The 240,558-nt window shown below is 43.4% G+C and overlaps 9 protein-coding genes and 3 long non-coding RNA genes across 21 annotated transcripts; 3 read left to right on the top strand and 9 right to left on the bottom strand.

Moving 5' to 3' along the window:
- Positions 1 to 3,921: 3,921 nt before the first annotated feature.
- Positions 3,922 to 10,117, bottom strand: LOC127596018 (protein FAM110A-like). Of its 2 annotated transcripts, XM_052058154.1 has the most exons (4): positions 9,905 to 10,117; positions 7,706 to 7,759; positions 7,046 to 7,624; positions 3,922 to 6,319 (listed from the first exon to the last, which is right to left on the bottom strand). In XM_052058154.1, exons 3-4 carry the CDS (start codon positions 7,517 to 7,519, stop codon positions 5,666 to 5,668), a joined length of 1,128 nt encoding a protein of 375 aa, XP_051914114.1. In that variant the 5' UTR covers positions 7,520 to 7,624; positions 7,706 to 7,759; positions 9,905 to 10,117; the 3' UTR covers positions 3,922 to 5,665. The 2 variants fall into 2 exon arrangements, with proteins under 2 accessions (XP_051914114.1, XP_051914113.1); XM_052058153.1 differs by lacking the exon at positions 7,706 to 7,759 and having other exon boundaries at positions 9,905 to 10,115.
- Positions 10,118 to 11,258: 1,141 nt separating this feature from the next.
- prickle3 (prickle homolog 3) lies at positions 11,259 to 39,648 on the bottom strand. 5 transcript variants are annotated; one of them, XM_052058025.1, is made up of 12 exons: positions 39,415 to 39,647; positions 39,046 to 39,148; positions 27,399 to 27,481; positions 22,495 to 22,678; positions 21,154 to 21,267; positions 20,676 to 20,813; positions 18,648 to 18,851; positions 17,212 to 17,398; positions 15,980 to 16,261; positions 13,369 to 13,665; positions 12,950 to 13,294; positions 11,259 to 12,709 (listed from the first exon to the last, which is right to left on the bottom strand). In XM_052058025.1, exons 3-12 carry the CDS (start codon positions 27,443 to 27,445, stop codon positions 12,282 to 12,284), a joined length of 2,226 nt encoding a protein of 741 aa, XP_051913985.1. In that variant the 5' UTR covers positions 27,446 to 27,481; positions 39,046 to 39,148; positions 39,415 to 39,647; the 3' UTR covers positions 11,259 to 12,281. The 5 variants fall into 5 exon arrangements, with proteins under 5 accessions (XP_051913985.1, XP_051913986.1, XP_051913983.1 ...); XM_052058026.1 differs by having other exon boundaries at positions 39,046 to 39,103; XM_052058023.1 differs by lacking the exon at positions 39,046 to 39,148.
- A 1,604-nt stretch (positions 39,649 to 41,252) lies between these two features.
- Positions 41,253 to 63,625, bottom strand: plp2b (proteolipid protein 2b). The gene is made up of 5 exons (XM_052058235.1): positions 63,196 to 63,625; positions 54,380 to 54,535; positions 54,203 to 54,301; positions 43,803 to 43,899; positions 41,253 to 42,242 (listed from the first exon to the last, which is right to left on the bottom strand). The coding sequence occupies exons 1-5, from the start codon at positions 63,292 to 63,294 to the stop codon at positions 42,229 to 42,231; spliced, it is 465 nt and encodes a 154-aa protein (XP_051914195.1). The 5' UTR covers positions 63,295 to 63,625; the 3' UTR covers positions 41,253 to 42,228.
- Positions 63,626 to 66,684: 3,059 nt separating this feature from the next.
- Positions 66,685 to 96,210, bottom strand: LOC127596037 (synaptophysin-like). Its single transcript, XM_052058181.1, has 7 exons — positions 96,067 to 96,210; positions 93,081 to 93,146; positions 75,524 to 75,648; positions 74,141 to 74,339; positions 72,185 to 72,376; positions 71,502 to 71,817; positions 66,685 to 69,163 (listed from the first exon to the last, which is right to left on the bottom strand). The coding sequence occupies exons 1-6, from the start codon at positions 96,082 to 96,084 to the stop codon at positions 71,533 to 71,535; spliced, it is 885 nt and encodes a 294-aa protein (XP_051914141.1). The 5' UTR covers positions 96,085 to 96,210; the 3' UTR covers positions 66,685 to 69,163; positions 71,502 to 71,532.
- LOC127596096 (uncharacterized) lies at positions 82,628 to 86,602 on the top strand. The gene is made up of 2 exons (XR_007961382.1): positions 82,628 to 83,313; positions 86,173 to 86,602. It is a non-coding gene; the product is annotated as an uncharacterized LOC127596096 (long non-coding RNA).
- LOC127596088 (uncharacterized) lies at positions 87,902 to 92,296 on the bottom strand. The gene is made up of 2 exons (XR_007961374.1): positions 89,661 to 92,296; positions 87,902 to 89,258 (listed from the first exon to the last, which is right to left on the bottom strand). It is a non-coding gene; the product is annotated as an uncharacterized LOC127596088 (long non-coding RNA).
- Positions 96,211 to 96,774: 564 nt separating the features above from the next.
- Positions 96,775 to 127,831, bottom strand: cacna1fa (calcium channel, voltage-dependent, L type, alpha 1F subunit a). Of its 2 annotated transcripts, XM_052057920.1 has the most exons (47): positions 126,642 to 127,831; positions 124,519 to 124,708; positions 124,319 to 124,424; positions 122,194 to 122,333; positions 121,850 to 121,995; positions 121,623 to 121,775; positions 121,061 to 121,257; positions 120,870 to 120,973; positions 120,646 to 120,788; positions 120,162 to 120,227; positions 120,025 to 120,088; positions 118,837 to 118,863; positions 118,527 to 118,687; positions 117,179 to 117,404; positions 116,089 to 116,296; positions 115,890 to 116,010; positions 115,738 to 115,810; positions 115,596 to 115,659; positions 115,441 to 115,498; positions 114,553 to 114,649; positions 114,273 to 114,402; positions 114,144 to 114,203; positions 113,455 to 113,561; positions 113,271 to 113,358; positions 112,102 to 112,209; positions 111,969 to 112,021; positions 111,470 to 111,616; positions 111,196 to 111,397; positions 110,917 to 111,075; positions 109,670 to 109,780; positions 109,501 to 109,584; positions 108,803 to 108,823; positions 108,596 to 108,724; positions 108,449 to 108,514; positions 108,266 to 108,357; positions 107,606 to 107,765; positions 107,174 to 107,301; positions 107,005 to 107,101; positions 106,818 to 106,920; positions 104,985 to 105,086; positions 104,722 to 104,846; positions 103,521 to 103,843; positions 103,057 to 103,191; positions 101,382 to 101,734; positions 100,456 to 100,568; positions 100,054 to 100,383; positions 96,775 to 98,785 (listed from the first exon to the last, which is right to left on the bottom strand). In XM_052057920.1, exons 1-47 carry the CDS (start codon positions 126,658 to 126,660, stop codon positions 98,579 to 98,581), a joined length of 6,096 nt encoding a protein of 2,031 aa, XP_051913880.1. In that variant the 5' UTR covers positions 126,661 to 127,831; the 3' UTR covers positions 96,775 to 98,578. The 2 variants fall into 2 exon arrangements, with proteins under 2 accessions (XP_051913880.1, XP_051913879.1); XM_052057919.1 differs by having other exon boundaries at positions 114,144 to 114,402.
- An 868-nt stretch (positions 127,832 to 128,699) lies between these two features.
- Positions 128,700 to 142,741, bottom strand: timm17b (translocase of inner mitochondrial membrane 17 homolog B (yeast)). Its single transcript, XM_052058229.1, has 6 exons — positions 142,614 to 142,741; positions 141,692 to 141,791; positions 141,563 to 141,626; positions 141,368 to 141,496; positions 131,519 to 131,629; positions 128,700 to 131,107 (listed from the first exon to the last, which is right to left on the bottom strand). Exons 1-6 carry the CDS (start codon positions 142,637 to 142,639, stop codon positions 131,025 to 131,027), a joined length of 513 nt encoding a protein of 170 aa, XP_051914189.1. The 5' UTR covers positions 142,640 to 142,741; the 3' UTR covers positions 128,700 to 131,024.
- Positions 142,742 to 143,067: 326 nt separating this feature from the next.
- pqbp1 (polyglutamine binding protein 1) lies at positions 143,068 to 146,157 on the top strand. Its single transcript, XM_052058201.1, has 7 exons — positions 143,068 to 143,160; positions 143,850 to 143,917; positions 144,011 to 144,122; positions 144,770 to 144,870; positions 144,942 to 145,130; positions 145,287 to 145,344; positions 145,425 to 146,157. The coding sequence occupies exons 2-7, from the start codon at positions 143,851 to 143,853 to the stop codon at positions 145,573 to 145,575; spliced, it is 678 nt and encodes a 225-aa protein (XP_051914161.1). The 5' UTR covers positions 143,068 to 143,160; position 143,850; the 3' UTR covers positions 145,576 to 146,157.
- On the bottom strand, positions 145,992 to 156,911 carry gpkow (G patch domain and KOW motifs). 2 transcript variants are annotated; one of them, XM_052058088.1, is made up of 11 exons: positions 156,688 to 156,911; positions 156,290 to 156,492; positions 155,842 to 155,975; positions 153,676 to 153,782; positions 152,420 to 152,633; positions 152,213 to 152,345; positions 147,302 to 147,464; positions 147,103 to 147,223; positions 146,513 to 146,582; positions 146,334 to 146,419; positions 145,992 to 146,249 (listed from the first exon to the last, which is right to left on the bottom strand). In XM_052058088.1, exons 1-11 carry the CDS (start codon positions 156,870 to 156,872, stop codon positions 146,121 to 146,123), a joined length of 1,545 nt encoding a protein of 514 aa, XP_051914048.1. In that variant the 5' UTR covers positions 156,873 to 156,911; the 3' UTR covers positions 145,992 to 146,120. The 2 variants fall into 2 exon arrangements, with proteins under 2 accessions (XP_051914048.1, XP_051914047.1); XM_052058087.1 differs by having other exon boundaries at positions 145,992 to 146,232.
- Positions 153,793 to 155,812, bottom strand: LOC127596099 (uncharacterized). Its single transcript, XR_007961385.1, has 3 exons — positions 155,482 to 155,812; positions 154,926 to 155,367; positions 153,793 to 154,837 (listed from the first exon to the last, which is right to left on the bottom strand). It is a non-coding gene; the product is annotated as an uncharacterized LOC127596099 (long non-coding RNA).
- Positions 156,912 to 160,934: 4,023 nt separating the features above from the next.
- LOC127595928 (membrane-associated guanylate kinase, WW and PDZ domain-containing protein 1) lies at positions 160,935 to 240,065 on the top strand. 3 transcript variants are annotated; one of them, XM_052057949.1, is made up of 17 exons: positions 161,649 to 162,063; positions 181,436 to 181,725; positions 186,138 to 186,254; positions 199,145 to 199,264; positions 201,195 to 201,368; positions 204,087 to 204,249; positions 206,084 to 206,148; positions 208,190 to 208,351; positions 218,902 to 219,403; positions 224,438 to 224,972; positions 225,661 to 225,724; positions 225,810 to 226,223; positions 233,823 to 234,023; positions 234,972 to 235,195; positions 235,793 to 235,931; positions 236,155 to 236,258; positions 238,519 to 238,728. In XM_052057949.1, exons 1-17 carry the CDS (start codon positions 161,981 to 161,983, stop codon positions 238,585 to 238,587), a joined length of 3,426 nt encoding a protein of 1,141 aa, XP_051913909.1. In that variant the 5' UTR covers positions 161,649 to 161,980; the 3' UTR covers positions 238,588 to 238,728. The 3 variants fall into 3 exon arrangements, with proteins under 3 accessions (XP_051913908.1, XP_051913909.1, XP_051913907.1); XM_052057948.1 differs by lacking the exons at positions 161,649 to 162,063; positions 236,155 to 236,258 and adding an exon at positions 160,935 to 161,613 and having other exon boundaries at positions 238,519 to 240,065; XM_052057947.1 differs by lacking the exon at positions 236,155 to 236,258 and having other exon boundaries at positions 161,655 to 162,063; positions 238,519 to 240,065.
- Positions 240,066 to 240,558: the final 493 nt, after the last annotated feature.

Genomic DNA, 240,558 nt, shown 5'->3' with positions numbered 1-240,558 from the left:
GACCACCTCAAGGAGGTCCCTATACATCTTTAACCCTTTTCCAATCAATTTTTTAAATCCTGTATCCATTCTGTTCGGTCAGAAATCTGAGTCATACCCAATCCATCTTAGAAGCAAATATGGGCTATTTTCTTTGTCTTGCTTTAATATTCCGTGCCACACCTTAATTGAGGTTCTTATCCAAGCGTTAACACTTTTAAGACAATCGATCAAACCAGGGTCCCCGATAATTGCTTGTAGTGGAATATCACTAGATACCTGACATTCAATGGCTCAGACGCATTTTATTTTATGCGGGACCCACGCGCAAGCTGGGGAATGTTTTCCATATTTCCTAAATGATCATAATTCCACATTTTCCATGGGAAAAAAGCAATCAAATGAATTGGAACATTTTCTAAATTGATCACACGCTTCCATATTTCACAACTTATTAACTGAGTCAAACATCTCTATTTTCTGAAGGTTCAGCACAACATTGGGAACTATTTTTTAGACACACCACAAAGTCCCGATTTTCCACACTTTCCATGACAACATTCCCAAACCAGTGGGAACATTTTACATATTTACCTTTCATTCATTCATTCATCTTCCGAGCCGCTTGATCCTCACTAGGGTCCGCTTGGGGTGCTGGAGCCTATCCCAGCTGTCTTCGGGCAGTAGGTGGGGGACACCCTGAATCGGTTGCCAGCCAATCGCAGTACATATTTACCTTCTTTTATATTTCTAAACGAATGTGAGGCATTCTAACTTCAAACTAGTCATCTCATGACATCTGGGCAAAATTTTCCCTTCCCCAAATTATGATGTATTTTACAAATGTACCTCGTCTTTCCACATTTCTTGACCAATTCAATCAATTCCAACTTTAATCTGTTCAGATCATTCAGGACATATACAGTGGAATTTAGTTAGAACACTCCCAAAATATCACAAAACAATTTCCAGATTTAGAGATATTCTGGGCGGCCCGGTAGTCCAGTGGTTAGCACGTCGGCTTCACAGTGCAGAGGTACCGGGTTCGATTCCAGCTCCGGCCTCCCTGTGTGGAGTTTGCATGTTCTCCCCGGGCCGGCGTGGGTTTTCTCCGGGTGCTCCGGTTTCCTCCCACATTCCAAAAACATGCGTGGCAGGCTGATTGAACACTCTAAATTGTCCCTAGGTGTGAGTGTGAGTGCGAATGGTTGTTCGTTTCTGTGTGCCCTGCGATTGGCTGGCAACTGATTCAGGGTGTCCCCTGCCTACTGCCTGAAGACAGCTGGGATAGGTTCCAGCACCCCCCGCGACCCTAGTGAGGATCAGGCGGCTCGGAATGAGATATTCTGTTCTTGACTGGTTTCGGTCCACTTTCTAGATTTCAACCATTCAACTAGATCCACCTGCTAACTTACAGTACATCTTAAGATATTTGATGAAACAGACTCTTGATTTCTTTACACAGTGGTGTCCTGAGGTAAGAGTTTGCTTTGTTCCACAACTGTGCTCGTAAGTCAAAACACGCATATCTCAAGTCATTTATCCCCATTGAAAGAAAAAGAGATGTCATTAATCCGTTCCAACCAGCAACAATTTTCTTTCCGTTTTGTATTTTCATGAGAACAATGGCACTCTAACAATATTGTACTTTTTAATAACACATGGTCGTGACACTAAATTGTTTTTACACATTATTTATTTACACTTTTTGCTTCAATTTAATGATCATTATGCTGCTGGTTGGTGTGTGCGTTTTGACCATGGGGGCAGTATAATACAGACATCGGGATATACACATGGCCAAAGGGGACTTCACAACCCCTCAGCGGCTGTGGGCCATTCTTCGCAGAGGATAAAGAATATGCCCATGAGTATTTTTACATTATCTCTCTTCAGGTGCTGCTCCACCCGTTTTTATTCAAATATTTGTTGCTTTGTGGGTTATAGCATCACCAGATGCAATAGATGTCGCTTGTTAGATCTCTTTGGCATTTTTTAAATTATATGATAGCATTGACATTAAGGTAGTGGACTTCAAAGCTGTGTGTTGGTTTGATAGACACAAAGTGTCAATGTATTATGTTTAGTTTTAAGTTTATTTTTCAAAAAAATTGTAATGTTGTATTCATGTATGATACGAAAAGAAGAGTTAACATTTATTTGACTTCACCGTCCATACGGCCCGCTGATGGAAGCCGTAACTGCAAAGTGGCATGTGACAACAATAGATTTAACTCGTAATGTGTTTTGTTGTAAAGGAAAATTCAAGCCAAATGTTTTCTTTACATGAATATACGTGCCCCCAACAGTCTAAGGACAGTATTCTGATTAATATTGTATTTGGGAAATATGAAAGAAGATGAATATCTGTCTGTTCTCAGCTTATTTGCTGAGTTAGGAAAAACATGCGCGGCAGGCTGATTGAACACTCCAAACTGTCCCTAGGTGTGAGTGTGAGCGCGGATGGTTGTTCGTCTCTGTGTGCCCTGTGATTGGCTGGCAACCGATTCAGGGTGTCCCCCGCCTACTGCCCGATGACTGCTGGGATAGGCTCCAGTACCCCCCGCGACCCTAGTGAGGATCAAGCGGTTCGGAAGATGGATGGATGGATGGATGGTCATGTGACATTCACAACCTAAATCCAAGGAGTCTTTGATGTCAATTCCAGGCGACAGCAGGGGGTCGTGCTGCATAAAATGTCAGCTTCCTTGGATGGCCGAATGCTATTCTGCTCCCTAGAACATGTTCTTGAAAAGAACATTTTTGACGTCGCCTTTAAAAGTTGCCACCTCATGAGAGAAGGTGTAGCAAAAGAAAACCTATCGCTCCAGATCTTTGCAGGTGGGACGCGTTGCGGGAAAGTCATCTGCCACATATGTCAGCACCGACCTCATAACAGAGACAGGAAACAGGCTGAGGCTTCACACTTCTGAGGAGAGAGAATACTGTTTGATATCTCCTCAGGAGGAGAGGCTGCGCGATGAGTCACGGTCTCAGAATCGGGTGGTGACTCACATGAGCTGTGATGTGATTTCTTGCTTCCATTAGAATTGTTTTTGAAAGAGCCCTCTTCATCACAACGTTCACATTCTGACATCATGACACCAAGCGGGACCAGATGATTGATCAACAGGACAAGGCTTCAAACGGGAAGTGCCGATCACCACAGAGAGACTGGAAAGTCACAAAATGGCACACAAGTGGCATTCTTGGACATTTTCATGAATCAAACAGCTGTGGTGAATTTTGCTGAACACAGAATAGAAACTGAAGGTTACCTGTGTGTGTTTTTCTAATTAAGTTAGTTTTAATTCATATTTAAGAGCAGGTTTGTTAGTTTTTATTTGTTTAAAATGCTTTGGTTCTTTTGACTTTCTAATATGGAGTATTTGTCGAGTGCAAGATGAAACAAAACAGTCACCAAGTGCTGTGTAATAAAGTACACGACAATTCTCAAATGAGGCTTGACCCTCCTTCTGTACAGATTGAACAGCAATAGGGAAATAAATACATTTAAAATAAAGCCCGAAACCTCGTGTAAGATATTAACAAAGATGGGGGGGAAAAAAGACATTTCAGATACATATAAGTACAGTCTTACAAAGGAAAGACAATTTTGGTTTGTTTAAAAGCATTTTCATTTTTCATCATGATCATTTCGTGACCATACTCGTAACTCACCACTTGATTCTCAAATGCTCTTTGTGTATTAAAATGAGAAACATACACAATTTACAGAAGGTTGACCTTCAAGTTCCCTCTAAGAGCTAAAGCTTCAATTTAGTAAATACAGTACTGGTTTCATCCTGTTAATTCCACTGGAAATTTTCCAATTGGGGGGAGGGGGAGATTTCCAAAAGTTTGGAAGCTTTCACATAACATCCTCGGATGACTAAATGATCAGGATTTTTTCGAGTTTCTTATAAATAATAAACAAGATAGTATTTTCAGAGTTCAACTGTTTATTTGACAAGTTTCCATTCTAAAACTGAACACTGATGCACCAAGCTGTCATTGCAACTGTTTGGGAGCTCAGATTCTGCCATGTACCATTTGACATGATTGAATAACTTGAACATGCCCAGGATTGATCAGATTTAAAAAAAAAAAAAAAAAAATAATAATTGCAACACTTCGAACACCATTGTCCAAATAAGGCATCAGTAAATTCCAACTGTATAAATAAACTCTCACAGCTAATATCTCATCATTCGCAAAATAATCACCAGGAAATAATCAGTTGCGCTTTAGGACATCAACAAAAACAATGTGAAAGCATCATTCACAAGCTGGGCATTAAAAAAATAAAAAAAACATTGACAACTCTTATTTGAATCACTTGACTGTCCAGTTTTCAAAGCCAGTAGGACGATGCTCACCAGTCAAGCAAAAACAAAGCATGACAAATTAAGCCGTGAGCATGCCTTCCTGCCTCCAAAATGGCTGCCTTCCTGTTCAATTTTTGGGACCTTCGACATGGCCACCGAATTAAATAGCTCCATATGGCGTTACAGTTAGTGCGAGATAATTACAAGGCCCCGGCCATAATGAGAGGCAGGGGGAATAATTGTAGTGAACAAAATAAGTTGTGGTCAAAGTACTAAGCTGTGGCGAGGCACTGCACAATCGGGTCAGCAAATGGGAGTGTAAGTAAGAAACGTTCAGAGGTCGCGATTCAGATTTTTGTTTAAGGTTGGGAATGAGTTACACAGATATTCTGAAACATAACATTGTCAGTAATCATTACGAATAGTTATTTGAAAATATGTGAAAGCCAGCTTGCTTTTGTGACAAAGACTACAACCTTAAAAGTCGGGCCCGTATTGTCGTTTTAAGTGGAGGTATGTACACATATTCTTAGCCGGATGTCCAAGTTGTTCATGAGAATGACAAATGACTATTTGTGCATTCATTATTCATATCCCAGGGCTACATTTGTCCCCCTCCACACCCCCATAATGCTTTAGGCTCCATAGAACACTGCCAGCCTGCAATTTCGGGACGCCGTGTTACGGTTCATAGTTTCATACATGGCAAGCAGGACGGCAAAGTTATGGAGCTTTTCAGAGTTGGTATATTTTTGGGGGAATTAATATGAATTACTGGGAATAAACCAACAATTTGTCAAACTGAAGGTTGACGCTTGCAGAGAACATTAAGTAACTGCTGTGCGCCATTATGGCATCCAAAGAGTAACAGTCTGCATATTTTTTTTTCTTTTAAGATACTAACATGGAAAAATAGCAAGATCAGCTTTGAATAAGCCTGTCTTGAAAAACATGGGTGGCTAGTTTTTTTTCGTGCAGAAGGAATTAACCGGCCACGAAGGTAAGTCGCGTGCAGGTTTATTTCCATTCTTTAAAGACATCACTGAATTAGCGTCTTCAATTCAACTGAGACGCACGATTGTGGAACGGGTGAGGAAGCCGGAATACCCGGAGAAACCCCACGCACGGGCACTCCGGCTGATGTGCAAACAGGAAGCTCAGATTTGAACCCCCAAACTCAAAACTATAAAGTGTATGTGCACTAATCTTAGGTACACTGTGCTGCCTGAACCTAAAAGCTTAGCATCAAACTACCCGAATTTTTCAGTTCATTCCCCCGAATTCCCACAGAGAGTTTCACAATATTCCTCATGGAAATGTTGTACCATTTGCAACCCCAATGGGAAACACTTTCACTTTCACTTCGCCTGCCGCAGGCCGTAAAGCCATTTGATCACCCTGGCGTTCCTCTCAATGAGCGAGACGCCGTAGGGAACGCGCTCTTCAGCCTCCTGAGCATCTTCGTCAGGCCCGCCGGAACCGGCGCACTCTGACCCCGGAGCGCTGACGCTGCGGAAGCGGGCCAGAGACACAATGTCAGAAGTGGATCCGGGAAACTCCTGCAGATCCGCGGGGTCCAAACCACACAGGTTGAAGAAGCGCTCCAACTCCGTCCCGGCTCGGGAAAATTGCTCGCTCATGTCAGATTTGGAGCGGGTCAGAGACGGACGTTTCCTGCTGCGAGGGGAGCCGGATAGATGGGTGAAGGCCGGGGATGGAGGGGGCAAAGTGAGGAAGATGGGAACTGGAGAGACAGGAGGCCGATCTGCTTTAGGCGGGGCGGCGACGGGTTTCAGGGGAGACGGAGGGGCCTTCGCGCGGAGGAGCAGGTGCGAAATAGTCGGGCGCAGGGGAACCTGGGGGTGTAACGGCAGCGGCTGAAGCGGTTGGCGGATGAAGGGCGGTGGCCTGCGAGGGGTTCGCCCACCGGTGGCTTGAGGTATGACGTCCACTCGGCGAACCGTGCCCGCCGTCGATCCGGAACTTTCCACCCGGTCCGCTTTCACTCTCACCTAGTAGAAGAGGTCAGTTGTTACAAGAGCTCCACTCCTTTTACTCAGTCATTGTACTTCTCGACCCTCTCATTTCATGTTTCCGGTGCATTGGGTAAATTTGTTTGACTGTTTTTAGCATTTTTGGCTTTGACATTCTTTGATGAGAGCACCGGCACTTGTGGCGCAACAGCTGAGCAGCAAATATCACCGCGAATGGACTTGTTATTATGTGCTACACAATCAATGTCGGCGGATTCAGAATGTGTGCCCCCCCCCCCCCCCCCCAAAAATAATCTACCAAACTTGCATCTCATGAAAAAAAAAATGAATTGATGACCACTGTAATTTTAGGTGTACAATATACCAGTGTTGGCATGAAAGAGTCCTGCGCATTTTTCAAAGTGAATCTGCGAGATTAAATGAGAGCCGAGGATATGGCACAGGGTCAGTAAAATACTAAACAGGAGTGCAAAAACGCTCATGTCGCCTTATGTCACAAAATGAAAAAAATTGTCAAGGTCATTACTTGTGCCCACATAAGCCTCTGAAAATCTTATGATCCCAGCACCCTTACACTGGACTTTGGAGACTACAAACGGGCAGTATAAAGGGAGCTCAGGAAAAAAGACTTTCATTTTGTTATTACGGTTTTATTTTAATGATAGTTTGGATGTTTTAGGTAGAGCAACTTTGTTCCAACTGTTGTTGTTAAGGTGCTGTGGAAGTAACGTTGACTTGAGTCACCTGGGTGGAACTGGAGCAGTGAGGATGGGACGGTGGGTCTGGCGGGTCTTTTTTCAGGGAAGTCGGCTGAGGGGAGTCACCAAGGCACTCTGCGCTCGCAATCGAACTGGGCCTGTCGCTCACGTCACTGATCAGGCTGCTCAGATGCTCGAGGTCCAGCTGGACGGACTCCTGTTTGCTCTTTGGCTGGCCAGGCGTCTTCTTGGCGGGCCTGAGAGTGCTGGCGACTGGGCTGAGCAGAGGCCTGCGCACGTCGGGAGGCCTGACCGGCTGCTGCTTGGACAGCGCCACCTGGCTCTTGACGTATTTGGCCTTGTCCGCTTCCAGCCTCTCCACAGCACTCTGCTTGGGTCGGACGGCCGAAGATGAACTCTGCCGGTAGAATTCGGGACCCACCGGGCCTTTGGGCCGCAGGCGAGGAAATGTCGCCGAAGCGCCGGGCCTCGCCGGCTGACGGATGGCCTCCACTGGCATTTTCTATTTGCTTCCCGATTACAGTTGGACTTGGCTTTAGAGGACCAGTGAGGTTTTCCTCTTTTTGTTGGGCTGGTACATTGTCAGCAACGCTTTCCTGCTGACCTGTGGAAGGGAGACCAAATAAAGCCAATAACAGTAGCAGTAGACGGACGGACAGATGGAAAATATTGAACCTAAAACAACCTTTTTGAAACTGAAAGCCACTTCTTGCGTTGGCCTACTGGTTAACACAAAGGGCTACAAAGTTATGAAAAAACACATTTGCACACATGACCTTAAATTATGCCATTATTAATAATAAACATTTATCATGTTAATGATTTCTCACAATATTTAAAATGATGATTTCTGCAAATGTTTACATTTCCAAATGGTCATTTCGGCAAATCCTTGGAAATCCCAATGTACCATCATTGGCAAGCTAATTTTAGAACAAACCAGTGGGCTACTCGTGGTCCTCGAGGGATACCTGATGCCCATGGGCACCATGATGGTGACCTTTTCATAAAACTCGTGAGCAATAAACACGGGTGCAGATAAAAAGGGAAAAAAAAGATTGACTACCCTTGACCTGAACTGAAAACGATGACAAACATTGTGTTTAGAGTTGCACAATTAGAATTACCCCAAAACTAAAGTCCCCCCCCCCCCACACACACACACACACCCACACACACACACAATTTCCTTGTTCAAAAGTGCAGTTCTGATCAGTGTGCGCAAAAAAGGAGGGCCGGAGTTCCAATGCATCAGGCAGCCCAGATGGAAACGGTTCAAGCATGAGCTGCTGCTCGGTTTATAATATAGGCTGCATTCAGAAACAAATGGAAGGGGAATGTGCTCTGCTTCTCTGAACACACACTGTCAAAGTGGTGTTAGGGTGCCAGAGTGAATTTTTTAATGCAACCTTCACTGATGGCAGCAAACAAGTTCCACTTGGACGAAACTTCCACTTACAACTATGGAAACTTTTCTCTTTTTAGTTTAAAATGGCTTACATTTACTAGAATCCCGCACAGTAACTGACCAGGATTCCACCGTTGGCCACAATTCGACATGGTATTCTAGTTAAGATAAGCCATTAAAAAAAGAAAGAAAAATCAGTACTTTGAAGCAGCACTTTCAAATCCAACCCGAACTTGTTTGTTGCCGCAGACAAGGATTTTGGGTGCACTTTGATCTAAATGTATACAAATGACACCCGAGTAGAAGTTGCAGGACCAGCCAAAGCGCGACTTGTAGTCAGAAAAATATGGTAATTCAAACGAATGTTAATTGGATATGCAATTGAAATATATAAATCTTATGAAATAGAGGCTAAGGCTAAATTGACATTCAGACAGTTTTATACCATTTCCTCAATCTCTGCCGAGCCCTAGGTCAAAAGCCACCAGTTTCTGGCATTCAAAAATGTAATGCAAGTTAATAAAACAGAGGCACAAGATGGACTTAGAGAAATTGGTTCACCTCACTTGTGTCCCGTTTATCAAAATAGGAATTCTAAAATTCCTTTTGTACTTACACTACAGAGATTGTACTTTTTTAGAAAAAGTGCGTACTTCCAATTTTACGGTTCTCTCTTTGTTTGTTTGTTTGTTTTTCAATCAAGTATCAGGACGTGTACCGAAGTATAGAGTGCGAGTACTTTGGCCAGCTAATTCTCTGGAAGGAACGCGACACAACTCGAAGCCTCTGCCCGCATGAGAAGATGAGGACAATACAGGTGCTTGATTCCTTCCGGCTCTTTGGATGCTCCGTGTGCAAGTTTAAAACAAGTCAAGTCAAGTCAACAGTATTTATAGAGCACTTTCAAACAGCCATCGCTGCATACAAAGTGCTGTACATGGAGCATTTTAACATGCACAATAAACAATAAGACAAATCGGTAATAAAGGCGGTAGAAAGCACCAAACAGTAAAACCAAGAACAAATCTAAGTCATGCTGAGTCGAATGCCAAAGAATACAAGTGAGTTATAAAAAACAGTCAATCTGATCGTTGCCACTCACATTTTGCACATTGTCGCCATGCCAGATCCTCTGCCGGAGCTGTTTGAGTTTCACCCCAGTCACATTCAAACTTGTTCACTTTTACAATCGCCTCATCAACTGTTATCGCGTCAAGGTTTGACATACTGTATGTCGAGTAGAGTCCGGTGGTAAAAGAGTTTCAAAGTCAAGGTCAAACAAAGGAATCAATAGAAAGGGAAAGGGACAAAGGTTCTGATAAAGGACATGAAAACAAGGAAAGATTATGAAAAAAAAGGTCCCACATGTATTAAAGACTCAGGGCATGCCGGGACTTGCCCTTAGCAACTCAACAATACCTCGAACGCCCAAAACAAATGACAAGAGAGTTCCACAAACGAGATGCAAGTCTTCACCTGATTGTAAAGAAAGGTCTACGTTCGCCTTCCCTGTCGATCGTGTTGACGTCCCGCGAGGAGTCCACCCAAAAAGAAACGACGGGACCAAACATTAAGAAGCACCACCAGTCAAACCTGTGCGACAACTTCCGACAAGTATTGCAGTGGGTTGTTTCAGGCTCCACCCTTCTTTTTGCTGATTGGTCCATTCCAAGGGAAAGCCGGAATTTATCTACCTTCACATGCCAAACGAACGCACGCACGCACGCGCACGCACACACTTACACGCTCACGCGCTCACTCACGCGCAAACAAGAGTACGGTAAATATATATTTTTAAGATTAACTTTCAAACACTAATTAATTTTTTACGTAACATTTGTCACATTGCATTCTTTTCATCTTACAGTATTCAGCTTCAAATATTTAGTAATTCAATTTAAAATCTTTTTTTTTTTTTTACAGAAAAAGACATCAGTCAACATCAGTCCCGGGTTTCAACTTCAAAGACTGATATTCGAGTTACTGTTGTATAGTATCAGCTCAGTGTGAGCACTTGAGCATTCCCATTTCCATCCATTTTGTAATCAGTTTATCCTCACGAGGGTCACGGGCCTGCTGGAGCCTATGCCAGCTGTCGTCGGGCATTTGGCAGGGTACAACATGAACCAACATGAAGCCAATGAGCACACAGAGACAAACGACCACACTTAGACAATCACACTTTCAAGTGTTCCCATCCATGCATGTTTTTAATAGAAATAAAGTGCATTGTATTTTTTAAATGTTAAAGATTTCACATATCCAAATGATTCTTTCATTTGATTAATTTTTATCACGAGCTATAATTGCTTCTAGTGGATTTTAAATGATTGATTACAACACTCTTCAAAAACATGAGATGAATGAAGACAATTATTATTTTTTTTAAACTACAACATGCAAGGCGGCCCGGTAACCCAGTGGTTAGCACGTCGGCTTCACAGTGCAGAGGTACCGGGTTCGATTCCAGCTCCGGCCTCCCTGTGTGGAGTTTGCATGTTCTCCCCGGGCCTGCGTGGGTACTCCGGTTTCCTCCCACATTCCAAAAACATGTGTGACAGGCTGATTGAACACTCTAAATTGTCCCTAGGTGTGAGTGTGAGCATGGATGGTTGTTCGTCTATGTGTGCCCTGCGATTGGCTGGCAACCGATTCAGGGTGTCCCCCGCCTACTGCCCGGAGACAGCTGGGATAGGCTCCAGCACCCCCCGCGACCCTAGTGAGGATCAAGCGGTTAGGAAGATGAATGAATGAATGAATGAATACAACATGCATATTTTTGGATACGGGATAAAGCTGGAGTGCCCGAAGAAAACCCATACAAATATACTGAAGGTTTTTGTCCCTTCAGAGCTTTTCTCACAGTACTACAGCAAACACACAAACAGGAAAATTAAATCAAATTGCATGCATCTTTTAAACAAGACACCTGATAATGCAATGTGGTGTTTTCAATAGCATGTTCAATGGATAAAGAATCAATAAGTCAAAAAAAAAATACCAGGACATATTTATTGTCAAGATAAAAATCTTCACTCAAGTTTGTGTGTGTGTGTGTGTGTGTAGTTAAGCACGACAAAAGAGTGGTTGAACAATATACAATATACACTGAGCAATATTACATCACACATATATGTATTTTTTACACTTAGTTCATGTTAAATTGCATATTGGCACTTGCCATGGATATAATCTTGTCTTTGCAGAATAATAGCATTTTTAATAAGTGACTAGCTCTCAAAAAATAAAAAAATGCCCCCCGCCCCTTAAACAAAACAAAACGTTTTATGGTGTTATATCCAGCTCCTGCAAATGAACACCTTAAATGACAATATTTGCAGTTGGATTTTGTTAATTATGTGCCCAGTAGTTTGTTCAATAATGCAAAAATGTTGATTTTATACAAACATACAGTATGGTAATCCCTCCTTTTTTTTTTAAATAGTAGTAGTAGTGTTCTGCATCCTGATTGGCTAAGGGACTGTATATTAATGTTAACAGTCTCCGCACTGCATCACTGTAGAGCTTACCAAATTCTCTCCATGACAAAACCAACCATGTTGACAAAACTTTCAGGACAGTATTTCTAAAAACTGTCAGTTGTTTGTAAGAAAATGTTTCCATTTTTGTTTTAAATGCTTGGGCCTGAAAAAACGTTTAACCTTTGATCTCATTCAATACAGTATTGCTTTGTAAATGTAATCATTGTAAAAAATAAAGATGACTACTTCACAGATTTCACTTATCACGGGTACTTTTTGGAAGGTAAGCCTTTGCGATAAACAAGGGATTACTCGATACCTATAAATAGAAAAACCTGAAAAACGGATCTTTTCCCATTCCGTCGTTGGGGTCAAGAGACCGAGCAATTTTTATCATTGTCCTTAGCACCAAGACTGTGAGAACATCTGCGTCTGAAACTGTCGCTCAGTCCCCATCGAGTTGGCTCTTCTTCTTTTTCTTCTTTGCCGTCTTTTTCACCTCGACTTTTTCGCAGTTGCGGCGGCAGCGGGATGGGCTGTCCAAAGAAGAAGCCCTCCTGCTCAGAGTCGGATGAAGATGAGCATGTGGAGCATGAGTCTTCGTGCCTGCGCCGGAACGACCGCAGGACCAGTGAGGACGCGTCACTTTCTCTCTTGCCTCGACACTCCGCAGTGTCCAGTCGAGGGCGTTCGACCCGCGAGTGACTGGCCAAGGCCAGGGGGGCACAGGAGGAATCGGATGAAACGCAGTGATGATTCCATCCTTGCCGTACACTGCGCTGCTGATAAGAGGAGCCATCTGGTCAACACAAAAAAACAGACAAAAATACCCATTATTGATTCAAAGTGAAACTAAAGAATGCCCTCGAATTAAAGTGTGTTTTGAAAACTTGAAATTTGCTAAAAGTGTGTGGGAGTGGTATGACAATTTAAAAGTGTTTTTATAAGGTCTCACTGCTTTGTAGACGTTCACGGAAAAGGCCGGGATTGGAACATCGACCACGCGCTAAACTGTGGTTGCCTGTCCTCCTATTCTTACCCAGTCGATTGATCTGTGGCGGGATTCCTTTGTGCAGATGCAACGTGCCTCCAAACCCTCCTTCCAACTCGTCTTCCTCCTGAGGGCTGTCGTTATTTTTTTGCGGCTCTACTTGGTGCTCCTCTTCCTCCTCAACAGAGTAGCTGCTGCTGATTGGTTCTCTGAAGCTGACCCTCGCCGTCCCACTTCGAGACAGCAGGCATGGTGAGTCGGGGGGTCTGTCCTCTGGCTGAGGGATGTTCAGAGGAGACGATTCTTGCAGTACGAGGTCTCTGTACTTGATGGGAAGCGGAGGCGGTTCAGGACACGTGTCGGAGTGTGACGTCATGATTATCTGGAAAGAGTCTGGATGAGAAAATCAGATGAGGCTTCAAATAAACAGTTCTAATGGATGACAGGATGATGATGATGATGTTCACCTTTCATGACTTGATTGGTCTTTTCCACCCACTTCTTACAATCTTGATTGGTTGAGGTTCCTCTTGAACACTGACTTGTCAGAGGAGGTCCGGAATGTCCATTTGAAAGGTTATCCACAGGTGGTTTCATCTTACCACCGTCTGGCAGTAAAGTGTAATGCGGAAGATTGCCAGGCCAAGAGAGTCCCAGGCCATTCCCTTGATTGATGTGGGGGAGAGGTGAATAGGAGCCTCTTGGATGACCAACACCTCCATGGGAAGAAACTCCATTTTCAACTGCAGTCAAGCAGTTGACACCTAAGAAAAAGAACGTGGACATCATGAAAATTGGCACCATTTTAACTTGAAACACTTGGGCTGGGATAGAAGTGAGTTTGGTTCTTTTTTTTTTTTTTTTAAATTAATGGTGTAACTGAACTGATTCTTTTTCCAATAGTTGAAAGGCTCTGTTATCGTTATTGTACGTTAAATGTAATGCGTTAAAATTCATTTTGTTGTGAGTGTTCGTTCCTGTTTCAGTGGCTATACAGTTGCTGTGGCTCTTTCATGCTTTGTATCTTTATTCTGTCTTATAGGCTTGATGTCTCACAGTATACAAACTTGGGTGACTCGGTGACAAGTTGTCAGAGCGTCGCATTTTCTCCCCGTCAAGAGTGTCAGCTCTCTTCCGTGTCTTCTGCATTCAGTCCTGCTCTCTGCAGTTACTTTGTATTGTCATAGATAAAGACCTTTACTTTTCAACTTCCGTGTCCTGTCTGCTTCTGGGTCCTCAACTCAACTGTATAGAGCACTTTCAAACAGCCATCGCTGCATACAAAGTGCTGTACATGGAGCAACTAACATATACAACAGTAAAGCAATAAATCAGTAACAAAGATGGTAGAAAGCACCAAACAGTAAAACTAAGATCAAATCTGAGTCATGCTGAGTCAAAATTCCACTACCCATGTGACTAATTTTAGGTTACGACAACTGCATAATCGGAACGCATTCTGGCTCCACAAGATTGGATTTATTAACGTTGCTACCTCCTTGCTCCTCTATATTAAATGTTGTTCTCACGCCGCCATATTAACAATTGTCTCAATTATCTTAGCGCACAACGCGGTGCAAAGACCGAGCATCAAGGAGCTTCCTTGGGCTAGCCTAAAAGGAGGGACATGTAACAACATCCTCTGTGGAAGCCCTGTAGCACCTCGACGGTGACTCATGAAACAGGGCATGTACCAGCAGGACTGTCAACATGCATGACTTCAAATTCACCTTCCACCACTTCCTCTGTGCAGTCAGTGACTAAATGACATTTCGTAATTGACAATCACTATATAAATCAGCATGTATTGTATTGTATTGTAAGTGCTGGCTCTCTCAAGTGTCCCAATACATATCACTGCTTTTGACAGTTGGCTTTTGGTTCTCAGTTTTGCTCGTCAATGTGTACTAATGAGGTGCAAAATACAAATTTTGACCTGCAAACTGCAATGCAAATCCACTTATTGGAAGCTTTGTTGTGGGGGGGGGGGGGGGGGGGGGGTTGGCAATATAAAACACAGGTGTCAAACTCAAGGCCCAGGGGCCAAATCTGGCTCGCCACATCCTCTTATGTGGCCCACGAAAGCCAATCAAACATGACAACTTCCATAAATACTAAAATCCTAAAATGTACAAACATGTCAAAAAACCCTCTTCAAGTAACATAAATACAGTAGTTGAAAAAACTATTATTCTCGACTTCTTTCCAGGTCATAACTGCCCTCCCTAGGGAAACCCAAACTACAATGTGGCCCTCCACAAAATGAGTTTGACATAAAATATGCAGGACAGTGGCTCTCAAAGACCGGAGTTGCCCACCCCTGGTCTATGTAGTTCACAATATTCTGTTTGGCTGACGCGGGCGAAAAGGAATTGACATTTTTTTCTTTTTGCTGCTCATAATATTGTCACATTATGCCGATGATATGGCAATTTTAAATTCAAGCGAGCGATAAACTCCTTCGATACAGACTCGGTACACTGGTCTCGCTGTCTACACTTGAAACGTGTATCTGGTACCGGTCGCCAGTGTGTTGAAGTAGCCGGTGGGTGTAGCGGATAAAATATGCAAGGAAGAGAGCACTGCAGAGGACAGCCAAACACATGGTTGCACCGGATAGCATCAACGTGACTTGGCTATTGTTAGCATTACTGGACACACTGGAGCGGCTCATTAATAAATGAGAAAAAGAGTTGTGTGTGCCTATGAAGCGATGGGACACATGCGAAAACCATACGAAGCCAACCATATGAATGGGTCTCAAAAACCGCTCTGGGTCTAGCACGGAGTGAGTGCCTGAGTGCAAACTTGCACAGTGGGTGAAAGACGAGGCAACAAAGCAGCGTGAGTGGACGTTGATGGAAACAAACACGCATGGAAATGACCATTTATTGGGTGCCCCCAAATTATTGTGCCCTTTTTTTCTTCATGAGTGATGAGTTGACATCATAATTATCGTGACGGCCCTACATACAACATAAAATTCAAGACCCACATATCAAAATTCTAAACTTTTTAAAGGTGTTATTTTCACATTTCCAGTCTTAAGTTCCAATGGGAACCCTGCTTAATACTTACTATTCATAACTGTTTGTAATGGAGAACCGCACTGCAGTTGCTGGTGACGCCAGCCCAGCCCGCAGCGTTTCTGCTGAAGAGGTCGGCTCGGGATGGCCGAGTCGCAGGAGTCCGAGTTATCAGGATCCTCCCCGAGTGAACAGGCCCTGGAGCAGAAGATGAGCCCCCGTCGAGGCAGGAAAGGGCGACCCAGCAGAGGCAGGCGGCAACGGGCGCAACAGAAACAAAACTCTACGGCGTGCCAGCGTTGACCCTCATATGTCATCTGGCTCTGGCCAATGCCTGAAATGAGATTTGTATCGTTTGAGGGAGCAAGACAAAGAAAAGAAATGAAACGTACAGATAAGATTTTGTTTGCTTCTAGGGCTAACCACATTTTCAGTTACTGAAAAAGGAATACATTGCTACCATGACTCACAAGTTTCATTCAGTATTTGACGACGCTCTTAACTTTAATCATCCAAAATCAACTTTCCTCATTGAAATGAATGCAAATGCCACTCCCCCTCCCCAAAAATGTAAGCATTAATACGGGGAAACTTTTTTCCCCCTCAATTGCTATCCTTTGTTTCATCTCCCTGGACTTAATCACACCCGTGCAGTACATACACAATGAATGGATTCATCCCTGCAAAGTGAAAAGTAAAAAGGCCTCACGCTGTGTCGAGCAGCGAAATGTCCGGTTAACAAGGCGACATGGCCTTCAGATGTCTGTGCGGGACTGAAAGTATGAAAATAAGCTGGTGGTGGATGAGAATAGGGGTTAGCCTGGCTATTCTGGGCTAGACCAATCACAGCTAGTCTTAAAAAGTTTGGACCAGGGGGCAAGACGCGACTGGCGACCAACGAGTGCATCTGCGCAAAGTGAAACTCCATCTTTGTTGCCAATATTTTAATGCGCAGACAGCTGCGTGCTTACAAGAATTATATTCAGCATACAAGTTGTTTGCCACAAAATGTACCAACATTGTAAACAACAAAATGATGAATAATATTTCATTTAAAAAAGGTTGAATGTGTTCAAAGCGTGTAGGAAGTGTAAAACTGTATTTTAAAAAAACAAACCATACACTGTATTTACGATGCAAAATTTCACTTGTTGCAGGTGATTCTAGAACCCATCCTTTGCGATAAATGGACTCACTGTCAGTGAATTTGCAAAGAGCAAAGGTTGATTTGCTGAGGCTTCGCTGTATCGTATTTGATCTCGAGAAGCGTTTTGGCACCGGTACCTATTTGTTCTCCGCAGGTGTCACAGTATTCCGCATAGAGGGACTCATAGCAGGAGCAGCAGTATGGCCGACACTCTCGCATGATGTAACGCTGACCGCCCAGTGCTGCCTCACACTCAAAACAGGTGAAGTGATTCATGTGCCAGAACCTCCCTTCTGCCTCTGTGCATTCGTCTGCAAAAATAATCTTGGATGGACACACAGGACAAAGAGAGCACAGATAAAAAGGCTTTGAGTTGATAAAATGACATTAAATCAGACATTAATCAGTATCTTGAAGGGATGAACAGATTATGGTAGGGGTGGGCAAACTACGGCCCGCGGGCCGAATCCGGCCCGTTGATCTTTTTAATCCGGCCCGCCGAAGATTGGTGCACAATTAAGGTTTGATTGCATTCATTTTGTTTGGACTTGTAATGACAGGTATTTCAACACCAGGTGGCACAGTTACTTCAAGTTGTAGAGCACAGGGAGGGAGGGGAAGACGAAGAAAGAGGGAGAGAGTAATGACCATGGAAGGGAAAGTGATATGTACTGTACCTTATTAAACGAAGTGGGTAACAAAGTACGAAACATTCAGGAGACGCCTGGAGTCCGAAAGACTCAAATCTACGAGACTTTGAAAAACAAGGAAGCGATTCTTACTCAGTCCGATTTTATTCAATTTCCATGCTCAGAGTGAATTGCTTGTGGCTCGAGTAAATGAACATTTCCTAGAATGGTTTGATTGTTATGTTAAAAACTTTCCACAAACTGGACAGCTAATAAGAGTCGGAGAGCAGTCAAATGTGTAGAGCGTGAACAACAGGGGGCTCAGTACACATCCTTGAGGAGAACCGGTGCTGAGCGTGATGGTGGAGGAGAATGTTACATTATTACTGGCATACAAAGACATTGTGCTATTGGCTTTATTTTCTATTTCTATTTCTAACTTTTGGACCGGCCCTCCACAATATTTTCTGCTTCTCATTTGGACCCCCTCGGGAAAATAATTGCCCAGCCCTGGATTATGGAATTCAAATCGACATCGCAGTGTAGTAGAATATAATTCTCAAATTGCGAGTGTGTAATACATTTTGATACTCATTATGTTTTCATTATTTATTATTATGAAAAAAAAGTGCCATTATCATTTAAATTTCACGACTGCATTTTTCACTCCTTATCATTAGAGTGATCATGAACGCTATTGGCAGCCCAAAATGAATGCGACCGTTCAAAAATACATGGGAAGCAGACCTTAAAAAAGTAATTTCAAATTCAATTTCAATAGCAACACAGAGGGGGTGGGGGCAATGATATTATTTTTCAAAATTATTCATGCATAGAATATTTCCTAAAATGGCATTACAACTTCAGTTTACCACAAATGTCCTTTTCCTTACCCCACTGTCCCTGACTTTTTTTTTTTTTTTGCATTGCTAGTTGGCAGTCACCTCATCACAGGCTTGACACCGTGGCTTGAGCCTCTCAGCGTGATGCCGGCCGCAGTAGATGCGTCCGTCGTGGTAGAAGTAGATCAGGTCAACCAGCAGCTCATTGCAGTAGGCGCACTGGAAACACTGAGGGTGCCAACAAGTGCCGTTTTCCGCCCGACTGGCGAATACGGCGATGTCGCCGCCACTGATCTTTCTGCCACACTGGAAAAATGTATTTCACTCAGAGACTCTGGTGTTTGTTGTTTTCGTGCTGAGTGTATGTCAACATTTAAATGCCCATCATGCTAAAAATATGGCTAACCACAGAACGGACGTCACTGACACGGTGCCCACATGAGGAGCTTGCCAGCCTGCTGTAAACAGAGCATAGCAGAACATTGTGGTTTTCTCGGAATGTAGCAGAAGTGATCATTTAAAAATGTAAACGCAGCTGTATAAAGAAATTGTGGCATATTGATACAGTTTGCATATGTGACCTACCTTTGGAATGTATGAAGTATGACAAATCTTTAAATGACCGGTCTTCACATGTATGAACATGTAATTAGTAATAACAAAACATAGAATTAACTCAGACAGCTGTTTTCGAAACAGAGTTGCTCATATTGCCAGCCGTTTGAGACTCGGCTCTTAAGGCCCACAGAATATTGCGCTCAAAAATAATCTCAACAGAAACCCGACCAAAAGAAAGAGCGGTGTCGCTAGCTTTTTACGTTCTTAAAGAATCAGCAGGAGAACATGGGTAGGTTTCACCCAAAACACTGCTTTCTGACCAAAAAGTAGAGAAAACGAGCATTTTGTATTTGTTTTTTCCACGCAAATATTTTTTGCTTTTGTGACACCTCGAACTATAAAACAGCAAAAGCAAGACCGGGATAGGGCTTCTGCTGGTCCAATAATCATTCATTTGCGGATATCCAACTAATAAATGTGCAGTAAGCAAAGCTAACCTGCCGCATGACTCGAGTTGACTAACAGTGGTTTATTTACATGTGGTTTGTCATTAGGGCTGTTCACACGGCACACATTTGCTCCGGCGCTGCACCGATGTATTTTGTTGCGATATATTTTGGACCGCAGCAAATTGTGTGGAGCGTTCACACGTACAAAGCCGCTGAGCGTGATAGCACCGACACAGCGTCGGTGCAGCCCCACCTGCGTTCACACGGCAGTTTCTGCAGCGGAGCAAAACGACAGAAAACAAATGAGCTGTCGTGTTGGTTCTTTTTAAAATGTATACACAACTCAAGCGACTACTGGACAGGCAAGTCCTTCTCCTTCTCGGTCTCCGTGCCTTCTGCTCGAGACTGACCGCCCACGAAAACGTAAATCAACGATGACTTCAATGACACTCAGAAAAGCAAACACTAATGAGCCAAACAGAAAATCAAGAGAGGAAATCACAAAATAAATTATATGGGGGGCGGGGGGTTGTGAACACAAAACAAAGGAACAAACTACACAAACAATTCTGAGACAGTCCAGTCTCCTACAAAAGGAAAGATGTTACCAGCCAAGTCTTGTGTCGTTATTAAACAAACACATGACGGAAGTCCGACAGAGCACGAAAGCAACGCATTCTCGCCATACGTAGTCTTCACAAGCATTTGCGCTGGAGCAAATTTGACTCAGTTGCGTTCACGCGTGCAAACTTACATCGGTGCTGCTTCGCAAACGAGCATTGGCTCCGGAGCAAATTTGATCCACCTCAGGGAGTGGTGTAAGCCTTTTTCCGGGGCTACGCCGGAGCTAATTTGCATGTGTGAAGGCTCTACTGGGGCAGCCCCGGGGTAGCACCGGACCAAATCTTGCCGTGTGAACAGCCCTATTTACTCCTCCAACGGTGTCATCTTTGCTTACAAGCACGTCAATGTTTCTACTACGTGATGCAATATACCATACTTATACATAATCTACGGGAGAGCAGTTTAAATAGTGACATAAAACGCACAATTTATCTCTCTAAAGATGAGTGAGGCTGCTGCACTGTGTATGCATGACCCTGAAAGAAAAATGCGGCTCTACCTGCTTGCACACGGCCCCAGTCATGGTGACCGGGAAGAGTCTGACGACGCCTCGGCCTACGTTGTCTCGTTTCCTCTGCTGGCTGAACAAACGTAGCTCCCTCTTTTCCTCTTCGTTTAGCGAGCTGCAGTAATGCGGCTGAGAGATGAAATCAGATGCATCACATTCCCAATCTCCAATACAAACGCTGTTGCGTCCTGGAAAGTCAATCCCTCCGAAACTTCAACGAAACGCATCTGAAAACATGTCTCCAAAGACAACCCAGATGCCATGCGAAATTTGCTGAAACGTCTCTATTTTATGTCTGTCGGGCATCTGGGGTCAGCACATTTTACTTTACTTTTATCAAGTAAGGTTTTCTTTACACCTACATGACAACTAAGCAACCGCAACGAAAGCTCCAAAGTTTCTTCCACGGAGGTCTGTGCTTTTTTAGGTCTCTTTTGATAAAGTTAATTGTGTGAGAGAGTGACGTTACCTCACTGTCATGAGCAGGAAGTTGGTGCAGCAGCTGTTTGATTCGGTATCGTTCCCCTGCGCTGTTCACAAAAGGCACCCTGTCCTCTGGCAAACTGCTAAAATACTGGTAGACCTGCAAGGCGGGGTATTCACAGAAAAATGTGTGGTTGAGTGAAACAAATATTAATACAAATATTAAAGTTTAAGACGAGGACACCCTAGGTCGCAATTCAGTGATTGACGTTGGATCGGTTTGTAAGGAGCGACGGCCCGGCGAAGTGAAGTGAAGTACTCGAAGAGCGGTGGTGCACTGTTTTTTATTCAGCACACGTACGATCATTTATATACCAGCAAAGCGGACGTTAGTGTAAACAAACGTCCAGCCCACCCGGGGGCTGTGATTGGTTGGTAGCGAGCGGCAGCGGGGGCCGCCGATTGGCTGATCAGTCTCGCGGCGCGAAATTCAAATGTCAGAGTTCTCAGAGGGCATTTGTGGTTGCTACAGGTTGGACTCCGCCATGGCTGGCCTTTTTCACTAAAATCTGTTCATGACTTTTATGGACAGAATTTCTAGGCGCAGATGAGACAGTGAGAGGGTCCTCTTTGGTGGCCTCTGTATTGCATCTCTGCTTTTTGCAGATGAAGTGGTACTGATGGCTTCTTCAAGCCGGGATCTCCAACTCTCACTGGTGCAGTTCGCAGCAGAGTGTGAAGCGGTTGGGATGAAAATCAGCAACTGCAATTCTGAAACAATGGCCCTCTGTCGGAAAAGGGTGGAGTGCCCCCTCCAGTTCGGGGATGACGTACTGCTACAAATAGAGGAGTTTAAGTATCTTGGGGTCTTTTGTCGCTGAAACAACACGGCCGAAACAGGATGTTGTGATGACACAAGCAAAAGTCTTTCATGCAAGTGGGCTAACCAGTGTAAAAGCCAGTTGCTGCTCGGCTGCGACGACTGGGACTTTCCTTTCCTTTCCTTTCCTTTCCTTTCCTTTCCTTTCCTTTCCTTTCCTTTCCTGTTTGAGCAAGATCACCGGGAAGTACTTGGAGAAAGGTAGCGTGAATTTAAAAAAATGTTGAAAAAGCCTCTTAAGTGACTGTCACTGATGGGGACAACCTGACTGATCGAAGGAGTGCTTCTTGAAGTCCTCATAGTAGTTTCTTATCAAAGTTGCGTCGGCAATACAAGACGTCATACAATGATACAGGTTAGGAAAAGCACAGTCAAATCCATTTACTGTCCTTTGAGATGCTTGAAAGGAAGCACCGTTTCAACTTGCCATGACCAAATGACATTTTTTTTTTTAAACAAAGGTTGAGAAAAGGTTCAAAGAGCTGACTTTCCCAAGAATGGTCTCACCTGCTCAGGCTTGAGGCCGGGCGGAACCCAAGCGTATTCCTCAGACGCGCAGCCCGAGTCGTCGTCGGAGATGGAGTGCCTGCGGAAGTCTGACACCAGCTTTGTCATCATCTTCTCCAGCTGGCCGGGCAATGAGCGGACGGCGTGCTCCTCTCGCTCACACTTGCAATGCATGCAGATCTTCCTGTGGATGCAATTGACAAAAAAATATCAACGGCATCTTCTATTATTTGTTAGCGTATCAGCATGTGAGCGTCGAGAACGAAAAATGTGAAGACATTGAACCCTCAATCGCAGAAACATTGCAACATCTTGTGGAAAACTTTTTCCGGAAGAGGGAAAGCTGTTGTAGTTGCAAAGGGGGGCCTACATCAATCGATTTTTTGTTACGTCTGAATGACAAATGGACAAAACAAGGTAAAATCTCAATCTTTGAAAACAACCCCAGGTATAATTGCAAAGGTTGGTTGAGTTGCCCGTTCTCGCACGGCAACTAAATTTGATTTTTAATCCCATCACCGACGTAACTACGGTGCAGGGATCACAACTTGTCGTCGCACCAACATCACACTTGCATTAACGGCAGCGAGTCTCTTCATTTGCGCCCCAAACAGGTGGGAAATTAGGTCAGTGGCCTAAGCCAGAGGGGAGAAGATGGGCGCTGTTAATCTCCCTCTCAGCCTTGGACTCCACATCTGTTGTTGAGCGGGTGCGCTCATTTGTGGGCAGACAGAGGGGTGTGATCACATGGTACAGGGGCGACCATGTGGCATGAAGTGTATGACATCTCTGTTGTGTAAGAGCCTGCCAGCTGGTACTAGTGGCTCAAGTTGGCACAAAGCTGCTTTATGCCAACCGGCACAGACTAACATCAACAACACAAAAACGCCACATGTTAAATTCCGACTGTTTGCGGTCAATCACAAACATGCAGACTTTTAAGTTGTAATATCACCTGACCAAAAAAACATGTCAAAACTGTTTGATTTCTTTACATTGTATGTAATTATGCCAGCATATTGATGTTATACACTATTGTGTCACTGTGTGCTTTTTTTAAGTGTCCTATCAAAGAATACTATTTTTCTCATTAAAAAATTTACAAACATTTTAGCGTGTTTTTTTGGGAGGCCGGAACAGATGAATGGCAGTTCCATTCATTTTAATGTGGAACGATTTGAGATGTGAGTGTTTTGCGGTACAGGCTTGGTCACAGTCTGAATTAAAACATTATCTCAAGGCACCACTGCGGTGGTTCTTGGCAGATAATGACCTGCGTGGTGCACAGCAACCGGACCATGTACCATGTCCTCGATAGCAAAACAGGACACACACATGTTGGGTGTATGGAAATAGCTGGAGCCCACACGGCCGCCGTCCGCCAGGTGATGAAAGCAACTTCCAGCAATGCAACAGACTTTTGGCCCAAACCCGCCCCATCAGAGTTACCGTTGCCAAGTGTTGACATGCTTTCAACGTGGCACTTTTTGCGCTCCATGGACAACAGAGGAATCCACGCTAGAGATAAGATCGGGCCGCGAACCCGAAAATGTCAATCATTGCTTCGGGTTCGGGTCGGGCTTCTCTCTCGCTGACTTTTAATTTTTATTTTTTCCGAGGCCGTCAATAGTTTTGGCCACGAGAGACCGTGGTTCGCCAAAAAAAAAAAGAAAAAACAGAAGTTGCCTCATCACAACACGTACTGTACTAAACTCTTGGAATGACAATTCAAAGAACTCCTTCCTGTCTCTGTCTATGATCCACCCATCATTAGTCCTTTTTGTCTCTTTGCTTCTCTCTCTTAAAGCGCTGCGCTAGATTCTTAAGGACGTACTGCTGCGGTGCTTTACGGCCCAATTTGCAACCCGTCAAAATGACGGACGGCCTTGAATTTTCCCCGTCCACTCTTAAAAAAAAAATCTGTCAATGATAGAAAATTGTCGGTGAATGTAATTGCTTCAGAAACATAAATATAAAATATGTAAATGTTTATACAGTCTTGTTTAACTTAGATTTCGTTCCAAAAGACAGGCTTTGTTATCGGAAATCACCCCTCCTCCTCCTGAGTCCTCACAAATAAAATATGAAATGTCGGGTTTGCTACGGGCTCGGGCCTGCAAATCAAGCCAAGCGATCGGGCTTGGGCCGGGTCAGGCTTAAATATGAGACATGACCCCATGATGTCCTTATTTGATGGAAATATCCGCTAAACATGACGTGTGCCACAAGTGCATCTTCTGTGCGTCAGTATTATGACCACAAGTGTCCACTTCATGATTTATGTTTCAAATGGCATTAAACTGAATTCAAATATCAACACTGTTAGCTTCACAACCTTGCAGATGCATTTCCGCACATACTACCTTTGATTGCTTACCAACAGAATTTACAATTTTTGAGTCAAATATTTTATGCATGTGTATTGGTAGCTTTTATCGCTACGGTTTTCTGTTAAATTTTGGTGGCGAGATTTCTTTTGAGAATATTTTGTAAACAATTACTTTCGGTTTGGGTCACATATGCCAGATGGTGTGACAGAATCAGGGGGAGGGAGAGAGTCAGAGGTGGGAGAGAAAGACGGAGAGAGAGAGAGAGAGAGAGAGAGAGAGAGAGAGAGAGAGAGAGAGAGAGAGAGAGATTGCTGGAGAGAGAGAAGGGAGAATTGTGTCATGTGATGGACTTTTATCATCGTTGATTTATCTCCGACTGAGTTACAAGGTGCACATGGTACTAAATGTTTGAGTCAAAGAGATGATTATACATATCGATTGTAAATAATGTGGAATATATCATAGACAATCAAAAGCATTATAGGCAAAAATAAATATAATGTCGACTTGAAAACAAAACAATCAGGTCTTACTGACATGCCTGCCTCAACCAATGTGTTTGTCACAGTTTTTTTTTTTCTCGTTAGCTCAAAAGCAAGTTCTCCTATTCGCAGACCGTCCAAGAACAAGGGCGTGATATGGCTGCAGCGTCCTGGACTAAATAGGAGAAAAATGGACAGGATAATCTAATGCCATTATTGCAAACTAAAACGATTCTTGTGTTTGATCTCCGAGTCAGGCAACGGTGCACAAGACACGTTTTGGTGACTCATTTTTATCTGCAATCATGACAACTGAGTCCAGTTTAGCATGCAGACCAAACGCCAGCAGTGCTCTTGTTTAAAACTCCCTCAGATCCCTGCACTCATTTCTCCTTTTGTGCGGATCTTTTCAATGTCATTGCCGCCCCCGACTCCCAATCTCCACTCGTGCCGACAGTTGGCTGGAACAAAGTGCATGCACATGTACGTGACTTCTGGCATGATATGCAGCTTTGTCCAAGTCTGTGAGGAAGACAACATGGCGTACGTGGGGAAATGTGAAATGCATACTGTACGTGAAGTCACAACACCACCAGTCTGCATTCTTTCTATCGTTGAACGTGTGTGTATTTTCAGCTTGGCTGTGAACACATCAACTTTTTCACTCAACTGGATTTTCTCATAAAATGGAGACCATAGCAAAAATAATGACTTCAACTTACAATCTGTCAACTTTTGACTAACAAAAGTTTGACTTTAGTATTAGTTTTGAAGCCGTAAGTAGAAGTCATTATTTTATTTTATTTTTTTTGCTTAAAAAATTCTAACCAATGAATTAATTATAGTGGTGCCTTGAGATACGAGAGACTCAAATTAATTTGTTTGAGATACAAGCCATCATTTGGCCAATTGACTTGAGATGGGAGCACACTATATGATGGCCGTGAACTCAACTCGAGCAGCCGTTTGACGCTCACATTTTCAAGGACGAAATGTCATCAAAAACCTTTACTTTTCAAAAGATGAGGCGAACTATGCAGGGTGTCAACTGTCAACTCAACTCAGCTTTAATAAAAATAACCCTCGCTGCATATAAAGAGCTGCACAACTCAGAACTTGGTTATGAGTTTTAATACATTTTCCACTTTGACGATCGAACGTTAACACACCAGCTTACACCCTACGTGGAAGTGCTGAGTGCAGAGAATCTGGCTTTGCATTAACTTGAGCTAACAACCTGTTATAGAAAACAATGCGCTATCTCAGGACGGTGTACTCCTGCCCCGCCCCCACCCCATTAGGATAAATGCTGTAGCTATGGCCATTACCAGCACACAGAATGGCCATGATTACGATTGGCGCATACATCTGATCTGCTCTTCCTGGAGAAGCAGATCATTGTTAAGCTGATTTCTACCGTGACAAGAATTAACAATTGTACTTTAGTAGAAAAAACACTACACTTTCAGGGAAGTGGCACTCAATGAGGGCTCTTGTTGATAATTAGCCGATTGAGCAACAACATCTCCTCTTTGTTATATTTAAAGGCTGTTTCGCACATTATTCACGTTTTAAAGATATGAGGAGGGGCCAATATCTTTTTTCTACATACATACATACATACATACATACATACACGCACACACGCACACACACACACACACACACACACACACACACACACACACACACACACACACACACACACACACACACACACACACACACACACACACACACATGCTGTTCACCTTCACTTCTGCATTCGGTGAAACCTCGACTATTTGTGGATTCCTTGTCCGTAAATGCGTTTTAAAACAACATTTGAACTGTGTTGTTTGATATGTACCGTTTTAATTATTAAAATAGGCCAAGGATGGGAAACTGGGCAGCCTGCGACCACAGTCTAAGTGGCAGAAAGATGTGAAACAAAAAATAAGGGTCCTGAGACTCTCTACCCTATTTCATAGCTGTAGTTTCAGGCAAGCAACAAAAAGCACAGGGAGGAACTGTGACCTCCTGAGTGAGGAAAAACACTTCCTGTCAAGGAGGCACGGCAACGTCACAATCAAGAGGGTCCTTCAGTTCGTACCTCCATTCGTGGATGTGGAAGCCGGGGCACTGGTCTCCACAACGCATGCAGGGCTGCCCTCTGTCTGGGTCCTCTTCCTCCTGCTGTAAAAAAGCAGTTAGGCTCACATCATTTTCCACCGCAAGCAGACCAACCTCGCTCTGGATGCACAACACCGGACAGAGGAGCAGACGCTCGCATTTTCTGCATGGTGTGGTGGAAAACCGCCTGTCTACTGATGGCACACGGATTAGCTAATGGCAAGAACAAATGGAAATCCTGCATTAGCATATGTGCATTGGCATAGACACGACCCCTCAACCCGTTCCACAAAAACACCACACTGTAGTTGTGCACCAAACATAGTGAGATACGGGAAGCTTCTCTCGCTCTGCACTCATCTCACACAGGTTTTGGAAAACATGGGGAGGTAAATGCTCTGATCCGGAAATGCCTAATCATATGAATTCGCAAAGAACATTCCATCCATCCATCCATTTTCCACCGCGTATCCGGGGTCGGGTCGCGGGGGCAGCAGCTTTAGGAGGGAAGCCCAGACTTCCCTCTCCCCAGCCACTTCTTTGAGCTCTTCCTGGCGGATTCCGAGGCGTTCCCAGGCCAGCTGGGTGACATAGTCTGTCCAGCGTATCCTCGCTCGTCCCCGGGGTCTCCGGCCAGCGGGACATGCCCGGAACACCTCACCAGGGAGGCGTCCAGGAGGCATCCTAATTAGATGCCCGAGCCACCTCATCTGGCTCCTCTCGATGTGGGGGAGAAGCGATTCTACTTTGAGCCCCTCCCGGATGACCGAGCTTCTCACCTTATCTCTTATCTCGCAGGGTGTCCGGGAGAGCCCGGACTCCCTGCGGAGAAAACTCATTTCGGCCGCTTGTATCCGGGATCTCGTTCTTTCGGTTACGACCCATAGCTCGTGACCATAGATGAGGGTTGGAACGTAGATCAACTGGTAAATTTAGAGCAAAGAACATTCTAAAACATATTCCACAATAAACACCAACATTTGCTTCATTTATTATTGTTGTGCTTTTGTCTATTCATCCATCCACCCATCTTCTTCTGCGTATCTGGAGTCGGGTCACTGGGGCAGCGGCTGTCCTGTGTCCCAACCGGTTGACCCAGTTTCTCACCTTATGTCTAAGGGAAAGCAAGGAAACCCTGCGGCAGAAATTCATTTTGGCTGCTTGTGTCCAGGACCCACAGCTCATGTCCATAGATGACCCCTGACCACAGAGTTTCCCGAAGCACATGGTCAAACTCTGACTCCAAGTCTACACAAAACATGTGTGGACTGGATTGGGCAAACTCCCAATGCACCCTCAAGAACCCTGCTAAAGGGTGTGGTGCTCCACAGCCAGGGCACAACCCACACAGCGCCTCCTGAATCTGAGATTCAACTTCCCGAGAAACCCTCCTCTCCAGCACCCCTCAATGGACCTTACTAGGGAGGCTGAGGAGTGTGATTACCTGAAGTTGGAACACATCCTCTGGTCCTTTTCTTAAAAAGAAGAATGAGTTTGAAACTTTGTCAATCCAGAGGCACCTTACCTGATGTCCATGCGACGCTGTCAACCAGGACAGCCCCACAAGAACAAATATTGTCAAAAATTGTCAAATATGCTCTATATGTAACATACAGCACAGATGAAATTACTTTCCTCTCTCAACCACAGTGCAAATATTCATAGATGTCCCCCCCAAGTATTATTTTTAATGTTAAATTGAAGATTCCTGATTGTAAGTGTATGAATGGAAAAGTGCCTGTTTCATGATCATTTAAAACATTTACTCAACTCGTTGGAAAATTCACGGTTTTAAATCTTGCAACACTTTCTATGAAAGTAGCTTTAGTGCTCCTTTGAGATGTCAGACCGCCCCGTGCCATTGTAAGACACTTGTTATGCATTCACTTCCTACCTATGCACAAAGATGCTTTTTACTGTATAGTCCATGCTTTATGCACTGCCTTTGTTGGTCATTCGGGACTTGCGTTTCGTGTGTGTGTTTGTGCGCGTGTGCGTGTGTAGACCGGATGCCTGCTGGTTTTGGAGCTGGCCGGAAAGAAGCAGACACAGGATGAGAGCTGCACCCTTTCCTGCTGACTGAGCCCTCCACTTTCTTTTCCTACGTTAACAACCACACTATCATCAGCGTGTGCAGTTGACAGCAATAAATATTTTTTTTTCTTTTAACTCCGCACACCTGAAAAGCACTGTAAGCACATTGATAAGTGTTTTTTTTCCATATCAGTTATGCATTGGACACAAGATATACAAAGGCACCAAAAGGGGTTGAGTGAACGCTGGCGCGTTTTGGCTGCCACTGCTCAACCCGTATTGTTTTGTGTTTTTTGTTATTGTAAAGTGTCCTTGGGTATCTTGAAAGGCGCTCATAAACAAAATGTATTATTATTATAAAAGACTGTTAGCATGCTCTTCTTCCTAAACACACACACACTGTCACAGTGTAATTGCAGACAATGTACATTTCGCTTAGATGCAGACAGTTTAATGTGCAAAGCAATAAAATGAAAGAGGGGCGGGGGAAGGGCTTTGAACAGGATACTTGCAGGTATCTGCTTAGTTTTTTCTTTTGTTGGATGCCTGCAGCCACATTTTTATTGGCGTTCAGATCAAGCCTGCTTTCATGGGTACTATAATAGTGAATGTTGCAGCCCAGACAGTATCATGCAGATTCAAAAAACAACCACAAAAAAGTAATAGTGTTGTTCAATACTTCAATAACGGACAATCGAACTCAGTTTTGATCCTATTGCCTTTTTAAAAATATAGGCTAGCATGCATGCATGCTACTGTATGTTTTAAGATCGCACCAGTTTTACCATGCCCGCGTCCAATAATACAAAGCGTCTTGTATATCCGTTGAATACAGAAAGAGCACCGGCAACTGCCACTACGCCTTTTAATAGGGTGCACCAAATGGTCGTGAAAATACGGTGGGTATAAAGGGGTTGTATAATCCAATGGACAATCCTGCTGGAGTACGAGTATGGAATTAATAATTTAATCATTAATTTCATGAAGCCTATGTATAATAAACATTTGTGAAGGAAAATAAGAGTGCCTCAAGTAATATTTAGGCTTTCAACAATAGTTTATGAACACTGGGTGGCGCCCGTGTAACCTTGAAGAAGAAATGTGACATGATGCCATGTCGTGGCGCTGTGCTACACCGCAAATATGTGAATACATAAAAGAAATATGACATATTGAGATTACTGCAGTGATCAAACTCACTTTTTCACAAATATCGATCAATCGGCCACCGATCGATCACAGCAACCTTGATTTAAGTTTGATCAAAACATACAAGGTCTACAATTCGTTCTGATACTTTTTTTTAATCCCACCGCTTCACAATAATACAGGAGAGTGTTGCATTTACATCTCTGTTTATTTGCCAGTGGGCAAATATTGTATGGGGCACTCCGATGGAGCCGTTGCGTTGTTGTTCTTGACTCTTGTTTGGTACACATCCATGCAAGTAGGGTTGACGACAGCTATTTACTAACGCTGACATGGAAACTGAGCCTTGGAGGCACACAAGACAAAGCGCATTTACATTCAACACTGTAAATGATCATTACAACGAGCAGGAATAGGAGTAAATAGCCGCAGGATCAGAACACCTTCGGCAATTGCGCCCAACCAACCCCCATTTGATCACAGGGCACCGGAGGCTTTTTTGCTGACATGACATTCGGGGAGTCGACAGATGAAATCACACCAAATGAACACCCTTGTATTGCCTTTTTTCGACCTGAATCTATGTGACGCTTTTTTTTAAGCAAGCTGGAACTTGCTTAGTCTATTTGGCTACAGCTACAATTCAGTGTTTGAATGCAAGATGTTTCGTTACATACACGGCTGCGTCGATTAAATTGATAACGCAAACAAATTGATTCTAAAAATTGTCAATTGAACAAACAGTATGAAAACAATTACGCAACAAGCACAGTCATTCACAGGCTGCTGATGGCCATAATTCTCACGGTTCACTGAACACATAGACTGGCTAACGGGTTAGCCAATTAACAGCCAGCCAACACTGAGCTCTCATTTGCGGGCAACCACGTCACTACACCTAAGTCACAGATACTTCATGAGAACAAGAAAATGATTCCCCCAAAATTAATCATGCCTGCACTTCACATGCACTTATAATAACGCAAAAATCTTTTTTTGCCGAATTAATCGATGGGATAAGCCAGTGGTCCTCAACTAGACATGCTGTAGGTCCAGTTTTTTTTTTATAAGACCAAGGTCCGGTCCCATGCACGGCTGTCATGGGGAGCAGGGCTATATGCCCATTTAGTATGGTCAAGCCAAGCTTATACAAATCAACACTCCTCACAACCAACCAATAATGGGGTGCGTGAAAAGAACAATTACAGTGCAACCCCGCTATGCGAACACCTCATTTAAACGACCACCTTAAAAATACGACCGGTTTGGACAGTCCCAAATAGAACGCCTATGTATTGTATTGTATTGAAACCCTAGAAATGAGACCACCCCGGAATTCAGAATTGCGACCGCGATATCCGGTCCCGAGGAAGCTATCGCCTCATAATTACGAGCAGGAGTGAAAATGGCAGCAAGCAAGAAGAGAGTTGATTTGACCCTACAACAGAAAATAGAAGTTATTCGAGCCAGTGAGCAGCCAGGATCGAGCCAGCGAACATTAGCTGAGCGGTTTGGAGTTGGAAAAACTCAAATCCAAACCATTTTGAAAAAGAAACGGGAGCTCCTCGACGCATACCAAGCGAACGCTAGCTCTTCGAGAAAGCGCCTGTGCTACCGAAGCGACTACGACGACGTGGACGAGCTAACTTGGCGATGGTTTCAAAAAGCGCGCAGCCAGAATATCCCTATCAGCGGAGAGATGATCCAGGAACAGGCACGAGAATACGCAAAGGAGCTTGAAAAGGACGAAGACTTTAAAGCGTCCAACGGTTGGCTGGATCGTTTCAAACGAAGGCACAACATTGGAGGCGCTAAGCTAACAGGAGAGCGAGCCAGCGTAGATCCTGAGACAGTCCATGCTTGGAAACAGCGGCTACCTCAACTCACAAGAGGGTATGATCCCTGTGACATCTATAATATGGATGAAACAGGCCTTTTCTATCGAGCTCTACCTGATAAATCACTTGTTATCAAGGGTAGTGATTGTGCTGGTGGAAAGAAAGCTAAAGAGCGCTTAACCGTGGTTATGTGTGTAAGTGCCACAGGAGAGATTGAGAAGCCGTTAGTTATTGGCAAGAGTCTGAAGCCTCGCTGTTTCAGAAATGTCAACATCAAAAATCTGCCTGTGTTGTGGACAGCAAATCGCAAAGCATGGATGACGAGTGAAATTTTTCACGAATGGCTGACAGCGTTCAATGCAAAGATGCAGAAAAAGAAGAGACGTGTGTTGTTGTTGCTGGACAATGCACCCTGTCACCCAGCTGCTTCGGAATTCTCTAATGTCACGCTGCAGTTTTTACCAGCGAACACTACATCAGTGTTGCAACCACTAGATCTGGGCATCATCCAGAACATGAAGTGCCACTATCGTACGTCTCTCCTTCGTGCTGTACTGTGCCAAATTAAAAAGGGCTCTGCATCAGAAATTTCAAAGGGCATCAACGTTTTAGATGCATGCCATTGGATTCACACTGCAGTCCAGAATGTGAAGGCACACACCATAAAGCGTTGCTTTGAAAAAGCTGGTGTTATTTCAGAAGAGGGCAGCATCTGCAGTGACACTCCCGACGAAGGTGACAGTCTCACACAGCTTGGTGAGCTCTTGCAAGACACAGTGGACCATCTGCATCTGGAGAGCTCCTTATCCCTCAACGAGTACACCACAGTAGATGAAGAGGCACCAGCTATTGAAGATCTCCAACAGGGATGGGAGAAAGACTTAGTTGAGGAGTATAAAACAACCAAAACTTCAGCCACCAGAGGAGAAACCGTGCAGTCAGACGATGAGGAGCCAGATGAGCCATGTCCAGCAGAACCGTTGATCAAAAGCTACACGGAAGCAATGAAATGGGCCGGGGAATTGAAGCAGTTTGCTATTGCCAACAGTCTAGACTCCATCCTTTGCAACATTATGTCTGTAGAGTCTGGACTGCAAGAGGCTGCTTTGAAACACAATAGCAAGAAACGACAATCTACTTTGGATAGTTACTTCCTCTAAGAACCATAGTTTGTAGCTGTAGTTTTTTTCTCTTGCCTTATACATACTGTACATAGACTATTCAAATGCTTAAATTTCTTTTGTGTACAATAAAGTTGCATGTACATTCCATCATTTATTACTCATTGTGTGTACATGACGCTACAGTATATTGTTGCATGTGAGCCACATTACTTCTGCATTATCATTACTGCATGCCACTTCAGAAATCAGACCACCCCGAAAATAAGACCACCTTGAGCAGTAACATAGGTGGTCTTATTTCTGAGGTTGAACTGTATTCACTTTGCCAGTACACAGCAAATAATGAGAGGTATTGTGTTGAGGCACAGGAACTCTTTTATTTTGTTAAGTTGTGCCTGCTTAAGAATAGAAATAGCCCTTTTAGGGAAATAAGACATTTTTACTTTAAAATCAAATAAAAAATTAAAAGAAATCAAAACCTGGATGGCACAAAATTTCTTGAAATTCAACGAAAAGAAGACAGAGGTGATATTTTTTGGTCCCAGTGGCCCTTTTACATTCCATCCAGTAGACTTGGGCCCCCTGTCTCCTTATCTGAAATCAATGGTCTCAAACTTGGGCCTTAAACTGGACAGTGATTTCAAACTCGATCGGCAAATTGGTCCCGTTGTTAAATCCAGCTTCTTTCACCTTGGACAGCTGGCCAAAATAAAACCTCTCCTCTCACATGAACACTTTGAGACAGTAATTCATGCCTTTGTCACATCCCGGTTCGATTACTGCAATGCCCTTTACTTTGGAGTCAGCCAGTCCTCCATTAAGCGCCTTCTGGTCCAGAATGCCGCTGCTCGCCTCTTGACTGGTACTCGTAAGAGGGAGCACATAACTCCTACTCTGGCATCCCTTCACTGGCTCCCCATTCATTTGAGTTATTTTCAAGATCCTCCTCTTTGTTTTCAAATCTCTAAAAATCTCGTGCCACCTTACCTCTCTGAGCTCATCCGCCCCTACACACCTGCCCGGCGCCTCAGGTCTGTGGACCAGTCTTTGTTAGAAGTACCAAGAACTAAACTGAGGCTCAGAGGGGATCGGGCCTTTTCTGTTGCTGGTCCCTCTCTCTGGAATGACCTCCCACTGAACATTCGGCAAGCCTCCTCGCTGCCCCTCCTCAAAACTCACTTGTATTCTTTGGCGTTTGACTCAGCATGATTTTACTGCTCGGTGCTTTCTACCGCCTTTATTACCATTTCATCTTACTGTTTATTGTGTATGTTAAACAGCGATGGCTGTTTGAAACGTGCTCTATAAATACTGTTGACTTGACTTGACACGCTAAAACATGTTTTTAAAAAGGCAACTCAGCAGAACTGAGTTCGGGTGTATTTTATTTAGCCATCGTACAACGTTCTCACGTTTTTCGATCAATCATCACCCAGAAATCCATCAAAGTCCTCACCCTCTGTATCAGAAGCAGAGGACTGCACATCCCAGTTGTCATTGAACGCATCACATGCTAAAGTGTGAGTTGCTACGCATTGCCGAGCGGAAAGAAGGAGCAGCAAAGGCAAAGTCAACATTTCTCTCGTGTGAAGCTTTCCTACATTTGAAAGTAAAGAACAGAGCGAAACATGGTGGCAGCGCGCGTGTGTGTAGAAAGAATTGAACAATTGTGCAAGTACCGTAATCCCTCAAAAACGTCGCGTTCCCTCTCGTTGTCAGAGTCACTCTCATTGCCATGTGGCTCCACAGAAATGATGCCGGGTTTGCCAAAAACTCGAACAACAGTGCAAGTTGAAAGTGCAAGACACGTTCGTCCAAGCAGCCACAATCCATTTGCAAATTGTGGCGTAACTCGCCCAGCGCTGCCTCCCACTCTTTGTAAAGTTGTGTTTGCCATCGATCATCCATTGTTCCCATGCCGTTCGCAACTTTACTTTGAACGCCCGGTTGATGCTGATGTCCAGCGGTTGGAGTTCTTTAGTCAAACCTCCGGGAATAACGGCAAGCTCAGAGTTCATTTGCTCAAATTGGTTTTTCACCGCTGCTGTGAGATGGGCACGCATGCCAAAAGTATAACCGATGGATTGAAGTTTGAACCGAGCTTCGTAGGCGTGTCTCTCTGTCGAATTTATTTTCGGGTGTTCTTAGAAACCAAAACCGAAGTTGTTTTGCAACAATGCACATTGCCACACTCTATACAGGTGTTGGTACCTGCTCGCGGCGTCCCTTTAGCGTCCACTTACACGCCCACCCTTCACCCATTGGCGGACTGCTCCCCAGCATGCCTGTCCTCTCTCACGTCTGCCTTCTCTCTCTCTCTCTTTCTCTCTCTCTCTCTGTTTCTCTCCCTCCCTCTCCATATATGTATATATACACGCCCACCGCAAAAGAGGGAATCACAAAATAAATTATATGGGGGGTGGGGGCTTGTGAACACACAACAAAGGAACAAACTACACAACTCAGAGACAGTCCAGTCTCCTCCAAAAGGAAAGATGTTACCAGCCAAGTCTTGTGTCGTTATTAAACAAACACATGACGGAAGTCCGAAAGAGCGCGAAAGCAACGCATTCTCGCCGTACGAAATCAACTCTTCACAAGCATTTGCTCTGGAGGAAATTTAACCCAGTTGCGTTCATATGTGCAAATTTACATTGGTGCTGCTTCGCAAACGAGCATTTGCTCCGGAGCAAGTTTTTAAACCACCTCCCTTAGGTGGATCAAATTTGCTCCGGAGTAAGCTGTTTTCCGGGGCTACGCCGGAGCTAATTTGCACGTGTGAACGCGCTACTGGAGCAGCCCCGGCGTAGCACCGGACATAATATTGCCGTGTAACACCCCTTTAGACACACCGCAGAACCTGCTACCTCCACAAAGGTGAATCCTTTGGTCCATTCGTCCTGAAGTGTACCATACTCGTCATCTTTTTTTATTTTCACCGTCTTATTCGTCGAAGGATTAGCTTTGAGCTAATGACGGAGCGGGCGTATTCAAAAGGGGCGACATAGGCCAGTATCATCTAATTAAAATTGCCCCTGACAACTGCAGGACACGACCAGTGAAAAAAGTCAATGAATGTATTAAACAAACGAGAATATTTTGTTTTATCTGCGAGCCAGATGCAATCATCAAAAGAGCCAAATATGGCTCGTGAGCCATAGGTTCCCGACCCCTGCTATAGAATTACTGATCTAAAAATATTCAGTGCTGAAGTTTGGCTTTTTTTTGTTTTTTTGCTTTATTTCTTTTGACACCAAAAAAGCTTTGAGACTGTATTTTTTCAAACCCATCTCAACTTTTTCAGAAAAGAAATTGAGATCAATATATTTTTTTCTTTCCAGAGAGTGTGAAAATAATGTCTTCTTTGTCAAAACCTGTAGGTAAAAACAGTCTTTCATAAATTAAGATTTCAAATGCTTAGCAATTTATAGGACAAGATAACCAAACAAATTATTTACATTCTGTTCTATGGATCCCCACCAGTCTACACATCTAACAATACGTGCAGTATTTTCTATATCAGCTATGCTCATTATCTTCAAATATGTTCACAATGTGCTTTAGAAGTGTGTTTTGTTGAATGTTAATGTGTTTTAAGCACGTGGAAGGAGAAATCCTTGTGAACAAAAATGTTTTACACTCTCCAGTAGATATGGAATAGTTTAAATACATTTAGAGAGTATGTTGTGTATATGGTTCTACATGAGGGGAGATTCACTTTCCTGCACTCTTAACTGATTAATATTTGATTCCTCAGTGATTTGCAATTTACCACTATCAAGAGAACAAATATTTTAGCATCAAATTGGCTCACTTTTCGAGTGTCTATGGGAGAGTTGCCTTCAATATTGATACCCAGAAACACAAGAGTGTAGTCATTGTATACATCAGTGAAGAACAAGTAGCTGCACTGCTTCAATGCATTGAATTACACAAAAGCCGCATGCCAACTTATTCGGTCTGGAGATGCAGTAGGTTAGGCACACTTGCACAAATTAATGCAGGGGAGTCCAAACTACCCATTTTACTATAATCAACTTTGGTACGGTACATGCTGCGGGCCACCCACCACCCATTTGTGCAGGGGCCTGCAGCACATACTCAAGTTAATAATTGACACCAGTTGTGTCATTTGAGTGATAGACTCCTTACTTTATTTTCCACACTTGGTGGCAAAGCAAGAGAAGAGAACCAGACGAGAACAAGAAGGAAAAAAAAATCTCATTTCTCACTTTCTTGTTTTCATCAATGTGCAGTAGTGCCGAACACAAAACATTTTTGTGTTTGTTTTTTTTTAAAGAAAAAAATAGCAATTCATAGCTGTGATTTACATTTGAACAGGTAAGTTGATTCAAAACTAGAAATTCACACAGTTAACATGATAATTGAAAATGTGGATAATATGGTGGCCCAGTGTACCAGTACTACGGTACCTCACCATAAAAAATGATGCAATACTGCATAATTTTTACTCAACGACTTATTTGTTTTCCCCCATAATGACTTATGCATCATGACATAATGAACATAGTTTTTACTTTTATATTGGGGCTATTGTGAACTGTCCAAATAAAATAAAATAAAAAAAGACAAATATATGCTGGTTTACACATGCCTACGTTTTGGGACAATTTTTGTGAAACAATCTTGACATTGTAATCAGAGCTAAAAATCTGAGCAGCTGCATTAATCTTTTTGGTTTTGTTTTATATGTGAATTGTGTCCATTTTTGTTTTATTTAATGATTAGGGAATATTTAAAGTTGTTTTCAGATTTTTTTTCTGCTGTCCAATATATTTTTTTAATTAATAAAGATGCAATGCATTATTCCACTGTTTTCGTTAAGGTTTTAAGTTTTTGCCATTATATCGTTTCAATGTCGAGGTAATTGAGTAGTATCGAAATTAGAAATTGGGAACGTGACATCACTCCTGGCAAAACAGATTGCAAATGAAGACAGGCTCCAGCACGCTTGCCGCCCCAACACACCCGTAAATGGCCCTGGTCAGGACAAGCAGTGTTGAAAATGGATTGATGGATGGATAGCATGCTGTCATTTTTGAGCTGACTAGCCTTTACGTTTTGTTAAATGGCTCAAATAGAGAACTCAAGCAAACATTTTACACATACCTGCTATGAGAAAATACCTTCCACAGACCTCATATATGTACATTTGGTTCCCTGTCTATCCTATTTACAAGTCGCTATTGCACTTCTAAGCACGCTTGTCATTCTCTGTACACAACTACAGCCAACAATAGACTCCATTTCTCCTTCACCCCCACAGGTTCAATGGATGAATTTTCTGACAAGTAAATGGGGGTGGCGAAACAAGTGCAATCAAAACAAGATTTTGTCAGTGTTTAGGTCAAGTCAGTGAGTCAGTAGTCAATCACTTTTTGGCATCAGGCGGAATCATGGTGCGTAATGTTAAATGTATTTCTTTTTAGAAAAGGTCATATTTCATCTGCATTATACCAACCTGCGCCGTCGGGAGGCTGTGAAGTATTTGTCCCCCTCTCCAGACTCACCTGACTCACCTTGAACATCCGAAATGACACAACTCACAAAGAATGTGGAAATCTCTGGGACAAAGTATGGAAAATCAATCCGGAATTACCTTTTATTTTATTTATTATATTTTATGTATTTGACTTATATATGGAAAATGGTACAAAAGCCAGGTGACGAGATGGTTCAGAGAAACTTGAGGACTTTACGGCAAATTCGAAATGACATGGGTTTAAGTATAAAAAAGTTTTAAGTATATAAAACAATGAAATTATTCACGCGGAATCGTATTTCAAATCGAGGTGAATGACAACTGAAACGTATCGACCGCCACACTTACCGAGCAGTTGGAGGGTCGTTTTTTAGACCCGCGTAGAAACATGACCAGGGTGCGTTTAAAAATGCAATCGAGTATCCAACCGGATGAGGTCAAAGGGACGACATAAACATCCCAATTTTCTATCTGTGTTATAGACTACATTATGTTACTGCCAAACTACGTCCAAGTCTCAGAATGTCTTCGGCTAACAACTTCGGCAACTAACAAGCTCGCGTTGACTCAGAAACACAAACTTACTGCGACCTATCAAAGTCAAATAAGCTAAACCGAGATTTACTACTTACGCAAAAAAAATTCAAATAAAGAAAACGTTCGCGTAAAAGTTTGTAATATATCGTTCTATTTATATTTTAATAGACGCACTAAAAGATTAAATTGTGTCCGTTAACATGCTTTTACTTTTATTTTGAATGTTTGACTCCCTCAGTGTTGGCAGATAGGAAGTTCCTGTGAACTTGACTTACCTCCAGTTTTACCTTGAGAATGAGAGGCGTGTACTCGCGGTGTTGTTGGCAAATGGACATAAGAGAGGTGACTACTTTTACACACCACCACTCGCGTGAAAACAAGCTTTCACACACCATTGCCAAAAACACGAATCTTCCTTATTAACTTTAAGTCCTGCAGATATTTTTCCGAGGAAACAACTCACCGTACTTAAGCGTAGTCACACACAAATCAAGGACGATGTATTATAGCAAACAAGCAGCACCATATGAAATTCATGTTGGTGCAGCTCAACCCCCCAATAACAAACTCGCGCATCAAGAATCAAATGAGCTCCGTATTAATTGCTCAATAGTTAGCCGTCGGCAGCCATCTACTGGCTATCTGGTACAACGCAGGTGAAACGCAAAAGTAGTTACCCAATAAGACTTTGACCTTGACCAATGAAATAAAGCATCGGTGAAATGAAAAGTATTAAATTTTCACGTTATTAGCGAGTCATAAAATCCAAAATTACCAGTTACATCCAATCAACATCACGCGTATATTCGTGATTTTAATAGTAATCACATGCATACGTTTATCTGTAGTTTTCGTTCATATTTTCATTGTACTAGCCCAGTGGTTCTCAAATCTTTGACACCAAAATGCCACCTAGAAATATTCCCGAGTACCACCGTAGTAATCAACATTAAAAGTTAAATACAACAGAGCTGTACTTAAATGGAAAAAAGGTGAAATAAATGGAGCGAGCGAGAGTGACAGATTTAAGCCACTTTAACTTGATGAACAGGCCCAACATTTAATTACGTGATTATTTCGCCTACCACTAGAGGGAGTACCACACTTGGAGAACCACTGTGCTAGCCTTTAAATACTTTCATTCATTCATTCATCTTCCGAGACGCTTGATCCTCACTAGGGTCGCGGGGGTGCTGGAGCCTATCCCAGCTGTCTTCGGGCAGTAGGCGGGGGACACCCTGAATCGGTTGCCAGCCAATCGCAGGGCACACAGAAACGAACAACCATTCGCACTCACACTCACTCACTCACACCTAGGGACAATTTAGAGTGTTCAATCAGCCTGCTATGCATGTTTTTGGAATGTGGGAGGGAACCGGAGCACCGGGAGAAAACCCACGCAGGCCCGGGGAGAACATGCAAACTCCACACAGGGAGGCCGGAGCTGGAATCGAACCCGGTACCTTTGCACTGTGAAGCCGACGTGCTAACCACTGGACTGCCGGGCTGCCCTCCTTTAAATACATTAATAAAGAAATAAATAAACCCATCATCATAGGTAAAATAAAAATTAATAAAACAAAAATTGCAAGATACATCACGGTGTCTTATACTTTCAGATCCGAATTTTAAAAAGGACAGTGAAAGAGTACTTGAAACAATGGCTTTTATTTCCCAAAGCTAAAGTTGCTTCAGACTGTGAAATTTCATTTGTAAAGCACATTAGAAAGAAAAATGAGTGTTTTAATTTTTGCTTTTTTTTTTGACAAACTGACAACCAGGAAGTTGAAGTTGAGGAAATTGCAAAAAAAAATATTAATGAAATCAGACATACATACACCCACTAATTTATATATATAAAGAACTCAAGGTTACGGAGCTGGACTGGATTCAAACGTGTTTGCGATTAACACAAGGGATGTTTATGATAACACGGAACCACGCAGTAACACTATGTCACACAAGAATGATATTTTATGGTGAGTCGCTGTCAGCAGTTCAAATAAAAAAGATCAAATGGCTGAAATAAAAATTACTTGACCCAAGCAGGTAGATGACTTCAAGTGTTTCAGATTGTGGAATCTCAAATGACCATACAGGCACTTGGACACACAGTGAAGGACATCAATTATGAACAGACTGAATGACTCATGTGTAAAAAAAAAAAAAAAGAGCAAAAAAACTCAAAACACACAAAGCTGGTCATTATGAGGTTAAATAATGGTTAAGGCAACCATACACAGTTAAAAAATGGCTACTACTAACTACAGTAGACCATTAAAAGTGGAAATTGAGGAGACGGGCTGGAGGACAGCTGGGGCCGTCCTTCGACACGGCCTATCAATTACGTTTCCCTTTTTAGCTGATGATACAATGTTGAACTTTGGGCTTGCAACGGACGTTCCTGCCGCAGTTGATGTGTGGGCACAGGCGTGTGTCGTCGCGTCATCGCCATGGTCATTCTCCACTGAGGCGTGGGTTGCACATTAAAAAAAAAAATTCAGTTGTTGACACGGGTTTGAACTTTGACCTGTTCCTTTGAATGTCCATTGTCCCCCCCCCTCTTCTGCCTTCCTCTTGTTGTTCTGCTGAAAGCTCAACAGAGGCACACGCACGTTGGCATGCTCAGACTCTGTCATCTAAGAAAAACAAAAAGTGAAATAAGATATATTATGACACATACATTTTTAGGGGAATATTCATATGCTGGATTTACACTACATAGGTCTATCTACTTGACATTTTAGTGCCATATCCATTTACCGTTCATGAGCATGTATAGATATTTTTAAGTGGCATGTATCAAGACATATGAAACATGCACATACATCAAACGCAATGGTTCTAAAACCGGAGTCCGTCATAAATGACATAATTGCCAATTATTTTCCTCCTTTATAAGTATATCAGATGACTGGATGGATTATAAAAGACACATTATTTTAAGTACAGTACACCAGTTAATCCTGTCTAACTTCAACATGGGCCAATTAAAAGCTATGGATAAATCTGACATGTATAGGTAGTGATGATGGATAAATATTTGTTTCATTTGAATAAGTTGCTTTCTCCTAAACAGGTTGTGCAAATCTTGGTTGAAAGGTTCAGACCCCCCCCCCCCCCAAAAAAAAACAATTCCACTGGTAATTATGACTAAACGTGGTACAGTATATCACTGCTATTCGCAACAGCAAAGAACCATAAATAAGTGACTGTCCGAATGATTTCCTAAAATAAATAATTAAATGATTTTTTTTTTTTGGCCCCCTCCGCCCAAAAAAGAGCAAATAACCATCTATAACTGCTTCAAACAAGTCGTATGCAGGAATAGTTGTTACGACTGTAGTATTTGCCATGTTTCGTGTGATGTGTTCTGTTGCATTATTTTTATTTCATGTGAAATGCTATGCAAGGCGACCTGGTGGTCGAGTGGTTAGCACGTCGGCCTCACAGTGCAGAGGTGCAAGGTTCGATTCCAGGTCCGGCTTTCCTGTGTGCCTGCGTGAGTTTTCTCCGGGTACTGCGTTTTCCTCCCACATTTCACAAACATGTATGGCAGGCTGATTTAACACTTTAAATTGTCCCGAGCTGTGATTCTGAGTGCGAATGATTGTTTGTCGAGGTGTGCCCTGCAATTGGCTGGCATCCATTTCAGGGTCTAGTGGCCAAAGACAGATCCTAGCAATTTATGCATGCGTCCGCACCTGTTGAATTCTGTTATGTGTATACATATATAGCTAATAAATGATGATGATGATGATGATGATGATGAAAGACAGCTGGGATCCTTGTGAGGATAAGCAGATCAGAAAATGGATGGATGTTTTTGCAAATCGCTTTGTTAGAGCTGTTGTGAAAGCACGATATAAATCAAGATATATTGTATTGGCAATTACAAACCTTATGGGAGAAGGGAGGTTAATTTACTCCCATATTTTCGCTAATAGTGGTAGAGCTTTGTCCGTACTGTGGACAATGTCAGAATGCCAACAAGAACAATCACGGTGCTAATTCAATGAGACGTTGACAGAGTCGGTCCAATCAGTCGTTTTACACTGCAATCACATTGGCATTCGCTTTGATCCACATTTTTATCCATGAGGCCTGAATCTGATAGTGTTAAATACGTACAGTTTGCATTAACCATTGAGTGCAAATCCAGGGATAAGAGTTTCAAAATGAATGACGCTCCCGCTCACCGGTGGCGGCTGCAGTGTGCTGCCGAGTGCTCTTGATTTGCAAGAAGATTGTATATGTGTCGTAGGCGAACAGCAGACCGGCAATCAATCCAAAAACCTGAAAAAGAAAAATGCATTCATTTAATTGAAAAAACATAAACACCCCCTCCCCACAAAAACCATCAACCTCCATCTATTTGCGGTTTGCCATTTTGAAATTCACCAATTTCTGACGTATTTTTGTGCTCTTTCTGTAATGTAAGTTGCAAGTACCATCAAAGGAAGTATGCGAAATTGATACCGTTTTAGATCTTTGTACATCAAGGGAGGAGCCAGGTTTAGGACATGGGAGTTATGGAGAGTTTTCACTTCATGCGTTTGTTTTTGCACTGCTGATTGGCTACTGGTATATATTTAAAACAAACAAACCAACAAACATACGGCAGACTCATTGCTTGACATTTGCTATTTTTCGCATTGCTCAGGAGACAAGCATGCACTCTTCTGGTGCATTTTTTGGGTGGGCGGAGAGGACTGAGCAGCGACTGCTGTGATTCATATGATCATCTTTAAACTTTGAATGTTTCATCTAAACACGTTTAAGATGAAAAGTTACTGAAACCTTTTATTTTGTTGCATGCTGTTGCCATGGCGATATGCTGTTCGCAAAGAAAAACGATACTGATTTTTGAGGGTTTAAACCTGGGCAAAAAAATCCCCCCAAAAACCCGAAACTTTGCACACACATCAGACCTACTGTAAAAATTCATATTTTTGAGATTTCTTGTGCGAGCTTCAAAAAATGGCCCTACAGCCTCAGAGCGCCCTGGACAGATATTTAACCAAGTATCCCCGGTTGTACACATGTTTCACCTAGATCTGTGAACATTGAGCGAAGTATCCAACAGCCCAAGGCCAACAAATAAAGTATTTCAGAGCTAAACCTAAACTGGAAGCCCACCATTTTGGAATTGGGCGCCAAGAGGCATTTTATAGAATTCATATTTTACCAATGTTTCCTTCAATCTCATGTCCATCATTTTTAAAAAATTCTAATTCCAGTGTGTCAACATTGCCAGGGCTCCAATGGCCCTTTATAGCTGCTTGTAACTCTCCTCGATTTCTTTTTTCAAAATCCAATCTGCAATTTATTTAATGTGAAGGGCAATGTTGTAAAATGAGTTTGAAATGATATGATGACTCAACTCTTAATTTTATTCATGGAGCGTTCTAAAAACAACCTCAACAAAACTAGTGCTGGACAAAAATACAAATCAAACCATAAACATTCAGCGATTGAACATATAGAAATACACAAAAAACAAGGGTAGAGTCTCATGCTGTGTTGAATGCCAAGCAACTCCATTTCGAGATTTGAAAACAAAGTGGCATCCAGTTGAGGGAGTTTTCTGCTCCCATTCACGTGTTCCCGTTAAGAGGCCAGCAGAATCAAATGGTTATGTTTGAGGGAGGGCTGGCAGACCCCAAAGTTGTGACGGTCATATTAGAATGTTTGGGGTTCATCTTTTAAAAGACTTTCATTGGAGGGGGGAATAATGACTCACAATTTTACAGGAGTCACAGTAAATAGTACCACTACCACAATTTTCAAAAATATTAGAAAAACTATTTTCTCGCAGACTTGATAGTTTTATACAAAAGCATGCGCTGTTAAGTGAGAATCAATATGGCTTCAGGGAAAAACGGACCACCTCATTGGCAGATATGGAGTTTGTGGAAGCAATAGCCACTAATATAGACAACAAAGAATTTACTGTTGGGGTTTTCCTAGATCTAAAAAAAGCTTTTGACACAATAGATCACAGTATATTATTGAAAAAACTAGAAAGATATGGCATTAGAGGTGTAGCTTATAAATGGATAAAAAGTTATTTAGAAAACAGATATCAGTACGTGCAACTCAACAATAAAAAAACGAATCAACTGAAAATCACTCACGGAGTACCTCAGGGGTCAGTGCTTGGTCCAAAACTATTCATCTTATATATAAATGATATCTGCAAGGTCTCAAAACTATTTAAATGTGTCCTATTTGCTGATGATACAACTTTCTACTGTTCTGGAATAAATCTGAAACAGCTCCTGACAACCGTAGAAAACGAATTAAACAAATTAAAAAACTGGTTCGACAGAAATAAATTGTCACTTAACCTGAAAAAATCGAAGTCAATTGTTTTTGGCACAAGACCAATCAAACACCAAGCTAAAATTATGGTAAACTCAATTGAAATAGAAAGAGCGTATGAAACCAAGTTTCTCGGATTAGTAATAGACTCAAAACTATGTTGGAAACCACATATCGATAACGTAAAAAGAAAAATAGCCAAGACCGTAGGGATCCTCTACAAAACCAAGGAAGTGCTAAATAAGAGATCCTTGTACACATTATACACTTCATTATTATTACCATACATGACCTACTGTGTGGAAATATGGGGAAATGCCTGCAAAACAAACACACTCCCTATTCTCAAACTACAAAAAAAAGCAATTCGAATTATTAATAGATCAAAATATACGGAACCCACAAATCCACTATTTATTAAATTAAATACGATGAAATTTTATGACCTGGTTGACTTTAAAATCGCCCAATTAATGTACAAAGCACACAATAACCTGCTCTGCCAAAACATTCAGAAGTTTTTTGAAATTCGAGAAAGCAACTATGAATTAAGAGGTACCAACTTATTCAAAAAACTCAAAACAAGAACAAACATCAAGCAAAGAAGTGTATCTAGCAAAGGTGTTAATCTGTGGAATAATCTCGAAACGGACCTAAAAATGAGTAAATCGCTTGCTGAGTTCAAAAACAAATTCAAAAAAATAGTACAACCAACCTACACCAATCAGAGTTAAAATGATAAATTCTAAACATTAAATATAATGATAAATCAGAACTAAGTTGATAAATAGAGAAAGGTATTGCAATATCCATTATGAATACAAGAGAAAATTGACACAAGAGTGCCAGGGTGAGGATGTATATAATCCCGATACAAACCAAAAGTTGTGAAAATATCACGGTTAAGGGTAAAGTATGAGCCTTAATGGAGACTTCTTATTACTTTTTCTTTTCTGATTGATATAAAAATGATTTAGTAGATATAAACACATAACGGGGTAGGACTAGATAAGTTTTTTTACTTCATCCTACTCCCTTGAACATAATAACTGTGTTGAATGAAGACTGATTTCTTTCTTTTACTTTTTTATCTACCTTATTTTCTGTCAAATTATTACTGTATATGTTTTATGTTCAATAAACAAACCAAACCAAAACCAAACATCTTCACTGCTCATTGCATTCTTCATCGTGAAGGCCGAGCTCAAGTCTTTACGCACACAGGACCAAAGCTTGTTTGTCGGTGTTGTTACACTTGCGACAAAAGCTTGGCTGTGTGTGTTTTTTTTTTTAAACAGCTGCTGAGCTTCGTTGAAATACTCGCTTGGGTTATTACTTCATTGCCATGACAGTGAGTCATGTGCAGCAACCCGCCCATTTAATCACCCTGACAAATGTCAAGACAAGCGTTGTACCTAGCCTGCATTTGTATTCAACATGTCAGGGCTGGGAAAGGTAGAGTGTACTAGCATGCACAAATGATGCTGCCATAGTTACGGAATAATGAAAGGCATTAAAACCTTCCCTGTGCAACAAATAATTCAGGCAAACAGTTTACACCTTTAAAAAACCAGGAGTTGAGTAACAGGCTGTTTATGACACAGCCAAACATTATTCAATTCAATTCCGAAATGGCAGACCGAAACATGCAGCTGTCAATTATGTGACCATTATTTAGTTCCCATTCTGTATTCATTCAGAAAGGAAGTGTCATGTTTTGCATGGTGGTAGTTGTTGGGAGGACCCCAAAAAGCAGGGAGGCACAAAGTGGAGTGACCAAGATGTCCATCCATCCATCCATTATCTACCGCTTATCCGGGGCCGGGTCGCGGGGGCAACAGCTTTAGCAGGGAAGCCCAGACTTCCCTTTCCCTAGCTACTTCTTCCAGCTCTCCCTGGGGGATCCCGAGTCGTTCCCAGGCAAGCTGGGTGACATAGTCTCTCCAGCGTGTCCTGGGTCTTCCTCTGGGTCTCCTCCCGGTGGGACATGACCGGAACACCTCACCGGGGTGGCGCTCAGGAGGCATCCGAATCAGATGCCCAAGCCACTTCATCTGGCTCCTCTCGATGTGGAGGAGAAGCGGCTGGACTCTGAGCCCCTCCCGGATGACTGAGCTTCTCACCTTATCTCTAAGGGAGAGCCCGGACACCCTGCGGAGAAAACTCATTTCAGCCGCTTGTATCCGGGATCTCGTTCTTTCGGTCACGACCCATAGCTCGTGACCATAGGTGAGGGTTGGGACGTAGATCGACCGGTAAATTGAGAGCTTCCCCCTTTGGCTCAGCTCCTTCTTCACCACGACAGACCAATACAAGTCCACAAAACACATGTAGACTGGTTGGGCGAATTCCCACATACCCTCAAGGACCCTGCTAAGGGTGTAGAGCTGGTCCACTGTTCCACGGCTGGGACGAAAACCACACTGCTCCTCCTCAATCTGAGGCTCGACTTCCTGACGGACCCTCCTCTCCAGCACCCCTGAATAGACCTTACCAGGGAGGCTGAGGAGTGTGATCCCTCTGTAGTTGGAACACACTCTCCGGCCCCCCTTTTTAAAAAGAGGGACTACCACCCCGGTCTGCCAATCCAGAGCCTTCAGGAACTCCGGGCGGATCTCATCCACCCCTGGGGCCTTGCCACCGAGGAGCTTTTTAACCACATCGGTGACTTCAACCACAGAGATAGGAGAGCCCACCTCAGAGTCCCCAGGCTCTGCTTCCTCCAAGGAAGGCGTGTTGGTGGAGTTGAGTTCTTCGAAGTACTCTGCCCACCGGTTCACAACGTCCCGAGTCGAAGTCAGCAGCGCCCCATCCCCACTGTACACAGTGTTAGTGGTGCACTGCTTCCCCCTCCCGAGACGTCGGATGGTGGACCAGAATTTCCTGGTCCCGTCCGGAAGTCGGCTTCCATGGCCTCACCGAACTCTTCCCACGCTCGGGTTTTTGCCTCGGCGACCACGAAGCCGCGGTCCGCTTGGCCAGTCGATACCCGTCAGCTGCCTCTGGGGTCCCACAGGCCATAAAGGCTCGATAGGACTCCTTCAGCTTGACGGCATCCCTTACTGCTGGTGTCCACCAGCGAGTACGGGGATTGCCGCCACGACAGGCACCAACCACCTTACGGCCACAACTCAGATTGGCCGCCTCAACAATAGAGGAACGGAACATGGTCCACTCGGGCTCAATGTCCCCCGCCTCCCCCGGAACATGGGAAAAGCTCTGTCGGAGGTGGTAGTTGAAACTCCTTCTGACAGGGGATTCCGCCAGACGCTCCCAACAAACCCTCACTATACGTTTGGGTCTGCCAGGACGGACCGGCATCTTCCCCCGCCATCGGAGCCTACTCACCACCAGATGGTGATCAGTTGACAGCTCCGCCCCTCTCTTCACCCGAGTGTCCAGAACATGCGGCCGCAAATCCGATGATACAACTACAAAGTAGATCATCGAACTGCGGCCTATGGTGTCCTGGTGCCAAGCGCACATATGGACACCCTTATGTTTGAACAATCCGTGACGAGCACAGAAGTCCAATAACAAAACACCACTCGGGTTCTGATCGCGGGGGCCGTTCCTCCCAATCACACCCCTCCAGGTATCACTGTCATTGCCCACATGAGCATTGAAGTCCCCCAGCAGAACAAGGGAGTCCCCAGCAGGAGTACTCTCCAGCACACCCTCCAAGGACTCCAAAAAGGGTGGGTATGCTGAGCTGCTGTTTGGTCCATATGCACAAACAACAGTCAGGACACGTCCACCCACCCAAAGGCGGAGGGAGGCAACCCTCTCGTCGACCGGTGTGAACCCCAATGTACAGGCACTGAGCCGGGGGGGCAATGAGTATGCCCACACCTGCTCTGCGCCTCTCACCGTGAGCAACTCCAGAGTGGAAAAGAGTCCAACCCCTCTCGAGAGAACTGGTACCAGAACCCAGGCTGTGTGTGGAGGCAAGTCCGACTATATCCAGTCGGAAATTCTCTGCCTCACACACCAGCTCGGGCTCCTTCCCTGCCAGAGAGGTGACATTCCATGTCCCAAGAGCTAGCTTCTGTAGCCGAGGATCGGACCGCCAGGGTCCCCGCCCAGCTCACATTGCACCCGACCCCTTTGGCCCCTCTCATGGGTGGTGAGCCCATGGGAAGGGGGACCCACGTTGCCTCTTCGGGCTGTGCTCGGCCGGGCCCCATGGGTGTAAGCCCGGCCACCAGGCGCCTGCCAACGAGCCCCACCTCCAGGCCTGGCTCCAGAGGGGGGCCCCGGTGACCCGCGTCCGGGCAAGGGAAACCTAGATCCATTTATTTCGATCATCATTGGGGTCTTTGAGCCGTGCTTTGTCTGGCCCCTCACCTAGAACCTGTTTGCCATGGGTGACCCTGCCAGGGGCATAAAGCCCCAGACAACTTAGCTTCTAGGATCATTGGGACACACAAACCCCTCCACCACGGTAAGGTGACGACTCACGGAGGGGTGACCAAGATGTATTTAACAAAAAAAATGCAAACAGGAGTACACAGGAGAAACTAACTCAAAAAACTCACTCAAATAAAGTCCAGAGAATCTCAGGAACCAAAGTAGCAAAAAAAAAACTAAGACTGAAAACAAAACATGGCACGTGCACACAGCAACAATGACCCGGCACTGAGTGGTCGGACATAGTCTTTTAAAGTGGCAACTAATGACAATGACCAACAGGCGTGCAGCTGCAGTTGGAGCTCTACAGTGCCACCTGTTGGTCACAAACAGATCCATGACAGGGAGGACCTACTGTAAGTGTTATGTCAGACCTTTTAACATGTCTTGGTGAGTGTAATCTAACACTCAGAATCTACACTGACGCTTTAAAAAAAATAAAATAAAAACCGCCTACTAGGGGTGAGCATACTAATCAATCGAATTGGATTTTGTATTTATTGTTGGGAAATTATTTTGAAAGCAAGGAGTGAATTACAAGTACCGTATTTTCACGACTATAAGGCGCCATTAAAAGTCTTAAATTTTCTCCAAAATGGACAGGACGCCTTATGGTGCGGAGCGTCCTTTATATGCGCTGAGTTCCAAAATCTGACTGACGGCCGACACGCTGTTTATATAGAGAAAAGGCGGAAGTGACTGTGGCCAGGCATGCGGGAAAGAAGTCGGCCAATCAGGGAAGGGTGGGCGTGTATATATACATATATGGAGAGGGGGAGAGAGAGAGAGAGAGAGAGAGAGAGAGAGAGAGAGAGAGAGAGAGAGAGAGAGAGAGAGAGAGAGAGAGAGAGAGAGAGAGAGAGAGAGGGAGAGAGAGGACAGGCAAGCTAGTCCGCCAATGGTGAAGGGTGGGCGTGTAAGTGGACGCGCTAAAGGGACGCCTCAAGCCAGTACCAACACTTGTATAGAGTGTGGCAAATGTGCATTGTTGCAAAACAACTCCGGTTTTGGTTTCTAAGAACCCCTGAAAATAAATTCGACAAAAAGACACGCCTACGAAGCTCTGTTCAAACTTAAAGCCACCGGTTATGCTTTTGGCATGCGTGCCCATCTCACAGCAGCGGTGAAAAAACAAGTCAAGCAAATGAACTCTGAGCTTGCCGTTATTCCCGGAGGCTTGACTAAAGAACTCCAACCGCTGGACATTGGCATCAACCGGGCGTTCAAAGTAAAGTTGCGAACGGCATGGGAACAATGGATGATCGGTGGTAAACACAACTTTACAAAGAATGAGAGACAGCGCTTGGCAAGTTACGCCACAATACGCAACAACGAGAGGGAACGCGGCGTTTTTGATGGATTACGGTACTTGCATAATTGTTCGATTCTTTCTACACACACACACACGCGCTGCCACCATGTTTCGCTCTGTTCTTTACTTTCAAATGTGGGAAAGCTTCACACGAGAGAAATGTTGACTTTGCTGTTGCTACTACTCCTTTCCGCTCGGCAATGCGTAGCAACTCACAATAGCATGTGATGCATTCAATGACAACTGAGATGTGCAGTCCTCTGCTTCTGATACAGAGGGTGAGGACTTTGATGGATTTCTGGGTGATGATTGATCGAAAAACGTGAGAACATTGTACGATGGCTAAATAAAATACACCCGAACTCAGTTCTGCTTTCGTTGCCTTTTTAAAAACGTGTTTTTAGCTTATCTGTATGTCTTGGCATGCTACCGTATGCTTCAAGCTAACGTGTTAGAGTGCGCGCATGCATTCCGTATGTTTAAGCTGGCGTATGTTTTACCACTGTAAAACTGCGGCCATTGGTACGGTGCGTCCTGTGTATGTGTAAAATACAGAAATGTCACCCATTAATGAGACTGCGGCCATTAGTACGGTGCGTCGAATAGTCGTGAAAATACGGTACTTGTGTTGTTCATTCAATTCCCCCCCAGAGGCCAATCTAAATTTGAATTCTGTACTCATTTCCATAATCAATAAAAGAAGAGAAATGAAATCCTGAACAGCAAAATCTAATCCAAGACTCCCTGGGTCCAGCAACGAGACATTGATGCACTTGTGGCGATCTTTGCAGACAGGTGACACACCATCACTCGCTGGATTGTTGTTGTTTTTTACTTTTTTTTCCCCCAGAATTTTTGCACGAATGAATTTTTATGAAAAGAATACTAGGTGACTTTAATGTCACTTTACAACAAAGTTAGCAAATTTGAATCAGGTGTGTTTTTGCCTGGGGAGTCAGTCTTGGTACGGGAGAACTTTTGCCAGCGCGTGCTTTCAAAAGAGTGTTATGTCAGGGAAAGGCTGAGCTTGGGCTGGCAGGGACCCTGGGAAAGGCCAGCTCAAAATCGTTGGTCCCATCCTATCCTTTCAACACTTCAATGACAAAAGGTTGCCAAAGTCCAACAGGCAAAAATGCAGCAGTCTGAGCAGTACCGAACACAAAGAATTGATTCTCCATCTCAGAGCAACAAAATGCAGAGGATCTTTCGAGAGGGACTGAAGAACAGTGGGAAAACACGAGCGAGTTTATGATGTCATTTTGGAGAATCCCTCTTTCTCTGATTGGCCATTCGTGGATGGGATGTTTTGTAATCGTGGCCATTTCTGGCCAGTCTGTCTGAAGTTTTGATGCAAAAGAACATCTAAGACAAAGGTAAATAAATGTGAGTCATTGTGTTTACTGATAATTGATTATTTCCTACTCTGTGATCGTCCTCCCTCTGCAGACCGGCCTGATCAAGTGAAGTCGCACATTCCTAAGATCGACATCAACCTTCATGTTTCACAGCAAGCCTGATTACACTGTAACTTCAGCACAAAATATCATATTAACGAGTCCTAACATTTAAATAAACGGCGGAAGATTCACCAAAGAAATCAAATTGACACCACAAGAGGTCAATCATTGAAATCGACCAATGGGCTCTGGGATCCATCCATGCGCATAGAGCCCAAGAGAGAACAATCCACAGATTGTGCTACGCGAGGGCGCATTTTATTTGGAACACCAAACACGGCTTAAAAGCCGAACTAGCGCTGGAAATTTTTCAGAAGGAGAACCGTACTAAAATCAGTCCCATCAACTTGTCGTCTAGCCTATTTTTTTGTCTCCTAAAAACTTTACCTTGGTGTCAATCAGCTGCAAAAGCAAGAGTAGAAATGGCATTTTCTTTGAGGATATACAGTATGTTTTTGTCCAAGTTGCATCTTCATTTAGACTTTACAACAAAGATTGCCCTACATCTACCGTATGTTGACCGGGTGAAGGGAAAGATTTTTAAAACAGTCTCTTTGTGAGGGGGGAAAAAAGATTCACAAGCGTATGTAAAAAGTATTATTAGAGTAAAATTACACTGTAATCATTCAAATATCAATAAAATTTAGAAAATAGAGCAGGGTGTTTGCAGCCATACTTAGCCCAGCACTGATGTAGATGATAAGCGTATGAATGGCAAAATTCACAACAGATGTATGATCTATAAACTGACCAATTGATTTCGCAGAAAGTCAGAAAGTAATGGATTGGTTGTGTGACCTCCTGATGCAGGAGGTCACACAACCAATCCATTAAACAGGTTGGACGCCTTTTGGCAAACATTGTTTTCTTTATGGCTGACAAACATTGAATAAATGCACAGAATACCGTTTAACACGAAACAAACCAACAACTGAGAAGGACATCTTTGATCGAGGAATTTTTCTGCGTTTCATTTTCGCAAAATGTCGCAGGGCTCAAACAAGGATCAAAGCATATTTTCCAATAATCGAAAATGTTTATATTGTGCAAAGGTTTGAAACCGTGCGCATGGATGACAACCGCTGTGTTCACTGACCCCGCCTGCGATGCGAGCGCCGTCGCCAGCTCCTCCAATCACGCACACCAGCGAAGTGATGATGTAAAGGAGTGCGCCGATGCCGGCCCGGAACAGATCCTGAGCAATAAAGCAAAAGCGGAAAGTTGATTTTTTTGCACAGGCCGACCGCAACGGCGTCACATGCTTGGCACTCACGCTCCACATCCAGTTGACTAGCTGGAACTGCTTGTCCAGATCCATCATGAAAATGCCGAAGAAGACCATGGCGAAGACCATCTCGCAGATGGCCACGGCCGAGTAGCCTCCATACCGGGATGCCGCGTAGCAGATGATGATGATGAAGCTGATGAGCTGTGGGGGGTGGGGCAAGGACGACCACACTCATCAGTGGTTCGGACACTTTGTGCAATCTTATAAAATAAAGAAAACTTGGGTCTCCAAGAACAGTACTTTGGCTTACAAGTAACCGACAAATTTGTCAAGATGTGAGCTGCTGCTGAGCTGATTTTTTTGAGATCGAAGAGTTAGATGGTGACAGCCAACTCAAGTCAATTCAGTTTGGCAGACAGAGAACAATTCTTGAGCTGTTTGCTCTCAAACCAAACACAAAGTACTGCACGTTTTATTTAACTGCACCGCATAATTTACAGCGGTTTAAAGGGAATATCAAGGCTAAATATTATCTTTGCAATAATATGTTGTATGTGCCCCTCCACGGTATTCTGATTAATCTTGCATTTGTGGAATAAGAATTACCGGTAATAAGATTCATTCATTGGTTTGCATCTATCTCCGGGGGCGGTCATTTTGTCCTATACTGTACCACCTTATAGCACCTAATGGCAGGACCCTAAAATTGATATAAACTGATAACTTACCGGTGTTCTGCTTTATGCTCATGATTACAGCAGGTTGCTAAACAGCTGATACAGTCTTTCTGGTTTATATATTATACTGCCCCCTGGTGTTAGAGGGGCGCAGAACAGAAGGAGCGCACAATGAATTAATAATAATAATAATAATAATAATAAAACCTAAAACATTTCATTTGATTACAATTTAAGGATGGTATTCCTGTCTGTTTTAAGTATGAAACCGTCAAACGGCATTTTCATTTTAAGAAACATGTTATACAAATTTTTGTCTGGGTTTTGCTTGGTGATGGAATGGATTAATGACATTTCCATTCACTTAATTTGGGAAAGATGATCTGAGATGAGTTGTTGCTTTATAAGCACCGTCATAGAAGAAACAATGTACCACTGTATCACCAGAACGGCAACATTAAACAAGTGTTCATCGACAACAAGTCGAGGTTTGATACCAAAAAAATTAATGAATATCTCATAAGCCATTGTAACATTATGTAGTTAGAACACGAAAAAAACAATAAACTACACTCAGGGATTAAATTCAAAAAATGAATTCCACATAAAAGTTCCAAAAAACTGTTGGCCAAAAATTGTTTTAAAACAAAAAGTTCTTCAAGATGAAGTGTACTGTATGCAGTGATTCTTCGGCGTTCTACCAGAGGAAGCCCGCACGCCCCACGTTGAGAATCGTGCTCTCTGTCAGAAGAGTTCCCACAAGCATGAGAATATTTCAGAATACTCTGACCCACATCTTCGGTCAAAGCTCATATTTTTCCATACGAGGGAAAAAGAAGGCCCGCATTCTTTTCAATCCGTGCCCGAAAGTGCTGCCAGTTTGGAAAAAAAATAATCACAACTCACACACAGACGGCTGCCTACAATTGGCCCGCTTTCAATTGAGCTATTGTTAAAAGGCGTGGGTGCATGCATTCAAACAACATGAGCCAACGCTTATAAGCCTTTTAAAAAGTCACCATTTCATGACTTGAGCAGAGCTAAATTCTTTGTTCTTGAAATTTACTCACACAATACATTTTTTAAAATATATTATGTTAGCAAGCCATAAACAAGTACGTAAACTTTCAACCCTTCCAGACAAAAGGTCATATTTGGTAACAGTGTTGGAAAACAACCGTAAATAACGCTTTTCTGAAATTATACCTCAATAAATAAAATGTTATGCTTTTTGTTGTTGTTTTTTTCCCCCCCCAATGGAATTCTTCATCGGGTGCAGATTCATATAGTTGAAATTTTGCCACTTGCCGTCACCCGAAAATGACGCTGCAGTTGCTCGGGGTTCTGGCCTCGACAACTCGCAACTCACCTGTTTTCTGAGTTTGCTCACGTGATGTTTGCAAATTTAACTTTAAATGGAATAAAAATACTGCCAGTGTAAATAAAGAAAAGTCTGATGATACATCAGTGACATTTCAAAGCTGCAATGCATCATTGTCTGCATCAAAAAATTATAACTTTATTTTTAATTAATCTAAACCTTTGGCAAAAAGTTATTTGATATACAGAGGAAGCACAGCAGCAGACTACGATAATGTGAAAATATACAAGTTGAATAATGTATATATTTTGTTGAAGAGAATGTTGAATAGTGTTTAGATATATGAAGCACTTTATCAACAGGATTTGTTTACATTGATGTTTTAATGTTTAACCAGCTCATTCTGATAAAAAGGTAAGTTAGTTTTTAAAAAGAGAACTAGCTTGTTCTGTTGCACTTTGATAAAAATCTTTTTTTTTAAATAGCTTGCTCCGATATCATTGTTGGGAGAGTTTTTTGTACATTTTGAAATCAGTAAAGCCGAGTTGGTTTCAAAATAAAATCAGATGGAAAAAAAACGTCTCATTTTGAGTTCACTTGAGTTAGCATAGGCTTATTTCCAGAAAAACCATTGCTACTGTATCAAAACATTGTATCGAAATCGCCGTTATTGTATCAAATTGTATTGGTGGAAAAAAAGTGATACCACTTTATGTTGAACCATTAGACCCTATATCAGGGGTGGGCAAACATTTTGGCTCGGGGGGGGGGCACATGGATTTCTAAAATTTGACAGGTGGGCCGGGTCAGCACAAGATACGGTACATATAAAAAAAATGCATAGGTTGACAGTCCACACCAAACATCAACAGAACAATAGCATTAAAGTGTGAACATACTTTTTAAAAAAAATAAAAACAGTGAAACAACTATTGTATATGTCCTACATGAACGTCCAAGTATGTTAACAACCTACATGTGTGACAACACAAGCAACAAGTGCAACAATATATTGCCCAAAAACTGTAACAGACAGGACAGGTATATAAAAAAAATATACAAAATATTACAAAGTTAGGACTATTTGCTACAAAATAAGACGAGTAAGAGACCTCGTGGCTTTTCTTTCCTCACTCACTGTCTCCAACTTTACCTCATCTCAATCACCACACATGACAGCATTGCTCAGCTGATGTCGTGCAACGAACTTTTGAAGCCAGCCTCGGGACGCTTCGAAGTCTTCGATGCTCAAAGTTAGCGCTATGGAACTCGCCTCCTCTCTTATTAGCGGTCCAGTTTGCGGACAGTTTTTAACATGATCGCAATCAAACCATTGTAGGAAATGTTCATTTACTCGAGCCACAAGCAATTCACTCTAAGCATGGAAATTGCCAGAATCGGACCGAGTAAGAATCGCTTCCTTGTTTTTCAAAGTCTCAGATTTGAGTCTTTCCGACTCCAGGCGTCTCCTGAATGTTTCGTACTTTGTTACCCGCTTCGTTTAATCAGATACATATCACTTTCCCTTCCACGGTCATTACGCTCTCCCCTTTTCTTCGTCTTCCCTCCCTCTCTGTGCTCTGCAACTTCAAGTAACTGCGCCACCTGGTGTTGAAATGCCTGTCATTACAAGTCAAAACGAAATGAATGCAATCGAACCTTAATTGTGCACCAATCTTCGGCGGGCCGGATTAAAAAGACCAATGGGCCGGATTCGGCCCGCAGTTTGCCCACCCTGTCCTATATCAATACGTATCAGTCAAAGAATGTATCTTTACACCCCCTAGTATATAAATACACACGTTAAGTGATATGCGCCATCCCAAAATGACTTTGGCACCGCCACTGCTCGCCATGTGCACACGCATACACGTACGCATTGCACGCGCACGCAGCCACACTTGTTCAGATGTTCACCGACTGGCACAGGCTGCCTCAGTGGAGGGACAGGGAGTACTTCAGGTCCTACGCAGCCCCACACAAAAGAGGCTCTATTCCGAGCTGCTGTGACCGAGCCGCTCGGCTTGGAACAAGGGCGCCTCTGAGAAACGCTGACACCTTCATGTTGCCAGCGCAGCCGCACATCTGTTGGCACGGAGCCCGTTTGAAAAGGTCCATCCAAGCGTCATCGGAATAATGAGCCGTGTTTTTTTTCACAGTGACCGGAGGGGCGCTGCAGTAAATTGTGGGCTAAATATAGTCAGCAGATACATGAGAGTCAAGGGCTGCTTCTCAAACAGCAACGGTTACTAGAGAAGTCACTTATAGGGTGGTACCACCCCCTCCCTCGCCCCTTCAACCATTACAGCAGCTCACTAAAGAGAACAGCACATGTTCAGCGCAAAATGGAAAGTTCCGTTCCATCGGTGAGTCACAGACGACAAAAAATATATTGCAATGCCCTTCAGTAGCGGAGAGAAGGATGCTCGCAGTCGCTGATATTATTCATCATTTTTAATAAACAAAATAAGTAATAAACACACGCATTCAAAGGAGTTGCTGTTAGCCACAACTCACGCCCACACGCTCCTCACTCAGACTCACTTCCGGAGCCAATATTCCCCCAACCTGGCTCCTCCCCTCTCTATGACATCACACAAATACAAGAAACAGATATTCCACTATATATATATATATATATATATATATATATATATATTCTGTTATGTTTCAATGAGGAAGTCCGGCAAAGGATTTGGTTAGCGCTTCTGCCACACTTCGGTTTAGATTTGCAAGTTGAGGCTGAAATTCGATTGGACAAAAATCTAACATCCACACCCAGACACACTGGAAGAAGTGCAGACAATAGAAACACTACCAAATAAAGCACACAGAAAAATAAAAGAATACAATTTTGTGGAACAAATTTGAGTGCCTCTGATGGTGTCCACCCACCACTGATTTGTAGACCCAGTAACAGGGTGTGATATCTTTCATCCGGCTCTTGAATCCGTTCTGCACGATGCACACTATCTTGGCCATCCACCACTGAAGATTACTTCCTTGAGCACTTAACTCACATGGATGATTGGATGAGGGCAGAATAAACAAAAGTGGTGCGACTCCTGACTTTGCCAAGAGCTGCTTCTTTATTCCCCAGCCCTCACTCCTCACCCGGCAAGGAATGTATGCCTTTAATGTCGGTAGGAAGACTGCGCGCCTGCATCTCAGAGCCTCTTTTAGAAGCTACTTGACTTATGAGCGTGGAGGGAGCGAAAGGCGGGTGTTGGAGGGCACTTTACGATCAGCAACTTCTCACTGGAGGAGGCATATTCTTCCCTTTCTATTTCCAGCAACTAACAAGTCGCCGCGAGATGGCTGATCAGACTGCACAGCTGTGGTGACAAGCTGATGAGTTGCAAACAATACAGTACATGCTGATTTATATAGCGCTTTCACAACAGCGGCAGCTGTAACAAAGCGCTTAACAAAACAGTTAACATAAAGTAAAATAATAAACAACACCTATATAAAACATGGACAGTCGTGCAGTCCTAACCACTTTTCCATCACACGCTTTGTTGTTTGAAGCAGTTTGAGATGAAAGAGGAGAAAATCAAAGTGTCCTTTAACCAGTGGATCAGAGACGTCATGCTCAAAATGTGCACACATCGGCTACAAGCTAAGTTTCAAAGTCAACAAGAAGCTGCAGCATCCATTGAGGAAAAAGATTGGTTCACTTCTCCTATCCCATGGAAATCCGTTTCAATTCCAAGAGGCGACTCTCGGTTCCAAATACACATCGGTGCTCTGTGCCAACGCTCCTCTCTCCTCATCCTCAACTTCAGCAGCCATCCATCCAGCCTCACCAACGCCGACAGTCCAACAGCAAAACAAGGGCGATGATACGCAACCCTAGAAAAGTGAACTCATCACTCTCCGTGAAGGAGTTCCATCTTTTTCACTTTCTATCATAGCACCGAGCAGGTGGTAAGTAGAAAGACTTTTTACACCGAGCTGAGTTGTGACCCTCTGTGTGCCATAACCGTTCTCAGCATTTGGCTCTTTGGTGCCACATGAGAGAGCAGAGGCAGCACAAGTGACAGGTGGAGACCCTTGACCTCTGTTCGTAATCCTTCAAACCCCGCACCACATGCTTTTCATTCCACGCTTACCACAGTGAGGGGGAAAATAAGATGAATTTTGTTTGCAAATGAACACACACAGCAGCTCAGCCCTGACTTTGAACAAGCTTGAGAATCAGGCTTCTTGTAAATAAATGTTGAGTATGTTTGACACACCACCAAATTTCAATGATTAAAAAAACAAAAAAGATAATTTAAAAAACAAATCAGTATGTGTACAGTATAAAATGAGGCTTCCAAATCGCAGAAAATCAAACTTTGGGTAGCACGTTGGCCTAATAGTGCAAAGGTCCAGGGTTTGATTCCAGCCTCTGGCCTTCCTGTGTGGAGTTTGCATGTTTTCCCTATGCCTGTTTGTTTTCTCCGGGTACTCCGGTTTCCTCCCACATACCAAAAACATGCATGGCAGGTTAAAGGAACACTCTAAATTGTCCCTAGGTGTGATTGATATTTTTTCTCAAGATGGCACCTGAGGAGGCAGCACTCGGCAAGTGCTCTTCCAGAGCTTTGCGTTTTTTGTTGTTTTTGTCTTTTGTTTGTCACATGGTCTTGCTGTTACGTCGTATGGACCTGATGTGGACTGTTTTAAGCATTTTTAGCCACGACATTGGTCAAAGAAGAAGAATCTGTGCTTGGTGGTTGCGCCTTCTTGGCGGCACGTGTGTACCAGCACTGATTTTGATTGGGAGGAATGTTGGCGCCATTTGACTGTTGTTGCTGGATAGCTCCGGGACACTTGTGTTTTGCGCCTGAAATAGGCAGCATTTTTTTCACAGCTCCACTTTGTTCAGCGAAAAGGTCGATGCTGATGGGCAGTCTGCGGCTGGATGGGTGCATGGCTTGAAGAGCCGACGATGAGAAGAAAGGAGTGTCAGCACAGAGCGCCGATCCGTATGTGGAACTAGGAGTCGCGGCTTGGAATTGAAGCGGATTTACATGGGAGAGGAGAAGAGAGCTAACCTCTTTTTTGTTAATGGGTGCTGTTGCTTTCAATCTTAGCTTGTAGCAAACGTGTGCACATTTCAGCATGACGTCTTTGATCCAGTGGTGAAAAGGACACTTTAATTCGCTCCTATTTCATCTGTAACTGCTTCAGACAACAAAGTGTATGCAGGTTAAGTAATTAAGATTGCACGATTGTCTCTGTCTAATGTGTTGGGGTTTTTTTATGTAAACTTTTCTTTTGATGGTGGCACGGGCACCCGCAGCGGCTCCTCTTGTTGTATGTTGTCTGTTTAAGAGGGAAGAAATTTCATCTGTGACAATAAAGTTGTACTTGACTTGACTTGATTGTGAGCGCAAATGGTTGTTCATCTCCGTGTGCCTGTCGATTGGCTGGCAACCGGTTCAAGGTCTGTCCCGCCTATTGCCCGAAGACAGCTGGGATAGGCTCCGGCCAGCCCGCGACCCTTGTGAGGATTAGCGGATTAAGTCACTAATGTCATCTTGACATGTTCGGTTGGAAAAATGGATGGATGGATGGTGTCTGAAAAGCAAGCCCCTTGATTGCTTAGGCACAAATTGGCTAATTAACATTTTAGCATCCACAAACAGACTTTCCACTGCATGCTTGCCATGCACGGATCCACCCTGCTCCACCCATGAGAGAAAACAATCGATCTAGGAATGAGCGCTTGTTTCACTCTTCACACTCAGTTAGTAGTCCACAAGGCTCACTGCAAAGCCCCAGATCCACCCTGGTTATCATCGTAACAACAGCCGCCCTCAACAATGGCCCAGCATTACGAGGGCAGAGTTAAAAGTGCAGTTCAGCCAAAGTAATAAAAGTGTGGGGTAATTCTTCATCCTTTGTGAAATGTAACCCAAGAATGCCAGAGAGAATGCAAAGAATTGTGAGGGGGTGGGGGGGAATGTATGTCTCCATAACACACAGGTGTCAATGTGGCCTATGAATGCAAATCATGTTTCTTGGTAACACCTGTACCAACATTGTATATTATTTCTTCACTTTGGACATGCTGATATATCGCAAGCATTTCTTACCAAATCACTTCAACAATAGTTGGACGAGCTATTATCTGACAATTCTGATCGCAAAATTATCTATCACTTTCTTGTGAGACGATAAGTTGATGATAATCAGCACTGGGGAAAAATGAATGGGCCACTGCAAAATAATCAGTTCAATCTTCCTTGACATGAAAAAAACCCTCAAAGCGTTTGTCATTTTTTGTTGTCAACTTCCATGATTAAGACACAAGCAAAGCAAGCAGCACTGGTCCTTAAAACGCGTCAGTAATTTTGAAGGAGTCTTATTTTTCTTTTGTTCGTCTTGCAGTGCTCTCATAATTCTTGTCCAGCGCTAGATTTTAATGTGTGACTGTCAAAAAGAAAACTACCATAGAGACGGCGTCAAAAATGACTTTGACGACCTTGCATTAGGCGGTTAAATTGCGTCCCTGTAACAAAGTCTAGCACATTAAAAAAATAAATAAAAAGATGAAACACGTAACATGAGGTTGTAGCTTTCTCGAGGACGTCGAAACGTTAAAGGCAGAAGTTCCGAAGAACGCGGCAAGTGGCAACCGCAATCACCCAAAAATGTCTTGTATAGTTCCTCCATTTTAAATGGGGAAGGAAGCATCTTACTAATACGGCGGCATGTAGTAAACAATCCGATCCGAACAGTTACAGAGAGCACTTAAGCCAACAATTACTAACAGTTTTCAATCCGACCTTAGAGTTACATATAATAGTCACCAATCTGATCCCAACAGTGACTGCATAGATCGAAAGGCAACGGGGTGAATCACTTACTATTTCTGCCGCGAGGATACAACCTTTTTGGGTCCTCACGTAACTTTTCAGCTTCTCCAGGCAGCTGGCATCAGAGCTGGACGCTGACGTATCGGCCATTCTTATTCTGAATACTGTAGTTTCAATTAAAGTAGAGCAAAGGCGACGCAAGTTTTAGCGAAGACGTCCCACGGCGCACCTTTGGTCCCGCACACAAGCTCGCTTATCTTTGTGCTAGCTGAGTGACAAAACTAAAACAAGTATTGGTGAAGTAGACTGGTGGAAGTCAGCCAGGAAGCAGCACGGCAGCTACAAAGAAACCCTGCTCGCTAATTGAAAGTTGGGACGAGACGAGCGGGTCAAGCAAAGGAGAGTAGAGGAGCTGTCTTGTCACTCATTGGGGCGTTGGCTTTCACTTTTCTCCACGGGGAACTGTGCTGCCTTCAACAGCAACTGGGAACTCCCACAATCTCAAAACGGAAACCTCCGTTCCACGTCCTCAGTTTTCAAGAAGCAAAGAATAAATATATATTATACTTTGACAGCACATTTTCAATTATGTTTTGAAATGTGTTACCAAGATGCCCATTGTGTTAATCATCAAGAAAAAAAGGGAAAGAAAAAAAAACGACTTTGTTAGAACTGCAGCGAGTTGCCTTCAGGTATTCCCTGACCTGTCAGAATGATGAACACTTCGTTGATTTCCTTGACGGATTTCATTAATTCAATAATTTTCAAATAGTGGGGCGCGCTCCCCGAGTGGGGGCGTGGTGCGATGCCATGGGGAAGGGCCGTGTGACTTTCGGCAACATGCTTTTTTTTTGTGGAAGAGAACAAAGTGTAATTGCACTTCCACTCCAGGAAATGGCAGTGGCGCTCGCATTGTCGGAGAGTGCGCAGGGAGTACTCGCTCTATGGTATGCTTTTTTTTCCCTTATTTTTTTCGCTCTGAGCAGGCGATATGAAGGACAGGACACAGTAAACAAACATTCGAGACAACGTCAAAAGTTTTTAACAGTGATGAAAATAAAGGTGGAGAGAAACGAAAAAAATGAGACAAAAGAAAGTCACCCGAAAGCTAAAACAATGAAATATGACGAGGCGTATGTAGCGCTTGGCTTCACTCTGTGACTACAGTGGGAGACGGGAAAAGACCAATGTTAACAATGTCTGAAAATGCTGGCAGCGGACAACGTGATGCCAAATCAATCAAGTCGCCACTGGAAGACATTACTCCTCAATCACGCCGAGAAGCTGATAGAAAAGTTGTAGCAAAACGTTCTCATTGTGTCCATTAATCCTGACTTCCTCATTATGATTTTTTAAAAAAAAGAAGAAAAGGGAAAATCAGCACAAATTGTATTCATTTTTGGTTTGTAGACTTGTTTTCGATATTGTGTTCCTGAGTTTATGTTGCTGAACTGAATTTGAATTTTTAAGAATCAAATGGTGTAATAAATTGGTCAAAAGTGTTGACATTTTAAACAAGGTTTTTTTTTTATTTCAGGCGAACTGATGCACTTCAAATATTTTTTGTTACAGACTAAAAACAATGTTAATGAAGTTATTTTTTGCTGTAAGTTGAACTATATTTCTTTCTTTTCTTTAATATTAATAAGGGTACAATGTAATTCAAAGGTGTACTAATAAACATTTTTTTAGACAAATGTATTATTTATAGTGGCGGCAGAGAGTGGGGGGGGCATGACTTGTTTTTCCTCTTGCTGGGGGGTGCGTAACAGAAAATAATTAAGATATTTATAGATTCTACAAATCAATACTAATCCAATCAGTCGTTAGGGCATTAACTGCATGAAGTTGTATTGCCGTACAGCATTGAAGGCGGCGTGCGATATTTGCCTCCATGGAAGTTATGATTCATTGTTCAAACCAGTAATAGCACATATGATCAGCTCTGTTCTGTAAAACTTTATTTACATGATCCAGAGGGCATCATGTTTGTTGAATTAATTAGTTTGCATATGCTCAATTGAGCAAATGCTCAATTCAAGTGTGTTCATATTATAACCATTTAGCCGCCTTACAATGTCTATAATTGCATATTTTTTTGCATCCATTAAAAAAAAAGATGTACAGTATGAATATAAACACAGTGCAAATGTAACTTTTTTCATGGACATTTAAGATAAGATAAGAAAAACCTTTATTAGTCTCACAATGGAGAAATTCCCAATTCACAGCAGCAAAGTTATGAAAGTAAGGAGTAGAACAACAAAATATAGGAGCTGCTGGAAAGGCAGCCACTCTCGCGGCGCCATTTTGAAGTCAAAATAACAAAAATAACACAAGACAACACATAGGACACAGACAGTCGTTCAATCTTCACCAATTTTCTGCATACACTTTGTTGTCTGAAGCAGTTCTAGATGAAAGAGGAGAGGATCAAAGTGTCCTTTCTCCAGTGGATCAGAGACGTCATGCTGAAAATGTGCACACGTCTGCTACATTTGATTTCATTTCACATTTAGACTCTAAGTGATCAATAACTAATAAATAATAACACAATTACAGTGCAGAGGTACTGGGTTCAATTCCAGCTCCGGCTTCCCTGTGCGGAGTTTGCATGTTCTCCCCGGGCCCGTGTGGGGTTTCTTCGAGTACTCCGGTTTCCTCCCACATTCCAAAAACATGCATGGAAGGTAATGGAACATTAGAAATTGCGGTGTGAGTGTGAGCGCGGCTGGTTGTTCATCTATGTTGTGCCCTGCAATTGGCTGGCAACCAGTTCAGGATGTTCCCCGCCTGCTATCCGAATGCAGCTGGGATCGGCTCTAGCACGCCCCACGACCCTTGCAAGGATAAGCGAATCAGAAAATGGATGGATGGTTAGATGGAAATGTGACATGCATGGCAGGCTGATTGAACACTCTAAATTGTCCCAAGGTGTGAGTGTGTATTTGGATGGTTGTCTGTGTGTGCCCTGTGATTGGCTGGCAACCGGTTCAGAGTGTCCCCCGCCTACTGCCCGAAGACAGTTGGGATAGGCTCCAGCAACCCCCGTGACCTTTGTGAGGATAAAGCGGATCGGAAAATGGATAGATAACACAATTCAGTTATAAATAAAATATACCTGGAAATGAATTATTTAATTATATTCATATTAAAATAAACAGTTTTACATTTTATTACTTTTGTTTTACCTCATCCACGAATGAATTGGCCCATTTTATGAGTTGGTGCACACACACACACACACACACACACACACACACACACACACACACACACACACACACACACACACACACACACACACACACACACGGGCGCAGAAACACGAAGTTTGCCCACAAGTGATCTGCAGGAAAACAAATGCTGATGACCGTGTCATTTTAAGTGTTGACCAAAAACAAATGTTTACTGTACATCTAATACTGTAGTATCAGTTTTGAATTTTTATTATTTTTAATTATGGACCTAAAATAATTAAATTTCAAACACACTTTCGATCAAGAAAAAAGGAGATCCCTTTGAACAGAAGTATACACGTTTTAACCTTCAACAGAATAATTTCAAGTTTATTTCATTTTTTTTGTTTCACATGGAGCCCATACAGTAAGAATACAGCAGAATTCCGGAGAACCTTGAATATTTTTCTTCTCTGGCTTATCATAAATACTAATATGTATACATCATTCACAATAAACACAGCACTATGCAAACGTGTCGAGAGTATCACAAGACATCATTCACCACTAACAACAGAGTATATTTCATTTGAGCATATTTATAGGAGCTACAGAGAGAAGAAAACTGTGTTGGGGGACAAGACAAAAAGTGGAAATAAAGAAGAGAGCGAATCCAAAACACCGGAGATGGACAAGGATTCATTCAGATGTGGTCTGTGGAATCCAAACGACAAATGATGACACAGCTGCAACCATTTCATACACAACTGGCAGGCCTGTTTCATTCTCATTATTGCCTAGATTGTGCTTTGTGTAGAACTGTACCGGAGATGGATCGAACATGCCGTCATGTCACTGCGGAGTCTGCCCAAATATGTTGAGGGACACTTCAGGATAAGAGGAAGACAATGCATGCAGTAATTTCACTTGCCATTCAAAGGAGAAGCGAGAAAGAAAGATTTGGGATGCAGAACAAACATCTGCCATTTTGTCCCGACTACTTTAAAACATTTTCGAGGGCGAGATCTTAAACATGTACTCTAATTTATTGTCCTTTACTCACACTAGAAGTTAATGTAAGAGGGGGAGAGGGGGGCAAGGACTACAGGACTGTCTTACAACATTCGGAACCGCACAAATAGGACAAAATTCACTGACAAAACCTGCCCGATACCCACAAATAAAGACACACACTTCTAAAACGGACACTCGCCGCCCTGATTAATAATGTTCAAAGCACACAACAGCAGTTTGTAAATGACCACAGGTACTTGAAGATGCAATCAAGTCACGAATGTCATCTTGACATGTTAGGTTGGGAAAATTTGCACGTCCTCTTGACAGGGAAGGGAAAAAAATACTGAGAAATACGGTAAATAGAGTGGAAAACAATCGACTTGAAAGCACCGCAAGCGCAAAATGTTATCTTCTATGCAGATAATTAGTTGTTATTAATTCGGGTGCCGAACGAAGGCCCTCTCTTCAAATTGCTCATTATCATTCTCAGGAAAACCAAACTGCTGTTTTGAAGGATGTCCTACGGAAGCGTACTCCTGCCACACTGTGTTAAATGCCACATTTTAACATTAGAATGTTCATCTTACAACCTGATCAATTCCACATTTTAAGTAATTTATATATTAAGTTATGCCCACATAGGACTCGCCATTGACCTCAACCGGAAGAAATTGTTTTGTTTTGTTGCACAGAATGTGGAAGTTGTTATGTTAAAATATGAAACTTATCATATTCATCAGAAATCGTTCCAAGATGAAATTGATCACAATATAACATTACAATTAACCATGTGGAAATGTGAAATTTTATCTTCATGTTAAAAGAAAAACTTTATCACATAACAACTTTTTTGTTTGTCTCGCGTTGCAGAAATACGCTTCCGCAATTTCATCATCAACTCAAAAAATTTTGCTGGCATATTCATCCTGGTGAAAATGTAAATTTGGTAATAGAAATGTCTGGCTGCAAAGCCACATCTGGCCATTTCCTCCAAATTCCACCCACGTCACTTACTAGCTGTTGCCCCCCCCCCCCCCCCCCAATCAAGGTAGTGTGATTAAACCTTGTTTATAGTTCTTTCCATATATATTCATTGGCCTTCACCCTAGTCCTCATCCAACAGCTAAAATAATTGACAGTGCACAAGTAAAATGAAGAGTTGACGTCGTGAATAATAAAAAAAAACTGTTGGTGTGATGGGAGAGGAGTTGAAGGGCAAAGGCCAAACAATGCGCTTCTAAACAGAATCTAAGTCAGTCCAATTGAATAACTCTGTGCTCTACATTTGTTGTATAACAACTAATATGGAGTGCACAATTATTCAACAGGGTAATAGAATCATATATATTAGCAGGTCGATATTTACACAGCACAGACAATACATTCTCTCAAGTTAAATATAACTACAATACCCCCCCAACCCCACTGCCTCCCCCACCCTGATAAATGTAAGTCTTTTTCCGTGACAAGTGTTCCTCTTCAATGTTCAATGTCAATGAATGTTTTGGTATTTGTATTCAAGTTTTTCTCGTATAACCAAACAGACAATCCTCTGTTGTCTTCTACAGTTAAATACATCACGAGAATAAACATCATGTTACAGCAAAGACTCCGACCCCCATCCCATGACCCCTGCCTGACCTCCTCCAGCTCCTTTAAGGTGTTCACGACCCACTTTAGGTCAGTCCGCCCTCCCATGTATACCCCCCCCCCCTTTCCCCCAACCCACTCCACCACTTGCCAAACGTACATGTACACAAACAGACTAACAGACGAGTGCAGAAACGCAGGCGGCGCTTGAGTGCCGGAATCACAAGGTCACCCTGGAAAGAGGACGACAGGAAGGAGAGTATTCATTAACCCGATCTTGAATGATTTATGACATCCTCACTCATAAACAGTTCAACAGGAAAAAAAACTTAATATAGTGAAACACACATTTTCTACGGATTGGTGATGGAACATGCATTCGAACCGTGTTTAACATTTTTGTTTTTGTTACAGTGCTTATAAAAAATCCCTTTTGATTTTTACGGGTTTTTTGTGGTTGTTGAGTCATTTGCAATTCCTCTTATTTTGAAATTGATACATTTGTGCTTCCTGTGTTGGCCTCTGTCTTTGATTTTTTTTTTGCCACTTTTTATTACTTTCCAGTCGGTTGCAGACATACAGTACATATAAACCATAAACAATGAACCAAAATCACGAGAGCATACAAAAATAACAGCAATAATAAAACAAAGTAGGATCTGGGCAAAAGCAATCGGACTATTGAGTTTGTCCATGTATCGTCTATTTTCTCTACTTCTTATTCAATTGTGGTCCTTGGAGTCTCAGTCTGTGCGTAAGTCTTTCCTCTGTCTTTGTTTTTGTTTCCAGGGTGAGGTATGGTCAGGTGTGCTGAGTTCCTCGCAGTTGTTCCCTGACACTCATCACACTCAGTATTTAGGTTCCAGTCAGACTTGAGCTATTTGCCAGAAAGTCTTGTCACATCTGAGGTACTGGTTATATACACCTCATGGTTAATTAAGCATTATCCTGAGTCTTTTCTTCATTGCAAGTTGTTCATATTATCCTTTGTTGTACCTTGACATTGTTCCCAGTGTTTACCACTGATTTTCTGCGAATACCTTTTCTAGTTTTGAGAGCTTATTCTTGTGTTCTCCACACGCTTTTACATTTGGACTAATTTCACTGTGTTTTTTTTTTTTCCAGCCGTGTTGAGAGCTCAGCCATTGGCAGGGCCGGCCCTCAGTTTGTTTGTTACTTGGTTTCTTTAGTGAATCAAGTTTATTTGTTACTTTTGTATCAGTGTCCACTTCTGAGTGCTAACACCACCATCCCCGAACACCCTAGTGGAGACTAGCGGTAGTTATTGCATATGCAACACTGTTAAAAAAAAAACTCAAAATTTCAAGGCAACAAACTTGAAATTCATTTACACATATTAAGCTTTGCTATTGTGAAAATTGTCTCTCCTGCATTTCATAACAACTTTTTTTTTTTTTTTTTACAGAACTTGTCTCTTGTATTGTCCCCTCCTACTTAATGCGGGAAGGAAAAACAACTTAGCAAATTGTTTCGGGCCAAACAACTTCAGTCTGATGCATGTCATAGCACATTTGCCTGTCTGTCTGGCAAATCTGGTGTGTCAAACATCCGGCCTGCGGGCCGGAACCAGCGCCCAATGAGGTTCAATCAGGCCCGCAGGATCATTTAAAAGTGAAAAAAATGCATAAAAGACACAGAATGAATATTTTTTAATAAGGTGAGATTCATGCAGTATTCACTAGGGGACACACTGTTTTGATCAGAGAAGAAGACAACAGCAGCCTCAGTCTGTCACTGAGACAGACCCAAAACAGCAGATGCTATCAAGGACGTGAATACTTTATTCTTTACACATTAAATAGCACTCTCCTTAGTTTGTAAGGTGTAGGCAGGGATTACATTTAGATTTTATATGCACATGTGTAAATGGTTTTAAAATTCCTTTCTTTATAGATCTCGTTTAATCTTAAAATACTTCGCTCTATTTTTCAATACAAATGACTTGTTAAAGTTTTGTGCCTTGGTACAATCAGTGGGATCAGTTGCAATGCATATATATGAATGATAAAAGTAAATTGCACATTTGTCTAAGGAAATCTAAAGTGCTTCATGAAATGTTTAGTCAAAGATACGTTGATTAAATGTCAATATTTTCCTAGTGTCCTTGTGCTTCTTTAGACCAAAACAAAGGAAAGACATATTATTATGGTTATTTATAGCAGAGTATGGTATAATTGTAATGGTCTGGCCCACCTGATGTTGATTGAGGCCGTATGTGGCCCACATTGTGAAATTAGTTTGACACCCCTGGTCTAAAGTCTATGTATTTCTCCATCACTACAAAGTGTGAAAGGCCACTAAAAAACCTCTCGTCATGTGGACTACAGTAATCTAAATATTTACACAGCGTGTCGGCGTTCTCACTGAAAAGGCAAAGTAGCCCACCACTACAGTCAATCGCATAGTATTGTGGGATCTGTTGAACATTTTTAGCACAGAGGTCGAACCCCTCTGAAGTGAACATGAATATGTGGTGGTTTGCTGTCTTTGAAAAATAGGACATTCATCATCATCATTTTGAGGTGACTTTTGGTAAAAAAAAACACTCACCATCCTGCAGCTGTGGCATCAGCACACATGCTCACATTTGATTGGAGTAGGAGGTGGGCTGCTGTTCATAGCCCTGGCTGTAGCCTCCGTCCTCGTTGTAGCCCCCCTGCTGGCCATACTCGGGCTGGTAACCTCCCTGAGAGCCGGCGTACGGGTCCTGCTGACCGTAGCCGCCGCCCTGAGCGAAGGAATCGGGAGCGGGCTGCTTTTCCTGCGAAGGCATGTACGTTCCCGTGAAGGCCGCCATCCAGCCGGTCTCCTTGAAGACGAACCACAGGTTGCCTATCCACAGGATCAGGTTGATGAAGCCAAAAGCCTGCGGATCGCAAAGGGCGAGATCTGCTTTCAACAAAGCGCTCGCAACTCCGGATACTTGCATGAATGGCTGTGAAATACACTGTTATTTACTAATTTTTTATTACTATTTTATTACTATACTATTTCATTACTAATTTGGTCAGCGTGCTCATACCTAACGTTTACGCTGAGCAGTATCTCTGAAACCTGTAACATTAAAATCTGTCTTACAGCTTTGCAAATTGCAAACGCATGTTGCACTAACTTAACAATGACCTCTAATGCGTTGTCTTCTTTAAATTGTCTTTGCCTTTCTTTTATTATTATTATTTTTAACCCAGGGTTAGGTGCTTAAGTCTAACCCCAGCTCCGTGCACGCAACTTACCACAGAGGTGTTGAGTCCAGAGACTTTGGGGTCGTAGACCTCAAGGCAGCGATTCTCTCGTTCGTTGCAGGCCGTGATGAGGCTGATAACCCTTTCGGGATCGGTGGCCGTCTTCACATCCGACAGACCTTTGGCCCACGCGCAAGACGACACCAGCCACATGAAGGCGAACACCGCTGTCGCTACAAAGTCCTGCCGGTCAACAACCACCACGTTTGAGACCAACAACTTTAGAAGGCTTACAGATGGTGAATTTTCCAGGCACACACAGAATGTTCCAGGTCAGTCTTGACCCCAGGCAAGAATGTACTCCTATTAATTATCTATATGACATTATGAACAACTGATCTTTACCAAATGTATTAATAGCCTGTGTGGCATTGATAAATGGATGATTAATCCCGAAGCAACGTATCAGAGAACAGGAAAAGTTTATTTTTATTTGCTATATTGCAGATTCTTGATTTTTGCAACTTTCCTCTGACCTCTGTGTGACTTCTGCTCCTGATGTTTAGTATGTTGTTGTTGTTTGTTTATTGAACATGAAACATATACAGTAATAATTTGACAGAAAATAAGGTAGATAAAATAGTAAAAAGAAAGAAATCAGTCTTCATTCAACACACTTATTATGTTCAAGGGAGTAGGAAGAAGTAAAAAACTTATCTCGTCCTACCCCGTTATGTGTTTATATCTAATAAATCATTTTTATATCAATCAGAAAAGAAAAAAAGTCAGAAGAAAGAAGTCTCCATTAAGGCTCATACTTTACCCTTAACCGTGATATTTTTACATCTTTTGGTTTGTATCGGGATTATATACATCCTCACCCTGGCACTCTTGTGTCAATTTTCTCTTGTATTCATAATGGATATTTCAACACCTTTCTCTATTTATCAACTTGGTTCTGATTTATCATTATATTCAATGTTTAGAATTTATCATTTTAACTCTGATTGATGTAGGTTGTTTGTACTATTTTTTTTAAATTTGTTTTTGAACTCAGAAAGCTAAGATTTACTCATTTTCAGGTCCGTTTCGAGATTATTCCACAGATTAACACCTTTGATAGATACACTTCTTTGCTTGATGTTTGTTCTTGTTTTGAGTTTTTTGAATACCGGTAAGTTGGTACCTCTTAAATCATAGCTGCTTTCTCGAACTTCGAAAAACTTCTGAATGTTTTGGCAGAGCAGGTTATTGTGTGCTTTGTACATTAATTGGGTGATTTTAAAGTCAACCAGATCATAAAATGTCATCGTATTTAATTTGATACATACCGGTAGTGGATTTGTGGGTTCCGTATATTTTGATCTATTAATTCGAATTGCTTTTTTTTTGTAGTTTTAGAATAGGGAGTGTGTTTGTTTTGCAGGCATTTCCCCATATTTCCGCACAGTAGGTCATGTCCGATCATTCTTATGCTGTTTCATGTTTGTCCTCATACAAGGTTCCCCCGCGACCTCCAAGACCAACCAACAGGTATAATTTTCTATGGAACACTATGTAGATGTACAAAACTGATTTGTGACAAATATGTGACTTGAACTCTTTTACGGCTTCCGGGTTTCCCTCTTGTTTCGATGCTGTTTCCTGAACAAAGTTAGAGCTGGCCCATCAAAATATACACACTGGTGGCAATGTACAGTTTCGCAGTTTCAAGATTCCAACGATTACCACCTTTTTACTTGATTTAGCACATGCTGGGAAATCCCAAATCCACTTTTGTAGATGCCGGTCCAATTTGACCCATTACAGCTTCAGTGCACACAAACTTTGAAGCAGCTAATAGAAACAATGGCATTTTGAAAGATTTTCATATTTAAGAATGGAGAGTAACCTTAGGAGAAGTCATCAAATATCAGGATGAATGAAACATTTGAGCTATTTTGAACAGTACGCAAGAATCAAGGAACGCTCCCGCTTGCTGTGATGTGCGTATATACGCTGACTCACTATCTGGGGGCCCTTGTTGTTTTCACGGTATTTCTCCAAGACGAAACAGTAAACAGAGAGGGCTGCCATGGAGTAGAGGAAGGAGAAAACACCGATGGTGACAAAGAACTCTGCTGAGGAAGAGTAGTCGCCGACCAGGAACAGACGCTCGGGATTCCCTCCCTTACATGTGGGGGCATCAAAGTAAACCTGATGGAGCCTGTCAAGAGATGAGCACATTAAGTTAGACAAGCTTTGAAAAAAAGTAATGAAATGTCCTCTATTGTTGTTTGTTCACAAATGATTAATCTAACTGTCATTCATTCAAATATTGCGGGTTGCAAAGATGCGATTCACCTCAGTGACAATCAGTGTGGAATTTACCGTATTTATACGACCATAAAATGTACTTAAAAGTCTTAATTTTTTTTTTAATGTACAGAGTGCCTTATGTGTGCACCACGATACAAAATCTGTGAATGCTGTTGTATAGGTCTGATGAGCACTCCGCTTGACAGACTGGGATCATTTCTTGCCAACACGCTACTTAAGATAGAGGACGGCGGGTGCGACTGAGAACAGCATGCGGACATTAAAGGGGGAAGAGTGAGCGGGAAAGAGGACGCGCCCCCATTCGGTATACATTGCCAATATGGCAAAATAACCTGCCGAAAATGCCACCTACAAAGAGGGACTTTTACGAAGTACAGCTATCTGTTATGCAGAGTAACATTGGAATCGAGGAGTCACGGGAGGATTCAAGATCAACGAATCCATGGTTTGTGACGAGAGGGAACATTGCGTATTTGTCAGAGAACTTGCCCAGCTCTTGATTTCAGGTAGAGAAGATGAGGACTAGGATAGATTTGTGACATTGTTAAATACTTCAATACAGTACAACCAAACTCAGTTTTGTTTCCGCTGAATGCTAGTGTATATTTTAGTGTTGATGCATACTATTGTATATTTTAGGCTAGGGTATGTTTAGCAATTACCTGGGTCCAATAATACCGTGTGCCTTATTGTATGAGTTAAATAAAGAAATAGTACCTGTAACTGAGATTGCGCCTTTTAATACGATGCGCCTTATGGTCACAAAAATCCGGTACAATTGGAACATTGAGAAACCAATTACGGTTGTGTTCAACAAAAAGTTTCTTTTAAATAATCTGTGTGCTCCAGATACCTTTTTTTACAAGCTCCCTGCCAAAAAATGTGTCTTACATTCTGCAGATATTTTCTTGTCATTGCTTTAGTTAAATGGGGCAACAATTGGCCATAACTTTCCCATACGTCACCATTCTATTTTTTTTAATAACCTTAAAATGGGCCTTGATATCAGGGGCAGAAATGATGAGAGGATGAGCTACAACAATTGGAACAACAAGAACAGTAAAGTCATACCTGAACGGATATTCAAATTCTACTTCAATGCCAAGATCACTCTCTGACCGGTTTTTACACTCCACGCTCATCTTGAACATGCCGGAGTAACTGCCGCATGTTGAGAAGGCGAAGATGGCAAAGATCTGCAAGGAGAAAGACAGGGGGGACATTTGACAGCGACTCGATACATTCATGCAGACGTGCGTCTGAACAAAAGCGGCACAAAACAGGCCGACGCTTTGTCAGTTGCGCTGGCAAAAGCTGCGAAAAAATGCAAAATAATTCAGCGTGATCAACACTTTGTACGATGGTTGTCATGGTTACAATTTCATTCGCAAATGCTTTGACAACTATTTGGTAGCCACATTGAATATTATTGTGAGACATTTTGTATAATTAAACAGACATTTGCCTGAACATAACTTCTGCTTCAGTGTCCCTGCCACGTTTACAAAACTGAGACGTGCAAGTTCTGAATGCAAGCAAAACCAAAAGTTCCAGAAAGAAGAAACAGATCTTAAGGCCCCAATTTTGGCCAACAAATGATCTGTGCACTCAGTGTAAAAGCGGGCACATCTTTGATAATTCTAGTCGACCATGTTTGGGACCGCCATGCACCTCATCTGGAGTTCCAACAGACGGACTCTACTATACATGAAGGTGGTCACAAGTTACGACATTGCCACAATAATATTCATCATTCTTCACAGAAGATAAAGAATATGCTTGTCAATATGTGATGTGGGGGTAGCAACACATTTGTGCTCAAATATCCATTGCTTAAACGGTTACAACACGACAACGCTCGGTTTGTTAGCCTATCTATGGAGTTTAGCATTGTGGGTTAGCATTAAGATCAGAGACTTTGGTGTAAGGCAAAGTTACAGTATGTGATTGTTTGAAATACACATCAGGTAATTTTCTTTGTTTTATGTTTAGCTTAATTGTAAAATTCAACTGGGAGGGGCTGTACTTGACTTGTATATCAAGGCGCCACTGAAATTTGTTTTGATTTTTTTCTGTGCTTCTTTATCAAAAATTTGCTTAGAACAGCTAATACATTCTACTTTACTGTAGATGCACCCTGCTGAGCATTGTTGTGAGTCACATACTAGCATGAACGCAAAGATGAATCCTCACGCAGACACACAACAGATTAGACGAGCCCGACTATTTTTACCAGTGCAGCCTTGCTACGATGCGAGCTAGAGCCGATTGGATGGGAAATCCAGCTATTAATCTGAGTGAGATGCTCTACCATCTGTCACCAAATATTCCACTGCAAAGCCAGCCACGACACACACACACACACGTGACTACACGCACTAAACAATGTGCAGCACACTCTTGGTTCATGTGGATCACAGTCACACCACTTCTCTTCATGTGGTTGCAAAAAAAGCCAATGAAAAGTTTTAAACACTCAGACTCTGCATACGAAACACAATACCTTTGAGAAGAAAATTATGCCATTGCCTTTCATTTACGTTTGCTTGCTTATTGCTAACACACAATGCAAAATGCTATAGGAGGGCTTACAGGTAGCATCATCTATTTCCAAATTTTTAAGCAACAAATATTTATTAACCTAAACGGTGGAAAAATGCCTGTCCAGAGATAATAAAACAATACTAAAAGGCATATATTCTTTATCCTCTGCAAATAATTAATTAAGTACTATTATAGTGTGCTACAGGAAAGAAAAGGAAAAGACAGCCAAGACTGCAAGAGTGTCAAAACCTACCATGAGCATTTGGTGCGCCAGCTGCACAGTGATCCCTCGCTATTTCGCGGTTCGTTTATCGCGGATTTTTTTAACATATTCATAAAAATAACTAAATATATATATTTAAAAAAAAAAATCCTCATCTCACCCCTCGGGTGGTGTCCGTCCCTCATTCAGCTCGGGTCCTCTACCAGAGGCCAGGAAGCTTGAGGGTTCTGCGCAGTATCCTTGCTGTTCCCAGCACTGCACATTTCTGGACTGAGATGTCCGATGTTGTTCCCGGTTGCAACCACTCATCTAGTTTGGGGGTCACTGCCCCGAGTGCTCCGACCACCACAGGCACGACTGTCACCTTTACCTTCCAGGCTCTCTCCAGCTCCTCTGAGCCCTTGGTATTTCTCGAGTTTCTCATGTTCCTTCTTCCTGATGTTTCCATCACTTGGGACCGCTACATCCACTACAACGGCTTTCCTCTGCCCTTTATCTATGATCACGATATCTGGTTGGTTCGCCATTACCATCTTGTCAGTCTGGATCTGGAAGTCCCACAGGATCTTCGCTCTGTCATTCTCCACCACCTTCTGTGGTGTTTCCCATTTTGACCTTGGGGTTTCCAATCCATACTCCGCACAGATGTTTCGGTAGACTATGCCAGCCACCTGGTTATGGCGTTCCATGTAGGCTTTTCCTGCCAGCACCTTACACCCTGCAGTTATGTGTTGGATCGTCTCAGGTGCCTCTTTGCACAACCTACACCTTGGGTCTTGTCTGGTGTGGTATATCTGGGCCTCGATGGCTCTGGTTCTCAAGGCCTGCTCCTGAGCAGCCAGGATGAGTGCCTCTGTGCTGTCCTTCAGGCCAGCCCTCTCTAGCCACTGATAGGACTTCTTGAGATCAGCCACTTCAGTTATGGTCCGGTGGTACATCCCGTGTAGGGGCTTGTCCTCCCATGATGGTCCCTCTTCCAGCGCCTCATCTTCTGTTCCCCATTGTCTGAGACATTCTCTGAGTACGTCATCCGTTTGAGCCTTCTCCTTGATGTATTCATGGAGCTTGGATGTTTCATCCTGGACAGTGGCTCTCACACTCACTAGTCCCCGGCCTCCTTCCTTTCGGCTTGCGTACAGTCTCAGGGTGCTGGATTTGGGATGGAACCCTCCATGCATGGTTAGGAGCTTTCGGATCTTAACGTCCGTGGTCTGAATCTCTTCCTTTGGCCACCTTATTATTCCTGCAGGGTATCTGATCACTGGCAGGGCATAGCTGTTTATTGCCCGGGTCTTATTCTTGCCATTGAGCTGGCTTCTTAGGACTTGCCTCACTCGCTGGAGGTATTTGGCCGTAGCCGCTTTCCTTGTTGCCAGTTCGAGGTTGCCATTGGCTTGTGGTATACCAAGGTACTTGTAGCTGTCCTCAATGTCTGCTATTGTTCCTTCAGGGAGTGAGACCCCTTCAGTGCAGACTAACCTTCCTCTCTTAGTCACCATCCGACTACATTTCTCAAGCCCGAATGACATCCCGATGTCGCTGCTGTAGATCCTGGTTGTGTGGATCAGGGAATCTATGTCCCTTTCGCTCTTAGCATACAGCTTTATGTCATCCATGTAGAGGAGGTGACTGATTGTAGCTCCATTTCTGAGGCGGTATCCATAGCCTGTCTTGGTGATTACTTGGCTTAGGGGGTTCAGTCCTATGCAGAACAGCAGTGGGGAGAGTGCATCACCTTGGTATATGCCACATTTGATGGACACTTGTTTAAGTGGCTTGCCATTTGCTTCAAGTGTGGTTTTCCACATCCTCATCGAGTTCGCAACGAAGGCTCTTAGGGTCCTGTTCACCTTATACAACTCCAAGCATTCAGTGATCCATGTATGTGGCATCGAGTCATAGGCTTTCTTGTAATCAATCCAAGCTGTGCACAGGTTGGTACGTCGGGACCTGCAGTCTTGTGCGACTGTTCTGTCAACCAGGAGCTGATGTTTGGCTCCTCTGGTATCCCTACCAATGCCCTTCTGCGCTTCGTTCATGTATTGATCCATGTGTCCACTTATCTTAGCCGCAATGATGCCTGACATGAGCTTCCATGTTGTGGAGAGACAGGTTATTGGCCGATAGTTGGATGGGGCTGCACCCTTCGAGGGATCCTTCATGATCAGGATCGTTCGCCCTTCGGTTAGCCATTCTGGGTGAGTCCCATCCCTCAGCAGCTGGTTCATTTGTACTGCTAGGCGCTCATGGAGTGCTGTGAGTCTCTTTAGCCAGTAGGTGTGGACCATGTCCGGGCCTGGTGCTGTCCAGTTCTTCATATCTGAGACTCTTTCCTGTATGTCTGCCACTGTTATGGTAACTGGGTTCTGTTCAGGGAGGTTGCTGTGCTCCTCTCTCAGGGTCACCAGCCATTGTGCACTGCTGTTATGTGCAACCTCCTTCTCCCATATGCCTTTCCAGTACCTTTCAGTTTCCAGCCTTGGTGGGTCAGCTCTGTTGTTAGGACCCTGCCACTGAGCGTACACTTTCGCAGGTTGTGTTGCGAACAGCCTGTTTATTCGTCTGGCCTCATTCTCTTTCGTGTACCGCTTTAGGCGACTGGACAAGGCTTGGAGCCTTTGTTTGGCAGTTTCGAGTGCTTCAGGTATGGTCATCTGGATGTACCTCTCGGGTATCGGCCTTTTCATCACACCTCTCTGGGCCTCCGTCAATTGACTCACATCTTTCCGGGCCGCCTTGATCTTAGCCTCCAACCGTCTTTTCCATGGTGGGTAACGTATCTCATGGCTCCCATGGTTGCTCTTATAGCCCAGAGTCTCCAGGATCACTGATGCTGAAGCGTATATCAGCTCATTGGTTTCTGTGATCGTTACGGTAGGGATCGCCCTCAGTGCTGCATTCACACTTTCTATGAGACTTTCAGATGGTACTTCACATAGCCGTTGTAATCGGTTTCTAGGTTGCCCAGCTTTCATTCTCGCCATGATCTTAGCTTTCAGGTCAGTTGCTGCCTCGCTCAGCATTTCATTCATTGGGGCTGGCCACCCAATCTCATCATCTGCATTCATTGGGGCTTGCCTCCCAATCTCTTGTATGACCTCCTCCTCTGATCTGGCAGCCTGGGGCCCTTCACCATGGAACCTGTGTTGTACCTCATCAATCTCAAGTTGTGACAGCAGTTGCCGTTTGTGGATGTTGGAACACTGAGCTACTAGTTGTTTCGCGGTCAACCGTGACTGTGGGTTTCGAAGTAACCATTTAGCCCACATTCTCTGCATGTAACCCCTCTGACTAGGGTTGCTTGAGTAGTAGCATTCCAACAGAGCCATGTTATCGCATCTCGCCCATCTCCGCTTTGTTCCAGTAGCCCATTTTTCATCAAGGTGCTCTGGTTCCCCAGCACCTGACGCAGACCTTGTTTGGCCGGGCGACGTCTGAGCCGGCATGTCATTCGTTATATTGTCATATATATATATATATATATATATATATGAGCTGTCAAACGATTAAAATATTTAATGTAATTAAAAATGCAACTGTCATAATTAACTGAAATGAACTAAAAAAATAATCGTGATTACTCACACATTTTCTATCGTTTATGAATTTCCTTTTACATTTTTTGTCCTATTTTTCCCCATTTTAATGCTCTCATCAACTTGGAATCATGAATCAGTTTTCTATGTGCCAAATGCAAATATTTACTGAAATAACAATTTCAATTTTCAATTTTACATGAACATTTTTCACTTGGAGCAGTTGTTCACACATAATCTCTCACACAATATTACTGTCCATCAACAACAGTGAAAAAAATTGTTTTGCCACACAACAGCTGCTTTAACAGCTTTTTTAATGAAATCAAAACAGAGCAATATAACATTATAAAGTGCACATCTAAGGTAAACAAGTACTCAGCCTATAGTGGATTTAAATCATGGTTGCATACTTCGTTTTTCTCAAGTTTGCTTTGAACACAACAGTCTGTTTCTGTATGTTTGTTGGAGAATAACGAGACCACAGACACCAGTTCATTATGTGCCGCTGTATTCAAAACTGCCGGCCGTACAAACAAGCGCAAGCACTTCCCCCGTGCTGCTGGGGCAAACCATTCTGAAAGAGGGGGGTTTCACTACTCCAAACACAGTCAGGCTATGTTGATTATGTTGGTCCTTCTTGCGCGGAAGTCTCTCTATTGTTTTTGTGTCTACCTCATTTCTGATGACTACACTTGGTTCGATGACAACACTGGAGACGTTTAATTTTCGCTAGGTCGCTACCACAGCATCGCACTGTCACTGTCAGACGAACACAGAGAAGCTCCACCCGCTCTATTTATATGGACACGGAACGCTGTAACCTTCCACACAAAATAGTTCCAAACAAGTAACAATCGCGTCAGTGGCATACATCGTATACCTGTATGATACACAGAGAGAGAAGAACAGGTAACTTTGGTCTTGTCAGTGGAACAATCTGGCAACTTTTTAAAAGTAAACATTTTTCAATTTTTTTCCATTCATAAACTCTTTAAGTATCCGTTTTCGGTGTCTCGCCTGCCATGGCTGGCAAAACAGACATGGGCGTGGACTTCTGCAGCGCCGCTTGTTGTTTTGTTTCTGGTGTATTTATAGAGCACCGTATCATCCGCTTGTGACGTGTGCCGCGTTAATCTCGCGAGAAACATTTTAATCCCGTTAAAATTCATTTAAATTAATGCCAATAAAAACGCGCTAAACTGATATATATATACATCTTTTGTTTTGTTTTTACCTGTATATGTATACTTCGTGGATTTTCGTTTATCGCGGGTGGTTTTGGTCCCCATTAACCCCGATAAACGAGGGATGACTATTTTGATAGTGGAGGGGAAAACTCTCACTCATCAGTGAGGGCTGGGATTTTCTGGTTAAGGGATTATCCTGGCAGCAGGTAATACTTTAAATCAAGCGTGCCATAGTAAAGGAATGGCCCACACGAGCAGATTGGATCATGGCACTTTGGCCTCCTGCAGCGTTGTGGCTGGAACGTGACAATAGAAAGTCAAAACTGAATGTAAACGGGAGCCTTCCCAGAGCTGAACTTTTATGATGATGCGTGAATGGAAGGAGGAGTGATGAATTGGAGAAGGGTTAGGCGCCCGCCAGGATGAGAGCGGCGATGGTGTTTGGTGCCATGGCAACGCTATTGGCAGCGCCACACTGCAAGAGGCTGGTTTCTATCCATGCTGGCATGCTGGATGAATGTCAGATTGACTGTGGCGAGAAGACACATAGTCCCCTGGAAAAACTCTCCTTCACACACACAACCCATCTGCCAGCTATTGCTTTCCTCACACTTCATCGCTCGATTCCAAGTCAATGGCACACACAAGAAAATCAATGTTAACAGTTGGGTGTAAAGAGAATGTGAAGCTGCTGGTGACATTTTAGAGGGAAAACATCGGAATGGATCAGATCAAGCTTGGGACCAGTGCGACCCTGACATGACATATTTCCTCTTTTGGGTGAGAGGCGGGTCCACCCTGGACTAGTCACGAGTCAATCGCAAGGCTCATGTAGAGAACAAGTACTCACATTAAGGAAAAATACAATGGTGCCTTGAAATACATTTGGCTTGACTGAGATATGAACTGTTGTGTGGGAGGCATTTTGGCAGGGTATTAGTAAAATATTTGAGATTCAAGTGCGCTTCAGACCCCCACCAATATCGTGCAGTCAGGCACCAGGGAGCCGCCATGGACCATGTGAGTAGGTTGCAAGCCAAAAGCTAAAAAATAGCTCACCAGCCATTGGACGTTGTGATTGTCTATTAATGTGCCTTGTTTTGATTATTTTAAATTGCAGACAAGCACCGTGTACAGTATAGACGCCATGACTGACCAAAGCAGCAAATTAAAGAAAGCAACAGCACAGACTGGTGATTGATTTGGAAGCTCAACATGGAATTGCGGCCAAAGCAGGCAGACACAAGTTGTTCCCGAAGTGTGCATGGTTGAGCTTCACTTGAGCTTTATTTGGGAACTGCACGTCTTGTTACATCCGTCAAATCGCTGCTTTGTCAGCACGGTTCCCCCGAGACAGGAAGAGGGCTGGTAGGTGGGCGATGCTCTGTGAGTCACACATGCAAGAAGCGGTAGCACAAAGTTGCCCTCAGATGCATTTGTGCCACAGATAATGCAATGCACTTATCTTTCATGCATGAATTAGTACAACCTGCCTCAGGCTTTGCCTTTCTTCAACTCGTTTTACATATTGTTAATATCTTGTACATGTACTAGATGTTAGTTACTAGCCATTGTTGCTAGCCGTACCATTGCAGTACTATATTTTGTCTGTTACCCCAGGGGTTTGGTGAATCGGTCTCAGGGGTTCGACGGAGCCTCGCCCATGTTGGTTAAGACACACCCGACTCAACATGTCAATTAATTCTGACACGCCCGCTTGGCCATCACTGGCTGCAGATGATCACATGACATTGCTTGTCCAGTCAGTGCTGCGGGAAATTTAGTTCGCTCAGTAGTCAACCTTTGACTGTCGTGGTAGTACGTCGTGTAATAAAAAAAAAAGATGTTTTAACACGTGCTTACTATGTCGAGCAAAAAGAACAAAAAAAAAAAAAGTAAGTGGTCGGACGAATATGTACCACGTGGATTCACATGCATCACGGAGCTTGATGGGACTCAGCAGCCTATCTGCATGTTTGACATGGCATGACTTGTCATGCCATGTTGAGCAACTCTAGTCTCTGACCGGCAAAACTGAAGGAACACTTCTTGAATCAGATTTTTATTTTTCAGTAATGAAGGGTTTGGTGAACATGCATAGGAATTGGGTGGGTTCGGTAGCTCGAACAACGTTAAGAACCACTGATCTAGTGCCATCATTATTGCATCGTATAAACGTTGACCACTTACATACACTGCCACCTTCTGGTCAGGATAGGAACCTCTCCTGCTATGAATAGCCAAAAACTGCCAGTAAATGCCCAATAAAATTCTTTATAATGATCATATTACATGTTTAAACTAGTGGTTCTTAACCTTGTTTGAGGTACTGCACCCAACCACTCCATATACACGTTCACCCAACCCTTCATTACAAATTCAAGACATTAAAAAAACACATTTATTAAAAACAGAAAAAAAGTAAATACAATTACATGGCCTAAGTATAGGGTTTTTTTTAATTGTATCACGACGGTCACACGGAGACTACGGAGCGAACTAAATTTCCCGCAGCACTGATTGGACAAGCGATGTCATGTGATCATCTGTAGCCAGTGATGGCCAAGCGGGCGTGCCATAACTAATTGACTTAACCTCCATGGCAGAGGCCCCGTCGAACACGAGACGATTCACCGAACCAAGGTTCAGAATCACTGGTTTAACCCATAAATAAGGCACAAAATATAATACAAAAACATGTTAATATCAACTGAACCGCAGAGATTTTTTTTACAGATTATTTGATTTCATCTTTATTTTGTGGCATTATGTTAAATGTTCTGGGAAACGCTTTGTTACAGCTGCAGCTGTTGTGAAAGCATCATATAAATAAAGATGTACTGTATTGAATTTTAGGGTGTTTCAGAAGGAGCACCGAAAATGGGAATAGGTGAGCATTTCCGAGAAAAGGTAGGGATAGATACTAACAATACCCCTAGCTTAATGCTAACACATAATGGAAAAGGCCGTAGTTGGGCTTATATTTGAACAAAAAGAGAGGAGCAACACATGTAGACAGATAATAAAAGACTCACTGGTGTATAATTTTTTCTGTCTTCTGCAAAAACATTACCTTTATTACTGCACCTTACTTAGTCAATAATTGTGAAAATGTTCCGTTTTGTTTGTGTCTGCATAACTGCATTAAATTGTCACGCGCCACGATGTATAAGATGCTGTTAGTTTAGATATTAACCCGTTCATGCACCCTGTAACCTGATAACACGATAAGCTGTCCACTGTAGTAACCGCTGTCCCAGAAAGGGTTAATTACCGGTAATAATTTAATAAATTACTTGAGCTAGGCCACTGCATCACTGTGACCTTTCTCTCTGGCTCAGCATCTTCCTATCTATCGGCACACATATCCATTCAGAAACAGTTTAGACTGTAGAGTCGCACATAGTGACATGGGCTAGGCGAGGCAGTAGCCCCCCCCCCCCCCCGCCCCCCCCCACCACCACCCCTCCCGTGGATGGGCAGCCAAGGGAGTACAGTATAGAGAATAGGAACCAGTTTGGACAGATTTGACCTTCTTCTGCAATCTCACAGGAAAAGGCTCCACGGCCATCTCTCGATCTTCCTGACATCCATTATCTAGCTCAACTGCAGTCTTCTGGTAGTTACTACGTATAAGCATAGTGAGCATTAAAGATAAAAGAACTAAGCAGAGGTTATGTAATTGCAACATGTTTTTTAACCAATAATATAGAGTGCAACTGAAAGAAAATTGGGTTTTTGCAATGGCAAAGCTGGAACGAATAATAATATTTTAATTCATTTTAATGAGGAAAGGTGTTCTGAGTCACATGTCTATAATTCATATCTCGAGGGACCACTGTAGTTGCTTGGCACGAAGATGCTTCCAGATGGTGCGAAGCAATACTCTTATATTAGACATGGCTTTGACCAGAGCACAAAAGCAGCAGATAAATAGATGGATGGATGGATGGATGGATGGATGGATGGATGGATGGATGGATGGATAGATAGATAGATAGATAGATAGATAGATAGATAGATAGATAGATAGATAGATAGATACAGTAGATAGATAGATAGATAGATAGATAGATAGATAGATAGATAGATAGATAGATAGATAGATAGATAGATAGATAGATAGATAGATAGATAGATAGATAGATAGATAGATAGATAGATAGATAGATAGATAGATAGATAGAATATAATAGCTTTTGGCAATATTTTTTAATGTTTATGCAGAGCCAGCCCCTGTGTGTTGCTGTTTGCGCACGGCCATCTGAGTCCCGAAAGAGAAGCAACTCCCACTGCGCTCTGCCTGATGATTCACAGGCCAGGCTGCTGATTGGTTGGCTGGCAGTGACCCAAGGAGGTGCCGGCACACTTGCATTCCTCCAGGAAAGGACTACAGAGTCATGATGACAGAGGCATGACTACGGAGGCAGCAGTGCCTCAGACGAAGCTGCAGAGCAAAAATCTGTGGCATCCAAATAATGGTTCGGGCACCTTTTATGGACGGTTGTCTAACAAATGACGTGGCTCATACTGTTGAATTGTACTACTTGGAGCCAATTTGTCTAGTTGTAATAAAAGATGTATCGTTGCGGCTGAATTGATTCATTGCAATTCATCAAGTTCAAGTCAACATCACAATGTAATAGAATACAATTTTCATTTTTGCAAAGGCTGCACTTTTGAAAAAAAAAGAGAAACTGCTCCATTTCGGTTGATTGATTGGCTTTATTTTTCATATAAAATAGAGCTGTCAAACGATTAAAATATTTAATCTAATTAAAAATGCAACTGTCATAATTAACTCAAATCAACAAAAAATTGATTACTCACACATTTTTTATCGTTTCTGAATTTCCTTTTACATTTTTTGTCCTATTTTTCCCCATTTTAATGCTATCATCAAGATGGAATCATGAATCAGTTTTCTATGTGCCAAATGCAAATATTTACTGAAATAACAATTTTGATTTTTAATATTACATAAACATTTTTCACTTTCATTACTGCCCATCAATAACGGTGAAAAAAATATTTTGTCACACAACAGCTGCTTTAACAGCTTTTTTAATGAAATCTAAACAGAGCAATATAACATTGTAAAGTGCACATCTAAGGTACACTAGTACTCAGCCTATAGTGGATTTAAACCATGGTTGCATACTTCATTTTTCTCAAGTTTGCTTTGAACACAGCAGTCTGCTTCTGTATGTTTGTTGAAGAATAACGAGACACCGGACACCAGTGTTCATTATGTGCCGCTGTATTGGAAACTGCCGGTCGTACAAACAAGCACACGCACTTCCCCCGTGCTGCAGGGGCAAACCATTCTGAAAGGAGGGCGGGGGGTTCACTCCCCCTAACACAGTCAGGCTATGTTGCTTGTATTGGTCCTTCTTGTGCGGAAGTCTCTCTACGGTTTTGTGTAGACCTCATTTCGAATGACTACACTTGGTTCGATGACAACACTGGAGACGTTTCACTTTCGCTAGGTCGCTACCACTGTAGCGCACTGTCACTGTCAGACGAACACAGAGAAGCTCCACCCGCTCTATTTACATGGACACAGAACACTGTAACCTTCCACACAAAATAGTTCCAAACAAGTAACAATCGCGTCAGTGGCATACATCGTATACCAGTATGATACAGAGAGAGAGAGAAGAACAGATAACTTTGGTCTTGTCAGTGGAGCAATATGGCAACTTTTGAAAAGCAAACTTTTCATTCATAAACTCTTTAAGTATCCATTTTCGGTGTCTCGCGCTGCCGTGGCTGGCAAAACAGACATGGGCGTGGACTTCTGCAGCGCGCTTGTTGTTTTGTTTCTGGTGTATTTATGGAGCAACGTAACATCCGCTTGTGACGTGTGCCGCGTTAATCTCGCGAGAAAAATTTTAATCCCGTTAAAATTCATTTAAATTAATGCCAATAAAAACGCACTAAACTGACAGCTCTAATATAAATAGATAGCCATCTATCCATTTTCTGATCCGCTTATCCTCACAAGGGTTGCGGGGCATGCTGGAGCCTATCCCAGTTGGGTCGGGCAGTAGGCGGATACACCCTGAACTGGTTGCTAGCCAACCACAGTATAAATATATATATTTTATAGATTGAACAATAGATTGTCTTGATAAAAGTTGAAGTGATAAACATGGAAATTTGTTTGGATTATTGTTGACATTTTATTTTTGTATTTTGTAAATGGTTTAAATATATACTTTTAATTATGTGAAATACACTAAGTTACCTGTCTTTCACATTAATTTATTGTTCAGTTGCCTTCATTGTAGCCTTATTGTAATACAAATTAATTTACTGCGAAGAAGAAGAAGAAGAAAAAGAAGAAGAACCTGATCCTCTTCTCTCACTTCCTTGTTTTCTACCAATAGGCATAGTGTAACTGTGAGGCTTGAATACTGCGCCCAATTCAACACTCAAGCTTCCAAAAATGTTCACAATTGTGTAACATGAACAGGTTTCTACATCAGTTATTAGCATTTGATTTAAATGATTGGAAAATGGTGGTCAATCCTAGAACTACGACTCATTCATTCTGTGAATCAGAATCAATTTCTTTGTGACTTTTCTGCACTGTCAATTAGAAATAATGTACGTTTTTTTCAAAGATGCATCAATTATTAAAAAAAAAACAATCGACAGAATAATCCATTATTAAAATCACGGTTAATTGCCACTCTAGTTCATATAATAATGTACTTATTCTTTGTGAAAGCAGTTATCTTGCATGAAGATAAATAAAAACAATCTGGGGTCAAAATCCAGAGAGAGGTTGCAAGGTTTTGGTCAATGAATTGTTTGAAAGGAATTTGAAGAAAATGATGAGCACAACACATCTTCAGTCTCACGTGGATAATAACAAGCACGGCTGTTTCTCTCTTGTCAGTTGAAGCAGAAAGGAACGTCTACGTGGGACCCCGAAGGCTCGTCAGCATGGAACCAACCAACACACCGCGCGTGATCGCCACAGGGAAAAGCCACCTCGGATGAGATGCTGCGCAAGCACAGCTGTGTTGATTAATTGCCGCCCCCCACACCCAACCCCACTACACCCTGTCGCCTCTCCACAACAAATATGGCTTCATCCAAAGCCGCAGTTTGCTGGCTCCATCGTGCGGCAAGGGGGTTGTGCACAGCCAACAGGAAATGAAATAAAGCGCGCTGCAACGCAGAGGTCATGTCCTCCAGTCAATGACTCAGACAAGGACCGCCCCCATCAGCAGCCCCCACCCGCACTTGGTATCCTCTGAGCAGGCCAACCGTCACTACAGGAACTGCTTTGCCGAGGAATACTTGTGGAAAAAGGATATGCATGTGCTGTAGACGTCATGATATTTGAAAACAAGACATGCCAGGGTACATCCTGTTGGCAGAAAAACGAATGATCGCTGTTGACTTGATCTGAAAATAATGACACGAGCTTGTTGTGTTTGGGCGTGCGCCCAGTAGCAGCTCGTCAATCGAGCAAAGCGGTCATTACATCTGAGTCACACTGAAAGAGAATAAAAATTGAAGAATGAAAATGAAAGACTGTTTTTGAAAAAGCACTTCAAAATACATGTAGATCTGTTTTTAGATGAGCAGGACGAAGCGAAGAAAATACAGTTCAGAGGCGGGCATTCCGTCCGTCGTGACGGAAGGTCCCTTTTGCTCACGAATACCGAGAAACTTCAAAAAAATGACGGAATACTCACTGTCGGATGCAGGTTTTCATCCCTCAGTGCAATTGTCACTAACCGGGTCAAGTACTGACACTGACGATCCTGTTTCACCGACGACTGACAGAAGCACACCCCGCCTGTCTCTTTATGTTTGTTTGCATGGGTCAAGGTGAGGTTGCTTCAGTCAACTGCATGAACTGCATATGACAACGCAATGCGCTTCCTGTACAGTACGTGACAGTATGTGCTAAAGAGCTGTAATCCACCAATAAATCAAGAGTAGTCGTAGTCGTCGTAGTCGTAGTAGTAGTAGTCGTGGAAGAACAAGAAGAAGAGGAAATGATTGTCATCGCACTTTGGTTTCGGTTTCCACAAATTTACGAGGCACATTAATCCAGGAACTGAGAGACTGTTGATTGAAGGACTCGTGAAATTTACTGATGGAAGCGTGGCTAATATGACATAATGGATTATGAAATGAAATACTGACGGACAAATAGTGACTGCTCTGAGCCCAGGTCGCTGACAAAAGACTAATGCGGCAAAAATGTACTGATGCCCCCCTAGTATGCAGTTATTACTAAAATAATAAATGGTAATATTGATTAATTTATCACTGGCATCTCAAATGATGACATATTTCCAGTTTGGGCACACAGAACATTACTGATAGACTCTCTTGAAAGTGTGAGATGTGCAGTTCTATCTATCCTCGTTCAATACATGTGTATTGGGCAATAATGCTGAAATGACATTAACATGAAAGCCGACGTCATTTATTGTCCACCTCTGACGGAAACTTGCCCCATCCAACATGGCCACCACATCTATGGTTTGATGACTAAATAATCTAACTTAATACACCGGAACCAATGGATGAGGAGGATACATTGAATTGATGTAAAAAGACAATTGAAAAATGTACTGGCAACTTCAAAAGAGGACCGACTAGGAAGCAAACCATCTTAGGGGTTCCAAAAGATATTTTCTCACAGGCAATTAAAAGAATCAGTTATTTGCGGGTATATTTGTGATCAGACCTGGTGTCTATCGACGGCGAATAGTGGGCGTCAACTGTATGAATATTTCCAAACTTTAAATACTAATTAAGATGCCAAAAGAGTTTAATAACATTCAATATCATTTCTAATTCATAACGTTATCATAAAAAATATATCTTCCAGATGATTTGAAAGGAGCATTTAAAGGACCCATATCAAATCCATAAATCAACATTTTGGAGCTTTTAAGCATGTTAAAATGCCAATTCCTCAAGTTTTTGGAGCATTCATGCTCATTCCAAGCACCATCATCTCAAGGCATGAGCTCCGCCTGATCTAAGAAAACTACCCGCTCCTCGCTTTGTGAAGTCACAAATTGACGAGTCACCCCCGTACTGCCACTGCAAACTAAACACACGCCCATTCTGCAAGAGCAGCTGTCCCTGCAACTTGAGTTGACATACAGCTGTTCTGATTTTGTTTCCACATACACACTGTGATGTGCTCAATTACTTGTCATTGTTGTTTGGTGCATTTAATTATTATTATTATTTTTTTTTATAAGCAATTGTGAGATGTCCTACTTTGTGAGCAGTCATAGAATGGCCCTCGAGTCTACCGATGAACTGTGCGGGCACAGTGGATACTTGTATTAGTGAACCAGGCGTCTTTATTCCGGATTAGAAAAACGGTCACCAAAATGACTCTTATTTCACAAGAAATTAGATCAGCATTGTGCATGTCTATCATTAACTGTGGCAAACTTAAAATAGCAGCCATCTCGTTACCTCTGCGTCCCACGTCCTTGACGCATAATTTTCCCGCGGGACGCATAGTTCCAAATAATGTGCGTTTTTGGGACGCAAGGAAATTTCTCATTCAAAACAAAAAATCTACGGGAAATATTTTTTTCCAGCAACGATCGCATTTTGACCATCGCCGCCATTTTTGTTTTGATCTTGCGTTAGGTAGTCTCGCATGACGAGATTTCTGTTCTCGCGAGATGAGATTGGCGAGATCGGCCTTCACCTCGCGCGAAGCAGACGATTTCCAAGTTGTGTAACATTAAAACAAGTGTTGCGAAAGTTTACTGTGGAGATATCACATAGGAAGCAGCAAAAGTTGATTCGTTTTTTTTTGTTGCGAAAAGTTGACTTTGAGAGAGCCTTGCATCATTGGAAGCAGAGTAAAGAGAGGAGAATTTATGAACTCAAAGACTGAACCATAGGATGAAATAAGAACCTATTTGTAAGCAAATCTTGTATGCCTGAATTATTTAAAAAACGTCAACATTTGTTCATAAGAAATAAACCTATTATCAACGTATATTGTTGTTGTGTTATTATCATATGAAATCGAGTAAGTAGACTATTTCAGAATTCGAAATTTGGGACTCTCTTAATGCATAATGGGACTCATATTTTTCTGTTCAGCGAGTCCCTGGGATTTGCAGGGCTCAAACTGTAAAGTTATCACTGAAATAGCATGATATGGCTCCTTTAAATGGGAGTCTATATCCATACACACAGGATATGCAAAAGGATACTCGGTTTGGTTTGGGGCCGCCACAAAAAAGGACAAAATCCGACTTCAACGGACAGTTAGGACGCCAGAAAAAAATCGTTGGCACCGCCCTACCCACTCTTGAGGACTTGCACACTGCAAGAATCAAGACAAGGGCACGGAAAATCCTCCTGGATCCCCCGCACCCTGCCCACCACCTTTTTCAGCCACTCCCCTCAGGCAGACGCTACAGATCCATGCGCACCAAATCCAGTAGACACTTAAACAGCTTCTTCCCTCTAGCCATTAACTCCTTAAACAGTCACTGACATAGTCACTCTTCTTGCACCACAAAATGGTTCTACAAAACTACTGGTATACTCTAAAATGGTTCAATGATTTTCTTGTTTACGATGATACTAGTGCAGCGTGTTATACCGGAGACAAATTCCTTGTGTGTTCTACATACTTGGCCAATAAAGATGATTCTGATTCTGACTAACAACCGAGGCCAAACTTCAATCCTACCCAACACACAAAGGTTGTCTTTCAGTTCTGATGCATCATTTCAACACTTCCTTGACAACAATTACTAAAGCTACTATTTTACTACTTGCACAGGGCTTTGGCACTCTCTCATCTCAAATGAGGGTGTTTCAAAAAGGCCGCGAAAAATGTGAGTAAGTGAGTTTTTCGGTGAAAAGATGGCAATATTCTCCACAGGAAAACAGAAAAACACACACCTGCGATTTTGTAAATTCACCAATTTGGGGGTGCAGTCTATCTCTATGCTCAAAAACTCACATATTTGCTGTTTTTGTGCTCACCTTGTTATATTATTTGTAATGGGACGGGATAATCTCTTTCGGAATGTACTGAACTCTTGTTTCCATGTCAGAGGTGAGAAAATCATGGACATTTATGCAAGACAAAGAGAGAAACGACTTACCCATTGGAGGACTTTTATAAATCCCAACGGTTGCTTGATTATTGTAAACTGTCCCTGGGCCACCAACTGGGAAACACACACAAACACAAAAGTGAAAAGTCTTCTCAGATTTTGCACAGTGAATGGCAGCTCCAACTTCATGACTTTCAAAGATCCAGGCCCATTTGATAGCAGAGAGTACCACAAGGGGGAAGCACAGTGGGTTACTGGTAAGCGCGTCTGTGCAGTTCCGTTTTATTTAAGGTTTAAATAATAATAATAATAATAATACATTTTATTTAAGTTCAGTATATTTGCAATTAATATTTTACACGTTTTAGTTGTATTTATTTATTTATTTAAGTGTAGCTTTATGTAACTTTCCACATTTTAAATAAATCATTACTCAAGTGGTTTTATTTCCCTCTATCTAAGACCAGTGTTCATGTTGAAACAGTGCATAACGTGACAGTGGCTTGCAATAATATTAAATCTACTTTTTATGGATAAAATCAATCTCTTGTTTTTGATAAACACTTTGGCCTACTTCTCTACTGTACCATATTTTCATGGCAGTCACGATGGCATTACAATGGAGCCTTGAGATACAAGTTACAGGCTTATCAAGATGCAATCCATCATTTGGCCATTTCTCATTATTATTTTTTGCTTGAACGAGTAATCAAAAGCTTGAGATATGAGCACTGCACGGTTGCAGTGAATGACGTAGCCTCACAATAAGTAGCACTATGACAGACTAACGCTTTGTATATTTAAAACAACCATTCAGCTTTAGCAATATCCCCACTAACTTAATGCTTACACATACTGGGAATCAAAAATGCCATTGACAGCCTAAGTCAATTGATAGTTGCTGTGTTAACACCCTCTGAGAAAAAGACACGTGACCGCTAATGTAGAGCAACGCATTTAGACAGGCAATATCACAATACTCACAGGCATGTGTTCTTTATCCTCTGCAAAAACAACTAAGGTTATTGGAGCTACTGAGTGAAATGACACCAGGGGTGACTCTTATTTGACTGTATCATTGTTCTACTACCTGGTGGCCAAGGTAGGCACATCAGAAGGGTCAGCACAATGAATTGAAGCATTAAATCATGATGCACAAAGGTTTTAATTTACATTCTATTCAGGTACGTTGTTACTTTTATACACTTTTTCATTCAGAGATGAAAGTAGACTTTCCTGAAAATACAAATACGAGCATATACACAGTCACACAGAGAGAGAGAGAGAGAGAGAGAGAGAGAGAGAGAGAGAGAGAGAGAGAGAGAGAGAGAGAGAGAGAGAGAGAATTTTAACTGACTCACCAGGTTTTTCAGATTAATGTAGTCGGACAAAAAATCTCCGTTCAAGTCCTTTTCCTCAAGCCATGATCACTTGAACGTGTTCCTAACACTCGCGTCTATTGCACGTATGTCAGATTGCCTGTGTACCTGTTTGAACATTGCGCAGGGGCCGTACCTGGCCGATCATGCATGAATTAGTTTACACAAAATGCGATTCGAATACTTGACATTCAATGATTAAGATGTCTTTTGTGTGCACACGTGCACCCTTTGTGGCTTCCGTTCTCGCCGACATCTAGAAATTTCCGAGATATGGCGAGGCCATGAGAATGTGAGGAGAGGGGTGTTATTGTTACTACGCTCGTGAAAGCAAAACAACGAACTCAAGCGCGTGTTCATTCAATGTTGCCAACTAATATCCGGATTAATTTTAGGCAATTTTCCCTCAATTTTCCTCGGTAATTTTCATGAAAATGTGAAAATCCTGGAAATCCAGGGAAATCCGGAACATCGCTGTTCATTCATTGCAGTTGGGGAAAGTGATTTGAGGTACAAATGTTTTTGAGTTATTGAAATCATCAAACTCATATCTCAAGGCACCATTGTATTGGGAGAGGTAATATCTTCATAGGTGTCACTTGGTGTGAAAGGTTTAAAATGCATGCGAGGGTGGAAGTAGGGCCCACTGGGCCTACGCTCCCCCCAAAAAATATTTTGCTCAGTGTCCCATGAGTCGTGGGCGGGATCTATATATGTGTGTGTCCGCACGCTGCCAGCATTCCAATTAGACAAAGCTGATTAACGGTCGCAGCAGCCATTTGTGTAGCCTATTTTTACAACAAGCAGGCAAAAAACTACACTTCTCACTATGTCTTTTTGAAGCATAGCAGGGTGCGTTAGTGGGTTGGGGAAGGGGTGGGGGGTTATTCGTTCGTTTGTTGCTTTTGTGCGCAGGTGAATGCGACACCGCAGAGTAGGCGCTGCAGCGGCAAAAAGTAAATGGCCGCACGCACATCGACAAGAAGAAGATGGCGCGCAAAAAGAGAGACGGGCAATCACGACGGATGCTGAACAGGCCATCTCTCGGGAAGCCCTCACTACGCACCTCGCATATAATAATAAAAATAATGAAGGAGTGAGAGGTGAGGGTTTCTCTTTAGGGAGCCCACAATACTGCGGCGATATGCAGTAGTATAGGAGGTGGGGGTGGGGGGGGGGGGGGGGCTCCTCCTCAGAAAATCAACCCTGCTTGTTGTCCTAGCAACAGTGGGGCTAATTGGGACGTGATGGGCAAGCGGAATCACAATCTTGGGGTGGGGGTAGTGTCAGAATCCCTATCAATCGCTGCGTTAATCTGTACAGATCCTTTTGCACGTTTTCTTTTACGAGCCAACAAGCCGGCAGATCCGTCGTGCCCTAACATTGCAGCACCAGCACTCGGAAGCAAAGAAAATCATCTGCATTAGCATCGCGCTATGTTGTGCCGTGTGCAACACACAAATGGAAGATCGAGAAATGTATTTAATTTATTGGACCGATGCAGCATCAAGCATTTTCGAAAGCCGACGGAGCAGAACGCAACATTACCGTGCATAATATAAATGTAACCACAAAGGAAGCTTAGAGTGAATACTTGCATTGTTAATCTAACAATCTAATACAGCAAATGGATGAATTCCTGGCAAAAGTCTTACCTGGTTGACGACATCCATGTTGGCCGCTCACTTGCCGATAAGAGGATGAGAGAGTGGCGGAGGGGGTAGAGGCATCTAATTCGGAATAGCCAAGGGGAGGCATACACCCACAAGGAAGAGCCGGCCACTGCGTCACCAAATGGGGCGAGGACGTCGTGACGTCAGTTGCGCTCGCCCAATCGCTGCGCAGCTCTTCTTCCGAGATGGCCCCGGGCCTCCTTTTGCAGAGAAAAGAAAAGAGCGCTCCGACAATTTTCGTGCTTCAGTAGGCACCTAGTCTGCTTAGATGTTACGTTCGTTAAAGAAGCGACAAAATTGGTGTGGAATACATTAATTCAGAGCTATGTTGACACTCTTTTTGTTGACAAAAAAGCCAGATGTCTCTCCTTTCACAGTGGGATTAAATAGTTTCATAACCAGATCATCACGTAACAAAATGGAGAAAACTTTTATTTCAGCGTGACAAAATTCTCTAAACATTTAATATGCACGCATCATCTGTTGTCCTAACGCTACCGAGAGGACATCATGCACATCTCACAAAAAGTTCATTTGGCTTTCAACTGGAATTTCAGCTTCAACTAAAAACGTGTCACCAGCAGTGCTTTATGTACGGCCAGTGGGCAAGAACTGAATAAGGTTTGATGTCCTGTAATCAGGTTTGCAAAATAATTTGGGTTCGAAATGCCTGGCATTTAAAACGGTCGGTTTAGGTTAAATGTCTTTATTTGAAAGGGGACGGTACAATTGAACAAGACTCGTGTTACATAGTGGCGGCCCGGTGAACCAATGGTTAGCGTGTCGACCTCACAGTGCAGAGGTCATGGGTTTGATTCCGGCTCCGGCCTTCCTGTGTGGAGTTTGCATGTTCTGTGTGGGTATTCCGGGTCTTCCGTCTCTAGGTTTCCTCCCACATTCCAAAAACATGCATAGCAGGCTGATTGAACATTGTAACTTGTGTGAGTGTGAGCGGGGATGGTTGTTCGTCTGTGTGTGTGCCCTGCGATTGGCTGGCAACCGGTTCAGGGTGCCCCTCGCCAACTGCTTGAAGACAGCTGGGATAGGCTCCAGTATGCCCCGTGACCCTTGTGAGGATAAAGCGGTTCCGAAGATGGGTGGATCTAAAAAAACATCAGAATTTGCCAAATGAATCCATTTGTCATCTGTAGTCCCTGGCAGTTTTTTTCTCATGAATATTTCATTTGTAATTAATTGGGTTTGGGTCACTGTTTGTCTAAATTTGATATGGAAAAGGTTTCCTCTGATTGGAAGCTGCCAATATGTGGGGGTCTTGAGGCAGCCTTTTTGAAATTCAGCGGGCCGTCAGCAGACTTGTGGCTGACCAGGGTGTACACCACAAGGCAACAGAAGCGCGATACTGGGATCAACCTGAAGAAAAAAAATGTTTCTTTCATTTTCTATTTTTTTTTTGTATGTCCACTTCCATGGTGACACCCGGAGACTTTGCTGCTGTCCAATGAGCAGTCTAAAGCAGAGTCACTCACGTGAAACTAGCGTCTGGCTAGCAGTTGTATTCCAATTTTCATTTTATTTTTTAAATCCACTAACATGGTGACATCGCACGACCTTGCAGCCAAGACTGGTATGCATGTCTGAAAGGCATTTATTTGTGTGCAAGCTTTTGTTGTCGAAGCCATCCTACACAAAACTGTGCGGAACAGAGCACATTTTGGGTTTTTGAAATGTTAAGGAGTGGCTCCAAAAATAAAGTGAAGCCGTTTATATTCCAACTCTACCAAGGCTACAGGTAGTTAAATCCCATTTGTAGGTCAAATTAAGTTCACCTGAAAAGATTCTAGTGCATTTTAGGCTCATCCTGAAGTTTCAATTGGAAGACAAAACCTGAAACTATTTTGAAAAGTATATGCAGTATTTGAAGTTAAATGCAAAAAACAAAACAAAACAAGAAAAAACCTCAACTGCCTTTTGCAGCTGCACATAACAGTGTGTAAAGTGGTAATTCAAGTACAGTAAAAAAATGACAGTCCAATGCAACACCAAAATAGGCGATTAGAATAAAAACTGCGGTTCCATTGTTCATAAAAGTCTTTGTTGGGTCCTGATACAATCATGCTTCCGTGGTGATTCCTGAACATACGGCAAGGGTGGGGAACTTTTTGTAATTTGAGTTTTTAAACAGACAGATGGACGGAGGTCATTTGTAAAAATAAAAAGATAAATGAATAGAAATACATAAAAAAATGTTACATCAATTTTAAGTACCGGTAACCATTTTTTGGTTCAATGAATGCAACAAATATTCCAGGACTCATGAACACTTAAAAGCTTGTTGGTTTGGACTGGCCATACATTACCCACCCCTGCGCTAATTTGCAATGTGCCAGACATGGCCGGCTGCTTTTCCATTTATTCTCGGCAAACATCAAACAAACACGTTGACCTTTGGACACAAACTATGGCAAGCGCATTCTCTCTGTTTGTCTCTCATTCAGGCGTTTCTCCCACCTCATCCCTCGTACGTTCGTCCGATTCAGTACGAAATCACGCAGTTCATTTCGTCGGCCAGCTGGTCCTCAAAGTGAGAAACCGACTGGCCGGCCCCGCGGGCAATCAGGTCGGCGGCTGCGCTCTCCATCTCGTCCAAGCTCATGTGACAAGCTTCGGCGATTTCCCGCTTGGCAAAACTCACAAACTTGGGGTCCTTGGCGTAGATGCCCAGACCCTCGGAGATCAGGATCTGAAGAAGAAGAGGAACAAGGCTGTGCAATATGTTTTCACACTTGCATAGAAAACAGTTTTCCCGATATGAACTTATGAACTGTCGCCGAGCAAGACATTTCTCTGTCCCCGACTGCCCTTCAGCGCCATTTTGAGAAGGTTTATGGCCATGACACTGCACAGCAAGTTTCTTGAAAAGAGAAAGCCCACCACGACTAGCAGTCATGCAAACACTGTACTGTTAAAGCAGGCATTCCCGCAAAGCCAGGGAAAGGCTGCACTGGACAAAACTTCAAATTGGGAGGAGGGAGGGGGGATCTTGTCAGGCAGCAATTTTGCAATGGAACAAACAACAGATACAAACAAAGTTATAGTAAGCGTACAACTTGTAGGTGAAATAGTTTGCAAGGTTCTGCACTTCTGACTTCAGATGTTTCACTTCAACATACGGTTTTGAAGGACTGCATTCCTATTGAGTAAAGGTTTGGTGTGATTTTGGTGGCATCTTTTGGTGTTTCAGAGAAGAGCAAAGCAAATGAGTGAGTTTTGAGAGTGAATACTTGGGAATGGGTTCCCATGGGAAAAACATGGGTGATTTTTCAAACGGCGAAATGTAAATACGGTACTACCTTTGTATATCGCGAAGGTTACATTCCAGACCACCCCAGCAATAAATAAAAGCTGCCAAAAAGGGAACAAATATTTATTTGACTACAGTATTTATAAATATTTCCTTTGCTGGTATTATTTCTTGCTCTATTTGGGGTTGCGATCCTCACGTTCCACACGGTGGTATCTGTGATGCTGATGCTGCGGGGCTTAGATTTTGAGGGACGTAAAATGGAGGGTGTAGATTGGCTAAACCGTTGAGTGACGGCGTCAGTTGAAGCCGTGGGCAAGTCATCTAAGAATATACTCGTGTTTTCCGTACTGCGATTTGTCTATCCTTGACCACCTGTGGAGGTATTACAATTCATTCTAATTAGCCGACGATGTTTACTTTACCGGAGACGTGCAGTTGCGTAACCAGTTCTGCTTTGCAATTGACACGTTGCACTTGTCTTTTTAAATGTGAAATGATCCCAAATGACAAGAGATTTTCTTTTAGGCACTATTTCCTCATGGCTGGCAAGTGCTTACTGCTCCATAAGTCTGCAGTCACAAATGCTTGCAAAATCCCGCGACACGAATGCGATGAAGTGAAGCCGCACAATGTGAACCGCGACCGTGAGGAACGACTGTATATGTGGGACTGCTGTGGACCCGAGTCACACGATTTCTACTCACCGACTCCACCAGACTGTCTGCGCTGCCTTTGTCCACAAAGCTCTGTTTGGCAGGCGGCACCCTCAAGCTGCCATAGGTTCCGCTCTGACCAGAGTACCAGCCGGGACGGCTTCCCGCAGGGAGGCTCGCTGAGCCGTCGTTCCACAGCGGCTGACTGATTCCAGTTGTTTCATCCACCAGGATCATGGGGGTGTAGATCAATTTGCCCCTGCGTCCCAACGGGGCGATGGACCCAGGACCGGGGGTGTTGCCGGCTGCCACGTTGTTGGCCCACGAGACGGACGACGACGACGACACGCTACTGGGCCGGGAGTCCAGGCTGTGCTGCGTCTGGCAATGCGGAACGCCACCGTTCAAATCAGGGGGGTGAGTGAACATCGCGGGTTCGCGTGTGGGTTTTACCTGGAGACGAGACCTGGTTGGGGATGTGTTGCCGCGGTAATTTCCTGGGATGGCAAGTTCATCCACGCTGCTCGGTGGCCTCAGACATTGGAAGTCAAAGGTGGGCTTACGACCTAAAACAACGAGCAGGAGATTTGGTACCAATTAGTTAAACACAATATCTAAAAAGAATACATGAAACAAAGCATTCAGGCCTGAGCAATTAATCGTTTGGCCGATTTAATCGACTGATATTCCTCGGTTTTATTATCAGCAGATGTTTTTTGCCAATTTATGGTTTATTTCATTTTCATTTTTATTGTTTATTTGAAAGGCACAATCCACATTCATGAACACTGGTACAATCCAAATGTGAAAAAAAATACAATGATATGCTTTCCTATTATATCCTGTTACGTTGTGTTGACGGGCCATCATGCGCCGACATGATGTTGGCGACAGAGTGTGGCAGTAACGCGCCCAATAATCATTGTCAACAGCGGGGTTGCCCTGATGCCCAGGACTGTAAATACGCCGGCTGTTTGCGAAAATGAACATATTTTCACGCTATTCCCGATGGCCATTGTGCCCGTTACTGCCGTGTCCAAAGGAGTTTAGACCGGTTTCATGTACAGTATATCTACCCACCCATCAATCCTTATACAGCGTACTCTATGTCAACGTTATCCTGCCCTCATGTGACCAAAGCACATACCAAAAGGAGAAGCACAATGTCTATTGAAATGAAGTTAAAATTGTGGTAAAAACTGCTCACTTCTTCCCATTTATATGACTGCATGTTTTACAAAGTACAAAGTATTACACAGTGCTATTTTTATTTTTAAAAACATTTCAAAAAACGTTTGTGTGTGAGTTTTAATAGAACTCTTGCTCTCCTGTATTAAAGTGTCACAAAGTGGGACAAAATTGTAAAAGGTTTGGTTAACCTTTGGGTATGGAAGGAAGCAGCCTCCTCCTGACAAACTGTGCGCCACCGCCATTGCTTCCATTGTAGTCGTTTGCTGCGTAACCTCCGTTCGCAGTGCTGCCATTACCGTTGGCGCTGACGATGCTGCTGCCGTCCTCGTTGTAAGTCGAGTATCCATTACCATGATATGCGTGTGTCGGGTAGGGCTCCCCATTGATGCTCCCTCCCCCGTTCGCGGTGCTCCCGTTGTAACAGTTAGCCGATACATTGACGTCATACGACAGCTCGCCAATGCTGCTGGCTCGATCGACGCTCTGCCCGTTAAAGTCTGGCTCCGGTGGTAAAGGAGACGCAGACTCGGGAAACCCGTACCTACAAGATAGCAGAGAATGGGAAAATAAGAAGAAATGTTTCTGATTCACCTGCAAAAAGTATTACAATCATTCTCAGTGTGTCTAAGGCGAACACATATGGGTAAATGGGTTCCCTCCAATAGTATTATACATTTATTACTTGATGACAGCAGAAAAAAGATAGCAGTTTTTGGCATATTAAATTGGACGTTGATTTTGGGGTGCTGTTGTGCTGATGTTGGTGCACAACAGCGAATGATTTCAATATATGCAGAGTTGGGGACGTCTGTAAATTTTGCCAGTATTTTTTCCTGAGGGTTTTTTTCATGCTTTTTAAGACAAATTATTATAGTTTATCACCATTAGTCTTATGACATCATCATTTTAGGACTGTCTTCTTCCTTCAGTAACGTCGGCCAATTGGCGTCGAGAACGTACTTACAACATGACATGTACGCATCGTACATACACACACACTATCGTCGAAAACTCGACGATAAGGTACTTGAACCCCCCCCCCCCCAAAAAAAAATTTTGTAGACGATTTACAAAAATGATCAGTTTAAGAAATAAAACGGTGTATTTCCGCGTATCCGCAGAAAATTGCCATCCCTGACACACACACACCGTGGTGAAATAAATTCAATGTGATACAATATCCTTGCAGTATGGGAAACCGTGAGGTAAACAACATAGCCATTACCGGCTAGGAACGAGACAGAAAAGGAGAAAGCTTGCAGAATGGGGAGCGAGAAAGTTGACGTCTTATTTCGACGTCACTATTTATGCCCACTTCAACCTCGGAAAATATCAGAATGATCGTCTCAACATTTTAGTCTTTATGAATGGTAAGTGTTTTCATCTTCACAAAGAAAAAGCTTAAAGTCGCTCGGAATGATTGCCCAATATTATGGATTTTCATTCATTCATTCATCTTCCGAGCCGCTTGATCCTCACTAGGGTCGCGGGGGGTGCTGGAGCCTATCCCAGCTGTCTTCGGGCAGTAGGCGGGGGACACCCTGAATCGGTTGCCATCCAATCGCAGGGCACACAGAAACGAACAACCATTCACACTCACACTCACACCCAGGGACAATTTAGAGTGTTCAATCAGCCCGCCACGCATGTTTTTGGAATGTGGGAGGAAACCGGAGCACCCGGAGAAAACCCACGCAGGCCCGGGGAGAACACGCAAACTCCACACAGGGAGGCCGGAGCTGGAATCGAACCTGGTACCTCTGCACTGTGAAGCCGACGTGCTAACCACTGGACTACCGGGCCGCCCCTATTATGGATTTTATGGACGTTAAACGTTTTGCTCGCAATAGCGATTTAGCTTACCGGTCTTCAAATGCGAGATTTGCAGAATCTGCCTCACAGTTAGGAAGTTGCTCAGCCACTGGAGATGCAGTTGCTTCCTGACCTATGAACTCTGTAGTGTCGGGAGGAGGAGGCAGGTCGCTGATGGAATCCGCCCTGTTCACAAGCGCAAAAAGGAGTTATTCAGGAGGTACTTTACTTTAGGCTCATTCATTTTTCTTAACCTCTGCGGCTGACGCCACAATGTAAAAAAAAAAGAAACAAGGCGTAAATAGTGATGAGTCAAGTTAATCATTGTTGTTGTTCTTTATAGCGTCTAGAGCTGTAAGTTGAGTGCTTAAGAAGTGCAGTCCACACATCTGTCATCGTTTGAGGAAACATGAAATGTGATAAAAGTGATAATGCCACAGATTTGTTTGTATTATTTCTGTTATCTGGTTTACACCAAATGAGCGAGAAAAAGAGTGCAAGAGTGGAAACCCCACCTGCTGGGCAGAGCTTCCGACCTTGTTGGCTGTTCTGTGACGACAACCTCCACGGCTACTTCTGACACGTTCATCTGGAAGCCGTCACTCAGACCGGTCACCTGCTGCGTGATCACACTAGGGCCAGCGTCCGCTTCCATGATGACGGCGGTCTGCTGCACCAGCGCTTCTACGGGCGGCATGGGCGTACTGGCGGGCGTGGTGGTGACCGAGGTTCCGTGCTCGCTGTAAAATATCTCATCTGCGCCCTCTTCCTCTTCCAGGTCGCACGCCATCGCCAGCCGCATCTCTGGAGCCAGATCCTGCAGCGTCCGCAGACCTTGCTAGGGACAGATGGAAAAAACTGAGATGACTCCTGTGACAGCACATACGAGATGATATATGTACAGAAGAAACGAAAGTGTGTATTCGATATATTCACAGTTATGCATTTGAATAATTAGCATATTTGCTGATTTTTGTTGAAGCTAACCTTTATTTGCTGAAATTCGTTTTTTTTCTCCTTTCTTTTTTAAGCTACTGTAAAAGGAGTATCACCATATTCTTGTGCTGTTAGGGGTTAATTCATTGAACGCCATCAATGTGTGTGTGTCTGTGTTTGAGATGCCCTCGTCTGTTGGCGGTCCTTGAATCCCGCTCGCGGACTCAAAGTGAAACAGAGCTTCAATGTGCCTGTGTTCCTTCACATTTACGATTGTGCGCGATTGCCAAAAGGTGAGTTTAATGACTTATTTTATTTGTGTTTAGTGTTAGATGACATTTTCTTGGCCGCAAGACGTCTGTTGGTGCGAGCATGTTATTCAGGCTAGTAGCTAATGAGTAATTTAAGTACTAAATTAAGTTATGTAACATGGTGCTGTTGTTTTGCTGATTACGCTGTGTTCATATGGACCAAGCTTTTATTAAAGCCAAATGAAATACCAGTCTACATTTTAAGTGCTTTTTCACCGTCTTGTGACATCCATATGGCGTCATTTACTTACAGATTGTTGCTATTTGTGGCAGGGCATTTGTGGCAGGAATTCATTTCGTAATATTTAGGCAAGTGACTAACTTGTAGGGTTGACAATCTGGAGTTATCGGAAAAAAAAATGTATGTCATTGTTTTCAGTTGAAGTCAGCAATTGACTTTCTGCTTCCCATAGAGTGCCTACCGTTGACCCCTATTGTTCACAAACATTATGAAAAGGCCTACAATTACCTGAAGAGAGGCGGCCTTGTCCTTCTTTTTAGACTTCCGTTCCCTGTCTTTTCTCTTGCGGTATTTTTTGAAATAGTCTTGAATCAAAAAGCTGGCATAAAACTTCCCACAAGTCACCTCATCCCCTAAGGAGGAAAATGTCAAGCATGAATGAAAAGGTCAGACTTCTACTCCTCAGTGTTTCATGAGTCTCACATATTCGAAAGCAGCCTGGCTTGAAAAAAAAAAATAATCCACGACGCTACTGTAATACTTCAAAGTACCTCTAGGGGGAGGGATGATTTCATCTAAGAGCTTGGGCTTGGTCCGCTTCCAGAGTTTCTTGATGATGAGTTTGAGCTCTTCGTTCTGCTGATCGATGGGCCCTGAAGGGGGCACAAGCAACACATCCTTTTAACATTCAACATGGAGATAACCCAACACGTTCGGTAGCTGGGCCGTCAGTGGGGACTTCTTCATTCCACCGCTCACACATTGCAGTTCCAAACAACATCAAGGAAAGGACAATAGCACACATATGTCATCTGGATAATAAATGAATGGGTGGACATTCAAATCAGCAGAGATTCTCTTTATTAACTGTACTGATGTGTGCAGCTAGCTCTCAGTCTTTTGCTAGTTTGTCTTGGCTCTAACAAGTTCTCCAAAAAAACAGAAGACTGAAAAATGCTGCCGTTATTGCCTAAGTGGCACATTTGATATATGATTGGCAAAACAGACGGTCCCGTTGTTAATAGAGTTTTGTTTGTTTGTTTGTTTTTTTATCCCAGGTCACATGGGCTAGCACTGCTGATTCTGAAGATGCAAGGCAAATTAATACTCGCATAGCAACAATTAGAGCCTGAAATCTGATTGACATAAAACAAAAATCCTATTCATGTCCTGGAGCCTGCAGCCAAAAGAAAATGCTGCGAGAGGAAGGATTAGACTTTTGGAAACTAACACTTCATCAGCTCATGGAAGAAATATGGTGACACCTGAAAGCACGAGCACTGACGCTGATACACTGGTAGCTGTTTGGCAAACAGTGCAAACAGTCAAACACACAAATACAAAAAGGGAACACTCGCATGCAGCTACAGTTTATTTCTTTCCATTGTCTCTTATTATTTTAGGATGTTTCAATGACAATGCGAATGGTTGTCTGTCTCTACACTTACGGCTTATTATATTGTCCAAACACTTTACAGAACAGACAGTAAAGAAGACGGATGGAAGGATCTACAAAAGAGTGCAATATATTGTTAAGGAATTATTCCGCTAGAAGTAGTAGTAGAACATTGTTAATGAATTTCGTCTTGTTATTAGAACTATTGACACTAGTCTCTGTCCTGAACTTCTGCTTGTACTCAAAACAAGGAGTGTAGGGTGAAGTTGGGGTCCTAATTCCCCTTGAGTGATTAACAGCCCCCTGGCTATCTTCTTTCCGCCTCCCACATCGTAAAAGTCCCTGAAGGCTGTCAAGTGCCTTCGAGGAGTAAACCTAGTCTCAAGATTTTTACATAAGGGGAAGGACTGCCCGCCCCTTATTAACATAATTAACATACTATGCCTATATGTACGTGTGACTGAAGTTGCTCGGGGCTTCCTGATGAAATCTGAGACTCACAGGAGCCCGAATCGATTCGTGTTGCGTTGCGATAAACTGAAGAAAAGACTACGTGGTGTTGGGTCTTCTTCCACCTTATAGAGAGATAAAAGAATCTGTAACCAAGGAAGGGCCAAGAGCAAATTGACAGCTCCCATTCCTCAACATATATGTATTTTTATCTGTATTAAAATGACATCAAAGGCACCAAAACAAATGAATGGAATTTCAATGCATTTCAATGGATAATTTGATTTGCGATCTAAATGTTTACCTACAAGCTTGATCACGAACACCAATTAAACTTGCAGACGTGTAAACAGAACGTGGCTGCCTTACTGCAATGCACTTTACTTTGGAGTCAGCCAAATTCAGTCTAACCTCAAACTTCTCTGGAACACATAAGAGGGAGCATATAAACTGCTCCTCTGGCCTCCATCCACAGGCCTCCCCTTTATAGTTCATTTCAAGATTGTTTTGTTCTTGTTTAGCGTGGAAAAAGAGATACCTTCAGTCTTAATCTTGAGGGACGTCCGCACCAGAGCAAACAAAGTCGCATTGAAGGTGACCGTCCCATCGGGGTGCAGCGGCACGTTCATAGAAACCAGCCTCTGAGAGGAAGCCCACACAAAGGAAGCCAGAGTTGAACGTATCCGTCAAATAGGGAGGATGCTGCGTGAAAAGCAAGAACTTACTTTGCAAGCAACGCGGTGAGGACAAAGTTTTCCAAAACCAAGAGGGGGCTGAATTCGCCGCAACATCGTGATGACGTCAATGTGCTTAATGCGGCCGCTGTGACGCAACAAAACGCACGTAAGCATAAGCCCGGCACAGGAAGCCATCGCGAGAAAATAATGTCTTTACGTGGCCTCTGGATCGTAGTCGGACCAAACTCTCTTAAACTCATCCAGGTGGTGGGTTCCCAGTACGGTCCAGTCTCTTGTCAGGTACTCAAAGTTGTCCATGATGACAGCGATGAACAAATTGATAATCTGGACAGAGAGATCGGCAATGGACAAGAGAGAAACGTGAGCTCTCTGGAGTGTTCGGGCATTCAAAAGTTTGACATGAAACAACCGAGGCAATGTTTTGGTAGCTGCCTATTTGCTCAAATGCGTCTGTGAGCGAGCCACCGCTAGAATGGGATGTAATACGCAGAGTTTCTCCCTTCAAGACTGGGCAGCTAGGCTGATTAAAGAGCCGCCATTTTCAAGCCACGGCCACTAGTTAGTCAACAGATTGTTTAATTAGAGTTCAAGTAGGATTAGTTACTGAATCCTGCTGGGCCTCACTCACCAGGTAAGCGCAGAGCATGAAGAAGCTGATGAAATAGATGTAAGATAAGTTGCTCCCGCAGGAGAACTCTTCCCCAGGTTCGGTGTCGGATTCAGGGTCGCAACGTCTGCCGGGCAGCGCGGCCAACATGATCTCCTGCCACTGCTCTCCCGTGGCACACCTGCCCGAACAAACATGGCGTTCGCCGCGTTTTACAATTTACACTCAAGGTGCAATGATGAATCAATTACTTTTGAGAGTCAATTAATTGTTCACTTTAAAATTCCAGCCCCTCAACAGTCAATATTCTCAGATTTCTGTCGTCTGCCATGAAAGCAGACTGATTTGATCTTTTTTGTCTTGAATCCAAATCGGACACTTGCACACATCTGCTTTTACTTTGGAAAACAGCTATGAATATCTTGTGCCTCTTCTCTGACATGTTACGGGCCAAACCAGGAACTTCAACTTCAAGTGGCATGGAACAACTTGAAGACTCTTTTTGGAATTGGATGCAATCATACAGAGCTGCAATCTCAAACTTGACCATTCAAAGCCCAAAAACTCATGAGGAAGACAGAGAAAAAAAATCCATACATCAGTTCACTCACATCTCGAGGCACCACTGCATAACGAGAACATTTGGCGGACTGAAAACGGTACAAGCAAATGAAGCCGGACCTGAATAACACCAGAACGGCCATGAAGAAGGTTTGAAAATTGCAGTTTCTGTTGATATGCGTGTTGTCATCCACAGCCACTTTCCCGAATGTCTGCCAGAATGCACGCAGAGCGTCAATCCATCATTAGTTGGTCAATATAAAGGCGGTTCCATCAAAATCCATCAAATCATTCCAGACTCACCTGCATACCAATGACGGCATAGATGAAGAAGATCATTGCAATGAGCAGCCCGACGTAAGGCAAAGCCTGAGCGGGGAAGATTTCAAAAGGACATTCACAAGAGAGCACTTCGTACTAGACCAGACGCTGCACCCGATTTCGTCTGACCTGAAGCGACTTGACAAAAGTCCAGAGGAGAGTTCGAATGCCTTCTCCTTTACTCAGCAGTTTGACCAATCGCAACACTCGAAACAAGCGGAAGAAGGTGATGGAAACTTTGCCGCCTTCGCCTTTCCCCTGGCAACCAACGGAACGAAAATGTCAAACAATGCTGGAACGAGAGAAGACGCGCGAACAAGAGCGCTCGCATCTTACCTCACCGTGGCCTCCTCCTCCCTGGAGCCACATTTCCGTCCGTCCAAACCGATCGAGGAGAGACAGACAGACATGAATCGGCGAAGAGAAACCCTATTCACGCTCTACGGGTCAAGGTTTAAAAACTTATCAGTTAGTGAAAACATTCTCAGTGGTTTACGCATTAGGGATTTCGTCTTGTCTTTCCACGACAAGGTATTTACATTTATCCTTGCCTTTTGCAAGCGCTTTTGGTTTGACTCGTTTTCCTGGTTTCTGTAACTGGTGTCATTTGTTGTACTTGGTCGGTCTTGTGTATTTTTTTATTGAATCAATTCCACCTAAGTGCACATTTCGAGAGTCCGATTCTGTTCCGGACCCTTCCGGAACTGTAACACCAAGACAGGGATGGGCAACTTGAATGTTGGAGGGGGCCACAATTTTTTATCTGTGCGATTGGGTGTGGGGGTGGGGGGGAGTGTCACCACACATAGGACCACATACTTCCTACCCAGATTTATGACATAAAATTAAATAAATATGAACAAAATACAGACATACATGCTCTCTTAATTGATTTCATTTTTCATATTACATTTCTCAATGCACGTATGGATGATCTACTATTCAAATTTTTTAACAATTAATTAAAAGGCCACCAGCTGCCCACCCTTGCTCGAGTCGAGACAATGACATTTGAGGCAATCCGACAGACTTACGCTTAACTCGGAGACTGCGATGTCCAACACGCTCCCCACCACAATTAAAGCGTCAAAGGAATTCCACGGATCAATAAAATAATGCTGCAGAGAAAGACAGAACGGAGGTGAGAGCCAAACAACGCTTCAGGTGATCGCAGGCTGCACTGGTGAACGCGTGAAAGCTCACATGAGCCCGCAGAGCCAGTAACTTGATGATCATCTCGATAGTGAACACCACCGTGAAGATCATGTTGAGGATGTCCATGACCGACGTGAAAAGTTTGGACTGCTCATAATGCTGATGGATGACACCAAGAAAAAAAAAGAGAAAAAAACACTGAGGACAACCACAGTAAGACCGGCATCTCTGAATGGCGATACTCCAGTTTGTACACAACTACATCTGGGACATTATTTGGGATAGATTGTTTTCATAGGGTGTGTGAGAAAAAAAAATCAGTGGTGCCAAACAAATTTTTGTTGCAGGCCAATTTGAAGTCAAGTCTTCCCTCGGAGGGACGTTACGACAGTGAAACCCCAGAAATGTTGAATCGCCTCATCACATTATTACTTATACAGACTATATTAATGGATTACTAGTTTTGAAATCAGTTAAGTCAACTCTAATAGCTTGTTCAATAATTAGTACCGGTAATAATAATAACTGAGTGTGGACATGGAAACCAAATGATTGCAAAATCTCAACGTTATTTATTGCTCATGACAATTTAACATGTCGGTAAATATTTTAGCAAGGATCGTGCAAACTTTCGTGGGCCTCATCAAATGACGTGGTAAGCCGTTTAAAACCCCTGTGCTCTAAATTGTCCCCAAGTATAATTGTGAGCTCGAATGGTTGTTCGTCTCTGTGTGCCCTGCGATTGGCTGGCAACTGGTTCAGGGTGTCCCGCGCCTACTGCCCAAAGACAGCTGGGATAGAATCCAGCACGCCCGCAACCCTTGGGAGGATAAAGCGGGTTAGGAAATGGATGGATGAATAGACCATACAAACAGTGTTTCAAGTAACATTTTGGAATACCTCCCATTTCAGCTGAGTTTTGGCAACAAGTTTGCATCTGGCCATAACAGTGATCAGCAAGCTATTATCTCGTTACAAAAGCGCAAGCTGCTGTGATAAGTAGTAGCCCAGCTCGCAAACGTGGGTGCCAGCAATAACAACTTGTGCCTTTCTCAACCGACTTTCACAAAGCTGACTGTTTGTCAATGCCTAAATGTGTGCCCTCAATAGAGAAAATGCATCCTTGATTATTTTTTTTTCATTTATGGTGACGTCTACAAACATGGAGAGCTACCACGACGATATATTCAACGATCAATGTATTCAATTATTGAAGTTGTAAGGCTGTCAATCCTTGTCATATGTGTGTTTGCGTTACCGGTAGTAAATTCCATTGTATACACAAGTGTGATTACCTGCACAGCCAACGTGAGCGTGTTGCCTAGAATCAGCACAAACATGACATATTCAAACTGGCTGGAGTTGATAATCTTCCAGAATTTGAGCTGGGATGGATTTTTGGGAATGTAAATCTTGATGGGCTGAGCTTTCAGCGCGTAGTACACACACTGGCGCTGCAAAAAGAGACAGCCACACGGGGATTTATTTGCCTGCCAACTTAATATTTCAAATAATGAACGACAGTGAACATTCATTTGTACTTTAGCACTTTGTTGTGTGGGAGCGCAACCAACCTGGTTTTTGTTGAGTTCGCAGTTTTTGAATTCAGACTCTCCTTGTTCCCGAAAGGTGATGATGACAAAGCCCACGAAAATGTTCATCATGAAGAAGGCGATGATGATGATGTAGATGATGAAAAAGATGGAGATTTCCACTCGGTAGTTGTAAATGGGTCCGTGGTTGATGGCGTTGGCGTCCACGGCGCGGTAAAGGAGCCTTCACGCAGGAGATGGCACACTTAGCTGCACTGATACCCGAGAACGCTGCCGAGTGAGCGTGGCGACTTACTGTGGCCAGCCTTCAAACGTGGACACGGTGAAGAGCGCCAGCATGCCCATCAGCACGTTGTCAAAGTTGAAGTCGCTGTTTTGCCAGATCCTCTCTTTCACAATGGGATGGTTAATATCCCCGTCTTTATACACCACAAAGGTTCCCCTGCAAGGACACAACACAGTGTGTCAAATACCTTGCTGAATACTGACAGCTACACAGAGGCCAATCCCGGAAGATCAGCAAATCTTTTGGTGAGTAGCCAGCAGCTGCAGGCTTCACTCAATCTTATCAACAACAAAAAAAACATGAAAATTACACCCTGAAATAAAATGTGGACAAAACTTTCACCCCAAATCCCAATATTAGTCAAATTTGGCGATGAGTGTGTATTCTATTGCGAGACACACACTATACTGTACCACTTGACTAGAGAAGCCAGCCTGTGATTCTATCTACAGTAGTGAACAAACCTCGACAGCCGAGGCAGGGAAGGACAAAACAAGATCAAACTAACTTGCACTCGTCAGGCGTGTGTTTGGCTTCATCCGTGCAGCTGTAGAACCTTCCCTGAAAACGTCAGACGGGTAAGAATGAACACGGTTGTCTCCTTCAGGAAAGACAAGGTTATGCATGAAAATGCTGAAAACCTTGAAGAGCTGCACGCCGATGCAGGCAAACATGAACTGGAGCAGCGTGGTGACGATCAAGATGTTGCCGATGGTGCGGATCGCCACAAACACGCACTGCACCACATTCTTGAAGCGGACAACAATAACAACAAGCTTGATTTGAGTGTTCCTTCAAATGACAAACTCTCACTGGCCACAACATTATTGGCGCCTGAAGTTTTTGCACAGTAGCCAGTACACGAGCTGGATCAGCCCATTTCGCTTCTCATGTCAGAAAGATTTTGATTAAACCATACGAGTCGATATGACTTCCGTGACCATGCTCGTAACTCAAAACACTCAAAACAAAACAAATCTTTCCCCACTGACCATTCATCTGTTCTAGCCTCCCCCTAAAGAAAATAGCAAGAGTAAGATTGTACTGGATAAAAACAGAGTCATAACACAAACGAATAGAATTCAACAGTTTGTGCGCCATGATTAACTGGTGAAATTCAATTCGTTGTGCTGTTCCTTCTGGGGTGCCAGCTGTGGCCACAAGCTTGAATAATATTTGTTCACCCCCTAGGTGGAAGGGACTCAGTAAGATGTGGTTATATTTGTGATTTTTAGTTGAGGACAAAGAATATACAAGATGCCTGTGAATATTGTTATATTATCTGTCGACATGTGTTGCGCCACCATTTGGATTCAAATATCCTTTGCATCTAAAACAGTGACGATTGATGCAAAATAGATAGTATTAGCCAGTCAATGGCATTTGATGTGTTTGCATTAATTAAGCTGGCTTGTCTTTCTTAATGCAGCATTGTTTGGTTGTTTGAATTTGTTTTATTTTTAGCATGACAGCAAACTTCAGACAGGTTGAAGGCTCTTTTCTGATGAATTGTTAAATATTTGCAAAAGTACTACTTATTGTGAAGTGAGTTGAACTGAGTTCATTGTTACAATACAGCGCTTACACTCACAAGTCAAAGGAAAAAAAAAAAAAAAGATCTGAAGTTGGGTCACTCGTATCTTGAAAAGCCCAGAAGTCAGGTCACTCGTATCTCAAAGTACCACTTCATTTACAAAACAAAGCAAAACAGAAACACAGTGTGGGGGGGGGGGGGGGGTGCAATAAGCATCTCTCATAAACAGCAGCATGTAGTTCCTCGCATGTCGCGAAATGAAAACAAAGCACTTACTTTGAGTCCCTTGGCTCTGTTGATGGCACGCAGAGGTCTGAGCACACGGAGCACCCTGAGAATCTTCACCACAGAAATAGCGCTGGAACTGTGGGCAAAGACAGCCTTTGAGAATATTGACATGATTTGCGGCAATTCAAAGCAGGTTGTCCGGCAAAAACTTCTGTACGACAGACGGACTCACTGAAGAAAGAAGGAGGTGAGCGACACGCTGACCACCAGCAAGTCGAGCAGGTTGAAGGCGTTCCTGCAGAAGGAGCCCGTGTGCAGGAAAGCTCCGTACACGGTCATCTAGACGCGACAGCATTCAAATCATGTCATTGGTTCACTATTGAAAAACATTGACTGCATTGGCAGTTTTGTGAACGCCGTGATTCGAGTATTGGGTCTAATTGAAGGAGAACATGACATCGGCTTGGCCACATGTAAAAAGTCTCATTCGAAATCACATTTCTAAGCGCAGATGTGAAGTACGCAAACATACAACACGGATGTATTTTTTTCATTGGTGTGCTGAAGGTAGTAGCACTCGCTTGCTAATGTTGCTAAGGTGAAAGGGAAAATCAAGTCCCAAATGTTCTTTACAATAATTATTTCGATGCACGCCCACCAATCGAAACGCGCTATTTTGAGTCATATTTGGCACCGGCTGAATAGGAATGAAGCATCAACATCCACCTGTTTTTATCCAACTCTGGGGGCGGCCATGTTGCCCTGAACAGCTACTGTACTGCTTGTTGATGTTTTTACTGAGCTTCATTTTACTTAGCAACGAAGCCTGGGATAGTCTGGTGGGACCGTCTTCTTACATTCCTCTAAGAGCGAGCCGTGACTTTGCAGCAGGAGGTGACCACATCCGAGGAGTACTCCTACCTTGAGCACAATCTCCACTGTGAACACTGATGTGAACACATAGTCGGCGTACCCCAGCACCTGAAGATGACAAGGCCAATCCAGTTGAGAAGGTGATGACAGCGTGTGGAAAGACAGCAGCGCGCTTACAATGTTCCTGAATGAGTGCGATTTGATGGGGTCCTCAGCGGCCAGAGAGATGCTGCTGAGGATGATGAAGATGAGGATGAAGTTGGTGAAGTAGGGGTGATGGATGAGGTTGTGACAGGCGACTCGCAAGCTGGGAATTCGGAGGAGATGGCGAGAAAGACAGTTTAACTTGCGGCGGGACTCCAGGAAAGGGTTCATGAAATCAGTTCATTGCACTTGAAAGACATCTTTGGGTTTCAGGTGATGGCGTGGGCCCCGTGAGCTTCGTTGAGGAACTCACCAGTTCTTCTTTCCCAGAATGAAGAAGGAGCTTCCGTCAGGAATGGGCACAATCTTCTCTTTGGGACCGGAGAACTCTGGCTTTAATGGGGCAACTCCTACAAGTACAAAGCAGGGATTACTACGCCTTTCTTTCTTTTTACGACCATTTCTGAAAATGAACAGAAAACAGTCGAAACATCCCATTTCTGGAGAACACAGCGACCGATGACGACGTTCGTACGAGAGCTGTACGTGCCGAAAAATCGGTACTTACAAATGTTACCTGACACTCGGAGGTTTTTTTCATCAATTAATATATTCATTACTGTCATTTGCGACCTTTCTAATACTGTACCATTTGCGTAGTTACATGAGATTCCAAATATTTGAAACAATTCTCAGTATGTTGCAAGGCAGTTGTTAGCCACTGCAAACGACAGCCACAACTATGAACGAGAACGCTCCAGATTGAGTCATTGTGTGCACATTGTTCGTATCGCATGTGGAACATGTTCAGACTCAGCCAGTGAATGATTTTAGTCAATGGCCGGAAATGTTGCAAGTCTGGCAAAATGTCATTTTGCTTAGGCTCTTCAAAATGGATTGCCAATCAAAAACGAGCATTGTGACCTTTCTACTGGGACCATATTTGATCCAGCTCTTGCATGCATCAATTACCCTGATTTCATGCAAGGGGTCATTTTTTTAGAGGGCCAACGTGGGTGTGGTCAAGCAGAGAATAACGAAAACATAGCAGCGATTGGAATTTTGGGCTCAGATGTGAGTCATAATGATTTACTTCAACAGGGGATCGTAACCTGCGAGTGTTTGAGCAACGTTGGTTGAAATATGTGCAAGGCCCCCGTCAGTGCATCCTGGATGCGAGGACATTGTGTTTCCTACTCACCCTCCAGGCCCTCGATGGCCCTCAACTCTTCATTCTCCTGCCAGTCGTCGTCCTCGTTCTAGATTTAAAAAAAAATAAGCGCAAATCATTCCAGCGACGCTTTTCTTACCTCATTTCGATAATCAAGTTACACTGTTTATGATGAAAAAAATTACCCCTCCATCTTCATCCTCTTTCTCATCCTCATCATCCCACTCTTCTTCATCATCTTTTTTCTCCCTGGAAAAAAAAAACGAGTTCAGTCTGAACGCGTTTCATCTCTCACAGGCCGAGCGCAGAACAAGCCTCTAAACCGACTCGACATTTTTCTGCCCGCCACCTCCAGCCAAGTTGTCGACGGCGATAGCCAAGAAGACATTGAGCAGGATGTCTGACCACGCCATAAGTTAAGTCGTCTAGTTCCGCTCAGTCGTTACATCCGGCGTTGAGCACTCGGCGGAAAAGGATACAGTTGCCGCAGACAAAAAGGATGACAAAGTAAATGCAGACCACCATATTGGGGAAGACCGGGCCACCGTAGGCCATGATGCCGTCGTACATCACAGCGTTCCAATCCTCTCCGGTGAGGATCTGGAGAGAGCAGAGAGCAAAATGGAGGAACCATCAAAAAGAGAAGACGGGAGCAAACGTGTGGCCGCGCGAAATCACCTGAAAGCAAGTGAGCAGAGCTTGAGGGAAGGAGTCGAACGTGCTTCTCTTCATTTGGGTCTCGTCAAAGTTAAATTTGCCTCCGAACAACTGCATGCCCAGCAGGGCGAAGATGATGAGGAAGAGGAAGAGCAGCAGCAGGAGGGAGCAGATGGCTTTCATGGAGTTGAGCAGAGAGTTGACCAAGTCGGACAAGGCCGCCCAGTGTCTGAGGAAGAACAAGAGGACGGCGTCAAACATTTGGAAAATCAGCAAACCCGACACAGCATTCAACCCAACACTCTGTTTGTTGTGGGGCTGGAATCAAACAAAAGATATTTACTTAGGCATAGGGCAAGTTTCACTTTTTTGTTTTGTTTTTTTTCTTCACATTTGTCAGTGCAGATAAATGTACGTGGCACCTCAACCTTCCAGCTGTTGGTGCGAGCAGCAAGTGTCTCTGATGAGCCTTTTTCTCTTGCCAAAGAAGTCGGCTACTATCAGAGGCAATTGTCCCAATACGAGGGCTGATGTAAAGGCACCATCTTAGACGAAATGGATCACTGAAGGGATGGGGATTCCAAAGCAAGTCGAAGAAGGTTGCGTTTGGCTAAACTGAAACCCGGCCGCCACGGGAAAAGCATTACACATGTCGTCTTTTGCGTTTTCTTGACATAAGTGGAATTGTTTCAAAGAATGTTAACTGCCTGTGCTGTACGACAAATATAGGGAACGTGTAAACATGAAATCAAATGCATTGCAGTCTTGCTCACGGTGCGGCGCTCCATCTTGTAGCGCACAAAAGAATCATTGAATTCAATGTTCTAAGGGTGCTTCATGTTACAGGGGCTTAAACTCTCTTCTAAATCCAGTACAGTCCATTTCTTAAATACAGTTCACCTGAATTGAATTTAGAAGCGCAATACATTTCCATTTAATTGTCAAGAATGGTTTGTTTTCAAACATTCGAGTAAAAATTGGATGTAACTTTTTCTCAATAAATTTGAATTTCAGTCGAGATTTATTTTTCACTATTTAATTGCAGTGTGCATAATGTTGAGGTACGCAGTAATCAGACGTACGAGCGGCTAAAGGTTCTGTCAGTCTTTACCGAGTCATCTTGAAAATCCTTAGCAGTCGGATGCAGCGGAGCACAGAGATGCCGATAGGTGGGATAAAGTCCCACTCTACCAGCAGCGTCTCCAGGATGCCGCCGCACACCACAAAGCAGTCGAAGCGATTGAAGAGGGCCATGAAGTAGATCTGCAGGCCAAAGGCGTACATCTTCATCAGCATCTCCAGCGTGAAGAGCAGAAGCAGGATCTTATTGGCTCGCTCTGGAGAAGAGACACGCGGCAAACGCACGGAAGCTTTCCGTCATTCAGGGCGTACTCACGACGGGCTGTTTAAATTCCGCTACATTTGCTACGGTGGATCTACAAAGCCTACACACCCATTTGGTTTTAGCGAGATGACAAAAAATGACATGAAGACATACCGGTCGATAGCATTTGGAAACTTTTTCCAACACAAAATGTGACCCTTTATTTGAAAATGTGGCTGTGTTGAGAAGTAACCGGCAATCAAGAGAATCACTAGAAATAATAATTAAACCCGTGTGGGGTTGGATTTTGAAAATCACTTGTATTGTAGAAGTGGTTTGAGTAAACGCGCTGAATGTTTTGCCAATGTTGTGTTGTGTCGAGTATCTGTAATCCAGTTTTTCTCAATTACATTTTCCCTGTCCTCTTCTAGCATTTCAGATACCTGCAATGTCATTTCGCCAAGGGCAAATGACAAAATAAGGCTTGAAAATGGCGTCAAGTCACAGCGGCGTGTCCGCTGAATGTGCTTAGAGCACGCTACGCTCAACCGCTAACTGTCAATCAAATACCACTACCCCAGACAGTGGTGCATACATGTCCATTCAAACAAATGGTGGCCTATGTGATGCCGAATCATGTTTGCAGGCTCACCTTCACGTATGAACAGTTATAGTGGACTATAATTAGAATAAAACAACACAAGCCAATTTACGCTCATTGTAGCCAGGCCCCTCCCCAAAATTCAGGACAAAAGTAATGGTGACTTTTTTCTTTTTTCTTCCTTATAGATTATACTGGACGTGTTGTATTCTAGAGGGTTCAAACAAACAAACCCATTGGTATTATCCTTTCATCACCTATCGGAACCTTTTTGCAAATCGATAAAGAATCAGCTCAGTAATTCTTAACCCTTCCCATTCCCAAGTGTAAGGCACGCTTGATCGTACGATTGCAAGGTAGAGACATACGTGCAAAAAGTGCATTCATTGCTCCCTCTTGTTCTTCATGCTGAGCGCTACCTTGCTCGACGGAACTAAGCATCCACTTAGAAATACACGCCCACAGAGTAAGCAACTGTCTTAGCGTGAGTGCACCTTGCCAGTTGAAACTCAAATTGGGCAGACGGATTCCTACCTTGCATTTCTGTCAGCCACTTTGGTTGCCCGTAATGCTCCGAGGCGCTGGCCACCGTGTTGAGAAACACCAGAAGAAGGACCAGCCAGTAGAAGTTGGTGGTTTTGACGGCCACGCGGCAGTTCTTTCTGAACGTGTGGTTCAGCTGGCACAATTGGTCACTAATGAAAGAGGGACGGTAAGTCTTTTTCACACAAGCTTGAATTGAATCATCATTGCACGCCAGCCCCATTTGCATTGCAGACTTGTGTAAATCTGTTATGGGACAGATGAAAGTAAATAACCATGTCAACTTGTTTGAAAATCTTACCAGAAGCTGTTGGCCATCATCTTGGCCCTGAAAAACAAAAAAGAAATGACCTGAAATAAAAAATCGGAGTTATTAAGGATGGCATTCCCTAAGAACTAACAGGTGGAAGTTTGCGTGTGAGAGAATTTGAGTTCTCTGCCCGCGCTACATCCCAGAACATTCAAAAAAATAATTGAAAGGACTTTTGTCACATCATATTGCATGACTTTTTCTTGTGACTGGCTCCAAGTTAGCCTCCTCTGAGAAGGCTCCATATTGGCATTGCTGAACTGACAAAATCCTGAAGTCAGTTCGACACGGCAGTCATCGAATCAATCCCGTGTTCTTCCATCACGATTTGCTTTGGGGCCGCCACAAAAAAGGACAACATCCGACTGCAACGGACAGTTAGGACGGCGAAAAAAAATCATTGGCACCGCCCTACCCACTCTTGAGGACTTGCACACCGCAAGAACCAAGACAAGGGCACGGAAAATACTACTGGATCCCCCCGCACCCTGCCCACCACCTTTTCCAGCTACTCCACTCAGGCAAGTGCGACTGAACCATATGCACCAAGTCCAGCAGACACTGAAACAGCTTCTTCCCTGTCGCCATTAACTCCCTAAACAGTAACCCAAATCCACCTGTATGGTGCCTCTCTGCAATTTTGCACAACCCTGTGGAACAGCATTACCGCTATCATCATTGTAGCTCCAGCTCTGCACTCACTTGAACCACTGTCACTGATGTACACTCCAGCGCACCAGACACTTTAAAGCTCTCAAGGACATCTGCACAATTGCACACTCGTTGCACTACAAATACTGTTACTGGTCACTTTAAAATGGTGCAATGATGTTCTGCACCAACTGCACACCTGTTATAGAATATTGTATTCTACCAGTGATCACGTTAGCTCTGCTTGATACATTGTCTCACAGTTGTCATCGGGTGGTACGATACACTTACATTACATACTTATTTGTCATGTCCTTGTTTACAATGATACTAATGCAGCGTGTTATACCGGAGACAAATTGCTTGAGTGTTCTACATACTTGGCCAATAAAGATATTTCAGATTCTGATGAAAGTTTTTTTTTTGGGGTTAAAAATTTGAATCCCGACAGCTTGTCTGATGATCTCTCACAACACGCTAACAGGGTTGGAATCGCTGTCATATAGGTGTGAGATTTTATCCTCTTACATGAGAGAAGCACAGAAGCCGCTGTCGTCGTCGAGGTACGCTATGTCATCATCCGAGTCCGATTCTGTGGGAAGGTCGAGGGCGTTAGAGAGAACGAGACAGACGTGACCACCCAGCGTGGCGGCTAACAAACGCACCTCCATCCTCACTGTGTTTGTACCAGCCAAACTTCTTCATCATTTTCTTCTTGGCAATTGCCGCTCCTTTGGGGACAAATGCAGGCAGGTGTCACATTGCAAGTGAGTACGTGTGCATGTTTGGGTCTCGATTAGCAGATACGAGGTGTGATAAGAAAGAAATGAGACTGCAGCTCCCACTCGTGACCAATTGGAAATCTTGACGTGGGGAAAATGTGCAATTTTTGTAAAACTATTCTCAAGATCCATTTGCACGTGTGCAACATTTTCAATTTGAATGGCCGTGTTGAGCACATTTTTCTGTTGAATGCTGAAGAGGAAATGAAATTGTTAAACGTGAAATGGTGGGAAATGTGGGCATGTTTGTCATGAGAACCTGAATTTTTACCAGAATTTTGGGAATTAGTTGATAATTGTGGATGTAGTTAGATGGCGAAAGAAGTGTGGGGAGTAAAAAAAAAAAAGTGTGACCGCTGTAACTGACGTTTATTTCCTTCTTCATCCACATCCTCGGCCTCGATGAGCCAATCCATGTAACCAATCATGTCTTCCTCCATCTGTTTGCTCTCTTGTGCCTTCTGCAGCTCACCGCGAGCCACGGCCTTTTCCCTTTCCTTGGAAAACTCTCTGAGAAGCCGCAAAAACAACGTGTCAAGTCTAACCTCTGATTTGATGGTCACACCATGATCACCGCGCCAGCCGACCTACCCGCTCAACACACCCAAAACGAGATTGATGATGAAAAAGGACCCAAAGATGACCAGAGAAACAAAATACACCCACGGGATCTCAAAACCGATGGCGTCGTTCATCTTTGCGGAAAGAGGGAAAAGAGACGATGCGGTATTTTAGCGGAGGAATTGCAGTTGACGAGGAGGAAGGCAGGCGGGGGCGGTTACCCAGTAGAGCACGTCTGTCCAGCCTTCCATGGTGATGCACTGGAAGACGGTGAGCATGGCAAAGAAAATGTTGTCGAAATTGGTGATGCCGCCGTTGGGACCCTCCCACTTGCCCCTGCACTCGCTCCCGTTGCTCAGGCAGAAGCGACCGTTCCCCGCGAACGCGCAAGGTGACGGATCGTCCTCCAACATCATACCTGGGAGCAAAATATCCGCAGACAGAAGCAGTCAATTTGCGTACCATGTTGGCGCTTTCCTCATATCAATGAATGCGGAAGGCATTAATTCGGCATTAACCTCATAGTTGTGGGCAACTGTTGGGATATACTGTATATGTTTGTTTATTCTCATTCAAAGTTTGTTTCATCTGCAATTCACCCATGACACTGGCAATGCATGGGAATCTGGAGCGCCAGGAGGAGCATTTTACAACGGTACACGTACACGTATGATAGTTTCTGCCCTTAAAACACAGCCAAAGTGCATCCGATTTTCTCTCCGTCCGCTCAGTACAGATCTTTGTACGAGTGGAACACAACAGTGCACGCAAGCGTGGCGAGACCTGTGCTGGAGAAGTAGCACGTCTTGTGCATCCTGCCGATAAAAAGCTCCAAGCCGATGATGGCGTAGATGATGATGACGAACATGACCAGCATACCGATGTGAAGGAGCGGCACCATGGCTTTCATGATGGAATTCAACACAATCTGCAGGCCTGGTGACAGGATGAACACACGCTTTGGCTGGGAAGGCAATAAAAGAAGCGGGGGAAGATGGAGGCAAACGCACTTGGCACTCCGGAGACGAGTCGGAGCGGCCTCAACACCCTGAAGGCTCTCAGAGCTTTCACGTCCAGGCCGCCGGGTTTCCCCGCAGCATGATGGGCCTCTCCTGGCTTGTGGTCGGTCATGCCTTCCGCTATGACGCTGAACAGCCTGCACAAACACACCGCACACTCAGAAAATCAATTGCTGCAAATAATGATCATTTTTGCAATATTCACATTGTCTTTTGTGTGTGTGTGTGTGTGTGTTTAGTAAATTAATTGTTCCACCTCTAAAGTCGACAATTGGGATCAACCCTTAACGGACGCCAACAAGTCAAACACTCAAAAAATCCAACTTGTCAAATACCCGACAATGACGATGATGAAATCAAGCAAGTTCCATCCACTGCGTATGTAGGCGCTGGGGTGCATGACTAAGCCGTAGGCGAGAATTTTTGTGAAGGTCTCGATGGTGAAGATGACCAGGAAGACGTACTCCACTTGTTCCTGCAAGTCATTTCATTTCAAATCATTTCAACGCATGAGAGATCACGTCACGTCATGTGAATAGGAATCAAAATGTTCAGAGACAAAATTGAACTTGCTCTGTCACAACATTGTCAGAGTGCTGCCTGTGCGCCGGCTTTCTAACCTCTTAACCCACACCTTAGTCAGCCACTCGATCCCTTTTTGTGAAACCCGCTGCTTTAAAGTCATCTTTGAATCGCTACGACCGCTTGGCTTGCGCCTCAGACTGACAGCTGAGGTGAAAGACTTGAAGTGGAAGTGGAATTCACACCCAAAATTGATGCCGAGTTGGATCAAACTAACTCTCAAAGCATTGAAGCATTGAAATGTTCAACAGTCAGTTGAGCCGAAATCCAATAAAGAGCTCTCCTGCCCTCTTCCCTTTCTGACCTTGTACAATAAAGCGTCACGTACGTGCCTGAGCTTTTACTGATTACAAGATAATGATGACTTCATGTCCTTATTGATGGACTTACTTAATTACTTCAGTATGATTACAAAAGACAGAAGACCAGAGAGTCTAGAGTGAAGCCAGAGGCAGATGGTTGGTATTTAACTAAGTCACCATCCCTAACAGTGTCACCAGGTCACTGAGGGTTTTTTTACTCCCCCCTCTAATGCAATTACTGTTGAACACATCAACATTACCTTTTCAGCACTTGATCACACCCTCACACCTTCTTTTTTTTCTCTTTTTTTGTACAAGTGGACCCAAAAGAAATATATTGAAATATAAGTTACATTTCATTCATCATACTGAACTTAGTATTTTGACTTTTTCTAATGCCATTTTCTAATGAAGACAATCCACTTTGTGACGCAGAGATCCTGCTTGCACCAGTATTTAATATCACACCTTTACTGTTGGATGGCAACTCTTCAAATACTTATAATAATGTGAGTTTATGACCGTCATCTCATTAGTGAGGGGGGAGCGGGAGGTTTCTTTCTGAAATACCTGATCAATCGTTTCCAAACTACTGCCGCGCCAATATCAGCCAATAGAATTAAAAAGATACAAAACATACAAAATGCAAGATATTTGCAAGCGCGTAAACATACAATATTTCAATTATTGATCCAATAACCGGGCACATAGCAACTGAATGCAAAATTTAAAAGAAGTACTCGGGCCACAGTGAAACGGGGGGAAAAACAAGCTATAATATTAGCAAAACAGCAAATTGTATTTTCTCAAGAAAGACAATTGTAACATGATGAGAATGAACTAATATTTCAAAGAAAAGTTGGAATTCCAAGAGAATAAACTCATATATATCGTATCGAGTTTATTTTAAAGGGAATGTTTACGTTTAAGTCGTACATGGTGGAATGGCGCACTCGTCTGACTTGTGTGATTGTGAATGAGCGTCTGTCTCTATATGTGCCCTGCGACTGACTTGCGGCCATTTCAGGGTGTGGTCTGCCTTCTGCCCAAAGTAAACTGGGATAGGCTCCAGCAACCTCCCGCGACCTGTTCAGGATTAGCGGCGTTGATAATGGATGGATGGATGAATGTTTTTGTTTATTTGAGGACTGTACATTTTTCGGGAAGTATTTCACACACTGAAGATGCAACAAATTGTTGATTTGTTTTTTGGGCAAGTCCCCTTTTTTCTGCCCCTTTGTCAGTATGGTCCGTATTCCTTTGAACTATTTTTTTTTTTTTTTACTTTTACGATTTATGTTTGGACAAGTCATTCAAGACCCTGTGAAGTGAATTCAAATATTTGTTCTTGAATAGAAATGTTTGAGGACAGTTCGGGAGACGTACTAAGCATTTTTTTAAATTTATTCCAAATTAGCAGGGTTGTTTACTACACTCTTCTTTGTGTGTCGAATTCCGAACACACTTATCTTCACTTCAGAGGGACGCTAGTTTCTTTGTGCCAGTTACCATTTGACTGGACCAATCATAGCTTTGGATCAATGAAAAAGCGAGCGTGACTCTCGAGAGAACGCACCAATTTGTGATTGGTGGCGTTGGAGTCATCATCAGGGTATGGCTTGGTGACCCCCATGGCCACACAATTGGCAAAGATGGCAAGCAGGATGAAGATATCGAAGGGTGTGAAGATGGTTGTTAAGGCCTCAACAACGTCAACAATTGCAACGGTTGTCATGTTGACATAGAAAACATGGCGACCCATCACAGAAAGGATATTTCCACTCCACCAGGGCCAGTGCCGCCATGCGTATGGGGTTGCTGAGGGTGAGGCAACAGAGGGCTCGGGGGGCTCTGAGGGCAGACTTGTTTGCCTGCATGGCCTTCTTGGCCCCCCCTCCTCGCTTTTTGGCCGAGCTGGTCGACCCCAGGGTGTCGGATTTCTCTCCATCGCCCCCTGGAGGGGCTTCTGCCAAAAACAATCAACAAGTATTAGATTGAAAGCATAAAATGTAAAGAAATGTGTGAAATAATTAGCAATACAATACAACAACAAAATACAAGACAGTGTTGTATATATTTTGGTCAAACAGACTACCATGACATTGTCCCATATTGTCTTTATTTCACCAACTGTGTCTGCCTGTTATTTTTCGAATGTTGTTTTTGCATGCATGTGACTTAGTACATTCTCAACGCTGATTGGATGTCGCAGATGATGATGGACTGTTCGAACTGACGAAATGTTGACTGATGAACAAACATTGACAACACAGGAAACCACATGAAGTGGAGAAGTCTCCACAACTCTCTTCAAATAAAAGAAAGAGACGATGAAAAAAAACATTTGCAATTGTTTTCCAGCACTATCCAACATTTTTTTTAAACTTTCAGAGAGGGGAAGCAAAAATAAACCTACACAAACTCCACATATGGAGGCCGGAGCCAAATCCTGGACCACCTCTGCACTGTGAGGCTGACGTGCAAACCAGTCGACACTGTGCTGCCAAGCTCTCTCTCTCTCTCTCTCTCTCTCTCTCTCTCTCTCTCTCTCTCTCTCTCTCTCTCTCTCATTTCTCTCTCTAGATAGATAGATAGATATCCATCCATCCATTTTCTAATCCACTTATCCTGACAGTGGCTATGGACGTGCTGGAGCTTATCCCAGCTGTCTTGGGGCAGTAGGCAGGGTACACCCTGAACTGTTTGCCAGCCAATCGCAGGGCACACATAGACAAACAAGCATCCATGCTCACAATCACACACGAGGGAGAATTTAGAGTGCTCCATTAACCTGCAATGTACATTTGTGGAATGTAAAAGCAACTCAAAGAACCCGGAGAAACGAAACGGCCTGGTGGTCAACTGGTTAGCGCGTCGGCCTCACGGTGCAGAGGGTCAATTCCGGCCTTCCGGTGTGGCGTATGCATGTTCTCCCCATGCCTGCGTGGGTTTTCTCTGGGTACACCGGTTTCCTCCCACATTCCAAAAACATGCGTGGCAAGTAAATGCAACACATTAAATTGTCCCTATGTTTGAGAGTGAGTGTGGATGGTTGTATGCTCTGCGATTGGCTGGCAGCCAGTTCGGGGTGTACCCAGCCTACTGCTCGAAGACAGCTGGGCTGGGCTCCAGCACACCCGCGATTCTTGTGAGAATAAGCAGATTCAAAAATGGTTGGATGTTTCTCCCAAAGGGATGGCTTGAATAAGATCAAGCCCCAAAAATATCAAATAAAATGTCAATCAATATTCGATTGGATTTTATACCCTCCCAAAAACCCCATACCATATGCAAATATTCTAACTTCACAGAAGTTATATTTTCCTGATGGCTTTGAATATGTTGAAAGCCATCATATCGATACATCGTGAGTATACGGGGACAGTGCCGGTTATGGTGGCCCACCACCCAAAAAGGGTTCATATAAGACCCTGGACAGAGCTTGACTACGAGACTCGACAAGACGAGGACGGCCAGACAGACAGACAGAGAGGCAGGCAGACAGATCCCCTTCCGTTGGATCATATGAGCAACAGATACAGTATTTTTGTTAATGATGCAGTGGTTGTAGCTGCAGATTGACTAGTTGTGCAAGCCTCAATGACAAGATAAGACCTGCAGATGTGACCTAGTTGCTAATAGGCCCCACACGGCCATCGGGCAGCTCAGGTAGACTACACCTGTTCACAAAACACCGACAAATATCTCCACAAACCATGTCACGAAGGTGAACAACACAACTAAAAGCCCATTGAACTTTTTAAAGCAGAAGGAGTCACAGGAAATCATTTTATTTTTGGGATTTACGCAGCATAACGACAGTAGACTGGAAGTGTGGACATTGATTTGAATGCAATACAGAAGCAATAGCTGAAGCAACCAACAGCAAGCAGCCCTACCTTTCGTGGCCCCGTCCATGTCCAGAGTTTTTCACCACACCGTGGGGCTGAGCAAAGACTCTCACATCAAGCCCTCCAACCCGGGGATCGTTTGGTGCCAAAAGGGCACACAAAGATACTAAAAGTTGGCACGGGTGGCACAAGTCCGGCGAGTGGCCGCAAGTCGCTGCCGGCGAGGTTCATTCGCGTGCATGCAAAAAGCCAATGAAAGCCGAATTCTTCCGAGCTCGGAAGAAGTGGGGGACAGCAGTGTCCGCCACTCTCCGCGATGGCCAACCAAAGAAGCGGTGGGATTAAACACTTTAGCCGTTTAGAGGGATGACGAAATCTTCCGAGGGGAAGGTGGAGGTAAAGCCCAGAGGAATTTCGTCACAACGTAGGAGATAGACGAGACGAAGCACATTCCGGACAGTTGAAATAAAATAAAGTACCGGTACCTGTACTGGGAGAGACCCAAGAGTTCAAAAAAACCCCGAGAAAACACGGGCTATACTTTTTGTGTTTAATATACAAGCAGAAAAAATACATTCATCAAAAAATATGAACCCCTCTCCCGTATATATAGTACTCTATATTAAAAACGACACAAAATAGTTGTAACCGAATTGTGTTATTGAACTATAAATAAGCGCGTTTCAATGGACGTTATTATTTTTTTAATACAGCGTCAAAAGCAAGCACTCATATACGTTTTGTCGAATTTACTCAATTACAGTATATTTTCTCAAATGGATGCATGAAATAAAATCATCATTGTGTGCAACCACTTGACCAAATAAAATTGAGTTAATTCCACACACCATTTTTTTCCAGTGTGGCCATAAATTCAGCATGTCCCTCGGTCAAGGTAAAGTTAAATATTTCAAATCCATATACTAAAGTTTCCTCACGCATTCCAAAAACCTGCATGACAGCCTGATTGAACACTCCAAATTGTCCGTAGGTGTGAGTGTGAGCGCGGATGGTTGTTTCCCGGCAACAATGGTTGGTGAGGTGCATGGTTGGTGGGTGAGGCACTGACTCCTTTAGTGTCAGATTTACAAATATATAAAGCAAAAAATGGTAGCTTATTCAATTGGCTAAACATTATATTTGCGACATGCAGAAATACGGCAAGCAGCACGAGGCAGTTGCATGTATCAACCCAGTTCCTGATGATTGCGCAATGCTATGGGAATTCAGAGGTGAGGCTCTCTGGTTGTTTGTCTTTGCGTGCCCTCCGATTGGCTGGCAACCGGTTCAGGATATCCCTGGCTCCTACCCGAAGACAGTTGGGATAGGCTACAGCACGCCCTGCGACCCTTGTGAGAGGATAAAGCGGAACAGACAATGGATGGATGGATGGATGGATGGATGGATGGATGGATCACTGCAAACATCTTTTTGGGGCAAGAGGTCTTTGGAGGCATGACCATTCTGAAAAGCACATTTTAGGCCAGTAACTCGTCTTCATATGTTGACAATTTTAAGAATATACTTGTAATTTCAAGTGAGGATTTAATTTGTGCTGTGGGTGCTGCAGAGTTCTCATAGAGGGATAGAACATTTGATTAAAATAATTGATTAAAACTGTATGGGACGCTGATATATTTAGTATGAGTTAAAAAACGTGGATTTGACTGCAATGTCCACAATCTTGAATACTCTTGTCTGTTGATTTGTCACTGTTGTGATGTCATTGTCACTTTTCTGGTTTGCAACACCCATAAAGATAACTAGCACAAGTAATCCCTTTCCCCGAACTCAACAAGTAGGTCAGTATTTACAAAAGCAGACTTATTAACATTGATAATTATATTAAATTTTCCATCTATCCTCATTCAGGTCGCGGGTAAATTGGAGCCTATCTCAGTTGACTTTGGGTGAGAGACTGTCTACTCCTTGACCTGGTTGCGACATACTGTGTTTGCAGAACATATATAGAAAACCAAGGATTCATACTAGCTAGCTTTATAAACATACAATTTTCCACATTTAATTAAAAAAACAACAACAAAAGACATTATAAACATTTGTGTTATTTTTTAAGTAAAGGACACTGGAGAGGAGACCCCATAATTTCTTAATTGAACATTTTGTGTCTTTATTCATTTGAGCCACTTGAAAATACTGTTTTGTAAGAAAATAAATACATTCTATACAGCAGAACAAAATCCTGTTAAATTGTGATCTATTTTAGCAGAACACAAATGCCCCTGATAGTCAGTCATCACACGTTTTATTGAGCCACGGCAAGTATTTCATTCTGTAGTTTGAATGACAACAGCCTTGTGAGGAGTTTGCATTTGGATTCTACCGTGTGTTGTAATTTATGTTGCAGCTATTGCTGAACATTTCACTTGGTATAATTAATAAATATCACTAAGCATTTCACAAAAATACATATTATTGCTATCATATCACTTTCGTCATGAAAATCCGATGTGCTCGAGAGAAAATCAGGGCAGATTCTGAGTTAGTGCAAAAAATCAGTCTAAAAAGGTTTACTTGCATCTGTGATTAATATATTTAGTAAAAATGACATTGTGTTATCAATAACATTGCTGAAAACATTAGAAGACTGTAAATCTTTAAAAAAAAAGTTAATTTACGACTTCATCTCGTTTCTTTTTGCCAACGTCAGACTACAAGAATGTAGGCCGATTTTGAGCCAACAGACATGTCGCAGACCCACGTCGTATCTCCAAGCCGATTTGGAGTTGCCTCAACGCGTCATCGTTTCCTGTGTCGTGTCAGATACTCTTGGATGGTTGCTTAGTGTCTGGGTCGCTTCACAACCATGATGACGAAATTCTGGCATGTCGGAATTTTAGTTTGTCTTGCCGCATAGTGTCACATGTCCTAAGTTGTCCTTCGATCGGTTCTTCGGCACTGACCAAAACAAAGACGGCGCCCTCCTACTTATGACGAGAGATTGCACGTGGAACACACAATCACATTGTGGTGTGCAGTTTTTAAAAAGTGCCTTTAACAAAAGGGCTAATACTGGAAAGTATTTGTAGCATTTCAACTCATGCCATCTTGCAAACTACAAAGCTAGTACTGTAACTGATAAGCAAATGTCATTTGGAGAATAGACAGTCGATACCACTCTATTCGCACCACCTAGGAACTGGTCGATACGGTTGTTGTTGTTTTTTTAGCCTATTCTGAATATAGAAACAAAGCACATGCACATAATGCCTTTGTCAACATGACTACAGCTCTTTGTCCACCCTCCCTGACGGACCTGCGCCGATAGACTGAATTGACGGAAGCAAGCGATGATTGGGCACGGTCGAGTCAGACTTGTAGTGTGACATCTTGCCCAGGCCAAGACACAGATCGATATTTATCTGGTAATCTGACAGCGCCAACGGGGTGCATGACAAAATAGCTGTGTAGTTTGAGAAGGATATTAGGTGACAATGGCATTCTTCAATAAAAATATTGTCCACCATGTTGAAAAGACTTTCAGCTACTGCACCAATTTCTTGACAATGATCTCATGCGGTATATTTAATAAATGTCAATGCTGCATATTTCTGTAAACACCAGCTCTCTCTCTTGTCAAAAAAGTGCATCTTCCCATGCTACAATTCATTTACAGCTGAGGTAAAAATGTAAACACTACACATACAGTGGTGCCTTGAGAAACGAGGTGCTTTGACTTGTGAATTTTGTCATCGCTTGGCCGATTCATTTGTCATGAGATTTGAGCAAATTTCAAGCCAAAATGTGCTTCAAAGCCCCACCGCTAAAGGGCGCCAAAACCCCTCACCACGTTCACGTGGGGTTTCTTGCAGTGGAAAGTCACTATCAGTAGGTGGGACAATACCTCGGGCAGGTTTAGGGCTCGCTTTTTCCGGGTTTACAGGTGATGTGGACTTTGTCATTTTATGTTAAATGTTCTGTCAAGCGCCTTGTTACAGCTGCAGATATTGTGAACGCTCTGTAGACATAAAGATTATATTGTATGAAGTGCATTTATAATGTGCAAAGACAATTAGATAAGAAAAAATTGCACTTTTCCCGATATTGTTGATTATTTTCACATTCTTTATTTTTTATTCTGCTTTTCTGTCTTTTTCTCTCTCTCTATCCACACATAACGAAAGACGACTTTGGATTTGAGATACGAGTTCAGTTCCAAAACAAATTAAATATGTATCTCAAGACACCACTCTACAGTATTTGTGAAAATATCTACAGTCCCTATTCACAAAAAGGTATTTACATCCTTCCAAGTAATAATTCAGCGTCAGCTGAGGTAAGTCGACTTTCACAGCAGTAGGAGTAACACTCTGCATCCCACCAGCAACTTTGTACCTGCTGCAAAGTTCCCAATGGAGCCAGGCTGAATGAACTGAGTGACAAGTGTGTCGACAGCATCCCTCTGCGGCTCTACTGAAAGTCAGCTTTTGGTGCCATGTCGCGCTCTTCAAGCTTTGGAGGCAACTGACTGGGATCCTCTGCGAATGGAATTGCTGAAGGGGGACAACAACAAGTATGTAAGAGTGATTTTGGCCATGCGATATGAGGAGTCTTCGTGTACAAAGTTGATCTCCTGCAACCATTTTATCAAAGGTCTGAAGTCATGATTCCTTTAATCACACCTATGGTACTTGGAAGTATGAAATTGTTTTAAATGTGCGTGTCCAATATGTTAAAATTCCTAATCTTCCCTTTTTTATTTTTACATTTATTTCGACGTGTCCATCTAATAATGACATTGAGGGAGAGGCGCTAACGTGTAAACAACGGATCGATGGCCAAGTGGCAGGCAAATAAGAGTTGAACGTCAGCCTGCGTGCTCATAACCAATCTTTGGATGGCCCATGTACCCACATGTGTGTAAGAAGAACAAATGATAACTTTGCACCTGTGTTATCACTCACGGTTCTGAAACTGCTGTGCTGTGTATCTAGTTAGCAGGATTCCGAAACCTTCAATTAGAGCAAGCAGAACTCCCCCCATCATGGCGGATCCCATCATGGTTAATGGCCCACCTGGGAAAACAAGACGCCCATGTCATCACATTTGGACATCCAAAATGGTGTGTCCGTAAACACTTTGAAAACCAGCAGTTCATTGGTTTTTCGGGACATTCCAAATAGTTGTATTGACTATGTTTGTGCAACAGCTCCGATCGAGATTTCCTCTTCTCTCGGCTTCAAAATGGTTTGCTTGGAGAAATTACCAAATTCATTTTAGATTTATTTAGGCTACGTGAACGTTAGTTTGAACCGACCTCTCTAATCTCGTTTCCAACTAATAATAAGTCAAAGAATTTGAAATCTAAACAGTTTTCTAAGAAGCATTATCGCATCTTGCCCCACTCCGCCACGCATGAGAGGCACAGGAAGGTCATTCCTGTTACAGAGTACTGCCATGCGATCAGATTACATAATGAGTCCTAGTATTACAGTATATGACAAAATTATTGAAACGGCAGGTTCAATTCCTTTGTTTTTGTTTTCTACTGAAGACATTTGTGTTACAGATCAAGAGATGAACATGAGAAAAAATTCTGAACTCCAGCTTTTATTTCATGATATTCATATCTGGATGTATCGAAGGTAAATCATGGGATGTTCTCCCTATGGAGCAGGCATTTTTACCTCCTGAGAAGGAGACTGATGGGAGAAACCCCCAGAAACAAATAAGAATTGAAAGAGGCTGCAGTAAAAGCCTGGAAAAGCATTTCAAATAAAGAAAGCAACAGTCGAGTGAAGTCAATGGGTCTTGATGGAGTTATTGCAAGTAAAGGTTATGCCACTAAATATTAAATGCCATTTACTTTATGTAAATTGAATGATGTTTTTTTCCACTATTTTTGCTCACTTTAAAACTGGGTGGCTTCAAACAAAAGGTGCTCTCTCCTGATTTGTTGAACACATCTAGATATAAGCATGAAGAAAAAAGCTGGAATTATGAACATTTGTCTCCTATTGATCTTTCGATCTGAAACCCAAACGTCTTTAGTATACAACTAAAACAAAACATTCTGTTCCAATACCTTTGGAGGACAATTCAGATGCAAAAGTCCCATGTGCATCACTACAGTTTAAAACTACTGTACAATGTCATCGGCCCACTTCGCTTCATCCAAATCAAAATACAATTTAAAAAGGTTCCAATTTACAATACAATACAATACATGCTGATTTATATAGCGCTTTCACAACAGCGGCAGCTGTAACAAAGCCCTTAACAAAACAGTTAACATAAAGTAAAATAATTGTTCGTTTCTGTGTGCCCTGCGATTGGCTGGCAACCAATTCAGGGTGTCCCCCGCCTACTGCCCGAAGACAGCTGGGATAGGCTCTGGCACCCCCCGCAACCCTAGTGAGGATCAAGCGGCTCGGAAGATGAATGAATGAATGAATGAATAAACACAACACATAACATAAAACACGGACAGTCGTGCAGTCCTAACCACTTTTCCGTCTCACGCTTTGTTGTTTGAAGCAGTTTGAGATGAAAGAGGAGAGAATCAAAGTGTCCTTTAACCAGTGGATCAGGATGCAAGCTAAGTTTGAAAGTCAACAAGAAGCTGTAGCATCCATTGATGAAGAAAGAGATTGGTTCACTTCTCCTGTCCCATGGAAATCCATTTCAATTCCAAGCGGCGACTCTCGGTTCCAAATACGCATTGGCGTTCTGCAATTTACGAGTTGTTTAGATATGCAGTGTTGACAAGAATATGGTGTATGCTATGCTGATGATTTTTAAATTCAGCGAGATAAGCTCTGTTGTTATTTTTTAAAAAACTTTTTGTTTTCAGTCAGCTACCCATAATCACCGAATGCAAAAATAAGACAACACTTCTGTGTACAAGTCATAAAATAGCTAAGACTGTTTTGTGTTTTTGTCCTTTAACTCTAATGTGAAACCTAACCAGCCAACATCATTTTTTTAAGCCAAATGTTCGGGAGAAGAGCCTCTCGAAAGGAAATCAATGTTGACACATTGATTTTAATGAGATTGCATGACCAAAGCAGAGGCGAAAGAAGCTACAGCGTTAAGAGACACTATTCCAAACAACTGCCTGTTGCAGCAAACTGCTCAGGGCTGTTTGTTATACAGTGCTGTAGCTTCTATCACTGGACCAAAAATGTCCCTTGAGAGTATAAAGCAAAGCATTTTTAGGATGAAAACAAACGATTTGAAACTCCCTGTCAAACCTTTTCTTATGACTTTTTTTTTTGGACAGCTCCGTCAAGAAGACTTTTGGAAGAGAGAGTGAGTGGAGTGGCTGATAAGCATTGCATGCATTATTTCTCTCCTCTTGACAGCAACCATCAGACTCAGTTCACAGTCGTATAGCAAAGGCGGAAGGAATAGATTAAACATGCTGTTTTTGCTCATGCGTTCATAATGGATCATCCCTATACAGCACGAGAAAAATAGATGTTAGTTGTGAACAGGATATGTATAAAATATTGTCGGAATGAATGGAATGATGTGTACATTGTGGCTTCTTTGTGCTACAAGTGATGGGCTGGGCTGTCTTGGTCTCATGTCATGTGTGTCTCGTTAATGGCTACATGACGTGGCAAAGTGCTGGTTTGGTGTTTCATGTAGGGTGCTAAAATCAGTAATAAAAGGTGATGTAATGGGTCCTCGGGGCAAATTATATCATTGGATGAAACCATCAGGATAATTGGTCAAAGAGCATTGGTAAATAAGGCCAGAGTGGGGTTTTAGGCCCACGGGACAAATAACAAATGTACACATCGAACACACACACACATACACACACACACACACACACACGCACACACACACACACGCACACACGCACTCACGCACACGCACACACGCACACACGCATGCTGAGAGCATATGGTTTGTAGTACCGGTATTTACTTGCTACTACCGGGTAACTGCTTTTTCGTTGTCACTTTGAAGTTATCCATATTGTCCGTGTTTTCTCTCCCGGTCCTCAGAAATGTTTTCGGCATATTAGAGGTTGCACTCCATTTACTTTCGCTCTTTAGGTACAGTGTATGCCGACTCAAGGTGTGCATTCTTTTCGTGGATATTCTATTGTTTGAATGTATAAATTAGTGTGTGCATGTGGAATAAGATAAGATAAGATATCCTTTATTTGTCCCACACTGGGGAAATTTACAGCCTCCAGCAGCAAGAATGTATGTAGAAAGAAGAAAGGAGAAAGAGAAAAAAAAACAACAAACATCTTTCAATTAAATACAATATGAACACAATGGATAAATCTCAGTACTATTTACAATTTTACTTCACATCATTTAATTATTATTATTATTATTATTGTTATTTTTTATTCATCAGCCTGACAGCAGTCGGTAGGAACGAGCGTCGGTATCTCTCCTTCTTGCAGCGCGGGTGTAATAGTCTCTGGCTGAAGGAGCTACCAAGTGCTGTCAGGGCGGGCTGGAGGGGGTTGGAGGGACTGGCCATCATAGCTTTTAGCTTAGTTAGCATCCTTCTGTTGCCCACCTCCTCCAGAGTGTCAAGGGAGCAACCCAGGACAGAACTGGCCTTCCTGACCAGTCGCTCCAGTCTCTTTCTGTCCCGGGCTGAGATGCTGCCTGACCAGCAGACAATGCCATAATGGATGGCCGAGGCCACCACCGAGTTATAGAACGTCTTAAGGAGTGACCCCTGAACCCCAAAAGACTTCAGTTTCCTGAGTAGGAAGAGTCGGCTCTGTCCTTTCCTAATCAGGGTGTCTGTGTTTGTAGACCAGTCCAGTTTGTCGTTCAGAAGAACACCAAGGTACTTGTAGGAGGTCACCCTCTCTATGTCCATACCCTGGATGTTCATCGGTGCTGGTGAGGACTTTTTCCTGCAGAAATCCACAACCAACTCTTTAGTTTTCCTACGGTTGATCTGGAGGAGATTCTGCTGGCACCAGTCCACAAAGTCCTTTGTCAGTCCCCTGTGGATTTCGTCATCAGGCGCCGACAGCTATGGCAGCCTCGGTCACACGCTCCCTAGTATTATCCCTGTTTTTGTCATTTTCGTTTGTTTTTGGCGACCCTGAGCGGCTTACTTACACGAGGGAAAAGTTGCTGCGCATTGGGGAGTCTACGCTCGGTCTTTTTTCACCAGTACACGAAAATCCACAAGGTTTTTCGGAGCTAATCGCGAGCGGAGCGGCTGCGCTGTACGGAGCATGGAAACGCCGCCGGAGGAGGGGGAAGCGAGCCGGCGTGCTCGTCAAGCTCCGGCAGCGCGGATTTCGAACCCCGCTCCCATCGATCCATCTTGCTAATCTACGATCTCTGCCAAACAAGATGGATGAACTTCTTCTCCTCACAAAGACCAACAAAACATTTGCACGTTCTGCTGCGCTCTGCTTCACTGAAACCTGGCTCAGTGACCGCCATCCAGATCCCGCGCTACATCTACCCGGCTTCCGCCTTCTCCGAGCCGACCGCGACACGGAGCTATCAGGGAAATCGAGAGGTGGTGGTATTTGCTTCTATATCAACGAAGAATGGTGCACTGATGTCACGAAGCTCGACGCACACTGCAGCCCGGACCTGGAGTCGCTGTCTTTAAACTGCAAGCCATTCTACTCGCCACGTGAGTTCACCTCCTTTTTACTAGTTGGTGTTTACATTGCGCCACAAGCTAACGCTAACACGGCGATACAAACGCTAGCCGAACAAGTAAACAAACTCGAACTAAAATACCCAGAGTCACCCCTGATCATTTTGGGCGATTTTAATAGAGCACATCTTAACCGTGAACTTCCCAGATATAAGCAGCACATCGACTGTTTCACCAGAGAAGGCAACATTCTAGATCACTGCTATACAACAATCAAAAATGCATACCGATCGGTCGCCCGTGCAGCATTGGGTCTTTCTGACCACAATTTAATCCACTTAATACCTACATACAGACAGAAACTCAAATGTGTTAAACCGGTTGTTAAGACTGTGAAAAAATGGACAGATGAAGCAAAGCTAGCTCTACAAGAATGCTTAGACTGCACTGATTGGGGCGTCTTTGAAACTTCAACGGGCACACTGGATGAATACACAGACACTGTAACATCATACATCAGTTTCTGTGAGGACATGTGTGTACCAACGAAGTCCTTCCGCTCTTTCAACAATAACAAGCCAGGGTTTACTCCCAAACTCAGGCAACTCAGGAAAGAGAAAGAGGCCGCATTTAGAAGTGGAGATCGGGCACTGTAAAAACATGCCCGAAACCAATTGACAAAGGAAATTAACATCGCAAAGAGAAGCTATGCAGAGAGGCTGAAAAACCAGTTCTCATGGAATGTATGGAATGGCCTGAAAGCAATCACTAACTATAGAATGCCATCCCCCCAAAACAGTGAACAATAAGGGTCTTGCTAATGAACTAAACATGTTTTTCTGCCGATTTGAAAAGGACACCCCCATTTCCCACTCACACCCACCTCTACCAGAAACCACGCTACCACAAAAAAGGACAAAATCCGACTTCAACGGACAGTTAGGACGGCAGAAAAAATCGTTGGCACCGCCCTACCCACTCTTGAGGACTTGCACACTGCAAGAATCAAGACAAGGGCACGGAAAATCCTCCTGGATCCCCCGCACCCTGCCCACCACCTTTTTCAGCCACTCCCCTCAGGCAGACGCTACAGATCCATGCGCACCAAATCCAGTAGACACTTAAACAGCTTCTTCCCTCTAGCCATTAACTCCTTAAACAGTCACTGACATAGTCACTCTTCTTGCACCACAAAATGGTACTACAAAACTACTGGTATACTCTAAAATGGTTCAATGATTTTGTTGTTTACGATGATACTAGTGCAGTGTGTTATACCGGAGACAAATTCCTTGTGTGTTCTACATACTTGGCCAATAAAGATGATTCTGATTCTGATTCTGACTTCCGATCGTCCCCTTCTGTAATGAGGCCAACAATCGCAGAGTCATCGGAGAACTTCTGAAGGTGGCAGTTTGGAGTGTCGTGTCTGAAGTCCGAGGTGTAGAGGATGAACAGGAATGGAGCCAGAACAGTCCCCTGCGGCGCTCCAGTGCTGCAGAGAAGCCGGTCCGACTCACAGCTCTGCAATCTCACGTACTGCGGCCGATTTGTGAGGTAGTCTATGATCCATGCTGTGAGATGGTGGTCCACTCCGGCGTTCTGCAGTTTGCCTCCCAGCAAATTGGGCTGGATGGTGTTGAAGGCACTGGAGAAATCAAAGAACATGATTCTCACAGTGCTCCCAGCCTTCTCCAAGTGTGACAGCACTGAGTGGAGGAGGTAGATAATGGCGTCTTCCACGCCGATGCCAGGCTGATAGGCAAACTGCAGCGGGTCCAGTGACGGGCTCACCAGCGGTCGAAGGTGGGCGAGGATGAGTCTCTCCAGCGTCTTCATCAGGTGAGACGTCAGCGCCACCGGTCTGTAGCTGTTCAGCTCCTTAGGGTGGGGGGTCTTGGGCACTGGGACCAGGCACGAAGTTTTCCACAGCTGAATCCGGGGCATGTTCAGTACTGTATATGCATCTGAGGTATCGAGATGTTGAGCACATGTCCCTGTTTTACACGCGTTTCATAGCACTCCGGCGTAATTCACATTTGTTATATGATGCGGGTATGTGATCCATCAATTCATGTTATGTACTTCTGTCAGTACCAGTAACAAAGCGGCAACCTACCGTGGGCGCTTGTTTAGCGAGCACGCCCTTCCCTGTATATAGACAACAACTTGAATGGAAAGTGAGGACACATTAGCTTTTTTTTTTTTAATTTGTATCATCTACATGAAGAGTAATTTTGAAAAAGGGGATATATATATTTTTCTAACTACACAAATTATTTCAAGAATAGAATTGATTTTGACGGGCATCTGGCGGAAATAAAATGGGACAGTGGTGGACAATTGAAGGCTGCAGGGACGTGGTGAGGAGGACCCTAAGAATGGGGGGCTGCTGCCGGTCTCTCTTGATAAAATGAGCAATAATAAGACCGATTTCTTCTCCGAGCACAATGTTCCAAATCCTACGACATTATCTTTCATCACTTCGATGAAAATTGCATGCTAGTGGACCACAAGCCGCGGCCCTCTCCCCCCAAGGCTCTTAAATATGAAGCAACTTCCACTGCAATCTTGCTGATTTCTGCGTCCTCTCACTAATGAATCTTTCACTTGTGAGTGGAGCTTTGCGAATGTGGAAGAGTCAAGTCCACGAAAGCCCTATGACGGCATCCATGAGAGATTAAAGCTCATTATATGAACTCAAAGAAGTAACACAGATTGGTGTCACCGAGCCCTTGAACAGACTACCTTGCACTTATCCTCTTTGGATGGCAAATGCTGAATCGACTACGAAGTGTGCTTATGAAACACAAACATCATGGGATGGGAAATTTGCGTTCTCTTTGCGAAGGAATTTTATTTTTTTCCCTAGACGGATATTAAATAGCAATTCTTACAATAATATGAACAGGCTAATCGCCACAAAGATTTCCCTACTAAATGTTCAACTGCTTCTTTTCTCTCCTGCATGGCTCCCTGTCTGTCCAACACCCCGAATCAAATGTGGGGGATTTGCCTCCCTCCTTGACAGCAGTGAAGAAGGATGGTGGCAGAATCGTAGCCTGAAGTTGCGAACGTTCAAGAACACCACGTTTTTCCTTTATGCTGCTTCAACTAACTGCTGCTGTTTTGCCTTGTTGGGAATTAATTTAGTAAGAGTTTCCTATTCTAAATATTTAATTCCTTACTTCAGTTTTTTTCCATTAGTTGTTATTATTCTAATATTGGTGCATCATTTCATTTTCTGTGCGTTATCACATTTTAAGTACTTTCTTGAGGGAGACTAGGCCCTTATGGTGGGTTTCTACCACAAATGCATGAAAATTAAAAAGACATCTGGGCATGTACAGTAGAATGAGTGGAGCTGTGGTGAGTTACTAGACTGGGCACAGTGAGCGAGTGTGTTATGTTTTCTATATCCTTTTTTTTAATCTTATAAATGGCAAAGTCATTTTAGCATCTGTCATGTAAAATGAAATAATAACACAAAATGACCAATGTAATACAATCAACATTATTGCCTTGGTTCTTTGAGAGTTGAATAATTTTTTGAATAACTAGTTTTACTTGGAATGTTGTCTGTCAGTGCAATTTAGGTATTTCGTTGTATTTTTTCCCCCAATTAAATATTTGATAGCAGCTACATTGTTCCTAAAAAAAGCCAAGTACTGCTCGTTGATTAATGAATAAATGTTTGATATTCAAAACACACTTCTAGTTTTTTTTCTCTACTATCCTTCCTTTGGGCATTGTAAAGATTGCAAAACATTGCAAGAATGCTTGCAAATACTATGGTTTGTGCTCAGTAAACAGTACAATAGTTTACTTAAAATGTTACAATCCGGCAATGTGAGTGACGACAGATAGAAGCTAGCCAATGGCTAAAATTTGGCGCATACATACATACATATATATTTATATATTACAGCTGTCAGTTTAGCGCGTTTTTATTGGCATTGATTTAAATGACTTTTAACGGGATTCTTTTTTTTTCTCGCGAGATTAACGCGGCACACGTAACAAGCGGATGTTACATTGCTCTACAAACACACCAGAAACAAAACGCGTGCTACAGAATTCCACGCCCATGTCTGTTTTGCCAGCCACGGCAGCGCAAGACACCGAAAACGGATACTTAAAGAGTTTATGAATGGAAAGTTTACTTTTAAAAAGTTGCCAGATTGCTCCACTAACAAGACCAAAGTTACCTGTATCATACAGGTATACGATGTATGCCACTGACACAATTGTTACTTGTTTGGAACTATTTTGTGTGGAAGGTTACAGTGTTCCGAGTCATTATAAATAGACCAGGTGTAGCTTTTCTGTGTTCGTCTGACAGTGACGGTGAAGTTCAACAGTGCAGTGGTAGCAACCTAGCGAAAACAAAACGTCTCCAGTGTTGTCATCGAACCATGTGTAGTCATCCGAAACGATGTCTACACAAAACCGTAGAGACTTGCACGCAAGAAGGTCCAAGAGAATCAACATAGCCTGACTGCTATGTTCAAAGCAAACTTGAGAAAAACGAAGTATGCAACCATCGCTTAAATCCACTATAGGCTGAGTACTAGTTTACCTTACATGTGCACTTTATAATGTAATATTGCTCTGTTTTGATTACATACAAAGAGCTGTTAAAGCAGCTGTTGTGTGACAAAATATATTTTTCGCTGTTGTTGATGGACAGTAATATTGTGTGAGAGATTATGTGTGAATAACTGCACCAAGTGAAAAATGTTTATGTAATATTGAAAATCGAAATTGTTATTTCAGTAAATATTTATATTTTGCACATAGAAAACTGATTCATGATTCCATGTTGACGAGAGCATTAAAATGGGGGAAAAATAGGACAAATAATATAAAAGGAAATTCAGAAACGATAGAAAATGCGTGAGTAATCACGATTAATTTTTAGTTCATTTGAATTAATTATGACTGTTGTATTTTTAATTAGATTAAATATTTTAATCGTTTGACAGCTCTAATATACACACACACACACACACACACACACACACACACACAAACACGTGTGGAGAGAGAGCTAGATTGCTCCATCTTATGATCAATAATCGCTTTTTTTTACTTGCTGATAGGTGATATGCCATAAATATCCTGCTATCTTACAGTCAAAATGAGAACAGATTGTGGTTCAACTATGACGTACCCCTGCAGTGTCTACTTGAATTTTCTCTTACTGCGTGCAGCCAGTATGGCCCCCGTCAGAGCGCCGCTTGTTATGGAGTTCCACGGATCCTCTTTTCCTCTCAAGCGAACTAAACCGCAGTCAATGGTGGAGAAGAGGCCTCCCCACACCGCAAAGCTACCTGCAAGACAAATCAAGACAGTGACATTCAAGTTCAATCATCTTCTGGCTTCAATGACCTGCTTACCGCCAATCTGTGGAGCTCTCAACTTCACTGCATTTCCACTACCTTTCAGTCTGTGTGCAACTCCCTGAAATGTTGTAGTTGTGTCATACAAAAAGTACAAGGAGGGAAAAAACGAATAAGTACACCTACCGCTGGGGCATTTCGAAAGCCCTTGACAGCTTGAAACACCCCCCCGCCAATGGCACCCATAGTAAATGCGCCTCCACAGTCATCCACTATCCTCCATGGGCTGAAAAACATTTGCAACATTACACAAATGTTAATAGACTGCACACAAGATTCATTATTGATAACTGATAATCATATGCATACTATCTGCTCTTAGAGTATTTCCTCGCACTTGAATTATTTTATTGTGGGACTAATATTTGATCTTGGGGAGTACGGGCGAATTTGTTATTTATTTAAAATTAACAGACAATTAGTACTTTGGCAGGATATTGGGAGTGTAAAGGTTGTGTTAGACAAACGTGGTAAAAGTCCACAAACTTTCATACGGTGTACTTCGTAGAAGTACAGGTACGGGTACTTGCTTTAAACAGTAATCTGGTAATAGTAGAAACATCTTTTGTTTTTTTACATCGTGTCGTCATCTGCACAGGTTAAAAAAGTAACAAGCCTCGTTTGACAATCTAAGTACTGTACTGTAGTAGAAAGTACGGATACTGTAGGTGTTTTCAAACATAAGGAGTAAAAGTAAAACGTTATCCAAAAATAGATACTCGAGTACTGTATCGTAAAAACAAACTCGATGTAATGCAGCAACAAGTTCCGACTTTTATTGTTGTTAAACAGAAAGAAAGATAAAGGAGACAAGCTAAAATGACACTGAACCTTTTTGCCAACCGCTAACTTTCTGTCAACGCTCACTGGCAACAATTTGGTTTTATTTTGATCCTAATCTCTTTACTAGGAATGACGGCCGACTGGCCCTTCTCACGGTTAACAATTCTACATGCTAATTTGAAACAACACAGAAAAAACGAAGTGGAGCACTTAGTCGAATCGTGAATAAAATAAAGATGTGACAAAAAAACGAACGTAACGTTACCAGGGTTCACGAGCATACTCCTCCATATTTGTTGTGGTGGTAAACGGTGTGACATCATTGTTATAATCGCCGCCGTTTAAGTTTCTTTTTCGTCTCCTCTTCTTGTTTAAAGAGATTGCACCTCAAGTGGTCTGGAGTAAACATACATGAACAAAGCGGCTGGTGGCATAAAGTACGGTCCAATGACGTAATATATAGGCGACACCCAGTAAAAGGTAATTTTATTGTATTTTTCTTTTCAATTTAAATTACTTGTACCACGTTCGGAGACGTTTATTCAATTCAGCAACAAATACAAGAAAAAGATATTACAATATGAAAGGGGTTAAAGCAAAACGTTGTGAAATTACAATGCCATGTTTTTATATGATCAGTTTAGTTGCATTATTTTTCTTTGGTGAATTTCGTGTTTCTTTACATGTTCTTAGATAGACAATTAGTACTGTACATTTGACATTTTGCCTCGCATTACGTTATATGAATACGTCATTCATGTGCGCCGAAGTAAGTGGAAACGTTTATTCTGCTAGCGATTGTCTCCAAGCAGGTAAATAAGGCTCAGCTTTCGTCTGCTTTTTATTTTCGACCTCATATTGTGCCGTAAATATTTTCTTTTGTGTCTTTTCGATTATGAGTCTGAGAATAGCTATTTTCATTTCTCTCTCTCGACCGATTGCCTTTGGCGAGTCCTTGTTTAACATGTTGCTCTGCCAAACTCGGAACTTGCATTCGAGCGGCTGTTACCCTCGGTTTCCAAATCAAGATTGATTGCTTGAACTTTTGATTTCAAACATGCCATTTCGGGAAATATCCCACACCGAAACACCGTGTGCTGCTGGTCTCAAAAATATATATACTGTAAATATATACTATATACATAAATTCCGAATATATACCACAAAAAATACCCATACAAAAGCAAACACGAAACATACGAATAGCCCCCCCCCCCCCCCACGGTCGACAATTGTTCTCTCCTACCTGTTTTTACATATACGAAACAAGTGGAGTGATGTTCGTCTAAATATAATAAGAGTGGCTCTATTCAACCTTCAATAAATACCTTGTTGATTTTACAAGTCTCAGAATTGTAAATGTTTGTTTCGGGGCGACCAGGTGTCGCAATAGTGTTTTTAGATGATACTATTTCATCCCTAATAGTTTTATAACAGTCAATCAAATTAAACAAAACCAAAAGACACGAGAGCGTAAGAGCTTTGGTCCATCATTTTGCAGGATGCCCCTTCCTGCAGCACTGCTGGCCCGCTTGGCCAAGAGAGGGATTGTGAAACCCACAGAGCAAGGTTGGGCGCATAACAAACACATGGGACCAAAATATTCAGTCCCATTTTCAATGGATTTAATTCCTGGTGCCGTATGCCATTTTGTCCCTGTAGGGGCAGATGAGGAGATTATTGCTGAAGATTACGACGACAACAATGTCGATTATGAAGCCACCAGGGTAGAAAATCTGCCACCCAATTGGTATAAAGTGTTTGACCCCTCTTGGTACGTATTGCTTGATATCTGAAATATGTCAGCATTTTTGACACTGGATCATTCTTTTAAAAAAAAATCTTGGGCTATAAAAAAGTCACAGAAAGAGATGCAAACTTTGATCATTTGAGCAATTTACCACTTGTAATTTGGACAAATAGTCTTTGTCTTCATAAATTGGGATTTTCCCGGAATTTTGCAGTCATATTTTTCACATATTGCAATATTCTAGAATTCATTGAAACAGTTGAGAATATAACAATGTCTGTTTTGATGATTGTGCAGCTCTGGGGAATTAATTTATCAGATTTTTCTATTCATAGTAGGCGTTTTCTGATCAGGGTTTTATGTTGCCAATTCCCGTCACATGGATTAGGTGTAAATTTTTTCAATTTAGAGCTGCTAACTAATGATTATTTAATAATGGATTGATAAGTCAGTATTTTTTGAATCTTTGATGAATCAGATTTTAAAAATGTCCTGTCCAAATTTCCATCTTTTATTGTACAAAAAGAGGGCATCATTTCAGATTGTGCAGAAAATGCACAAACATGCAGTGGATTATGACTCAGTTTCCGGTTAAAATAAAAAAAGTCCAGTGTTTATCTGATCATGTCCATATCCATATATATCTTTTTTTTCTCCTTTTGTTAATTTAGTGGCCTTCCGTACTACTGGAATGTGGAAACGGACTTAGTGGCCTGGCTGTCGCCAAACGACCCGTCTGCTCAGATAACAAAAGCTGCTAAGAAACAAAAAGGTTGGAAAAAACAACCAAAAAAGTTCCATTTGTTGTTGATGTGTGTCCTAACTTTACCTTCAATTGCTCAGTGGAGACAGGGGACGACCGAGTTGAACGACAGTCTGAAAAAATGGACAGAGAGCGGGACCGAGATCGCGAGCGCTATCGAGACAGAGATCGGGATAGAGAGCGCGACCGTGAGAGGGATGAGCGTCGCGAACGAGACAGAAGAAAGCAGAGAAGGGAAGACACGGCACCCTACAACAAGGGCAAAAGAGGTCTACGGAAATCCCCTTTGCATTTTGTTTATTCTTTAGTCTGAGAATAACACAAAGCAAAATTTTCAAGTCAACTGTTAAGAGTTCGATTAAAGTTGCAAAACATTGTAGTGGACAACGCTTTTTACCAAATATTGAAGCAATTTGTCTCTTCAGGTAAAAAAGACGATGAAATGGATCCCATGGACCCCAGTGCATATTCTGATGCTCCGAGGTATGCTATCACATGACTTCCTGGTCCTGTTTATTTGTAACTGAGGTCACCACACTTGAGCAAAAATATTGGTTTTGTAGGGGCTCGTGGTCAAGCGGCCTTCCCAAACGTAATGAAGCAAAGACAGGAGCTGACACCACAGCCGCCGGGCCTCTGTTCCAGCAGCGACCATACCCGAGTCCGGGAGCCGTGCTCCGCGCTAATGCAGCGAACCAAGTTGTGAAGGAGTAACACCAACTCCTAGCTGTACTTGTACTGTACATATTTGGTCTTGACGTTGGAAGTCTTTTATGTCATATTGTAAATTACAAACATTTGCTGAGCACTCTGGTCTTCAATAACACTTTTTTTCCATTTAAACATCTTACTACTGACAGATGTAACGTCAATTGTCACCATTGCAGATCCAGCTGATGTTTTTCCCATGGTGACGGTTTGCTTTTATTCCCATTCGATGGCTCTTGAATCAAGAATGTTGACAAAGTTGTATCCAAACCAATCCAAGAAGAACCCTTGTCAGTACTGTATGTTGTTTCATGACCGAAGATGGATGCCCATTAGAAAACACACTTGGAAAAAAAACTTTGTAATGTGTTGGTGTAATAATTTAAAAAGGCTGACCGTTTTTTTTTCATTTAGTGAAACCATTACCAGTATTCTTTTAATAACGTGTGCAAATTCACAATTTTATTCCAAACATTACAAAATGATGCTTTGTTGTTACAATAAGACAATAATTGAAATATTTGCCCAAATTCAGCAGTGGTCAGTCGCTCCTAAATAGTGACAAATAAAGTCATAGTCCAAAGTGAAGAGTTTCTTTTCATATCTCTCAAGCTGGACCATCGCTCTGCACTTGTCCTTGTCCCGCTGCAGAATACGGCCCACCTGCATACACGTGCATGCTTTGATAAGGAGGCGAACAACAACGTAGCTTCAAACACATTCCAACGATCGTCTCGAAAATCCAGATGACTTTTTGGACTCACCTGTCCCCGATGGTCACCAAGTACAACCATGATGGCGTCATATTCGCTTTTGGGCACTATTGTTTCCAACATGTCCTGCTTCACATCTGTCACACGACAAAACATGGGTCATGGTTCACTCGAGTAAATGGAAAAAACAGCCCCCATACAAAAAGACCTCGGTCTCTAGACTAAGTTACCATCTATCAGTCTTCCGTCTTCAGTTCGGCAAATGCAGGTCGATGGCGTTAAGACATCCTCCACACGCATCTGAAAGAACAACGTTAAGAACGTGGCTTAACTTTGACCTAATCCATTTCAGATCAGTTTGAGATTTCTGTGGCACATAATGTATTGGAAAGAAATGCAAAACAAAGTGATACACCTCCCAAAATCATTAAACATGTTTTGGTTTCGTTAGTCAAAATGTCATGAATATCCATTTCTACATGCTGAACTTGGGAAGCGATGTGAAATGAATACAAAGATTGCATTGCAAGGTTTACGTGCCTCTTTTCGACCCCAACGACAATCAGGCCAATTCAGGGCATCGCTGATAAACCCATAATAACATTGCCCCGCCCTTTTTTAATTGCATGTTTTCATTTTAAACACCGGCTACAGCCATACATTTCCTCAATGTATTGTTTTTTTTCCCGCTATACTATACCGAGGACTTCTCTGTGATAAAAGAACAGTTTATAAACTGACCATCAAAGTCCCCGAAACAAATACTGTATTTGCCTATTGTGAAATACGCAGCACTCAAACGAACAGGCGGAATGAATACCTTTGAGTTGTAGTATTTGCCCCCCTTGAAATCTTTGTCCACAAAACGAACTTTCAAGTCTCGCTGGAGCCAGCAGGGCGGCGCCTTTGCTTGCCTTGCCTCTTTTTCCGGAGGCTTCTCTCTGGAGAAATAACCAATATTCGGCCTGATTATTGTGGGGAGCGCAAACAATGTTGCTGTGTGCGTTGTATGGACGCACCTGTCATGACCGGATTCTCTGTGTTTCCTTTTCCTATCATCTTTTCCTCCATCTCTCTCGGAAGACTTGACCTCATCTGTGTGCCGCCCCTTTCTGTCCTCCTGTCGCTGTCGCTCGTCACGCTCCTCTTTTACCTTGGTTTTATGCGCTTTGCTGAGACGACCTGATGGCGACAGGGGAACTTTGTTCGTGCTATCCTTAACTAGTATGTTTGCAAAATTCCATCCATCCATCCATCCATCCATCCATCCATCCATCCATCCATCCATCCATCCATCCTCTACCGCTTATCCGGGGCCGGGTCGCGGGGGCAACAGCTTTAGCAGGGAAGCCCAGACTTCCCTCTTCCTAGCTACTTCTTCCAGCTCTCCCCGGGGGATCCCGAGGCGTTCCCAGGCCAGCTGGGTGACATAGTCTCTCCAGCGTGTCCTGGGTCTTCCTCTGGGTCTCCTCCCGGTGGGACATGACCGGAACACCTCACCGGGGAGGCGCTCAGGAGGCATCCGAATCAGATGCCCAAGCCACCTCATCTGGCTCCTCTCGATGTGGAGGAGAAGCGGCTCGACTCTGAGGCCCTCCCGGATGACCGAGCTTTGGTCAGGAAGGCCAGTTCTGTCCTGGGTTGCTCCCTTGACACTCTGGAGGAGGTGGGCAACAGAAGGATGCTAACTAAGCTAAAAGCTATGATGGCCAGTCCCTCCCACCCCCTCCAGCCCGCCCTGACAGCACTTGGTAGCTCCTTCAGCCAGAGACTGTTACACCCGCGCTGCAAGAAGGAGAGATACCGACGCTCGTTCCTACCGACTGCTGTCAGGCTGATGAATAAAAAATAACAATCATAATAATAATAATAATTAAATGATGTGAAGGTAAATTGTAAATAGCACTGGGATTTATCCATTTTGTGTTTATATTGCACTTAATTGAACGGTGTTTGTTGGGTTTTTTTTTCTTCTTTCTTCTTTCTACCTACATTCTTGCTGCTGGAGGCTGTAAATTTCCCCATTGTGGGACAAATAAAGGATATCTTATCTTATCTTATCTTATCTTCTCACCACATCTCTAAGGGAGAGCCCGGACACCCTGCGGAGAAAACTCATTTTGGCCGCTTGTATCCGGGATCTCGTTCTTTCGGTCACGACCCATAGCTCGTGACCATAGATGAGGGTTGGAACGTAGATTGACCGGTAAATTGAGAGCTTCGCCTTTTGGCTCAGCTCCTTCTTCACCACGACAGACCGATACAACGTCCGCATCACAGCAGACGTTGCACCGATCCGCCTGTCGATCTCTCGCTCCCTCCTGCCCTCACTCGTGAACAAGACCCCAAGATACTTAAACTCCTCCACTTGGGGCAAGATCTCCCCCCCAACCCGGAGGGGGCACTCCACCCTTTTCCGACTGAGGACCATGGTTTCAGATTTGGAGGTGCTGATTTTCATCCCAACCGCTTCACACTCGGCTGCGAAACGCTCCAGTGAGAGTTGGAGAGCCCTGTTTGAAGGAGCCAACAGCACCACATCATCTGCAAAAAGCAGGGATGCAATACTGAGGCCACCAAAACAGACCCCCTCAACGCTTCGGCTGCGCCGAGAGATCCTGTCCATAAAGGTTATGAACAGAATCGGTGACAAAGGGCAGCCTTGGCGGAGTCCTACCCTCACTGGAAACGATTCAGACTTACTGCCGGCAATGCGAACCAAACTCTGACATCGGTGGTATAGTGACCGAACAGCCCGTATCAGGGGGTTCGGTACTCCATACCCACGAAGCACCCCCCACAGAACTCCCCGAGGAACACGGTCAAACGCCTTCTCCAAGTCCACAAAACACATGTAGACTGGTTGGGCGAATTCCCACATACCCTCGAGAACCCTGCTAAGGGTGTAGAGCTGTCCACTGTTCCACGGCCGGGACGAAAACCACACTGCTCCTCCTCAATCTGAGGCTCGACTTCCTGACGGACCCTCCTCTCCAGCACCCCTGAATAGACCTTACCAGGGAGGCTGAGGAGTGTGATCCCTCTGTAGTTGGAACACACCCTCCGGTCCCCCTTTTTAAAAAGAGGGACTACCACCCCGGTCTGCCAATCCAGAGGCACTCTCCCTGTTGACCATGCGATGTTGCAGAGGCGTGTCAACCAGGACAGCCCCACAACATCCAGACCCCTGAGGAACTCCGGCCGGATCTCATCCACCCCTGGGGCCCTGCCACCGAGGAGCTTTTTAACCACATCAGTGACTTCAACCACAGAGATAGGAGAGCCCACCTCAGAGTCCCCAGGCTCTGCTTCCTCCAAGGGAGGCGTGTTGGTGGAGTTGAGGAGGTCTTCGAAGTACTCTGCCCACCGGTTCACAACGTCCCGAGTCGAAGTCAGCAGCGCCCCATCCCCACTGTACACAGTGTTAGTGGTGCACTGCTTCCCCCTCCCGAGACGTCGGATGGTGGACCAGAATTTCCTCGAAGCCGTCCGGAAGTCGGCTTCCATGGCCTCACCGAACTCTTCCCATGCTCGGGTTTTTGCCTCGGCGACCACCAAAGCTGCGTTCCGCTTGGCCAATCGATACCCGTCAGCTGTCTCTGGGGTCCCACAGGCCATAAAGGCTCGATAGGACTCCTTCAGCTTGACGGCATCCCTTACTGCTGGTGTCCACCAGCGAGTACGGGGGTTGCCGCCACGACAGGCACCAACCACCTTACGGCCACAACTCAGATTGGCCGCCTCAACAATAGAGGCACGGAACATGGTCCACTCGGACGCAATGTCCCCCGTCTCCCCCGGAACATGGGAAAAGCTCTGTCGGAGGTGGTAGTTGAAACTCCTTCTGACAGGGATTCCGCCAGATGCTGCCAACAAAACCTCACAATACGTTTGGGTCTGCCAGGGCGGACCGGCATCTTCCCCCACCTTCGGAGCCTACTCACCACCAGGTGGTGAACAGTTGACAGCTCCGCCCCTCTCTTCACCCGAGTGTCCAGAACATGCGGCCGCAAATCCGATGATACAACTACAAAGTCGATCATTGAACTGCGGCCTAGGGTGTCCTGGTGCCAAGTGCACATTTGGACACCCTTATGTTTGAGCAAGGTGTTCGTTATGGACAATCCGTGGTGAGCACAGAAGTCTAATAACAAAACACCACTCGAGTTCTGATCGGGGGGCCGTTCCTCCCAATCACGCCCCTCCAGGTCTCACTGTCATTGCCCACGTGAGCATTGAAGTCCCCCAGCAGGAGTACTCTCCAGCACACCCTCCAAGGACTCCAAAAAGGGTGGGTATGCTGAGCTGCTGTTTGGTGCATATGCACAAACAACAGTCAGGACCCGTCCCCCCACCCGCAGGCGGAGGGATGCAACCCTCTCGTCCACCGGTGTGAACCCCAAATGTACAGGCACTGAGCCGGGGGCAATGAGCATGCCCACACCTGCTCTGCGCCTCTCACCGTGAGCAACTCCAGAGTGAAAGAGAGTCCAATCCCTCTCGAGAGAAACCATGATTTTTCATAGGTGGAAACGTTCCATGAGAATTAACAGGAATGAACCAGGCTTTTGCAAAATTTAAGGTTGTTGTGGAAAATATTATATATTCAGCATAGTCCTGACCAAAATATCCAGACTGAGCAGTATGTCATGTATGTCACGGTTGGTGTCAAACGCATTTACGATTGCGCTCCTAAGTATGTGGGCCAGATTATTAAAATGATAGCATTAATTAACACCACTAACCAAATTTTTAAAAATGTTTCGTGACTTAAATCACGTGTTCACGTTAAATCGTGTGACTGGCCTCCTTTGCACAATGCTGTCAGCCTTTATTTTGTTTGCACATTGTCATTACTGATGCAGTTTTCCAGCAGACGAGCTAGAAATAAAACAGATGATGCTACATGAGCGATCTTCTGGAGTTGCTAAATTAAATACGTCATGTTACCATTGACAGGATTTAGCTATAGGGGTGTTCACACGGCAAGATTTGGTCCAGTGCTACGCCGGGGCTGCCCCAGTAGAGCGTTTTGATGTGCAAATTAGCTCCGGCCCACCTTACACCGGACCAAATTTGATCCACCTTGGGGAGGTGGTTTAAAAATTTGCTCCAGAGCAAATGCTTGTGAAGAGTTGATTACGTACGGCAAGAATGCGTTGCTTTCGTGCTCTGTCGGACTTCCGTCATGTGTTTGTTTAATAACGACACAAGACTTGGCTGGTAACATCTTTCCTTTTGGAGGAGACTGGACTGTCCGAGTTGTTTGTGTAGTTTGTTCCTTTGTTGTGTGTTCACAAGCCCCCGCCCCCCATATAATTTTATTTTGTGATTTCCTCTCTTGATTTTCTGTTTGGAGCATTACGTGTTTGCTTTTCTGAGTGTCAATGAAGTCATCGTTGATTTACGTTTTCGGGGGCGGTCACTCTCGAGCAGAAGGCACGGAGACCGAGAAGGGGAAGGACGTGCCTTTCCAGTAGTCGCTTGAGTTGTGTATACGTTTTAAAAAGAACCAACACAACAGCTCATTTGTTTTCTGTCGTTTTGCTCCACTGCAGATACTGCCGTGTGAACGCAAGTGGGGCTGCACCGACGCTGTGCCGGTGCTGACACGCTCAGCGGCTTTGTACGTGTGAACACTCCACACAATTTGCTGCGGTGTAAAACATCAAAACAACAAAATACATCTTTTAATGCCATTTAAGTAAGGACTTAATTTTCGCAAACTCCACTGAATGACTTGTAATGCTTTTTTGTTATCCACCGAAAGCCTGATATTTGTTGATTAATTTAAAAACCAATTAGTTGTTGATTCATTGATGTAATGTGACTTTGCACTAATTAAAGGCAAAAATCAGCAAAATAATTCCTATTCTTGTGACTCCTGTGCCGACCCCGAAAACGAATGGGCTAATTCCGTCGCCACTTACTGAGGTCTTTGCCGTATCTGTCGTATTCCTTCTGCTTGACCAGTTTCACAGCATACTGATGAACTGAAACCACATCACCGCCAATCGCCAACTTCACCAAAACGCGAGCATTGTCCGTGTCCAGAGCTTCAATCTGCACAGGACAGAACGGGGGTCAAAGGAGCTTGTTTTGCGTCTTCTTGTGGAAATGATAAAACTCTATTTGACCTTTCCGTAGCGCTCTTTATGCGCCCCCGACTCCAGCAGCACGCATCCGCCGCGCCCCAAAACCAGGTGCTCCTCCTCTTCTTCCTTGTCGCGCTCCTCGCCAGGCTTAGGCGGGCGCCGACGTTTTCTGGGCTCCAGATCCTTGATGGCCGAGCGATCCGCCCCGAGACCCAAGCCGATGACACGGGGCTTGTATTCATATGGCTTCACATCTCTGTTACAGAAAAAAATCGTTCATTACTGCTGGATATAACTTGAAAAGGAGGACTCATGCTAGTCCACTTGTTCTTGCAAACTAGAGTATCATCTGAAAAATTAGCTCTCCATTATGTGCCACCATAATGACTAAAAACAACAGAATTGCAAAAATGTAAAAAAGCTTTACGCCACTCTTACACTATGCACAGTTTGAACTAGACTTACACAATCTGCTCGACTGGATCGAAATCTGTCTGCAATTTTTTTTCATCATGAAATAAAAACTAGTATTATTAACTTTTGTCTCATATTCATCATTTGATCTGAAACTCAAATGTCTTCAGAGTACAAAAAAAACAACAACAAACAAAGTAATTCACCTTGCCATTCCTATATCTTTGGAGGGGAATGTACACCCACAAAAAAAAGTTTATCGAGCCTATTTTTATCTGTGGGTTCGGTATTGGTGTAACAGTGCAACGTTTGAGCCCCACCAACTAGGGTTTCTCACCAGCTTGGGAGCCCGGGCCACCAATTCACTTTTAGATATTCATATCATATTTATATTATTAATAGTTATTTAGGGTGTCCCGGTAGTCCAGTGGTTAGCACGTCGGCTTCACAGTGCAGAGGTACTGGGTTTGATTCCAGCTCCGGCCTCCCTGTGTGGAGTTTGCATGTTCTCCCCGGTCCTGCGTGGGTTTTCCCCGGGTGCTCCGGTTTCCTCCCACATTCCAAAAACATGCGTGGCAGGCTGATTGAACACTCTAAATTGTCCCTTGGTGTGAGTGTGAGCGTGGATCGTTGTTCGTCTCTGTGTGCCCTGTGATTGGCTTGCAACCGATTCAGGGTGTCCCCCGCCTACTGCCCGGAGATAGCTGGGATAGGCTCCAGCACCCACCGCGACCCGAGTGAGGATCAAGCGGTTCGGAAGATAAATGAATGAATGAATAATAGTTATTTGTATTTAAATAGGGGTATGCTGACATTTCATCCATGTTTGTAATATTATCGAATTCCCCAAAACTTGCAATGAAAAAAAGGGGAAGAAGACTTACTGTTTAAAGGTGCGGCCAATGCCTTCCCCTTTCTTCCAGCCCATCCCCTTCAGCATGGCCAGTCCATAGCCTTCAACAGGAACTCGCTCATAATCTTCTTCTGTCGACTGTAAGACACATACAATCGATCAGTCACATTTTGACCATTTGCACAATCATATATTCTGCCTTCACAAAAGCTGAAATTTTGCATTTTGGTTGATACTCAGAGAGGTTTTAATCTCTGATGGTTCGAGGACAAATGAATGGTGTAATATTGACAACAAAAACTGCAAACACGCCTCTAACTTCCTGGACCACCTCGACTGTTAACACTTTCACTTATTCTCGTCTGCTCCACCGGTCTCACCATGAAACAACTCACCAGTCTCAAGTTCTGCCCCGACATCTCTGACCACCTGGCAATCATTTTTTGCATCCACCTTACCACCTCCATTCCAAGAGAAAAACACGTCATATCCTTCATGAACATTGCAGCCATCAAACCCCAAAACTTCTCAGCCACACTCAGTACCACCATAACTCATTCAGTACCAGCCAATTCTGGACCAAGTTTGAAAAGACGTATAAAAACGTCTTTGGGAGTGAATGAGTTAAACAAGCCCCCACCACCTCTATCAGCAGGACTGTACACTATTTCAGCTGGTGGCACCAGCATCGATTTGGTCGCACTTTTTTGGGTTCGGTACAGCATGACCATATTTGCTGATGTACTGTTGTCTCAGTTAGCATTTCACAATTTCAATTTCACATAATGCGAAGACAGTGACTGAAGAGAAATTTGCAAAATGTTTTACTTTAACAACAACTTTGCAAAAAGCAACGGTTGACAAAACAGGTCAGTTATTTTCTATCATTTTAAAGGAAGACAAAAAATAGGAAATGGCACCATGGTACAAACTTAGAACATTTATAAAAAGCAGTGAAATAACAGCTGAGAATTAAACCCTCACCTCAGCAACGCAAGACCCTTTCATTCTCACACCACTGTCGGAACCTTGGACTTATCATGGACAACAAACAATCTTACCTTCTCCCAACACATTCAAGAAGTGACAAAAACAGCTTTATATCACCTGAAGAATATTGCCTGCCTTTGCCCTTCTCTCTCTTTCCTTGCAGCAGAAATCCTCATCTTTGCCTTTATCACACCTCGCACTGACTACAGTAAAACAGCATCCTATACGACCCCCGCCCCCCAATCTCCTCAGCACACTTCAATACTGTACATTCAAAACACCGCCACCCACCTCCACACAAGTTATCGTGACCACATCATGTCTATCCTCAAGAACCTTCATTGGGTGCCAACCCCTTACTGCATCAAATTCAAAATTCTCCCACTCACCCATAAAGCCCTCCATACCCAGGCCCCCACCTAGCTTATATACTCGTTCTACCCCTACACCACTTTGTGGACCCTCTTTTCCTCTGACAATAACTTCCTGATCATCCCAAGGACCAGATATCGTACTTCGGGTGACAGAGCATCCTTTGTTGCCACCCTCACCCTTTGGAATCCTCTCCCAAACATCCGTGATACTGTTGACCCCTCTATTTTCAAATTTTTTAATTAAAAAAAATCACGCCTGTTCCGTACTGCCTTTAACCTGCAATAATTACATCAATGGGAACAGACGCAATGCCAATTAAGCTGCAACTTCTCCTAATTACCTACACTTTTGGCTGCCGCTGCTCAACCCGTATTGTTTTGTGTTTTTTGTTATTGTAAAGTGTCCTTGGGTGTCTTGAAAGGCGCTTATAAATAAAATGTATTATTATTATTATTATTACTTTACACATCACTTTACATCCCCGACTTAAACAAGGGACTTTTGCTTTTAAAGTGTGTTTGTTTTGTTTTATTTATATGGTCTGATAAATATTGGGCATCCCAATTAACCATCCAGCCCGTGGTCTTGTACTGGATACCAATAGATTGCGTACAAAGATAGTGTGATTGTTCGGTCAAAAGCTCCTTCTGAAATCACTCATACCTGAGTTTAAAACTGAAGAATGTCCTTTTGCTCTATTAATTGATTAAATTTAGAACCAGCTCAATTTACCAGTCACAACATTAAGTACACATGCACAATCTAAAGGTGGTGGTGAGTGGGTGGGGGTAGCTGCCTGATCATTTTGACTGTGCTCAATCCATCTACTTACAGGATCTGGCCGCAGCTCCACATTTAAATGGTCACCATCCTCAAAGCCATCAGGCACCTTGTTTTGCGCCAACAGGGGGATGGTTAGGTTGAGATGAGCCTCCGACTGCAACTCTTCCAGCTTCCGCCTTGAATCTACCACGAGCAAACAATAAGTCAAGTATCAAGTACAACTTTATTGTCAAATGTGCAACATACTGTATATTACGTATATTTTACTTGAGTCTTCATTCGTCTAACAACCGTTTATACTCTATGATTGAAAATATATATCAGCTCTTATATTAACTACTTACTTTATCAAAATATACTTACAAAACTAACAGCACACTTACTTGAGTACAATTTTGGTCTACTCTGTCCACTTCTGTTAAATAAAAAGTGTGAATACTTTTCCACTTGGTCTAAATACAGGGTGCCAAGTGTTGATGCTTTTCATGTAAACACACCTTCAATAAGCTCTTTGACCGCTTGAGCCTCCACGGAGTCACTCTCGTGAGTTTTGTCTCCACTTCCATCGCCATTGAGTTGAGTCGATTTGCAAATTTTGTCTCCACTTCCAAGGGTCTGGTTGTCTTGGTGGGGGTCGCGCCAGCGGTTTTTCAGAATCAATGGGATGACAAGTTCCGTTGGCTCTTCAGATAGCTTCGTACTAGAAACATCACACGTTAGCGAGTCCCAGAGGTGTGGCTCACGTTCGAATTTATACTTGGCGGATTTCTAACTCTAAATAATATCAACCACAAAAATAACAATAATAATACGTCACCCAAATTCAAAGTGATAATGTACAAGTGATTTTTTGTAATCCAGCGTTTCAAACAAAACATGGCTAGCATTAGCCTACCTCTGCAATTCATTCTTGGTGATTCCGGTCAGATAATCGATGTCATCTTTCTTTGTCAGGGCGTTGCCACTCGGAGGTTTGAATTTGCTCAATGTTTTAGCGAAACCGAATGAAACTGATGTTTTTTTCTCGCTTTGGTCCTCCGAAGACGAGGTGGAACACGACCCGTTCCCGTCCAACGCCATTGTGGTGTGGTGACGTCATGAGTGAGATGGGAGTTGTCGCTTTTCTTCTTTCTTTTTCTTCTACTTCTTTTTTAGTGAGCGCCACCGTGCGGCGAGACAGCGTCACAGTCACATCACAAATGGCTTGGAAAAACTTTGCACTCGCCATTTCTTGACTAGTTTATTGAATCACTCCAAATCAATGGTTTCCAAAACTTTTTACACTCGTAATATAGTCCCTAGTCATAATAATTCACCGTGTGGTTTAACTTCTCAACTTACCTCAACGTTTTGTATAAAGAAAAAATATATATATATACACCTCAGATGCAGGCAATGTTTTGTACATAAACCAAACACACATATAAACACACGTATAAAAGCAATAACAGTGATAACAATAAATTAAAAGCCTAAAACAGCAAACACAATTAAACAATGCAGAGTCTCACACAGATTGAAAAGCCAATCAAAGACTAAAATGTTTTGTTTTTGTTCTGCCTATATTTTAACGGAATGTCATTCCAAAGGGAGGTATCGGCGGCGGAAAAGGCTTGTGGATACTCTGAGGCTCTTCCACTAGTGTCTGGTGTGCTGTCCTGAGGCACCAGGCAGGTACGTCCAGGTGGAAGAGCTCAGAGAAGTGAGGCGGGGCGAGACCTTTTCAAGATTTAACGTTGAATAAAATGCCTAAGTAGCCACTGTAGGAAGATTATAATTTTTTGACACGGGGAGTTGCTGGAGCATATCCCAGCTGACTTCGGATGGAAGGCAGACGACACGCTAAGTTGGTCGCAAGTCAGTTGGAGGGCAAATATAGAGTCAAAAAAACATTCACACTGAAGTCTGTATTCTGCTCATATTTAGTCATGCTGTATAACAGGTGTCACCAACATTTTTGAGGGTGAGAGCAACTTCATGTGTACCGATTGTGTGAAGGGCTACCAAATTGATACACGTCTGAAATAACATATTTGTCCAAAATACCTTCAATAATATGAGGATGTGTTATTTTTAATACTTGATGATTTAAATTGTCAGACTTTGATCGTGTTTCGAAATGTCTCACAGTACTGCCAATGTTTGCATTTTTAAATCATAATTTCTACTAGCAAATCACAATGTCCAGGCACTGGCGGGCTACTCAAGTGGTCTTCACTTCCGCGGGCACCATGTTGGTGACCACTGCTGTATAACCTTCCCACGCTCACAGCGTAGCTTGGCGTCCTTGTAACAATCATCTCTTTTTAGTTAGGTTTGATGGTTAAGGTGTTATGTGATGGCGTTGTGTTTGTTCAGACACTTGAAAGAAACAATCTAGAATGCTGTTGAAGGTATTTCCTGCTCACTGTGTTTACAATCCCTTTCCCTTGCCCATGCCGTCAAGCTGAAGAAGGAGTCCTATCGAGCCTTTATGCCCTGTGGGACCCCAGAGGCAGCTGACGGGTATCGATTGGCCAAGCGGGCCGCGGCTTCGGTGGTCGCCGAGGCAAAAACCCGAGCGTGGGAAGAGTTCTGTGAGGCCATGGAAGCCGACTTCCGGACGGCTTCGAGGAAATTCTGGTCCACCATCCGACGTCTCAGGAGGGGGAAGCAGTGCACCACTAACACTGTGTACAGTGGGGATGGGGCGCTGCTGACTTCGACTCGGGACGTTGTGAACCGGTGGGCAGAGTACTTCGAAGACCTCCTCAACTCCACCAACACGCCTCCCTTGGAGGAAGCAGAGCCTGGGGACTCTGAGGTGGGCTCTCCTATCTCTGTGGTTGAAGTCACTGATGTGGTTAAAAAGCTCCTCGGTGGCAGGGCCCCAGGGGTGGATGAGATCCGGCCGGAGTTCCTCAGGGCTCTGGATGTTGTGGGGCTGTCCTGGTTGACACGCCTCTGCAACATCGCATGGTCAACAGGGAGAGTGCCTCTGGATTGGCAGACCGGGGTGGTAGTCCCTCTTTTTAAAAAGGGGGACCGGAGGGTGTGTTCCAACTACAGAGGGATCACACTCCTCAGCCTCCCTGGTAAGGTCTATTCAGGGGTGCTGGAGAGGAGGGTCCGTCAGGAAGTCGAGCCTCAGATTGAGGAGGAGCAGTGTGGTTTTCGTCCCGGCCATGGAACAGTGGACCAGCTCTACACCCTTAGCAGGGTCCTTGAGGGTATGTGGGAATTCGCCCAACCAGTCTACATGTGTTTTGTGGACTTGGAGAAGGCGTTTGACCGTGTCCCTCGGGGAGTTCTGTGGGGGGTGCTTCGTGGGTATGGGGTACCGAACCCCCTGATACGGGCTGTTCGGTCACTATACCACCGATGTCAGAGTTTGGTTCGCATTGCCGGCAGTAAGTCGGAATCGTTTCCAGTGGGGGTAGGACTCCGCCAAGGCTGCCCTTTGTCGCCGATTCTCTTCATAACCTTTTTGGACAGAATTTCTAGGCGCAGCCGAAGCGTTGAGGGGGTCCGTTTTGGGGGCCTCAGTATTGCATCCCTGCTTTTTGCAGATGATGTGGTGCTGTTGGCTCCTTCAAACGGGGCTCTCCAACTCTCACTGGAGCGTTTCGCAGCCGAGTGTGAAGCGGTTGGGATGAAAATCAGCACCTCCAAATCTGAAACCATGGTCCTCAGTCGGAAAAGGGTGGAGTGCCCCCTCCGGGTCGGGGAGGAGATCTTACCGCAAGTGGAGGAGTTCAAGTATCTTGGGGTCTTGTTCACGAGTGGGGGTAGGAGGGAGCGGGAGATCGACAGGCGGATCGGTGCAGCGTCTGCTGTGATGTGGACGTTGTATCGGTCTGTCGTGGTGAAGAAGGAGCTGAGCCAAAAGGCGAAGCTCTCAATTTACCGGTCGATCTACGTCCCAACCCTCACTTATGGTCACGAGCTATGGGTCGTGACCGAAAGAACGAGATCCCGGATACAAGCGGCTGAAATGAGTTTTCTCCGCAGGGTGTCCGGGCTCTCCCTTAGAGATAAGGTGAGAAGCTCAGTCATCCGGGAGGGGCTCAGAGTCGAGCCGCTTCTCCTCCACATCGAGAGGAGCCAGATGAGGTGGCTTGGGCATCTGATTCGGATGCCTCCTGAGCGCCTCCCCGGTGAGGTGTTCTGGTCATGTCCCACCGGGAGGAAACCCCGAGGAAGACCCAGGACACGCTGGAGAGACTGTCACCCAGCTTGCCTGGGAACGACTCGGGATCCCCCGGGGAGAGCTGGAAGAAGTAGCTAGGGAGAGGGAAGTCTGGGCTTCCCTGCTAAAGCTGTTGCCCCCGCGAACCGGCCCCGGATAAGCGGTAGATGATGGATGGATGGATGGATGTGTTCACAATCACCTTTAGTGCCCCTCGACCACCACCACTTTTAGGGCCCCCCTCCACAGGACATGTTTAATATCAAAAGAGGAACTGTTATCTCAAGTATCTGTGTTCCTGCCATCACAACAAATGGTGGGTAGTGGTGGTCTGGTCTCACCTCACCACTCCCAACTTCTTCTAGCCACACCGGGTCAGATGACATGTAAATTTCTTTGTTTCTGGGATTTGCATGAGAGGGCTACCTCCCCACCTCTCATTACCATATTGTCTCTATATAACCTCATGAATGTGTTTTTTTACACTTTTACACTTCCTGATTGAAATCTGGACCCCTCAGGAGCCCGAATCGATTCGTAAACTGCAGAAATATAAATTCAACCCGTTGAAGGAACTGTTCATCGACTCCAGCTTTTATGTGGATTACCAACATTCTCCTAGTCCGAAAGTCAACGAACACGCGGGGAAGAAGCCGCTCTTCCCCCAACAACACACACATCCACACCGTCACTGAGTGGGAACCGATCACACGCTGCCCACACACAAGTCAGGCGAGTGTACCACTATGCCATCAGTGACTCCTATCAGAGTTCAAATAATTTCTATTCTCAATTTTTATTTAGTGGGTGTTGCACTGTTTAAAAAAAATGTGGAAGTACAATATTCAGATTCAGATTCAGAAAACTATATTTATCCCCGTGGGGCAATTCGAGTCTCCAGCATCACTGACTTGGAATCTCAATCTAAGGTGTCATTTCAACTATTTTTAGAGGATGTTCTTTTGTTGTGTAAAAGTAAGGAAGAAAAGTAAGCTTAAATTTCGAGAAGGCAAAAATTTTCACGACAATTATCTCAGCTTGGCATCTTTCAATCAGCAACGCACATGTTCAAATGTGATGACATTGGATAAATAGAAGGGACTGGGTTTTTTTCAGTGTACTTGTAAAAAGTTGTAGAAAGGGGGAGACTTTTGTTCCTGTTCTGAATGATGCTGCAGGTGCCAGGTAGATTTCCTGAGACAAACAAGGGGCGGTACGTTTAACTCCTTTGCTTTTTCTTCCCTCCCAAGCTTCCGCCTCTCAACTTCCCTTTTGACCTTCTTCGTATTTGCCCTCTTGTCTTGACGTCTTGCCATTCTCTTTCGTCTTCTGGGAGCAAAGTGGACTCGCTTTCTTTTCTCTTGTGGTCACCTCTGACAAATGCGATCCGAGTCATGCAGCTTTGCCAGCAGGTCGTGTGCAACAATAGACGCTCGCTCGGTATTTTAACGCACCGCGCTTGAACTTCAATGACACATCTAGCTAAATTGTGTGTTGTGCCCAAAACGCAAATTTAATATCCCACCCCCAAATAATAACAATAATAATAAAGAAGAGGAAGAAGTAAGACAAAAAGAAATGTCTAACAACCGTGCCAGAGGAAACAAACTCCACCTATTGAATTTATTTGCAGCGGAGAAAGCGAACATGGAGGTAAGAGCTTCTTTGGAATGAAAGTGTGTTACGTTGTGGCGTCATAAATTAAAAGAGCATGTCAGGCATGATCCATAGAGCGACATGTTTGAAAGCAGATTGTGTTTGTGTGCGTGAGCAATATGAACGTGCCATCCCGCTCTCTCTCGCTTCTCTCTCTCCTCTCTCGCTCTCCTTTCCCATCTCCAACATCTCTCACTAGTGTCCAAGTATCCCGTCAGCCGCGCGTATCCTCTCGAGTTTTTTTTCTCCGGGACGCGGCGGCAGCAGCGGCGGCATTCCTCATTGCAGCCACCACGCTTGTGCTTTCTCCAAATCAAAACAGTAATTCGCAAGTCCAGGATTTAACGTGCACTTCCGGCCGGCAATGTATATAGACGCGTTCAAAAGGATCCTCTTTGAGCGGCTCAACTGCTTGAAGAGGATGTGTGTGTGTCAGCGCCACAGCAGGTCAGTAAACAGGCAGTGAATGATACAGGATTTGCACCGGCATCCGTTGCGTGCATGCGTGCAGTGGACATGATGTCATGTGTGTATGTGTGTGTGTGTGTGTGTGTGTGTGTGTGTGTGGTGCGGGTCACGTGAACAGGTGAAGTTTGGGCACAGCAGGTGATCCGTGTAAGCTTGCGAGTCGTGTTTTCTTAACCAGAAAGTTTGCCCCTTAAAAATATCAATGTTGTGCCTAGTGAAGGCATCCAAGTGGTTGTTTTCATTAATTTTGTGATATAGTGTTGTCCTGAGATACAAGTTGTATTTGTGTCTCGCATCCTCTTTCTCCAGTGAGATGAATGAAAATGCCATTAATCTGTTCAGAAAATATAAACAGTATAGCCGTATAGTGTGTGTGTGTCTGTCTCTCTTAGCTTAATGCTAAAAAACAAGGCAAAATGCCTTAGACAGGCTAACAAATAGCATCTACCTGTATGTAATATTGTCTCTTCAAGTGACAGATATTTGAACACAAATGGTGTAGCAGTACATGTGGACAGATAATATAACTATATTCACAATGATGTATTGTTCATCCTTTACGAAGAGCAACAAATTTTGCTGCTGCTTACTGAGGAGCTGCAACCGTATATCTCTACATCTGTAAAATATTGCCCCCAGATGGCGAAGGCCGGCACACCAGAAGGAGCAGTACAATGTTGAAATAAAAATGTGTGACAAAATATGTTTATGTTATTGCATCTTATTTAATTATATCAGTAATATATGCATTTGTAAATGTAGACTCCAATTATAGAGTGCTTTTTAATTAACATTTTGGCTTTTTTGGGTCAGTTGAAAACGGCGAATGGCGTTCACATTCATTTCACTGGAGAAAAATGATTTGAAAAAGAAGTGTGGCTATGTATCGAATCAAACTCGTATTTCAAGGCCCCCGCAATTGACTGGCGACCAGTCCAGGGTGTCAGCTGTGACTGGCTTCAGCTCACCTCAGCGAGGAAAACAGATGGATGTTTTCTGGAGTTGTTTGTGCAAGGATGCGCACAAGTACCTCAAGGTATGTGTTATTGGTTGAGGGTGTGTCCCTGCATGATCCAGGGGAGTGACGGATGAGTATGCGTGGCCCCGACTTTATATGCTGCTCTGTTGCCCTTTGCAGTCAAGGATGTTGTGATGAATTTGTTACAATGATAACCCAGCAAAGCCTGCTCTACCTCTTTCATGATTCGCCAATAATTGTTTTAAGTTTGTATCACCCCTTGAGTAGGAATGCATGTAGATAGAGAGCATGACTAACAAGAGGGGAGGAGAAAGCAAGGCGCATCCATCCTCTGTCATCGGATTGCATCGGGGAGTTGCTGATTGCCTAATTAGATACCTCCTGTGTCCTTCGGCTTTATGCATATTCATGCTGCTGTTTTAAGGTGAGGCAAAAATGGTGTGTGTGCATATTGTGCATGTGTTTATGTTTGAATGTGTGTGTGTGTGTGTGTGTGTGTGTGCGTGCGTGTATGTGTTTACCCTTGACAGGGCAGGGCTACGCAGGCACATTCTCCCATCTGTGGTCCAAACCTTTGCTCCCAGCCACTGCATTTAGATTCTGCACTTGTAGTCTGCTCTATTCTTAGTCCTCTCCACAATTCACGAAATCTCAACGACAACACAGACGAACACGACATCATTCCCATGCTCACCTTTTTTAGCGTGATTCGATTTGGATCAGTTAAGCCAGTGAAACTCGAACAGAGTCAATAAGAGCTCACTGGTGACGTGTGGTGTCACCATTTACACAGAGGCATATCTGAAATGTCGAGAAAGTCCTTGAGTCGGATGTTAGTTGGACGAGTGGGGGATCAATAACATGTGGTGAGACAGGCAGCAGGGGCAGGCGAGGGAGGGGTCACCTTCAACTGGAGCTGTACTGAATCAGCACGAATGGAAGACACCCACCTGAGGAAGACCTGCTTAGGTGTGACCTTCCCTGTGAATCACTAATTTTGTGTTAATATAAGCCAGGAGTCTACTGTGTATAAGGTGAACACACCCTTTGCTACTTACAGTATGGTGACACAACCGTTTTTGGATGTGACATTTTTTTTTTCACACGCTGTACAGTGGAAAGGCAGTGTAAAAATTCTTGGTTTTCAAATATTGTGCACAGTATATGTTTGACAATAAGTGCTGTAATCATGTGCAAAGACTGAGTGCCTTGTACTATATGTGAGGAGATCATGTTAAACTTTTCTTCACCATTTGATTTTTTTGTCAAGATTTTGCACTTTCCCAAAACCAAGGACATCCAGCACCAGACTATTTTATGTTATCAGATTATTCTGTGGTCTGAGGTGTTCATTCATTCATCTTCCGAACTGCTTGATCTGGTCTGCGGTGTGTTAAGAGAAATTTTCCTGATAACAGGGTCTGAAATAGCTTGCTAGCAGTAATCTTGGGGATGATACATACATAAGTATTTTGCAAATCTAAAAAGATTGTTGATCTGAGACAGACCACACACATGAAGATAAAAAAAACACAGACTTTTAACCGTTTTGTGTGCCCTCTGTGGGGTGTGCTCCAATAATCTCAACAAAACACCATCCATCCATTTTTCGCCGCTTATCTGGAGTCATGTTGCAAGGAAGCCCAGATGTTCCTCTCTCCAGCCACTACGTCCAGCTCTTATGGGAGGGGGGGGGGGGGGGGGGCCAAGGCTTTCCCAAGCCAGCTGTATGATGGGTTGTCCCTGGGGCCCGGAACAACTCACCAATGAGATAGCTTGATTTGATGCGCGAGACACCTTATTCTTCTTCTCTCTATTTGGAGGAGCAGCAGTTCTACTTTGAGCTCCTCCCGGATGACTGAGGCTTTCAAACTATCTCTAAGGGAGAGCCTTTGGAGGAAACTCATTTTTGCCGCTTGCACCGGCGATCTTGTTCATTCGACCACGACCCACAGCTCGTCGTCAACATAGATCGAGACCGGTAAATCAAGAAGTTTGCCCTTGTGCTTAGCTCCTTCTTTACCACGACAGACTGATAAAGAGGTTGTACCTAGGCCGATGCTGCACCGATCAGCCTGTCGAGCAGATTCTGTTTCACCACAGATCTCAAAAGAAAGGCAAACATCTTGCTTGATCACACATGATATCACAAAAATGAAGAACAACAATCACTTCCATACAAGGTATGTTGTGGCGATGTCACCCAAGTGTTTCGAAAAAGGACCTCAGGTGGGAGTGTTCTAAAATGTTGATAAATGTTGTAAATATTGAACACATTTAATATTCAAGGCCCGGTACGCATAAAGACGGACTATTATTGTCTTGATTTTGCCGGTCCCCTACAAGTACAGTACTTCAGACGCTAGACTTTCTACATGTATTTGATTTGGTGCAAAGGGATAAAAAAATATCTGGATACACTGGTCAAATGTACATATATAACTTTGCTAATGTTGTGAACTAACTGCAAAAATACATTAAGTTAGCAATGATTACAGCTGGGAGAATGCACCATACCTATTTAAGTTGTTAGATGGTGGTATTTAGGTGGTATTCAGCACACAACACAGTCGCCATGTATTCTTGGAGCCTACAATGTGAAACAGTTCTCTTAAATAAGGTCTCGGATGGGAAATACCTCGCCGTTCATGCTTTGTTCTTTTTCCTCCACATAGCTGCTCTTTCTGTTTTTTTCCACCTTTATAAGGACTGGAGACCCCAAGATCCAAATCGACCCCCCGCCCCCCCCCCCCCCCCAAAATGATCCTTTTTTGACCCAGTAAAAACTAGAAAGTACAGATATCTGTTTTTCAAATGTAAGGAATAAAAATAAAAAGTCAGCAGACAAAAAAAACCCTCAAACCGTAGATCTTCTCAGGACATTGAATCGTTTGTAAATTGAGCCGCCCCCTCCGTGAGCCGTCACCTTACCGTGGTGGAGGGGTTTGCGTGTCCCAATGATCCTAGGAGCTAAGTTGTCTGGGGCTTTATGCCCCTGGCAGGGTCACCCATGGCAAACAGGTTCTAGGTGAGGGGCCAGACAAAGCATGGCTCATAGACCCTTATGATGACTACAATATATGGACCAAGGTTTCCCTTGCCCGGACGCGGGTCACCGGGGCCCCACTCTGGAGCCAGGCCTGGAGGTGGGGCTCGTTGGCAAGCGCCTGGTGGCCGGGCCTACACCCAGGGGGCCCGGCCGGGCACAGCCCGAAGAGGCAACGTGGGTCCCCCTTCCCATGGGCTCACCACCCATGAGAGGGGCCAAAGGGGTCGGGTGCTATGTGAGCTGGGCGGCAGCCAAAGACGGGGACCCTGGCGGTCCGATCCTCGGCTGCAGAAGCTAGCTCTTGGGACATGGAATGTCACCCCTCTGGCAGGGAAGGAGCCCGAGCTGGTGTGTGAGGCAGAGAATTTCCGACTGGATATAGTCGGACTTGCCTCCACACACAGCTTGGGTTCTGGTACCAGTTCTCTCGAGAGGGGTTGGACTCTCTTCCACTCTGGAGTTGCTCACGGTGAGAGGCGCAGAGCAGGTGTGGGCATACTCATTGCCCCCCGGCTCAGTGCCTGTACATTGGGGTTCACACCGGTAGACGAGAGGGTTGCCTCCCTCCGCCTTCGGGTGGGTGGACGGGTCCTGACTGTTGTTTGTGCATATGCACCAAACAGCAGCTCAGCATACCCACCCTTTTTGGAGTCCTTGGAGGGTGTGCTGGAGAGTGCTCCTGCTGGGGACTCCCTTGTTCTGCTGGGGGACTTCAATGCTCACGTGGGCAATGACAGTGAGACTTGGAGGGGCGTGATTGGGAGGAACGGCCCCCCCGATCAGAACTCGAGTGGTGTTTTGTTATTGGACTTCTGTGCTCGCCACGGATTGTCCATAACGAACACCTTGTTCAAACATAAGGGTGTCCATATGTGCACTTGGCACCAGGACACCCTAGGCCGCAGTTCGATGATCGACTTTGTAGTTGTATCATCGGATTTGCGGCCGCATGTTCTGGACACTCGGGTGAAGAGAGGGGCGGAGCTGTCAACTGATCACCACCTGGTGGTGAGTAGGCTCCGATGGTGGGGAAAGATGCCAGTCCGTCCTGGCAGACCCAAACGTATCGTGAGGGTTTGTTGGGAGCGTCTGGAGGAATCCCCCGTCAGAAGGAGTTTCAACTCCCACCTTCGACAGAGCTCTTCCCATGTTCCGGGGGAGGCGGGGGACATTGAGCCCAAGTGGACCATGTTCCGTGCCTCTATTGTTGAGGCGGCCAATCTGAGTTGTGGCCGTAAGGTGGTTGGTGCCTGTCGTGGCGGCAATCCCCGTACTCGCTGGTGGACACCAGCAGTAAGGGATGCCGTCAAGCTGAAGAAGGAGTCCTATCGAGCCTTTATGGCCTGTGGGACCCCAGAGGCAGCTGACGGGTATCGACTGGCCAAGCGGACCGCGGCTTCGGTGGTCGCCGAGGCAAAAACCCGAGCGTGGGAAGAGTTCGGTGAGGCCATGGAAGCCGACTTCCGGACGACTTCGAGGAAATTCTGGTCCACCATCCGACGTCTCAGGAGGGGGAAGCAGTGCACCACTAACACTGTGTACAGTGGGGATGGGGCGCTGCTGACTTCGACTCGGGACGTTGTGAACCGGTGGGCAGAGTACTTCGAAGACCTCCTCAACCCCACCAACACGCCTTCCTTGGAGGAAGCAGAGTCCGAGGACTCTGAGGTGGGCTCTCCTATCTCTGTGGTTGAAGTCACCGATGTGGTTAAAAAGCTCCTCGGTGGCAAGGCCCCAGGGGTGGATGAGATCCGCCCGGAGTTCCTCAAGGTTCTGGATGTTGTGGGGCTGTCCTGGTTGACACGGCTCTGCAACATCGCGTGGTCAACGGGGAGAGTGCCTCTGGATTGGCAGACCGGGGTGGTAGTCCCTCTTTTTAAAAAGGGGGACCGGAGGGTGTGTTCCAACTACAGAGGGATCACACTCCTCAGCCTCCCTGGTAAGGTCTATTCAGGGGTGCTGGAGAGGAGGGTCCGTCAGGAAGTCGAGCCTCAGATTGAGGAGGAGCAGTGTGGTTTTCGTCCCGGCCGTGGAACAGTGGACCAGCTCTACACCCTTAGCAGGGTCCTTGAGGGTATGTGGAAATTGAGCCGCTTTGGTTGCCGTTCTCAGACAACAACAATGACCTGGATGAAGGAGTACAGTATTTGCCATTTTTTTTCATGCATAATTCTCAGCTGCTAGTTTGATGAAATTGCTGGTACAGTACTTCCTGCCGAGAGCTCATCTCCGGCCGCAGTGTGAGGCGTAATGCGTCATGGCAGACTAAGAGAGAGGACCTCTTGTCTCTGCGGTATTCCTCACCACAGCAGCATGTACACAGCACAACATGCACATGCATTTCTTGACCTTGATCCTGAATGATAAAATATCCCCTAAGGGAACATCACTCTCACTCCATTCTCCCGTCAGGTGTGTGACACTTACAGTTGCGCTCTCAATAACGGTTAAGTTCATCAGAATGGCTCTTTTTCATAAAAGAGTCTCCAAGGGCTTTGCAGGCCCACAGTTTGCAAAGATTGATGGATACCAAATGGGCAACTTTTTCATGTTGTACTGAAAAGACATGAGGATCCATTTCATGAAATAAAGCGTCACGGTTCAATGCCTTCAGGGAAGCGGTTCTTCCTCAGAACCTGGTGCAATTGTTCAATGCTGAATCCTTACAGATACAGCCTCAGTTCCATCATCGCCACCGAGCCCCCTCACTGAGCAGGAGGGAAAAAAGGGGGCGGGGGGATAGAGGAGAAGCAGCAGTAAAACAGGGCAAAGCTCACTTTCTATTCATGCAAATGCCCAGGGAATATTGAACATTCAATTCCAAATCAAAACTTGATCAAAGGTTGTCCACATTTGCTATAGAAGTGGAAGTAAAATGAATATTAGGCTGTTAGAAATGAACACTTTTTTATTTTACAAGTTTTTATTTACTGTATAGAGAAACACAACTTTCTTTTGTGCTTCCTTGGGACTCGCTGAATTCATATTTTCTTGTATAAGAATTACTCTGCCCATCAGCAACTGATCCAGGAACTGTTTCCAAGTGTAGACCCTGACGTTTGGCTACATTTTAGTATTCTTTAAAAACAGTAAGCACAAAGTAAATGTAGTTTCTAAATACATTCTACGTGTTTGAATATAATTGTTGGAAACATGCCAAGACTGAGAACTACAGTATGTCGTCTTTCAATGTGGACATATAGCGTGAGTAACACAATTTCAGTTTCCCAGATGTCTGCCATGAATCGTTGCTCTCTCACTGAATAGGAACGTGGGTGTCTTTTTTCCCATCAATGATTTTTTTGACAATTGCGCACAGAGTTGGGCAATTTGCAAAATAACCTTGGTCCGTCATTCATCATCTGTTAGTGGCATGGGCACCCGTCCGTCAGTGACGGGCTAAGAGGTCCGTCGGTATTGTGACGATTACACTGATGGGCAAAACCCACATACGTCAATGTTTTGTCTGTCATTTTTAATAAATTTCCCATCATTCGGCAATCGTTAACAAAACAGGTGTCAGTACTGACGGAATGTCCACCTTCTGGCTGTAACGTGCAGTTAGCTAGCTACTGTACGTAGCTATGCCTGTGCCATGAAAATGTGTACCATTTAAAAGCTTTATAGATTTGGCTTCTTCTCTGCGGTGTGTCCAATTTACAAGACATTTATTTTCACTTATCAGGGACTAATGCATTAGTAGCATCAGTAAAATCCTATCAGTGCTTGATATCTGCAATGTTTTCAGGTGAGACTGCAAACGGTTGGTCATCACTCACTGTCATAGATTTGTTGCTGGCGTGCGCAGATGCGCCACAGTTCTTTTCTTTCCATGTATTCATATCAGCTTTTTCATGTACTGGGTGGGTATTGAGTGTGTAAGCACGTTCCCGTGCTCTTTCGTGTCTCTGCGAGGTCTATTCTATGTTTTACCAGCCACAAGCATTTAATCTTTTATTTTTAAATCTGCCACTGCTGTCCATTTTGTGCGTGGCACTGGCATGCCCTAGATTTGGAAGTGGGCGTGCAGGACGGAGCTTTAGTTCAGCCCATGTCACTCGCGCAGTTTGGTGGGAATGTCGGGAGGGAGAGGTCAGGGCAGGGGTGTCACTCGATTTTATGGACAGGATGTGCACGATGCGAGTAAGTGTAGTACACAAGCAAAAAAAATGTCATAAACAACTAATGAAGATCGATAATACTGTGTTTAAGTTTAAAGTCAACATTATATTTGATGTGGTATTTCAGTCTTTTTTTTTAATGCAGTACAGCATTAACCACAGACAAAATGTACGCATCGAAATCGTATGCGAAACTGTCTGCAAATAAGGTCACCGTGTTCTCACAAAGTAAACCATGCCTTTCATTTTCTACAAACAAAAAAATGACAGAGAAAAGTATAGTTTGAGGATTTGATCGAATGTAAACTGAATTGACAGCTGCAATTGCCAGCTACTTGGTGGCTGGAAAGATCAAAGAATGCCTGAATGTCTGTCTTGAAAGTGGCAAATCGGTCCATCACCGCGTTGTGAGTGCATAGAGGCTGATGATACAACTTTGGCTCACATCAAAGTGTTTGCTCTGAAATACATTTGAAGTCACAGAGTTATATTTTGCTGCATCTGTGCCTCGGTGGTTTGAGAAAAGCATTACTTCATGACGTTTGAATGAAACAATAAAAGTAATGTTCCAGAAGTAAATATTTTGGCTTATCTTTACCTCTTGACTCTCTTCCCTTTCTAATCATAACTTTCCTAAATAAAATGTCATGTAATCTAAATCTTACATGATGCACTTTGCGGTAAATGTTTCATATTTCATATCCATATTGGGTTGCATATGATTCGTAGACTTTATGCATCACAAATAAAATCTTTTAAACTCACATTCCTAGTACGTGAAGATGTCCTGATTACTATTGTTCAATATGGATGCAGTGATGTTATTAGTTGGTATGATTATCATCCACTTTTGACAACCATAAGTCAATCAAGTCATCGCCTGTTTCAATGGTGTGAATTTAAGCATTCAGTTCAGGGGTGCCCAAACCTTTTGGACAGAAGATCTAATTTTCGATCAACTAACCTCCCGGGATCTACCCTTACCGGCGCGTACGCACGCACGCACGCTCACACGCACGCTCACACACACACACACGCACGCACGCACGCACGCACGTACGCAGCACGCACGCACGCACACACACACGCACGCACGCACACACGCACGCACACACACACACACACACACACACACACACACACACACACACACACACACACACACACACACACACACACCATGATGAGAAACAGCCTGAAACTGAGGCATGCGATGCACTTTTGCAGCCTGTTAACTATCGTAGCTCACACGTACAGTTTTAAAGTGCTTCCCTGGGCCCTCCTTCATTCCTATTCTTTGCCGTGCCCTCGGTGAATTGTACATGAAGCAAACTCTGAATGAGAATCATGACGATAAAAGATAGAGCGCTACTTTATTTTATTTTTTAAATATTTCTTTGGGTGAAAATGAGACCGATAGGATGATTAGGGTGTAGCATACATAAACACAAAAAAATATATTACTAACATGTAGAAAGACACACAAATGGTTGTTTTTTTTCCTCCTCGACACTCCTCGGATCTACTTGGCACCTGTCTTAGATCTACCGGTAGATCAGGATCTACCTAATAGGCACCCCTGAGTTATACCCTTCAGCTTCTTTTATACAGCCAAGAGCCTTGACAAGTGGGGGGCTTTCTGCTGTTAGGCAGGTGCAAACTAATTCTTACTACCAGCAGTGATGAAGACTTACTTTCTTGAGAGACTTTCTTTTGTTCTTCTTTCACATTCTTTTTTCCCCTCTCTTTCCTGTGTTTAATCATCCGCCAGTGCAAGCAAGGTCGCAGGAAAATCATGGACTGGGCTTCTAGTTAATATGGAGGGTCGAGTGGGGCGGATTGGATAATGTCGCACGACTTACTCCATCAATGAAGGAACCCCATAAATGTACACGCATACCAAAGTCAATCATTTTAATTCAATTAATAATTAATTGCATTTTAAGGAGGCTTCCGCCTACCCTAAAATCGGCCTAACGATGCCGTTGGGTCAGGATGCACGTGCCTGAAAAGGTGGTCGGCTGGGGAAAATCGGAGATATGAGGAGTCTCTTGCGCACACTCATTTTTGTCGTTCCGAGGTCAGTGCCTATTTAAGATGCAAGATGCTTTACTTGGATGACCTCAGCATCACCCCTGGGAGGATGCTGCGCAAGATTAGAAGCAGCATGTTTCACGACAAGTCACAACGGAATAGAGAGTCTTTGTTTTTGCTGTGCGGAATGAAGAAAATCATGCCCTCACCTGCTTTGCGCAATGTATATGAGGGCTGGGGGATTATGGAAAAATCTCATTGATTTGTATTGATATTGAAATCATCATTGATAAATACAACTGTTGGGGAATGGATGGACTATTTAGTGATTTCAAAACTCAGTATTTATTCTACGTTCAAAATTCAACCTTAAAGTGTCAACAATTTTATTAGTAATAATTAATATGTTCTACATGCCCCCATTAGTCTAAGCATGGTCCTCTGATTAATATTGGTGACTCAACTCATTTCATGACAAGTAGCAGTTTGCCAACTAGTGAACGATTCTTCTAAAAAAAAGAAGCTTGACATTGTTTAATTCAATTCCCAGTTGAAGGTTAATGTCGAGCTGAAATTAGAATTACATGTTGTGTATTTTAAACAACCACGTAGCAACCACGAGCTGAGTGCTACCATGCAAAGGGAAACACCATTGGTACAAAGGCTAAGAATGAACACAAACGGTGCAGAAACATATTTCGAGAGATTATATAAGACTGCTCACAGGCAAATTTACTTTATCATCTGCAGAGAATGACTATTATGACTGCTATGTATGACCCCATTGTTTTTATCTTTGATACATTTTTTATTGTGTTTTTTGCTGTTATTTTTGTTATTCTTTTGTGATCATTATTTTCAAGTTTTTTATTTTAATCTTTCTTGAAATTTATCTGCATTTTTTCCAGTATTTTTATTTTTCTGTTATTTCTTTTGTACCACTTCTTCTTATTTTCTCCTTATTTACAATACAATATATTACATCTTGATTTATATAGCACTTTCACAACAGCTGCAGCTGTAACAAAGTGCTCATTATTTTCATTGTGTTTCCCTTTTTTTTTTAAACCCAAGTTTTGTCATCAGTCTTACTTTGTTTTTATTTGACCGTCCAAAGTGATGATGCGTTTTGTTGTGAGCGCGCTACATTCACCATCATTAACATGAAGCTGTTGAGGATTTTTCCCCTCCCGACAAGACTATACTGTAGATCACGTGAGAAGATGAATTGTAGTTGCCATGCCAATGCCGGTGATTCTGTTCTCATCACAAGGCTGTCATTTTAAGGTGGTGATGTGAAGAAAAGTCCTATCTCTGTCCAAAGTTGACTTGATGACAAACCACGTCAAAAACACATGACGGCGCTCCAGCATCTTCTTGACTTTGTAACATTGTTCAGCTGCAAGCGGCAATCAAACAGCGGTCTATTTGCACATGATACATGTTAGCTCCAACACCATCTTACGCCTGTTTCCCCATGGATGTCAGCTGTGGTTGGCGTGTCTGGTCATTTTCCTCATGATGAATGATCACATTTGTGCTTTCAGCTCCCTTCTGTCATGTGAGCAGTGAACAGAATGAATTGGATTTGTGTGTGTGTGTGTGTGTGTGTGTGTGGCTTCCTTCCAGTAGGTGTCTCACATATGGCAATATTTGTCATTATTTGTGCGTTCATGCATGTTTAGTGGTTATATGTTGACTCAGTGAATATTGCAATTATCCAGATGTGTGCACTGTTTAAATGAGCATGCACTTAAACACAAATGTGTTCACTTTGTTTGCCTCTAAATGTGCAGTAACTGGTCTGCAATGATTTTATTTCATAATGGTTGTTCATGCTGACTTGGGTCATATGAAAAAGTTCTCCGTCCCCCTCGCTGTGAGTGCTTGCACCCAGGGAGACAAATTGGGCACACCGGTCACAATCGAGCTGACAAAACACACAGCCAGCCTAAATATTCACATGCAGAAAGGACAACCAGTTGAACTTAAAAGGAGAACACAACATATCAAGTTTGATCAAATATCAAGTATTGTGAATCACATTTCAAGCCGAAACAGAATGTGGACAATGGCGTGTTCATAATTATCACAGTTAGATCACAGCAGCCTCTGACGTCAAAAGGTGCTTGGCCGCTATGGCAAACACCTTCAAATTTCACAGCTACACGAAACTGGGTATGTGATGCAGATACTGGTACAGAACTAGATAAAAGTGAATTACTGATACCTAACTATACATCTCTCTCTGTTGTTTGTCACAAGTCTGTTTCAGCATCTTGAGTGTAAATTCCAATGATTCAAAATGTCATTATAACTACAATATATTCAAAAATTCAAAGTATAAAAAAACATTAAAAACAGAAAAAAAGTAAATACAATTTCAAGGAATGTATATATTTTTTAATTGAACGACGTACTATCACGACGGTCGCACGTTGACTACGAAATGTACTAAATTTCCCACAGCACTGATTGGACAAGCAATGTCATGTGATCATCAGCAGCCAGTGATGGCCAAGTCATAACTAATTGACATGTTGAGTCGCATGTGTCTTAACCTCCATTGCAGAGGCTCCGTCGAACCCCTGAGACTGATTCACCGAACCCAAGTTAAGAACTACTGGTCTACAATAATGGGGTTTCTCATCCAAATGTTTCAAAATATTTTAGCGACTTCAAATGAAAAATGGTCAAAATGAACATATTTTACAAATATTGAGAGGAGAGGAGTCCACGCCATGGGATGACGTCATATGAGAGCATCTCCGTGCCACAAGACATTCGGCTGACTGTCAACAAATGCGGTGATGGACAGATTGCTGATCGAGCTTTCGTGGTTTGAAAGAACTCTGGTCACAATTGTGTCAGCATTCAAGCTGTCAGCATTTTGCCTTACTTCATCATCCGCTGCCATTTTTTGTGACAATATGTACATGTGACATAATATTTGGTCAAAACATGCGACGTGGTGTCCGTTGTTGCCATTGTGTATTTCGCAAAACCTGTTTCCATCGCCAAAATGTGTATTTTCCTTTAGTGGTACACTGAAAAATCCAGCCTAAATTCTAAAAAGGTTTCTGCAAATTTAAGGCGTTTTTTTCACATTTCTAGCATTTTCATTTGGGTTTATTTTTGCATTTATTGAATTTTTGAAGAAAAATATTTGACTGGAACCCACCTACTTTTAATTACATTTAGCTTTTAAATGGTGAATCCACTTGCCATAGGCTTGTGAACTTTTCGGGCGCTTTACAAAAACGGCTGTGGACAGTTGTGTCAGTGAGCTATCACTTGGCACCGGTGCCTTCAATCGCGATAGCCTGACTCTTTGTGGGTGGAAATGTTGGGGAAATCAGTGGAGCTGACGGGCGCTGTCCTGACCACCTCACTTGTGTCGTGGGTACAATGCCAGCATAACAATAGGTAGAGCTGCCATAATAAGATTATATAGACTTTATTAGTTCCACAAAGTGGACATTTGCAATTGTTAATGTAGACAGTGACAATATTATTCATTTGGATGGCACGTTGTCTGGTTCAGGATGTTTCCATATACCCGAAGTTGGAGCTGAAGAATGAACTCATTCACTGATATTCAACATATAGCTGGCGAAAATATCAGCATGGAGCAATTATTATATGCAGCTAGGCGGCGGACCCGAGTATCCACCTGGGGAGAGGAGGGTGGTGGTTAGTTTGGGGGCATCCACATTGCCACCCACCTGGACGTCGAAATTTTTAAATTATAGCCCGCCACGTTGGCAACAGTTTTGATCGAAGAAGCATAAGACTCATTACATGTTCTCCACTGACGGCGCCTCCAAGCAAATGCATGTGGACATCAGCATTCTATTGTAAACCCATCGGGTCACTTTTCAGTCAGCCATTCAATTTTTGAATCACGCTAATTAATGTGTGTGTTGTGCACCTTTCTTTCATGTGCCTGTTTCTGTGCTTTGGATCAACTTGACATAAGTGACGTCATTAAGAGAGATCTTGAGATCTCATTTTGCTTGATTTGTACTGTATGTGCACTGGTGCCGATATGTGGGACCCTACTTGCAAGTATCAATTCAATTCACTTCACAACAACAACATTTGGCAACAGAAGGATGCTAACTAAGCTAAAAGCTATGATGGCCAGTCCCTACCACCCCCTCCAGCCCGCCCTGACAGCACTTGGTAGCTCCTTCAGCCAGAGACTGTTACACCCGAGCTGCAAGAAGGAGCGATACCGACGCTCGTTCCTACCGACTGCTGTCAGGCTGATGAATAAAAAATAACAATCATAATAATAATAATAATTAAATGATGTGAAGGAAAATTGTAAATGGTACTGCGATTTATCCATTTGTGTTCATATTGTATTTAATTGAAAGATGTTTGTTTTTTTTTTTTTCTCTTTCTCCTTTCTTCTTTCTACATACATTCTTGCTGCTGGAGGCTGTCAATTTCCCCAGTGTGGGACGAATAAAGGATATCTTATCTTATCTTATCTTAGTAAACCATTCATCAAAAGAGGCTTCAAATTGTTTGATGCCACACCCAGCCGAAATTTACCGTCACACTAAACATAAACCAAAACAGAATTACATTTTCTGTATTTCAAACAACTTTGCATTGACTATTGAACTAGTCTGCTTAGCTTAATTCTAACAAAAACAAAATGCTATTGTATTGCTAATGTTAGCATTAGTTTTAGAAGCAAAGAATATTTGAACACAAATGGCGGGGCAACACATTTAGACTGATAATTTAATAATACTCACAGGCCTTATCCTCAATGAAAATTGAATGATCGTGAAATAATTGCAGCATTGAGTAATAATGCTCAAGATTTTTAGTCTTTACATTCTATTTCTGTTATTACTCAGTTTAAATGGATTACAGAATTATGATATTTTCTTATGTTTCCATTTTTTAGTGGGGGAGATGAAAGACCTCTCCATCCAATGGGGACAGATGTTTTGAAATACAATTGTTTTGAGTTAAGAGTGTGGTCAACTCATATCTCAAGGCACCGCTGTATTGGCTCTGCTGTCAGGAATAAAAAGAACTTTCTCAACAACATGACACAGCTGTAAGTCTCTTCTGTGTACTGTTATCGCCTTAAGCTACAAGCTTTTTTTCCCTCTCTGAGTAGACAAATAAAATGAAAAGAGGGGAAAAAACTGATTTCTAAGAATAGATTCCACAGGATGTGCATTTGGCCACTGACTGATTGGGGTTGTCTGAAATTTCATTGTGGAGTGTTTGGAGGGGTCGCAGGCCACAAGGACCCCGACGTGCCCGAGCAGAATTGTGTTTGATGGGAACTCAGTGAAAGGAGAGCTGTACTGGTCAGCGCTTTCATGACCTCAAGGTCACAAATCTCAGTGGTGCATTGTTATTGCAAGCAAACATCGACGGTGGATTGCGTCGTCTGTGTTCATCTTTGTGACGCAGTGAAGCAACGTATACTTTTTGTATTTGTAATACTCGGCTAGTTGTGATGCAGATTAGCTCTTTAACACATCCGTTTATCTTATTGCTAACAAATGATGCAAAACATCACAGACGGGTAAGGAATAATTTCGGGCCGGGCCTGACTGCAAATACGAAATCAGAAAATAATTGACATCGGCAATATTTATCACTGGAAAAAGAAATGTGAATATGGGGTAACGATTACAAAAAAAAAAAGAAATTGCGAAAGCCATTTTAGAGGGTCACTGTATTCTTTATGCTCTGCGAAAATAAGTCTGTTCTGAAGCTCTGCGTCTTTCCGTCTATGTCAGTGGTTCTTAACCTGGGTTCGATCGAACCCTAGGGGTTTGGTGAATCAGTCTCAGGGGAAGTGGATAAAACACATGCTTTAACCCATTTAATCCCAAATTTTCCCCAGACATGTAAATGTCAAAATCAGGTGTCATTGGTAGCCCTTTGAAGTAATCAGTAATAAAAACATTTTGAGCCCAGTAAATTAAATCATTGTTGTCCGTCACAAATGTGTCCGGTGGGATTAAATGGGTTAATTTCCACAATGATTGCAAACCAGGACAATATTTCACATTGTCAGTGCAGAAAACACACAACTTCATTCAGATTCAATACTGGTTTGGATTATACCAGGTCAGAAAATAGGGAAGAATGTTGATTGTTTTAAAAGCAGTCAAAGCAGATGTTTGCAAATGTTTTATTTTGAATCAACACAAAGGTCGTCAGTCATTTTCATGGAGGACAACAGAAATTGGAAAATAGTCTCCTTCGAGAGGCTGAATTTTCCAAGGATTTCAACAAATTGGAATAAAACAGGATTTGTAAATAATTTTTGATTAATTTGATAATCGATTAGTTGTTTATTAATTGTTGCACCTCTCTCAAATTACGGCTGCATTCGTTGGCCACCAAATGAACATTTTGTGCATAGTCTATCGATATTGTGGCTACAATTATTGAATTTATTTTGTCATGTCTGCACTGCGTCCGCCTATGGATGGCATCTCGGTGTAGTGATTTTGAATTGACAGATGAGTGTGCGGCGATGTCAACGACGGCACGAGTCCAGTTTCGGGCCGCCCTAACAGGCGGCGGCTCATTAAAGTGCCATCCGACGCATGAGGTCAAGACAACGGCGAGTGCTCATGTGACTCAGTGCATGTAACGTCGGCACACCACACGCGCGATGGGCGGCAGAGTACGCTCAACAGGATTGGAATAATACCCAGCACCAATCAGTGGTTTTATTTTTAGCGTATGCATCATTACAGACGACTGCACGGATGTTTGGAGAACTCTTCAGATCAACCCCCGGAATGAGCCGCGCTTGATGGAATATGAATAAAGATTCATATATACTGTATGTGTGTGATTAAGAGTCTTGAAGTTTATTTTGTGTTTGTTTTTCAGACACGCCATAATGCAACGGTGTCCTAACTACCACCCAATTCAAATACATTTGTGAACAAAGTTGTCGGTACCGCTCTGTTAATGAAAGAAACAAATAATAATAAAAGAGAGAATAATAACCTCACCTCACTTGAAGTGTTTAAGTTCAAGCGGTGCAGAATGGTACAGTAGCTTCAAATAATAATAATCAAGATATTTTTAGGAATAAAATCTACCTCGTGTTTGCCAAATACTCAGGCCTATTACTCTAGTGTATTTTAATGTTGACCATGATTCATCATTTTTCGGTGCTACTTGGTAAAAGGTTTGCCAAGTTCTGGCCAAGTGTGAGTACGTCCACAAAATCAGCTTGTGTGCCGTCTGCCTTTCGGGTGACCAGCGCTATTTGCCAATTGGACTCATGTTGCGACAACCGGTTCAGGGTGTCCCCCGCCTACTGCCTGAAGATGACTGGGACAGGCTCCAGCACCCCCCGCCACCCGAGTGAGGAATTAAGCGGTTCGGAAAAGGGATGGATGGAGGGACTCATGTTGCGTTGGCCAAGGTCAAACAGTCGCTTCCTGCGCCAAGCCCAGGCTGAGTGGCGCCTCCCCATCTTCCTGTGACCTTTGCACTCGTCTTTTTCCTCTCCTCTCATGTTACTCCTGCCAGAGCCCATCCCTCTGTCCTTCACACCCTTCCTTCTCATTTTCATCTCTTCCTCCAACCCCCAACAGCCAATTCTGTCACTCCTGCCCGTCAAGAAGAAATGATCAGACATACGGTGTCCTTCTCTTGCTGTCTAATGGTACTTCGTACAGCCTTCAGGGTGCCGCCGCTCAGGCTTATCTAGCCCTAAAGCGCTGCCCTTGTTATCCCTCTCATAGGCGAGGGTCATCGTCGTATAGCATTCGCCTAAGAGGATTGGAATGTGGGGATTAAGTGATGCATAATGGCTAATCTCCAGGCTAAAACAGAGGTGCTGGTGTATGAATAAGTGTAGCAAAGTTTATTTGAATGTGAATGTATTGCCACCCTGTTTGAAATATAACAATACACTCCATCAGGGTGATTGGAGTCAACGGGCGCAGATGTTTTGGATGCCACTATGCCTTTGTTCCCCGTGTCAAAAACAAAACAAAACTGTTGTTTGTGCTCTACCATGGCCAGACTCTCAGTGCGCGATGAGCACGCGGCATTTAAAGGGGGTGAAAAACTATCTAACCTGTTTCTGACTTACACCACGTGCTAGGCTGGATTTACAACGGTCATGAAAATAGAGCCACTCGTGTAAATTTTTTTGGCTAAAAAGATTGGGAAAGTAATCTTTAGGTGAGGGTTTTCTGGGATAACCAAAGAATGTGGATTTATTTTATTTTTTGGGCAGAGTTGCTGGTAAAATAATTTGAATTGATACGGGATGCTCATTTTCCCACCTGCTCTGTTCAACTAACTCACTCCTGCTTCCAGGTTGATACCGAGTTGCCAAATTCATCCCATTTTCCCTTGGAGAACACTTCCCAACTGTCTCTTTGGTCGATTCTTATTAAGTTTCACACAAATGTATCACATTTTCCCATGTGTCAAGGTTACGCAAGAATATCGTCTGCTTTACAACAAAACTTTCACATCACTGTCACCTCAATGAAATCCCCCGAGCAACGTCCTCTGAGTTGTTTTTTTTCTCCTCACCTTTGTGATAGGGGGAAAACAAGAAAAACATGCTATACAACAACAATAGAATCTTGCAATGTGGTGTAGACCTTTGCATTCAGCTTTTTCCCATGTGAGCATATGTTTACATAACAACGCGACTGATCTGGAGCGAGCATGAAAGGCCGTTTTAGTGTTGCGAACGGCCGTGTGTTTGTGTTCAAACATACAGACACAGTTCCCACATTCCATGTTGTCATGGATGGAGAAACAAATAGAGCCCTCAGCGCTGTTTGTTGTATGATTTTTAATTTCTTCAGTCCATATTTTATGAATAAAAAATATGCATATTTTACAAAGAAAATTAAATCCCGCATCAGGATGTTATGAGAATTAAAACTTCAAAGATAGCATAAAGATAGCATTTTATATTTATATACAGTATACATATATGATATGTGTTGAAAATGGATGGCTGGGTAGATATACTGTGTATAAAATTCAAAGGCTGTTTTGGAAGAATACATTTTCCACTGAATAAAGTTTAAGGAATCTTTCGGAATTGACAGTCTCTTTGGTAGATTTCTGATGCAATTGACACTTTTTGACATGACACCTTGAAGTTCCGTTTCCTCTTCCTTGCAGCTCATTCGCCATGTCTAAGACCGCCATGCGGAAGCTGCACTGGCGTTCCAGGATGCAGGATACCTTCGTCCCCTTGATCGACTCGTCGGGGGAGCTCGGCGTGGCTGTCGGAGGAGGGGCCGATTACGGAGAGTTTCCTTTTGTCACGGCCGCCCCAGGGGACGGAATCAATGTTGGCGACATCATCCTGGAGATTGGTGGAACGCCTGTACTGGGCATGACGCTTGGCGATGTACGTGGGGTCCTCAACTCCTGCCCCCATCCTGTCCGCATCAAAACCGTGTCACCAGGTATGACTGGGCAAACAGTTTGTTTTCAGCGAGCTAACGTACAATCGACCTTTACACCATGGCCTCACAGCCACTTGTAAACGAATGCTTCCATGTCATTTGACCTCGGCAGCGTGATTGAGAAAACAGAGCCAACTGCTTTTGATGATTTCAGCCGCCTTCTTTCCACGGCAGTAATGTGAATGTGTAAAGTGGGGTAAATTGTTTAAGCGGCCTGTAATTTACATTTCACTGAGTAAATTGGTACAAAATTACTTTGTAGATGTCTTGGAAATTCAGACTTACTCAGAACGTTAACGTGATTGTTGAGCAGCTGGCTAAATAAGTGACCTTTCCGTTGTTTGGATTAATGGCACAGATGCAACTTTATAATGGTGAAATAGATGGTGCACTGATCATATGTAGCTAACAGGCTAGCCATTATGTTTTACTAAATCACTCTAAGACAACCCTATCGAACATCTTACAGGCACCTCTTCAGGGGCTGTTTGAGACAGTTTTACCTTGGGTGGCAAGGGGGCGTCAGGAGATTCAGCTGGGAAGGTTATAACCCCCCACTCCCTTCCACACAGACTCGCGCACACACACACACACAGACGCGCGCGCTCGCATTCACAGATTTCGGTGGGCAATTCCCCCACCTCAAAAAATGGAGAAAAGATGGACAAAAATGACTGAGGATGGAACGAGTTTTCACTGTCTCTGTGCTTTATTGACTTCCTGCTTTGACTGCTGTGCTCTATTGCCCTTGTTTCATCAGACTGCACCCAAACAATCTGTCACTCCGGTGTCCAACCCGTCATCCATCATAATGCTGCTCACACCACTGCAACTCTTTCTCCTCCCCCTCACAGCCCAAATCCGCCGTCTGTAGCATGACGATGTTGATCCGCACTCATCAATTAGCGTGGCTGTGTCAAGGCGATCGGCGGTCAGCGTGCACAGACGAGGTCACGACTGACTACCCCGTGACAGGGGTGATGTGCCATATAGTTGTCCGTCATTTGGGAAGGGTCCTTGACGATAACAACACGGGGCACGGCTAACGGATGCCGCGGTCGCTTCGAAGCGGAATAATATGTCAGCGGAGTGTCACCTGACCGCAGCTCCCCCGTGGCCTTGCCGCCTTGATTGATAGCTGATTTGGCCACGGGCGCATTCATGATCATTTCGGAAGCCTGCTCCTCCATCCGCCGCCAGAGGAACTGCGTGTTGAATTGACAGTGATGGATGAGGTGGCTCCTTCCTCAAACTATCAGGCCAACTTACTCGGCTCAAGTCTAGAAGTAGTGGGCACCGTTATGAGTTTTACCAACTTACATTTGAACTCGACAACTCAAGTCAAATTTATTTCTAGGACACTTTAACAGCAATCAGAACTGTAACAAAATGGACATAAAGCAAAAATGACAATAATTCAAATAATAGTACAGCGTTCCCTCACTTATCGCAGTTAATGGGGACCGGGACCCTGCCGCGATAAGTGAAAAACCGCGAAGCAGCGTTGGCTCCCCCCTGCAAGGAATTTTCGTGTAAGTGTATGTGGGTACCAGCATGTTTAAAATATGTAAAGAGCATTTATACTTTACAAAGACAAAGACTACAGCAGTCTTCTGAATTCCATTCACATCCTCTCCTATACCCATTATGCCATTTTTATAAGTATACGCTTGTTTGTAAGGCAAGGCAAGGAAAGTTTACAGTAAGTGTTTTGTTGTCAATGTAATTCATTTATTTTCTAACTCACATTGGGCGGTACGATGACTTTCTCCATTACGGTGTTTGGTGCATGTCATTTTTTGCTACACATTTGCCTGCTTTCATCGATTGAGGAAAATCTAATTATTACTATATATTATTATTATTCACTGTGTTAACAATGTCTGTTTTTCCTGATGAGTGCAGTACAGCCATCGTAGAGCATTTAATTAGCAATGTGTATGTGTTCTACATTTGCCTTCTTCTCAGTGTCAAGCTTGACAGTTAACAGCTAAACCTGTCATTATTTCACACTCCAATTTATTTTGAACACGCACTAAAACTTGCGAGTGAGTTGTCAGATGTATTTTGTACTTTTGTCCTCTTCCATTTAGTCGTCTTTGCCTAACTTTACTTCATTCCATTGCCGTATCTCGTCTTTCTCCATACCTCCGCCTGGATGCATTCGCACTAGGGGGGATGTCAGGGGGCCGGCTCCGTTCTGGGGCTAAGCTCCTTGCGGTTGTAGCATCATAGACAAACGGTGAAGCCAAATTGCTCCAGTGTTCTTTGCTCAAGAACATACCTCGGCCAAAAGGCTGCAGTAGTGCAAAGGGCCTAGCGTGACAAGGGAGTCGGGAACGGATCTGCTGTAAACAGGCTGCCGATGAAGGGGCACACGACAAGCGCTGCCAAAGAATGTCATGGCCAATGGGGCTGAAAACAATCCCAAATGAGTAAAGTTTCTAATGTATTTTAGGTTCCTGAAGTTTCATCCAAAAGCCGACTATCCCTGATGTTTTTGTGAGTAACATCCAACAACAAGTTCCTTAACATGGCAGCATAAAAACCAAATCAAAACTAGAGCTCTCTCATTCGGAGCAATGGTTCAGCCTGCGATTTAACATCCTCAGCTTGCTTCCCTCGGCCTCATTAATCCAGATAAATATGCTTACGGTAATCAAGCAGAGCAGTTCATAGCAAAACACCCGCCACTACGTTTTTGCTTGAGGTCGTTTCTCAATATGAAGAACGCAGAGTATGGTCTCGTGAACACGCAATGTACACGTTTATTAAGAACGTACGTGTCAATGGTCTTCTAAGAAAGCGAGTCTCATTATAAATTGGAACGGCCGTATACTTGTGAACTTCCCCTTGAACTCTGATATGTTTCTGTCATACTTCGCAGCATAAAATCCATTTTGAGATATTTCCTGAGCCAAGCATTCACAAAAACCAACCGATGCACCCTTGGTTTAAGCTAGCTGCCAAAAACAACATCCGGGTAAACCATCCGTTCTTGTTTTATTTGTACTTTCAACTGGAACAGTGCTTGGGCCGCAACTGATGACCTTTCACAAGGGCTTAAGAATGGACAAGCCTGCAATTGAGAAACTGCCTGAGTAAATCAAACGTATTTGTGGGAAATATAAAAAGGTGCGCTGTAATTAAAAAAAGTGGGAGCTGGGGCAGTAAAATTTAAAACAAATGACGTTCAGCTTCATTAGGCACTGACTATGCTGAAGGTTATTTTGTAGTAATAACTGATTTACAGCAGTAATGATCTGAGTGTTTAGCAGATCTTTTATAGCTCGTATAAGCGCCATCCTTTAATGATATACTCGTCTTAATAAATATTTCATTACTTAAATAATGGCTACAATGGTTGACTGCAAAATGCATGTTTTCGAGTATGTTTTCAGGGATGGACCGAAGAAAACTTGATTTGCTGTCGAAATCTTAAGGGAGCTATTAATTTTTTTTGAAGTTGTCATTGAGGGCGGCATCGTGATCGGGTGGGTCACCACGCCCGCCTCACAGTGCAGAGGTGCATATCTATCTATCTATCTATCTATCTATCTATCTATCTATCTATCTATCTATCTATCTATCTATCTATCTATCTATCTATCTATCTATCTATCTATCTATCTATCTATCTATCTATCTATCTATCTATCTATCTATCTATCTATCTATCTATCTATCTATCTATCTATCTATCTATCTATCTATCTATCTATCTATCTATCTATCTATCTATCTATCTATCTATCTATCCACACACACACACACATACAAACATGCGCTCACATGCATGCAGATGACTTCCTCAACTTCGAAGCATATAGCACTCTGACATTTCTTTTAATAGCTCAGTGAATTCCGTCTGCCACCACCGAAAGCAGACGGTAAGACGCAGCGGCTGCCTGCAGGGCAAGCGTCGTCTGTCAGTGTGACTGACAGGCTCGGAGATGCGCTCAGTCCATCAATAACGCCAAGCGGCCTGTCAACAGAGCGTGTAAAGCGCTTGAGATGATAGAAAGTGATCAGAGAGATGAATTGCAGGCGTAGGTGATTGGCTCTCCCTCCCCCGGTGAAAGCCTCAATTGTGAAGTCTGCGGCAATTAACTTCAGGAGATTGTTTTGGTATGCATGAGGGAGCAAAAAAAACGCATGCGATTCTCAGGTGCAATGCGAAGTGGTAGAGTGAAATGGCTGTGTGTGAATACAGTACACCAGTCAAGGCACTAAAGTGCTAAAGCCGAGCGTCATTCAAAGTGTTGCGGTAGCGCACATCAATTAACTCCTGATTGGTCGTCTTCTCAGCCAAATACACATCTCGTCACTCTGGTTATGATTTTTTTTCTATGTGAGTTCTACCTCCTCTCTTTTTCTTGACACCATGCTTGTTTTCTTTGCCCTTCCCTCAGGCGCCACGTTGTGCAAGGATCTCAGGTTGTATCTGAGTAAGTGCTTCACACCCGGCTCAGTGGACAGTACACTTCAGCAAGTCATCCGAGAGAACCTTTTCCTCCGAGCTGTACCTTGTAAGTCCCCCTTGATGCTCTTCATCTTGCCTTCAATCTATGTGTCGCTCTGTATGCAACACCTTTTATTTCGAGGCCCTCTTTCCAACGGACTGTACATAAAAAGTCGGTGACATTTGCTTGTTGTAATTCTTCCAAAAATAAAAATATATTTCAAAATCAAAATTCAAAATTTCAAATCAACTCTAAATCTGACAACACACACAGAGTTTTGAACTACTCAAATTATGTATTGTCCCATTTCGGTTAACTGACATTTTTTAAAAGTCATTCTTATATTATATTATATATATATATATATATATATATATATATATGGGAGCTGGGGCAGTAAAATTTAAAACAAATGACGTTCAGCTTCATTATATATATATATATATATATATATATATATATATATATATATATATATATATATATATATATATATATATATATATATATATATATATATATATATATATATATATATATTATTCCAAACTTCCCAGATGTGGCAGAACTCCAGGTTGAATTTAATACTGAATTGCTTTTGTTTTGTTTCAGGAAAATGAATGATGGCGGAAATATAACATTTCTAAAGAATTTAAATCATCATACTTCACGGTCAAGTCTAATTTTAGGGAGTGGTGAAAGACAACAAATGCTGTGCAGTGTTTCAGGTAGTTGGAATTAGGTCTTTGAAGGTGCATTTATTTAATATGCAACCAGACTAGTGTGCAGGAGAACATCGCTTATGACAAAATGTATTTTACAATTCATTTCATGAGGCGTTCATATGTTTTATTTCCTGGGGATGAAAACTGTTTTTTGGATTGGCATGATGTGTCTTCCTTGTGATTTCCGTCTGTTTCAACTGTCAACTTTTGCCGCTTTGGCACTGTATGGTTTCTCCCCGACTTGCAGTGCAAGTGGCATAAGTACTCGCACTCTGTACCGAAGTATAAGTACTAATGGTTGTGTTTGAAAAAAAAAATACAAAATAATCTCTCCATGAAATAGTTTTATACAATGCTTGTAAAACCTAAAGTTTCATGTCGCATGATGTTGATCAGGCGCTAGCTCGCATTAACTCAACTTTTATGCCATCAAAACAATGGGCTTCCATAACTCGTGCTAATTTAACTGAAAAAAAATCACCTAACCTCTTTTAGTGTTTTTTTTTTAACAGTAAGCAATTGTGTCAGTCCTGATGCCTCTCTCAAGTTACTGTATGTCTTTTTTATGTCATGTTGTCTTCTGCAGAAGTTAAAGTAAAGAGACTAACATAAGAATTACAAAAAAGATGATTCTGATTCTGATTCTGATAGTAAAAGCCAAACAGTGACAGTGCCGAGTAAAGAGCTTCAGCTCCTAGCGAAGACTCAAGATGGTCTTCTTGTGTCCCTCTTCTTTCCTGTCTCCTTTGCTGCCATCCGGTGTGTCACATCTGCTCACATTTGTTGCTCTTTGTTTCTGCAAACAATACATCTTATCCAAAGACAGATGCGCCCCCCGACCCCTCGCTGTTTTTATGACTCGACACAATCTTCTCCTTACAATGGAATATTCATTGATCAAGAAAACCCTTGACTGTCCCTGCCTCGTACAAATCAGTCAAGCAACGAATTTATCAATGTTCTCCTAATGCCTCTGTAACTAAGATTAAGATTAAGAAAACCTTTATTAGTCTCGCAATGGAGAAATTCCAGATTCACAGCAGCAAAGTTATGAAAGGAAGAAGTAGAACAACAAAAAAAATAGGAGCTGCTGGAAAGGCAGCCACTCTCGCGGCGCCATTTTGAAGTCAAAAATAACACAACTAAACACAGTAAACAAATTTTGCATTAGTGAAATAAAATAAGAACAAAAAAAAGATACTCGTACAGTGCTTATAAGAGACTGCTTGTTCAACTCAATTAGACATGTCACAACCACAACAGTACAAGTGACAAAGTTAGAGCGGTGTCAAAGAATATGGTCATTTGGAACATTTTCGTGGCAACTTTAGTTTTTTGCACTGGTTTATTCTCAGAGGCTGTCTTCCCATTTCAGGCATCACCCACTGCTCCAGGGTCCTTTTTTTCCTTCTTTTTGTGTAGTGGCTGTAAAACTGTGTGTGTACTATCTTTGTGTAAGCCCCTTGGGAAAGCGGTTGCACAGGCAATGTAATTTGGATGCTCATAAATGAAATCATGTACAAAGTACAATGGCAGCCAAAGGCGGCTAGTTGTACTACATCTGTTGCAATCCTAATCTCCTCTAATGTATGACATCACTGGGAACGGCCGATGGGGGATATAACAGATGACTTGGTTCTCCCCCCACGCCCCATTTTGTCTCCCTCCCTTTTAGCCTGTCCGCTTCTATTTTTCTCCCAGTTAGATGGACAAGATAGACCACCTCGTGTGCCAGAAGTCTTAACCTTTCTATGGAAGCACAGAGCGTCTTCTAATCCTCCCCGTGAGGACAGCAAGTGGGTCATGTGACGCAGTAAGCAGCTGATCATCTCCCCTAACGTACAACAAGCTCTCCCACTACTCGTTTGCGCACACCCGCTTGGCAATGTGGTGACAATGTTGCTGTATACCAGAATGGGCCTCGGCTGAGCCTGCCTCGCCTCCAAACACTTTCCGTTAGTGACAACCAGGCTGAGGTTGAGCCCCCCCCGCCCATGTAGTGCGTAGGTCTAATCCTCTGATCTGTTGACATGACGCTGTAAGATTCTGTTGTTGTCATGCTGATACCACGCATGCACGCACACTCTCCTGATCCCGGAACTGCTTGGGAACTGTCATAAGTGCTCATAGAGAAGTCACATATCTTTGGATTCTCTTTGAGGATGAGGCCGCTGGGCTTGGTGTAGCAGGAGAGGATTCGTCACTGGCTCACTGTGGCCCTCTTCAGGACCTTTTGTACTGTATGTCGCTCCTCTTTCAGTCAATTTTTAGTTGTATTTACACTCTCGAAGGGCCGAATGGTAGATGAGGGGGCAGTCGGGCCGCAAAATTACGGGAATTATCTGAATTGTCACTCTTTTATTGCAATTAAAGGAGCGGGAACTAAAAAAAAAAATGAAGATTGGCTTTTAATAGAGAACTTAACTTTATTTGGAGAAAATATACTTTAGCGTAACTCAAACATAAAAATTTCATGCAAGTAACATTTTACCTTGTTGACATACAGTACAAGTGCCTCAGTTTTTGCCGAGACACCTGGTTGAATTTCATTCAATTTCATTTATTTTTTTGTTCTGATCAAAAATTTAACTGGAAGTGAGGTACTCACATTACCTCATTACCCTGGGCGTTTATATCCCTCAACTGGAAGCCCACGGAAGCCTATTTCTGGCCACACCAGAAAAAAAAAGTTCAGGATCAAGTTATTACGTCATGCATTTCATGTTTTATCATGAGACCCATCCATCCATTTTTCGAACCGCTTGATCCTCACTAGGATCGCGGGGGTGCTGGAGCCTATCCCAGCCGTCTTCGGGCAATAGGCGGGGGACACCCTGAAGCGGTTGCCAGCCAATCACCAGGGCACACACAACCATCCATGCTCACACACACACCGAGGGACAATTTAGAGCGCTGCATATTCTCGGAATGTGGGAGGAAACCGGAGTACCCGGAGAAAACCCACACAGGCACGGAGAGAAAGTCGACACAGGAAGGCCGGAGCACTTTATCCTGATAATTTTATGTACCGTAATAGATTATCAAGTTCAAATGTAGTTATATAATAGTTACGTAGGTAGTACCTTTGATTTGTAAGGCACAAACATGATTTCACTATTGACATGGACCGTTAGGAAGTCAAACTTTTCACATCATGTCACAAAACCTTTAACATTAAAAAGTGAAATTTATCAATGTTAAACTAGAAATTTATCCCGTTAAAAAGGTATATGCATGGATTTTCTCCGAGAACTCAGTTTCTTCCCACATTCCAAACACATACAGAAAGGTTCGTTTGAGACGCTAAACTGTTTTTAGCGGCCTGTGAAAAATACTAAAACAATATTTGACATGGACATGTTAGAAGTGTGGCTGTTGAAAAACTGGGGGACGCGAATGATGGGGAACTGCCGCTACTACTATCAATAACTTGCAGTGACAGAAGTAAAATGACACTTTAAAAATATTAATACAATTTCTGTGGAGAATAATGATCATACAGTTTCCTCCACTTTATGCTTCGTGTCAAGGTCCAATTTGTGACCATATCACATGAATGATCCTGAAGTATTGTCACGCTTTTGGTTTGGTTCGATTCAGGAGATGGGATTCAGCTGAGGAATAGAAAGAATACATTTGGACACCCTGCCTCCAATGAGTCCGTCGTTGTGAATGCAAATGTGAATGGTTGTTTGTTTGCATAGAATGTGTTCCCTGCCAGCTCACTCGTGACATTAATGAACACTCTCGAATGTGAATGGACGGCCGGCATGTTCACTCAACCCCGTGAGCCTCACAAGTGACTGGATAAAGGAAAGAAAAGTCTTGAGTAATTATACAGTCCTTCAGAGTATTTGATCCCGTTTGTTTTTCCTGAAGGTGTGCTTTTTGTACCTGTCTGCTATTTTAAGAGCATCTCCTTCCCTGAAGGCTTGTCACGAGACAGCGTGCTTTGATCCAGAAAATAGAATTACAAAGGCTCTGTGGATAAAAATGGAAATGAATGACAGAATCAAGCGAATACATGTTACGCTACAAATAAACTCTTGGGGAAATAGGCCTCGGAAAAGCGACTGTTGTGAAATGACCTTGTGTAAGGAAAATGTACACTGGTGCCTTGAGATGCAAGTTAACTTTGCCCTCTGACTCAAATTATCTTTCCCTATTGAAACGAATGGAAATGCCATTAATCCGTTCCAGCCTTCCAAAAATAAAAAATAGAAAAACCCTTTCAAGGACAGTGGACAGTGGTGCATGAAAAGGGTTAGTAAAGAATCAAGCACACAACATGTTATAAAAGCAATAACAATGACAATTCAATAGAATATAAAGGATCAAACAGCTTGTACATGACTTAATGCTAAAATTCAATTCATTGTGCTGCTCCTCTTCTGGTGTGCCTGCCTTGGTCAACGAGACACGGTGTAATACAGTCATACAGGCCCAAATGATGAAAGTGACTCAGCATGCTGCAATCAGAGTAGCCGCTTTTCGCAGAGGAAATATAGTATATGCCTGTGAGTATATGTTGCTCCATCATCTGTCTTCAAATATCCATTGCTTAAAGCAATGGTCTGCAGCCTTTTTTTCTGCAGCTTATTTTCCGGTTTGGACCGATCCATACAAGTACATGATTTTCGCGTACCGGCAGACATTCACCGATGGGCGGGGGTGGTACACATGCACTTCAGAAGATAATCGGCAAAGGGGGTGGGGCCTGACGTAAGCATTTGCTGGCGTCTATTCTCTTGTCGGTGGATAATTTTGGGAGGAGCTGACGTATATCCACCTTCCGAAGGTAATTGCCGGTGTGGGGGAGGGTTCATAGCGGTGCATGTGAAGGTTTATCTCTGTGCAGCCTGGGGCCAAACATCCCATGGACTGGTAGCAGGCCGCACACTGGTTTTTGGGGACCGCTGGCATACAGGGCTATAACACTGTCTGTCTGTTACCCTGTCAATGGCCTTTTCTCTTGTGTGTTAGCATTGAACTAACAATAACATTCTTCAGGCAAAGTTATTGGGTTGTTTTAAATAGTTGTAATTCTCTTTATGTTTTATGTTTAGTTTGACAGTAAACCTCAACTGGGAATGGCAATAAACATCTTGAAGTGTTTTTTAGAAAAACTGTTTAATATCCGCTTATTGTGAGTGCAGTTGAGTCGAGACAGAATGACAGCATTATCGCAAACGTTGGGTCACTTGTATCGAACGACGCCACTGTACTTACCTTGACTTGACCATCCGTGACCTAATGTGCCTGTGTGCGATTTTTTTGGGGTACGCGGTACAACAAAACACTTCTTGTCAACCTCCATTGCTGTCCGTCTGCAGTCTCAAAGCACCCTCCTCGACGTTTGCTTCCACATCGCTGCAATTTTTACACGTGAACCGGATTCTGAAGCAAAGTCATCGTCTGGAGACCCTGGGCGTCTCACCTCTCCGCCATAAAAGACTTTTGTAATTACAGTCTGAGATACGAATCATCATCATTTAGTTATTTTCGTATGCAGGCTCTGTTGTCATGAGAGCGAGAGAGAAATCGAGAGAGCATCTGTGGCCTTTTCAACTGCGGCGCTTGTCATTAGCAGTTTGTGTGCGATGATCTGGCAGCTTTGTCTGCCGGTTTGAGACAGACTTTTGCGTAATTACCTCATCAGTCTCTACCACACTCCTGTCCCAGAGGATCGGCACGTAGCATCCACAGGGACGGCCAGGGGATGGAGAAGATGTCAATAATCCGTCCTGAAAGCCTTCGTGCACTCCCCCCGTCGGCACTGGCATGCCATATATATCTCTTAGGAGGGCTCATAGATAATGAGTGCCAGACTTGTGCCATATGAGCTGGAGACGTTGTGTTTGTCCGGAGGGGAAGAGTGGAATTATTCACGTCAGATGTGGTCATGGGGATTTGTTGTCGGATTTGAACCCTTATGTGCTATTTGGGTCAAATTTGACCCATTTTGAAATTTGACAGCAAGAAAAATAGAAGAAAGGACATCTTTTGCACTGACATTTGATGACGTTTCCTCAGGTGAACTAGAGGTGTGGAACAAAAATGACACTTTCCGGTTACCCTCAAACATGAATTCAGGATTATTAATCAATTTCTTCATGCAAGCATGGCTATTCATACATTTGAAAAAAAAACATGTGTACAAACTACAGATGTACCAATTAGGAACTATAGCCTAGTTCAGGGGTGCCCAAACTTTTTGGATCGAAGATCTACTTTTTGATCAACTAACCTCACGGGATCTACCCTTACCGGCGCGCGCACGCACACACACACACACAAATTAAAGATTTACCTGCTTTATTTTATTTTTTAAATATTTTTTTTTGTGAAAATGAGACTGATTAGTGTGCAGTGTATATTAACACAAACAATATATTACTAACATGTACAAAGACACACAAATGGTTGTTTTTTTTCTTCTTGACACTCCTCGGATCTACTTGGGACCTGTCTTAGATCTACCGGTAGATCAGGATCTACCTAATGGGCACCCCTGGCCTAGTTCATAATGGGGGAGGAAGCGAGCACATATCTGTGTTACCTCGCAAAAGCAGAAAACAACCATGATATATTCTGCAAGCACAAGCTGCAAGACTAGCCAGAATGTAAACATTATAATCAGCGACAGTATCAGCAGGTGGATCAGGAAGAGTGTTAATAAGCCCGAGGGCAGGAGCAGACGGTGATAAAGATGAGCCTTGTGTTGCACATTTCCTCCGACATCATTCTTCCTCAACTCTGTTTCAGGCCAAATATTGCGGACTTGAAATGGCTACATGGTATACCTTCTTTGCTGGCAGAAAGTAATCATTTGTACGTATACGTTATACTTTTCATTTCGTTCACACAGTTTACCTATTTTGTAGACACGATTTGATATTTTGTGCAAAGGGCACTAATTAGGATTTTCTCTGCACAAATGTATATCGTTTGTGCACCTACAGTATTTCTTTGGAGATAATTACTATTTTGTGCATATATGTTCCCTACTTGCTGGGCACACGTTTGTATTTTTTTTTTTGTGTGCACATTATACATTTTTCATGGGTGCAAATTAAGATTTTGTACCAATGTTATATCTATTTTGTGGGCACAAATTAGTATTTTATGTGCATGATATACTATACAATTTAGTATTTTGTCGGCACACATTTGTTTTTTTGTGTACACATTTGACCTGTTTCCTAGGCACAAAGCAAGTTGCTTCTACTTTTAGCATTTTTTTGTTTGTTTGTTTTACATCTAAATATGCTTCTACTTGAGTACTTTTGCCCTTCCTGCCCTGAAAATAACTTCAGGAAGACTTGTGGGATTGATGATGATCACTAATGTTTGTGTGTCCAGTGCGGGTGTCCACCGAGCAGTCTGTGTGTGTGCTGCCAAGTTCTTCTTTTCTGTATGGCGAGCTGCTGCCAGGACAGCGGCACATTCATCACTTTTATTGGCTGCCTGGGTGTTGGGCTCCAACATCAGATGTGCGCCTGTGGGAGAACGGGACAGGCTCAGGGTGATTTTGTCTTGGGAGACGAATGACTCGTCTGGAGGTCAACTAAGGTGTAGAGCAGGTGCAGCGGTAAATGAAACAGATTTTTTTTTTTTTTTTTTTAGCAGATTTGTCCGACTGCCAGATATACAACAGCACTATAAACAGTTTGCTTTAGCGCCTTACCTCAGTGGTCTCGTAATGATGTGGTACTGTTTTTTCATTGCCCCATTTAAGGCCAAGGTCAATTGTGATGACAGATCATTGATCATTCAAACGCCCCATCTTTGCAACGGCAATAGAAAAACTTTCACAGTGCCTCATTAATATTTCATTCAATTCCCATCGATCTGGCAGAATCAAAAGGTCTAGTTAAATGAGTTGCCTGCATCTCTGGGAGCCTGAACAGCATTAAAGTTTTTGTTTGTTGATGCCCGTGCTGTCGATTTGGGACTCATGACAAGAACAAAATGTGGCGATTACAACAAAGCTCAATTTTGATTCATTGATTGGTTTTGATTTGTTCAAATGATTACTAAGTCAAGCAGACTGGACTTTGAGGAGGGAAACACTTTTTTCATTGAACTTCTGAGAGGTTTCACACCCATACGCTCCGTTTGCGACTTGTTCTTGTTAAATTTTTTCTAAACCTTTATTTCTCCAGATTACACACAGACGTGTGCACATTTTCACCTCTGATCCACTGGTGAAAGGACACTTTGATCCTCTCCTCTTTCATCTATAACTGCTTCAGACAACAAAGTGTATGCAGAAAATTGGTGAAGATTGCACGACTGTCTCTGTCCTATGTGTTGTCTTGTGTTATTTTTGTTATTTGGACTTCAAAATGGCGCCGCGAGAGTGGCTGCCCTTCGAGCAGCTCCTATATTTTGTTGTTCTACTTCTTCCTTTCATAACTTTGCTGCTGTGAATTGGGAATTTCTCCATTGCGAGACTAATAAAGGTTTTCTTATCATATCTTTTCTTATTAAGGACATTGAGAACACGTTTCCACTGCCAGCCTGGAAGCTGTCATGATTCGGTTTAGGGACCAACAGGTGGCACTGTAGGGCTCCCCTGGCAGCTGCACACCTGTCTGTCATAGTTAATCAGGCCTTTAGAAGGACTCCCAGCCCAAAACACTCAGTGTTGGGTCATTGTTGCTTATTGCTACTGTCATGTGTGTTGCTGTTTGCTCTTGTTTTATGTCTTGTTTAGTTCATTGTTATGTTTTAGATTTAGTCATGGTTTTTGTTTGATACTTTGGACTTTGTGTGTTTTGGATTTAGTTTTCTTTGTTTTAAATATTCATTCATTCATCCATCTTCCTAACCGCTTGATCCTCACTAGGGTCGCGGGGGGTGCTGGAGCCTATCCCAGCTGTCTCCGGGCAGTAGGCGGGCGACACCCTGAATCGGTTGCCAGCCAATCGCAGGGCACACAGAGACGAACAACCATTCGCACTCACATTCACACCGAGGGACAATATAGAGTGTTCAATCAGCCTGCCATGCACATTTTTGGAATGTGGGAGGAAACCGGAGCACCCGGAGAAAACTCACGCAGGCCCGGGAGAACATGCAAACTCCACACAGGGAGGCCGGAGCTGGAATTGAACAGTCGGCTTCTGCACTGTGAAGCCGACGTGCTAACCACTGGACTACCGGGCCGCCATGTTTTAAATATAATTCTTCAAATACACCCCGCTCCTCCCTCCTGCCTGCTTTTTGGGGTCCACCACAACCTTGCTACGTGACAGAAGCAAAATTGACTCATTTAAAGATTCTTTCGGAATCTGTTCACCGTTTCTCAAGGAAACCACTATGGCAGGGGTGCCCAAACGTTTTGCACCGAAGATCAATTTTTCAATCAACCAACCTCCCGCAACCGACCCGTTACCGCGCACGCGCGCATACACACCCACGCACGCACGTACACACGCATGCATTGATGAGCAATAGCCTTGACGCTGAGGCATGCGACATACTTAGGCAGCCTGTTAACGATCGTAGCTCACGCGTACCGTTTTAAAATGTTTCTCCACATTTCCATTGTTTGCCCGTCCCCTCTGTGAATTGTACAAAACAAACTCTGAATGAGAATAATGATAACGATAAAAGATAATGCGCAACAACTCTGACCACAAGCTGCAACTACAGACTGCTGAGCGCTAACAACTTCTGGTGACACAGCCACATGTCACTGTAGGTTAAAGATGACCTGCTTTTATTTTATTTTCTTTTTAAAATACTTTTTGCGAAAATGAGACTGATAGAATGATTAGGGTGCATTGTGCATTAACACCAAAAATATATTACTAACATGCACAGAGATACAAATGTTTGTTGTTGTTTTTTCCCCTCTACACCCCTCGGATCGACTTGGGACTGGTCTTTGATCGATTGGTCGATCGCGATCGACGTAATGGGCACCCCTGCACGATGATTTAGCTTTTTTTTTTTTTTTTTTTTTTTAAATAACCCAAGCCCATGCTTATTTATTTATTTTTACCCGATCTCTTGCTTTTTCACTTTTTTTCATGACAATTGTAATGCGTTCCAATTAATGGCAGAATCTCAATATTTGTGTTCATTATGGTTCCCTGTAGTTACTTACATATTACATTACGTCACAGCACAGGGTGAATGAAAGGTTCAAAACGGATTTCAACACAGGTGCCACAATTATGTACAGTATCTCTGACGAGGATGAAATACTGATGAATGAGATGAGTTTTGTTATTCGTTGGATGGTGTTGAGGAATGGGAGCTGTCAATTTGCTCTTGGTCCTCCTTGGACACAGGTTCTTTTATCTCTCTATCAGGTGGAAGAAGACCCAACACCACATTGTCTTTTCTTCCGTTTATCACAACGCAACACGAATCGATTCGGGCTCTTGTGAGTCTCAGATTTAATCAGGAAGCCCCGAACAACTACAGTCATACGTATATATAGGCATAATATGTAAATGAGGGGCGGGCAGTCCTTCCCCTTATGTAAAAATCAGAGACAAAGAAGGTCAAGCAAAGTTCGATCTTGACATGATGACAAAGTACCGACCATATCTGCTGGACACAAACCTTGTGATTAGGGTCCCTCTTTGAGGGCACATGGCACCCTTCAGGGACTAATCACGAGGTGGTGGAGGCAAGAAAACCCTCGGGGGGCTGTTAATTAACCAAGGGGAAATAAGATCTAAACTTTACACTACATCAGGCATGTCCAAAGTCCGGCCCGCGGTCGAATTTCATCCGGCCCTCGGCCCCCGTCATAAAATCAGTGCCGTCTGGCCCGCAGGTTGGGCGCAATGGAACACGTGTTGCATTGACTGAGGTCTCGTAGACTGGTGAGTGATGTTTCATAGAGTACTGCTTCCCTCTAGTGGCTAAATGAGTAATAGCATTCACTAAATGAGTAATAGCATTTAGACACTAGAGGGCATCACTCACGAGTTAACAAGACATCACTCCGTGTTTATATTGACTGATATGTCATATTTCAAATGATCCTTGCAGTTGTGGATATGTGTATTGCTTGTTCATTTCCCTGTTGTTCGAGTCAAAGGTTTTGTGACTATTGAAAAGTCATGGTGATACATTTTATGTTTCAAATCAATCAATTTGCACTCAGGAGACTTCTGTTTAAGAAAAAGTCAAGTGAATAAGCAGTTGCATGTGATATACCTGTTTCAAATGGACCAAAAGAAATTCTTAAGATTGTTGAAATTAAAATAAAAATGGAAATGTGAAACAGACTGGCTTACTAAAATTTGTTGAACAATATTGTTGTTCAATGTAAAGAATGTCAGCCAAGGTCGGCCCCCCGACATTTTACCACATAAAATCTGGCCCCCTTGGCAAAAAGTTTGGACACCCCTGCACTACATTCTTTGTTTTAAGTACTTCAGCAGATGTTCAGGACAGAGACTAGTGTCAATAGTTCTCATAGCAAGGTGACATTCCTCAACAATGTTCTACTACTACTTCCAGCGGAATAATTCCTTAAGATTGGTATTACAGGTAATCAGAAAATCTGAAAGAAATTGACAGAAAATGGTGCAGAATTTGAGAATGAAGAGGTGCATAAAACTCCATGAAGAGAGAGTTCAGGTGATGATATGCATGGTGAGCAAAGAGCAAAAATCGACCGGGGTTTTGTCACGGAGTGGTTGTAGCTCAACACGGACCAGTGAATTTGTCTGCGTGAGTGGAAAGAGGAGCAATTATAAATCAGCGAGGACAGGCAGTTCGCAATGCTGCCTATTAAAGGGAGCACTTGTGACGCAGCAGATGGCGGCGCTCTATATAGTGTCAAGCTGTGGAGGAGAGTTTGTGAAGCTGTATCTTTGCCCACAAAGGTTGTTACTATCATGGCTTTAACAAGAAGCATTTTACCAGAATGCGCCGAAGAGGATTTATTTCCATGGCGAGATTGATTTTAACGGGGAGAGCCTAAACTGAAATTGAGAAGAGAGTTGATGTGTGTTTCAAATGTAAGCCAAGTGTCAAGCCACTCAGACCAACAGACAAACATGGTCTTGGCACTATTTATAGCTGAATTGCTATTTGGCTTAAACACCGAGGTCAGTGGCCCTGCGATAATTTATGACCCGCAGATAAAAGCACACTGCCTTGATTAATTGGCACATTATCCGCACACGAGGTTACAGCCTTTCCAGCCTCATTACTTCGATGTTCCACTTCATATTTCATGTCGTCTTCCTTTCCCAGGTACAACCAGACCGCCTCGAGCGGGAGAGATCCCCGGGACAGACTATAACTTTGTCTCCATTGAGGAGTTTTTTTCTTTGGAGGGGTCGGGAGCGCTGCTGGAGAGCGGCAAATTTAAAGGTAGGCCGCAACCGCTTTGTTCCACAGCGGCACAAATCATGTCTCTAATCGCTGCACGTCAGCACTCCACAACGCAAACATTTGATTAATTTACAGCGGTACATGGTAAACTTGTTTGCACCTTTGCCTATGAATTCTGAGGTTTGGGGTTCAAATCTTGACCGCGGTCTTCCTGTGTGGGGTTTTCAAGTCCTTCCATTCTCACCACAAAAATGGATTATCCTATTACAAATCAAATGAGCACAATTCTAATAATATAATGGATGAGTGTTTTCATTTACCCATGCATAAATTCCGGATCACAGTGGCTTTATATACTGTGGTTTCATTTTTTAAAACAACTTGTAAGATCCAGCAATGAGTGGCGTTCCGATCAGGGTTTTTTAGCTGCTGATTTCAATCATCCACAAGTGAGATAGGCCAATCGCGATTCCAACCACGTGGATTAACTGCACATTTTTCAATTTTCATCCGTCAATTATTTTTCGATGGATGAATCAGATTAAAATGGAACATTCTGTCTAGATTTCCATCCATTTATTTTTCAAAAATAATTTCAAATTCACAGAAAATGCACATAGCATAGGTTATGATTCAGGTACTGATTTGGTCCGTAATGTGCCGCGTTAAGGAAGTTCAGCTTGTCTTTGTTTAAATTAGTATAGCCTACAAAAGACTAATGATAGACGGGAAAAATATTGTTGAGCTCAGGCTGACAAATAAAAACAGACCATATCCAAACAATGTATGAATGCCAAAATACTAATCAGTCTGTCTTATTTAAATGAGGTGAGTAATTTTATGACTGTCGTGACGGATATGAAAAAATACCCAATCCTTTGTCTTATTGTTTTGATATAGTAAGAAAGTCATTGCATTAGTGTCCCATTCGTAGCCGAATCCACAAACTCCCTGCAAGTTTCCATCTTCGGTTTGGCTAACTATGCTACATTTGATTAAAACGGTCGCATCCATTAGCATCCATAATTTATGAGGTTTCAATGAGAGCAATAAACGAAGTGCACCTTATCTGCCACACATTTCAAACTGACAGAAACTCGGCTTGAGCTAAGCAGTCAAGGTGAGAGGCTTTTTCCCATTTCATAGCAGTGTTAAGATAAGATAAGATAAGATAAGATATCATTTATTCGTCCCACACTGGGGAAATTTACAGCCTCCAGCAGCAAGAATGTATGTAGAAAGAAGAAAGGAGAAAGAGAAAAAAAAAACAACAAACATCTTTCAATTAAATACAATATGAACACAATGGATACATCACAGTACTATTTACAATGAAAAATATTGTAATAAAATAAATAAAACTGTGCTCAGTGTTAAAATGACTTTTTCTTCAGAGCCTGAAAGAATTTGCTAAAACTCACTGTACCGGACATAATTCAGTCGCAGGACAGTCACACGTTGGTAATTCCTTGACTTACAAAGGACCCACCTTCAGAGTATTTTAAGATTTAGGCTGATGATCTGCATTTTTTTCTGTTCTTTTTAATTTCAGCAAAAATTTGCATCATGAATGCTAGATAGTGGCAGACAACTTAATATATAACAAGCAGCAGGTGGGCAGAGAGAGAATAATTCTTCAAAAATGAGTGGTCGCTTTAAACAACTCCCATTTACTGTTAAAGTAAACATGAAACCAAGAGAATTCCACATAGTGTATTTAACCAAACACCATACAGCTTATGTCTTACCAAACTGTACTAACTTAATGCTAATTCAAAATGCTGTAGACAGGCGACGGATACTAGCAACGGTGTCGTGGTATTAAAGGCCGTTAAACAATGGATATTTCAACAAGCCGTGTGACTCGAGTTCTCCTTTTCTGGTTCGTATCTTCAGAAAGTGTATCGTGTTGATATTTCTTTTCAGTGTTTGCGGGTGACTGATTGCTTTTTCGCTTTGTTTGTCGAAGGGAATTACTACGGCACGCCTCGCCCCGTTCACATCAGCGCCGAGACCCCCCCTATTACCTATCAGGAACACCGCAGCCTGCTCAGGAACTTCCGCACGCGCAGCAAGTCACTCAGCAACCTGGAAAAGGCTGCGGCCCAAGCCGAGTATGGCGATGAAAACCTGGGCCTCCCAGGCAAGTATCGCCTCGCAACTCTGCAGTATGTGTGTGCAAAGCAGTCGTGGGAAGCCGTACCTACATTTACAACCTCAGTAATAGAGGGGTGCCTTGACATATGAATAATTACGCGTATGACTTTTTGTGTTAGCAATGGCACTGTCTTTTTTAAAGATCAGATTTTTTAAAATTACTTTAGAAGGGGCGGCCTGGTAGTCCAGTGGTTAGCACGTCGGCTTCACAGTGCCGAGGTACCGGGTTCATTTCCGGCTGCGGCCTCCCTGTGTGGAGTTTGCATGTTTGCCTGCGTGGGTTTTCTCCGGGTGCTCCGGTTTCCTCCCACGTTCCAAAAACATTCATGGCAGGCTGATAGAACACTCTAAATTGTCCCTCGGTTTGAGTGTGAGCGCGCATGGTTGTTCGTCTCTGTGTGTCCTGCGATTGGCTGGCAACTGGTTCAGGGTGTCCCCCGCCTACTGCCCGAAGCCAGCTGGGATAGGCTCCAGCACCCCCCGCGACCCTAGTGAGGATTAAGCGGTTCGGAAAATGGATGGATGGAATTTAGAAGGCTAGTTCACTGGTTAGTTGGACTAGTAGCACACACATTCACACATTTAATAGTTAGCCTTCACACATGTGTCACTTGCGCAGCACAACACGTCGCCGTACTTCCAGTGTGCGTTTGAAATGACTCAATCGGTAGTGTGATTAGCATGCTGTAAACTCTCAGTGGGGCTGTGGCTTCATCGATTGCTGGACTGGCTACGTAGCAAGGTCAGGCTGCCCTTAGGGCAAGTAAGCGTGACGCTAACCAGATAAGTCCTGCACTTCCATAAAGAAGGCTGAGGGTAATTTATTGCTGTTTCTTAGTTTTTTTTTTAATGTTTAGTGTACATTTGACAGCTTATAGGTTGAAATCACTTCGGCGGTCATGGAGGCAGGGAGAGATTTGCACCCTTGCGAGATGGGGATGATTACTTGTTTACTCTTTGAATCCCCCAAGTGTTTTCATTACTTTTCTCAGCTTTTTCTCAAGGATGAAATTTGGGACTAAAGATGCTTGCTGTGTTTGTGTCACATTTGTGATAGACAGTTCGAGAAAATGACAAGTTTCCTTGCATCTCAATGAAGATTTGTTTTGTTGATGTTTGACGGCATCAACTGATCATTTTGTAGTGCTCTCTTCATTTTTTTTCTGCCGGAGCTGTATATGCGAGAGCCTTGATGTCAAGGCTGTGCGTCAGTGGATGCTAGTACATCATCCTGGGCCACCCACTTGTCAGCCGCTGTAATTAAAATAAATAAATAAATAAATAATAAAAACGAACTATGAAAAATTCTCTTTAACCCAAATAGATAAAAGGCGGGAAGTACATGTATTTCTAAAAACTGAATTTAATGGATTTGATTTAGAGCTTATGTGTCAAACTCATGGCCCAGCATAACATATTAAGTGTGCTTACTTTCTTGCCAAATGGACATTCTGTCCAAAATTATTCGTTATTATTATTATTTTTTAAAGATATTGCAGGCATATTTTTCCCTCACCCAAATCCTTTCTGAACATAAATGGAATAATAGTATTTATCTTTGGCTGTCACTATTTCCATGACTTCTGATTTCAAATTGATTATAAATTATTAAAAATATACACAATAACAATATATAATCAATATATAAAAAATAATCTAACAATAACATGAGCATGAAATAGACGGGTTTGACGAATAGCATCAATGGTCACAGTGTTTCAACACAAGCAAAAACACAAACAGCGCAACAACATGTAGCCTGACAAAATACAATACTGACAGGTATATTTTCTTTGCAAAAAACCCCAAAAGCGACTTAGCACAGGTAACAAGTCAATTACAGTAGTTGTGAAAGTCTTCCTCGTTTGTGACTGGATCACTGTATTATACTGGCCCCCACTGGCCGAAGCACTAACACTCAAGCACAAATTATTCAGTTCTTTGCATTCTGTTTAATCAAATTTAATACGTATATTTAGTCAATACTATAGTTTTAGTCTCCTGATTAAAATATGCAAAACAAACAGTTTAAGGAGGCTTGAGCCGGTTCATGACATCCCCAGTTATTTCAGTGAGTAAAATTGATTTGACGTGTAAGTCTTTTGAGTTAAGAGCATATTGACTGAGCAAATACAACTCATATCTTAAGGCATCACAGAATTTGGAAATGTCACCAGTTACAGTATAGAACTCCTTGATCGTTACTTGATGTTTCCATGCATATTTTTATTCTGACAAGCACTGAGCAATTTGTGGCAGTGTATGGGGAGGAAGAAAATCGCTTTCGGATGTCTGTCCACCATTGTGACCGCGATGCCTCAATGAGTTAATCTGGGCGTCGTCCAAGAAGAAAGGAGTCATCTCCTCTGGTTTATGCTGAGTCATATTTTGGAATCAGAGTAACACTATAAGGATGGATTACTCCCGTGCCGACCTGTGACCAACATCACTCAGATTCACCTTGGAGCACATGGCTGGAGGACATCATCAAGGACAATTAAGCGGAATAAAAATTGCTATTTTCTCGTGTGTGGTATGCATGCACAGTCATTCTCGCTGACAGAAATGCTGACCTCAGGTCTTTTCCCCCTCTACAGAAATGCCAGCATCTGGGCATTGCTCTCCTTTATAGATTGGGCTGCATATGTTTCATGAAACGTCACCTTTCCCTTCCTCGTTATTTTGAACATCTTCCTTCTTACAGGAGGGCATCGCTCACCGCTGGGGCGCCGGGCATCGAGCGGCGGCTTTGCTGGCGTCCTAGAAAACGGCTTCATGGGCAACAGGGCCGTAGACGGAGGGAGAGGCATGATCGCGGATGACTGGGAGCAGGCCTTCAGCGACCCGGGGGAGTGTCACTACATAGAGTCAGTAGTCTCATGGACTCTTGTCTGCAAAAAAATAAAAATACATAAATAAATAATACTTCGGGCTGCCCGGTAGTCCAGTGGTTAGCACGTCGGCTTCACAGTGCAGAGGTTCGATTCCAGCTCCGGCCTCCCTGTGTGGAGTTAGCATGTTTCTGCGGGTACTTCGGTTTCCTCCCACATTCCAAAAACATGCGTGGCAGGCTGATTGAGCACTCTAAATTGTCCCTAGGTGTGAGTGTGAGCATGGATGGTTGTTTGTCTCTATGTGCCCCGTGATTGGCTGGCAACCAATTCAGGGTGTCCCCCGCCTACTGCCCGAAGACAGCTGGGATAGGCTCCAGCACCCCCCGCGACCCTAGTGAGGATCAAGCGGTCCGGAAGATGAATGAATGAATGAAAAATAATACTTCATAGTAAGCAGCAGTTTTAGTGGATAGTGAACAAGTGTTCAAAATAGAGGCTTCACGCTTTTTAATGCGATTTCCGCTTCAACAAGGCATTACAGCATTACGGTATGGATTTCTGACAACCACCTCACTTCGCTTTAGATAAGTCTGTTTAGCTTAATGCTAACAAACAATGCACAACGCCATAGAGAGACTCACAAACAGCATCTTTGTGGCAGTACTATAACCTTTTAACAAGGTTAAAGTAAAAGTTAAAGTTGGTTATAATTTGGGATTTTTCGTTATTGTTAATTTTTATTCAGTTTTAGCGTTTGTTTAATTTTTAGTGCATCTTTTATGATTAGTTTTAGTCTAGTTTTTATTAGTATTATTTTTACTTTTTTTAAAAGTCTTTATTGAGTATTTGTTGATTGCATGATCAAATCAGGGCATTAAATATTGTTGAAGTACAATCCTCAAACAATTGTTTGCCCTGACAAAATACCTGACAAAAGACATCCATTTCAGATGAACCTCGAAAGCTCATGTCTGATTTTAATTGCAAATACATTATTGTTGTAATTATTGTTACTTTTAGTTTGTTTTATACATGTGTGATGTAGTTTCAGTTACTTAAGTTTTAAAAAGCATTTTCCTTTTTATTTTACTTTGTTAATGAAATAGTTTTTCTTAATTTTAATTTTAGTAATGTAATTATTTTCCATTAATGACAATAAATATGCCTTTTAAGGGACTGATTACAAACAGTAGAGCAACATGTAGACAGGTAATACAATACTGAAGCATCCATTCTTTATCTTCTGTGACGAACAACATTACTACAGTACTTAGAAGCTCAGATCTGCTTCTACACAGTATATATGGCTGTCTGTACTGAACTGCCGTTCGGTGGCCAAGGCATGCACACAAGGAGCAGCACAATGGCCATTGAATTAAAGCAAAAAATAAAAGTATGTATGTAGTTTACATTACATTATTTACATTATATTGAATTGTCATTACGGTATCATTTTGCAACATGATAAAGTGACATTACAATTTTTTTTTTGTTTATTGGGGGAAGGCTGGAACAGATTAATGGTATTTCCATTCATTTCAATCTGGAAAAATGATTTGGGATACCCACCGTATGACCGTTTTAAGTTATGAATTCAGCTTGTATTTCAAGTCACCGCTGTACGAATATTGTCAGACAGAGCAGTTATTCACAGAAAGTGAAATATGGTCAAAACCCTTCAACCCGTCTATTTACACATTTATTTAGTTTTGGTCTCTTAACTTTTTCCAGTATTTTCTTTATATTGACCCTGAACTCCAATGATGCATATCGGACGTAGAGGCAAACGCTCCTTAATGTACAGTCTTGCAGGTGCATGTGTGTCTATGTGCTCCTTTTCATTTACTTTCCATTTTGCCTCCAAAAGACACAAGAGGACCAGCTGGCAGAGTCCTCGAGCACCGAGCAGGGAGTCGCTCTACAAAAACAAATGTGAGCCTCTTTGTGTCTTTCTTTCATTCTTTCCTTGCCACTTGTGCATGTTATTATCAGGACAGCGGTGGCACGTTTCTCTGCAGAGCAGCCTGTGTTTGTCAAGTACAGAAATAACAGCCACAGCCAGCTGGTTGAAGTCAAATGAGATGGAATGAGCTTTTGGCTGAAACGGGACGGCTGACTGATTAAGGACGTAAGCGCTGCGTCCGTGGCACGGCGCCAGGCTCTTCAACCAAGGCTGGCGGCACGGTCGACACATTATTTCATGACATTCATCACGTGATTCATTGCATAAAATGAGGAAACATTTTTGGTCAATTTCCTGACACTTTCGAATACATTTCCAAGGGAATTTAACTTTAGGAATGTTGTAAACAGTAAACCCGACTTTACCCACGATCTTACCAGGCCTGAAGCGCAGGGGCCTACGGTACTCAAGGGCCTATCAGAATTTTAAAAAACAACAACCAATTTCTTGATTTTGCTGTCAATCACTTTACATTCTTGGCATGAGTTGACCATCCCACAAGCAATTCTCTCCCGCGCCATGGCCATAGTTATAGTACCTTAAAAGTCTTACGTTTCATTTTACCATATCTTCCGCGCTGCAAGGCACACCTGAAAGCGTTCAATTTTCTCAAAAGCCGATAGTGTGCCTTATAATCCGATGCGCCTGATATATGGTGTGTTACAGTCTCTTCATATTCCCCATTGCGTTGTTTCCCTGTTAGTGTTCATATGCCATCAAGTGGTGATTATTAGCAGGAACCAATTGTAACTAAAAGGGTTCTGCCCGACACCAATTGACTTGTGCATTCGCCAACACACACTCAAACAGACAACTGCTTTGTGAGCTCCGCTTTGCCATTATGAAACAAAGATAATACCAAAAGCATGGTTAACTGCTGACTAAACGGAGGAAGGAAACAGGCAAGACTTCTAAAGATATTTAGCCCCCTGTGGATGTGAGCCCACGAGTTTTGTGCACCTCTTTGTCAATTTATCATTTCTAAATGTGTTTGTATCATTTTAAGTGTGCTTAAAGATCTTAAAACCATGACAGAAATGCCATAAAAATCATTTTAACAAAGTATTTAAAAAGGGTATTTCTACGTGGCATATTTCACTCATTGCGGGGTGGTCTGGAACGTAATCCCTGCGACGGACGGGTGGTTTACTGTACAGTGAAATTTGATGGGGGTATGCAGCGAGTTTTGATGTATGTAGTGAAAATCTGTCAGTACTTGATGCAACTCTGCCTCCTAAGGTTTGTATGCATATTTGCCTAGAGATGCCACAGCATGGCAGCAAAAGTACGTTTGTTTAAAATGGAACTCCTCACATCAACACAGTTCCCTGGCACCAGTATGAAGTGAATTTGCTCATTTTGTTTTCTCAACACTTTTTTTTTTCCTCCTCGCTCTTCAGTCGTTTACTCTGTGACGTGAAGCTAATTAAGTTCCAGAAACACAAGCTTGAAACGGCCCCGCCGGTTGCAGATCCCCAGTCAGGAATTGGTAATACTGAAGCAAACAAAGAATTCTAGGGGAATTGAATTACAGGGAACAGGTTTTCCAAAAGAGCTGGTTCCCACCCATAGGATGATTGCGTGAATGGCTGATTTTCCTACAGGTACTGCACATATGCATGATGTGATTATCTGGCGACCAGTCCAATGAGTATGGCACCTCTCAACCAAAGTGAGCTGGAATTTGCTCAAGCCCAGCCACAATCCCAATCAGGATGAGTGATGTGGAAAATGGATGAATGCGCTCAGTTTATGGCCATGCCATCTATTTTGGGGAAATGCCATCCGGCACACTTTGATTCTCTCTCTTCCCTCAGTCTTAAAACTTGTCAACAACCGTTAAGTTGCACAAACAACTGAAAGTGTCTTATGTTCTTTTGCACTAATGTTCATCCCATGACCATATTTTCTCTGCTGCGCTTTTATGATTGACATTTCTCTGAGGTAAACGTCCACGCTATCTCACGTTCTTTTTTTTTGGGGGGGGGGGGGGGGGTCACTTCTTTCCAGGGTTCACAGAGTACCCAGAGGAGCTTCAGGGTTTTCTTGTGCGCACACATCTGATCAAGGGCGCCAGGGGCTTTGGCTTCAATATTGTTGGAGGCAGCAAGCCAAGACAGTTCCTTCAGGTCTATAGTGTGACTTCAATCGGACCCTCAGCCCTCAAGACAGGTGACTGTGCACTCAGCAGCCACGTAATTAGTCACGCTGATGCAGAACTGCAGGGCATCGCACTGAAAGATGGGAGGTGAAAGTTGGTGTGATGCAGTGCAGCTCTACGCTACCACCAATTCAGGGGTACCTTGATTTGTTCCGTGCGGAGGTGGGATGTCATATAATATATCATATAATACTTACTGAATTGTAGCGGTACTATGCTCATCCTGCTAAGCCGAATCAACGACATGCACGCCTCACTCTCAACTGCTACTTCCATTTCCACTGAGAGGTCAACAACACAATTCAAACAAAAATGTCATCCGCACGACAGCTCAGATCTCAAAGAAACTTGCAAGTCAGGTTACTCCTATTTTAAAGGCACCACTGTAAAAATTCAAAGATGAAATTGGAACCATTGCCATGACAACTTCACCACCAATGAACTTCTCGCGGCCCACCAACGCCTAAAATAAACATGCTATAAGAGCACATTTTGCACTGTAAGGACCTGAACTATTGTGAAGAACGCGAAACATATTTTCTCCTCCTTTCTCTGTCCAAAGTCTTTGGGATTATACTGAAAATTGCTGATCTCCTGCAGCAAGTGTACCGCGTATCGTAATCAGTCGTTAATCCCCCTGGTTGCCGCACTCTAATCTGCCGATCATATCGCGCGCATATGCAATTGCGACTCACTGACGTATGTAAACATGCCGGCACAGAAATGTCTGAACAAGTTGGTATCAACACTAAAGGGAAGCAGAGTGCAGACAGCCTGCAGGGACTGATCAAGTCGATATCTGTTAATAGGCTGCGTTTGAGGATTAGTGGCTTGGATTGCCCACACCCGCACAAAATACCGAAAGGCGGCGGCCTATTTTGTCGCGGCGCTTTTCAACAGGAGCACTCCAGCTCAACGAGACATTTGCAAAGTCAATTTCCTTCTTTTGGAGTCAAGGGGAAAAGTGTAATAAGATTGGATATAAGTGTAGCATATTGGGACAATTAAGTCACTGTCGCATCTGATAAGACTGCAGAATGCGAAATAGGAATTTCCATGTTAAATTCAAACTCGGTTTGACATTTCAGCTTCTCACCCTCAGATTTCTTCATGCTTTGCTCACTTTAAACTACCAAGATTCCTTCCACTGGTGGTTCACTGAACAGTTGACTCGTTTATTTCTTACCTTTTCCACCCCGCCATGCCTGCTTTAATCAAGCGGCTTGAGAAGCCACACCTGTTGGGGGTTTGAGGCATGCTGGGAAATGTAATGTCAGCCATTTTGGTACGTGCCACTTTCTTCTGAAATGGAATGTAACGCCCTTCCACTACATGGCCCGTGTGTGGCCACACTCTGTCGTGGTATTTCGATGAGGTATTGTGACAAGATGTATTGGAAATTGGAGTACTCCATATAGTATTATTCTATTTTATGTTTAGATGAATAGTCCTCAATCCTGTGGATATATTAAAAATAGAATAAAGAGGGGCCAGGAATAGAAAAGTTCCCACATCCTGTCACCCCTTTTCTAACATGTAAGTGCATGTGTCAGTAGGCAGTTTATTTTCTATGACGTACTGATATTTCTATAACAATTTTGTTCTGTTGTTTTTAATTTCCTGATGTTTTCAATTTTGATATTTTTTTCACAAGTTCCAGTCTTATATTATACCATATATATATATATATATATATATATATATATATATATATATATATATATGGTATATATATATATATATATATATATATATATATATATATATATATGCTGGTCCCTCTCTCATTCCAGAGAGAGGGACCAGCAACAGAAAAGGCTCGATCCCCTCTGAGCCTCAGTTTAGTTCTTGGTACTTCTAACAAAGACTGGTCCACAGACCTGAGGCGCCGGGCAGGTGTGTAGGGGCGGATGAGCTCAGAGAGGTAAGGTGGTGCGAGATTATTTAGAGATTTGAAAACAAAGAGGAGGATCTTGAAAATAACTCTAAAATGAATGGGGAGCCAATGAAGGGATGCCAGAGTAGGAGTTATATGCTCCCTCTTACGAGTACCAGTCAAGAGGCGAGCAGCGGCATTCTGGACCAGCTGAAGGCGCTTAATGGAGGACTGGCTGACTCCAAAGTACAGGGCATTACAGTAATCGAGCCGGGATGTGACAAAGGCATGGATTACTGTCTCAAAGTGTTCATGTGAGAGGAAAGGTTTTATTTTGGCCAGCTGTCTAAGGTGAAAGAAGCTGGATTTAACAACGGCACCAATTTGCCGATCGAGTTTGAAATCACTGTCCAGTTTAAGGCCCAAGTTTGAGACCGTTGATTTCAAATAAGGAGACAGGGGGCCCAAGTATACAGGATGGAATGTACAAGGGCCACTGGGACCAAACAATATCACCTCTGTCTTCTTTTCGTTGAATTTCAAGAAATTTTGTGCCATCCAGGTTTTGATTTCTTCCAGACAGGATAGGAGTGGCCTTAATGAGAAGGCGTCTTTCTTGCTCAGTGGGACATAGATCTGGCAGTCATCTGCATAGCAGTGGAAGGGAATACCATGTTTCCTTAAGATGGAACCCAATGGGAGCAGATACAGCGAGAACAGCAGAGGCCCCAGAATTGAGCCCTGTGGAACAACACATGACAGGGGAGCAGTGCGTGACTCAGAGCAGCCAAGGCTGACACAAAAGGTCCTGTCAGCTAGATAGGACCTAAACCACTCAAGAGCACTGCCGCCAATGCCCACCAAGTGCTGCTAACGAGTCAGCAGAATACCGTGATCCACTGTATCAAATGCTGCAGTTAAGTCCAATAAGACCAGACACACGTGGTCTCCAGAGTCATTTGCCAGGAGGATGTCATTAGAAACACGTAACAGGGCTGACTCCGTGCTATGCATCGTCTTGAAACCTGACTGGAAGACCTCCAAGATGTTATGTTCATCCAAGAAAAGTTTCAACTGCATGTGCACCACTTTTTCCAGAATTTTGGAAATGAAAGGCAGTTTTGAAATGGGCCTGTAACTTGACAGAACATCTGGATCAAGACCAGGTTTCTTGATCAAGGCTTGGACCACAGCATGTTTAAACGGTTGGGGAACTACACCAGAAGAAAGGCTGCTGTTGATGATATCCAAGACCGATGCACCAACACTCGGGAGAACCTCCTGAAAGAAGCGTGGGGGAAGAGTCGCAAGGGGAGCCAGATGGCTTCGTCTGGCGAACTACATCCTCCAAAAGCGCCAAGGACACAGTATGAAAAGAATTAAGTACAGCAGAACATGGAACATGGACAGAGGGGTCAGATGCGGTATTTGAGACCGGAGTCCTAGCTCAAGAGACCTTATCAATGAAAAACTGAAGGAATCTGTTACACATCTTGGGTGAAGAATCCGAGCAAGTAGGCAGAGGGGGTTTCAGTACAGAATCTATCGTTTTAAATAGTGCGCGTGGGTTGTGGGGTGTTAGCGAGAATAAGATCCGACAGATATTCTCTTTTGGCCTCTTTTACTGTGAGCTGGTAGTTACGCCAGCAGTCTTTCCAAATTTGATAAGAGACGTGCAATTTGTCGTTTTTCCACTTGCGTTCAGCTTTGCGACAGTCCTGCCTAGCTGCGCGCGTAATGTCGTTAAACCATGGCTCGGGTTTAGGCTTTGGGAGCACAATTTTTGAAGGAGCCACCAAATCCAGGATGGCACGGCATGACTAGTTGAACCAAGAGGTGAGTTCCTCTGTGTTAGACGAGGGTACGCAAAGATTATTAAAGGCATCAGAGAAACGACTAGCAGTGCGAGGGTTAAAAATTCGGCGTTTACAGCTAGGAGCGCCAGATTTCACAGCAGCATGCGATAAGACTACTTCAAATAAAGCTGCCATGTGATCAGAAATCCCATTTTCAAGGACTTCCAGATTCGACACCGGTAGACCATGAGCAAGGACAAGGTCTAAAATATGTCCTTGTTCATGTGTCGGGCTGGTCACATACTGCACAAAATTAAACTATTAAATTAAACAAACAGGATTGGTCCTGTTGCATTGTGGGACTTCCGGGTTGAGTGAACGCTGGCGCGTTTTGGCTGCCGCTGCTCTCCCACAAACTTTTGTGTTTTACGGTGTTTTTACGCTCGATTGTTTTACTGTTTCGCATGGAATCACTATCATCATCTCACAGTCATTCCACCCAGCCCCCATCCACGCCTGCCTCGCACTCTCAACTATCTTCGACTATTTTGTCCCGGCGTCTCAGCGTCCTACCTGTCAACCTGTCGCTCCTCCATCGACCTGTCATGGGTCTGCTCCAGTACTCGGTGGCCGAGCTCCTTCGGCTCCGCTTCCAATGGCTGGGCCCTCCTCCTGCTCTACATCGGCTCCTGGACATCGTTCGCTTTCCTTCCCGGAAATACATTCATCGTGGGTCTTGTCGGGGCTTCTGCCTCAACCGATCCAACACCATCACCTCCTTCTGGTCTTCCTCCCGTCGGCCATCCAGAAACGCCGGCCGATCCATCGACCATCGTGCGTTAGCCGGCTTGGCTAGGTCGGCTAACGGTCCACGCAGCAGCGAGACTTAACATCCGTTCGCTTACTGGGAAGGGTAATCTCATTCAAGATATCCTCACGGACCGTAAGCTTGACATTCTTTGCTTAAATGAAACCTGGCAAACTCCCGGGGACTTCTCGCAGTTGAACGATTCCACTCCCCCGGGATTTGTTTACATTTCCAAGTCCCGCGATTCTGGTCGCGGAGGAGGTCTCGCGATATTATACCGCGAGAAGTGGAAAGTACTTCCGGTTTCTCTCCCTCCACTTTCCTCCTTTGAATCCCTTGCCTGTCAAATATCCGGACCCATTCCCACGATTATTGCCACAGTGTACCGCTCCCCAAAACCCCACCGCGACTTCTTAAATGAAGTGTCTGCTGTCCTCACCCATCTCTCCTCTCTGTCACCAAATGTAATAATCCTGGGAGATTTTAACCATTGACTTCACTTTTTCAATTAACAGTTTTGGTTTTGATCAATTTGTAGATTTTCCCACACACATCAAAGGTCACACCCTGGATCTGATCTGCTGCTCTGGTATTTCCCCCTCCAACTGTACTGCTGACGAACTTCCAATAACGGACCACTTCCTTATCTCATTCAACATTACACTCCAGCTCTCAACTGCTCCGTTTCACCCCGTTTACCGTAATATTAAAGACATTAACATTGACTCTCTCACTGCATGGTTGACCACCCTGACTCCGGACATTGATTCCACTCCTGATGATTTGGTTTTCCGATATAACTCTGGTCTCACCAGCATCCTCAATACGCTCGCCCCTGTCACGTCCCGCTCTGTCCTTTTTACTCGGTCTGCCCCTTGGTTCACCCCTCATCTCCGTTCCTTGAAATCCCAAACCCGGCAGCTTGAGAGACTTTATAGGAAAACCGGCCTCACTCTTCACAAGGACATCTATGCAGCTCAACTATCCCTCTACAAGGATTCCATCTCTTAATCAAAATCACATTACTACTCCGGACTCATCTGCTCCAATGCTGGAAATACTAAGACTCTCTTTTCCCTTTGGAACAGAATCACTCAACCCCCTGACTCCCTACCACCTCACTTTTATTCCCGTGACACCTGCAACGCACTTCTCCTCTTTTTCAACGAAAAAATCAACAGAATCCACCAGCATCTGGGCTCCTCTGTACCTTTCCCCTCCTCTGACCTTCTCACCCCTTGCAAACTGTTCTCTTCTTTTGAACTCCCCCATCTCTCATTAATTTCAGACCTCATCATTAAATCCAAGACTTCCTCCTGTCAGCTCGATCCCCTCCCCACAGTTCTGGTCAAACCCTGCCTACCCTCTCTGCTTCCCTTCATCTCAGCCATTATCCATTCCTCTCTGGCGACTGGAATTTTTCCTGTGCTCTTCAAAACTGCAGCTGTCACCCGAATCCTGAAAAAAACCTGGTTCAGATCCCAATGACTTCAATAACCTACGCCCCATTTCCCATCTTCCCTTCATTTAGAAAATTCTGGAGAAAACTGTCGCCTCTCAGCTCCACTCCCACCTCACCGACAATAGTCTTTATGAACAATTCCAGTCCGGCTTACGTCCCCATCACTGTACTGAAACAGCCCTCATAAAAATCACAAACGATCTTCTCATGGCAGCAGACTCTGGCCTTATCTCCATCCTCATCCTTCTTGACCTGAGTGCAGCCTTCGACACAATTTCTCACCCCATCCTCCTCAACAGACTCTCTACCATAGGCATCACCAACACCCCTCTACGTTGGTTCCACTCATATCTCACCGGCCGCTCTCAGTTCATTCAACTTGATTCTTTTACTTCACAGTCCCTCCCCGTTTCTTCTGGTGTTCCCCAGGGTTCTGTCCTAGGTCCACTCCTCTTCATTGTCTACCTCCTTCCGCATGGAAACATTTTCCGCAAATTTGGCTTACACTTTCACTGCTTTGCGGATGACACCCAGCTCTATCTTTCCAGCAAACCCGACATTTCTTTCCCACCCTCATCCCTCTCTCACTGTCTCTCAGAAATCAAATCTTGGTTCACCCATAATTTCCTCAAGCTAAACAGCAATAAAACTGAACTCCTACTCGTTGGTACGAAATCCACTCTAAACAAAGCCGACAGTTTCTCCCTCATAATTGATAATGCCACTATATCTCCTTCCCCCCAGGTGAAGAGTCTGGGTGTCATCCTTGACAGTTCACTATCCTTTCACTCCCACATCAATAGCATTACCCGGTCCACTCATTTCCACCTTCGCAATATAAACCACCTCCGTCCCTCACTCACTCCTCACACCACCGCTATCCTTGTTCACAGTCTCATCACTTCCCGTATTGACTACTGCAACTCACTCCTCTTCGGTGTCCATCAAAAATTCCTCCATAAACTTCAACTTGTTCAGAATTCAGCAGCCCGGATCATCATGAGAACCCCCTCCTTCCATCATATCACCCCCATCCTCCGACAGCTCCACTGTCTTCCTGTCAAACTTAGAATCAACTTCAAATTACTTCTCTATACATTCAAAGCCATCCATAACCTTGCGCCCCCCTATCTGTCAGATCTTCAAATCTCCATTCCCTCTCACTCACTCAGGTCCTCATCCTCCCTCCACCTTTTTCTACCATCTGCCCGTCTCAGTGCAATGGGGTGTAGAGCCTTCAGTCGCTCTGCCCCCAAACTCTGGAACTCACTTCCTCCCAACATTCGTAATATTGACTCTCTTTCCATATTCAAAACCTAGCTCAAAACCCACCTATTCAGACTTGCCTACCCGCCTTAAATCTTTCTTTCTTAATTTATTATTTTATCTGTGTTTTACTATTGCTCTTGGTTGTACCTGTCAAACTTACCTTGAGTGTTATGAAAGGTGCTTACAAATGTGATGTATTATTATTATTATTATTACTATAGAAAATAAACTGCCTACTGACACATGTACTCACATGTTCGAAAAGGGGTGACAGGTGTATATATATATATATATATATATGAGCGGCTGGATAGCTCACTTGGTAAGGCATCCGTTTGGCATACGGGAGACGGTGGTTAGAATCCCGCTTGGGGCAAAATGAGCAAAAATGAGCACATAACACCATCCAGTGTGGGTCCTTGGGCAAGATCCTTCACGCTAATGCCTACCTCATACAATGATGAGAGACAATAAAACGAATGACATGCCGGCTCAGACGTCGCCCGGCCAAACAAGGTCTGCGTCAGGTGCTGGGGAACCAGAGCACCTTGATGAAAAATGGGCTACTGGAACAAAGCGGAGATGGGCGAGATGCGATAACAAGGCTCTGTTGGAATGCTTCCTAAAGCAACCCGAGTCAGAGGGGTTACGTGCAGAGAATGTGGGCTAAATGGTTACTTCGGAAACCCACAGTCACGGTGGACAACGAAACAACTAGTAGCTCAGTGTTCCAACATCCACAAACAGCAATTGCTGTCACAACTTGAGATTGATGAGGTACAACGCAGGTTCCATGGTGAAGGGCACCAGGCTGCCAGATCAGAGGAGGAGGTCATACCAGAGATTGGGAGGCAAGCCCCAATGAATGAAATGCTGAGCATCAACTCAAGGCAGCAACTGACCTGAAATGGCGAGAATGAAAGCTGGGCAACCTAGAAACCGATTACAACGGCTTATGTGAAGTACCATCTGAAAAGTCTCATAGAAAGTGTGAATGCAGCACTGAGGGCGATCCCTACCGTAACAATCACAGAAACCAATGAGCTGATATACGCTTCAGCATCAGTAATCCTAGAGACTCTTGGCTATAAGAGCAACCATGGAAGCCATGAGATACGGTACCCACCATGGAAAAGACGGTTGGAGGCTAAGATCAAGGCGGCCCGGAAAGATGTGAGTCAATTGACGGATGAAAAGGCCGATACCCGAGAGGTACATCCAGATGACCATACCTGAAGCACTCGAAACTGCCAAACAAAGGCTCCAAGCCTTGTCCAGTCGCCTACAGCAGTACACGAAAGAGAATGAGGCCAGGCGAATAAACTGTTTGCAACACAACATGCGAAAGTGTACGCTCAGTGGCACGGTCCTAACAACAGAGCTGACCCACCAAGACTGGAAACTGAAAGGTGCTGTAAAGGCATATGGGAGAAGGAGGTTTCATATAACAGCAGTACACAATGGCTGTGACCCTGAGAGAGGAGCACAGCAACCTCCCTGAACAGAACCCAGTTACCATAACAGTGGCAGACATACAGGAAAGAGTCTCAGATATGAAGAACTGGACAACACCAGGCCCGGACATGGTCCACACCCACTGGCTAAAGAAACTCACAGCACTCCATGAGTGCCTAGCAGTACAAATGAACCAGCTGCTGAGGAATGGGACTCACCCAGAATGGCTAACCGAAGGGCGAACGATCCTGATCATGAAGGATCCCTCGAAGGGTGCAGTCCCATCCAACTATCGGCCAATAACCTATCTCTCTACAACATGGAAGCTCATGTCAGGCATCATTGCGGCTAAGATAAGTGGACACATGGATCAATACATGAGCGAAGCACAGAAGGGCATTGGTAGAGATACCAGAGGAGCCAAACATCAGATCCTGGTTGACAGAACAGTCGCACAAGACTGCAGGTCCCGACGTACCAACCTGTGCACAGCCTGGATTGATTACAAGAAAGCCTATGACTCGATGCCACATACATTGGTCACTGAATGCTTGGAGTTGGATAAGGTGAACAGGACCCTAAGAGGCTTCGTTGCGAAGTCGATGAGGATGTGGAAAACCACACTTGAAGCCAATGGCAAGCCGCTTACCCAAGTGTCCATCAAATGTGGCATATATCAAAGTGATGCACTCTCCCCACTGCTGTTCTGCATAGGACTGAACCCCCTAAGCCAAGTAATCACCAAGACAGCCTTTTACATCAAGGAGAAGGCTCCAACGGATGACATACTCAGAGAATGTCTCAGACAATGGGGAACAGAGGATGAGTAGCTGGAAGAGGGACCATTATAGGAGCACAAGCCCCTACACGGGAAGTACCACCGGACCATAACCGAAGTGGCTGATCTCAAGAAGTCCTATCAGTGGTTAGAGAGGGCTGGCCTGAGGGATAGCACAGAGGCACTCATCCTGGCTGCTCAGGAGCAGGTCCTGAGCACCAGAGCCATTGAGGCCCAGATATAGCACACCAGACAAGACCCAAGGTGGAGGTTGTGCAAAGAGGCACCTGAGACGATCAAACACATAACTGCAGGGTGTAAGATGCTGTGGCTGGCATAGTCTACCGAAACATCTGTGCGGAATATGGACTGGAAACCCCAAGGTCAAAATGGGAAACAGCTCCGAAGGTGGTGGAGAATGACCGAGCGAAGATCCTGTGGGACTTCCAGATCCAGACTGACAAGATGGTAATGGCGAACCAACCAGATATCGTGATCATAGATAAAGGGCAGAGGAAAGCCGTTGTAGTGGATGTAGCGGTCCCAAATGATGGAACATCAGAAAGAAGGAACACGAGAAACTCGAGAAATACCAAGGGCTCAGAGAGGAACTGGAGAGAGCCTGGAAGGTAAAGGTGACAGTCGTGCCTGTGGCGGTCGGAGCACTCGGGGCAGTGACCCCCAAACTAGATGAGTGGTTGCAACAGATCCCGGGAACAACATCGGACATCTCAGTCCAGAAATGTGCAGTGCTGGGAACAGCAAGGATACTTGCAGAACCCTCAAACTTCCTGGCCTCTGGTAGAGGACCCGAGCTGAATGAGGGACGGACACCACCACCCGAGGGGTGAGATGAGGATTTCATTATATATATATATATATATATATATATATATATATATATATATATATATATATATATATATATATATATATATATATATATATATATATATATATATATATATATATATATATATATATATATATATATGGATGAAATAAATTCATTCCAGTGTGGTCTTGAAGTTCCATAGAAATACATATGAATACTGTTCAGTCAAATCAACATCTTGTTATCATCTGGTCATTTTCATTTGTCTTTGTGCTTTGGCAGCGGACATTCTGGTGTACATCAATGACGTTTGCATGTTGGGAGTGTCTCACAAAAAGGCGGTGGAGATGCTCAAGTCTGTCCCAGTGGGCCACGGTGTGGATATCGCCATCAGAAGAGGATACCCCATGCTATACAACCCTGACGGGTGCCCCATAGAGCGCTTGCCGGACAGCGATGACGCCTTCCTACTTCCCACCACCTCGCAGCCTGAGCCTCTTCACCATCTACCTCGCCGGCCGACGCCCACTCCACAGATCCGCCACTTGAACGGCCTCCACGGCGATTACGTGGAGCCCGGCGTGATTCTCGATGCCAATGGAAACGCCACGTCCTTTGCCAGCAGACAGTCGTCACTGAGACGCTCAAGTTTGAGCAACGCCGCCTCACCGCCCTTGACACGCCCGCTTCGTTCCCTGAGAACTTTAGCCCAAGTGCAGTCGCTTGACCCGACGCTGGCCAGCCAGAGTGACAGTGAAGTTGTCTCTGCTATCGGCTCACACAGGTAAGATACACCCGATAACGGGATCCGGGATGCACAGAGTGGCGGGCATAGGCATGGTGAAAATCTGTGAATAATGGACAACACCTCCCTAAAAGGATTTAATACTTATGTATAGTTACGATGAGATGGTGGCAAAGCACCTAAAACAAAGATGATGAGCGCCAACTCGGTGCATCTGGCATGTGTAAGTTAATGATTGTGAAAAATTCATGCTCGGTTGCTCCCAGTCAACACTGAATTATAATAATAATAATAATAATAATAATGCATTTTATTTAAAATGCCTTTCATGCCACCCAAGGACACTGTACAAACAATAAGAAAATACAATGTAAAAATTTGTAAACGAGATGTTATATAAAAACAGGACATAAAATCATAAAAACATCGGAAATGGAAGAGTTATGTGTTGTAGGCAATTCTGAACAGGTGTGTTTTTAGTCGGGACTTGAAAGTGGAAAGAAGTGTGCAGTTTTGGAGGTCCGGAGGTAGGTTGTTCCAGAGCTTTGGAGCAGCGTGACTGAAGGCTCTGGCTCCCATGGTGATCAGTCGGGCAGGGGGCACTGACAGGCGGAGGGAGGACGAGGATCTGAGGGAGCAAGAGGGGATATGCACCTGGAGAAGGTCAGATAGGTAAGGAGGGGCCAGGTTGTGGATGGCCATATATGTATATAGAAGCAGTTTGTAGTTGATTCGATGTTGAACAGGGAGCCAGTGGAGCTGTTGGAGAACGGGGGTGATGTGCTGGTGGGAAGATGTTTTTGTGATGATACGAGCAGAGGCGTTCTGAACCGGCTGGATTTTATGAAGGGACTTTTGAGGTAGACCGAAGAGGAGAGCGTTGCAGTAATCAAGGCGGGATGTGACAAGACTGTGGACAAGGATAGCAGTGGTGCGGGAGGTGAGGGAAGGGCGAAGTCTGGTAATATTGCGGAGGTGGAGATAAGCAGTGCGGGTGATGGTGTTGATATGTGAATGGAAGGTGAGCATACTATCCAGGATGACACCCAGACTCTTAACCTGGGGGGAGGGGGACACGAGGGAACTGTCAATGTTGAAGGAAAAAATACTTTGGATAAAGTGGATTTGGTGCCAAGAAGGAGGACTTCAGTTTTATTAGCATTTAATTTAAGAAAGTTTGTTGTGAACCATGTTTTGAGTTCGGAGAGGCAAGAGGTGAGGGAGGGGGGTGGAAGTATGGAGTTTGGCTTGCAGGAGAGGTAGAGCTGGGTGTCATCAGCAAAGCAGTGATAGTGGATGTTAAATTTGCGGAGGATATGGCCAAGAGGCAGGAGGTAGATGATGAAGAGAAGTGGACCTAGGACAGATCCCTGTGGTACACCTGTGGTGACTGGGGAGGCCTTTGAGGTGAATGATTTGAGCTGGACAAACTGTGTGCGGCCAGTGAGGTAGGAGTGGAACCAACTGAGGGGAGTGTGGGAGAGACCAATGGAGGAGAGTCTATTGAGGAGGATAGGGTGAGAGATTGTGTCAAAGGCAGCACTCAAGTCTAAGAGGATGAGGATGGAGACTAAACCGGAGTCAGATGCTATGAGGAGATCATTTACAATACGGATTAGGGCAGTCTCTGTGCTGTGGCGGGGGCGGAAACCGGACTGAAAGGGTTCATAGAGAGAGTGAAGGGACAGGTGGGAGTGGAGTTGAGCAGCAACAGTTTTTTGAAGGATTTTTGAGATAAATGGAAGGTTGGAGATGGGGCGGAGGTTATCAAAGTTGTTGGGGTCAGAGCCATGTTTTTTCAGTGTGGGGGTAATAGCAGCGGTTTTGAGGAGTGATGGGACAATACCAGAAGAGAGTGAGGAGTGGATAATAGCAGATATGTGTGGAAGCACAGAAGGAAGGCAGGATTTAACAAGGGATGAAGGGAGGGGATCAAGCTGGCAAGTGGTGGGCTTGGATTTGAGTATGAGGTCGGATAATTCAGCAGTTGTTGGTAGAACAAAACTGGAGAAAAAATGACAAGGAGAAGAAGTTTCAGATGGGGGGGAGCAGGCAGGTTGTGATGGAGTTGGTGATGGATCTTGAGGATTTTGTGGTTGAAGTGTTCCATTATGGAGTTGCAGGTTGCTGTGGAGTACAGGTGGAGGGGGAGAGAGTTTGGTGTCCGGAGGATTTTGTTCATGACGGAGAAGAGAGATCTTGAATTTCCTTCGTTGGAGAGGATGAGGCCAGAGTAGTAGCTGGATTTGGTTTGTGCTATTTGGTCCTTGTATTTAGTGATATGGGTAGTGATATGGTGAATTGAAGTAATAACTTACAGCAGGGGTATGAAAATCAACTTTTGTGGGGGCTGCTGGCGAAAGAATCTGGATCTGTCTGGGCCGCATCAAGTGTTAATATATGGGGTTCAAGTACTCAATAAAGGACAACTAATCCAATTTGCTCAATCTTTATTATGAACAGTTCAGAAAACGAACGGTTCTTCACAAAATGAACAAGATTGGTGAGCCGGTCATCTCTCTCATCTCCATGTTAGTTTGCAAACTCCTCAGGATTTCAAGTTGAGTCATGACGGCTAGTTTCGTAAGCACCCCAACTCTCTCTATTCACTTAAGACGTGACAGTGGGCCTCTGACCTCAACAAAGAAACCCCATCCATCTTGTTTTTCTTGAAATAGGCTGTTCTCGTCGCCAAACCGCCTTTTTACGGCAGGTTTGGCAGGTACGCTTGGTGTCACTTCAGAATTACAATTCGCCGAAAGCTATCATGAGCCTGGACTACCGTAGCCCATAAGTGATTAAAACACACACACACACACACACACACACAAAACGCCCAGGGCAATGACACAGCAAAAAAAGGTAGGGCCGCAAAAACATGTAAACTGTAATGCTCGTGGCCTGCAAATGGCCCCTGGGCCACAATTTGGAGACACCTGATTTACAGAGGCAAAGAAAAAATGACAGTGGACCTCCGCTGTTTCAAGGTAGAGCGATCCATTTTCCAAACCGCTTGATCCTCACTAGGGTCGCGGGGGGTGCTGGAGCCTATCCCAGCCGTCTTCGGGCAGTAGGCGGGGGACACCCTGAATCAGTTGCCAGCCAATCGCAGGGCACACAGAGACGAACAACAATCCACACCCACACTCACACCGAGGGACAATTTAAATCGTCCAATCAGCCTGCCATGCATGTTTTTGGAATGTGGGAGGAAACCGGAGCACCCCGAGAAAACCCATACAGGCCCGGGAGAACATGCAAACTCCACACAGGGAGGCCGGAGCTGGAATCGAACCCGGTACCTATGCACTGTGAAGCCGACATGCTAACCACTGGACTACCGGGCCGCCCTACTGAAGATACATTACATAGTAAATGCAATGTTTTTTCTTCCCAGATTATTGAAAAAGTGATGATTTACCGCCAATCAGTGTTTAAAGCCCCCCCGCCCCGCCCCAAAAAAATGAAATCTGTAAATATGTGAATCCTTAGGTGCTGAACCACAGGTATGTACATAAAAATGAAAGTAAACTAAAGTGTAAAAACAAAAGTATGTCATCAGTAACTCCCAAGTGCTAAATGATAACACAGCCAAAACAGAAAGGGAATATACCGTACAACATGTGTGCACCTGAATGCATGTTATCCGTATATGCAAGGGATATTCACACAAATCACCAAGTACAAATAAGGTAAGATCAGAAAACCTTTATTAGTCTCGCAATGGAGAACTTCCCAATTCACAGCAGCAAAGTTATGAAAGGAAGAAGTAGAACTACAAAATATCGGAGCTGCTGGAAAGATAAGATATCCTTTATTCGTCCAAGGCAGCCACTCTCGCAGCGCCATCTTGAAATCAAAATAACAAAATAACACAACACAACACAACACATAAGACACAGACAGTTGTGCAATCTTAATCACTTTTCTGCATACACTATGTTGTTTGAAGCAGTTATAGATGAAAGACGATCAGTAAAGTGTCCTTTCAACAGTTAAGACGTCATGCTGAAAATGTGCACACGTCTGCTACAAGCTAAGTTTTGAAAGCAAACCCGAAGCTGTAGCGTCCATTGACGAAAAGAGATTGGCTCTCTTCTCCTGTCCAACATAATCCGCTTCAACTCCAAGCCGCGACTCCCAGTTCCACATCCGCATCGGTGCTCTGCGCTGACACTCCTTTCTTCTCATCGTTGGCTCCTCAAGCCTTGCATTCATCCAGCCGCAGACCGTCCAACAGCACCGATCTCTCCACTGAACAAAGCGGGGCTGTGTAAAATATGCTGCCCATTACAGGCGCAAAAAAAAAAAAAAACACAAGCGCCCCAGAGCTGTCCAGCAATGACAGTCAAATGGCACCGACATTCCTTCCAATCAAAAAGAAGCTGGTATACCCATGCTGCCGAGAAGGCGCAACCACCAAGCACCAGGTCTCCTCCTTGATAAATGTCATGGCCAAACAAAATGCTGAAAATCAATTCACATCCGGTCAAATGAGGGGTGCGACCCATCTAGTGCTTGTTTTTTGCAGAAATGCCTGCTATATGGGCAGCCCGGTGGTCCAGTGGTTAGCGCGTCGACCTCACAGTACAGAGGTACCGGGTTAAATTCCAGCTCGGGCCTTCCTGTGTGTAGTTTGCATGTTCTCCCCGGGCCTGCGTGGGTTTTCTCCGGGTACTCCGGCATCCGCCCACATTCCCAAAACATGCATGGCAGGCTGATTGAACACACTAAATTGTCCCTAGGTGAGCGCGGATGGTTGTTCATCTGTGTGTGCCCTTCGATTGGCTGGCGACCAGTTGAGGGTGTTCCGAAGACAGCTGGGATAGGCTGCAGCACCCCCCAAGAACCTTGTGAGGATAAAGCGGATCGGAAAATGGATGGTTTGATGCGTGCTATATCACAAAAATCTGTGATTTGTATTGATCGTTACTAGACACGTGCAGCATAGACACTCTACAATTTCTGTTAATAACCCAGGCTGAAATTATTTCTGCCCTTACATACAAATATACAAAAAAAATTGTAAAAATAATGATTCCTTTCCGAAACACTTTTCTTTTTCCTCGTCAGGGCATCAATGATTCGTAATCACAACAACAACTCATTGTCAAACCCCCAGCATCATTTACGGTACGGCACATCCATCAAGTCATCGGAGAGCGACCTATCCACTTGTACGCTGCCCGTGTCCCGCCTCCCGCTGCCTCTGTCGCCTAAGAGGCCCTCGTCGTCCCCTGGCGGACCCCGCAGCGCTCACGCCCGCCTCTTCAGACCGCAGCCCTCTCACCTCCGACCTCCTCCGATGCCAGAGAGCCCCCGCCACCGCGGCTTTAATGGTCTCCATGGTAACCACAGCCCCATGGCCAGCCCCAACAAGATGGCCCGTGCGGGCGGCGGGTTCGGCGGAGGCGAGTTGGTGCCGGTAGCGTTGGCGCAGACTGAGGCAGACAAAGGCCTGGGTTTCAGCATGATGGGCGGCGGGCCGGGGGGCGGGATGACGGTCGTCAGGAGAGTTTGGGACAGGAAGCAGTGCAACACTCTGCAGCCAGGGGATGCTATTGTCAAAATAAATGGAGCTGACGTGCAGAGTCTCAGCCTTGCTCAGGTAGGAAACGTCTGATCATGTGAAAGTAACGACTGCTTTGAATGAATGGAGGTAATGAAAATTTTTCTCCCCATCCAGGCTATTACTTTTTGACGGTTCAAAATCTTTCAATGTTTCCCAACGTCTTTTTGTATCTCTACTTCAATTTCACTCATTCACTGCCCTAGATGTTGATGTTCTGCAACTGGAATCCAACCGTTCACTGCCAAATACGTTTTTCAATGGCTCGGCTGGAGGATGACAGTTTGTCTTTCAATATCAGAATCAGAATCAGAATCATCTTTATTGGCCAAGTATGTAGAACACACAAGGAATTTGTCTCCGGTAAAACACACTGCACTAGTATCATCGTAAACAACAAAATCATTGAACCATTTTAGAGTAACCAGTAGTTTTGTAGTACCATTTTGTGGTGCAAGAAGAGTGACTATGTCAGTGACTGTTTAAGGAGTTAATGGCTAGAGGGAAGAAGCTGTTTAAGTGTCTACTGGATTTGGTGCACATATCAAGCCAAGCCTTTTTGGTTAAACCAACCCATGTTGAACTGCTGATAACTAAAGAATGGACGACAATAAAACCACGAGAAACTGTTAAAAGACAAGTGACCACTGCCCAAATGGCTGCCAGTGAATGTGTAGAGTGTGAGTAAATTTGTCCCATCTGCATACTGTATCTATTGTTCTTGCAGGTACAAACTGTCCTTCAGGAGCACACCAAACAGGGAGAAGTCACACTGTTGGTGTATAGGGGAGGTAAAAATGTCAAACATTTGCTTTCAAGTCACTGTTAAACGGTTGTTTATTTCTGACTATTTTTTGTCTCTTTCATCATCATCAGGCATCTATCAATCCATCATCTCCCCGAGCTCCCTTCGGAGACTCCCCCCTCCTCTGCTCCGACCCCCTCCTCCACCCGGTGGCTCGGTCGACACATCCATCCTCACTGATGCCTTACCTGTTCCACGTACGTCATTCGGCACACCGCCATCCACCGCCCCCACGAGTTCTTCGCTGATCCAGAGCACCAGCTTCCTGGAGTCCATTCCGGTCACCCTGACCATGGAGCCCAAAGACTGGATCAGTACAGGTCTGGAGGATGACGCCGGTAGAGTCACAGAACCCGATTCAGGACTGGAAATACGAGAAGATGAAAGGGTTCGACCCCTGAGAGGGTTTGATGTGGAGCTGAAGAGAAAACCAGGGGAGGGTTTTGGCTTTGTCATTGCCTCCCAAGATCTGGAGAACACCAAAGGTTAGTAATATCTCCTTCGTGGTAAATGCAATGACTTGGTTTGTGAGAAGTCTAAAACTGCAATGGAAGTTGCAAATGGAACTGCTAAGTACTTTTGTGCAAAAAGAGGGTCACTTTTGGATTGCACGTGACATCAGACCCACAGAGGCACAGGCTAATGGCAGATTTTGGAATGTAGGAGGATGGCGTGGAAAACCCTCGCACATACCTGTACGTCAGCTGTCTTTTGCTATATCACCGGTTTTGCTGATTACTTGCCATATTGTAGGATTTTGTAGTGATATATGAGTATTTTTCGATATGGATTGTTACTGCTGACTCACCAAGAAATAACCACAAGCCATAAGGAAAGCGTGCGTAACAGGCACAGATTGACCAAAGTTTGGGATAATTCCACACATCATAAAGGAAGCCTAAGTGCAAAATGCCTTTTGTGCAATTGTCTTCACTTACTCGACTGTACAGTCTCTGCTAGAATAAACATCGTTAACTAATTTAACTTAGCTTACCGGCACTAGTTAGAACAAACTGTAATTCATAACAGGTGGTTTGGGTAGTTGTTGGTTATTGAACAAACATCGAACAAAATACAGTCAACACACAAGCCTATTCTTGCTGACCTGCCGATCGCCTCAAGTGATGCCGTCACTCTGCATACACCAAAACTAAAGCTAAAGGCAGCACAGCCGTCAGAACGTCCTCATACACTCACTTCGGCAGACAATGGGCCTCTTCGGAAAATGAAATCTCCGAACCTTTCTGCCACCTTTCTAGGACGACATCATCCGGTCAAGGAGAGATGAAAAAAATGCCTCCTTTCAAAGGCAGGAAAGCACTGCACCGGTTCAAATCAATTCAACTCCACTTTTCCTAGCTGACATCATCGTGCGATGACGAGTATTGCTTACATAAGCCATATCTTTCCTTTTGCTTTGAACATATATTTCTTCGTCCCGTTGATTATCCACTTGCCATAAAAAGATGTATTAGTATTTTTTAAGTGAGTGTTTTTTTAACCTTATTTTTAAAGTCCTGAGCATGAAATGCGACTGTCTTTACGTTGTCCGTCAACTGCGTCACTCCCCAGTTGCTTTAAATCAGGAGTGCCCAACCAATCCGTGGACTGGTCTCAAGTCAACCGTGGGGGGTGACGGGAGAAATGCGGGGGGCGGAGGGATAATTCTGTCTTTTTGTGTGTTATTAATATATATTTGTGTGTACTGCACAATAAGCATCTTATCGGTTTTACTTTCACGAAACAACCCCCCCCCCAAAAAAGATTGAAAAATGATCAAATGAAAAAGTAGGTCACCTTTTCATCTACATGGGCGCATGACCTGCATCACAGGAAGTTGATAGCAGTCAGCAGTCTGCAATTGCAGGAAGCGAGTGGAGCCGTTGAGATACATCCATTTTTTTGTTGATTCTCATTCACTTTATTTGATCTGCAATTCACCGATGGCATTGTTAAAAAAATAATATAGGTCATAATAAAATGGAAATCTGAAGCGCCAGGAGAAGCATTTTAAAATGGCACACACAAGCTTCTATCGAGATGTTCCTGCACTTGACACGCTACAAAAGGTTGTCCCTTGTTCCTACCTCCCCATGTCAGGTCACCCATTAAGGTTGGCAGTGATTTCTGTTTAACAAACATAGTCTTATTTGGTATCTAGTTAATTTTTTTGTTTCGTTCATGTTGAGGTCCGTTATGGCATTGGTAGTTTAAATTATGCTGCCGTAAAGAATTGTGGGTAATATTCTTTCGTAAAGGTTGGTCAGTAGTAACCTTTGCAAATGAGCCCTTCAAGGTTCCTCAGCATTTTTAGAAGTTGAAACATCCTGTCCTCCAAGGACTTACATGGTCATCTCACTCAGATAGGATAGGAAAGGAAATGTCCTAGGCAAAAACGAGAATCAGTTTCGGTAACAGGCCTGTTAACTTGCTGTGTCACACAATAACACAGCAAGTTACCACAGTGTCGATTAGAATGGGTCGATGGTGACCCCAAGTGGACAATAATAACACCTGCACTTCAAACGCAGACACTGACTGTTGATAATGCTGTGCACGAGTGATGCTTTAATATGATTAATTCATTCATTCATTCATCTTCCGAGCCGCTTGATCCTCACTAGGGTCGCAATAGCTAGACAAAAAGATGTGTGTCACTGCAACAATAAACAAGGGATTAGTGCTCTAAAGAGTTTCATTGTCCAAATCCTCAAGCCATTTTCAACACTTTGGATCGGTCAGCATATTTCAAAAACACAGCACGGGCACGTGTGGACTGATCAATACTATAGATTTGTGAGGAAATGTACCATATTTGGTCATGGGGGCGACAGCGATATTGTACCTTGATACCAATTGCTGGAATGATACTACGGCAAAAACGAACTAAAAATAAGCAAACACAGTGGAATAAAAGTTGACAGCTAAACTACTTCAAATTCATTCGATAGATATTGATTTAAAAAATGAGACGGATATTAATTAGCATACAGTGGGGACATCTTTAAACACTCTAGAAAATTAAACACGAAACATTCTTTCAACACAACTGAACATTTTATACATACTGTATATCCAGAACTTTACAAAAGTCTTGGGCCACCAAACGCCAAAAGATGTAGTTGTTTTAGCAATGTTATCATGATCAAATAAAACTTGGAGGTTACCAAGTTATTCATAGACCTACAACAAGACTGAACTAGTCAAACAATTAAAATCAAAGTGAATTTGACACAGAATTGTTCACGCCTAGTCTAGCCGTCAGTGTGCTCACTCGTAGCACCGCAGCTTTCGAACACAACGAACGAAGAGGCTTTTCCCTGTGTCTGTTCAACGCTCCCGGTCATGGTGCCGAGTCATTATGCCAGGGAAAAATTTCCTTTTGGTACTGCTCCTGGTACTTGGTGCAACACTATGACCATGTCTGAAAAGGGATTTTCTCTGGGTATATATTTGGAATCTTCCTACTATTTGTTTTGGCTTGAGGTTTTTGCGATTTTATGTGTCTGTGGGGTGGCACACAAACTGGCCTTCTTATGACAGTTCGACACTAGCGTTTATATGCGCTCCCAACTGACAAGACGCAGGAGCGGTCTCGCGCTGCCTTGACCGTTTAGTGTAAAGCGCATCCCTGTGATGTATGGCCCCCGTCAGAGCATCCTTTGTCTTCTATTGGCTGCCCTCTGTTCCACCGTGATGCACTTCAATTTCCAATATGGCCCAAGCCAACATGCACATTTAGAGCATCTTTTCACGGCCAGATTGATGTTGTGGGTGCGCCTGTCCCCACATCTGATCCGTCTTCGTTATGTACTCGCTCTCCCTCATTTCTCTCCTGTCATATCACGGAATGAAGTCGCTCAACATTACCTTCTCTCCATCAACCCCCCCATCCCACTCTTTCTCACGTGCTCTCACTTGTTATCTCTCTCTCTCTCTGCCTCTCCCTTCTCCCTCGCCACCCCTTCACTCTGCAGTAAAAATGTCCAGTCTGGTTTTTCAAAAGATTAAAACTCAGCCCGCCTCCCTCCCTCTGCCACCCACCCCACCTCCTGCTCTCTACGTTGCTGGCTGACTGCTTAAGCGAAATGCTCCTGTGGTACAGAGGGGACAGCCTGCATTTGAGCTGCTGGTTCTGTGTTGTGAACATCAGCGCCTTGGAGAACAGCATGACACGGAACTGAGGAGTTTTGTCTCGATATTTGAAACCTCGACTTTCCCCGAGAGCCATGCTGGAGAGACTACAGTCTGCTTTGAGGACTGTGAAAGAGTCTAAACGTAATGATTTGCTTTGCTTGCTTGTCCTTTATTGTCTTTGACTCACAGCTGCAGGTTTGCTGTTTTTTCACATTTATTCGGTTGGGTGCATCAGCTGGAAGCTTTGAATTATGGAGCCCACAAGTTTGCTCAGCCAGACATGTTGACTGCGTGCCATGTGGACGTTGCATCCACATGCTCACACGGCCGTGACGAACAGGGGCTAAATTAAGCTGTGTTCAATGTTATTTTTGCAGGGAAAAGAAAGAGAATGTTAGATCTGGGAAAAGTTAAATGATCACTGCTAAATTGTCACTTTGTCTGATTCTGCGATTAGATGGATGCACCTTTAATTAAAATATGAATATTGTCATTAAGAGCAACCATTTGCATAAAATGAAAAATACTCAAAATACAAAAGAAGTGTGTTTTGGTCTCTTGATATATTTATGTATGTATTTCCCCAGACCTGTGTTTGTCTTAACTAAAATGGAATGCAGCATTTCACTAATAGACAGGGCACTCAGGGCTGTAAAATGAATGCTTTTAACATAAATGACAGATGCTGCTTGCTCAGGATCAACAACGGTTTGTCCTCTCAGATGTGTGCTTAGCGTCAGCAGGCTGCACAGGCTGATCTGGGTTGCATAGAGTGGAGTTTTCATGATGGCGTAAGGTGGACGGGTGTGTTGGTGCTGGTGCTGATGCTGGTCAGCGGTAGTTCTCAGTGCGGCACATTGTCACCATGCTGGCTGCGGTGGGATAACTCTGGAAAGGACAACATGGAATGCCAGAGGGAAGGACAATTTAGGAATAGGAAGGAGTCCATGTGAACATGTGCTGTTGGTGTGCGTGTGTGTGTGTGTTTGGCTCAGCACATTTGTCTTACTGTGTTAAGATATCCTTTATTTGTCCCATACTGGAGAAATTTACATGGGGAAATGTTGCGTGAGTCACCGTGCGTGCACGTGAGCTGGGCTTGTCCACGGGTTTGGAATTCATTCTTTGGCAGAGGTTGATGGTCCGCTGTTGGATTATACGCAATAAGAAGACTATTTCAAAGCTGCCCTGGCGTCTGCTTTGACCTGATTGCCATTTCTGCCTGGGCCACCAGATTATAGGCCTAGAATGAACATGTGTCTCATGGCCTCCGAATTAAGAAAAATGAAGGGACAAGTTCAAAATGATCGGTTTCTCTGATTTTGCGGGTCCAGTTGTTTGACTATAATGAGCATTTTTGTTGCACCTTGTGAACTCCTGACAATATCAGACTTTAATTCCCAAAATACAGTTGTTGCTTTGCGACGCCAGCAATGATTGATGCCACGTCTAGTTTACTCTAAAACTAAACAGAAAACAAACAATTACAGATTTTGTATTGAAAACAACCTCATAACTTGATTCTGTTAGCTTAACGTTAAACCATAATGTAAAAAGTCATAAACAGGCAAATGATTAGCATCTACAGTATGTGCCCGTGTTATAACGCTTCAAGCAATGTATATTTCAAAATAAAAGATGTATCAACGCATGTGCAGTAGACAATCTAACGGCTCACATTCACAGGCATGTATTCTTTATCCTCTATGACGAACGCCTAATATAACTGCACACCACTGAGTGAGTCACTTACAGCAGTCAAATGGACCTCTTTCTCATTTGTCGGCATAACTGTATTATTCTGCCACCTCATGGCCAAGTAAAACACACCAGGTCAAGTGGCAATGATTTTATCAATGAGGGACTCACTGATTATTCTCATTCTGTTCATTTGTATGTTTTTTAAATGACAATATTACAGAGTCCTATTCTTATGAAAGAAATATATATTGATCTGCAATTTCCATTCATTTCAAGGCTGAAAAAGGATTTGCACAATGTGTGTTTCCCAGAATTCACACCACTCTATAAATATCGTCATTCAAAGTGCTTATTTGGCGAAATTAAAAATGGTGAAAATACAAATCAAGGTTTAGGGTTTTTTTTTGGGTCACTTAATTTTTTTTCCATACCTGTGACACAAAGTGAAGGCTATTTAGATTGGTGGAGCAGCTTTTCAATTGTCTGTTTTTACCTATTGTGTGAGGAACTCTTCGTGCGTCATCTGAATGAATAGTTTATGTTACTGTGTAGGTTAAACAGGGACACTGCTGTGAAGGCCTGAGAGGGCCCAGCTGCTGCCAGCAAGGAGGAACTATTGAGAAATAAGTGTTATCATCAGGATCTTTCGACATGCACTAGCAGCACTACTAATGTCCATGAGTTTTGTTTTATTTTTATTTTTTATGTACCCAATTACCTTACTTGCTGTCTTACCCTAGCTGGTTATCTGAGCTTTAGATTTAACAGTTAGGTTCCCAATCCAACTGGTTATTCCAACGCGCTGGTGGATCCTCGAACAGACATTATAACATTGTGGATCAATACTACAGTATATGTTAGCCCATTTTTTTGCGTTGTGTTTTAGCATGAAGTTAGTGGATGGCAAAGTCGTGTGGTTTTTAATACACTGTAATTCTCTGTTTCATGTTCAGTTTTAGAGTGAACGTCAACTTGGAGTGGCATTAAACAGCTTGAAGCTTCTGTTTTGAAGAATTTCTCACAATCTGCCAAACAATATACATAAATATCATGCCCAAAGTTGTACATTTTAAAAAGAACCTATGGCTGTTGCTTTCTGTAAACATATAAGTTATGATTAAATAGACACCATCTAGTGACTGGTAGTGGAATTACACCCAAAATAAATGGGAGGCAGAACATGATTAAGTTATAAACAGTCATCAACACAAATAAATAGGCTAAGGATTTACTAAGTATCTCATCAAGATCATACACTGGTGAATTAATCTGGAATGTAGGAACTGGCCACACGATAGGACAACTTGAGTTCACATTCATGGTACAGCGATGAATAGCGCCCCTGTCCCCCCTCACCCTCCTCCTGCCATCCCTCCCTCACACAGGCGGCAGAAGGAGAGCGCGCATAATCTCACACAACGGAAAATCCATTTGTTGTTGCCAACACGGACTGCAGTGACTTACCCATACAGGCGCTGCAGGTTGGAGCAACCCTTCATAATGGAGCATGATAATAAGCAAAGCTCCTCACTAAATTTAAAGAGTAATGAGCATACAAGCAAACACCACAAGTCTGCCACTGACAGATTCAAGGGAGCAAAATTTCACTGGAAAGTTTGTGTCCCGTGGTAGTTTGTGTCTGAGGAGTTAGGCAGTGCAGTTGATGGCTTGACAGATGCTCCAAAGCACAAGCTGGGAGGGAATAGACGAAGTGTGAAAAAAGATGAGTCATTCAAAATGTAAACCTGCCCTCAAACCCTCCACAGACAAGTTGCACGTTAAATCAATCATCATTGTGCTTTTTTTTTTAGTGCAGGGTAAAGCCAATAAGTACAGATGTAATAGAGAGAGCGAGAGAGAGGTGTGTTTACTTTAACTCCAGTATACATTTTCCACAAGGGGAAAATTCCTCAGCAAAAAAACTCCCAAAAACGAAATATTAAAAGATATTGAAGAAAAATCCCTCAATAGGAGAACCAGTGAGTGCCAAACTGCATGTGTGTGGGAATCCATTGTAGTAGAGGAAATATGTTCTTAATTTCCCACCTGCCAAAATGAAAATTATTTCATTATTTGTGGGAAGGGAGATGAACTGAGGGTCCATTCAGAATGAAGCCTGCCATGCCTGCTTATGCTTGATATATCGTCTTCAGTGAACCAAACATTAGCATGTGCTAAGAAGCGGGACTTCCCGAAGAACAATAAGTCCATTAACATTCCACCCTATTTCTTTCTTCTCTGTACAGCCGCATCTCTTCTGCCACATCGTTTTGTCACAGTGCGCCGAGGCAGCCCGGCAGCCAAGAGCGGTCAGATTCGGCCAGGGGATCGATTGGAGGCTGTCGAAGGACGCTCGGTGGTGACGCTGCCTCACCGTGAGCTGGCGCAGATCCTTCGCCGGGCAGGAAACACGCTCCGTCTCACTGTTGTCCCCCGGCCTAGCACCTGTAAGCCAAACGTCCCACGTCGTGTCTCTTCACACTAATGCAGGGTTTCCCAACCGTCAATTGGTTAGACAAAAATATTGTACTTTTGAAAACCCTCTCAGAACTCTACGAAGCAAAAATGATGCAACAAGTACATTGGTGCCCTAAGATATGAGTGACCTGACTTTCAAGTTTGTTGAAATACAAGCTGTAGTTTGCACAAAATATTTCCTTTCCACCGGCCAATTTGAAGTCGCGTCTTCCCTTGAAGGGCCGTTATGACAGTTAAACCACAAAATTATTACTTGCACATAAGAAATTAATAGATTGCTAGTTTTGCGATTTAGATTGCTAGTTTTGCGACAGTTGTTCAAGTGAGTGTGAACAAGGTAACAAAATTATTGCAACATCTCAACGTTATTTTTTACACATGACAATTTACCATTTCAGGACAGATTTTAGCAAGATGACACACATGATTTACTTTCACAGGCCACATAAAATGACCTGGTGGGCCAGTGCTGGCCCCCGGGCCTTCAGTTTGACACCTGTGATTTTGAGCATTAATTTTTAGAAAATGGAAAATGGTAACAATACCACAAACGGTCTAGTGTTTTTTTTTTTTTTTGGTCACTTAATTTTTTCCTTGCTTTATATTGAAGTAGTGATGATCCTTACCCCGAACTGTAATGACAATGAACTCTGGACCTTGAGTAGAACATCAAGCTATTCTGTTCTGTGACTGACATGGCAGCAGGAATTATACCTACTGCCATCAAGGAAGTGCATTTCATTGTCCTGCCTGTCACTGAATGTAGGTAGATAGTTGGGCAATTATTCGTTGTTTGCTGTAAACAATTTTCAGACCCCCAAGTGAAATTGCACCATAGATAGTAATGTGTCATGGCACACTGATGTCCACAAAGTTCAAAATAATTGCTCTGACATGACCAATATCATCTCCCTCAGACTCAACAAGCCTTTCAGAACCCGCTGAGTCCGAACTCGGACACAGAAGCAGGAAGGGTCAGAGGTCGCGTCCCAAACGTGATTCCCGGTATTACAGTGTCAACTTGGATCGCGGCCCCTCAGGATTTGGCTTCAGCCTCCGAGGGGGCAGCGAGTACAACATGGGCCTCTACGTCCTGGGACTGATGGAGGGAGGGCCTGCTTCGCGCAGCCAAAAGATACAGGTAAGTACAGGGAATCACCATCATGGCTGATTCCAAAGACAACCGTGGGCCTAAATAGTTCACCAGTGATGGGACATTATTTTTCCCGAGAATGTTTCACATTAATCACAATCCAAATAGTGCTCACTGTCGCAAAAGAATCATTGCCTATGTCCAGTTCAGTTGTATATAACTATTAATATCGATAAGTTTGCAATTAACATTAATAATTCATTGGTTTTAAATATTTAGGGCTCTATGTTCATGACCGGCATAAATCCCGCCCTGTATAGGGTTTTGCCTCGATAGTCGTAAACTGAGAAGATTACCGACTTAAATTCCAGTTCTCACAGAATCTGACAGATTTGTTAATGTCGGTGCTGAATTTCGATGCCGTGCTGCCCGAAAAAGAACCAATAGGAAATGTGTGAGAATTGTCTGACTCTACCCATAAAGTGTGCTGAATTTCCATCTATTATCTCGAGAGCAAAGTCTTGAGTCTTGAGATGCGTATGTGCCGTGCTGGACACATGTGCCTATCTTTGTACAACGTGTGACGTTAGTAGCTTCAACATGATAAAATGGGTGTTTACTCAGACAGTTTTGATCGCCTTGCAGGTGAGTGACCAGCTGGTGGAGATTAACGGCGACAGCACGGCGGGGATGACTCACAGTCAGGCGGTGGAGCAGATTCGCAGAGGGGGCCACCGCATCCACCTGGTCCTCAAGAGAGGAAACGGATATGTGCCCGATTATGGTGAGAACCAATAACATTCGAGTGACAATGTCACGCATGAGATCAGGAAGTCCTCAATGGGGCTCCTTGTTCTTTCAATCCTTAAATCTTTTCTAACGCTTGTCACACTTTTCTTCCTGTAACTCATCCATGCTCATAATTCTCTCCATTCTTGGTTTTACATGTTTCCTTCTCCGTTTACTCCCGTCTTTCCTGCTCATTCCGCCCATTCTCTTTTTCTCAGTGGAGCTCTCCAGTTTGTCTCTTTGTATGACCAACTCCAAATTAGGCGAGCCTTGCTTCTATGTGATTGGACGGACAGAAAATACGCGGTTGGTAATGGTTCCTGTTAGTTCTCTTATTTTCTGTCTCTCTACATTGCCGCGCTCGGTCACTGCTGTGTCCTCACATACAGTTGTGTTTGGAATAAAAGCAACGTGTTGAAACGTAGCTCCAGACAACTTCCACAAATGCCCGCGTGAACCCTACACAATGTATTCACAATCAAAAAGACTTGATCAAATGTGTAATTCCTTCACATAAAGTGATGAAAATCTATTGTTCTTCCTCAAACTCAAAATGGTTACCCTGCAAAGGCTCACGTTTGAAAGGGTCGCTTTGCCATGAATCACTGAAGTGATAATGAGTTAAATAAGCGCCGCTTCTGCTTTACATCCGTGTTGCATGGAGTCCATCCATTTGTGGCACCTGTGATCTGCTAATCCAGTCCAGGATTTGGACTACATTGCACAATTCCTTTGCATTTCTTCAAGATACCTGTGCGAAGACGAGCTGTTGGTAAGAAGCCTATGCAAAGTCCCATTGTTGAAAAAAAAACAGCACGTGCTGAATAAATTAATAAATACAAGTTGCTGGCCTTCAGTGAAAGTTGGTTGTCCAATTGTCTTGGGATGTTCACAGGCGCCATAAAGTTGGTGAACTGCACAATGCTAATAAAACAATATATTACTTCTGTGATTCACAGGAAAGTAAAAGTCGTCCAACATTTTTACCTTTGTAAATTAAATGGTCGAGTTTATGGAGGAAAAATGCAGAGCACCAGCTTTGAACAAACTCAGCAATAGCTTCTTGCCACAAGCCATCACTGCTCTGAGCTCACAAAAACACAATACCGGTAACAATAATACTGGATCCACACTTTTAAACTACTCCTGACTCCACAGCTACTCGTACATTTTTTATTCTTGATCACACTGACATGGAATTTCACCCTTGAGTCGGTTATATCTGCACTATACAATGACAAAAAAAGGCTTTCAATTCTTTCTTCTTTTTTTCTGAACACAACTGTATACACTCGCTGAAAGCTTACACTTGTTCTTAATCTCTTAACTGCAACCTAATGGCATGCGCATGCAATGATAATGTAGAGTGGTACCTCGACTTGCGAATGACCTAATTTTTTCAAGACACGAGTCCTCGTTTGGCCAACTCTTTTTTTCTTTTTGTCTCGAGCTATAAAGGCTAAATGGCTGCAGAGAACTTCTCAAACAACAGCACCTTGGCAAATAGTGAACACTGGTTTACCACAAAAAAGCTTATAGCCACTCATAGTTGAACTTGGCTGCAAAGCTAAATATTAAACAAAATAGAATTTCATCTTGTGTATTTAACCAAACGCAGCATGGTGGTCGACTGGTTAGCACGTCAGCCTTACAGTCCAGAGGTAAAAGGTTCAATTGAGGTTAAAATAGTCTACATATTTTGATGGACATGATAAATGCACAACGAAATAACGCTGAAACACAGAATAAGAGGCCAGACAAAGAGAGATCTTGATACACATTTGCTTAATTATGCAGAGAACTTCTGCAGCCCACTAGGCTTTAAATAGAAGAATTCAAATCCAATAAATAGGTAATAATAAGATATCCTTTATTATATGAAATTATTTCTATAGTTTTGTTTGAACAAAACTTTCAATTTTCGTTATCTGTAATTTGGTGTGACACGTGCGCAGTGCATGCTCAGCGTCCGGCCGTCTGCGGCTGCGCTCCTGTTTAGTCGTTAAATAGCAATTACATGACGGCGCCTTCTCTGTTTTATCCAAATTGTTTGCTTTAAAACAAGTACTCCTTAGTTTAGTATCCGCACATTGTTTTAGTATACATTTCTTAAAACATATATTTATTTTTTTTAAAGTCAGTGAGAGACAAGCCCGACCCGACCCGAACCCGAAGCAATAATTGACATTTTAGGGCCGGGTCGCCTCGGGCTCGGGCGGCCCGATCTTACCTCTACTATAGAGTCCTATTTTTCTTTTTTTTTTTTTAAAACACAGCTCCTTTTTTTTCACTTATAAGGGTGGAACTGGAACTTACTATAGGCATTTAGATGGGGAACGATGTTCTCAGATTCAAGTGATTTGAATCAGATCCATCCACACTCATAACAGAGTTATGAATGTGGTCTTAGAACAAGTTAACCTTCAAGTCAAGGCACCACTGTAGTAGATAAACTTGCACAGTTGCATGCAGATCTTAAGCGTGAATAAACAGTTTCATATCGATTCGCACAACATGCTTTTCAAACACGTATCGTTACCTCTCACCCTCCCACAATTTATGCCCATACAATGTCTGTCCAGGCCGTGAGCACAGAATCACCTCCCCCTCCCGCCTGCGTCAACCCAAGGAGCAGGGTATGGCTGCAGTAGACTCCAGCAGGCAGAGGGGGCGCCGCTCCAAGCAGAAGAGGAGAGACAAGTCTTTGGACGGACGTGAGAAAGGGACAAGTAGGCGGAGAAGGTGGCAATCGGAAAGCCGCTCAGTGTTGCGGAGCCCCGACTCGGAGCCCGAGAAAGGGGAGAGCTCTCGAAAAAGGACGTCTCGGAGTCTACCCAGAGAAGCCCTGTCGACGGATGACGACCATGCAAGGAGGGTGAGGAAAGGGGAGAGAGTGAGAAGCAGAGAGAGGAAAGAGAAGAAACGGGTAACGGCTCCTGTTGAGGAGAATCTGGAAGAAAAGGTCGAAGAGGGAAAGGAGGTGTTAGATAGAGCAGAAGTGCTGCCAATTCCAAGTCCTCACAAAAAGCTTCCCAGGCCTAAACAGGAGCATGAGGAAGAGTCGGACGAGATGTGGAAAGTGGCAGCAGGCTACCATGCCATGAAGCAGCTCCAGGGCTACGTGGACGACGACGATGACGATCATGCTGATGACATCCACCAGTTTGAAGAAAAGCTCCGGGATTTTGAGGAAGATGAGGTTTCATGGGACGCACAAGAGGGGCTGTTATCAAACGACACAGGGACATACTCTGTCCCACAAAGGAAGCCCTTCTCCTTCCTCGCTTCTGCACTTTCTGTAAATCAGCTGAGGGATGATGAGACGGAGTCTGGAGGCAGCCGATCGGATGACAGCATGTCCGCCGCTAGCATCTCCAGCTTTCCCGTGCAAGCGATCGGCCGCAGGGCCGCTGTGCTGCCGGGTCCTTGGCTGGCCCCCGGCCGGCACAGGGTGGCTCGGGATGCTGCGGAGAACGGGCCGTCGTCGCAGCCAACAGTGCCAGCAGGCAGAGAAGAGTGACGATACCACATGAGCACGAGTGCATTTTTGTTGATTCAGACACTCACCTTTCTTTTGTAGGGAGCGAAAGTGATATTTACTGATATCAACGCAATTCTCTGTTCTCAATGTTTCCCAAACGTTACTGAGCCAAGACGCTCACAAAAGGTTTCTAGTATGGGCCGCTTTCAAGTGGAAGTTAAGTCTAAATGTTCATGTGCCCCCACGAGTCTGACGAGTCTAAACACCTAATTCTGATTAAAATTCTCTTTGTGGAATTAAGCAGATTCATGCGCCCACTTCCATTCATTAATATAGGCTGGCTACGTAAGATGGCCGTCGGTGGCTTCACATCTCTCTACAGTGAATTGAAGGATTCTTAGTTCATTCATAGATTGGGCTGTGGACCAAACCCAGAAAACAGATGTGTAGTGACGTTTGCAATGATGTCAGTTCACGACCGGCACTCAAACTCAAAAGATCATGATTCAGTGTAAGCCTCATGTCGTTAACTTTGGCTAGCCTGATCGCTGCTCGTCAGATTCATACCAGTGGCAGCGGGACCACTGAATGGAAGAACAAGGGCAGTAGCGATGCAAAGTAAAACTTGACCAGATTATTAAGGCAGATAACATCAGAATCAGAATCAGAATCATCTTTATTGGCCAAGTATGTAGAACACACAAGGAATTTGTCTCCGGTATAACACGCTGCACTAGTATCATCGTAAACAACAAAATCATTGAACCATTTTAGAGTAACCACTAGTTTTGAAGTACCATTTTGTGGTGCAAGAAGAGTGACTGTCAGTGACTGTTTAAGGAGTTAATGGCTAGAGGGAAGAAGCTGTTTAAGTGTCTACTGGATTTGGTGCGCATGGATCTGTAGCGTCTGCCTGAGGGGAGTGGCTGAAAAAGGTGGTGGGCAGGGTGCGGGGGATCCAGGAGGATTTTCCGTGCCCTTGTCTTGATTCTTGCAGTGTGCAAGTCCTCAAGAGTGGGTAGGGCGGTGCCAACGATTTTTTCTGCCGTCCTAACTGTCCGTTGAAGTCGGATTTTGTCCTTTTTTGTGCTGACGAGAACTGTAAACCTCACATAGAACATATTAATGCATATTACTATTG

The sequence above is a fragment of the Hippocampus zosterae genome, chromosome 2, assembly GCF_025434085.1.
Source record: "Hippocampus zosterae strain Florida chromosome 2, ASM2543408v3, whole genome shotgun sequence".
Taxonomy (NCBI): Eukaryota; Metazoa; Chordata; class Actinopteri; order Syngnathiformes; family Syngnathidae; genus Hippocampus; species Hippocampus zosterae.
This window is presented reverse-complemented; position numbering and strand designations above follow the sequence as displayed.

Coding starts and splice junctions, on each gene's coding strand:
- cacna1fa (XM_052057919.1), bottom strand. Junction 120,789..120,869: donor GTTTTGGGTGTGTTGAGCGG/GTAGGTCGGCTG, acceptor GCGGCTTCTCAG/AGAGTTTTCCAAGGAAAGGG. Junction 100,384..100,455: donor CAACCAGGTCTCGTCTCCAG/GTAAAACCCACA, acceptor CCGCATTGCCAG/ACGCAGCACAGCCTGGACTC.
- LOC127595928 (XM_052057947.1), top strand. CDS start 161,981: ATGTATATAGACGCGTTCAAAAGGATCCTCTTTGAGCGGCTCAACTGC. Junction 201,369..204,086: donor TGAAAACCTGGGCCTCCCAG/GCAAGTATCGCC, acceptor TCCTTCTTACAG/GAGGGCATCGCTCACCGCTG. Junction 204,250..206,083: donor GGGGAGTGTCACTACATAGA/GTCAGTAGTCTC, acceptor TGCCTCCAAAAG/ACACAAGAGGACCAGCTGGC.
- pqbp1 (XM_052058201.1), top strand. CDS start 143,851: ATGCCCCTTCCTGCAGCACTGCTGGCCCGCTTGGCCAAGAGAGGGATT. Junction 144,123..144,769: donor AAAGTGTTTGACCCCTCTTG/GTACGTATTGCT, acceptor TTGTTAATTTAG/TGGCCTTCCGTACTACTGGA. Junction 145,131..145,286: donor CTACAACAAGGGCAAAAGAG/GTCTACGGAAAT, acceptor TTGTCTCTTCAG/GTAAAAAAGACGATGAAATG.
- gpkow (XM_052058087.1), bottom strand. CDS start 156,872: ATGGCGTTGGACGGGAACGGGTCGTGTTCCACCTCGTCTTCGGAGGAC. Junction 147,465..152,212: donor CAGATACGGCAAAGACCTCA/GTAAGTGGCGAC, acceptor TGTCGCCATCAG/GTCGTCTCAGCAAAGCGCAT. Junction 146,420..146,512: donor AGACGGAAGACTGATAGATG/GTAACTTAGTCT, acceptor GTCGTGTGACAG/ATGTGAAGCAGGACATGTTG.
- LOC127596037 (XM_052058181.1), bottom strand. Junction 72,377..74,140: donor ACAACAAGGGCCCCCAGATA/GTGAGTCAGCGT, acceptor GTTGACCGGCAG/GACTTTGTAGCGACAGCGGT. Junction 71,818..72,184: donor CTGGACTCAACACCTCTGTG/GTAAGTTGCGTG, acceptor TGCGATCCGCAG/GCTTTTGGCTTCATCAACCT.
- plp2b (XM_052058235.1), bottom strand. CDS start 63,294: ATGGCCGATACGTCAGCGTCCAGCTCTGATGCCAGCTGCCTGGAGAAG. Junction 54,302..54,379: donor TAGTCAACTGGATGTGGAGC/GTGAGTGCCAAG, acceptor TTTATTGCTCAG/GATCTGTTCCGGGCCGGCAT. Junction 43,900..54,202: donor GCGCTCGCATCGCAGGCGGG/GTCAGTGAACAC, acceptor TTTCTTTTTCAG/GTTTTTGGATTGATTGCCGG.
- timm17b (XM_052058229.1), bottom strand. CDS start 142,639: ATGGAGGAGTATGCTCGTGAACCCTG. Junction 141,627..141,691: donor GCTTTCGAAATGCCCCAGCG/GTAGGTGTACTT, acceptor ACAACATTTCAG/GGAGTTGCACACAGACTGAA. Junction 141,497..141,562: donor GAGAGCTCCACAGATTGGCG/GTAAGCAGGTCA, acceptor TTTGTCTTGCAG/GTAGCTTTGCGGTGTGGGGA.
- LOC127596018 (XM_052058154.1), bottom strand. CDS start 7,519: ATGCCAGTGGAGGCCATCCGTCAGCCGGCGAGGCCCGGCGCTTCGGCG. Junction 6,320..7,045: donor ACTGCTCCAGTTCCACCCAG/GTGACTCAAGTC, acceptor CTCTTCTACTAG/GTGAGAGTGAAAGCGGACCG.
- prickle3 (XM_052058023.1), bottom strand. CDS start 39,456: ATGTTTCTACGCGGGTCTAAAAAACGACCCTCCAACTGCTCG. Junction 18,852..20,675: donor CTGGGGCCGTGTGCAAGCAG/GTAGAGCCGCAT, acceptor ACATTTTTCCAG/TGTGGCAGAAAGATCAGTGG. Junction 13,295..13,368: donor GACCAATCAAGTCATGAAAG/GTGAACATCATC, acceptor TTTCTCATCCAG/ACTCTTTCCAGATAATCATG.